General features: G+C 49.0%; 9 protein-coding genes and 1 long non-coding RNA gene across 28 annotated transcripts; 5 read left to right on the forward strand and 5 right to left on the reverse strand.

Annotated features, from left to right (window-relative positions):
- Positions 1 to 8,102: 8,102 nt before the first annotated feature.
- Positions 8,103 to 22,226, reverse strand: LOC115947547 (alpha-protein kinase 2-like). Its single transcript, XM_034073634.1, has 10 exons — positions 20,886 to 22,226; positions 16,327 to 18,232; positions 14,521 to 14,668; positions 14,034 to 14,161; positions 13,905 to 13,940; positions 12,964 to 13,238; positions 12,773 to 12,861; positions 12,113 to 12,330; positions 11,629 to 11,677; positions 8,103 to 8,753 (listed from the first exon to the last, which is right to left on the reverse strand). The coding sequence occupies exons 1-10, from the start codon at positions 22,224 to 22,226 to the stop codon at positions 8,519 to 8,521; spliced, it is 4,425 nt and encodes a 1,474-aa protein (XP_033929525.1). The 3' UTR covers positions 8,103 to 8,518.
- Positions 22,227 to 30,764: 8,538 nt separating this feature from the next.
- LOC101868011 (mucosa-associated lymphoid tissue lymphoma translocation protein 1) lies at positions 30,765 to 47,251 on the forward strand. Its single transcript, XM_034073674.1, has 17 exons — positions 30,765 to 30,973; positions 32,338 to 32,504; positions 34,284 to 34,405; positions 34,677 to 34,827; positions 36,826 to 37,004; positions 37,502 to 37,598; positions 38,129 to 38,161; positions 38,538 to 38,564; positions 38,773 to 38,805; positions 39,708 to 39,911; positions 41,410 to 41,587; positions 42,141 to 42,215; positions 42,695 to 42,822; positions 44,454 to 44,603; positions 44,749 to 44,906; positions 44,988 to 45,113; positions 45,587 to 47,251. The coding sequence occupies exons 1-17, from the start codon at positions 30,834 to 30,836 to the stop codon at positions 46,046 to 46,048; spliced, it is 2,430 nt and encodes an 809-aa protein (XP_033929565.1). The 5' UTR covers positions 30,765 to 30,833; the 3' UTR covers positions 46,049 to 47,251.
- Positions 47,252 to 51,731: 4,480 nt separating this feature from the next.
- On the forward strand, positions 51,732 to 80,217 carry LOC101881840 (zinc finger protein 532). Of its 9 annotated transcripts, none has more exons than XM_034073643.1 (10): positions 52,516 to 52,543; positions 53,215 to 53,315; positions 58,772 to 61,131; positions 65,717 to 65,898; positions 68,509 to 68,685; positions 71,647 to 71,809; positions 74,403 to 74,678; positions 76,278 to 76,390; positions 77,025 to 77,172; positions 78,063 to 80,217. In XM_034073643.1, the coding sequence occupies exons 3-10, from the start codon at positions 58,792 to 58,794 to the stop codon at positions 78,555 to 78,557; spliced, it is 3,894 nt and encodes a 1,297-aa protein (XP_033929534.1). In that variant the 5' UTR covers positions 52,516 to 52,543; positions 53,215 to 53,315; positions 58,772 to 58,791; the 3' UTR covers positions 78,558 to 80,217. The 9 variants fall into 9 exon arrangements, with proteins under 9 accessions (XP_033929537.1, XP_033929536.1, XP_030910666.2 ...); XM_031054803.2 differs by lacking the exon at positions 52,516 to 52,543 and adding an exon at positions 52,760 to 52,829; XM_031054802.2 differs by lacking the exon at positions 52,516 to 52,543 and adding an exon at positions 52,787 to 52,863.
- A 7,384-nt stretch (positions 80,218 to 87,601) lies between these two features.
- On the forward strand, positions 87,602 to 91,115 carry LOC117438182 (signal peptidase complex catalytic subunit SEC11C). Its single transcript, XM_034073651.1, has 6 exons — positions 87,602 to 87,739; positions 88,237 to 88,346; positions 88,733 to 88,882; positions 90,090 to 90,209; positions 90,558 to 90,615; positions 90,988 to 91,115. Exons 1-6 carry the CDS (start codon positions 87,698 to 87,700, stop codon positions 91,039 to 91,041), a joined length of 534 nt encoding a protein of 177 aa, XP_033929542.1. The 5' UTR covers positions 87,602 to 87,697; the 3' UTR covers positions 91,042 to 91,115.
- Positions 91,116 to 97,026: 5,911 nt separating this feature from the next.
- On the forward strand, positions 97,027 to 100,864 carry LOC117438194 (gastrin-releasing peptide-like). The gene is made up of 3 exons (XM_034073676.1): positions 97,027 to 97,235; positions 97,934 to 98,184; positions 100,487 to 100,864. The coding sequence occupies exons 1-3, from the start codon at positions 97,088 to 97,090 to the stop codon at positions 100,538 to 100,540; spliced, it is 453 nt and encodes a 150-aa protein (XP_033929567.1). The 5' UTR covers positions 97,027 to 97,087; the 3' UTR covers positions 100,541 to 100,864.
- A 4,525-nt stretch (positions 100,865 to 105,389) lies between these two features.
- Positions 105,390 to 108,004, reverse strand: LOC101867847 (retinal homeobox protein Rx2). The gene is given in 4 exon segments (XM_034073673.1): positions 105,390 to 106,080; positions 107,423 to 107,668; positions 107,737 to 107,803; positions 107,805 to 108,004. Coding segments are annotated over 4 exon segments (966 nt in total). The 3' UTR covers positions 105,390 to 105,627.
- Positions 108,005 to 112,759: 4,755 nt separating this feature from the next.
- LOC117438200 (complexin-4) lies at positions 112,760 to 122,912 on the reverse strand. The gene is made up of 3 exons (XM_034073687.1): positions 122,746 to 122,912; positions 120,282 to 120,369; positions 112,760 to 113,008 (listed from the first exon to the last, which is right to left on the reverse strand). Exons 1-3 carry the CDS (start codon positions 122,910 to 122,912, stop codon positions 112,781 to 112,783), a joined length of 483 nt encoding a protein of 160 aa, XP_033929578.1. The 3' UTR covers positions 112,760 to 112,780.
- Positions 122,913 to 125,602: 2,690 nt separating this feature from the next.
- LOC101867675 (protein ERGIC-53) lies at positions 125,603 to 141,043 on the reverse strand. 2 transcript variants are annotated; one of them, XM_034073686.1, is made up of 14 exons: positions 140,821 to 141,043; positions 139,794 to 139,948; positions 139,597 to 139,704; positions 138,225 to 138,286; positions 137,361 to 137,460; positions 136,091 to 136,214; positions 135,665 to 135,723; positions 134,920 to 135,052; positions 134,078 to 134,271; positions 133,895 to 133,965; positions 130,539 to 130,692; positions 129,803 to 129,924; positions 128,400 to 128,455; positions 125,603 to 126,167 (listed from the first exon to the last, which is right to left on the reverse strand). In XM_034073686.1, the coding sequence occupies exons 1-13, from the start codon at positions 141,008 to 141,010 to the stop codon at positions 128,419 to 128,421; spliced, it is 1,509 nt and encodes a 502-aa protein (XP_033929577.1). In that variant the 5' UTR covers positions 141,011 to 141,043; the 3' UTR covers positions 125,603 to 126,167; positions 128,400 to 128,418. The 2 variants fall into 2 exon arrangements, with proteins under 2 accessions (XP_033929577.1, XP_033929576.1); XM_034073685.1 differs by having other exon boundaries at positions 125,603 to 128,455.
- Positions 141,044 to 141,110: 67 nt separating this feature from the next.
- LOC115947546 (uncharacterized) lies at positions 141,111 to 163,438 on the forward strand. Of its 5 annotated transcripts, none has more exons than XR_004081456.2 (5): positions 141,592 to 141,734; positions 141,932 to 142,103; positions 144,111 to 144,273; positions 161,612 to 162,098; positions 163,248 to 163,438. It is a non-coding gene; the product is annotated as an uncharacterized lncRNA (long non-coding RNA). The 5 variants fall into 5 exon arrangements; XR_004081457.2 differs by having other exon boundaries at positions 161,612 to 161,800; XR_004550666.1 differs by lacking the exon at positions 163,248 to 163,438 and having other exon boundaries at positions 161,612 to 161,800; positions 161,900 to 162,223.
- A 2,182-nt stretch (positions 163,439 to 165,620) lies between these two features.
- LOC117438191 (translation initiation factor IF-2-like) lies at positions 165,621 to 176,420 on the reverse strand. Of its 6 annotated transcripts, none has more exons than XR_004550662.1 (5): positions 176,359 to 176,420; positions 171,586 to 171,891; positions 168,634 to 168,776; positions 166,518 to 166,632; positions 165,621 to 165,682 (listed from the first exon to the last, which is right to left on the reverse strand). XR_004550662.1 is itself a non-coding variant. In XM_034073672.1 (5 exons), the coding sequence occupies exons 1-4, from the start codon at positions 170,439 to 170,441 to the stop codon at positions 166,604 to 166,606; spliced, it is 780 nt and encodes a 259-aa protein (XP_033929563.1). In that variant the 5' UTR covers positions 170,442 to 170,764; the 3' UTR covers positions 165,621 to 165,682; positions 166,518 to 166,603. The 6 variants fall into 6 exon arrangements, 3 of the variants coding, with proteins under 3 accessions (XP_033929563.1, XP_033929562.1, XP_033929561.1); XR_004550661.1 differs by having other exon boundaries at positions 168,634 to 168,781; XM_034073672.1 differs by lacking the exons at positions 171,586 to 171,891; positions 176,359 to 176,420 and adding exons at positions 169,799 to 169,929; positions 169,970 to 170,764 and having other exon boundaries at positions 168,634 to 168,781.
- Between the last annotated feature and the right edge of the window lie 35,275 nt (positions 176,421 to 211,695).

Consider the following 211,695-nt stretch of genomic DNA (forward strand, 5'->3'; position numbering starts at 1 on the left):
CACTGTTCCCGCAGTGTTGTTGCTGTGGAGCTGTAGGCTCCATCCTACACCCACACACAACAGCTTCAGTCTCAGATCTCACACCTGATACACTCTGGGGTTTATGGACAAAGCTCCTTTGTCCTGAGGAGCAATGAAAGCAGCTGCAGTTTGGGGTCCTGGCAGCAAAACCTCAGGGTAACAACACCAGTTTGTAATGGGATGATGCAGGTTATCAAACACACACTAACCAAATACACCCCTTGCTGCTGCAGACCCAATGTCACCTTAACCACACAAGTCAGTGCATCAGTAAAGCTGTTCTCATCCTCACTGGTGCAATCCTGATGCTGTTGCACTACAGACAACTTCCTAGTGACAGCAATGGAACTGATGCTGCTTTCCTGTTATGCCCAAAACTAAACCCAAGTGATGCTCAGGACATGCTCAGCACCCCTGACCAGTGCCCATCCATGTACCTGCAGCAGCCATCAGCCTCCTGACACCACCTGCTCCAGTCTGCTGCTGATGGACACAAGCACACACCTTGGTGTCCATCAAGCTCTGGGTGATGCTGAAACTCAGATTAACAGAAGACTAAAACCAAACCCACCTTGACATCCACATCTTTACCATGTGCCATTTGCATGTGGATAGGAAGGTTCTGATGCCCTTGAGAACAAGCAGCCAACCCCACAGCAGCCTGTTCAGATCCCACATCAATACCTACCCATCCACTGCCCCACAGCCACCCACAGCAGACGCTGCAGTAACTAATGAGTACTGATCCCATGTCCAATGCAGCCCTTCAAAAGGCTGAGGTGCCTTTAAAACCCACCCAAGGCCTTTGCTTCAGCATCTCCAGCACTTCAAACCCAGCTGGATGGAGCTGCTTTCATTGCAGGGCTGACTCCACAGTCACAAACTGCCATAATACCATCAGGAGAAGGCACCAGGGCTTTGCTATGGGAACACAGGAACTGCTGCTGCTTCCAGCATCTCCAGCACAAGGATCCCAAAGACAAATCATCTCCTCATGATCCCATTCATTACCTGCCAGCTTTGGATGGAGAACCCAGTTCAAGTCAATTCCTTCCTGCTCTAATGCATCATTTCCCCTCAGTTCCCTCCCTGTTTGCTGTGGGTGTTCCATGGCCTTGACAGACTGAAGTACAACCTAAACCCAAGGTACAGCATGACAAATACACTGCTCTGGGTCTGGTTTGGGTCATAACACAAGGGTTTGGCTTTAAGCTTCTCTGGTACTGCTCTCAGTGATGTAGTCTTACTAAGCCCTTACTTCATCTGAGCCCATTGGACACGTGGTGGGTGTGCAGGTCTGACCACCTGAACAACAGCTCTAAGGAAGGTGTCAGGTTGTAAGCAGCTCTATGTCCTCCTCCAGGACCCGATGGTTCAGTCTCTGTTAACAGCAGTGTCAATAGGAATGTGATGACACAGTCACCTCAGTGCCTGTTACAACATGTGGCTCTTGGACTCCGTGTTTCCCAACTGTGCCCCAGGCTGTGGCAGATGAAAGGAGCATCCAGGCCAGGTGATGGATTCTCTTTCCTCCCCTGTGTAAAGGGTTTGTTACCTGAGAGTGAAGCACAAAACCAGTTCAGAACACACAGGAACCAGGGCTCAGGCACAAAGGCTTAAGGCACAAACACTAAGGAGGGTCAGTATCAGCTCCTCTAAGCCAGAGGTTGGGACCAGAACTTGCATCTTCCCCACTTGCTTCATCTCTAACTTAAAGCCAAATGACAGAAGCCTCCAGCTTCCAATGACCCCCAATCCCTATGGATACTGTGCCTGTTCTCTTCAGCCCTGAATGCAGGATGCAGGATCAGAGCCAGGTCCCAAACCTGCTGCCTGCATCAACCCCTGATCCCAGCCTGGTGCCACATACCCCATAGGTAAGGGCAGTTCAGCACCAGCAGGTCTAGCATCAGCTTACACAGCTCTCACCAAGGGAAAGGAGGAAAGGGGAGATCTGAGCTCCATCCACTCCCAGGCTCCTGCTCCCCAAGCCTGAACCACCACATTCCTTCCTCCTGCTCCTTGTCAGTGCTATCAACCCATCACCATATACATACATACATATGTACACCCTCCCCAGGCTGTACCCATGCCCTGGCACGTGTTCCAGTAGTGTCTGAGCACACATGCTGAAGGGCAGGAGTCCAATGGCCCCACAGTCACTGAGGGGTCAGCTGCAGGCCCCTGTTTGCTCATGCTGCTGCCAGAGCAGGTTACACTCAGCAGGACCTGTCCCATTGCAAACAGCCTGAATACATTGGGAATGCAGCTCTAAATGCTTGAGGGACTGCTGGGGACAAACTGACTCCATCCTATAGCTTGTCCATGTCCCTGAGTGCCACATCCATGTGTTGTAGATGGATGTGACCCCAGCACTGCCTGCTCCAGACCTTGACAACCTGCTGGTGAACAGGTTACCCCTAATACCCAGTGTAAACCTGGTGCAACCTGAGGCCATCTCCTGCTGTCCTATCACTTGTGGCTTACCCACAGATGACCCCAGAGGTTGTTCATTACCTGAGGTTACAGCAGAGCTGATAAGGGTTAATATGTAACATGCCCAAGTTCACCATGTGAAACAGCAGCAGCAAGGGCCTCACTGCAGCACTGGAACACGTGTGCACTCCCCACCAGGAGCTGTTGCACAACATCCCAACCCATGTTCCTCTCTGTGTACCTCAGGGGGTGTAAAACCCCATAGCCCCCAACAGAACAGGCTCCCAGTGCCCAAACCTGCATGGGGTGAAGCCACAGTGAATGGCACCCTGAGGAATGCAGCCCTATCTCCCATGGCACACACAGGCTCAGTGCTAGAGCTCAGACCAGGATCAGGCTGGGGCTCAGTAATGTTTAACACAGGTGCCAGCCCCACACACTCAGCCCTGCAGGACACAACCCTCTGCACCAGGGAGCAAGGTGTGTGTATGTGGTGCTCTGAGCTCTCCAGTCACTGTAAGTGCCTCAGAGGGACCCAAGGAGGGCTTAGGAACAGCAGGTGAGTTCTGTTTCCTTTCATACCCTGTAAGCCTGACTCTGGTTTGGGACTTGCTAAGCAGAGAGTGAGCTGAGTGAAGCTTGAAAGCAAACCTGCTGCACTGACTGCACATTACATAAGGGTTGTTATATATAAGGGATTTTTACCTGATCTTTACATGAAGAGATCACTGAGCCATGAACTGAACTGATTGTCAATGCAAGAGGTTGGAAAATGTCCTTTGTCTTTAGTGCCAGTACCAAGTTTAGCCTTTAAAACTGAACCTCCATAAGATCCAGAGTCCTTCAGCTGAAGCTGACTGCTCTGAGACCAAACACAGGCTCTAAAGCTGCAGATACACCTCTGTGCTCTGAGATGCTATCAGTGACTCAGCCATGCAGGGTGTCCTGGTGCATTATGGGCTGTCCAGTGGCCATAAACCCCATAGGGAGCACTGATACAGCCGGTACCTCACTCCAAGAGCACTGGAATGTGTCAGTGTCCCCAAACAAACCTGTTTCCAGGTGACAGGTATTAAAGCACAAAGCAAACAGCATCTCCCTCCCCACCTTGGGGCTGTTTCCTCCTTTAGAACCTCATGTGGGTTTCATTCATCCGGTAAAAGACACAGCAAGAAAAGGGGTTTGAGCAGCAACTGCTTCCTCTTCACACTGACACCAATGCAGAGGCACAGAGAAAGCCTCACATCTGTTGTTTGAACTGAGCTCTACAGTGTTGTCTGACCTGGAGAACCAGTGCAGGAGGTGACTGGGACTGGTGCATGGTTACACAGGCAGCACTGGCTCCAGCTCCTTCCAGGGCTCCTGCATCCCATCCCATGAGCAGCTCCTGTCCCACTGAGCTCCAGCTCCTGCAGGCACAAGCACAGGTCAGTGTTATGGGTTACATGAACACACACAAGGAACCAGTAATATGGTTATGACTGAAGGGTTTTGGTTTCACAGCAGCTGTTTCATGGTGAGGCAGAGGATGGGGTGTTCCTTGAGCTCAAACAGCAGCACAGGCAGAGGATGGGGTGTTCCTTGAGCTCAGACAGCAGCACAGGCAGAGGATGGGGTGTTCCTTGAGCTCACACAGCAGCACAGGCAGAGGATGGGGTGTTCCTTGAGCTCAAACAGCAGCACAAGTGTGTCCTGGACCCCAGGACTCCAGCTGCCCTACAGCCCTCCCATGGAGGCTCCCATTGAGCCCACAAACAGAGGAGATCATCACTTGTGTCTCAGCTATAGGGACTCCAACATTCCTGTTCCACACAGTTCAGTTCTACCAGTGCACAGTCCATAACCCACCTTCAGCACAGCACAAACTGGGGTGCACTGGTTTCTGGTGATCTACTGCTCATCCAGCTCACCTCCCACCTATGCCCACTCTAACCACCTCAGCCCCCTTACCTCTAATGGCACCACCTCAGACCCCTTACCTCTAATGGCACCACCTCAGACCCCTTACCTCTAATGGGACCCTAATGGCACTCTAATGCAGTGGGATGGGAGCTGCTGTTCCCAACCCCAACCAGGACACACATGGATGTCAGGTGTACACCAGGATCACTCCCATCCCACCCCACAGTGGGAGCAGCACTGAGGGATGCACACTGCAGTCAGACCTGCCCCACCATCTGTGTGTGATGCTCAGCCCCATGGTGCAGGATGTGCCCCATGGGTCTGCAGCTATGGACCAGTTCCTGATTGGGAAACCCCAATCAATGCTGCTCCTGAGCGAGCAGCAGGGATCATGGCTCCCAGGTTAACCACCTCTGTGCTGCTCCCAGTTAATGTGTGCCTATGGGGCAGCCACAACTGGTAATCTTTAACTGGTGCCATTGACTCACATGGGTCACAGCATCCTCCCTTCCATGGTGTACGTGTGCCTCAGCCTTGGCTGTCACACTGGGTACCAGCAGTGGTGAAGATGCTTCCTCGAGTGCTTGCTGCCCTTGATGCTGTAGTAACCTGGGATACACACACACACCATCCCTGCCCATCTGAATCCCCAACACCATTCCCTCTAGGAGCCCTGAACTGGTGCAAGCAGCAGGGATTCACACAGCAAAGGGATGAGCTCAGTTACAGTGGATGTGGCTTTACTCCAGCTCTGGAAGCTGGACCCAAGGCATCCATCCCAGGCTGACACCTGAGCTCTGCACTGATCAATCAGTTCAGGGTATTGATCAGTGCAGGCAGAGCTGCAGTGAAGCCACATGGACACAGGTTCCCATTCAGGAATGGCATCAGTGCAACAGTTCTGAGCCCTCTGCCAGCTCCTAAGCCAGACTGAGCTCCAGATCAGATCATCCCACCTGGCTCTATGGGTGTCAAGGGAAGCACCTGGAGCTGGGATGCATGTACCACATGTGTGTTGTGCTCTGTCCTTGTGTCACCTTCCTAACGTCCAACAAACCTGCTCCTTGTTTTGTCAGGGATTTCCACATCCTTTGGCATCCCATAGGAACAACAGGAGCCAAACTGCAGCGGGTGGTGCAAGGCTGCTGAGCCCCAGGGCTCTGCTCTGTGCTAATGCAGCTCTGGCTGCACCAGAACGGGTAAGGGGACAGTGCTGGCACCTACAACAGTACCTGTGCCATTGAACCCCTGAGAACTGTAGGGTATGGAGGTGTCCAAGCTGCTCTTGAACTGGATGTGCAGGGATAAGGCTGTTAAGAACCCATAAATACAGGTCCTGAGGTGTGTGTGTAACACCTGCTTTGCCATCAGTGTTAAGCTCAGCTCAAGGCAGATTCTTCACCCATCCCATAGCTGGAAAGTAAACCCCATTGAGAACATGGGTGAGCATCTGAGCTGCAGCCTGAGCACAACTGGGTTTGCAGTTGTCCCTACCCTGAGGGCACAGAGCAAAGGGGACTGGGGAGCACTGCCCTGCTCAGTGGGGCTAAAGGTGACACTGCCCCTGCTGTGGGGGCCGTCTCCCTCCCCCAGATCAATACTGCAATAGGACTTATCAGAGGGAGAAGGAAATGTTTACCTTCAAAGCTCAGGATCCCATAAAGGGCAGGGAAAAGGGGCCCCTGGGGGCAGAGCTGCCCACAGCTCCCCACTGATGGGGGCAGAGCTGCCCACAGCTCCCCACTGATGGGGGCAGAGCTGCCCACAGCTCCCCACTGATGGGGGCAGAGCTGCCCACAGCTCCCACTGATGGGGGCTCCCCACTGATGGGGGCAGAGCTGCCCACAGCTCCCCACTGATGGGGGCTCCCCACTGATGGGGGCTCCCCAAAGGAACCCAGCTCCTCGGTGCTGCCCTAAGGACACAGCAGAGCATCACTCAGGTAAGTGCTTCTGTGCTCAGTTCATGGGGAGAGGGAAACCCTAAATGGAGGCACATCCATGTGGCTGTGGCACTAGAAGCTGCCTGCAGCTGCCCCATACCTGCTGTGCTGTCACACATGGTTCCTAGGGCAGCCTCTCACACTGTACCTGCCAGGACCTGTCAGGCTGTTCCTCAGGGGTTGAGCAGTGTCTTAGCTCATTGCTGCTCTGCTGGAGAGAGGAAGAGGAGTAAAATGGGTGTGAGGACAGGTGAGGGAAGAACACTGATGATGGGATGGGTTAGAGAGCAATGGGCTGTGCTTGTGCTGCTTTGGGTTCTGGTGCTGAGGAGCAGAGTGAGCTGCATCTGTGGGACAGCACCAGGGCAGCTCTAAGAGAGCAGGCTCCATTACAGCCAGCAGCTGGTTACTGACACCCTGTTGCTGTTCCTGTAGTGAGCACTCACTTGGGTTGCACCTCCCCAGAGCACAGGGCAGTGTTCCTTCCCCTTAACACCCAATGGGATCTTGCATGATGCTCACACTGGCTTCACACACTGAGGGGAAAGGGGATACAGACAGAGTAAGATACAAAGGCCACTGCTCACCCTCCTGCCTGCCCTGTGCTCCTCTGCTCCCTGCAGTACTCAGCTGTGGAGGTGACACACAACTGACTATCCACAGCTCTGGAATGCTGGTAATGGAGAACAAACCTCTAGCAGCAGGATCCCTCCCCATGAGGCTCCTGCTGCACCAGGTATGAATGTGCATAACCCTGAGCTTTGTGTTCTGCAGGTCTGAGGCTCCCATCTGAGCTCTGCTCCCACAGCCCAAGGACCTCCGGAGCTGTGGAGTGTGACAATGGTGTTTGTGTCCACTTATCAAACGCCATTATCACACTAAATAGCTACTGGTGGACAAGGCAGCAGCAGCAATGGGCTCTCCTTACTACGAGGAGTAACTGACCTTCCTACAGCGTGGATTAGCTGTAAAGCACACCAGGAACACAAGGAACACCCTGGTGTCAGTGTGTTCCCTTCACACCATGACCCTGACACATCAGCAGGGAGCTGAGGGTGTTCAAGAGGGGCCTGCAGTGCCATGGAGCTGCTGGCTGTGGAAGCAGACAGACAGGAGGACAGGACAGACAGGGTGACAGGGGATGGCAACAACCAGACAAGTGAGAGGCACAGACTGTTCTCCACCTGCCTTACACACACCAAAGCACAGCCTCAATGGAGCAGCCTTAGGAGATGGCTCTGACCTGCGTTACTCAGTGCAGCCCCTTCTGCCTGTGGTAGCTACTAACGGGTGGTTGTCCCGGTGTAACTGCAGGTGTAGCTGAACTCCAGGGCAAAGGCACCACATGACATTGCTGGAAGTGATGGTTTTGTTCTGGAACAGGAACAGCTTTAAAGCAGCTGTTGCCAGGGGTCCTGTTTGCCTTCCCCATTGTCACCAGTGACAGGAACTGGTGACTCACACACTGTTGTAACACATCAGTAATGCAGTTTGTCTGCTCCAACACCCAATAAAGTCCTGAGCACCATTTGGCTGCGGGTGTGACTATTGAATCCACATATGATGCTTGGCATCAGACAGGCTCCACTCCCACACCTGCTCTGCAGGGTCAGTAACACAGAAGGGAGATCAGCTTCTGAGTACACACATCAAGTACAGGTGGAAGAGAAGTGACAACCACCAATCCCTCAACCCAGAAACACAACCATGACCATGCTAACTAATGGGGAAAGGGAAAGGAGACAGAGACCTCCAGTCCTGAAAGGCTTTGTCTTGTATTAAAAGACATGTAAGTGGGAGAAACAATGACAAGAGGGGGATCATAGTGGGGTTACACTGGGAAAGAAAAGGAATTCCCTATAGCAGCCTGAGCAACAACACTGTGCAAAGTGTGGTAAGGGGCAGCTGGAACACGTGGCTGTGTTGTGGCAGCTGAACCCACAGGGTCACAGGGAAGTGAGGATGCTCTGCAGTGACATGTGCTGCACTCCATGTGCAGTCCAGTGCAGACACCAAGTCATAGAGGGGTTGTGTGATGCTCTGGGTGTCTTCAGAACCTCCCTGGTTCCATGGCCATGGGATCAGCTCCTTCCCTTGCTGCTGGCATCAGCATGAGGATGATCCCAAATGCCATCAGGAGGCAAAGCCTGAAGCTGTTCCCCAGCTCATTGGTGCCCATCACTGCTCCAGGTCCTCAGGAGGAGGTTCCAGAGCAACTCAGTGCTCTGAGGCAATGAAGTCTCTGGGTTCTCTGGCCTTCTTGGGCACTGTTTTCTTCATGGAGGATGAGTGTGGAAGGGGTTTGCTCTTCATGGCTGCTGCTTTCCTCTGCTTCTGGTGAGGGCTTCGCAGGGATTTCAGCCCCAGCATCTCACAGTACTTATTGCACTGGTGGAGGGCTCGGAACTGCTCAATGAAGGAGAAGGAGCAGTTGCCTTTAAACCCTTTGTATCTGCAGCAACAGAGAAAACAAAGAGCCAGATGGGATTTGAGCACAGGGAGGCAGAGCGTGGCTGCAGGCCATGGGGAACACCAAGCACTGCTGCTTCTGCTGCAGGGAAACAAAGCCAGCCATGGGGGGGGGGAAGGAAACCAGGCAACAAGCAGTGGCACAGAGGGAACAAAGTCCTATAGCTCCCTGGCTCCCATTCTTCACTGCAGTGAGCTGGGAACGCAGCTGTCTGCTGGGCAGCTTTGTCTCAGTAACACAGACAGGAATCCTACAGCTAGGAACAGTTCTCTTGAGCACCATGAGGTGACAAAGCTGCTGCACGAGGTGTTTCCATCCAAACCTGTACCTGTCCTGTGTGCCACACTCCTCTCTCATAGACCTGACTACCAGGATGCTCTTCCAGTGCATGTCTGACCCTGTTCTGGTTCACTGGCCACACAATGTCCTCATGCATGAGCTGTGAGTTATCACTGCACAAACCCAACAGGCTTTAGCCCTGAAACAAACACAACCTGCAGCATTCCAGAGAGCTTCCTTCCTCCTGCAGAGTGCCAAAGAGAACACTGGTGCTCTGAGAGCTAAGGATTTCCTCTATAGAAGGATGGTGCCAATGGGGAAAGATAACAGAACCCCTTGCAGAAGGGGATGCTGTCACCTCCACTTGTATCTAACTGCCCTGTTCTGCATCTCTAACAACCAGGTTGTGAGCCTGCAACCCAGCCAGCTGCCACAGGCAGGCAGATGAAGCCCAAAGGGCTGAGGTTATTGTCCTCTGCTCTCCAAGGGAGGTTTGTGTTGAGCTGAGCAGGACATGAGCTGTTCTCTCCTTCCTTTGGAGGAATAATGGACTTGAGGCTGTATCCTTGAGCTCCTTGTACATAGCTGTGTATGCTCTGAAGCTGCGGGGGCAAACCTGGCTGTGCTCAGCAAGAACACCTCTTGATCCCAGTGCTCCTGGAACCAGTTAAAGCAGAGCTGGTGGCTCCTTCATGTGCTTTCCTCTTGCTGTTACATGCTGAGAACACTCATTGCTTCGTGGAAATCATCTTGGGATGAGGTTGAGCTTTCCTCGTGCAGTGAATACAAGTCTGCCTAAACACCTTTCCTACCTGTATGTGGAACTTCCTGTATGTCTGTGGAGGAACACCTTAACCAGGAGCAGAACCAGGAGCTGAGAGGGTACTTCAATGTACAGCTGAAGGCTCTGCTAACCTAACCACAGCTTTACAGCTCAACAGCTGCAGTAAGGGCACAACAGTCCTGTGAGCAAGAGACAGACCCTGTGAGGGGTTCATTCCCCAGCTCTGCCCCTCAAGGAGCCATCCCCACCTCCCTTAACATAACAGTTTGCATCTGTCCTTGTGCTCCAGATGTGCCCTCTGGGAGCTGAGAGGATGAATGAGCCTGATTTGACTCCACCATGTGCCTCCAGATGTGTTTGTCCTGCACAGACCTGGTGCCCACAGCTTGTTGTAACCTGCCAGGACCTGGGAACTTGATTCAAAGCACTCTATAGCTTTGGTATGTGTAAGTGGGGAGGTCTCCTTTCTACTGCCCTTCCAAGCCATGAGACACGAGTGTGTTACTTGCACAGTGCACACATTACTCACCAACTAGACGAGTGGTACTAAAACCTGGACAGAATTCCAGCCCCTAAACCTGACCCAAACCACATCTTCCTTAACCCTGAGGTGTTGGATTTGAGCCCAGGCTCAGCCTCTGCATTCAATGGCTGCCATGGGGAGTTAACCCAAACTCACCAGTGCCCCCAAAGCAGAGTCCCCATGTGGTAAACACCATGACCACGGGTCACCGTGCTCCTGAGCTCCTCCTCTTCGGGCCTGGATAAATACCTGGCACTTCTGGCTTAGCAAAGCCACAGCCTCAAACCAGACCTGGCTCAGTGCCGCTTGTCCCAGTGCTCCACTGAAACCCGTGTGGTTTCTAGTGAGGCTTTGCCCTCTGCTGACAGAAGCTGTATTGCAGGAATCACTGACCCTTTCTGCTCTATCAGCTCACATAGGAAGGGTAGAAGAGCAGAATAACCTGGAATAGCTCCTCAAGGACCACAGCATTCCCGAAGGATATTCCTGCTTTGCCTTGTTGGAACTGGCTCGGGTTTAGCAGAACTGGAGGTAAGAACCTGGCTGTGAGCAGTGAGGTCCTTCCCCTGCAAAGGGGGCAATTCCTGGCAATTCCTATAGCATTTACACCAAAAATCACTTTTGGATCTTAAAATCCCACCAGCAAATGTTCAGGGTTTTCCCATACTCACAATGTAACAGATCCAATGAGGTTCTTCTCCTCAAAGCAGAACCTGAATTGGAAGGCACTGACCTCCCTCCTCTGCCCCTGCCAGCAGCACTGCCTGTTCCTGTCAATGGCTCCTTTGGCCTGGGGTGTAACTAAAGCTTTAATCAACACACTTCAGAGACAGTTGGAACATTAAAGGTTTACACAGAGGCTGAAATCATCCATAAAGATCTGAAGCCATCATAAAACTAGCAGGAAACAGGTCTGCTTAACTACCCTGAGCTGGAGGCAGTGCTGGCTGATAGACCACCAAGCAAAGCACCTCACCTCCTTATGAGCCAGCAGAGACCTCAGTTTCATGCATGAAACACCCTTTGAACAAGTGTATCTTGAGGGAGGCATGAAGCAAAGGCCCAACCCACAGTGCAGCCCTTTTAGAACAACATGAATGTGTTTCCCCCATAGGTGGTTCCCACAAACATGATCCAAAGGAGTTAAGATGAGGCTGCTTTTCTTCCACACTGAAGCAAGAATAGCTTTGAGTGCAGCCTCCCCCAGCACGCAGAGAAGAGATTGATGTGCAAAGCAAAGCCATGCTGTGAAGAAAGCAGTTTGCACTCACCCTTTGGCCAGTGTTGCTATGCCAACGTCGGTTAACTTCATTCCTACACCTACAGGCAGCAAGGAAACAGAACTTGTGTTACACTGGAACAGCACCAGATCTAGAGGCATTCAGTGTTGCTCATTGATTCATAGCTTGCATTGTCACCATTCTGCCTCAGTTATCCCAGGAAAACCAGGATCTCTGTGCTCTGTAGCACTCACAGTTCCTCAAGGTCAGTCTCAGGACTGATAGGTGATGAGTAGAGTGCAACCTGTGCCTGTGCACAGTCCCTGCAGTAAGGGAGGTTACACTTGGCTTTAAGGAAGAGACTCAACCTCTGCTGACACCTGCCCTGTGTGTATTTGTTCATGGGCTTTGTGTGGTTGATGTTTGTAAACTCAGACTACAATGTTCTCAACCGCTTGTTTGTTCTGTCAATCAAACAACAATCGTCAGCAACCTGATCCTCACTTCCTATACACCATGCACTCCCATAGCTCACCTTGCAGGTCAGTGACCAGCAGGCTCCCGTTGGTTTTCTCATAGACCCAGTGCTGGAAGGTGCAGCACTTCTGGCCAGCCTCAGAATCCCTCCTCAGGAAGTTCACTTCCCTGCCATCCCGGACCGAGTACTTCACAAACTCCCCCACCAGCTCCTCCTCCACTGTTGCATAGGGGATGTTGTTGGCAGGGCGATGGACGAGGAAGATAGGAATGATCCTGGAAGCAAGGGGTAAGAGCAGTAAAACACAGGGGGTTCTGGCAATGACAGAGTAGCCAGGCTGAGTCTAGGCAGCAAAGTCTAAACCACACCAGGAGACATCTGCATAGGGCTGGTACCATAATCACCTTATCCTCTATGAGCTTATTGCTCTTGGTGACCAAAGTCTTGTATCTTGGATCAACAGTGCCAAGGGGCAGCTGCTGCCACATTACCATGAATACCCTCCTCTAAATGTACATCAAAACAGGCCTTTTGCCTGCTACTTATTGTCTGTGCTCCTTATGATCCTTCTTTAATGGGAACAGAACCCCTCCCAGCACCCTGATACTCAGCATTACACAGTAACACTGTCCTCAGAGTTCCTCTTTAGGAATGAGGGTGGGCAGCTGTGGCCCAGGTACATACATGTAGATGTATATACAGTAGATGTATACTCACTCTGGTACCTCTCCAAAGCCTTCCAGGGGCTCAGCTTCAGCTGCATAGATCTTTGCATACTCTCTTGCAGTGTTCTGGACATAGCACTCCTGTTACAACAGATACACCTATGGAACATCACTCCTCACACTAACAGAGGAGCTGTTTGAAGAGTGCTTTCCCCACAACCCCTGCTGCCAACAGGAGCTCACCTGCAGTGCAAGGCTGTAGTTCTTCTGCACCAGATCATCCTGACTCTTGGTCCCATAGGTGATGGCATTGTGCACCTTGAGCACGCAGGGGTGCCCAGGGCTGAACACTGGCACCAGCCCCTGCATCACTCGGCTTCGGAAGGCTTTCCTGTGCATGCCCTCTCCAAAGTGCAGCTCTTCTGTGGCTATCACCCCACGCAGGTTCCCTCCGAAGTAGCTGTCGCTGATGAAGTCCTCTCTGAACATGAGCTGCATGAACTCGATCTCCTCCACACCTACAACACAAACCCACCGGGTTCTGCACAGCCTCTACCATCTAAAGGCAGTGTGGAGAAAGGTGACTCAGAAGGAGGGAATACAGAGTGTAGCAAAAGGTAAAGGTGACTAAAGCTGCCAACATTCACTCAGCTGAAGAGTCCTTATCCAGTATGGCCACAATGGGAGCACCTTTCCCAGCACCAGGCACACTCCCTGCATCAGCTCCATGCAGGCTGCCATTTAAAGTGGTTCTCTTCAAGAACATCAGTGAAGGAGCTAAGCAGGACAGCAAAGGTGTGTGCTACACAGCAGTGAAGGCTTTGCAGCTCCCTCTGCTTTGATTCCCTGCACTACTGCACACTGTGAGAAATGATAAGCTCAGTTGTAATGCACTATCTTTAGCTGCAGCACAGCAAGACATAAACTGAGTGTGATTAAACACGAGTTAACTTAGAGGATTCCAAAGCTTCATGTCCATCTTTCCCTTGGAGTATAGTTACAGAGCATGTGTCCTCATGCACTTGGTGTGTGTGTCTGCATGACGTGAGGGGATGCTACTGCACTGCTTGCTGCACTAACTGAAGCTCCTAGTGCAAGCCAACACCATGTCCAACAAGCCACTGCAGCCTACATGGGGGGATCCCCCCCCCAAAACTGCCATGAATTCAAGTGTCTTTACTCACCTTCACAGTTCTGGAAGCTTGAGAGATGTTCCAACACTACAAGGAAACAAAGAAACACGTTTGGTAGTAACAATATGAATGAGAATCCCACTGTGGTTATTATTCCTTACAGTGATAAATGGGATTTACCTTCTGGAGTCAGATTAAACTCAGCAGTCACCTTCCCATAGATATTGTTCAAGCAGCAGTAATACATTCCCTGGTCTTTGGTACTGGCTTTAGCTATTGCCAATGAGACAGGAGAGTCATCCTGGGCACTGGAACAGAACATGGTCATTTCCCACATCAATACTTTCAGAGGAGCTTCCCTGATTATCCCATTCCCCAAAGAAGGAACAGGGCTTGGGGCTACACAAGACTGTGGTTGGGATGAAGGGAGATCCCCATGGATAAATACTGACTGTTTTGGCAGTAAGAACTGTAGCTAGAAATGGCTTTAAATCTGTTGTGTATTTCATGTTATTCCCAACAGTTTGAGGTACATTTATCCCATGAAGCCACATGAATGCAGACTAGGACCAGTACTGATGCTCTGTGTGAAGAGCACCAAGCACACTGATCCTAGACTGAATGAGTGGCACATGCACCCAAGAGCTGCTCAGGAACAGCCACTCACCTCCTCTGCAGCCGAGCCAGTAACTTGGAGTCCTTAGTCCAGGTAATAGTGGAGTCACTGTGAATGGCACCAAACTGACAGCACAGCTTAATGTTCCCTGAGCAGTCCGGGAAGAGCTCGGCCTGGATCCCCTTCAGCAGCCTGGGAGCTGGGACAGAAGAGCCACAGTTTAGGATCAGATGTTGCTTGGGTATGAAAAAGGAGTTCCAGAGTGACTGAAGGATGTGACTCTGGCAACACTGGTAACGAAACATGAGTTATCCCATGCAGATCCATGGATTTCCTCACCAAAACACTCTCTGCCTGAAGGAGCAGCTGGAAAAGCCCTTGAGAGAACAGCCTTGAGGCCCCAAGAGATGCTCAGTCTCCAGGTGTTCCTGTATCACCCCTTGCCAGATCACAGATGATGCTCCCTAAGCCCAGCTGGAGGCAGGACCCCACACTATAGGGTATCTGGTACTGCCTGTGGCCTCTGCCACCTGAGTCCCAAAGGGTTCCCAGCTGAAGGAAGGTCCCTACCTTTCTGGGCACAGGGCATCTGGTTCTCTGGCTGGCAAATCCAAGCCCTCAGGTTCCTGGCAGCCTTGGCAGTGCTGGGGTAAGGGTTGGAGCTGATGATCCTACAGCTCTTTCCCAGCCCACTGGATCCTATGGTTCTAGGTTAGGGCAGGAGAAGCCTCTGCCCAGCCTGAGGCTGCTCCTCACACCCTGGTTCTCTGCTAGGACCTCCCACCAGCTCCCAGCACGTGAGCAGGAGGATGGAGGCTGCTCGGAAAGCAAGTGAATCAGGAAGGGTTTTGGGACCATGACACATCCGTGTGCTGCAGTGAGACACCCTTTTAGATGTAAGGGACAGTCAATGCAAGACGTTCTGTTTCCTCCTGGGTTAATCCTGGTGTGACACAAGGCCCCTGGGGGGGGGATCCCATTCCTGCAGCCTAATGCTGAAGGAATGCTGGGTCCATGAGGGGTCAGGCACCTGGAATTCACTGCTATGTTTAACTTGTAGTCACTTAAGTCCTTAAGCCCGAGGATCTTGCTGAATCAGGGCTAAAATGACACAGGCAGAATGTGCCACAGCTGCAAATAGAACTACCACAAAGTCCTCCCTCCTCCAGCTGTACATAACACAAAGGAGAACCCTGAGCCTCTCTGCTGCAGGCCTGAATGCTGAAAGCACAGCCTCAGGTCCATGGCAAGAGCCCAGCACCTCCCAGTGCCTGCAGCCTGTGCTGCACAATGTGTCTCTCCTCCCACACATTTGGCTCTAGGCAAAGGATTCATCTTTGGGGGTTTTCAATGTGATTTGAGCAGCAGAACTCTCCCCAGAGCACACCCTAATGAGAACCACCCACAGTAGTGCAGCTTTAGTCCCTGCTCAGTCTTGCTCTGATGATTTCATGTCAAAGCATCCACAGAGACCACAAACATCTGTCCAGCTGTTCCACTGCTGCTGCTCCTGTCTGCATCCTGGTTTACCTGGCAGCAACCTGCATCTCTTTCACTTGTATGCTGCTCCAGTTCAATACTGCTGACTTCAGCAGTGTCATTCCCAACAGTGGCAAGAGGAATGCAGAGCCAGTCACCAGCCAGGACTGCACAACACGTGGCACTACTAACACTGCTACTTGGCTAGTAACAGAACCAGCTGGTAACCAAGGCAGGTGACTGTGTGGGAGCTCACAGAGCTCTGGTTAAACCCAGCGAGGGCAGGATGTGTTTTACACCACAGGAGGCTTCACTTTGAATGTCAAACTGCAGCCAGAACATGGGGAAGGACAGAAATGAGACTCAACCTTCTCTTACCTTTGCTCTCCTTGTTCACAGTGAGTTTCCTGTGCTGGTTTCTATCCTCTCTCTGCCTCACTCCTGCCTCACTCCCCACAGGCTCTGTGGCAAGGACAGCATCACTGCAGGCTTCTCTCTGCTCCAGACGGGGCTTTTTGGACAGTGATGCTGCAGGTAACTTCTTCTTAGCCCCAGCAGCTCCATGACAGCTCTTGGCTGGGTTGGGTTTCCACTTGATGGGCTCAGCCTTTAACTCTCCATCAGGCTTGAAGGGGCTGTTAGCAAACCCCAGATGCTCTGATGCAGCCTGGCTGCCTGAGGCACAGGGAGCTCCAGCCCTGCCAATCTCCCTCTGTTCTCCTCCTGCTTCTACATTCAAGTCCCTTAAAAGCACCTCCCCAGACAAGGGGGTGAATGCCACTGCTTGGGTTTCTGCTCCTGGCACTTGGTCTGTGGTTTGGGATGGATTCTTACGTGTGATGCTTTCAGGAGTCTCAATCACAGCAACGTTTTCCTGTGCATTAGAAACAACCTGGGAATCATTACAGTCATCCCTCGAAGGCAGATCACAGTCAGGATCAGGGCTGCTCTGTGCATGCAGGGCTGAGGGGTCTCCTTCCTCTGGGGAACTCACTCCATAGGTTTCAGGTAAGGTGTTGACAGAAGAGAGCTCCTCATGTGGCTGCTGGTTGGGGTCTCCACTGGGGAAAAAGGGTTTATCCTCAGGGGGATCAGGCAGCTCTGCCCCTGCTGGGTAACAGTCTCTAGAACTACACCTCTCACCAGTTACACCCTCATCCATCAAGGGTGTGTTGTGCTCAGTGGGCAGTAACTGACCAACTGTCCCGTGTGACATACCTGGAGTCTCTTTGTCACAATCACCACTCTGAGCATCCTTTAATGTTCCAGGAGAGCCTGTATCCCATGCTTGGGAAGCAGGATTGATGAGGAGCTCTCCTTCCCCACCCACAGCCATCTGCATGGATCCACTGCTGTCAGCTAACATGGGATCTGGCTCCTGCTCCAAGCACTCCCCTGTACTGAAGATGGTTCTATTTGCTGTAACACAAATGGATGATGGTTGTTCTGGTTTGTTTCCAGTGCTAGAATCCAGACACACACCATCTGCTCCTACAGCTTCTGCAAGACAAGTGTTTCCTATGGATGCTCCATCTCCTTTAAATAGGATACTAGAATCAGCACAGTCACCTTCCTCTGTTCTTTGTCTGCTGTCTGGCTGTGTAACAGGTTCCTGCTCTGGCAAAGGAGGATCAGAAGAGGTCTCCTGTGCACAGTGCAGCTCTGGGGCTTGGGTTCCTGTCAGCCTGATCTCTAAGCTTGTGATGCCCCTGGGTTCACATGGGATTTGACAGTCTGACTCCTCATCCTCATGGAGAAGCTGCCACAGCTTCTCATGCACTGCAGATACATCAGCATCTCCTCTGCACACAGGTTCTCCACCCTCCAGGCCTGACTTGGTCTGAGCCTCCAGCACAGGTTCATCAGAGGACAGACTGCAGAAGGTGTCTGTGTCATTGCTACCATTGGAGTCAAAGCTGCACTGTTGCCTTCCCTGCTGGGGCTCATCACAGAGCTTTGCAGAAGAGAGGACAGCACACAGACATTCCTGTTTGTCAGGGGCACAGCCCATGGCCTGTACTGGGAAAGGTGAAACAGCACCAGTACCAACACCCATTCCTTGCTGGTGCATTCCTCCCTTCTCACTCTGAGCAGGGTGTTGAGAGTCAGTCTGTACATTGTCACTCTCTGCTTGTGATGTCCCTTCAGTGCAGAGCACTTGTGGAGCTGGCTGGATGGCTCCTGCACTCACACAGGTCCCAGAGACACCTTCCTCTTCCAGCTGGGGCTCCATGCACAGCCTTTCACAGCTCTGAGCAGAGATCTGAACATCAGCACCTTCATTCTACAGAGAAGAGAAGAGAAATGTAACTCAGAACCAGAACTGCTGCTTGACACAGGCCTGGACTGGAGTCCTGGCTCACAATGTCCCTTCTTTGGGGTTTTAGCAGCTGTCAACAGTCCAACTATCAACTTCATGGGTGAAATCAGAATCCTGGAGTTTGATACAGGTTTAGGACCTGGACCAAAATGTTCTAAACAGTCACATTGTGCAGGAACAATCAACTAACTGAGGCAAAGTGCCTGACACAAACCCTGTTCAGCTGCTGCCCATGCCCCTCAGCACTGAGGCTTCAGTCTAAATGCCTGTCCCAGAGTCCCTGCCAAGCCTCTGTTGCCAGGGTTTCCCAGTTCCCAACAGCACTGCACCAACCCCATGGAGGTGATGAGCATCTTCCACCCACAGCAAAGCTGGAGCTTTCACCCAGCTACAAACCCTGGGTTGGGATTTCCCCTTGGGAGCCCCAGTTTCACCCCCAGGTGTTTGTTAGGGTGTAAGGATGTGCTGGCTGGTGGCAGAATGAGCCCCTGTGAGAGCAGTGGGTGAGTCTGGGGTGCAGCCCTGCTGTGTGTGCAGTGAGTGTGGCAGGCACACAGCTCACAAGTGCTGCTCCTTGGGGAGGGACATGGAATGAAGGATTCCATGTGCAGCAGTGCACAGGCTGCTCACACACCAGCTCCTTCACCAGTGCAGGCTCACCCTGAACCCCTGAGCCTGGGAAGCTGAGCTCCACAGCTGCTGTGGTGCCCCATAGTCCCTCCTGCTCAGGTCAGGAGAGAGCCCTGGATCCATCTGGGACTGTTCTCACAGGGTTTGATGTCCCACATGCAGCCTCTGGGGTGGCTCCTTTAGGACAGTTTCCCTTTGCTTTTCCTTTGCCACTGACCCAGCTCCTTCCTTCCCTCTTCCCATGTCTTTCTGCTTCTCTCCTTGGGTACAACAACCTGGAAGTGACACCAGTTGATGCCAGGAAGGCCAAACCAGTTCTGTCTCTTTGACCTCTCACATTTATGACATGAGTGACACCCATATCATGGCAGGATGAAGAGTAAAGCTCCTCAGCAGGAAGGACAATGATCCATGTGCCATTCTGGGAATGAGGATGAGGATGCTGCTTGTGGCCTGGAACCCTCTGAAGCTGCTGGTTCCAGGAGCACCTCCCCAGCACCACTGCCATTCAACAGGCTCTGAGGCTCAGGAGTGACACCAGCACCTTCTGAACTGCCCACTTGAATGACACACAGCAGACTGGGAGCTCCCTGGCTCTCTGCATGGGATGTAATATCACACCATAGCACTGGCACAGTTGGCTTTGAGCAGCTATCATCAATTAGACTGCTTTGAAGCACTGGATACAGACAGGGGCTCACCAGGAGCTCAGGACAGGAGCCAGGAGCTCCCACCTCCACCAGTTAACAACAGCAGAAGGCAGCCAGTCCAGCACTGGGAGGCTCCAAGGGGAAATGGGGATCCCTGGGCACTGAGAGCTGTGCTGCACCCTCAGCAGAGCTCACCCTGCTCCTGGCAGAGGGGTCCCCAGCTCACACCACAGCCACACAAACCTGTGTGCAGCAATGGGAGGTAGGTTTGGTTCTACCCAGATTGCTGAGGAGCTCCTGGTTCATGGTATGGGAGCTCTGAGGAGCTGGCCATGCTTCTGTGCTAGGAAGAGCACATTCACACAGGATGCTTTGGGCTCCTTTTGGTGTGGGAGCTCTGAGGAGCTGGCCATGCTTTCCTGTGCTAGGAAGAGCACATTCACACAGGATGCTTCTGGCTCCTTTTCAACACCTCCTGATTTTGAACCCACCTAAATTCCATCTTCATTCATACATTTAAAGCCAGAGGTTTGGCTTGTGCTGACCTCCAGCCCTTGTGTGCACACGGGTCCTGCTTTCCTATCTGTGTTTCTTTGTCACAGATGTTTTGTACAATCAGCTGCACAGCTTCCAACCAGTAAAGTCGGTGACAGATCCTTCATGGTTTAATACTCACACATCCACATTTATACATCTCAAGTCTTTACTACGAGACACAAAAAGCATGAGGGAGTTCTCCCACTGAGGGAAACTGTTGGCACATTGTACGAGTCTGTACAACCATGCTGATATCCTACCAACAGCATGGAGAGCACCAGGTTGGGGTTTCATGTTTAACTGGGTTCTACACTTCAGCTGGAGTATTTGGCTCTTGTATTGCTTGATTTCAAAGCAAAGCTCCATCCACCTTTGCAACAGGACTGAACCCTCCCCCTGTCAGACCCTCGGATCAGAGCCCTGCTATCTGTTGTAGCACCATCCTGTGCTTTGAGTACAAGAAAGTGACTCAAAAGCCTCTGTGCTCACAGGAGGTATGTGAAGAACTCTGTGGGCTGAAGACCACATTGCTCTGGTAAGACCTCGGCAGCAGCCTGGGTCTCACATTTCCCTGCCCAGCTGTCCACAGACCCATTAGTGCCTCTCACTATTATCTGTCTCACTCTATAATTAGAAGAGCGTATGGTTTATTTGGGCCTTTTCAGCACCAGATTTCCTCCCAGCAGAGCTGTCATTCAGGAGAACATGAACAGTGTCTCTCACAGTCATTCCCCATGGTTCTGTGGAATAAAGAGCACTCAGAGCAGCTCTTCCTCTTCACTGAGGAACACTGTACTTACCCTGGGTGGGTCAGCTTCAGCTGGCTCCTGGCTGTGCTCAGACAGGCCCCAAGTCCTCTTCCTTTCCCCCTCTTCTGCAGCACACATCTGGGGGCTCCCTGCAGCAGTGACACCTTCCTGACCCACAGCACCAGCTTCCCTGGGCTCCGCTGCAGCCTGCAGAGTCTGCCCTATAGCACTCACGTATCTGCAGAGCCCTGTGGGGCTCAGGAGCCTGAAGAGGTTTCTCCGCAGGCTCTCTGTCAAGGTGCACACTGCAGCCCTGGGGGTCTCCTCTGCCTCCTCCTCCAGCAGCAAGGAGCCTGCCCCCAGCGAGTCCTTGTCCCTGCTTGCTGCCATGGTGTCTGGAGCCTGCTCCATCAGAGCAGCACAGTCTGTGGCAGGTCCCTTATCCCTGTGCTTGGATGTGTCCATTGGGAATCCCGCAGCTGGGTGGTTACTTCCATTGTCTTCAGCCCTGGGATGCTCATTTCCAATGGCTGCAGATGCCTCAGGCACTTCACTTGTCCCTTTGTCCTGCAGGCTGGAGCTGCTGTCCCGGTGGTGCCCAACAGTCAGAGTCATCTCTGGCTGCAGAGTTGACTGGCTGGACGCTGAGGGGTCTCTCCTTACATTGACTGCTTTGGGTTTTGAGTGATGACCACAGAAGCCAATGGTGGTTTCCATAGGGGCAGTGTCATCTGACACTGGGATCGGGCAAGGCATGTGAGGGAGGAAGTAAGCACAGGCATCACAATCCCTGCTCAGCTTTAACTCATCCTCATCATCACCTTCTAGTAAGAACTGTAACTTCTTCTTCCAGATCTCATCCTCGTGCACTGTCAGCACATCCGAACACTCAAAATACTCCAGGTCATCATCCAAGTCATCACCTACACTGGGAACCTGCTCTGGATAACCCCCCCCAGCAGGGGCAGGGTTGTCAGAACCATCTCTGACACAGGACCTGTGGTCTGCTGCATCTGCCTGCTCATGGATCAGGGTATCAGTGGGCAGAGCTGCAGCAGGGTTATCCCTCACCTGGGCATCAGCCACACAGTCCTCCCTGTGACAGCAGCAGTTGTCTGGGTGAGAGGTGCTCACATTGGCAGGGCAGGAGCCCACCTCCCTGCTGCTGCATTCCTCTGCTGGGACACTGGCCATAAACTGAATGAGACCATCCCCATTCTCTGCCACATCCCTTAGGCAGGATCTGTCTCCCTGGGGGTTAAATACATCCCTTCCATCCATGCTGTGTTCCATGTCAGGAAAGCCAGGGGGGTGTCTCAACTGGGGACACTTCAGCTTCCCTGAGCTTTTCACCTCTGATTTCTGAGGAGTCAGAATCTGTGGGGTCAACATGGGGTTCCCCTCATGGGGTAACTTGTGCTGTGCAAACTGTTCCTCTTCCTGCTCATTTTACCCTCAATCCCCCACATGGTCATTGAGGTCACCAGCCAACTCCAGGGAAGCCGTGAGGTCTGTATGTGATTCCAGCTGAAGCCAAGCTGCAGAGCAGGACATCCTGCTGCCAAACTGTGTCCAGGCCCTGTTCAAAGTGCAGATCCTGCTTCGTGCACCTGCAAAGGGAAGAAAGCTGCAGTTTAAACCCTTCTAACATGGGAATTTATACTCACTGTTTAAGAACCAGCATCAAACATTGAAGCAGGAACTACAACCCATCACTGACACTTCCTGCAACACATTGTAGCTGTCTGCAGGGACTTGTGCTTGGAAAGCACATTCCTAAGCACGACTGCACACACACAGCAGCACAAATAGGCTTTAGCACCTCTCACTTGGACATGTCTGAATGCAAACAGTAACCTGCCCCCAGTGTGAATATTCACCTGGGCATGACTCCTAGCCAGTAGCTTCTATGTTGGCAGCCACACTGGCACAGCAGGAGGATACTCAGGGCATCACAGGGACACAGAGTCCAGATGTGCTGGTAGGAACACCTGGAGCAATCACTCTGGTTAGGTTTTACAGGGGTGTTACTGTCTGAGGCAGTTCTGTTCCACTTTGGTTTGCTGTTTGTAACATCTGTGTGAGACAACAACAGCATTAAGGGTGGGTGGTTTCACTTGAGCCTTGCTTTCAAGAGCTGTGCAGTTGCAGCCTGGTGTGGCAATGGGAATGCACATCAAGCCAAGGTGCAAGATGCCAGAAGACTCCCATGAGCTGATTCCAAAGAGATAAGGAATCATCTCTTTCCTCTGGTAAATAAAACATGTTCCTAAAGCATTCCCAGAACCAGAGACTTGAGATGGTTCTGTGTAGTACAAGAGGGACTCTGGGTCACTCCTTACCACAGGGTACCCACACTAACCACAGCAGGACCATTCCCCATCCCGGATCCACTCCTCAGGGAAAGCCATGCAGCAGAACTGAGCTCCAGGTAACTGTGATCTCACCAAGGATACGTGAACAAGGGAGCTACCTGTGACAAGGACAACAGCAGGAAGAACGTTCTCCCCATCCTGCTGGTTGAAGACCCCTCTATTCATTCCCCTTTGTGTTCTCCCTGCTTTCCCACTGTGGCCTCTTCAGCTGCTGCCTCTCTCCTGGCTGGGAGCTCCCACCATAACCTTCCCAAGTGCTCTCCCAGGGCCCCAGCAGAGCAGGCACTGGAGCTGTCAGCACCCAGCTCCGTGGCACAGCCACTGCACACACTGATCAAAGGCAGCTAGCAAGAGGCAATGGGAGAGCCAGATTAGAGCTTGGGGGCTAAATAGCAAGGGGCTTGCGTGGCTTGCTTGGAATCTGCTCTGGTGTGAAGGGCCCTGCTAGGTGTAATTACATCTCCTCTGGGCAAACACCCACAGACAACTTTCCCATAGGGTTACTTGGGAGGCAAGAGCAGGAAGAGAAGGTGGTTGATGGGAATGGTACTACAAGGAACAGTATCAGGTTATGTGACAAACTGACCCTGTGCACACAAAGGAGCATGATGGGGTGACCAGAGCAGCATGTAACACGTACGTGTGTTGTACACACACAACATGCTTTGTCAGCTCAGCTTTGGCATAGATGGGCAAAGGTCCAGCATGCAATGAAACAGGCTGACAAGAAAGAATGGTGTGAAGAGCAAACATGATGTGCTACAAAGGTACTGCTCACACTGCCAGGAGACAGATGACAAAGCAGCCTGCTGCTGCTGCAGCCAGCCTGGCCCCAGTGCCTTGGCTACAGATGCTTTCTGATCTGAACTTGTGCAGCTAAAAGAAGGTAGATTAGGACCAAATAGAGGGAATAAATGATTCCCAATGAGGGTGCTGAGGCTCTGGCACAGGTCACCCACAGAGGTGGTAGAAGCCACATCCCTGGCAACACTGAAGGTCAGGTTGGACATGGCTCTGAGCAACCTGATCTAGTGGAAGATGTCCCTGCTCACTGCAGGTGACCTTTAAAGGTCCCTTCGAGCCAGAGCTTGTGGTTCTGTGATTCCCCATACAGGAGGGCAGAGCAGGAAGCTGGTGTGCAGCTACCTCCCAGCCTGAGAAGCAGCCTGGTTCCAAATCCATCACAAGATGGGCTTCCCATAGGAAGAGGACAATTTGTAGTGGGTTTAAAGGATGCAGGCACCTGTCAGCTGGCTCTGGGGCAATTCAATTGCCTTTGAACTGCCATCCAGGCTCTGCCTGCAGAAAACAGGCATCAGCTCCTATTATGTTCAGCCCTTCAGCTCTCTGATCACGTTCTGCTTTCCCTTTCAGCCCTAAGACATATAAATATTTAACAGAAGAAATAAAACAGAGCAGGAGATGAATCTTTTCCTCCTCAGTTTTACTCCAGTGCCATGGAATTACCCCCAAGCATTCACCCATCTCCTCTGCAATATGTATGTGCCTCATGCTCCCCATTGCACTCCTTCAAAGCTGCTCTTCAGGAGAGCAGATGCCTCTCTCCTCTCTTTGGAGGGGATCAGCTATTTTAAAAGCATGGCAATTTTCCCAGCTGCAAAGAGACTTGGCAAGAGCTGTGCATGCAGATTGCCTCATGAAGAGCCTTCACTACAGCAATTGAACTGCACAGACATGAGCTGGGCTCCTGCATGGTGACATCGAGGGGAAAGAGCTGTCAGGTTCCTTGAGATGGGAATTAGATTTGATTGCTGAGAAGTGCAGCTCCAGAAGTGGCAAGGAAAGCACAACCCTGCTCCAGGGGTAACACTGCAGTAACTGTTGTGCTTCCACCCCAAACACACATGAGGTTTTGTAAAGCTGGGGAGAAAACAGAAGATTTAAGCTAAAACTGTTACTTCAGTTACTGAATTTAGATAGGAATTAGACAGAGAAGTGCTGGGTAAAACCATCTCAGCTCCTCAATACCACTTGTGACAGAGGAAGGATGAAGGATGAGATGGAAGTTTGTCATCAGCTGACCTGTAACCTGAAAACAAGCTCAGTTCCTATGAAACTGGGTTTGAAAAGAGGACAAGAGAATATTTGGATGTGGGAGGGGCTCTGGCTGCTGGTCTGGAAACCAGTGATGGTTACCTGAATCAGGTAGTAGCTAAGGACACGAGGGCAGGGAAGCAGAACCATGCAGAACTCAACACCACCATGGTAAGAAAGATGCCACTTGTAACTGCCAGAAACACACACATTTGATGACATTTAAAACATGACCATTAATTCTCCTCTTACATCACATTTTCTCCTACTTTATCTAGTTACAACCAGAGTCACAACCTTCTTTGTCAGCAGCTGACACTCTCAGAGGCAGTTCCACAGAAAGCTGATGTGATTTCCAAGTCCAGGAAGGAATCTGTGTCTCTCTGTGGGGTTCATGTCCTTCCCAGGCAGCAGAGAAGCTGCCTCTGAAGCTGTTTTCTCTCATTTCCCATCTATTCATCACAGTCTCTGTTCTCTGCTCAGCCCACGCCTCATCCAGCAGGATTTATTCCTATCTTTCGGATGCATTCCCTCCTCCTCTCATGGGACCTGTCAGTCTATACCCATGTGTTGTCTCTCTCCTTATCATGGGCAGGGATCACTCTCATCCTCACGTGCTGCCTGGCACAATGGGCACCTGATCTAAGCCTAAACCTGCTATAGGGCTGCAGTAAAATACACTGACAACCAAAGCATTGTCTGGGGTGAGAGCTTTGAAGTCCCACATCAGAGCACAAATACCCCTGTGTGCCTCTGTTCTGCTTCACACCCACATCAGCACAAAGGAGTGGGCAAGAGGAGCCTGCACAAAGGGTTATCTTAGCTAAACACACAGGAGGAATGAGGCTGATAATCCCCCTGGCTCACATTAAGACATATCCTTCCATCAATACTCTGGTCTCTTTATCCCAAGCTGACACTAGGCCTGGGATACCTGAAAACACAGGAAAATGGATAGCTACATAAATAACACATGTAACAGCCTCAGATCACACAGGCTGTGTCTGTAGTAACCTATCTGCTGCTGCCCACGCTGGCAGGTCCCCTGTGGACTGACTTCCACTGAACTCCTGCCCCCAGACCCACACACAGAAAGCAGGACTGATTCTCTGATATGAGGATGTGGGTGCATGCATCACACAGGCTGCTCACCCACTAACACTCCTCCGTCACACTGAGCTTTAGGAAGTGTTTGCTGATGTGCTTCCTTCCTTACTCTGAGGTACCTGGTCTGAGACAGCAGATTCCCCAGATCCTACTGCCAGGCCAAACTTTGGGATTTCCCCTGCTGGAAAACAATTATCCTACTGAACTCTGGCTTTATACATGTCTTTATAGAGCTGTTATATTGGCAGGTGGCTTAACCACAAAGCAAGATAGGGGCTAGAATTAGACTTCATCTAAGGGAAACATGAAAAAGCTCAAACCAAGCCACTAACAACCACAAAACTTCTTTGTGATGAACCGAAACAGTTGTCATGTACCAGACATACCATCTATCGTGTCATACATATATCATATACCATATACCATACATATATCATATACCATACACTGGAAAGCAAGCTGGCACAGCCAGCAGGATGTTATTAGATCGAGTAAAGAAAGCACAAAAGCAGAACAGAAACAACACAGGCAGAAAGGAAACCCCACAAACCCAAGGAAAACCCAAAAGGGGCAGTGTGAAATTCCCACTGGCTGGGTCAGGATCCATGCCCTGCCTGATGCTGGCATCCCATTAGAACGAGTGCTGTGTACACGTTATTCCTGCCTTGGCCTGGCTTTGGCACAGACAGAACACACAAGCACGGGGGATATAAGGGAGTCCTGCTGCAGCCTGGCTGGGTTCTCACTCCCATTCCCAGCCTGATGATGCTTTTCCAGTTGGGAACATACACATGTTTTCCTTTAACAGAAATCCAGGTTTTTATTCAAGTTTTCTGTTAAGAGTTTCCTCAGCACTGGTGTTGCTGTGGCTCTTTGTGCATCCAGCAGTGCTGGTGGAACCAAATCCCACTTCCCTCCAAGCCCAGAGAAGCTTGCCCACAGCAGTTTGCTTACTACAGAGGCTAACACTTGATGGAGTAGGAGTAGCAAGTGGTCCTCAGCTGCCAGCTGGATTAAACCACAACAAGCTCTCATGCAGACAAGGATTTACAGCTGCATTTCCTATTTGCTTCCGGATCTCCCAGTAGTTCTGTCTGGAGCTCCTAAGTCTGGAATACCAACAATAACTATAATGTTACTCTTCTATAATCCCAAACAGCTACTTGTCAAAGAGTGTGTAAGGTCAGGAAGTACCAAAATACCTCATTATCTAACCCAATTCTCACATCTATGGCATGAACAGGGTTTGGATAAGGAACACATCAGGGACATTCTGCTGTTCATAAAGCAGATGCCTGGAACACGTCTCCTTGACAAATATTCTGGGATGTTTTGTGTTTCTTTGCCAACACGCAAAGCTTATTGACAACTTGTCTGTTAGTGTGTTACCTGTTGTAAACAGCAGCAGGGCATGCAGCAAACACCCAGCCATCAATCACTGGCTAACTGCAAGAGCTGCCTGGCTCTGCACATAGCTAGTGAAGACCTTAACACTGAGTAATTAAAACAGCTCCACTCTTAACACTGCTCTGTCCCCATCTATTTTTAACACTTGCCAAGCATCTGACACCGTCAGCAGGAGCCATTCAGGCACCAACAATACCAAGTACCAGGTTTTCCCTCAGGAACGGAGGCAATCCCTACGTGATGAGGCTTGGGCCATGCAATAGGATTTGGGAGGGATCACAAGTGGATTTCAGGATACGTTGTGTCACTTACACATTCTTTAGAGAAGGAAGTTTGCTTTCACACAGGTTCTGTCCTGGTGCTCAGGGGACATAGCACCAGAGTCACATTTCAGAGCATTCAGAAGGGTTCTGCAGGCAGCTGTTTGCAAACAGGTCTCCCAAGCTGAGCAACACTGACCATACTTCAGCAGGAGCAAATCACAACTCCTGTTTCCCATGCAATGCTGAAACAATCACTGCATTCGTGTAATGCATTCATAAAGCAACTCGCTCCTCTTCACTTCTCTGTCATGAGACACATTGTACGTGCAAGCACAACAAGCAGACAAGTACTGTGACACCAGAAACAATGTGACCTCTGGAAGCATAAACGTGCACTCACCCAGGTGCTCTCCAAGGCCAGGCCTGTGCTTCCACCCGTGGTACAGGACAGAAGAGGTGAAGGTGGTGCCTGTCCCAGAGCTCAGGAGCTGGCTGGAGCCTCAGTGCTGGGTGACCTCAGTGTCAGACTCTGCTCAGAGCTCAGGAGCTGGCTGGAGCTGCAGTGCTGGGTGACCTCAGTGTCAGACTCTGCTCAGAGCTCAGGAGCTGGCTGGAGCCTCAGTGCTGGGTGACCTCAGTGTCAGACTCTGCTCAGAGCTCAGGAGCTGGCTGGAGCTTCAGTGCTGGGTGACCTCAGTGTCAGACTCTGCTCAGAGCTCAGGAGCTGGCTGGAGCCTCAGTGCTGGGTGACCTCAGTGTCAGACTCTGCTCACAGAACAGGCTGACTTTAGGAGAGCCTATTCCGTTACAGCAGAGGGCTGCCCTGAACACCGGTGCCAGGCAGCAGGGGACGGCACATCCCACTGCCATACAAGTACAGGGGAATCTCCTCGTGGCCCTGAAACACAGGAAGTGTTGGCCTCAGCTGTGCAGAGTCAAGCACCAGGGTTGGGTGTGCTGAAGTGTGCTGGAGTGCATTGGGAACCTCTCCCTTGCAGTTCTGCGCACAGAGCTCTGCTGAATGGGAACAACTGCAGTCCCTAAGCAAGCACCTGAGGAACTAAGGTGGGTAGGGAGCTTCTACCAACCACTCCATAGGAATGCACCTCACTCCTCACAGGTGAGTGAATCCTGCGGCAGGAGGTATTAACACTGCCATTAGGGAGTATTCCCACTGCCCTTAGGGAGTATTCCCACTGCTGTTAGGGAGTATTCCCACTGCTGTTAGGGAGTATTCCCACTGCCCTTAGGGAGTATTCCCAGTGCTGTTAGGGAGTATTCCCACTGCCCTTAGGGAGTATTCCCAGTGCTGTTAGGGAGCATTCCCACTGCTGTTAGGGAGTATTCCCACTGCCCTTAGGGAGTATTCCCACTGCCCTTAGGGAGTATTCCCAGTGCTGTTAGGGAGTATTCCCACTGCTGTTAGGGAGTATTCCCACTGCTGTTAGGGAGTATTCCCACTGCCCTTAGGGAGTATTCCCACTGCTGTTAGGGAGTATTCCCACTGCTGTTAGGGAGTATTCCCACTGCTGTTAGGGAGTATTCCCACTGCCCTTAGGGAGTATTCCCACTGCTGTTAGGGAGTATTCCCACTGCTGTTAGGGAGTATTCCCACTGCTGTTAGGGAGTATTCCCACTGCCTTAGGGAGTATTCCCACTGCCTTAGGGAGTATTCCCACTGCTGTTAGGGAGTATTCCCACTGCCCTTAGGGAGTATTCCCACTGCCTTAGGGAGTATTCCCACTGCTGTTAGGGAGTATTCCCACTGCTGTTAGGGAGTATTCCCACTGCTGTTAGGGAGTATTCCCACTGCCTTAGGGAGTATTCCCACTGCTGTTAGGGAGTATTCCCACTGCCATTCCCCAGGGCTCACACAGGAGGAACCTGAGTGAACTGCACAGACTGCTCTGAGCACAAGGGAGGCTGAAGCCAGTTTTGTGCCATTCCTTTAGCTGTTAGCACAGCTAGAAGTGGTTATGGGATCCTACATACTTGTTGTTCGCACTGTTCCCTGGGCTCATAGGGCAGTGGTGTGTTGTGCAGTACACACAGCACCTACAGGCGCTCTCACTCGGGACCAGCAGCAGGGACAGCTGTTACACACAACAGCCTCAGAACAACCTCCCTGGTACCTGTGTGACACTGGGGTCAGTTTCACTGTCATCTGTTGTGCATCCATGGTGAGGAACTGACCGGTTGTACCTCAGGGGAGCAGAGTCACCACCAGCTCTCCTCACAGCCGGCCGCTGGGACCCCTGTACCCCCTGTATCCCCATTCCCGTTCCCATTCCCGTTCCCATTCCCATTCCCGTTCATTCCCATTCCCATTCCCATTCCCATTCCCGTTCTCATCCCCATTCCCGTTCCCGTTCCCATTCCCATTTCCATTCCATTCCCATTCCCATTCCCGTTCCCATTCCCGTCCCATTCCCGTTCTCATTCCCGTCCCATTACCCATTCCCATTTCCATTCCCATTCCCGTTCCCGTTCCCATTCCCATTTCCATTCCCATTCCCATTCCCGTTCCCATTCCCATTCCCGTCCCATTCCCATTCCCATTCCCATTCCCGTCCCATTCCCATTCCCCATCCCCGCTGTGCCCCCCCCGTCTCCCCTCAGGAAAGGGCGGGAAGCGGCTGTGCGGCTGTGCGCATGCGCAGTGCGCTCCTGGGCGGGCTGTGTCCGTCCGTTCTGCGCATGCTCAGTGCGGTCCTGCCCCATGGCGGCGGCGCGGGGCCTGCTGACCGGGCTGTGTCCGTCCGTTCTGCGCATGCTCAGTGCGGTCCTGCCCCATGGCGGCGGCGCGGGGCCTGCTGACCGGGCTGTGTCCGTCCGTTCTGCGCAGGCTCAGTGAGGTCCTGGACGCGGCGGGGCCGGACCGGGGATGGCGGCAGCTGGCGGAGCGGGCGGCGGGCGGCGGGATCCGGGTCAGGTGAGCACCGGGGGGGTCACGTGAGGGGGGAACGGGGACCGGGTCACGTGAGGGGGGACCGGAGGCACAGCCTCGGTACGGCCGAGCTCGGAGCCTGAGGCCTCCGTCCTGCGGGAGCGGAGCGGCCATGAGCGGCGCTGGGCCTGGGGCCTGAGGTCTGAGGTAAAGTCATGGCCGGGGCTGCTTGGGCCGTGTGAGGGCCTACGGGGAAGGGGCAGCAGAGCACGGGTGATGCGGCAGTGTACGAGTATGTGACATCCTGCCCTGTCCCTATGGAGCTGGGCACACAGTACGGGTGGTACGGCAGTGTACGGGTGATGCAGTTCCAGGCAGGAACACCTCAATGCTCCTCAGCTCCTCCCCAGGCCGCATTCTGCACATGGAGCTGTTCGGGGTCTGGTTTAGAGGGCAGCAGCTCAGGAACGTGAGGTGCTGTAAGTGCAGCACACGGTGAGCGGTGACCTCCCTCTGTTACAGCTGTATGGACTGAGGACTGGAGCCTGAGGGCTGCAGCGTGAGCCCTGTGAGGGTCTGTGTGTGCATGTGGTATCTGGTACAATACAATGGTCTGCTTGATGAGTGCAAGTATCTCCATGGGAGCTAAGGCAAAAAACATTGATTAGTCTTTAATGTGGGAATACATAAACACACATTCCCTTCTGTAGCTGTATTCCTGTCCTTATTACCTGTGCTGTTTTAATCTGCCCCAATTGAAAGGCAACTTAACACCCAAATCCCAGACTCTGTGTATTTATATGTGGATAGGAACATGTGGAAGCAGGTAACCACACTGTGTGTGTTTGTATGTGGATAGGAATGTATGGAAGCAGGTAACCACACTGTGTGTGTTTGTGTGTGGATAGGAATGTATGGAAGCAGGTAACCACACTGTGTGTGTTTGTATGTGGATAGGAATGTATGGAAGCAGGTAACCACACTGTGTGTGTGTGTATGTGGATAGGAATGTATGGAAGCAGGTAACCACACTGTGTGTGTCAGTTAACTGCAACAGTCACTGGTTTTAATAGAATCAAAGCCTTCCTGGGCTTTCAAGTTGGCTTCTGCCTCCCTCTTTGCTGGTTCTGATTTAGACACATGGGAGTGAACTTGTTTGTGTGCTATCAGAAGTGCCAGAGTGAAGCTTTCTGAAGGCACTGGGTCAGAGCTGTTGGGTGCAAGCATCACCTGCAGCATGCAGCTCACTAACACAGGCTGGGGAGGTGCTGCTGAGCTCCCAGAGCCGGCAGGAAGTACTGCAGATACCTCCAGATCAATGGGGAAGTTCCCCCTGTGGGTTTACTGCTCCTCTGTGAGGCAGCAGCACCAAGGAGCTCTGCTCCATGTCTTTCCCCCTTGCTTTGCAGCCCTCTGGACCTGGAGCAGTGCTCCCTGCAAGTGCTGGAGCCAGAGGGAAGTCCCAGTTGGAGCCTCCTGAAGCTGCTGGGAGACCGTGGCTGCACCGTGCTGGAGCTGGTGGAGTTCCTGCAGGCCCTGGAGCACACAGAGGCTCTGCAGTGCCTCAGCCTGTCAGGTCAGTGCTGGAGCTCCTGCAGGCCCTGGAGCACACAGAGGCTCTGCAGTGCCTCAGCCTGTCAGGTCAGTGCTGGAGCTGGTGGAGTTCCTGCAGGCCCTGGAGCACACTGAGGCTCTGCAGTGCCTCAGCCTGTCAGGTCAGTGCTGGAGCTCCTGCAGGCCCTGGAGCACACTGAGGCTCTGCAGTGCCTCAGCCTGTCAGGTCAGTGCTGGAGCTGGTGGAGCTCCTGCAGGCCCTGGAGCACACAGAGGCTCTGCAGTGCCTCAGCCTGTCAGGTCAGTGCTGGAGCTCATGCAGGCCCTGGAGCACACAGAGGCTCTGCAGTGCCTCAGCCTGTCAGGTCAGTGCTGGAGCTCCTGCAGGCTCTGGAGCACACAGAGGCTCTGCAGTGCCTCAGCCTGTCAGGTCAGTGCTGGAGCTCCTGCAGGCCCTGGAGCACACTGAGGCTCTGCAGTGCCTCAGCCTGTCAGGTCAGTGCTGGAGCTCCTGCAGGCTCTGGAGCACACAGAGGCTCTGCAGTGCCTCAGCCTGTCAGGTCAGTGCTGGAGCTCCTGCAGGCCCTGGAGCACACTGAGGCTCTGCAGTGCCTCAGCCTGTCAGGTCAGTGCTGGAGCTCCTGCAGGCCCTGGAGCACACACAGGCTCTGCAGTGCCTCAGCCTGTCAGGTCAGTGCTGGAGCTGGTGGAGCTCCTGCAGGCCCTGGAGCACACAGAGGCTCTGCAGTGCCTCAGCCTGTCAGGTCAGTGCTGGAGCTCATGGAGGCCCTGGAGCACACAGAGGCTCTGCAGTGCCTCAGCCAGTCAGGTCAGTGCTGGAGCTCCTGCAGGCCCTGGAGCACACACAGAGGCTCTGCAGTGCCTCAGCCTGTCAGGTCAGTGCTGGAGCTGGTGGAGTTCCTGCAGGCCCTGGAGCACACTGAGGCTCTGCAGTGCCTCAGCCAGTCAGGTCAGTGCTGGAGCTCATGGAGCTCCTGCAGGCCCTGGAGCACACAGAGGCTCTGCAGTGCCTCAGCCTGTCAGGTCAGTGCTGGAGCTCCTGCAGGCCCTGGAGCACACAGAGGCTCTGCAGTGCCTCAGCCTGTCAGGTCAGTGCTGGAGCTCCTGCAGGCCCTGGAGCACACACAGGCTCTGCAGTGCCTCAGCCTGTCAGGTCAGTGCTGGAGCTCCTGCAGGCCCTGGAGCACACAGAGGCTCTGCAGTGCCTCAGCCTGTCAGGTCAGTGCTGGAGCTCATGGAGCTCCTGCAGGCCCTGGAGCACACAGAGGCTCTGCAGTGCCTCAGCCTGTCAGGTCAGTGCTGGGTTGTGGTACAGGTTCTTCCCTCAGGCATTCTCTGTTAGGAAGATGTCCTCTTCTGCTGTCCTTGTACCAGTGGGTCTGCTTTGGGTCACACTGTAACAAGATCTGGGATGGTTGAGGTTAGGGAAATAACTGGATGGCACCAAACCAGTGTCAGAATTTCCCTCGTGCTCCTTCCTGCCAGTTCACATCTGAAGTGGGAATTTTCACCTTGCGTGTGGGCAACAGGAAACCCCAGCACTGAAACCACAGTGTGTTGTAAGCTCTGACTCCTTTGATCCGTCCTCAGGCTGATGCCTGACAGCTGAATGTCTGACAGCCATATAACAAATAGGAGCTGTGCATACACAGCACAGACTCATTGTTTCCCCAATCTATTTAATGACAGAAACTCTGCTCAAAGAACAGCTTAACTGCAAGTGTCAGTAGTGGGATTGTTGTTGTTAACAACCTTCCTGTGTGTACATTCTTCTTTAAAGCAATCCAGATTGTTGTGCAGCCAGACTCGCAGTCAGTGCTCCCTGGACAGATGGTCAAGCTGTCTTGTTGGGCAACAGGACACCCGTTTGTGCATTACCAGTGGTTCAAGCAGGAGAAAGAGGTAATAGTTGATACAAATACAGGGGGTTAATGGTGGAAATAGTAGGGAATGATTTGGCATGATACCTTTTTAAAGGCTTACTTGGAATGAGAGATTGCTTTATATACTAATAAAAGTGTAAGAAATGCTGCATAACAGCCCTATCAATATGTAAAATAAGGTGGTTCCTATATTCAGACCATCCTTGGAGGCTAATCTGGGCATTGAAATAAGCATTCCAGGTTTGATCCAGGTTTAGGTTAAACCTCCTCCTTGGTGCCCCTGTCTTCAGGTTCCCAATGGCAACTCTCCAGAGCTGGTGTTTAACCCAGTGACTGTGAATGACTCTGGCTTCTACATCTGCCGAGTGAACAGTGAGTCCTCCTTCGTGTTCAGTCGCTGGGCACACCTGCAAGTCTGTCGTCTGCAGGGGACACCTGATGGTGAGTGTGTGGTGGAAGTTGTCCTCCCACTGCTTAGAGGGACTAGGGTCCCTGTTGTCTTGCACAGACGGGAAATAGGCCTGATTAAAGCCACATACAACCCAATGCACTCGTCACAACTTCATATAACCAGCCCAGCTAACACTGAAGGCAGAGCAACAGGGTACTGAAATAAAGCTGTGAGAGGGAGAAACACCTGAGTTAAACTGAGTGTATCAATGGTCAGCTAACAGTCAGTGTAACCTGCCTGCAAAGCCCTAGTAATTGAACTGCACTGTGTAAGTCCATAGGAATTCATGGCTTGAAGACATTGTGGGTTTTCTGGTGTGTGTATTCTTTGTTGTTTGCTTTACAGAATGCATTGACTGACTCCTGCACTTTATAAACTCCCTCATTAAACAGCCTGGACTTGCTAGCCTGAAGATGCATGAGCCAGAGCTCAAGTGCAGTGCCTCAGGCTGCACAGAGTACTTACTTCATCTCTTGTCATGAGTCAAAGGTGTTTTCTACTTGCATCCCACATAGACAAATGACTCATGTCAGGAAAAGAGACAGAGAGAGCTGTTGTTGTGGTACAAGATACAAAGCTAGTGCAGTGTCACTGGGGTGACCTGTTCACATCTTCTGCTTCTCCTGCTTCTGCTCCAGGCTCTGCTCAGTTAGAACCCTGCAGGTTTAGGTGTTGCTGCTTGCACCAGGAAGCTGAGGTGGATAACCTTGTAATGACAGCTTCCAGAGAGCCCCTGAGGAAAACCAGCAGTGTATTGTTCCACACTTGGGGCAGTTCTGGAGCCTGAAGGGCAGCAGGTATCCACACCTAGAGCCTTGCTTTATGTTCCATGCCTCTTGGCCAGCCAGGAACTATAGGGGCAGTGAGTTTTACTGTGTTTAGGCCTTGGTAATGGATGAAAGGATGAGGGGCTCCTTCCTGTAGTTTCCCCTCTTAGAGGGAGGCATGTAGTGCTTGCACTGAGTGAGCACTCTCCATCTCCTGGCCTGGGATTGCTGGTTTTCAGTTGGACTGGACAGTACTGACAGCACCACAGCTGTAAGTGATAACTGGGTATGGAATCTGCTATTTCAGCTGCTCACTCTCTGTCTTTCCCCTTTTTCTGCTCCCTTTTGGTTGCTTTCTTCTTTCAGATGCTCTTCCCTCCTCTCCTTTCATTGCTTTCTATTTGCTCCGTTCTGCCAAAGCTGTCTTGGGAGCTTGGGACCAGTGAGGCAGCCAGACCAGATCCTAAAAGATACAGGAACAAGCTGGCTAGTGTGTGTTGTGAGTGTACAACAGGATGTACCAGCAAGGGCCTGTGAATGGCAGGTAAGGGAGACAGAAACCATGTTATCTTTCAATCTGTTATCTTTCACTACCTGTAACTTTGGGGTTCCTGTCCTTAACCCTAATCCAGTTTGACTACAGCCTCTGGAACACAAGTTTATGATGCACCAAGCACCTCAGCTCCTGGCAGAACAGAGATGCTTGGATCACTGCCTCCCTTTATTTCACTGTCCTCTGTCTGTCAGTCACAGATAGCTCTGATGACACAGTGTGTGTCTGCACACGTAGTGTCACAGCAGACATGAGTGACCTTGCAGCTGAGAGGAAAGATCACTGGTGTGACCTTACAAGTGGGGCTGGGCTTGCTGGAGAGTGTGTCACTTAACGGGTACGTGGATACCACACATCTCAGTGCAGATGGATGTCCTCAAGATGAATTCTGTCATGTATAGAGACTTGCAGCACAGCAGCTGGGTGGATCTTCAGTGCATTTAAGGTGTTCTGAGTAGCTTTTGTTCCCCAGGACATTCCTGTTTGGGTCATGGCAGTGGCTGATGTTTTATCATACTCCTCAGGGATAAGTAGCTGAATTTCACTGCTATTAAACCAGGCTGTTGGTGTTACAGGAAGATGTGACCTTACATCATCAATTCCCATTACCCTGTGTGGTGTCTCACCCTCTCTTTCCTGTTGTCTTCCCTCTTTCTTCACTTCTTAAGGGAGCTTAGCTGCTTTGCCTGGGAACAAGCTGCACATCTGTGTTCAGCCTCAGGCCCAGAGCCTGGCAGTGGGGGATGCTTTGGTGCTGGAGTGTGCAGCTGTTGGAGCCCCCATTCCTCAGTACCAGTGGTTCAGAAATGGATTCCCCTTGGCAAATGGGAGCAAAAGTGTCTATATGGTAAGTTCCTGGGGGCCAGCCCTGGGGGACGGGTGCATAACCACTTAACTTACACATAAAGCTTCCTTGAAGGAAACAGGTTAATGCATAGCCTGGTTACCTGTTGTGGGTGTGCTCAGTGGAAGCTCTTAGTCCCTTCCTATAGTGTTCTGAGGTGCATGGTTTTAATCCTGAGCATGTTCCAGGTGGTAGTCATGGGGTTTAAGGTTCTAGTGTGCTCTGGATTGCTGGGACATGACACAGATCAGTATCAGTAGAGTGAAACCCCTGCAGAGCACTCTGATTCCTATGAGCTCTTGCATTCAGTGCATCCCAAGGCACTGAGGTGCATTGCTAGGAGGCATGTGCTGTCCTGCCCACTGAGGAATGAGGCTGTCAGCAGGGCTGGCTTAGGTCAGGCTTTGCTTTTAGGTTTCACCCTTTCTTGCAAGTGGGATTAAGTGAAACTGAGACAGGAATTGTGGGGTCTGGTGGGATGACTGACAATGCTTGTGCAGGTCACTTACGTGGATGTGGAGCATCAAGGGACATACTGGTGTCATGTGTTCAATGAGCAGGGAGAGGAGGACAGCAACAAGATAGAAGTTGTCATAGGTAAGGAGTTTCTGTGGTTGATACTTGTTACCTGTATCAGTTCCTTCCCTAAGCCTATAAACCCTTGTTGGAGGTGCACATTGTGTTACACTGAGTCCTTCAGCAGGGAGGGCAGGTGAGGTTATCCACAGCAGCAGAACAAGTGGATATAACATGATTTAGTGTGGATATAAGATGATTTAGCGTGGATATAACATGATTTAGTGTGGATATAACATGACTTAGTGTGGATATAACATGATTTAGTGTGGATATAACATGATTTAGTGTGGATATAACATGATTTAGTGTGGATATAACATGATTTAGTGTGGATATAACATGATTTAGTGTGGATATAACATGATTTAGTGTGGATATAACATGGTTTAGTGTGGATATAACATGATTTAGTGTGGATATAACATGATTTAGTGTGGATATAACATGATTTAGTGTGAGTGCATGTATGAGAAGCTCAGAGTGACTTTGTGTGCTCACTCTCCCAACTGAGAGCAATTGTCTTCCAATTCTTCCCCCTTGAACCCAAGGAAGGAAAGCTATGGCAGTGGAGTGCTCAGAAGGTAAATACATCTTCAGCTGGGAACAGGTTGTAAGACAAATGATGGGGATGATGGCATGTTGGTGAAGAGCATGCGTGGGTGAAGGGCTTCAGTCTGTTTGGAATCACTGATGCAGTGTTCCCTCTGCATGTGCTTCTCTTCTTGCCTGAACACCCTGATCCAGAGCACATGGATGAAAACCAACTGCTTGCTTCTTCTGCTGTATAGAGCTTAGTGTATTGGTGTAGGGTTTTCTCTTCTCTGCATGTGGAGTAATCATGTGAAAGCTTTAGATTTGCAGAAAGGTCCTTTGGCTTCTGTTAATAATCACATTTTTACTCATGAAATAACTGGTTCTTGTTGTTTAAACTGGTGTTACTGGTGTGTTTCTTCACAGAAGACCTCAGTGATCTTCAGAAACCAGGTGAGTGATGAGCTTGGGAAAGAGGGGGAAGGAAAGCAGGTAAAACCCCAGCAGAACAGAAAGAAAGAGCATTTTCTTGCCTTAAACAGGTAATGTATGAGGCACAGCAGTGCCAATAGCCTGTGGCTGTACAGGACGTGCAGTTCATGTCTGACACTACAGCTATGACTGTAGTTACTGATCTGCTCTCCCCATCTCTTTCAAGCAGAGCTGCAAGAACAGGCAGATCACAGACCTGTTGGTAAGTAGTTTGTAATGAACATACATGTTTCACACCTAGGAAACAGCTTTTGCTTCAGAACGTGGCTTCTTCTGCCACTGCTAGTGACATACTGGTGAATAACACACACATAGCTGCAGGGAGAGAGACTTGTGTGTATTCTTATAGCCTTTTCTAATGCCTGTCTGCCCTTTCAGGAGTAAAACGTGGTGAGGGCACCAGTATTTTTAGTGACTCAGTGGAGTGTCTACAACTTCTGATCTGCTTCAGTTTAGTGTTTCAGATTCCTCTGGCCAGGGCCTGAGCCAGCATGTTCCTCCCTTACTCTGAATACTTGGCCAGTTGGAGGCAGTGGTATTGGGGTGGGGTGATGGAGAGGACTGGGAGGCAGTGTGCTGAGGGGATGTGTCCCTGCAGGCTCAGCTCTTCCTCAGCAGGGATGCTTTGGTGCTGAGCTGGAGCTCATAAAGATGGATGGATAACATGTATGGTGGGAAGAGTTGCTGGGTTTCATTGGATGGTAGATTCCAGTGTGCTGGAGCATTGTCATGTTCCTCAGTGTGAGAGGAGTGTGAGTGAACAGAAGCCTTAACAAACAGGGGAAAGACTTTACTTGTGACCTGTAAATGGTTCCACCTCATTGTACCGTGTTTGAGAGAGGTGGGACATGGGAGATGGGATGTGAAAGTCGTGCTTTGTGTGGGGTGGGTTCTTGTCTGTGTTTGAAGAAGGAAATGTGAGGGTTTGGGGGAGGTTTAGTGGCCATCAGAGCTCTCATGGGTAAGAAACATCTCCTTGCATGGGGCTGTGCTTTAAAATCATATAGAATAGTTGTGCCTGAAGTGAGCAACTTCAGTTTAAAGGAGTTGAATCCATGGAACATATCAACCTGATGTGGTTTGGGTTTTGCTTTCCCTCTGCAGCAACAGACAAGGTGGCTCTGTTGATAGGGAACATGAGCTACTGGAACCATCCCCAGCTCAAGGCTCCCATGGTGGATGTCTATGAGCTGACCAACCTGCTGAGGCAGCTGGATTTCAAAGTGGTTTCCTTGCTGGATCTCACTGAGCCCGAGATGAGGAATGCAGTGGATGAGTTTCTGCTCCTCTTGGACAAAGGAGTGTATGGTAAGAACATGGGGTATCCCTCAGAAGCAGGTCAGGGGGTTGCTGCTGGAGCCCTCCACTCACCCCTGCCATTCTGGGGAGTGCTGCTCTGCTCTCAGGCCTCACTGTGTAAAGAACAGGCAGAGGGAGGTTTTCCTTTGCCTTTACAGTGAGCTGGACTCAATACCAGGTGTGTGAGGGGGGGAGAACAGGACATCTGTTAACCCTCTTCTTTGTGCCAAGGGCTGAGGTGAATCCTTGCTGTGATTACAGCCTGGCAAGCACAGACTTATCCATAATGCCCTGACAGGGAGTGTGCAAACCTGGATGTCTGCTTCACAAAGCACACTGAGGAGGAATTGGGTTATATGTAAATGATGGTGCACAAATAAAAGATGATTTATGGTGTTTTTGGTGGGCACAGCTCCAGACAGAAGAGGCACAGGGGCTGCTTCTGGTTAGTGCCTGTTACACCTATTCCTGATGCTTGATGTGACATTGTCATTCCTGCTGACTGCCAGGAAAGTGGCATTCAGATAAGTGTTCCAGAACACACCAAGTGATGATGGTTTTTGCCTCTGATGCCTCAGTTTATGTTGCCCTAAAGGCAGAGAGCAATAAATACTGTATTCCACAAAGGGTAAAAGCACAGACCCCTCTATTGAAGGGCTAAAAATAGCTGTTAGGCTGCCTTAAGAGAGAGGCAGATACCACTTGGATGCTGACGTCTGTGGGGAACCTGACCCTACTTAAGACCATGGTGTCGAAGTGTCTAATGAGTTCCTCCAAACATGTTTACTGTGCTTGCCTTGGCTATGCAGAGATTATTTCTGGTCTTGAGCTCAGCAGCTTAACTGTTGCAGGTACTCATCAGATGAGCACAGCTCAGTCACCTGCCAAGGGTATGCAAGGAGTGTGGTGCCTGTTTCTGAGCTGTTTCTGTTCAGTGAGGAAATACTCCTGATTTATCTTAGAGGCTTATGTCCTACAGTCAGTTCAACACTAATCTGACATAGACTTGATCTGTAGACTAAAATACAGCCTTGATTTGGGTCCAGATCCAAGCTCTGTGGAAATCACATTTGTTTCCTGTTAACTTAGGGCCTGACATCCCTCACACACTTGGGCTTAACTTGACTTTTAACTCTCTTGAACTTACCTGGTCTCAGGTCACCATTTGAACCTTGTAAATAGCCCAATAGTACATTTGTTTGTTCAGGTTATTCACAGTCAGACTGGTTTGGGTTGGAAGGGACCTTAAAGCTCATCCAGTTCCAATAGGGACACCTTCCACCAGACCAGGTTGTTCCAAGCCCCATCCACCCTTGAACACCTCCAGGTAATGATGTGCATTCAGTTCTGTGCCCTTTAAAAACCTGACTTACCTGAATAACACCCTGCTTGGAGCAGCTTGAATGATGTTAGTCTCCCTCAGACACATATGCATGAAGTGTTTGACATGCTAAAAGTCCAATGTACTCCTGAGCTGTGTGTTTAGTCATGTGTGTTTTGACTTCAGGTCTGTTATACTATGCTGGCCATGGCTATGAAAACTATGGGAACAGCTTCATGGTTCCTATTGATGCCCCAAACCCCTATCGCTCAGCAAACTGCCTGTGTGTGCAGAACATCCTCAAACGGATGCAGGAGAAGGAGACAGGACTCAATGTGTTCCTGCTGGATATGTGTCGGAAGAGGTACAGTCCCATCATGCTGACACTGGGGGCTTCTAAAAGCTGAAGGAACTGCTTCAGTTGCACTTGGAATCCCTCCTCACTCAGCACTTGTGGTCCCTGAGGGATGTTCAGCAAGAGGAAACTGCTGCAGCTTCCATGTTCTCATGTTCTAAACCTCATTGCTAATGAAATGCCAGTGCCCCAATTCACCTTCCCAGTCTGCTGTGGAAGTGTGGCTGCTTCAGCCTTATGTTATCCTGTGGTTGTGGGGGGAAAACCCAAAACCCCAATACAATGAAGAGCTCCTGTAGGTTTTGTTACAGCCTAAACTGCCTGGTTGTCAGAAATCACTTTGGAAGCCATTGTAGCCAAACTTGGTCAGTGCAGCCTCATCTGGGTGGTGTGTGGTACCTGACTGTGTCTGCACGTTGTCTCCATGAGGATCTCTGTGTGTTAGCAGCCAGGATTCACTGTAGGACTGTAGGACAGAAGTGCTGTTGTGAACTCTGCTGGTTGGTGTTAGAATAACTGCAGTGTGCTCCATTGTATTGTCATCTCCTGCCATCTATTGCAGGAACGAGTACGACGACACGATCCTCATCTTGGATGCTCTGAAGGTTACAGCCAACATTGTCTTTGGATATGCCACGTAAGGAACTCTCTCTGCTGCTGTGCCCCAGAGGTTTGAAGCCACAAGTGATTGTACAGCTGATCTGCCACAGGAAAACACCAACTGTGGTGTTATAGACCACTCATTTATATCCCTGTCTGTGGCTTTGCCTTTCCTTCTGTCTTTGAATCATGCCACAGTCTGACTGTGGAAATGCATATGTAATGATTCCCAGTGCAGATCCAGGGTGACACCAGTGCCTTCAGCAAGCCAGGAATGGCTGGGCAGGCTTCCTGATCATGGTTTCTTGTAGGAGTTCTCTACTCATCTAGGTAGTTTGACATCAGTCTATGCTCTGATTGTAAGTGAATTCTGCTCACCATGTGTTGCTTGCAGATGGACATGCAGAGCAGGTTTCAAACTGGGGGTTTCTTCCCCCATTGCCAACATAACCACTCCTGTAGTCCTCATGCAGATGTTCCAGTGCTTGCCCTTGTCTGACCCTGCTGATCTCACAGGTGCCAGGGAGCAGAAGCTTTTGAGATCCAGCAGTCAGGCTTGGCCAACGGGATCTTCATGAAGTTCCTGAAGGATCGCTTGCTGGAGGACAAGAAGATCACTGTGCTGCTCGATGAGGTGGCAGAAGGTGAGCTCCAGCCTCCTGCACTCTGCAGTTACAACAGCTTCTGTGCTCAAGTGTGAGCTCTTTGTTAAACCAGCAGCTGTTGTCAGCACATTAACAAAGCTCATGATGTTATAAAGGGATTTGAGCTTCTTTAATGCTGATCAATGTTATCCTCTGCTTTTTAGTGAACCTTCTTTGTTCCCAGTGTCCTTCTGCATTTAGATTTAAATTGCCCATCCATTAAAATCACTTTTAGTGTCCAGTCACTTCCATTTAAACAACCGAGTCCTACCTACCAAAGAGTGATGGTGATCAAAGGTACAAGTGCACTGTAAAGGGCAATGCAGTGTGTTAATGTGCCTGCTTCTTGTGTAGCTGATGGGAGAAGTGCTGAGGAGAAAACTGTTGAGGGGAAATGTGTTGGTCTGTGCAAACCTGTGCTCAAAGCATGGAGTAGCTGCAGCGTTAACAAAGCTGTGTGTGTAAGGCTCTGGTCTTTGTGGGTGATGTTCTGCTGTGGGTTCCCTGCAATCCCATCATCTTAGCATCATGTATAATGTAATGTATATACTGTATAATGTATATACTACATCCTTAGTCTTTATCCCACGTTCTCCTTGTCAGCCTGTTCAAAGCAGGAGTAAAGTCCAACTGCCTCTTGCTTTGTGCCAGGCTGATGTCCCATGCTGGAGATGTCCTGTGTGCCCTATTGCTTATCTCACCCTTGAACTCAGTGCAGAGACAGATGTCTCTGTCAGGCAGTGTGACCACCACTGCTGTCACCATGACCAGATACTGGGGGTTGGGAGAGCACTGGTGCCATTTGGAAACGCTCCAGAGGAGGGTTCACAGTCAGTGCTCCATGTAAAGAGCCTTCCTGTGCGTGGTCAGTGCTTGCTGGTGATGCTGCTTGTGCTTGGTGCCTTTGGTACAAGGTCCTTTGCAGTACCTCAGTCCCCTTCCTGTAGCAGTGCATGGGGTTATTCCTGCCCAGGCACAGGATGGTGTTGGATCCATGAGGTTCCTCTGCCCTGTTCTCCACCTGTCAGGTCCCTCTGATGGCAGCACAATGCTCTGGTGTCACCAGGTCCTTAGTGCTGATGTTCAATAACCAATATTGACCCCAGCATCACGGAATAGGTTGGGAGGGACCTTAAACCCCCATAAATACCCTGCTTGCCTCCAGAGCTTCAGGAATCCTCTCCAATGGGGTTATTCACATGCTTGGAATGAGTCACTTCAACCAGGACCTCACTGAATCAGAGCTGGGATGCTGCTGGGGCTGCCTTTGAAGAGCACATTGAGTAGGACACATACAGATCCTCTGCAGGCACCTGCACGCTGCTTTGTCCTGAAGGGATGAATAGCTGAGCAATGAATGCCTCTAGAACATGTGTTTGTGGCTGTGCTGACACTGACATAACCACAGCAGCGTGTTCAGTTGGAGTTCAGTGTGTTCAGTTGGGGTTCAGTGTGTTCAGTTGGGGTTCAGTGTGTTCAGTTGGGGTTCAGTGTGTTCAGTTGGGGTTCAGTGTGTTCAGTTGGAGTTCAGTGTGTTCAGTTGGGGTTCAGTGTGTTCAGTTGGGGTTCAGTGTGTTCAGTTGGGGCTCAGTGTGTTCCCTTTGAAACAAACCATGTCCATCTCCTTTCAGACATGGGCAAGTGCCACCTAACCAAAGGCAAGCAGGCTCTGGAGATCCGCAGCAGTCTGTCTGAGAAGAGGGCCCTGACTGATCCCATCCAACAGGCTGGATCCTCTGCAGAGACCCAGGCCCGGAACCTCCAGTGGGCCAAGGCTCATGGTATGGGGCAGCCTGCAGAGCTGTGGTTTGTTTAAGCCAGGCATAGGACAGAGGTCCATAGGAGGGCAGCAGGAGGAGGTCTGCACTTTGAAACCCGTCCTAAATAGAGAACACCCAGGTTGAGTTCTGTGTTATTCACTTGCAGAGCTTCCAGAAAGCAGGTACCTGGAGTTCAAGTGTGGGGTTCAGATCCAGTTGGGCTTCGCAGCCGAGTTCTCCAATGTCATGATCATCTACACCCGGATAGTGAAGCAGCCACCTGAGGTCGTGGTTTGCAGAGCCTACGTTACAGACTTTGCACTGGTGAGTGCTCCCTCCTGCTGCCCTGGGATCCCCCCCCCTGCTCTGTCCATGTCAAACTGCATCTGTTCTCCCCTGCACAAGGACCTGGATGTGGATCCTAAAGAGGCCAACAGAGGAACTCCTGAGGAAACTGGAAGCTATTTGGTCTCCAAGGACCTTCCCAAGCACTGCCTCTACACCAGGCTCAGCTCACTGCAGAAGCTGAGGGTCAGTATAGATAACTCATCAGTGCCTGTGCAGTCCTGACACTTGTACCAAGCACTTGGTATTCCCTAGGCCTTTGGCAAGGTGATTTGTTCTGTGAGGATCATCTGTTCCTGTGCCTGTAGTACAAGAACATGATCCAAAACAGAGCAGCATCTTCCATCTCCTTCCATTACAGCTTGTGCTCTTGGGCATGAGGTTCTCCTCAGGACACTGTTGAGTTTGTGTCTGTGTCATGAACACCTTTGCTGGTGTTTCACCCATTGCTTTTGGCAGCTGCTGCCATCAAAGGGCCTCTATAACTAAACCCTATCAGGAGACCCAAAAGAGGCCCTCAGGAAACAGGTCTTGCCCAATCCATGTCTGTAGCTCCTACAAAGGTTACTCTCCTCCACACAAGACTGTGCTGCTCAAGGTGTTTCTGTGTTGTCTGTCTGAAGAAGAGCTGTAACTTTCTCCCCTCCTTCCTTTTGCAGGAGCACTTGGTCTTCACCGTCTGCCTGCACTATGAGTACCCAGGAACAGAGTATACAATGGATGAGAGGAAGGAAGTTAACGTTGGGAAGCCCCTGATTGCTAAGCTGAGCCTTCATCAGGGGTTCAGAGCCAGCAGCTGCCTCCAGACCTGTTGTCTGGCCCAGAATCATTTTCCTCATCACATGGAATCGAGTCCAGTGGCAAGTGAATACTTCATCCCTGGCCACTGCCAGCCCAGTTCCTGCCCAGGCATCTGCCTTCCACACCAGGTGTGCTCAGGCAGCACCAGACAACCAGAGGCCTGTGCCTGCAATGGGATATTGGCTTCCAGGCATGAAGCAGGGAACTACCGACCCCCTGTGGAGGAGAGTAATGTCCCAGTGGAGACCACTGATGATACTGTTGAACTGGAATCCCTCCTCTCTGACAAGCTCAGGGTCTCTAAGCAGCAGTGTCTGTGATGTGACATGGGAAAGGGGTTTCCATGTCACCTGAGATTAGCATGACTAAAACTCCATGAGCCCCAGGATGATAAATGTGCCTTTGAGCCTCACTTGTTCAGTATCATGGGTTACTTGCATCCTCACATAAGGTTTTGTGTGTTCATACCTGTTTTAGCAGCCTCCTGACACATACTGTAAATGAACTGAGCAGAGGAGGCTCTTACAGAGGGTGAAGACATCATGGTTTCATATTCCAGTGTTAAGAACATGTCTCCTTCAAGCCTCAGTTTGTTTCCTTCCTCGTGTATGTATTAGGATCAGTCACTGCCATTCCAGCCCCTTGGATGCAGCTCTGCTGTGTTCTCCTCTGCCATGCTCAGAGTGGCAGGAGCTGACAGATGGATGCAGAGCTGTGCAAGGGAACCAGACCTGAGCTGAGCTGCTTGTCTTTGAGGGAGCCAAGCACAGGTGCATGTGGTGCATTGTCCTTGTAGGATAATGTCTGTAGGTAAGACCCTGAAGATGGTTTTTCAGGTTGTGGAAGGACACTTGAGTGCAGGTGTGAGGAGAGAGCCTGTTACAGCACGTGAAGCATGGGACAGGTAATGACACAGCAAGGCAGGAGGGAGGCTGAGAGGGACTAGGCCAGGTGAGTGAAACTGAGGTTCTTTAGGGCTGCTGCTTCTGGGCACAGTGGGGACTTAAAGCTGACACCAACCCCTGCTCAGGTTTGGGCACCTCCAGAGGAAGCTGATCCTCTATGGGAGGCAGGTGACCTCCATATGGGGCTTTGATGGGCAAGGGAATGGAGAGACCCAGGCTGGGCTGAGCTGCTGCAGAGTCCATTGGTCTCTGTCAGTCCTGCTCAACCAAACTGCTTTACAGACCCAGGTTACATGGTCTGGTCAGAACAGGTTTGTTGATGCTTACATCATTCACTGCAAGTGTTGATGTTCAGGGTTTAGGTACATGGATATTAATGTAGGTACATCCAGAGGGACAGCAGTGCTCAAAGTAACCTGCCAAGAGCTGCAGTTTGGTTGTCTCCTGGAGTAGTGAAGTATTGAGGACTGGAAGGTACCTGTGCATGAAGTGTCCTGGGACTCACAACTGGTGAGTTACAGCTTGACCCATGGTCTGGTCCTGTAATGTTCAGCTACACTTTGTCACAGTTCCTGTTGTGTATGAAACTCATTGTGTAATAAACTGTTGTTCACAAAACAGTGTATCTTGGGTTGAACACGTGTACACCTTCTGAACACAGGGGAATCATCTCCATCCCCTCATGGAGGTGGCCAAAGGAGCCTCTGTTTCCAGCTTCCTGGGGAATGTGGCCAGAGAAAGACTCACTGACCCCTGTGTGTGCTGCTCTGTTTGCAGGTGTGTGAGCTGTCTCCTGCAGGATAGAGCTACCAGCAGCAGCAGCAGCAGCTGGGTCAGTGCTACCAGGGAGCTCCAGCACCCTGCAGTAGTTCTGAGGATGCACAGCCCCATCAGCATAGGTAGGAACTGATGAACCTTGGAGGATCTGGGCTGGAAGGGTTTGGGTTGGAAGGGACCTTAAGGCTCCTCCAGTTCCAGCCTCTGCCACAGGCAGGGACACCTTCCCCTGCACCAGGGTGCTCAGAGCTCCTTGGTAAGAGCATAGGAAAGAAAGAGGAAATCCTCCCAGACTGGAGCCAGCACCAGACACAGCTCTGCCTGTGGCAGCTGTGGGGTGAACACGTCACCATTCTGAGAGGGAATGGGATGGAAAGGGGTTTCCTTACTGCATCACTGCCTTTAGGAGCTGCTGTCATCATTGGGGTTGGTTCTCCAGGCTAGTAAGGAAAGCCTCATCTCCCATCGCTGCTGCAGGCACTATGGAGGGCAGGATGCTCTGTGGTACCCAGCAGGAAGTGCCTGGGACTTCCCCATCCGCTCCTGAGGCAGCAGCAGAGGCAGCTCCCACCTCACATGCCTCAGCTGAAGTCAGTGGCTGAAGCAAAGGCCTTTGGTGCTCCAGGGCTGGAACAGCTCCCAGATGTTTCCTGGGCTCTTCCCTTGGTGGGTAGCACTCATTGCACCTCTGTCTGTGCATCAGGCAGCCTGGAGCAGCCATCGGCCCAGCTCTGCAGAGCTCAAACTGCTCAGCTCAACTGGTGCTGAGGGCTCCAGGCTTCTGCTCTGTTCACCCATCACCTCCATGCCTGTCAGCTCCCGTGCTCCCCAGCCACAGGGCTCTGCACCCAAAGCCACAGGGATGCTTTGCTGGTCTGAGGTTTTGCAGCAGGTTACACTGGGAGACACCTGCTGATCCCTGCTCTCCTGTGTCACTGGCACCATCCTGCCTGGAACACAGCACCCCCCTTTCCTCTATGGGAACTCTGTGCCCCATGTGGTGTTGGCTCTCACCCAAAAGGAACAGCCCTCCCTTCTCTAACGTTATCTCCTCTTAGCCTCATTCATTACAGCACTTACTGCTGTAGCCTCCGTGCTGGTCCCAGCTCTAATGAAGCTCATATATAATATCTGCCTTGAGAAAGCCATTAGTGACATGTGCTCCTGAGTCACCAGTGACAGCAGCTTCTCACACAGGCAGATGGTGGCTCCCTCAGAAGTGTTCTCAGCCTCCCAGTCCTGCCCTGCCTGAGCACTGCTGACAAGGTAGGAGCATCTGTTGGTGTCATCCTGCCCGTTAGACTCCATCTGCTGCTGGAGGGTTTGGGATACACAGGGTACGAAAGGTACAATGGGAACGTTGCTGTGTCACCCACTGGAGCTGGTTTATGTAACCCTATTGTCGGCAGCCCTAAGCAGCAACAAGGGATGTGAGTGGGATGATGTGCAGTGGTTGTGCTCCCCAGGCTGTTCTCTGCATCACGCAGTGCAAATGTACCTGTTTGCCTTGTGTGAAGCCTCTTTCTTGCCCATTGGGCTCGTGGAGTTGTTATGGCCCCACTGATGTGGGGCAGGAGGCAGTGGGGAAGGAGGCACAGTGAGGGTCAGGCTGGGATGGAGCTGCAGATATGGAGCCCATAGCACAGCAGGTGCTGGGGGAGCAGTGGGAGCACTGTCCCCAAGGCAGAGGTGTCCTGGAGGAGATACCGGGATCAATGGGATACAATGGGATACAATGGGATACAATGGGATGCTCAGGATGTGGCTGTAATCAACCCGAGCAGCCTGTTGAGCACAATGTAATCAGGCCTGCAGGTGAGAGCCACCATTGTCACCAGTGACAGCAGCGATGATGGTTTGCAGCCATCTGCACTGGGTCTATGGGGAGGGGAGCAGCTGGGGGGGAGCTGGGGCCCACCTCACATCCCATAGGGTATTCCCTATGTCAGGAGGGAACCTTCCATGTGTGCTCTGTGTCTGCTGCTCACTGAGGCTCACACAGTGGGAAGAGCAGATGGGCCAAGAGTGAGGGGGCAAGAGGGGCCATGGTCAGGGTGTGCTCCTGCCACTGACAACTGACCCCACACAGGCTGTGTCAGTCTGTCCAAAATGAAGTGTCCGTCTGTCCAAATGAGGTCTGTGCTGCAAATGTAACTGCTCCTCTTGCCTGGTCTGTAGGGTTCCAGCCCTGAGGAGGTGTCTGCTACAGCTCCCTCGGCTGAGTAAACCCTGAGTAACGGCTGAGCCTGGACACTGGATCCATCCTGGGCTCTGCCCTCCTGCTCCCATGGAAGTGCAGGTGAGCACCCAGGGCTGCAGTAGCTGCTGACAGCACCATCTGCAACAGGCTCATTCACAGCCCTCATCACATACACCCTGATGAATAGTGCACAGATGAGGCTGTATGGAGAAGGGAAGGAGCCCGAGCAGCAGGGACAGAGCAGGCACCCTGCAACAGAGCAGGTATCCTTCAGCATCCCAGGCTGCTGAGCCCTGTTCCACTGGATGTAATCACACATGTTAATCCTCATGTGTTCTGCTCTTTTCCTGCCCTCCTCTTAGCCCTGACAGACACATGCTCTTCAAACCAGTTACAACAGGGAGAAGGGGCCAAGGAAGCTAATTCCCTGCCCACCACACTGGGCACCAGGTTGTAAGTACATAGTGAGACCTCTCTCATCAGCCCAGAGCTGACACTTGAAGGCCTAGGGGTTAGAATACGTGGGCTGCACATGTTCCTATCACTTGTTACTGGTAACTCCAGGCTCCTCCTGAGCTGTTTGGCAGCCCCAGTGCAGACCAGAGCCACATGCAGGCATGAGATAGGGTTTAATGCACCCCAAAGAAGGGTTTGGCAAAGGGCAGATTAACTCCAGGCCTTTGCAGTGAGGATTCAGTGATTTTAACCCCTTGGCCATGGATCAGAGCTCAGGAGCCTCCCAGATGGTCACATCCAGCACCTGCAGAGCACACTGTGTGACAAGCTCAATGTGCTGCTGGGCCAGGAGATGTCTTAACCTTGGGATCCAGAACACAATGGGAGGCTTATGTTAATAACCAGGAGAGCAAACTGGGGGTGTTTGCCAAGGAGCTCTCAGCAACAGAAGCCTCTGCAAAGGGAGGTTGTGCTGTAGGATGGGGTGTTCACACTGTTTCAGTACAGGGGTTAAAGGCTCATTGCACTCTGACCAGTTCAAGTATCCTACAAGAGGAAACAGGCTCTGCTCTGGTGTTTATGCTGGTGCAGCAGCTCCAGCACATCTCAGCTGCCCTGGTCAAACTGGTTGTTAACTGGGAAGAGTCGTCACAGACACAATGGCCTCATTCTAACTGCACTGGCAGGATGAGCCCCAGGCTCCAGCAGGATGAGCCCCAGGCTCCAGCAGGATGAGCCCCAGGCTCCAGCAGGATGAGCCCCAGGCTGGCACAGGATGAGTTCCAGGCTCACACAGGATGAGTTCCATGGCCCTTCTGTTACATTAAACCCAGTGCAGGACATGAATCTGTTTATTGTATCAATGCATCAAATCAATGTGTTCTATTCAAACCTATGGACTTCCCAGGCTCACTCCCTGCCCGGCTGGACCCGGAGCAGTTCACTGTGGGTCTGGGGGTCAGAACCAGCTGGGATGTGTACATGGGATGTCCCAGTGTGAGCAGCAGGAGCTCCCCATGCACTGCTGGGAGCTCAGGCCCTGCTGCAGCCTCCTGCCATGGGGGCTGTGCTGGGGATGCTGCTGAGGCCTTTGGGACCTCACTGCCGCGGAAGAGGTGGTCACAAACCAGCCTTGTTTCAACCAGAATCTGTAGTTATTGACTGTAGTTATTGTCTGTAGTTATTGTCTGTAGTTGTTGTCTGTGTTGTCAGTAAAACCCAGGCCTCGAGGCCAGCCCTGATCCGGGTGTTGTGTGTTCACAGCCTCTCATGCTCTCCAGTGCAGTGGTTCCCACAGACCCACACCCGCTGCCCCTTGCACATGTTCTATGGCACAAAGGCAGCTCCAGGACCCGTGTCCCTCCGTTAACCGCAGGCTGCTGCCGGTGGACGGGCCCTGCTCTGCCCGCAGCGCTCGGCTGCAGACGGGGCCTGGGCTCCCTGGGGGCGGCTCCGTCCCTGCCCCTGCACCGGGCTCAGGCCGGGACTCAGGCCGGGCTCAGAGCAGGGCTCAGGCCGGGCCCGCACCGGGGCTCAAACCGGGGCTCAGGCCGGGCTCAGTGGGGATCCCCCCCCGGCTGACGGAGGCCTCGGCCTGGCCGCAGTGCTCAGCGCCGGCTCCGGCTCCGCATCCACAGCAGCACTGCCCGAGGCAGCCCCCTCTGTTCCACCGCTCCCGGCCAGGCCCAGGCCGCAGGTGTGTGTGTGTGCTCGGTTGTGCTCGGGCTCCGGTACCGGTCACGGCTCCAGTACCGGTCCCAGCCCCTTGTCCGCCGGGGCCTCGGGGGCACCGGTCGGGCAGGGCCGGGGCCGGGTCCGCGGGTGGGGGGGGCGGCGGCAGCGGAAGAGCTCCGGGGATGGGGGGATGCGGGAGCCGGAGCCGAGCGGGCTCCGCAGGGAGCGGGGGGTGAAGGTTGTACCGAGGCCTGTGCTCCGGTTCCAGAGCCCGAGCGGAGCAGGATGCGGCCTGGAGCCTAGCGGGGACCGGTCACCGCCGGGACCGGGGCCGGTGAGTAACGGAGCGGGGAGCACGAGGGTCGGGCTGGGCCTGCGGGAAGGCCCCGGCGGGCAGAGGAGGAGCAGGGATCGGAGCGGGGATCGGAGCGGCTGCACCGGCAGAGGTGGGAGCAGGGCCGGGAGCGGAGGACCCGAGCACGGGGAGGGGGCAGCGGAGCCCTGCGGTACCGGCTGCGGTACCGGCTGCGGTGCCTGCGGTGGCTCCGGTACCGGCTGCCGTACCCGGCTGCGGTGTCTGCGGTGCCTGCAGTACCCAATGGGCGCCGTGCGGCAGGGACGTTGGGAGCTCCCGCAGCCGCTCCGGGCTCCGCACCCCCGATGCCGTCGGAGCAGCCCCCGGGCCGGGAGGGGACCGTGTGCGGCCGCCCCGGGGGCAGCGGAGCCGCGGCCGCCCCTGCCCTGCGCTGGCTCCGGCCCTTTGTTCGCTCCGGACGGGCTCGCACACGGCTCAGCCGTGGCCGGTGAGTGGGGAGCAGGGCCGGGAGCTGTGGGGCAGCCGTGGGGCAGCCGTGGGGCAGCCGTGGGGCCGGGGGGGGCGCAGGGACAGCGCCATTGCAGGGACTCGCTGGCAGCTCCGCCAGGGTTGCCATAGCTTTTATGTAGGGTGACCAGAACCGGCTGGAACTGGTTTGAGGCGGATCAGCTCCTGAACACAATGCAGTCACTGAGCTGCTACAGTGGGAGAGCTTCCTCCCGTCATGGCAGCCAAAAGCAGAGGAGCTTGCAGACAGACACCATCCCAACCCAGTATGTGAATGCACACTGTAGACACACAGCACTGGTATGTGGCTAACCATAGAGGGTTCTGGATGTTTGCAGTAACTGAGGTGACTTGGGCTGTTCGTGCTTAAGGAACGGGCAAGAGCTGAGATGTGTGACCCTGATTCAAATCCTTGTGCTTTGCAAGGGTGGGACACTGGTTGTGCACCGAATAAACCGGCTGCAATGACCTGGAATTGTGGCGATGCTTGTGCCTGAGGAATGCTGTTTGCATGCTGGTTTCTTTGCTGTGAGGCTGGGGGGTCGGGGGTGCTGTGGCTGTAAGGCCAGGAGGAAGCCGTGCATTGTGCAGCAGGCTGCAGAGGGGCTGGGAGCCATACTGCTTTCCTGTTGTCTCTTTCTTTCCTTGTAGGCCTATTGACTGGGGCTGCCTTTAACCCTTTCATATTGCAGAGGTCATGCGGCAGGCACTGAGCAGTGGCTAAATACCTTTCAGAGGTCAAGGTTCAGCAGGTGAGCGGTGCTGTTTGGGTGTGAATGAAGGTACATGTATGTGCCAGGTGAAGCTGCACACGTCAGTAAGGAGGTGACTGTTTAAGTGTTACTGAAGAAATGCTATTAACGTCCTCCAGCTTTAACGGGATTAAAGCTGTTATTTATTTGTAAGACCTACTGATATCTTGGGCTGGATACAGTGTTTGAACTGCAATGTCTTGTCTGCAGCTGTGTGTTTGTGTAACAATGTGGGGCAGGAACAGGCCTCTGAGTGACAGTCAGACACTGCGGAGCACATGGCACTGAACTGTTACAGCACTCACTATGTGCTCTCTGGTTGTTTCAAGGTTGCTTCTTTGGCCAAAGTCTGGCTTCTGAGTTCAGGTCTTGAGTGTTAAATCTGTGCTTAATATAGCTCCATAGCAAAGTACCCGTATGAAGGGAAGGGGATGATGGTGTTTCTAAGCTGCTGGAACCAGGAGGGCTTTGGGAAGCTGCATTCAGGGGGTGATGGAGCTGCAGCCGGTTATTAGCTGCATGACTGATAACGTTGTGCAGTGATGACATGAGCCTGGAAGCGGCTGGGCAGGGCAGCAGCTCCTGGGGTGGCTGCTTCTCACTCAGAGCAGGGGGTAATGGAGAGGGGACTTTTCCCCCTCTCACCTGACAAATAGATGTGTGCTTAGACTGGAACCGGTTTGGGTCTTGTGGAAGCTGAAGGCTTCAGAGAGGGGAGAGGGAAGCAGCAGTGATGAATCTGGCAAGGGGAAGAACAAAGGCTCTTAGGGCTTACATTGGAACACTAACGTTCTGCCTTGGGGATTCTCTGCTAGAGCTGTTACCTCCTAGAACAGGAAACCAGCAGCTCTAGCATCTGAACCAGGATGGTTTTCAGAGCCCTCCCCAGCCCTGCCTGTGCTGGCTCCAAGCAGGATCAATATGGAGGCAACCCCCTGGAAATGCTCTGTCCTGGTGGGAAGTGAGGGTCTTGGCTTGGAAGCCTTGAGAGGCTGTAGATGTGGGTAAGCTGTGGGAGGCTGGCGACAGGCTGGGTGCCTGCACCAGGGACTGACAATACCAGGGAACCTCTTCCTATCTGACTGCAGCAGATTACGTAAGGTATGGAGATATTAACTGTGGCAGAGTGAAAAGAGCATGCTGATGTTCAGCCTGGAGTGATGGTGGGCTGGGGTTTAGTGCAGCTGCAATGGGGTGTGATGGGGCAGTAAATAGCTTGTGTGGTGAGCACAATGCTGCCCAGATCACTGTGCTGATTTCTGTGCCTCTTGCTCAGAAGAGGGATGCAGAGGTTCTGTATTTGCCTGCAGACATCTGTGGCAGAATGATGCTTGCAAACCTGAATCCTTGTTGCATGATAGGAATAGTGTCTGTTGCTGATGCTGATGCTGATGCATGTGTCAGCTACAATTCCTATGCTCCATGAGAGCACCTTTTGGGTTGACTTTTCTTTCTAAGCAGTGTTAAAATGTAAGTCCTTGAGATGTGAGGTGTGTACCTGTTGTGACTGGGGTTTGAGCATGAGCTGTACCCTCATTCTGAGCAAGGAGCTTTGCAGTGGAGAGCTTTCTGCAGGCTGTCAGATGAGCAACCCGCATAGATGCTGGAGCCTGCAGTGGTGCTGGTGAGTGCCCTTTGTTTGGTCTCATGGTGTTTGTAAATGCTCTTCACCAGGAGGGTCTGATTTGCACCAGTTCCAGAGGAAGATGCTGCTCTCTGCATCAGCAGCCCTGATCTCTGCATTGAGCCTGTCTCAGGGAGCTCATCTTGGGAAGAAGGGGGAGGATTTCTCAAGCTCTTTGGAATGAATTATCTAACTTTGCTTTACTTGCAAGTATTGATGTGTGTTAGAATGTAAATATGTGCACAGGTTGTGGGGGGTGTATGTTTAACAGGAAAACAAAACACCCTAATGTTTTAGGGCCTGTTTGTTGCTGGTGGTGCAGGGGAGGGCCCTGCCTGCCTTGAGTGCTCTTACCATGACTGTCTGTGGCTGCTTCGTGCTGGTTCTGAGCAAGAATAGCCACCCACTTAACCAAAGTCCATGAAAGGAAACAGGCAGGAAGCAAATGCTCTTTAGAATGTGATTCACATTGGTGTTAAATTGGGAATCTCAGTGTTTCATTCGTTACTGTTGTACATCTGAATTATTCATGCATTACTGTGCTGCCCATTTAAAGCATCATCATTGGTTTTAACTAGATTGCAACAGGAAGGGGTTGGGGATTTACCTGCTTGTCATGAGTTCATGGCTGTGTTAGGAAGAACCAGGAAGTTGTGAGGCCCAAAACCATAACCGGATCTCTTGCCAAGTACAGGTTGTCTTCATTCGGGCAGCTGTGGATAGAGCTGGTCAGTTCAGCCCCATGTGCTGTGGGTCTTGCTGGTGCTGACCCTGCTTTGAGCAGAGACGTTGGAGGTCAGAGGTCCCTGTTGTCAGGTTCTGTGGATGCCTGTTGGAAACCTCTGGCTTGGAGTCCCCTTTTCTTCCTAAGGCAGATAGACAAGGTGGTTAATGTTGAAATAACAGATATAAAACAGCCTGTACTAAGCCAAGATAAGGACTGGCATGACCATAGTGATCCTTGCATGGTCAATGAGGCCTTTATCCTACAGAATCAAAATGCTCTGTTATGAAGGGAATCCCTATTATCCCTGGAAGCAGGAATCTGAGTTGTACACCAGTAACCAGCTGTGGGAGCTTTGATAAGGGGAAGGGAACCTGTATGTCCTGTGAACATGACAGACATTGCTGACTGTGGTTAAAGTGGCCTCATGCATATCCTGGTGCCTGCTGAGCATTGGAACCGCAGCAGGTTGTGATTTGATGTGGTTCTCATTTCCTGAGGCAGGTTTGGGGGTTGCAGGAGCAGATTTCTGCTGTCTGTCCTTCACATAGGAGCTGTCAAAGCAAATAATCAAGAGTATTAGTCAGTCCTCATTACTAATATAGCTCAAATAACTAATGAACTGCTCCTAAGCTGTGTATTAGGCTCCTGTTTGCCTAATGCTTGGATATATGTTACTGTAATTCTCATTTAATCACTTAAGTCTTCTCTACCTGATGAGATTTCTTGGCATAACAATACAGAAACTTCATTTACAACTGCTTTTATGCTGGTTAAGCCTCCCTCTGTAGGCATTTTGTTCCTATGTTACTTAGGAATCCATACTCCTGTTGGGAAGTGCTTAGTGAGTTACCAGAATTCAGTCCTGGAACAGTGTGTCTAACTGGGAACCTACCAGTGTAACTGTAGCAGTTGTTGGCTACCAGACATAGCAGACACTGAAAGGTGGTGGCTCAGGGATTGTGTTTTCACAGCCCTGAAAGAACAGTGGGAAATGCCTGTAACAAGTGGCTTCTGTAGGAGAGCAGGATGTGAGAATGGTCTCTGGGACCCTGATAACAGGACAGAAGCTCCTGGATACATCACATCTTACAGATGTTTTCCTCTCTGTGCTGGATATCAGCCTCCTAAAGGCTTTGAGTACAGCCTTAGGCTTCCCAGCTAAAGGCCCCAACAGGCTGACAACAATTTAACTGTTCCTCATGGTGTAGCATCCAGTTCCTGCCCTGTTTGCTGCTGTCAGTGGAGTTCCCATGGACTGGGTCTTGGTTTGATGTGATTACCCAAGTGAGTGCTTCACTGGAATGTGTTACAGATGGGCTGGAGGACAAGGGCTCAGTGGGAAAAGGCAGGCAGTGAACAGTGGAAACCTGGACCCTTTCCTCCTGCTGTTCAGAAGTGTATCCAGAGCCTGCTGGGGTTAGGAATGAAAACTGGAAGCAGTTCTGGTTGGGACAAAGACTTGGGGTCTTGCAGGTTGTTCCTTCACGTCTGATTGTGTTGTTCAGGCTGAGGAATGTGTCCTGGACTGCACCTTGTGGGCTGTTTGTTGGTTCAGTGCTGAAGACCATCTTAGTGCCAGCCCTGTGATGTTGGCTCCTCCACCTCTGGGTGTCTCTGCAGACACTGAGCTTTGCTCTCAGCACTTTCCAAAGCAGCTCCAGCTCCTGGATAATGGCCATTTCCAAGGGAACCAGGAACTTGCCTCATTTCCTGCTCTGGAGTGTTTGCAGACATCATGTTGGCCCAGAGGACTTAGCTAACAGCTTGTCTGGCAGGCAGGGGATGAGTTGATTCTGATCCTGGATAAAAGGTGAAGTTTCATCCCTAAGGACAGGAGTTAGGGAAAGGTTTTCAGAGGAAGAAAAGGGAGGAATGTAACTCCAGCAGCCACACTGTGGCAGCTGTGATGGAAACATAGTTTATATACTGCACCTTCAAATGATACACTTCATAAGGGCAGCAATAATTCTGGGTGCCCATGGAGAAGAAACCATCCCATTCTCATGCTCTGTTGGAGCACAGGAGTTGTTCCTTCTGCAGACACCTAACAGGCACCTGCAGCTTCACACTGTGTGCTCCCTGAGGATGGATTTATGCTCCCAGCTCTGCAAGCCTCTCGGTTCCCAGTGTAGCATTAGCCTGAGCTGCTCAGAAGAGGACGAATGTAGCTCCTCTGCCATGCTCTTACACTCTATGTCATCCAGGTACATCTAAGTGGGCCTTTACTTCATACACTGCTCTTGCTAAAGGTTAATTAAACTCCAGTGTATGTAATTAGAGGGAGGTTTAGACTAGGAAGACTTTCTAGTACTTTTTGAGTGTGTATTGTAACTAAAGACACCTATGGACAGATGTACAGTCAGTGCAAATAACCAGTGTCTCAAACCATGAAACACTGTGTCAGTTGTGTGGTTTTACATGGATCTGATAGGCTTTGGTCCCTGGAATCTCTTCCATCTCATTCCCACAGGAACTTGGTGATTTTGCTGTCTGTAAGACAGGGAAAATTGTGGCTAACTGCAATAAATAACATTGGAGGTTGTGGAATCTGTTATGGGAGGTCTATGGGTAGGTGAGACCTGTCAGGAGTAGTGTGCAGGTCCTTCACTGGAGCTGCTGCAAGAAAGCACTGTAAGACACTGCAGAGTTCTTGTCAAGCCATTTAACTGACAGAACAGAGTGCAACAGTCTTAAGCTGTTAGTAGAAACATACCTGTTACCATCTTTAGTCCTGAGACTGATAACACAGATGTTAAGGAGACTTAGGAGGAATTGTGCCTCATGTTACTGTCCTGGAAATCTGGGTATCTTCCTGTAGTCATTGTGGATGTAGAGAGGCAGGAACAAGTCATTGAAGAGAAATCTGTGCTAGAATGCAATGACTGGGTTAGAGTCTGAAGTCAGGGGCAGACTGTAGCTGTGCTCTAATGTGACTGTGCACTGGCACTGGAACACTGTTCTGGGATGTATCACTTCTGACAGTATTACTTCAGAGGTGAAATAACACCTTTTTGCATGGCATACGTGGGCATATGCTGATCTGATGCAAGCCTGTGCTATAAGAGCTTCACGTACTGAGGTGATGACTTTCTGCTTGTTTTACAGATCTGCTTACAATCAAATACATGACCATGGGGGATATGAAGACCCCAGATTTTGATGACCTTCTTGCAGCCTTTGACATTCCAGACATGGTTGATCCAAAAGCAGCTATTGAATCTGGCCATGATGACCACGAAAGCCACATCAAACAGAATGCTCACACAGATGAAGATGCTCATGCCCCATCATCATCAGACGTTGGTGTGAGTGTCATTGTGAAGAACGTGCGCACCATTGATTCTTCTGAAGGAGTGGACAAGGACGGGCACCATTCCACAGGCAATGGCTTGCACAATGGCTTCCTAAGCTCATCGGCTCTTGACAGCTACAGCAAAGATGAAGGGAAGTCACTTAAAGATGATGGGTCAGCTGCTGAGACCACACTCAAGGATTCAGCTTTTAACCAGTTTAGCCCCATATCAAGTGCTGAAGAATTTGATGATGATGAGAAGATCGAGGTGGATGACCCCCCGGACAAAGAGGAGATGCGGGCGAGCTTCAGAGCTAACGTCCTGGCAGGGTCTATATCCCAGCAGGAATATGACAAACTAAAGGCACTTGGAGGGGAGAACTTGATGAAATCTGGAATCTCAGTTTCAGGTAGTCTAGATAAAAGTAAAGTTGCCAAACGAGAGGCAGAGACAAACTCCATGAACTTAAGTGTCTATGAGCCCTTTAAAGCTCGCAAAGCAGAGGACAAACTGCTGAAGGACAGTCCTGAGAAGCTGCTTGAGAACAGGGCACTCGATGGGAAACTGGGGGCTGAGAAAGGTGAAACGAATCTCGGCAGCATTGCACAGTCCAAAGCAAAGTCATCAGCAAAGCTCTCTTCGTGCATTGCTGCCATTGCAGCCCTGAGTGCTAAGAAGGCAGCTACAGATCCCACTAAGGATTTACAGTCTAATTCAGGAGAATCTTCTCCTCTACCTAAGGACATGAGTGAGAGTCCCAGGGCTGTGGAGAAATCACCTGAATCCCAGAGCCTCATTGATGGTGCTAAGAAGCCATCCCTGAAACCCCCTGACAGCCCCAGGAGTGTGTCCAGTGAGAACAGCAGCAAAGGTTCTCCCTCTTCTCCTGCAGGCTCCACACCAGCAATCCCCAAGGTTCGCATCAAAACCATCAAGACTTCTTCAGGGGAGATCAAGAGAACTGTTACCCGAGTGTTGCCAGAGCTTGAGCTGGACTCTGGCAAGAAGGCAGAGCAGACTGCTCCCATGGTCACTTCCATGGCATCGCTGCTGTCCTCGCCAAGCTCTGCTGCTGTGCTCTCCTCCCCTCCCAGGGCTCCTCTCCAGTCCACGGTTGTTACCAATGCAGTTGGATCTGCAGAGCTCGCACCAAAACAGGTCACTATCAAACCTGTGGCTACTGCCTTTCTGCCTGTCTCAGCAGTTAAAACAGCAGGTTCTCAAGTGATTAACTTGAAGCTTGCTAACAACACCACCGTGAAAGCCACTGTCATATCTGCTGCCTCGGTGCAGAGCGCCAGCAGCGCCATCATCAAAGCTGCCAATGCCATCCAGCAGCAGACTGTTGTGGTGCCAGCATCGAGCCTGGCCAGTGCCAAACTCGTGCCAAAGACAGTGCATCTTGCCAACCTTAACCTCCTGCCTCAAGGTGCCCAGAGCACCTCTGAACTCCGCCAAGTGCTAACGAAACCTCAGCAGCAGATAAAACAGGCAATCATCTCTGCAGCAGCCTCACAGCCATCCAAGAAGGTGTCTCGGGTGCAGGTGGTGTCATCCCTACAGAGTTCTGTTGTGGAAGCCTTCAACAAGGTGCTCAGTAGTGTGAACCCCGTCCCAGTTTACATCCCAAACCTGAGCCCCCCTGCCAGCGCCGGGATAACGTTACCAACGCGAGGTTACAAGTGTCTGGAGTGTGGGGACTCCTTTGCCCTGGAGAAGAGCCTGACCCAGCACTACGACAGGCGGAGCGTGCGGATCGAGGTGACCTGTAACCACTGCACTAAGAACTTGGTCTTCTACAACAAGTGCAGCCTCCTCTCGCACGCCCGTGGCCACAAGGAGAAGGGAGTTGTGATGCAGTGTTCCCACCTCATCCTAAAACCGGTCCCAGCAGATCAGATGATAGCATCTCCTTCAAGCAATACAGCTGCATCCATGCTTCAGAGCCCGGGGGGGGTCAGCACGCACGCGGTCACCAAGGTCCAGCCTGGCTTAACGGGGACGGTGATCTCGGCCCCAGCAAGCACACCTGTCATCCCAGCCATGCCCCTGGATGAAGACCCCTCCAAACTCTGTAGACATAGTCTAAAGTGTTTGGAGTGCAGTGAAGTTTTCCAAGATGAGACATCTCTTGCAACTCATTTCCAGCAGGCTGCAGACACGAGTGGACAAGTAGAGTATCATACGTTTACATTCCCATGTTTCGCCTCTAAGCCTAGGAGACTTCGGATATGGGTTTACTTTGATTTAGCTGTTATTTATCTGAACCTCCGTGATTAAATGATAATGAAAACCACCCAACACCCTTGCAAGCACTTACATAGTGAATGTCAACACTGTTTAAGTAAGAGCTTCCTTAGATTTTTTCTTAGGCTCTGAAGTCTAATACTGACCCTGTCTAGTTTTGCTGACACTCAGCATTAGCTTTCTTGCAGCTGAATGTTATCATACTGGTCCTTACTAAGGGGGTTTGATGATCTTTTCCTGTGCTTTGGAATGTGAGCATCCTGTGGAATCCACTTAATTGGCACCCTCACTAAGAGCCCATCTCTTCAATCTGAGTGATCAAGTGATTCAGTCTCCATTTGTCTCCAGTTTGTACTGGTTTCATCCACCCCATGGCTGAGCCAGGCACTCCTCTTGCCTCCAGGGACAGTGAATAAATGGCACACAGACTCCTTTGACAGGAGATGCATGCTGTCTCCTCAGGTCCCTCTCCACCAGTGACATGGGGTTCACTCACATGCATCTCTTGCTGTGTGCCCATTTGTTCCTTTGTGTTGGCTCTCCTCTTACAGTCACAAATGAGCCAAACTTCCAAACCACCTTCAAATTAGTCTGTGGCCTAATGTGAAAGAGACACCTCATTCAATAAACACTAATACAATCAGTGTGCGATGGATTCTGTAATGCTACAGGAGCTGAGCTTGTTTGTTCAATGATACACTTGGGTTTCTGTTGGGGTGTGCCAATTAAACAGGATTCTGGTGTGTCTCAAAGCATTCACCTGAGCTTGGTGTGGCAGCTTCTTGCTGTGTGGAAGCTGCAGACCTGCAGACATGCTCAGATAGGGACAGGAATGTCCCAGGTGTATTCCTGGGAACTGCACAGCAATTGTAAGTGCTGCAGTTAGGGAAAAACCCCCTTGTTATAGGAGCATATAGAGGTTCCTGCCAGAATCTGTTCAGTAAACCTCAGAGCTGTTCTCTGGCCATGAGGCAGTTGCACTGCACCCACCACTACAGCTAGAGTAGACAGATTTAAGTGTGGAAGTCATCTTGACTGTGTGGATTATGTGGCTCCTTTACTGCCTGGGCTGAAATCACCTGGATTCCCAGTGAAGTGTGATAGGAGTGAATTTCTGCTTGTAAGATACTACAGATGTGCCTGCCTCCAGTGAGTTTAGTTAAGCTTCTTGTTGGAAAGGAGTTAGCAGGATGTGTTCTGTCCTTAGGTCTGGCTGCAGTTGTGAACAGTGTCTAATGGCTGACTGTATGTTCTGCAGTAGCTCGTGTCAGTAACAGGTTTTTAGCTTTGCTGGTACTTACTGGTCTTAGATGTCTCTTCTGTGATAGGTCAGTTAGGTGTGATACACTCCAGTAGTCTCCATGAAAACTCTGCTCTTCTTGGTCCTATAAAATCAAGCAATTAGGCATTAGGTAAAGCAAGAGGATGAGAGACAGCATAGGTTGGGAGCGTGAGGTAAGGATAGAAAGGAAACACTAGGGAAGAGCAAAGTGATGGACTCACTTTCTGTGGGGCTTTTTTGGTAGGAGCAGGTGAACTGAACAGGTTTGTAGAAAGCCCTTTTGCCCTTCCCTGGTGCTTTTGCCCTGTTGCTGTTGCCCTGCTAGCTGCTGTTTGTCTTGGTGACTTACTACAGCAGAACAACTGAGATTGTCCAAGTACGAGTGCAGTTAGGGGGAAAGGTGAGTGTGGGTACACAGGGGCTGCTGGTCAGGGAGGAACTGATGCAGGAACAAGGCCTGAACCTTGGCTTCCTAGGCTGTGATTGCCAGGTTTAAATCACAGAACAAAAACGCCTTGTTGCTGCAAAGCACTGGGGTAAAAGAAGCTGTTTTCCTCTGGTTCCATTTTCAAAGAACACTTAATAAATGTAGTTGTAAATGTTCCTTATTGAAATACCCTCTTCAGAACTGTTGTTCTTAGTCCTTTTCATGGATCAACCAGCAGGTTTCAGTTCTGTGGGGTTTCATGTTGTGTTTCATTACCTACCTTAGCACTGCAGCTCTGGTGGAACACCCAGCACAGGAACTGTTGAACTGCTCCCACTTCTGTTTTCCTCCCTTGGAAAACACTCCTTGGCACCAGCTTTCTGTTAAGGGCAGAAGATGGGGAAGGTAGATGAGGTTGATACTTTGACTTAGGAAGGAAGAATCAAGGCAAACATTTGGGTTTTGCAAACATGTACTAGGGGAAAGTTGTTCCTTGCAGCTTCCTGTTCCTTTAGTGCCCCCTCATTGCTCTGGAAATGGAAACTGCAGCCTGGTTGATGCTTGCAGTGAGCCTCAGCACTTACTTCTTGTTCTTGAGCTCCTGCTGTGAGGGTAAAGTGCTTCTTTTAAACAGAGCCCTGGCAATTAAAACATGTTCCCTATAAAGTTGTTCCCTTTCTGTCGTATTTTACTGCCATGAATATTCCCGTTAAAGGGAATGGGAGCACCTCCTGACAGGTTTCCTGCCTGAATGAAACCTTCATCTGGGTTAAAAAGGAGCAAATCTGGGCTGGTTAATGTTAATGTTGGTTTCATTTACAGCTCTTAAGTGGGACCTGCACAGCTCAGTTCCCTTCATGCTCATGGCTCTTGTGCATCTTTCTCTCCCACCTCCACCATGTTTTCTTCTAACCCTTGTATTTCTCTGGGACCCTGACTTCAGATGCAGGCAGGTGATGATTTGGTTTGGTGTGGGTTGCAATGAGGACTGGAAGTTAAGGCCCTCTTAAGCCCAAAACACAACGGGAAGCAAACCTGCTGCCTTTCCCTCTAGATGCTTCTTGTTCTGCTGTTGCCAGCTGGAATGAGACATTTTACTGTATCAAAGTACCAAACCAGTGGCCTTAACAAACAGCACAGAGGCTCCAGTGAGGGAGACAGTTCAAAGCCCTGCAGAGTTAGTTAGGCAAAGCCTTCCCAGGGGTAGTAAATGTACCTGTGCTACCTGCTGGCTGGCAGCAGTGCTGATACTGAACCTGACTGTGAGTAATGGTAGCTTGTCTTTGCTTAACTGCCTCAGGACATTGGGATGGAGGCTGCGTTCACAAAGTGAACCATGCAGAAACACACTTCTTGCCCATGTGCCTGACCACAACATGCTCTATGTTAACATTCCTGCTTCAAATGACTCCTAAAACAAGAGTCCAAGCATGTGCATGCAGCCTCAAACAGAAAGCATTCAGATGATGTGATTCTGGGAAGGAGTAAGAATGGGGTGCACAGGTGAACAAGACCAAGCAGTAATACTGGAAACTGCTAAAGCAATCGAGATCTAGACTTCAGTATTAAAGAGTATTGTGCAATAAAGACCATGGAGGCTTTTCCCTTCCATCTCTGGAGTTAGTGTCTCCTCTTGACTGAATGGATGGGTTAGTTTTTCCTGGCAGGGTTGCTAGTACTGGTAAGTCAGACTCCTGTGAAAGCTGTTAGTAACTGTTCCTTCTGCAGTGATAGATTCTGCTGTTACATGGTCTGGATCTTCGTGGGTTTAAGAGGGATTTAAATGAGTCACCTGAACTGGGAGGTTTTCAGTAAGAAACTTCTGCCATAGCAAAGGGTTTTCTCCTGGTTGTTGCTTTCAGGGTTTCTTCCTGCCTGGGTTAGTGAATCATCTCTGCAGATCTTGTTCTGTTCTCTGTTCCTGCCTGACACAGTCCCATGTTAAATAACACCTGTATCCTGAAGGAGTCGGGTTTGTTTCAATGTGCTTAAGTCACTTGTGTGAGTCACAAGTCCCAGGTCATAAATAATAATATTATTAGAACCTTACAAAGTAAAATCTTCTAAAGTTGAGTTAAAGTCTGACTGTGCAAAGGCCTTTTTGTACTTGCCTTGGAGAGCAGGAGTGTTTCTGTTGGTCAGTGAAGCAGCTTCCATAAGCAAAGCACAGCTCTGGATTTAGGGATGTATTCCTGTAAATGGAACTTTTACAGGTTTGGGCCTTTGTGCCCTGCAGTGATGGGAAGAACTCTGTGTTCCATCCCCAAAGCACCCAGAGAGTGTCAGTGTTTGGGCAGATGGTCAGCATGCAGCAGGTTTCCATCATGCCCCATGCAGATGTTGTACATTCTGCAATCAGCTGTGCACGTTCTGCCTGGCAATAGTCCATTTAGTGGCATTATGGCTGTTGCCATAAGGATTCCTCAGGAGCAGGGATGGGAGGAGTGAAGCCAGTGTATGTGGTGCTCTGGTTTGTACTTGGTGCTGCACTGAACTGAAGCCATAAGGTTTGATGCTGGAGTTGTGCTGAGGCCCTTTGCACTGTTAAGTACCTAAACCAACAGGCACCTCCCATGGTCAGTGGTACCTGGAGAGCTCTGTTGTGCCAGAATGGCTCAGGATGCCAAGGTGTCAGGGTGTGCCAGCTCTGTCCCTCCAGGAGAGCCTGTACTTACACCTGCCTGTGGTTCACATCCCAGGCATAACCTTTAACCTTGTATTTGCTGTATTACAGTGTGTGACACAAGACGTGTGTAGCTGAAGCAAACCTTTTGTTTCATCTATTTTGGTTTATCGTTTAGAAGACATGCAATATCTGCCAGATGCTGCTTCCTAACCAGTGCAGTTTTGCATCACACCAGAGAATTCATCAGCATAAATCTCCATACACGTGTCCTGAATGTGGAGCAATCTGCAGATCTGTCCACTTCCAGACTCATGTCACTAAGAACTGCCTGCATTATACCCGAAGAGTTGGTTTTCGGTCAGTATAATGATTCCTTTTGTTGTCAATTTATGTCTAATTTCTGCTTCTAAAAGTGATTTTCCATTTTCATAAGCACTGTTTGTAGAATGCAGCTTCATGGGGTTGAGGTTGTCACGGCAACAATGCTATTAGTCCTCCAGAGCTTGGAGTAAATGCCACATTAGGATCCTGCTTGGTTTGGGGCATCCACTTCTGTATGCTATTAAATCAGAATATTAGCTAATCTCGTCCCTCATCACATGTCAGACTCAGGGCTTCACAGCAGAGAATTCAGATGTATTCTCCTCATTTCAGGTCCTTAGAAAGGCTTTGTGAGTTTTCTGGAAGACACTGAAGTTTAGGTTGTTCTCTCTGGTAGAACAGTGGTTTTCAGTCTTGAGAGCCAGAAGTTACTGTGGAGATGCTGATGGGTACACTGCACCTCTCTGGTTGCTCTCCTTCCTATGGGAGGTCAAGGTTCCTCACCTCCACACTGCTTGAAGTGACCTTTCTCATTCAAGCAGCCTGGCCCTTTGGTTCTTCTTTGTCACTCTTATGTTTTCCACTGAGAAAGGGGCTCAGAGACATTCCATGGGGATGTTCAGTTTGGCAAGGCTTGAAAACCTGGTTTATGTGAGGAGCTCTCACACTGCATGGCAGCACTGCTGACACCTTCCCACCTCAGCCTGCTGATGGAGAAGGGTGACCTACAGTCAGGTGCCACAGGTTCCTTTGCTGGGGTGGCTGGGGAGGGAGCACATGGACTGCATTGGACCAGCATTGACAGGCTGCTTCCAGGCTGACTCCGTGGCCTGACCCAGCTCCCAGCTCTGTAGTTCTTTGGGTTCTCCCAAGCCACAGTCTGTCTTGTCCTCATTGCTTACATCTGCCTCCTCCACACACTCCCTGCTAGTCGGTGTCTCTAGTTCATACACAGAATCACCTCCAGGACTCCTGGCCTGTGCCAGCAACACCACAACACTCAAATCCTTCACTGGGAGCTGTAAACTGGCCAAGATGTGCCATCCACATCATGTCACACCAAGTCAGAACTTCTCTGTGTGGTGAGGCTGACCCCAGGGTACCAAGGCAAAGCTGGGAAGGTTAATGTCTTCATCCTTGGGCTCCTCAGCATCTCCTTATCCCCATGGAGCATTCACCTGTGGAACAGCATAACCTGCCTTTCCAAAGGAGTCCAGTCTGATTCCAGACATTCAGTTGTCAGAACAAACCTTTCAACCTAGAGTTTAATTGCATCCTTCCAAGGTGGAACAAGGAAGCTGTTACAGGCCTGGAAAGGAAGGTTGGTCCTTCAGAACTGCTGTAATACACAGTGGTGAATGCTGAGGACCGTTTATTGTGCCACATCACAAGAGAATAAAGCCCAAAGAGGGTGGGATGGGAAGGTGGTAAAGGCAACTCCGCTCTGTTGAGGTGATAGCACAGGGATAGACCTGTTGAGGATCTTGTACCACTCTATGTAAGTAGGGAAGATCTTAAGAAAGAAAAGGACCATTTACTTGAGGAATGCATTGGTGAGCAGAGACTAGCTAGATAGGAACTTAGTTAATGGCATTAAGCATGTAAATGTAGTGCTCAGACAAGAAAGGATAATGTTCATAACATCCAAAGGAATGAATGGGATTCTTGAATGCAATGTACATCTGTTTCCTGCTTCTTGCCATCACCAGAGCATTGAAATAGTACCAACAAACAATGGGAGGTTTACATGACAACAATACATGACCACCACCACCATAGATGCCCAAATGCAAATGCTGGGAGGGTAGAGAGCTGTGTTTAACCTGTAGGACTCTTCCTGCACAACCTGGTCACTAGGAATGTGTTCATGTGGGAGGTGGGTTTGTAAGGGCTGTTGCAGCACGTTCCAGGGCTTGGGAGCGTTGAGCACTGATGTGTGGCACTGCCAGGGGCTGCTGGGTTATGTGCTAACATTAACTCCATTTCTAACCATTTTGTTTTAGAATAGCTGCGGGAAGGTCACACGTTCTCAGCAGAGCACAAGTATGTGTCTGAAAGCTGTGTCCAGAGCTGCAATCGGAGACAACTGATCTGACTGTAGCCATTGGGTTCAGTTGTCCTGAGCTGAAATTACTCCTTGTTCTGCTTTTCAATCCAAGCTCTCATTTGATTACATGTACAGAGAATCATTACCAATGGCTTCATTTAATCGAAGGAGGGAGATGGTGGCAATGGTTCCTAAGCGGTGTTCCCTGTTGGTGGTAGCTGCTCTGGGGTGTACCTCTCACAGCCCTTTGCATGTCACAATGCCTTCTGTAAAACCGAATGTGCAGCGGATTGAAGCATTCCTTCCACAATCAATAGCCTATCCCTGTGTCTGTTTTGTTGTAACCCAGAACCCACGTTCTGACTGTATCTCTTGGATATTCAGATTGAACTGGGGAACTCTCTATTTCCTTACTTTGTGCTATGAAATCTGTTCATGTTGATTCTGACTGGCTGGTTTGAATGACAGCAGAACGTAGATTGATGCAGTTGTATATATGTGTTTATCTCTGGCACTTGCTTGCAAATCAGTGTTGATTCCGTTTCGTTCAGTACTGCTTTGGGCTAGGCTGAACTGACTCTTCTCCGCTCTCTTTGCAGCTGCCTGCATTGCAATGTTGTATACTCTGATGTGGCGGCCCTCAAGTCTCATATTCAAGGTTGTCACTGTGAAGTCTTTTACAAGTGTCCTATCTGTCCCATGGCATTTAAATCTGCTCCCAGCACACACTCCCATGCCTACACACAACACCCTGGTATCAAGATAGGCGAACCAAAGTAAGCAAAATTAATCTTCTACTGCACTTGCCTGCCTTTTAATACTGTCAAATTGCATTCTGTTGTGTGCCTGTGACCCTTACAAGCAGCAGTTTGTTGGGGGGGGTCTGTGTCATGATCTCAGGGGGGTGCAGGTTACTTGGTGAGGGTAATGACATAGCAATGGCAGTTCTGGAAGCAGTGGTGCTCAGAACAGCTGGTTGGAAGGGGGGGAAGAGATGGTTCTTGTTTCCTGTTGCATGCTCACAGACAGACACTGAGGGGAATGGGAATACTGGTCCTGTCAGTGCCATCAGTCATGGGCTGGTGTGGAAGTGGCAGCTGTGGTCCCTGGGCTGACCTCGGGTGATGCTCATGGGCTGTTCTGTGGCCAGGCAGCTGCTCCCTGCTCCAGTGGTGGTTTCCCTGCAGGGTCTGTTCTCTTCCTGTCCACTCCACTTTGTTTCAGGGAAGCTGTTGGGTTTGGGAGTGGGGAGTTTGCTTGTTGCTTCCTAAGGCAGTCGTGTCCCAAGGAGAGCAGCTCCAGTGTGGTACAAAGGGAAAGGTGCCAGCTTTAAACCTCCTCCAGCCTCACCTCTCAAATCACAACACATGCTATTCATAGAGCTGTTTATAGAGGCTTTTTTCCAATAGGTAACCTCATGTTCCTGGATTAAAGCAGAACTAATTCCACTTTGTAGGAAAGTTGTGCTTAAAGGGGGTTACTGAAATGTTAGCACAGGCACAGTTGGAACTCAGCTTCAGGGTCCTTGTTTTAAAGGCAGGTGCTGGTGCATGTGAAAGCTGGGCTCCACATCTCAGCCTCATGCCTTCTCCTTGCAGACCTTGTTCTGTCTCCTTTCTCCTCTGTTGCTACAAGTGCAGTACTGAGAGTAAAGTGCTTAACTCCATGTTGTGTCTCCAGTGCACAGAGCACACTGGTGCATCTTTCCTCATAGGGCAGAGGATTTCTTGGTGTGGGCTTGGATCTGCTGAGCTGTTTCTCAGCAGCTACTACTGTAGTGTAATAACACATCATAGAATCCATAGCTGAGTGTTCCTCTTCAAATTAGCCATTTTTAATCAAGATGCTGCCTTAAGTGCAGGTAGGATTTTCCCAGTGTTGGAGCTGTTTTCCTCCTTTTCACAGCCATGTCTAGGTAGTACCAACACCCAAGATGCTCTGTGATGAGGTCCCTTGATCTCCACTGCAGAAGGGTGCAGCAGCCTTCTGTGTTTGGCAGTGGGGAGCTCTTGAGCTGTCACTGAATGTATCAGGGTCTGACCTTGAACTGGAGCTCACACTTCACCTGCAGGCAGAGGTTGTTGGCTCTGCATGGCCATGGATGGGGGAATGATCCCATGAGCTCTGTCCCATGAGCAGGCAGAGGCCAGGCTGGCCCTGGGGGACTCATCAGTGCTGTTCCCAGGAAGGGGCCTCCTGGTAAATGGCTCCGTGCCTCCGGCAGTGACGGGAACTGTGCAGTTTCCAATCACATTACAAACGGTTGGTTCAGGACAGAGTCAGCCTGTGCTGGATGAGAAATGAAGTTTATGTGCAGGGATTCTCAGAGGGATGAAATCAGATCCATTTAATCCAGGGAAATGGCAGCTGTCTGCTTGGGAAGCTCTTTCCTGCAGCGTTCCCAGGAGGCTACATGGGGTTTAGGGGAAATCAAGGCTGGTGTGTGGCTCTCTTCTTCAGTCCGCAGTGTGACTGCATAGGAAGGGCACCAAGATAGTTCTTTTGGGGGATATTGGCTTTATGAAGCCAGGTTATGGATATGTACTATACTGCTGGTACAAAGGGTGTTCTCCCTCATTTTCTAGAGAAGAAGCTCCAGGAAGGACAAATCACATACTGTGGTGCAGAAGCTTTTGCATGCTAAGCATCTTTTGAGTGATGTGGAAGTGTGTTCCTGTGAGCTAGGATCTCTAGGTGTGCTAGGATAGTAAGGGAGTTTGTTACCTGGTGTTTGAAGTGAGAGGTGCATGGTTCCCCTGGTTGTTGCCTGTTGGACAGACACTTGGCAAGGTTCTACTAAAACACAGTGCATTTGAGCTCACTGATGATGTTGACAGGACTTTGTGATACACAGTTTTGACTGTCATACCATTTTCAGGGACTGTGCTCTTAGTGTCCAGTATCTACCTGGTTCTTTGTTAAGTATATCTAGTTCGAAAGCACTTTGAAGTGATGTTAATGGCTGCATTGCTTCACACAGTACCAACGTGTGAGCAGCTTCTGCTACAGTTTTAATTACAACATTGCTATCAAAAGGGACATGTATGTGTCTGTCAGAAGTCACGTATGCCCTGAGAGAGGAAGTTGTGGTTTTGGTGGTGTCTGCATTGCTTCCATAGGCAGATCCTTAAAGGCTTGTAAGTACAAACAGGGAAATAGCAGCCTGTGAGGTTTCAGCTGCAGAGCATGGACAGAGTCCAGGCTTGGCATTCAGGCAGTTCACAGACACATACACTGCCAAAACCACATTTAACTTGAGCTCTGTTACCAGGTGTGGGGCTCTGAGCAACCTGGGCTAGTAGAAGGTATCCCTGCCTGTGGCAGGGGGTTGGAACTGAGCTTTAAGGCCCCTTCCAACCCAAACCACTTGGATGCTGTGACTGTGATTGCATTAGTCACTCCCTTCAAACCTTTGCAACCTGAAACGGGTATATTGTCCTTCAACTATAACGTGAGTTCAGCAACTAAAGACATTCCAGAGTATCCTAAGCAGATGTTATGTATGTAACTGCACATGCTGTTGTTTTCTGGCTTTTTGCTTGCACTTTATAATGATTTTTTTCCCTTACTGATCCATATTTTGAATGTGGAAGATGTTTTGACTTAGTTTAATCTTAACCTTGAGGCAGTGTGAAATGATTGAAACCTGTCAGAGCTTAGCTGAGAAACAAGTTAACATCGTGCTTCTTGCAAGAGATCATCGTGACTGACACTGTTTATTGTACTTCTGTTTTTAGAATAATATATAAATGCTCTATGTGTGACACTGTGTTTACTCTACAACCTTTGCTCTATCGCCACTTTGATCAGCACATTGAAAACCAGAAGGTGTCTGTTTTCAAGTGTCCAGACTGTTCTCTTCTATATGCACAGAAACAGCTTATGATGGATCACATCAAGGTGTGTAGGCATCTTCTCTTGTTTCCTTCCAAGATACCATTTGTCATGCAATATATGCTGTGAGAAACTGCTGTAAAAAGGCAGAGTGCTGAAGGAGAGAGGTGGTGTTAACTCCAGGAGTCATCTGGGGATATTGTCCTCCAGTATTCAGATGTCATATTGCACATGCTCGTCAGTGTATCTGGGGTGTAAGCACTAACTCAGGTTTGCTAGATGAATGTTGCTTTGGGTGTACCAGGAATACCTCAGTGCATTGCATTCAACAGGTCATTTTATCAAAGTCATAACAGGGTGAAGTAGATTAACCTGATCCTAGTAGTACTGAGCCTTACTGACAGTATTCTCAGTAGGATTCCAGTTGTTAGTACCTCTGATGTTCAGAATTCCCTGGTTTCTTGCAGGGATGCAGAGGTTATTTGTGTGTGTGCCTCCCCATACAAACTGGAACACATGCAAGCTTTGGGATTTTCTCCTGAATGCCCTTAGCACTGAAGGAGATTCACTGTTACCCCTGCACGTGAGGTGTTCCTATCACAGTCCCCTGGCTGTACTCTGCTAGCTGTGCATTTGAATACTCTGAGCTGGTCTTAGAGCCAGTGCTTAACTTGAGGAGCTTCTTTGCTTCTGAACTAGTTCACATTTACTGTAAGAAACAGCTCCCATGCCAGGGATCTCAAATGGTCCCCATATTTGGCAATGCAAAGTCCTATCTTCTTGTATTGCTTCTGGTTTTAACAAAATAGGCAAATTCCCTGTATCACAGAGTGTGTCTTATTTATGTAATTGGCTTTCCTTGACTCAGGCATTAAGTATTCTTATATCTGTACCCACCTACATCTTTAAGACTGGAAAGCAACTACTGAGGACATGAAGTTAGGGTTGTTCAGCATCTCTCACTATAAAGTTATTCTCTGTTCCTTAGGATTTGGGCACTATTTAACTCTTGGCTTTAGTGTTCCATGCCAGTATTTGTACTTTACACACAGTGGGGTTTTAGCATTGTCCCTCAAATAAATGAGAGGATTGAAACATACACCTGCACTAACAGTATTCCTGCTGTTACTCAGAACTGTTGGATGTGTGTATAGCAGTATGGACAGCAGCAGCAGTTAAGGGGGATGCAATGAGCAGTAACGGGCTCGATAAGAACACAAAAGGGCTCAGGAGAGGGGGAGTGCCAGAGCTCAGCCTGGTACCAGACATAAGGCATCAGGGCAGAGAAGACCAGGCTGAAGGCAGAACAGAAAGGGATAAGCAAGCAGCCCAGGAGGAGGAAGATAACCTGGAGCTGTGTTTCTGGTTGGCAACATCTCCTTCTCTTGCTACAGAAACCTGTAAGAGCCAGTGAGTGAGTGGCTGGGCTGGAGGTGCAGCAGTCCCAGCTCTGTGGTCTGTGCTGTGGGCACTGGGACCCTGTGTTGTGCTTCAATACTTCTGTTTATTTTCAAGTAAGAAACTGAATTCCAACTACTGTGTGTAAAAGACACTTGGGAAGTTGAGCACTAACACTTCACATGCTGCAGGCTGAGCCTGGGGGATCTCAGGTGGCTGGAAGTGTAGGGAGCTTCCTCCTCCCTGCCCTGTGCCGCTTGCTGCTTGCCTGGTGCACTGGGATACCAAAGGCAGCCTCTTCCTCTACTACACAGCTTCACTTGGCCCTGGGTGCTTCACTTTTTAATAACATTTCTTCTGTTTAGCAAGTGTTAAATGGAAGAACATGTTCTGCAGATCAGGTTGATATTTGCTAGAGAGCTAGTGGGTAGTCCCAGGAGCCACAGGATATACAGAAGTACGTGATACTGAAGAATAGAGCTGGAGTATCAGATTTGTATTCTTACATTCTCAGAACCAAGAATGTACTGAATGGTTTTTGTTTCTGAGGGAAATAGTTAGGTTTGGAATGGCTTCTTACTCCTGCTTTACTTAACATGAAATGAAGAAGCCAGTGAGGAAGGATCACTGTGTCAGAGCTGCAGGGTGCTTGTCAGACACCCTTAGCTGTGCCCTGGCCTTGGGGACCACCTTTGGTTCGAAGGACCCTGAGTTAGGGTACTTACTAACCTGAGCATGGAGTAGGACAGGGCTCACCTCAGCATCAGCATAAAATAATACATCCTGACTGATAGACTTGTTTCATCTTTGCCTTTTCTTGTCCTATTTACCAATGTGCCCAGTCAAATGTGACAGTAAAACCTTTCCTTCTTGGAAATCTCTAGTCATGTAGTTTGAAATGAGGATGCTCAACTAATGTTAGGTAAGTAAAGTGAGAATTAAACTTAGCATAAAGGACTTGTTCAGCCCTTTTCCCTCCTTATGAAGCAGCAGTTTAAACTGAACCTACAAAGTCTGTTTTGTGTGTGTGTGAAAACATCTAGGCACGGAGAAAACCTCTCTTTAGCTACAGAGGCTGTACATTAGTGCTGGCTTATTTCTCTTTATGCCAAGCCTCTGACTTAGTCATGTTTAAGTTAAGAATATCACCTGACAGTAGTATGGCAAAGAAGTAAATGAGCTTTGGGTTCAGAGGGTCTTTCATCTTGTCCCCACAACTGTTACATCTATGTTAGTTTTGTCCTCCTCTCTTTCATTCCAGTCTATGCATGGGACTCTGAAAAGTGTGGAGGGGCCACCAAACCTGGGGATAAACCTGCCTCTCAGCACTAAACCCACAACCCAGAACGCTGCCAGCAACAAAGAGGACACAAAATCTCTCAATGGCCCAGAGAAGCTGGAGAAGAAATCTCCTTCTCCCATGAAGAAAGCAGAGCCTAAGAAGGTGGCGAATCCTGGCTGGACCTGCTGGGAGTGTGACAGGCTCTTCACTCAGAGGGACGTGTACATCTCCCACATGAGGAAAGAACATGGGAAGGTAAAGGAGGAATATTCTGTGCATTGAACCTGAACTAGGAAGTGTTTTTGCAAATAACCCTTTAAGTTCCATTGTTGTTCTCTGATCTTGGATCTACTTCATCTCCCTCTCTTTGGCTGCTTAGTTTTTGCCATTTCCTGTAGTCCAAATGCTAACTCATCGCTGCCTTTACTAGCAAACAGAACTAGATGCACTTCACTCTTCACACAAGCTCCCTGTGCAACTGTCCCTTCAGAGTGAGCTGGAGAATGCCATCCAGCCCGATCACACCCACAGCAAAGTGCAGAAGACGTGTAGAATAAGCTTAGTAACACACTGATAATGCTTGCTAAATATTAGTTTGAAGTATGTCTCATTCTAGCTCTGATGTTTAATAAGAATGTCAAGTGCTACGTCAAGAGCAGCACTTATGAAACAGTGGATGGATAACTGTGGCCCTCAAACACTGGCCCAAAGGCCTGTTTCATTGCTTACATTTAGGTGCTATTTTATATCCCTATTCCAGCAGTTTCCCAGACAGGACAGGAGACAGTATGTATGTATATCTATATATTAAATTGAGTAGCAATACAACTCCAAGTCTCTCAGAAATGGGTGATAAAAGGCAGCTGCTATGTTCCTTCCAGACCTCTCAACACTTGTTAGCTTTCAGAGTTCCTATATTCAAACCCTAAACTTTTATGGATGCATTTTACTGTAGAAAGACTAGAAATGAGCATAAGATAACCAAGGTCACATGGGTCTAACAAAGAATGGGATGAATCCATAGGCTGTTTCCCTAAGGATGATGGCTACAGTTAAATGCTCTAGACTGAGCTCTGCAGGATGTGCCACAAACTTCATTCAAGCTGTGCAGGAGCTATTCACAAAACCCATTCTCATGCAATGTATTTGAAGTTAATGGTTTCAAACCTCTAATTGGTGCTCTTGCAGGACCAGAGCACCCTCCTTAGCACCTTCCACAGCTTGTTGGGAATGTCTGCATACAAAGACAGACAGACTGACCTTTCCTTATGCTCTTCCTGAGCTGTTGAAGCCAATCCAGCTGTAGGGTAGGAGGATTTGTAGCCCCCTTAGTGTGTCTCTGCATGATCTTGTAAGTGCTGTTTAAAATAACAAGCACAAAGCTATTAGCCAGACAAAGGGAGGCTCCAACAAGTCTGTACAGCTCCTGGCTTGGCCAGGTAGGCAGGTGCTGAGCTTCCCAGGATTTGTAACTAATGCATCCCAAATCCTAGTTGGGTCTGTCCAGGGTTTTCCAACGATTTTAGAGCAAGTGTGGTGGGGGGGATGGTTTCCCAGTGCTCTCACAAGGACTGGCTCCTATGGAGCACTGGGAATAAGCCCAATGCAGAATGTATTCATTCATGCAGTGCCATCATTGGCTATGCACTGTGTGTACACACTGTCAGGTTCTCACCTTGAACAGTTTAAGAGCAAAATATGTTGGTCCTTTGACTTGTGCAGCATTGCTGTAGGAGTGGTGTCCCTTGCAGGTCTGCTACCAGCACTGGTGAGTTCCATGTCAGCAAAGGCTTTGACACATGCACTGCTTTTACTGAGTGTTTTAATTCATGTTTTTCTCTTCTTTTTCTCAAGCAAATGAAGAAACATCCATGTCGACAGTGTGATAAATCCTTCAGTTCATCCCACAGTTTGTGCCGGCACAACCGGATCAAGCACAAAGGCATCAGGAAGGTTTACACCTGCTCGTAAGTTCTACTTCCATTTATGTAGAAACAGAGTAGAAACCAACAAGAAACCCTGTTAGTGTCATTTAGTTCTTGGTTCTATAAAAACCATTGTCCCATTCATTCAAATGAAGGTGGGTATTTAGATACACAGCTCAAACTACTGAGGCTTTCCTGCCTGCATAAAGCACAGCAGGCTGCTGAGAAGGCAGGTACCTGCAGTCAGCCTTTCAGGGGCTTTGGCAAGCAAACCCAAAGCTTTCCTGAGACAAGGCACCACACAGACTTCTGTTTGTCTCTTCATTCATAGCCTGGTGTGTATGTGCATGCTGTGGAGTTGTTTGGAATTCTGGGCAGGAGGCTGCATCTGTCTGTGGCTGCAATCATAGTGCTCTGTGGTAGCACAGTCTGTGCTGTCTAACAGAACACCCAGTGCTGTGGGAACATGAGCCTGTCATGTATAGCACAGCATTCCCACAGCCTGGCTGCTGCTGCCTGATGCAGCGGGTCCAGCAGGTTGTTCCTATAGCTTGTACTCCATGAGCTGGCAAGCCTGGCCACTATTCATCCTGGTGTATGACAAGCAGCAAGGGTCTGGGTTTTGCTGCCCTCTGAGCAGAAGAAAGCTCACTGTGGTTCTCTGGTATTTCTGTAGGCACTGCCCAGATTCAAGACGTACCTTTACCAAGCGGTTGATGTTGGAAAAGCATATCCAGTTGATGCATGGCATTAAAGACCCTGACGTGAAAGAAATGACTGAATCAGCAAACGTGGAAGAAAGGGAAGTAAAGGAAGACACGAAGGTAATCACTTGGAAGGTTCATTCACTCACTGACAGGGGGTTTTCTGACAATGCCTTTAATATCATGCTTTAACTTCAGGTCTGGCAGCTGGACCAGATGATATCCGTACGTCCCTGTTAGCTGAACTATTCTAGTCTGGTTTTCTGCTGATGCTGAGTGTTAGGAGGAAAGCAAATGGACAGCACTGTCCAAAGACTTGTTACATGCAGAGATGAACAACATTTGCAAGTGTTTTGGGCTCAGGATTTCACATGTGATGACATGTGCAAAGCTGACAGCAGAGATACAAACACATCTGGGTTTTAAAGTGTACTGTTACCCTTCACATGACTGTCTTTCAGCCCAACATATTGTCATATTCAGTTTAAGTGCTGAAAACACAGCAGCTGTCTGCATTGCCTCCATAAACACCATGGAGCTGAGCTACCTCCATAAACATCAACCTGAGCTCCTAGGATGGAGAGGATTCTTGAGGAATATTGTGACAAATAACTAGTTTAAAACACTGTGCATGTTGATTCATGCTTTGGCAATGTCAGCCTGGTTACTGACTATCAGGAGATCATCTACCAAGTCAAATTCAGGCATGAAATCATGCTAAGTAATTACAGGGGAGTTGCAGAAGGTAATGCTGGTAAGTTCCTAGACTGATACTCTATGTTTTGCATACAGCTGAGCTCTCACCGGTGTGTGCTTGAGTGCACTTATGCTGGCAAGCACTAATTCAGGTTTATAGAGAGCATTAGATACTGTGGTGCTCTGAGAGCTGACAAAGTGAATGTTACATGCAATGTTTTCCCTTAGCACAGGAAAGGTTTTAAGTCACCAATAGTGATGAAAAGAGCTGTGTATTTACACACTTACATGATGCACCTCCTGTGGTTTTACAGGTTCCTAGTCCAAAGCGTAAACTGGAAGAACCCGTACTGGAGTTCAGGCCTCCACGAGGTGCAATCACTCAGCCCCTGAAGAAGCTAAAGATCAATGTATTTAAAGTTCACAAGTGTGCTGTCTGTGGCTTTACAACAGAAAACCTGCTCCAGTTCCATGAACATATTCCTCAGCACAAGTCTGACGGCTCCTCCTACCAGTGCAGGGAATGTGGACTCTGCTACACATCCCACGTCTCCCTCTCCAGACATCTCTTCATTGTACATAAGCTGAAGGAGCCTCAACCGGTATCAAAGCAGAACGGCTCTGGGGAGGACAACCAGCAGGAGAACAAAGCCAACCACGAGGATGAGGCATCTGACAGCACAGCCTCGGACAGAAAGTGCAAAGTGTGTGCAAAGACGTTTGAAACGGAAGCGGCCTTAAACACTCACATGAGAACACATGGCATGGCCTTCATCAAGTCCAAAAGAATGAGCTCCGCTGAGAAGTGACCAGAGCGTTTGGGACCCAGAAGTCTCCTCCACATTGGAATACTAGGGACAGTTTTGCTACAGGAAGCTCAAGATATAACAGTGTTCACAGGACTGTTCAGGCTGTTGCAATATATTCTTCATGAAACTGTCCCCTTCACCTCATTGTCTATACCCTCAGAACCATTGAAGCAGTATTTGAGTTGAAAGAGTTTGTATATACTTAAACTAATAACTTTTCTACTCTTTGTTATGTGTTTGTATCGTACCTAGTGGCAAATTTGGGTTTTCCTGTTTGTTTCTGTTCCTTTTCTCTAGTAAGTTTCTTTTCAATCAGAGTTCTGAGGTTGGGGCAGTTCCTTCGCTTCTCATGAAGTGTTCCTTGTTTGGATGCTTCCCAAGGCAGCTGCAGCTGATGGAAGTGAGTCCCCTGGAGGGGAAGCAGGCTAAGGGAGACCTTACATGTGAAGAACTTGTGCTTCTACATGCCTACAAACCCAAGCTAAAGGAGCATTGCAGTGTGAGCTGCAGGCCTGGCTTGGGTGGCAACACCTCAAGAGGTGCAGACCTCTTAGAATGCTTTTGAAATTGCCCAACTTTCTGTAAGATGAAGTGATTTTTAGGCCATCTGGTGCTTGTGATCAAAGCTGCCATTCTTCCAGAAGGGCTGGGCTGCTCTGGAGTTAACAAGTAAGATGTGGTTAGAGGAACAGGTTTCTAAGGATGGTATTTTTTGTCATGTAACTTATCCAGCACTCTGTAGGAGTGAGTACACAGCATTATGTATGTTCCTGTATTGCTGGTATTGAAAGAAACCAGTTAACCCTTGCTCCAGGGGTTGGCACTGCCCAGCCCTGCTCATGCCAAACGTTCTGGTGCTCAGTGTGTGGAATCCCACAAGCATCAGGAAGTGCACCAGCCCAGGCAGCTGGTTCAGCACACGTGCTGTGTCCCTGGCTGTGCTTTCACCACCTACAACAAGGTACCGTGCTGTCCCTTTCATATAGAGTTCTCTGGGAGAGGTATATTTTTGTTTGGTTTTGCATTTTATACCTTGTATGTATCCCTAAAACAGCAATTTTGTACTTTTTTTTAAAACAACTGGTGTACATATAGCTAGCTGCATGATAGCCAGTAGTAACTGTTCGGTTCCTTCACGTCTTGCTGCTGTCGGATGTTACTATACACTATGTCCATTACGACTGTATTAAACACATTTCATATGTAAATAAATGTGGAGCATTTTGCCCCAAAAGATTTGTGAGATTCTGTTATTTATCATGAAATTTGAACCGTTTTAATGATGGAAGTGTTTGAAAAAACTCTGGATCCTTCTAAGCCACCTCTGTGAAACTCCTTCAGCACTCTGGAGACTGTACCGGGTACATCAGTTCTGCTTCCTCTCCTCATACCCATTCTTACTTTGGTCTGTTGGTAAATGCTTGTTACCCCTTTAGAGTACCCCATGTGAGTGGTTATGAGGTACTGCTCCATGCTGAAACACACAGCCAGCGCCGCAGGATCTCAGTGTGTCACCTGCACTGGCCGTCACTGCCCTCTCCATTGAGTGTATACCTCCTGAACACTTGTTTGTTGATGTGCACTGTCAACTGTACAACAAATGAGTTCTCACTATGCAGAATGGTGTTTTGTATACAGTGAACAGATAATAAAAGTTACATTTTCACAGCCATCACTAATACTTTGGTTTCTTTTCCCTTTTCCCTGAGTAGCACCTGCGAAGGATGCTGTGAACAGTAACTGATGTCAGTGTTGGTGCTGCCAGGAGGCAAATCACTACGTTCCTGACAGGGCATATGAGAGCTGCTGAGCAGGATGTGGAATGGCTCCGTGCTGGTAACCCACTCCCTATGCACACAGTGCAGTGGGTGTGCAGACACGAGGCACTGCCCTGGGGTGGGTGCACACTTCACCCTGGAGCAGCAGGGCTCCCATTATTCCCAGGGACAGCATGGAGACAAGCCCATGGCTGTAGTACTTGTGGGGCAAAAACCCACACATGGTACTTGGGACAGTTTTGCTGCATCTTCATGGGGACAGGCCCTTACTTAGCAGTGGGGAAGGAACAGGATCATGAGTTTACAGTGCCTGGTGAGGCAGCATGGTGCAGCCCTTCACACTGTGAATGAGGCCACACTCAGACACTTCCCAAGCATTCAATTTGCCAGCAACAAAGACACCCTTGAGGAAGGCTGAGCCACCAGCTGGAAGGAACAATGAGCCAGGGGAAGTGGGACAGCCAGGGCTGCCTCATTCCCTGCAATCAACCCCATAGGAAGCAAAAGCACTCTGCTCAGGGCAAAGCAAACCCACAGCAGGCCCTGGGGCTCTGCTGGGCATTCAGAGCCACAGAGCCCAGCTGCATGTTCCACTGAATTCATACACATTTGTGTTGTCCATGTGCATCCCCTCTAAGGCCTGTACTGTGTACCTGTCTCCTTTGTTATTGGGCATGATACACATATGCACTGCCCACCCTGCACAGGGGTACCCTTCTGGTGCTGCTCTGGCCTTGCTCAGGGAGGTTCTGAGCCTTGCCCTGGCCAGCAGCCCTTGCAGAGGAGGCAGAGCAGAAGCTGATGTACATTACAGTTACAGATGTACACCTTGACCTGCCAAAGGCCCACATCTCAGTTCTTAACCTCTGTGTACCTGTGGGGAGTTGAGGCCTATCTAGTTTTAAAAGGGTTTTTATATAACTCTGACCTTTTCATGCTGTTAATATTACCTTCCTCAGTACACTCAGCACACACACGCAGCTGCCAGGCCAATAATGGGACACAGAAGAACCTATTTTACTTTAAACCCTTTCTCAAATATTAGGGCAGTTCAGAAATCAACTCTGAGTATTTGAATTTCAGATTATTACTAAAAGGTTACATGTCTCAGCTCCCCAAAGGAGGACATGGAAGGGAACGGAGGGAAGAGAGAAAGAAGTACAGAACATGGCAAACACAGAGGGCACAAGTAGAGTCAACCTACATCCCTGAGCTCCACTTACAACCTGGGTTGTGTAGCCAGTGGTGGACGGAGTAGGAGCAGGAAAGAAGGAGCTCTTCTTCCACTGCTATGGGCTGTTTTGAAGAGACCTGGCATTGGAAATGACCCAGATCCATCTGGAAAAGGAACAGGAGACACTACAGTTTTCTTCTCTGACCCCCAGGTTCCTACTTTGAAGGCAAACTGTATTGAAGCAGTAATGTGACTATTAGAATTGTATCCCTCACAGCTCTGGCCCCTGATGTGCTTTGGCAGAAGCCTTTATGCAGTTCATTTATTTCATATTCTCAAATTCTACTCTTTTGTATTTTGTGGTCCTAATCCAATGGTGGGAAGATGGATCCACTGCTTTATAAGTGTTGCTGTCTCTGAGCCTGGCCACCACTCAGCTCCATTGCCACAGCTCTGCCTGCCAGATTAACACTGAAGTACAATATTTCTTAGCTGAAGTGACTGTCCCTTTCCCAGTTAAAATGCAGAGCAGCCCTTGATGAATGCACTCCAAGCAGAGGAGCTACTGTCTCAAAATAGCCCTCGGTCATTACATTTCCATACTGTTGCTGTTAGCAAAATGAGCAGAGCCCTTTATAAGCACAGAAACATCTCCATCACCAGCACCAGCATTGCTCTGGGTGCTTTACACTCGCTGAGACGTTGCCCACACATGATGTGCTTCACTCATGTAATGTCAAGCACCTTCCACATCTCAGGAAAGTCAAGGCACGAGCATCAAACAGCAGATTCTATGGCCAGAGGCCAAATGGGTCTCCACTGAACTCAGTGACAAGGGGCCAGATTGTCTTATATGGTGCTATGACCGAGGTCTTCAAGGGCCTTCACATATATAACACTTCCTAGGCAGTGTTTTACCCTCAGCTCTTCAGAGCAGATGAAGCAGATAAACAGAGTTCATTACCAGCCAGTTACTGGTGCTACACTGCTCATCTTCCAGATAACACAGTTACAGCAGAGAGAAGAGCTCATGGAAAAGTCATCATAGCTCAAGACACAGGAGACCAGAAAACAAGAGCTGCACATAAACTTTGGAAACTGAATTAAAATGCATTGGGAAGGCAGTGACATGACCTTTCTTTTCCCTCATCACTACATCCCCATCAGCCTCTGAGTACAGTTGTGGCTCCCAGAATAGTCATGCCTCAAGCTGGAAGCAGACAGAGGTTTCCAAGGTGTTCCTGGTCTCCTGTATCACCCTAACCCGAGGTGAGGGAGCTCAGGTTTGTCAGAGCTCACAGACCCTTCCAGACCCAGCTGCACTTGGGCTAGGATGTTCTCTAAAGATGCTCAAAGGGAACTGATCACAGGCCAAGAGGGCAGGGGCAGATCTCTTGATTTAACCACAGATCAAGTCTGTCTCCTTGCTTCCTTACAGAGGGGCCCTGGGGGAGATGACAGCAAACCCTTCACAGCACCAAGTCCCTATTACAGAGACATCAGCACATCAATGCCAAGAGCACACAAGAAACATTAACCTTTACTGGTAATGCTTACTACAACCCCTGAGACTGTTTCCTGCTTCAGAGGAGATTCATCAGGTATTAATATCATATTGTGATGAATAAAGAAGTGATGCTCTGAGCCAACACTCCAGTACATGACTGGTGTTTCACAGGGTCCCTCCTCGTGTCACACACAGCAGCAGGGGCTCTCTGGAGCTGGGCACATGTGGCTGTGTCTCACCATGAGCTGCAGCCCCAGGGATGGGGCAGAGGCAGCTCCAGGCTGGCTGGAGGCACAGGTAGAGCCTGGTTCACAGGACAGGAAGGGGAAGGAAAGGAATTCTCAAAGGCTGTCTCCAAAGAATCCTTTCTGAGGTCTCTCCCTGTCCAGCTAACATCTACCCTTAACACAAAGGAGGTTTATTGAGCTAAAGGGCACAGAAATCTGAATGTGATACAAACCCAACAGAAGAAACAAGGGCAAAATGAGAACTGCTGTGGGAGGTATGCACTGAAAACAAAGATAAACCAGAGCCTTCCAAGCCCCAGGGGAGGGTCTGTACTTGGACTTTCTGTGACTAAAAGGTGAAGCCAGAGAGGCCTATGATAACCCCAAACGTGAAGTTCCCCATTTCCCCAGTGACAGTTCAGAGTCCTACATGTTGGGTGCCCAGTTTTAAGGAGCCTTAATGAGATTTCAAAGGCAAGACATGTAGTTTGCCTGAGACCACTTGGTGTGTGGGCCAACAGAAGCAGCTGAAATTACTTCAGAAATGACTTTGAAGAGCAAAGGTGTGTGCCTGGGGCCATATTTCACACCCAGAACAAAGCCCTTCAGCACATCAGTGGATATCATGTGTGTGAAAATGAATGAGACTGAAGTGCTGGAGATAAAGAAGCCACATGTAAACCATGCAGGGAGGAAAGAGGGGCCCAGGACTCCCTGTTGGTGCTGCAGGGGAGCTGTCAGCATTCCTGTCTTTGTTGGAACATGATTTCATGTGGAATGAGGGAACTGAGGCAGGGGCACATTTCCTCAGCTTTGTGGCTCAGCAAATGGTGTAATGATGCTTTTCACTTACTTGCACTCAGATGCAACCACTCATACAGGCAGCTTAGTGCTCCAAGTATTAGAGTAATCCATAAATGGCATCCTGTTGCTTTTGGACACCACTCTGCATTACTGGCTGCTCTAACAGCCTGTTGAGCAACAGGAATGGGCAGCAGAAGAGTTCCAAATGTATTTGAAAAGAAGAGTGCTCACTGAGGAAGTGAGTTCCTGCATTTCTTCTGTGCTATACTCACAGTAGCTGCAAAGGGACTCCAATGACTTTCCTTATTAACCTACATTGCTCAGCTCAGGTGCAAGGTGCTGGTTATTTGCCCATGACCAATCTCTTTGAAAACACAAATATTATCCCTAGAGCAGCACTAGGGCCTGGCTGTTTGCTAAGGTTTGGCAAATCAGCCAGAATGTCAAGAGCTACATTTTCCTGTGCACTAAGAATGAGCATCGTTTGCTAGGGGCAGAGCTCCAGCAGATCTGCTGGACAAATATTGAAGCCAAACACCCACAGGAACGGAGGATTTCAAAACACATGTAACCTTTAATAAGAGGAATCATCAGATGAGGAAAGAACAAAGGCACCAGCACAAGTGGGGGTGATTCCCAGCACCTCCCTAATGTGGTTCCCTTGTTTCACCCCGAACAATGGGTGAGTAGAAGTGTTTTCTGAGCTTTGGAACTGAAATCAATAGGCAACTGATACTAGGGCCCCAGAATCAAGTGTGTGTATGTGCCTTGGACAAAGGGTGTCACATCTCTGTCACTTCCTAAGCACAGAGACTGCACACAGCTCTATTTGTGTCCTCCTGTCCCCTGTGCATCAGTGAAACCCTGCAACAGCCTCAAAAAGCCTCATGATTAATTCGAGCTTGCAGCAGCCACAAGAGCACAGCAAGACATCACCCAGGCCACATGCTTCCACACATAACTTCTCACACTGCTCTGGTCCATATTTCATACCTGAATAGCAGCTTTGGAGGACTGTAGAGCGTGGTTCAGTTAGAGAGCTGGGTCACAATCACACTGCAGCACTGCACTGGGCAGCTGTTGAACCAGGAAATCTGAAACAGTTCATGGAGAAGATACTGGTAAGTATCCCAAGCAGCACAGCCAGCACAAAATAACCTTGCAAACATGTAACAAACTTGCTTAGAACTGGATCATAGAAAAGGGTCAAATATTTACTGTTAAATGTCAACATGTAATTCAACGCAAAGCTGAATCTATTCTACTTTAGTAGGCATTTGTCTGTGGCACACAATATTGTGGAACAAAAGCTGTTTTTTCTTATATTAAGGTGTATGTGATATTCTACACTAAGATAATGAATTATTTTAATAGCTCAAGTGAAATGTACATCTATAACCCCAAGAAATAACATAAAGATGGCATTCCAGTGGCAAAGTAATTTTAACCAAGCCTATGAACTGCAGGTCTGGACTCAGTTCTGCTACACTTGGTATAAACCAGTGGTGTATTCAATGAGGTTCAGGTTTACTCTGGGGCAAGTGAGAATTTGGCCTCTTTTGCTTGAAAGGCACAATTCTGTGGGCAATGGGAGCAGCAAATGAACCAACAAAGACCTGAATGACTCTTGCAGTAACAAGTCTCACGTTTGCCTCATGGGTAGGAGGTAACCAAGAGCTGAACAGAACTGTGACCTTTATCATTCCTGTTCTCTGTCCTATATGGACACATCTGTAAGCTCTGCAGGACTCATAGATGTGCACGAAACCCAACACATGGCTCCAGATTCTGTGGTTCAGTCACGCACAGGATGTGATGTGGAGTCTCCCTCGCACTGAATGTGCTTCCTGATCACCTTTAATCTCTAAATGAGAAACCCTCTGGTTAAAGAGCAAACCCATGTCCAAGTATCCTGGACGAAGAAGCTGCTCCAGGGGAGCAGCAGCAGGACTGTCACTGGCCATCACCTACCACACATTGCAGTGGCAGATCCCACTCCTGAAGGTCACTTTGTTCCAGAGCTCTGACCCGCAGCAGGATGAGCAGCCCCAGCCCTCGGGCTCTGCTGTGCTCTCAGCCCAGCTCTAGCACTGCTGGTCACACTGTACCAGCTGTTTGCCTGCAGCAAACACTTCTACCCTCCTTCAGGAAACTTTGTTTATCCCAGAGCATTCCCCTGCTCTTTGCTCCCCCGCTGTGGTCTCCACTCTTTGGGCACTGGGTGAGAACTGCTCCAGTTCATCTGTTCCCCAGAACACCACAAGCGCTGGGCCATGACCGGTCCCTGTGCTGCTGCCATGACCGGTCCCTGTGCTGCTGCCATGACCTGTCCCTGTGCTGCTGCCATGACCTGTCCCTGTGCTGCTGCCATGACCTGTCCCTGCGCTGCTGCCATGACCTGTCCCTGCGCTGCTGCCATGACCTGTCCCTGTGCTGCTGCCATGACCTGTCCATGTGCTGCTGCCATGACCTGTCCCTGTGCTGCTGCCATGACCTGTCCCTGTGCTGCTGCCATGACCTGTCCCTGCTCTGCTGCCATGACCTGTCCCTGTGCTGCTGCCATGACCTGTGCTGCTGCCATGACCTGTCCCTGTGCTGCTGCCATGACCTGTCCCTGTGCTGCTGCCATGACCTGTCCCTGTGCTGCTGCCATGACCTGTCCCTGCTCTGCTGCCATGACCTGTCCCTGTGCTGCTGCCATGACCTGTGCTGCTGCCATGACCTGTCCCTGTGCTGCTGCCATGACCTGTCCCTGTGCTGCTGCCATGACCTGTCCCTGCTCTGCTGCCATGACCTGTCCCTGTGCTGCTGCCATGACCTGTGCTGCTGCCATGACCGGTCCCTGTGCTGCTGCCATGACTGGTCCCTGTGCTGCTGCCATGACCTGTCCCTGTGCTGCTGCGGCCGCCTCAGCCTGACAGGGCTGTTAACGGAGAGCTGGATCACGTGCAGCCGGTGCTGCCCTGTCCCGGTGCTGCCCTGTCTGCGGCTCCCGGTGCTGCCGGTGCCGCCGCCATGACACCCCCCTCACAGCACAGCGCCCCCTGCCGCCCGCCCGCTCCTACCCCGCCCTGCCCGGTGGCCAATGAGCTGCGCACACGCAGCGCCGGTCCCAGAGAGGTGTCCTTCCGCCGCCTGACTCAAACGGCAGGGCGGAGGAGGCCGGAGCCGCCGCTGTGCCGCTCACCGCACGATCCCGGCTCATCCCGCCGTGCCGTGGGGTTGTCAGCGCTCACTGAGAGCCCCTCCGGCAGCAAACCGGTCAGGCACTGCCGAGGGCAGCGGCGAAGGGCCTCGTCCTCAGGACCCCTTGCTGCGGTGCATGCTGGGAATTGTAGTTCAAGTGCCGCGCAACATAGCGGGAGGGCCAGCAGCAGGACTACAGCTCCCAGGGTGCACTGGGCTCGTCGCGTCCGTCTCCTTCCGCTCCGGCGGCTGTTGTGGTCAGCGGTGCGCGCCGCGGTCCCGTTCCGCCGCGGTCCCGTTCCGCCGCGTTCCACTTCCGCCCCGGTCCCCCCTCCTCCTCGGTCCCCCCTCCTCCTCGGTCCCCCCTCCGCCTCGGTCCCCCCTCCTCCTCGGTCCCCCTTCCGCCCCGGTCCCAGCCCTGGTTCCTTCCGCCGGCTGCGCCCTGCCCGTCCCGGGTCTCCGCCATGGATCTGTTCGGGGACCTGCGGCGCATGAACAAGCGGCAGGTACCGGCCGGGGCAGGGGCAGGGGCCGGGGCAGGGGCAGGGGCCGGGGCCGGGGGGGGGTCCTGGCGCTCCGGGGGTGGGCAGAGGTGTCCGGGGGAGCTGCGGCTGCCCCGTCCCCGGCGCTGCCCGAGGCCTGTGCTCCTACCGCAGACACGGGAGCGGCTCGGGCAGGGTGAGCTGAGCCTGCAGCCCTGAAGGGGGGGTTGTGCCGCAGCTCGGGGGGCTCGGTTGGGTTCACCCGGCTGCTGTTCCCAGCCGGCTGCTGTTGGACTGTGGCTTCGGCATGGGGATCCACGTGTCTGGAATGGGGGTCAGCATGGACATCCTCATGTCTGGAATGGGGCTTCAGCATGGACATCCTCATGTCTGGAGTGTGGCTTCAGCATGGGAATCCACATGTCTGGAATGGGGGTCAGGGTGCATATGGGTTGAAATTGTGCGTTAAGCTTTCAATACATCACAGTAACTTTGTGACACGATTGTCTTGTTCCATCCAGCTGTATTACCAGGTCTTAAACTTTGCCATGATTGTGTCCTCTGCCCTTATGATATGGAAGGGGCTGATCGTGGTTACTGGAAGCGAGAGCCCCATTGTCGTGGTGCTCAGGTAAGGAAAGACTTTGTTCAAATGTAAATGTTGTCTCCTCCTCTTCCTCTCGGATAGATGAAGAGTTTAAAGGCTAAAGGAGCTCTCAACCACTTCCTTTCTCCTAACTCTGGTTTCATAAGAGGCTGCTTTTGTCATTGCAGTCTGTTCCTCACTGTAGTCTGTAGATGCACCTCTGAAATGCAGGTTATCTCATTATTTCCCAGGGGTGGTAAGGAAGCCTATAGGCTGGCTCAGCTTGGGGCTTGCTGAGCCTTGGGTTGTGCTAAGTGTCTGTGCAGTGTTACTGAATGGATGGATATAACATTGTGAGTTTATTTGTAAGAATTAACTTTGTTTCCATTTAGCATGATGCTTATAACGTCTCCCTCTCTTTCTCTCTGCAGTGGCAGCATGGAACCAGCTTTCCACAGGGGAGACCTGCTCTTCTTAACTAATTTCCATGATGACCCAATCAGAGCTGGTGAAATAGTTGTTTTTAAAGTTGAAGGCAGAGACATTCCAATAGTTCACAGAGTAATCAAAGTACATGAAAAGTAATTCAACTTGGCATTTGCCTTGTTTCTAAATGTGCTCTCCTTCACCAGGGCTTTTGATTACGTTCTGATTTGTTGGCATTTGAAGACAAAGGCAGGGAGGCCATGCTGGAACATGAGTCATCTCTAGGGTGTGATCTGCTTTTGTCCCCAGTCCTGTGGCACACTTCTTGAGACCCTGACTCCTGTTCCCATCAGAGGTCTGAAGCAGATAAACCTGTGCCAAAGAGGAGTCCAGTACCACAAGCTGTACCCATTGCTTTTGCCAGCAGCAGCAGAGTCTGCCTCTAACAGTGGGGGTTGCAAACACTGACACACTTGCTGACCATGAGCTGAAGGTGTTCATCTCTTGTGAAGTATCTGTTCTTCTGTGCTTTCTGGAACAAATCTGTACATCCAATAACTGCCTTGTTTTAATACCTAATTTGTCTTCATGAAAACTCCTTGTTTCTTGATATCACTCCTTGCAATTAGCAACTTCTTGAGCAAAATGAATAACTTAATGATTGCATTTAAATGGGAGCTCTCTTGCATGCATCACCTGCCTGTCTGCCTGATGCTTCAGTGAGTGACTAGAACCGTATCAGTGTTAGTGACAAAACACTGAATTTGATGCAGCTTTGCAGCTGTGTTAGAGGGTCTTCAGTATCTGTTTCCATCAGAGGAAGGACAAAGCTTTCATTAGCCATAAGTGTGATTACTGAGACTTAAACAAGTGTCTAGAAGCAAATTGCACTGTGTTGTTACACCACTTTCTTCCCAAGGGAAGACTTTCAGGGTCTACCTCAAATGAAACTTGTGAGTTAATTCTCCAAGGTGTGCAATGACATTAAAATAGACAGAACCTCTCAGTAGAGACTGTTCAGAGTCACCTTTCTGCTCTGTTGAAGATGCAGAGGGTTGTTTCTCTGATAGGCACATGCAGGTTTTGCTCTGGATGGACAATATCCCTTTCACATCCATCGTGTCATTGCCTACGTTAAATGACAATCTAGGAATGTTTTTAAAACATATTTCTTGTTAAAATCTATTAATTCTGTCAGTCAGGTCTGTAATGCTAATGATTTAATGGTGTTAAATAAGCAGGGCTGGAAGTGGAAAGTGCCACGAGATTAGATAACACTGTTTACCTGTGTTGTGCTTTGTAGATGTTAATAGAGGCTTTTATATTAAGTGCTATTTAGTTCATCACCTCTTTGCCTTCTAGAGGAAATGGGAACATCAAATTCCTGACTAAAGGTGATAATAATGAAGTCGATGATAGAGGCTTGTACAAAGAAGGTCAGAACTGGTTAGAGAAGAAAGATGTTGTTGGAAGAGCAAGAGGGTAAGTAATGAAAACGTTCTTGAAAGGAAATGTGGAACTTAAATCACTTGCACTGTTGGTACAAAGTGGGTCTGGGATGGGGGGGGTTTGAATTCCTTAAAGAAAATGGGGGGTAAAGCAGTTTACATGGAGAAGCTGCCTCTGGTTCCTCTCACCAGTGTGGGTCTCTAAGGTACATCTTGCATAACTTGATTATTTTATCTAAGGGGAATAAGCATTTTTTCCCCATTCAGCCCTCCATGAGTGGCAGGATAAATGATTGTTTTACACCAACACTGAGTAACATTGAGAAGTTCCCATGGAATATTTTAGGGTTCATCTTACATTCAGCTGCTTTGTGAATTACAGGTTTTTGCCTTACGTCGGGATGGTGACTATAATAATGAATGATTATCCCAAATTTAAGGTATGTATGCAGACATTTTGGATACTTTAAAATAGCAAGTGAAGGTAGTAAGAATGTTGCCTATAAGAACATGTTAATAAACGTGGTTCTGTGTTTTGGTACCTAATGTAAAACAAGCTGTATCCTCTTGCTTGTTTTAGCCTGTCTGTTACACAGTGGAACTTAGTATTTGGAATAATCTGAAAACATTTAGTTTGTAGGAATTCCAGAAGTGTTTGCAGCTGTGATGCCTGTTTGTAGTGAATGTGATCACACTGAAATAGTCCTGTAAACCTGTAGGAACCCAGCTCCATAATGGTGTAATGCTGGACAGGGCATGCTTGGGACACTTGAAGAGAAATAACCACCTTTATGCTCTGCTTTCTCTTGCAGTATGCTCTGCTGGCTGTCATGGGAGCATATGTACTGCTGAAGCGTGAATCCTGAAACAAAGGTCACTTTGTTCCTGCAGAAGTCCAGAGTTAAATATCACTAATATATTTCAGATCATTGCTGTATACGAACTGTGCAAGCTTCTGTCCTGTCTGAATAAACTGATGAGTAAAGCTGTTGCCTCTTGGTTAATGATGACATTTCATGTTTACTGCCTTACATAAATGCTGCTTTCAGTTAGGCTTTTGCCTGCCACGTGCTGAAGCAGCTTGTGGCACTCCTGAGATGCTGCTGGGTTTGGTGGTGCTGTGCCTGAGCCCACCTTCTCCCTGCTGTTCAGTACTTGTGTTTCCTGATTGCTTTTACTGTCTCTTCATGACCATACACAGTGCTTGCAGGGACATATGGGTTAGGATGGGAAGTGGGTTGAGGGAGTTTAGTCAGACTGATGCCTGAAGAAAGCTGCCCAGGTAAGGCAGACAACAAGAAACAAGAAGGGATATTTTGGTTAAGAACTGAGAAATGGAAACTTGGAGCTTTTCCCCTGCATTTGAAACATGTTCCTTAGTGCTGTAGGGACACATCACCTGATGGCCTGAGTTTTAGGGACTCTGTTTATAGCTGTAACAGTTCTGCCTTTGTGATCCCAGCTATAAACCAAACCTAACAACAAGATGTTATGGGGTTTATTAACACCAGTAAACTGCTGGGTGAATAGCACAGTAGTTTGCAGCAGTACTACCAATATGGGTATGACATAACTCATGTTCCACTGTTGAGGCTGTATTGTGCTCCCCTATCATCTGATACCTGAAGAGTGTTAAACATCAAGTGGCTTTTCAAAACTTGCCTGATGAGTGTTTTATATGAAATTCTTTTTCTCTCAGATTCTGTTTCACCCACAACAAAGCAGAACTTGTTTTCCTTGCTTGCTTTGTTTCTGTAGCCTTGATAAGGAACAGCATGAGTCTTCTTCCAGTGGCGTGTTGTTCCTTCTGTAATCCCTTAGCTCCACAAAACTGTATCCTATTATACAATAATGGCACCTCTTCTGTTGTAAAGCTGCTGCTGAAGGCAGACAACTGCTGCATTTTCCCAAGTACTCATTTTGTGTCCTACTAAGCAGTTTTCATGACAAACTGCATTATAAAAATGACTTATTTTGTGTCAAATTGTGTGGAAATAAAATTCACTATAACAAATGGCATGTCAGAATAATTGAGGTATCTGTAATGCACCTTCCTGGAAGTGCCCCAGTAAACGAGTTTAGTTTTGGAGATGGGGTATGTGTAGTAAGGGGTGTTGGTTCATTCCCTTCTCCTCCTGTATTGCTGAGATCAGAATCCACCTCCTCAGTGCAGTCACAACCAGCTCTGGCCCTGGGAGGGGGGTTTTGGATAGAACCCCCATGACAGATTTGACACGTTATTATGGGAGTTTATTCTTCTGCTGAAGACACAAGGATAACATCTAAACATGTGGGTTCATGCTCAGAAAAGGAGGTTGTATTTCTTGGGTGTGATATCCCCTGTCTTATTTTAACCCTTCCTGCACATGTGGTTGTCAGTGTGGTTGTATCTGCTGCTCTTCATGCTCCATAATGCTGGATGGCAATGCCAGCCTGCTTTGTCTGGGTTTGGCTGCTTGCCTAGAGATCTGCTAGTGCAGCTGCCAAAGCAGCTCTGGTCAGCTCGTCCACTCACTTGGTTGGTTAACCATATAGGTAATTTACCCATCTACATGGGAAGGCTGTAAAGAAGATGGAGCTTGGCCAGTGATAAGGCAAGAAAGAATTCCATCTGAACGTCAGGAACAGTAATTTTTACTGAAATAGGCTAAAACCATAGTGAAACCACTAAAACCATAGTGAAAGCACTAAAACCATAGTGAAAGCACTAAAACCATAGTGAAAGCACTAAAACCATAGTGAAAGCACTAAAACCATAGTGAAAGCACTAAAACCATAGTGAAAGCACTAAAACCATAGTGAAACCACTAAAACCATAGTGAAAGCACTAAAACCATAGTGAAAACACTAAAACCATAGTGAAAGCACTAAAACCATAGTGAAAGCACTAAAACCATAGTGAAAGCACTAAAACCATAGTGAAAGCACTAAAACCATAGTGAAAGCACTAAAACCATAGTGAAAGCACTAAAACCACAGTGAAAGCACTAAAACCACAATGAAAGCACTAAAACCATAGTGAAAGCACTAAAACCATAGTGAAAGCACTAAAACCATAGTGAAAGCACTAAAAGCTGGTACCTTTCCGTGCAGAAATACATTAGCTTACCCACTGGTGGCTGCTTTGTCCAGCCCAGATTGCCTGTGTTGGTAGAGGCAAAGTGACTGGAGGGAGAACGCCAGTTTAAGCCTTGTTTAGCAAGTCATTTCTCTCACTGTTTAATCAAGAGTGTAAGTAACGGTGATGAAAAGGACGTTTGTGTACATGGATTTTATCAGTTTCTTTGAACATCTTAAGGGCTAAAAGCAAACAAAGCGTAAGCACCCGCATGGCAAAGGTTCAATATGCTTCTCTGCTCCACAGTTTGACTTAAATAAGTATATTCCATCTCTTCTGTCATCATTTATGCTCTCTTTCATACAGAGAACTAACTGCTTCTCTATCGTCTGTGAATGTACTGTCAGCACAAACTACACATGTGCTATAGACAGTCTGTGTCTGTATGTGGGTGTGTGGAAGTCTGACATGGACATGAGCCTCACCTGAAGCTTGAGTCTGTTTGCATGTGTTTGTCCTCTGCTGTGGATGAAGGTTTGTTTGCTCTGCAGCCGCATGAGGACATCAGTGCCCAGAGCAGTAAAACTAAAGGTGTGTGTGTAAGATCTGAGCCCAGGAGGGAGTGGAGCAGCCGGGCTGTGTCTGAGGGCAGGGGAGGTTTCGGTGTCCCTGGGATGTGCAGTGTGGCTCTGCCCTGGGGGTGTCTGAAGCCTTTGGCTTTACCCTGCAGCCAGCCCAGGGCTGCAGCAGCCACAGAGGGACTGTGGCCTCCTTGCTCCCAATGGATAGTGCTGCTTGTGCTGGGTGGCTGCTGCTTCCTGTTCTGCTCCTTGGGGTGGGAGTCTGGGGTCCCTCCGGAGCCTCTGGGTTTGCTGACGCCTGTCCTCGGTCACCTGCACTGTGTTGTCTTTGCTTGTGTCACACACGTTCCTCGGCTGTTTCCTCCACACACTCCAGTATTTATAAACCCAGCAGCCACACATGGAAGGAAGTTGTCACTTGGGAAATGAACGTGGTAGTTTCAGCACAGGCTGTGCCCCATCCAACACGTTCCCTGTTGCTCAGCCCCTGTAAAGTGGGGGGCTCCTGATGGAAAACTGTCCTCAGTTCCTCAGGGAGCTGCTGCCTTGGTCAGCCCTGGGGCTGTTCGCAGGCTCCTGCCCTCCCTGCAGGTGGGAAGAGCTGAAGTCTATTCAGCACCTCCAACATTTACCAAGTATTCCTGGGTGACTGTGCCCTATTATTGCATTGGTGATAGGCTCCAACCATTGTTTGTTCTGTACATACATTACAGCTGCCTCCGACGGCAGCATCCCTACAAAGGCAGTGATGAAAAGAGCACCATCCTTCTGTTAGCCCTTTCTCTTGCCAGGAACCTGCCTTGCTGATAAACAGTCAGAGTTGTCTACAACGTAAAGGAAGCAAATTAAAGAGTGTCACTGTGGTAATAGCATTTAAACCCCATTCGTGCTTCCTGCTGCGGAGCACAACCAGAGGTCACTTTGCCATGGGGTATACGAAGGTAGAAAGGTGTTTTAAAATGGAGAGAGCTGCTCTGGGTGTTCCAACACGGACTGATGTGATCAGGCTTCTTTAACAAGGGTTGTCTTGACATTCAGAACGTGTGTTTATGGTGTCTGGCTCTTCCTTCTGTTGCAGGGGTCCGAAAGGTTAATAAATACAATAACTTACATAAATTCATATTACCTTTTTTGTCCTTATGAACAAGTAAAGAAAGAAATGATAATGATGCACTAATGTATTCCAAGAGTGGGCTGGATCCTCGGCTGGGCTGAGGAAGGTGGGGAGGCCAAGGAGGACTGGTGCTTATTTGGGAACATCCCTGCTGTCCTGCCCAGCACCCAAATAACCCGATGAGCCCAGACCAGGAGCTCATCAACCTACATGTGGTCTAAGCCTTGACAGCCTCTTCTGTGCCCACGTTTGCATCCCATCTGTCCGGGTGCCGGTGGGATCCCTCAGCCCAGCACATCCTCACATCCTGGACAGCTTCCTGAAGCTCCAGCTTCTGGCTAAGAGCCATGAGGATGTCCCACAGGTGCTGGATCACTGTCAGCACAGAGCACGTGCTGTCTGTATCTGCGCTGCAGGCTGCTAGAGGGATGCTATGGAGGCATCAGAATACCATTGTACATTAAACAAGAATGCATAATTAATAACCAAAATAAAGGAATGAATCACATTAATCAGTAGAAAAAGATGCAATAAGCTGAGACTGAGCAAGGGAACAATTTAGCTCATACAGGAGGATACACAATTGACTCCCAAAGTGATTGTACTCACTGGTCTGCCCAGTAATCATGTTAGTTTGCATCCATGGTAGTTCCCAGGGGGGGTAGTTCAGTCCCAGCCAGGCAGAGTTAGCTGAAGGATCTGGCAAGCTCCTGGTGCTCAGCTCTGTTAACAGTGTACCCACCTAGGGGCCTAGGGAACAGGACACCACATAAACTGCACCAATTCCCATCACTCCATCCCTGCCTCTGTTCTCCTTGACACAAACAGCACATCAGGACTCCACATCCCTCTGCTACCTCCACCTGCACCTCAGTGAAACCACTCACATGCCTGGAGCTGAGTCCGTGTTTCAGCTTCCACTTTTTTGTGGCCTTTACTGTCACCCATTGCTCCCCCCTCTCCTCTGCACTGCCTCTTCTGGGTGAAGGTCTCTTCACCCACTATTGCAAAGCTGACCGGTTCCAGGTGCTTTAGGCTGCTGGAAGCTCATGGGCTCTGTGCAACAGAACCAGCGAGTCCTGTAGATGTGTGAGGGACGTTCCTGTCACCCATTTATGTGACAGTGGAACCTAAAGAGGCTCTGCACAGGATGAGTGATCCCTGTGAGCCTCAAGCGCTGCTCCCCTGTGAGCCTCAGGCGCTGCTCCCCTGTGAGCCTCAAGTGCTGCTCCCCTGTGAGCCTCAAGCGCTGCTCCCCTGTGAGCCTCAAGCGCTGCTCCCCTGTGAGCCTCAAGTGCTGCTCCCCTGTGAGCCTCAAGCGCTGCTCCCCTGTGAGCCTCAAGTGCTGCTCCCCTGTGAGCCTCAAGTGCTGCTCCCCTGTGAGCCTCAGGCGCTGCTCCCCTGTGAGCCTCAAGTGCTGCTCCCCTGTGAGCCTCAAGCGCTGCTCCCCTGTGAGCCTCAGGCGCTGCTCCCCTGTGAGCCTCAGGTGCTGCTCCCCTGTGAGCCTCAAGTGCTGCTCCCCTGTGAGCCTCAAGCGCTGCTCCCCTGTGAGCCTCAGGCGCTGCTCCCCTGTGAGCCTCAGGCGCTGCTCCCCTGTGAGCCTCAAGCGCTGCTCCCCTGTGAGCCTGGCTCCTCACATCCATCCCTCCCGCTGGAGAACCCTGGAACACGCTACAAGCCCTCGTTAAACCTGCCCCTGCTGTCCCATATCGCAGCCCTGCGGCCCCGCACGGGACGGGCACACGGGAGCGGCTCCCGGGGCTGCGGGCGCAGGAACGGGCCCCCCCCGACGGGGCGGGAGCGGGCGGGGGCCGGGGGCGGCCGCAGCCCCGCGAGGAGGCGTCAGGAGCTCCCGCTCGCGCCCGGTCCCTGCTCCGTATAAATGGGCGGCGGCGGCGGCAGCGGAACCGGTAGGGGTAGGGGTACCGGCACCGGCAGCAGTAGCGGTACCGGCAGCGGTAGGGGTAGCGGCAGGGGTAGGGGTACCGGTACCAGTAGCAGTACCGGCAGCGGTACCGGCAGGGGTAGGGGTACCGGTACCGGCAGCGGTACCGGCAGCGGTAGGGGTACCGGTACCAGTAGCGGTACCGGCAGCGGTAGGGGTACCGGTACCGGCAGCGGTACCCGTCAGCCGGACCTCGCGGCCCCGGGGCGGCAGGATGGGCGGCGGCAGCCCTCGGCGGTCCGGAGCTCTGCCGCTGCTGGCGCTGGCTCTGCTGGCGGCTCAGGGCAGCTCTGCTCCCGTCCTGCCCGGCGGATCCCCCGCGCTCTCCAGGATCTACCCCCGCGGCAGCCACTGGGCTGTGGGTAAGTGTCCGTCCGGCCCCGACGGCGGCTCCGGGTTCCCGGCGTCCAACCGAGCGTCCCTGTCCCCACCGTCGGGGGGGGGATGATGCTGCTACCGCTGCCCTCCCTGGAACGGGAACCCGGAGCACAGCAGGAGCTGTCGGCACCTGGGGAAGCCCCGGGGCGCTCAGCGGGGGCTCCTCCGGCGCCGCTCCTCACCCTCCCCGTCCTAGTAACCTCCTGTGCAACCTAAAGCCAGCTATGGTTCCAGTTTGGTGACCACAAAGAGCGGTGTGTCAAACGTGCACCCAGTTTAGCTCCTAGAAAGGCACCAGAACATAGCCTTACGCCGCAGTTCCCACACGGCATGTCAAGGCAGGGAACGTCTCAAGCCTGCTTCTTACGGTTGGACTCAATGATCTTAAAGGTCTTTTCCAACAGAGCTGATTCTGTGAGTCTCCATCCACTTGTTATTCCAGCAATCTCACCAGGTGCATGCCTCTGGTCCCAGGCACAATGCTTGGGGTTCTCTGCCTTTTCTCAGCAACTTTTTCTCTGACAATAAAAGATGTGGGAAATTGTGTGTGACATTTCCAGTTGTGCTTTGCCTGTGTCATTCCCCCCATGCTGTCCATCAGTTCCATCTTCCAGCTGATGCTCGAGCAACCAAATCTGTACCAGTCTTGGGTAATTTCATGCCACCATAATTGTTGTTCCAGGGCATCTAATGGGGAAGAAGAGCACTGGAGATTTCCCTTATGCTTACGAAGAAGAAAACAAGACCCCATTGTCAGCATTACCTGAGAACATGAAGCAGCTGGAAGACTACCTGCAGTGGGAGGAAATGTCCAAGTATTTGCTACGGCTGCTGGAAAGGAGTGAAAATAAAAGTGCTCATGTTATCAAAGGAGGGCTCCCCTGGTACACCAGGAGTACCTGGGATGCAGATGACAACAGCAGCTGGAAAAATGTAAGTAAGGACAAACCTGTACAAACACTCCATATGTTCACTGTCATTGTACGGTAACAGACCAGCTTCCAGCTTGTGGGTTGTCCAGAAAAGCAGCAGAAATGCATCTTGTGCACTGGTCATTCAGTAAAGTGTCTGCTCTTGAAGACTGCTTTACTGAGTAGTGATTATCTTGATTGCCTCATCCCTGGCAGTGTTCAAGACCAGGCTGGACGGGGCTTGGAGCAACCTGAGCTACTGGAAGGTGTCCCTGCCTGCAGCAGGGGGTTTGGAACTGGATGAGCTTTAAGGTGCCCTCAACCCAAACCAGTCTGTGATTCTATGTTTATATATATTATATATATTATTGACTCTGTAATGAACTGTGCTTACAAAGGCTGAAAGTTGTCCCTGGTAAGTGTAAACACTTCCAAGTGTGTGTTCTCTTACCCTGCATTTTTGTGCTCAGACTTTGAACATATACATGGAATAATGAGATCATTGTCTTAAATATCCAGATTCTCCAGTGATTAGAGTTCTACTGAAACTGTCTTCTGTGTGAGTAGGATATATAATGACTTGCAGAACCTCATTTTGCCACCAAAGCTTTGATATCCAGCATTCAACAGTTACTATGTCTCTATCTTAAAGTAAAACATAATCATAAGAGTAGTATGAGTAGTAGGTACCCTGTGCTTTCCAGCTGCTGGACACGGATACCTGATTATCTGCAGCCCAGACAGATAAGTGTGTTTTATTGGTTTTCCCAGCACCCGATGGTTAAGTTTGTGTCTGCTTGAAGTCTGTCTTCCGGATGAAGATCAGAAGGAATGTGCTTTGCTTTTCTTCAGGGCTGTGATAGATATTTAGATCATGATCATTATTATTTTTAACAGAGGAGGCCGTGTTTATGAAGGTGTAATTCTGGTACCTATGAACGTCAGTCACATGCGTACACAGGGATACAACAGCATTTGGATTCTGTGACTCTAGATTTCCTTGGGTGTGAGGGGTTCTGTGTTGCACAGTTAGACATCCCCCTTGTTTAAGGTGCTGCTGCCCCACAGCTCACACAGGAGCCCTGTGTACAGGAATGGTTGATGTAGCTGTTTGCCTGAGGGAAGCAAGCTGGTGATGATGGTGTGGTGCACATAGGAACCTTGTACTTGGCATTAAATACTTCTCCAGCCATATTGTGTTTGAGTTTGAAACAGGAACTGCTCTAGGAGGGGTGAGATACTGTATTTCCAGTGGGCTACTGCTCACTGTGAAATGGCCTTTTGGATTGAGGCATTGAAATGTGACCAAAACCATCATCAGCAGATGGAACAGCCATCCCAGGACCGGATCACCAGCGAGGGGGCTGTGGGTGCTGTCTGTAGGCTGAGCATGCACCTGCAGAGGTGCTGATGGCTGTGTGTGTGCAGCTCTGTGTTCCCATCCACTGAATGGGAGTGAAGGCAAGCTGCATTGGGAAGATGACTTTGCTTCATGGACTCATTCACATTTAGCAGATTTAAGTCAAACTCTGAATTCTAAGTTTAAGAACAGAAATCCCCCATGCTAAAGGCTGCAGAACAAGATACAGACACATAGCAGGAGTAAATACAGAGATGTACTTCAGGTAAGCCAGATCAGGGTCTTGCTTGTTAGGTCAAACTCATTCAGTGCATTGTTCACCACTGATGGCCACACTGTGCTGTACATTTCTCAACAACAATAATAATAAAGTCTGTCTAAAAGACTCATTTGGAGTAGGAAAGATGCAGTAACACACAAATAGTCCACAAAGCCAAAGGAATTAGCACAACAGTTCTGAGAACTAGGCCTACAGTGGTCACCTCAGTTGATTTCTTCTGTTTTCAGATATTAGCAGGCAAATTAAGGTCTTGCCTGTGAATAAATGACAGGTAAAGTAGGTAAAGATCAGACAGGAACTCTCTCCTACAGGTTAGGCACTTGGTTTATACTAAGTAAAAGTAACAAAGCTTTAAATTGTTTCTATGGCTTGGTTTAGTTAAACATTAATGAGACACTATATAAATGAGATGCAGGCAGATTCTTCGGGAGGATGACTTTCCTCATGCTTTGGCAGTTGGGTATTACACTAACTGAGACAAATGAGGTCTATTTTGGGAAGATGATTAGGAATGTGTTTGCTATGTGACTACCCAGAGCAAGGGCTAGTTTGGGCAGATTATTGGGAATGCACTTGTGATGTGAACGCACAGAGCAGATCTATATCATGATATCTATATCATTAACTTAGCGAATTACTTTCTCCAGGATTGCTCTATAAACAATATTCTTCTCTTCTGATTAGATGATGGACTATCTGCTTCAAGCTGTGGATATGAAAGAGAGCGCTCCAAGCTGAAGGAAGGTCTCTAAGTCATCAAGAAGTGGAATACTTTCAATAAGAGACTATATTTCGCAAGCACTTGATTGCATCAGATAATTAACAAGGTCTCTTTTCTGTAAACAAGATTTCCTTGGTGTAAAATACCTAAATACACATATTCTTGTATGTTCAAGCAGTGACTAAACTCTTTACTACCAGGCTGCATTTTCTCACTTGAATGATATATTTAATTGTCATGGAAGGGTCTTCCAATTAATGATATGACTTATCTAATCAGTTCATCTCTTAGTTCAAACCTAGATGACATTTCCACATTCACAATAAATAGTACCAACAAAAGGCTGACTTTATACTCTCATTTGGGTTAATAAAATGGAAATGGGCTGTGCCACAGCCAGTAACAAAGGAACAACAGAATGATTCATTCCCAGGGAAGCTCTTCTCCAACTGAATTGCTCCCTGCTCTGTAGTTTTTTATCACTCGGGGGGATCTGACACAGCCTTCCTAAGGTATGGAGTGTGTGGTGCTCCCTCACATGCAGGCAGTGGGGGATCTGACACAGCCTTCCTAAGGTATGGAGTGTGTGGTGCTCCCTCACATGCAGGCAGTGGGGGGATCTGACACAGCCTTCCTAAGGTATGGAGTGTGTGGTGCTCCCTCACATGCAGGCAGCGAGGGGATCTGCTGGAAGACATGCTGCCTCCTCCTCTGACTGGAGGTGATGTGGCAGCTCAGCATCCCCACGCATCCCTAGCCGTGCGTTAGCAGGTCCAGTACCACTGTACACCCCCCTGAGACTGTAGCAGGAGTGTTGCCTCCCAGGAGAACAAGCTCAGCATAGAGCAAAGGAGAGCTGGGTGAAGAAGTGACAGTGCTCAGCACTAGTGAGGACACCCCTACAGGGTTTGTTCTGGGCATCCCAGTACAATGGGTACATAGGCAAACCAAAGAGAGTGCAATAAAGGGCCACAAAAGGTGATTCAGAGGCTTTCCCATCTCTCCTGGAAGGAAAGGCTGTGGCTTTTGTTGGCTTTGAAGGTCTATTGCAGCCTGTATTCCATGGTTCTATGGGCGGTTCAGGTGAAGTTCCTTCCGTGTCCACAAGGCGGAGACATCGCGCCGCTGTCGGCGCCCGGCCGGTCCCGGCGGAGGAGGGAGCTCAGGTGCTCCCGGTCCTGCCGTGGGTGCGGATCCCGGCTCAGTGCAGGGACCCTGAGCACCTCCACCCAAGGCCTTTGCCACCCCCGTGCTCGGCCAGGACACCCGGAGAGGACAAACCTGTGCCTCAGTTTCCCTGCAGGTAGAATGGGGCTCCCCCGTCCCGCAGACAGCACCCAATGAACTGCAAGGGTGTCCCGAGCCCGTCCGGCAGGGATGGAGGGTTGGCCCTGGCCAGAGCCAGCCTGGCGCTGCTGGAAACCAACCGAGCTGGTCTCCATGCCAGACCCGCCGTGGCTTAAATAGGTCAGGTGTCTTTGCAAGGCTGCTTGGGTTCTGACAGGGTTTGGAGCAGCGGTGGGAAGGCAGAGATCAGAACACACATTCTGCTGAGCACGGTGCCCGCAGGACAGCTCCATGAGGGCATTTGCCTGATAACTGTGTATTCAGAGACCTTCAAAGCTGTTTGTGGTGAGTCTTCTGTCCCTCAGCTCATAGCACTGACCTGTGCAAAGCTTTACACTTGTGTGTGCTGAGCCTGGGATTTCTGAGCTGGGCAAAGGCAGCCAGGCCTAAGGGAAAGACTCCTCATGAACAGGGGTCTGTCTACCTGTCTGTGTTCACATCTTAATGAGAACTACCCGGGATTAACCTCCTTTGCCAGTGGAGACACTGCTACAGGTGCAGAGATGGCCAGAGCTTTGCAGCAGATGCACACCAGACAGTTCCATGTGTAACACAGGGATGTGTGCCCATCCCTACTGCTCACAACAAAACAGCTACTCTTGGGAAAGCTCTCACAACTCCTCACAGCTTCTTCACCAAACCCTATGTGCTGCTGTGACCACTGACAAACCCTGTCCTACAAGTTCACCTCTCCCTAAAGGGAACAACGTTCACTGTCTGCAATCGCTCCTTGCAGAGTACAGTTCTTAGCATTTCCACTATTTCTTTTATCCCTTATTCAGATGATGCAAAGAATACAAATACAGACACTAAAAATACTCCCTTGCTAATACAGTTTAAGCAAAAGAAGAGCTAGATCACTGGGAACAGGCCATGTAAGAGCCTTAGCAAAGTTGGAGTAAAGAAGTGGTTAAGGATCTAGATGATTTAATCCACTTTTAAGAAAAGGTTTTACAGTCAGCAATTAGATGCTGTTTAAGGAATTAATCACTAATGGGTCATTAACTCTGACTGCTATTGTACAGTTAACAACAGGATTATTAGACTCAGCACCCAATTAAGGAGAAGATATTTACAACAAAATGAACAAATGAGCTTTTAAAATGGCCTGGGACAGTTTGAGGGGAGCACAGACAAGCAGGCAGGGCACAAGGGAGCCCTGATTTCCTGCGTGCCTCTGTCCCTGTCTTTGGCTGGGCAATATTTACCTGCCTGTGCCCACTTCTGCTTGGCTGTCTAACTCTTCAGCAATAAACTGATAGCTTTCCTGGAAGGATGTGACAGCAGTTCATGCATGACAAGGCTCACATGTGCAATGTATAACACAAGACCTGCTTGTATGTCAGTAAAAGAGCAATCCTCACAGCTTGTCTGTCACTGCTTACTCCCAGGACCGTAATGGAAGTGAGGATCTGGTTTGTTTTCTGCTATCCTGTCATACTCTTCTCTAGTGTTATCCCCAAGCACCAGTGCTGATGCCAGCACTGATCAGAATGTTGGGTGGGAGGTTCCAAAGTCTTTAGAGGCTCAGAACCAGAGGCAGGGAGGGAGGGCAGGGCTGTCAGAATGGGGAACAACATCCCTGACATCTCGGGGTTTATTTGCTCATCAAGAGCAATAAGCACAGGCAGGAATCGGGCGCCAGTTGAATGTGCTTGCACTCAGGAGGGCTTTGGGCATCAGAGCCACAGCTGGACCACAGCCGAGTAATGACAAGAGGGATTGTTCCCATGGCGAGGAGGAGGAAGAGCACATGGAGCCTGCGCCATCATTCGTTAGTGTGTGTCGCTACTGACGCAGCCAGGGGTGTGCGGGCACTTGTGGAGCACACCAAGAGATCCCTCCATCTGTAGCACCGTTGGTGATGCCACAGAGCTCACCTGGGAAAGCTCTGCTGGACTGAGACCTGAACCCAACAGAACAGGTTTGTTCTTCTCCTGCTTCCCCTGAGCTCACTGAGGCCTCCTCAGAGTTAGCAAAGTCCCTGGTTCTGAGAGCAACAGTCTGTCCCTAGCAGCAGGGAAGCAAAGAGCAGTGTACTGGGAAGGCTGGGAACCACCATGGTTGTACACACAGCAGCAGTGTACTGGGAAGGCTGGGCACCACCATGGTTGTACACACAGCAGCAAAGAGCAGTGTACTGGGAAGGCTGGGAACCACCATGGTTGTACACACAGCAGCAGTGTACTGGGAAGGCTGGGCACCACCATGGTTGTACACACAGCAGCAAAGAGCAGTGTACTGGGAAGGCTGGGCACCACCATGGTTGTACACACAGCAGCAGTGTACTGGGAAGGCTGGGAACCACCATGGTTGTACACACAGCAGCAGTGTACTGGGAAGGCTGGGCACCACCATGGTTGTACACACAGCAGCAAAGAGCAGTGTACTGGGAAGGCTGGGCACCACCATGGTTGTACACACAGCAGCAAAGAGCAGTGTACTGGGAAGGCTGGGCACCACTATGGTTGTACACACAGCAGCAAAGAGCAGTGTACTGGGCACCACCATGGTTGTACACACAGCAGCCATACACCGTGTCCAAGCAGGGCTACATCCCCCTCAGTTCAGTGGGGCTCCCTGCACCCCCTGGAGCAGAACAGCTCAGGGAAGAGAAGCCCAGGCACAGCATGAGCTCTGCTCCAGAGCAGGTTGGATCCGCAGGGACGCTGGGAGAGAGGAAAAGGCATCTCAAAATAGAGGGATTCCTATTATTATCTGTAAGAGAAGCTCTGCAGACAATAGGTGGGGGCTGCTGAGGAGGAGGCTGTGAAGGGATGTTTAGAAACTGCTGTCTGAGGTTAAAAAGCTCTCTGAAGTGAAGCTGAACAAAGCTGACATACTTGTTCCTGACAGGACTCCTAAAAGATACGCACAGATTGGGAAAATATAATTAGACGCCAGCCTTTGTCTGGCCACAACGAGTGGGAAATGGTGAAAGGAGAGGTCCCAGTCTGCATTGAATCATCCCCAGGACACAATGAGGGCACTTGTGCATCCTTCTCTCTTCCCTAATGAGAAACGTTAATTGCCACAACCTCCCGAGTGTGTAGAGCACCCTGTGCCCAGCGGAGGAGAAGGGTGTTTCATTACAGCTTCTCAGCCCCATTACAGGCAGTAACGGAGATAATGGAAAAGAAAGATGCCACAGTTTTAGTTTCAGCAGCCTGGTGATGGGCACTGTGCATGCAGAGGAGCCAGCTCAGCACCGCTCTGGCTCCTGGGGCTGCACTGGGCAGGATCACCCTGTGGGTGCTGCTGACAGCTCCGTGCTCCCAGTGCCCAGCAGCTCCATCTGCCCCAGCCAGGCCTGTCCCAGCCCCGTTCTCCCAGCAGCACAGACCAGGTCCAAGCAGCCCATTGGGGTGCACAGCACCACACACAGCCCTCACGCAGGATGTGCCATGTGGGGGTGCAGCAGAAAACCCTCCCCAGGTAACGCAGGCCTCGGTTTCCAGCCACCTTACACAGCTCCTCACCCTACTGCAGCTTTTATTGCAACTAAAGTGTCCAGCCAAGGAGGGAGAGCAAAGGCTGTTTTCTAAGCTATGATCAGGCCCTAACTCTGCAGGGCAGGTGGAAAAGGGAGTTAAAAGGACCACAGAATACAGAGCAAGTCAAGGCGTGGGGGAAAGGCTGAGCAAGGGACACCCCCTTTCACCTGGCTGTGCACAGAGCAAGAGCAGGGCCAGGGGGTCCCTTGGGCGTCCCAGCAGCAGCCTTCCCTGCGGGTTTCTGCCGGGGCAGAAGAGGGAGCTCAGATTGTCTGCCAGGGTTTGCCCATGGACTGGATGTGCTCCTTGGCCTTCAGCCGCAGGGCAGCAATGCTGGTGTTCCTGGGGTCTGCCTCGTCCAGGGGGAACTTGTCCACAAAGGTGGCTCCACATTGGTACGGTGGTGGTGGCCCCATAGCCCCCAGCGGCTGCAGCGCGTGGGTCACTGCTGGCGAGTTCAGGAAGGGTGGAGGGGTGTAGGTGCCTGGCAGGCTCTGCGGTGAGGACACGAAGCCAGGCAGGCTCTGCAGGGCTGTGCTGCTGGGCACGGGTGGGCTCAGCCACGTCTCCAGGGGCAGGTTGCTGCTGAGAGGACCCATGGGTGCTGCCTGTGGTGAGCGGTTGAAGGAGAGGATGGGAGAGTCCTGCAGCTTCATGGAGGTCACTTCCAGCTTCTCCTGCCGCCTCCACTTGGCCCGTCTGTTCTGAAACCAAACCTGCAGGCAGAGCAGCATTAGCCAGGATGGCACCGGGCAGAGCAGCGTTAGCAGGGATGGCACCGGGCAGAGCAGCGTTAGCCGGGATGGCACCGGCCAGAGCAGCGTTAGCAGGGATGGCACCGGGCAGAGCAGCATTAGCCAGGATGGCACCGGGCAGAGCAGCGTTAGCAGGGATGGCACCGGGCAGAGCGGTGTTAGCTGGGATGGCACCGGGCAGAGCAGCGTTAGCCAGGATGGCACCGGGCAGAGCGTTAGCTGGGATGGCACCGGGCAGAGCAGTGTTAGTTGGGATGGTACCGGGCAGAGCGGCGTTACCCGGGATAGCACCGGGCAGAGCGGCATTAGCCGGGATGGCACCGGGCAGAGCTGCGTTAGCCGGGATGGCACCGGGCACAGCGGCGTTAGCCGGGATGGCACCGGGCAGAGCAGCGTTAGCTGGGATGGCACCGGGCAGAGCAGCGTTAGCTGGGATGGCACCGGGCAGAACAGCGTTAGCCGGGATGGCACTGGGCGGACCAGCTGCCCCCGCGGAGGGCAGCGGCTGTGCCCCAGCTGCAGCGGTGCCCACGGAACAGAGCAAGTGGGGCACACGGAGCTGCGGCCGGAGGGGCTCGGCCGCACTGCCCCTCGGCTCGGCAACCCCACAGCCCTGCGCTCGGCAGGGAGCCCGGCTGCGGGGAGAGCAGAGCAGCGTGAGCCGGGGCTCGGCCAGGCCGTCCTGCTGCCCTGCCTGTCCTGTTCCCCTGCTCGTCCTGCTGCCCTGCCCGTCCTGTTCCCCTGCCCGTCCTGCTCCCCTGCCTGTCCTGCTCCTCTGCCTGTCCTGCTCCCCTGCCCGTCCTGTTCCCCTGCCTGTCCTGCTGCCCTGCCCGTCCTGTTCCCCTGCCCGTCCTGCTCCCCTGCCCGTCCTGTTCCCCTGCCCATCCTGCTCCTCTGCCCGTCCTGCTCCCCTGCCCGTCCTGTTCCCCTGCCCGTCCTGCTCCCCTGCCCGTCCTGTTCCCCTGCCCATCCTGCTCCTCTGCCCGTCCTGCTCCCCTGCCCGTCCTGTTCCCCTGCCCGTCCTGCTCCCCTGCCCGTCCTGTTCCCCTGCCTGTCCTGCTCCCCTGCCCGTCCTGCTCCCCTGCCCGCCCTCCTGCCTTGCCTGCCCGGCTCAGCCGCCGCCGCCCTGGCTCACAACCGTTCCGGCTGCCCCGGGCCGGGTCACACCAGCCAGAGGGCAGCGGTAGCGGCTGCCGGACGGAGAACGGCCCTCGCTGCAGCCCCGTGGGGCCGCTCCGCACGCAGCGGTCGGTGCGGGGCCGGGCTGGGCTCGGGGGCCGGTTGCTGCCGGTGCAGGCGTTACCTGGACGCGGACCTCGGGCAGGTTGACCTTCATGGCGAGCTCCTCGCGGCTGTACACGTCGGGGTAGTGGGACTTCTCGAAGGCGCGCTCCAGCTCGTGGAGCTGGTACGTGGTGAAGGTGGTGCGGTTCCGCCGGTGCTTCTTCTTGGGCTGCTCCTCGTCCGACGGCTTCGCCTCGCCGCCGCTGCCGGCGGGCAGCTCGGGGCTGGCGCTGCCGGGGCAGTAGGGCTCTGGGGGGAACACCGGCTGTCACCGGAGGGAGAGCTCTCCGCCGGCCCCTTCACCCGTCCGCCCCTCCCGCCCGCCGCGCTCACCTTGGAAGCGCTCGGCTCGGGCCTGGGGCTCGGCCGGCGGCGGCTCCCCGGTGACCCTGGGCAGGCAGTGCCGGGCACAGCGCCGGTCCCCGTCCTTGGCGCTGCCGTCGGGGGGGAAGGGCCCGAGCATCCCGTCCTCCTTGGGGAAGCCCAGGATGGCCTCGATGCTGTGCAGCCTCGACGGGTTCCCTCCGGGGCTCCGCGCCGCCTGCGCGGACAGCGAGAAGGCGCCGTCGGCCATGGCGAGCGGGGCGCCGGGAGGGTGCATGGGGCTGTCGGGCCGCGGCCCCGGCTCGGAGCTGCGCTCCCGCCCGGCCCCGGGGCGGTGCGGGCAGCTCTGGCACGGAGCCTCCTCGGGGCGGGGGAGGAGGGCGGGGGGCGGTGGGTGAAGGGGCAGGCGAGGCCCCCGCGCCGCTCGGCACGGAGGGAGGGCAGCCCCGCGGCCCCCCCGCCCCGCCCCGCAGACCCTGCTGCCGGCCCCAGACGGCGCCGGGAGATGCCATCCAGGGCCCGCGAGGCGGGGCGGGCCCGGAGCTGCCGTCGGAAACCGTCGTGGCACCGATCGGGACAGGCCGGGAGCCGCCGGCGGGGGGAGAGGCTCCGGTCCACGGAGGGGTTGGAGCCGGGGCCAGCTCTCGGTGGGGCTCAGCCCTGAGCTGCTCTGCGGGCTCTGGGAGCCGCTCGGACTTCCTCCCACTTAGCTCCAGCCTAGATCCGTCCCTGGCATCGGTTTTATAGGCAGCCCCTCAAGGGATGGCATGCAGGAGGATGCCGTGGCACTATCCCATGTCAAATGCGAGGGTAAAACGCACTGAGGGTAAAAGCTGGTTCTCTGGTTCCCTGCTGGGCTCTGCCTTCAAGACCTTGTGAAGGTGCGTGCTGGCTTTTTTTTTGGGGGGGGGGGGGGGATGGATTCTGCAGAAGGAGGTGGGCTCAGACTTCACAGGGAAAGCACTGGCTTTCTGAGGACACTTTCCAAGATACTGGTATGGGACAGACCCTGTGGTCTTGTCCTCTGGGACAGGAGTAGGGTGGGAGGCTGGAGGGCTTCATGGGAGACCACAGAATGCTTTTGGAGGTAAGGCAGAGAGCCAAGTCCCAACCCTCCCTTAGTGCTTGGCCTGATGGAGGACTTGGACTTGGCACAGTACTTAACCAGGCAATGGCCTCATGTCTTCTGCCTCCAAAGTCCTCCTTCCTGGAGCAGTATTTATCCTGCTTTTCAGTTTGTCACTCTTCCATGGTAGCACTTGCAAATTCCCCTGCAGCATCAAGCGAAGTGACAGTAACATCCAGAGTGGTTTTCAGCCTGCACTCAGATTTGGAGATTCTTCTGTTTCAAGCCTGAGGAGAGTGTATGTGAATGGACACTGCCGCTGCTGCTTCCAGACCTATCAACTGGTCTAATAAAAGGTGTGAGCTCTCTCAACAGGTCTGCATCTTTCCCTCCCTGCCCCAGCAGGATGCATTCTGTGTAGTTTCTTCCCAGAGGAAGCACTTCAAACCAAAGGTTTGCCTCTGCCGGTGCCCACCTGTTTTTGGTCTGCTATTCCAAAGTTAATTCCTTGTGGAAGTGCTCAGCTTTTCCTGGCTCCAGGTGAGCTTTGCCTTACTCACTGCTCTGGGGGGCTGGGGCTGAAAGAACTCAGCCATCCATTGGCAAAGAGGGAAGAGGCCAACAGAAGAGACAAGAAAAGGTTAGTGTGGCTTTTGTGCACAATATGAAAAGCAAGTCAATACCATTGTAGGGGCATTGGAGGGTACTCAAAGCAATCAGCCAGGGGCCATTGTGTTCCTTTAATCTACATGTGTGTTTCCCAAGAACTCTATTAGTGAAGATGAATGAACTGTGCAATGTCCCTAATTTCTGCTAATTTGGTCCTGGGGTTTCATGGCACTGCAACCAGCACAAAAGGCCCTGGCCCTCCAGAAGCCCTGGGCAAACTTGGGAATGGGCTTTACTTGTGGCCTGGTACAGATGCTGCTTTTAGGTCACCTGTCAAAACTGTCAAATGCAGGGACAAGACACAGCCCTGGCCCCTCCAGCTCCGGCTCCATCCTTTCCCTCTGGCTTTGCTTCAGGCACAGAGTGTGGTGGAACTGCATTGCTCTGGGGAGAGGAAGTCTAACAGTTCCTCTGGTAATCATAGACTGACACAGAGATGTTAGGATGGCAAAGAAAGGTAACTGAATATCCCCCTTTGTGTCTAATGTGTGAGCTGTCAGCTGAACCCTCTGCTGCCAGGGTCACCTGGGACATACGTCATGCTAGGGAACCTGCACCCACCGCACTTTGCATACTCTGTGTCCCCAACAGATTAACACCTGAAAGAACTCACTTTGCCTTTATTTCTACCCAGAATCTCCTCAGCGTGCAGCATAAGAACCTTCTCAAAGCACAGGGTGTGAAGCAGCTGCTGTGTCCCCATCACTGCAGCACTCACTCCTTGACAGTCACCTCCTGCTTGCTTTCTGGTGCGATTTGTGCCTGCCCTGCTTGTGTTTTCTGCACCAGTTCCAAGGTGCTCTGTGGCAGGTTGGACTCTCATGGGGAGGGCAGCACAGAGCCTGAGCCGCTATGGGCTGTGCTGCCCCACGTCCTGGCTGTGGGTACAGGGTGGGCTGTGGCTGCTCGGGGAGCAGGGCAGCCCTTGCTGGTTGGGGAGCAGCTGGGCTGGGCTCACCACACTCAGCCATCCCTCCGGAGACAGGGAGTGTGGGTTCATGCTATAAGGCTATATTAATGCAATCCTTCTTTACTTGTTTTCCAATTAGCCTAATTGAATTCGGATTGCTTAAAAGTGGGCACTAGAGACATTTATCCTGATGGGATGACGGCCTTGAGCTCCAGCGATCCTATTAACTATAAGAACTCAAATCCCAGGTAGGGTCCGTCCAGCAGTAGCTCCCATGTGACCTAACACTTTAATCTGCTCCTTTTCCATGCAGCACACACACAGAGACACACACACAGACATGTACACCTGCATGCATGCGCATATGTGCGTGCACATATGTACACATCCATTTGTCCCTCCCCTGGTCAGTACAGCCAGGGCTGGGAGCAGCCTCACTAAGCATGGGAGTGAGCCTGTCCTGCAGCTGCCCCCCAGCTCCACTCACTCCTGCCAGCCCCAGCAGGCTCTTGGAACCTGATTAATCACTTGTTGGGTGATTTTGGTTGTACTTTCTTCTCTGACCTCTGAAACCATGAGCAGGGTGATCCCAAATGTAATCAGCTCCTTCAAACCTCCAGGTGCTTCCAGGAAGATCTCCAGGATGTCCCAGACACATTTTAATTCAAAGATTGAAAGGTTCAGGTTTGTGTTTTGTGGGTGAGATAATTCAGTCTGTGAAGTACCAGAACAGCATAGACACCTACCAGATTGATACAAATACAGAGGGAAGTGGATTGATCCTCACAAACCTCTTTCCACACAGACAAATTGTCTGATGACACCTGAGAGCAGGACCCCGAGAGACAGAAAGTACATCAGACGTCTTGGTGGGTTTAGGCAGTGTTTGAAACCAAGCTAGCATTTGCTAGCCCTGATGCTTGATGAACATGCTGAACTTCCCCACTGAAGAAATGACCTGTTGCAATGTGAGAGCCACTGGCATTTGTCTCTAAATGGACCAGGGCATCCTCTGGAAAAGAGTGAGGAAGGAAAACTTGGCAACTTCTGTGTTTCTTAAGTAAGAAAGAAGTGAGCAAGAAGAAAAGGCACATTTCATAGGACTGCACTGGGGAAAATACTTGATAACAGGTTCTCAAACAAGTCTATGCAGCTTATATTTGAACAGTGATTGCTGAAAGAGCTTTTCCAAGATGATCTCTTGCACCCAAGAACCCCCCTACAAAGAGCTGTCCCATGGAGGACAGGTCCAACGTCTCCAGAAGAGAGGAAAAGGAAAAGGGTAAAAAGACGAAAGAAAAACGTGTCAGGAAAAGAGAGAAAGGAGACAAACCAAACCGTGTTTAGTGCATGAATTCATTTAAAATGAACACTTTTACTTGATTGGGTGGAGGAAGAGAGAAAGAGACTTACAAACCTGTAGGAAGGTGCTACATGTGCTCATCTGCAAACTTCATTCACAGGCTAGCTTTTGGGAGAGCATGCAAAGTCCTTCCTTTGCTAGGCTCAGGAGTAGCACTGTGTACAGCATCCATGTGCGTGGGCTGTACAGCTCTGGGGTGGGTTGTCATGCATGGTGACTACAGCTGTGCAAGCTCCCAGCACAGGCTGACTGATGCTCCTGGGAGCTGACTTTCACCGTAGCCTCTACCAGTGATTTGCTGGTACCCAAGCCCCAGAATCTGGCACAGAGCAGCCAAGCTGGGGGCCTCTGCTGTCTCTTGGTGTTTGACCAGCACTTGAAGCCAAGAGACATTAAAGCAGCCTGGAGAAGTCTGTGTTGCTGCCTGATCATGCTTCATGGATAGCTACCCAGCCTTGGTTCCCTGCAAGCCCCTGCTCATACAGTGCCACTTTTGTCCCAGGCTGTAGAGTTAAACGCTTCACTTTAGCCTTTTGCTGTATTGAGAACAGAGATGGTCAAAACCATATTTTAAAGGACTTTCAGCAGAAATGGCAGCAGTGGAATCCTGGTTGTGTCCAAATGTTTGAAATACCCATGGGTTTGTTAGAAAGAGACAGATTTCTTGCTGAAAGCACTATTAAATGAGTGACTGCCTGTATGTTGTGCACCAGAAGCACATTGTTTCTCACTACACATTTAACAGCATCCTGATCACCTTGACAACATGAAGAAGGCACGTTTTTTCCCACTGTCTGCTTTCTTGAAGCTATTTTTTTTCTATGGGGAAAAATGCTCTGTTAAAAAGTGATGCTCAGCTCTAGCTTCACACTGAAGTCACAGCATGTCATTCCCCCCCCCCCCCCCCCCTTTGGGGTTTTAAGTCTCTCTCTCTTTTCTATATTTACATTTAATGCTATAGAGCTAAGTGCATTCCTCAGCCTGCCCTCACTCTGCAGCCCAGCCCCTCTGAGACAAGGCTGAAGTCATAACCCTTGGACCTCTTCTACATCACAGAACACTTCTGCTCTGCAGCCTGTTTGATTTCAGTGAAGGTAGCTTGTGCTTTTTCTTTGATGGCATCCATGTCCATATTCTGGATGTTCTGCAGCTGCCCCAGGATAGAGTCCTTGTCCTCTTCCTCCACTTGATCTTCTGCCACCATCTTCTGCAGGTCTTCTGGCAAACCCACATCATCTCCAGCCATCTGTATTTGATTCTCATCCAATTCACTCTGGTACAAAGAGCAGAAAACAAGGACAGTGCATGAGAGCCTTTCTGCTGCCCCAGGATCTACCCCTGAGCCTCTCCTTGTCAGTTGTTTGGGGGTTCTATTGGTTTTAAGGAGAACAAAACCATCGGCACAGATGCTTCAGTCCAAGCTGTGAACTCAGGAGCCCCCATACAAGTGGGAAGGTTTCTCAGGTCTCTCTCTGAAGGGTTTCAGTAGTTGTTCTGAGGTGTCAGGAGTTCTCAAACAAAGCCCTCAGTGGCATTTGCCATTTTTGAAGGCTTTGCCACATGTGTTAACTGTGGCAACATGCTGATACTGCAGGAAAGCCACAGGTTACTCGCATCCACCAAAGATGTGCCACAATAGACTGTCATCTGTTGTGTGATTCAGTCCATGAAGCAGAAGCTTTAGAAGAACTGTGTGGCTATCGTTTCCCTATGTATTTGTTGGTGTGTGCTTTTTAGATATCAGCACTAAACTGATGCTTTCCTGAAGAAAGATGCATTAAACTTAGGAAAGAAATACTGGAAACAAAGGTCTCCATCTTCCCCAAACTGCATCTAAGCTGTATCTAGGTCTTTGATTGGCATCCCTGAGCTGTAAAGAAGAGCAGGGGCTGCTGGCACATAATGTGCTGGTTGAAGTGGGGTAACCGGAGGACTTAGACAACAAAAGAGAGGATGAAGGTTGGGTGTGAGTCTGAGAAAGCAAAAGGAGACAGAAGGAACTGGGTAAGCAATTAGAAGGGCTGAGCTGCAGCAAGTACTACACACACTCGCTTCCTGCCTGCCCACTGAAACGCTCCATCAGTGGGGCTGTGTCAGTTCCTAAACAATAGTGATTTTGTTCACATTTTATGGTGGATTCTGCTGCATCTAGAGCTCAGAAGAACAGGATATTTTGACACAGTTCACACATCAAAGATAAGCATTAATGCCTCATTACATCTCCAAAATGAAGCATGACAGCAGCAAAGGCCTGATATGAATAAGCAGCAATGCTATCAGCAGGAGGTGTTTTTGAAAGTGAGCGAGGTCTCGAGTTTGCATGAATGAATGAATGCAAGAATGAATGGGAGGATGTATATGAGCAATGTCTGTGTAGTTTGGGCCCTAGCAAGACAGGCAGACTGGGATGCTTGACTGTATAGCCACTATTTACTGTGATGTGTATTTACACTGCTTTCTATTTGCAATAGCTGTACTGATTAACCTCATTTCTCCTCATATTTGTTAGGAAAATATGGAGGAGTGTATCATGATAGTTACTACTATGTGGCTAAAACAAGTAGGGATGTCTCTTGGCTCCTTTGGGTGACGCTTGCTGCTAGAAACAATATCCCAACTGGCAAAAGTGTTCTTTATACAGTGCACACAAAGGCCACTTTGGCAACATGAACAGTTGTTTGGCATGCTGTTGCCCCAAAGCCCCCTGCCCTCCAGAAGCCCAGTTTGTTGTTCACAGTGGTCTCTGATCAAAGAAGAACACATTCAGATGCAGTCTAAAGTAGCACAATCTAATACAATCTAAAGTAGCACAATTCTGCTCAGGTCACCTGCCTCTACCCACTTTGCATTTGGTCTGTCCTTGAACAGACCGAGTATGAGCTTCAACAGGGCAGGGCTGCTCAACCACAGTACCTAAGATGTCTGTGGCCTCTTCTCTTTCTTCTAAGCTTTGCCAGAACTCGTCCTGTTACTTGGATTTGAAATGGAAATGCAGGATTAAGTTCCTGATTTTACCTGCCGGGTTTGGTTTGGTTTTTAAGTCTGGTGGAAATAAGTTCCAGTGTTTTCTCACAAGGATGTTCTCAAAGTCAGGCTGATGCTGCAAGTGCAAACACACAGTGAGTCTGCAAGCTCCAGGCTCACACTTCTGGAAGTCAGGGCCAGAAATGTGGTGCTGTGTCCGTTAGCTGCAGACAGCAGCCTGCAATCAGAGTGTGCAGATCCCAACTGTTCCAGCTGGACCTATGTGGGGACTGTGCCTTGCTGAAGGCCAGAGAGGGCTTGGACAGTGCTAGAGGCACTGCCCTCCATCAGAACACATTCAGCTTGGACTATAGAGGGCACCCAAAACAGACAGAGCTCATGGACAGGACAGCTGGGACTGTGGACTCTAACAAACCCATACAGAAAGCCTCTCTGGACCCTGCCAAACCTGCACTGGACTGGCTGGCCTCCAGTCCTCACAGTCTCCAGGTCCCTGCAAGTGTTCAGCCACACTTTCAGTATCTCTGAGAACACATCTATTCTAGTAAATTAAATATGCCTGGCACTGGTGTCTTGCCCCAAGGCCAGCTGGCCCCGAGCAACCCACTGCAATGCCACTGAGCTCTCTTGCCCTACCAAACAAGGTGGTCCCCTCTAACTGCCCACTGGGAATGCCTGTCCTAACTCCAAGACCAGCCCTGGGAAGTGCCTGGGAGAGTGCCCAGGCCAAAACTGGGTCAGACACTATTCTGACAATCCAACAGCATAGGTAACACAGCCTAGTGACTGCTAATATTCTTTGACCCTGAGTAGTCACTCACATCCATCTAGTTAGAGGTGCAATATAACACAGACTTCTTTCTGTATACATGATACACAAGTGTAAACAGAAAACACAGTCTGTAATCTAAATACAGCCTAAATCTGCCTATATGAAGGCTGTAAACAGAAGAGATCAAAGTTCACAGAGTAACCCACAGGGGAGCCAAATGGTTTCCAGCATCACTGTGTGATGAACTGCTTCCCTTATGTCTACCTTACCCTATCGTAAGATTTACCTATGCCTATGTGCAAAGATCCTTTGGGCAGGTGAATCCAGACCTCACCCTGTGATTCATCACCTATAATGTTCCAGTTACATACAAAATCAGAATTCATCCTGCCTTGACTGCGAGTGGGATTTCTGGCAAGTAATGCAGCAGCCCCAAGCCGGCTGTGCCATGCAAGGGCTGCAGGTACCTCACAGGTAGGTACAAGGAGCCACAGGTTGCAAGCAGCAGCCTTGTCTCCCACTCCCAAACACCCATTTGTGCATCCCTACACGAGGATCCCAGTTTGGAGCACAGGAAGGTGTGCGGAAGCTGCTCAACACCCCAGCTGTCAGGGCCTCATAGGCATCTTCCTATGCAGGAACAGGAGCAATCCTGTTCCCACTGCTCCTGACACTCACAGTGATTCCATTTTTCCACAGCTGTTTCACTCTGGTCTAAAAATCATTTAGATCAGCAAAAGAATTCAGCACTTGCTGTAGCTCAGCTCTTCTAATTGCTTATCCAGTTCCTTCTCCCACCTCCTTTTGCTTTCTCAGGCTCACACCCAACCTCCATCCTCTCTTTTGTTGTCTAAGTCCTCCAGTTACCCCACTTACCAGCCTGCTATGTGCCAACAGCCCCTGCTCTTCTTCAAGCTTAGCAAATGCTTGTTTTCAGATGCTTATCTAAAGCCTGTATGCTTTATGAAGAGCTTCCCCTGAGCCAAGTTTCTGTTCCTGCCTGGTCAATGTGCATCCCCCGCAGCACAGTTAGAGCCTATGCAAGGGCTGCATACGAGGAAAAAACCCTTTAATTCTGGAATGGTGCTATTCATGAAATCAAGCCTTGACAATATTCCCATCATAACACAATAGACCAAGAGATTACATGACTACAGCCCCTTTCACGGGGAGAAAACTTTCCTTTTTAATGTCTACAGCAGCACTTGTCATTGAAAAGACACCTGATTGCATCCGAATACTCTTTCTCTCTAAATATCAGTGAATGAGAAACATCCTGCTGCTCAGTAACAGCATCTCACAGAGCAGTGCCCACACAAGTGCGCTGACTAGGGAAGGGATCCACCTGCATGGAGCAGATGACACAGTCCCTTCCCGAGGTGTCAGAAACTCATAGAGCACAGCACAACCCCCAGCACTGCTGTGGCAATAGGCTGACAGGAGCAGCAGCAGTTGAGGTGACATGGTGGGTACCAGTGATGTGAAAGGGGTGCTGGGGGTCAGTATGCATGCCCTGAGGTTGCCATACTGCAGATGAGGTCTTTGGACAGGCCTGTTGTCAGATGCTCCTCTCCAGGCATCATCAACTCACATCCCTGTGTTTAGACCTTGCAGGAAGTAATTGATTACTGATCTCAGGTCAGGAAACAGAAATGATTAAGAGAATTTGATGTTTTTTTTTTAATTATAATAATATTTATTTCTGTATTTATTTTATTGAAATATTTCACATAGAGGTGAAGTATTGAATACTCTGGGGATGAAAAAGTTGTCCATAGATCAAACATCTCATGGCTACAAACATCTTTCTGATGACAAACCTAAGTTGACAATTCTGTTAATAGGATTAGGTTCATTAAGGGACTGCTTTCTCTTATAAATCTGGCCCAGAGAGCATGGAGCGTTAGCTTTTGCACTGAAAAAGGGGCCCTGCTTAGTCTTGAATTTCATGCTTTCATTTACAATGTGTGCTAGTGATTGATACTGGTAATATTCAGGGTTTCTATCCCCTACTAAGCTACCTGAAATGACTTTCATTTTTCAAAATAATGAATGCATTATCACACATCTGAGAGCATTTTGCTGCCAGAATGTATCAGAGTTGAATTTTTATCAGCATGCACATCATCATTTCATTTTCTTCCTGATATAACTTATGTTTTCACAAGGGCTGACAAAAGGAAAGCAGACCTTCATTCAAGAAGTGCTACAGAGGTAGACACAAATGCCAAAAAGCATATCCTGCATAATTCACTTGCAAGCACTCCACATCAGCAAAGATGAGTAGATGCTTAATATCTTCTTAGCTGGCTGAGAGCTCCTGTCCTGGGAGGCAAGCCTCCTATTGTTGTTACTGCAATCTAGCCCCCAAAGTGCACCGTGTACACCAAAGTCAATATCCTGTGGAGATGGGGCAGATGACCACAGCATGCTCTCGAGTACAGTGAGGTGGCAGTGTGCTCGTTGGACACGTCACCAAGGGTGACTGCAGAGACCTAAACACCACCTCAGAACTGAATGGAACACTACAAATGGGAGACTTTCAAAACCAGAGACACCAAAGCTGCCATAACTTGGAGTTGAGAGCTAGGCACCAAGTGGTCCTGAAGCCTTTGGAACTACTGCTGCTCCGGAGCTGGCTCAGCACACACCTCCTACAGGAAAACAAAGCCTAATGATATTTTATTGCTCAGCTGCTAATGAAAATGCTGGTGTTTAGAGTTTTAGACCTGCAATCCAATCAACCACTTCAGATCTGGTACTTTTCTTTTTCATAATTAATCTTTCTGTAATTAAACTCACCCTCAAGATACACTTTCTTGTCTTGTCACTATGCTGAGCACCCATGGCTCATAGAACAACTGGTATATTGCAACTGATGAATACAGACAAGCATCAGCATATAATCTGCCCTTGCTCCTTCTACTCCTATATATGAAGGGCACTTAGGGACAGGACAAGGAGGGATGGCTTTAAGATGCAAAAGGGGAGACTGAGATGAGCTCTTAGGCTCACCCTGTGAGGGTGCTGAGGCACTGGCACAGGGTGCCCAGAGCAGCTGTGGCTGCCCCATCCCTGGCAGTGCTCAGGTTGCACACAGGGGCTTGGAGCAGCTGCTCCAGTGGAAGGGGTCCCTTCACTCTTTAAGACAACGAACTGTGCCTTCAGCTGAGTTTAACAGTCGGACATCCTGACAGAGCAGCTGATCTGAGAGGAGCTGTTACAGAGGAGGGTGCTCACTGCAGACCTGCTGATGAAAGCTTTGTTCAACACTGATGCGCCCAGAGGGTGAGCAGAGGCAGCTTAACTGACTGGAGAGCCTCAGTGTTTGCTCCTCTTGCTCCCCCCCAGTACCAGTCTCAAACCATCCTTTTAAAAGAGCACTTCTCTTTCTCGCAGTCACCCACCAAGGATTCGGCTGCAAAAACCCACGCTTGCAAAGTCAGCGAAAAGACATTTCCACCCTGTTTATAAGGCCTGTCCGAAGGGTTAAATCCAGGTGGTACAACTTCATCTGAGTCCCAAGGCTGAGCCACTCCTCATGCAAACTGTGAGCGGCCTCGAGGGCTCAAGCCAAGGATGAAGAGTGGTGCAGTATGATGAACGTGGCACTAGAGGGCCTCTGGCTTGGCAACAGCATCAAACACACTGCAAACCCCTCATTTGTAGTTCGTATTGACAGCATCTGAGCACTTCCTGAGCACAGGTGACTTCATGGGTCCCTCCTCTCTGAGAAAACCCAGGGGCACAGATCAGAGCACCAGAACACTGCCCGCAAAGGGAACAGCAACCAGGGGACTCCAGGTAGCAGCCATTATTTGATACATAAGGCATTTGCTCAAATAACACATTTTCAGCAAGTCCCTGAAGTCAGACTTGACACAACTGTAAGATAAAGACATCTAATGAAGCTGGACAAGGAAACCTCGTTAGAAATCCTTTACAAGCAATGAAGGAGTGAGCAGGCTAAAAGCAGTTTAGTAGCATCTAAAGCACCACCATTCTCAGATTAGTTATTCCTAGGAGAACTCACATGACCCTTTAACAACCTATGAGTAAGGAGCCTATGCAACCCTTAGCCTCCAAAGACTTAGCAGAAATAAGCTTTTTTCACTGCCTGCACACAGACTGAAGCTCAGGGATGGATGCAATCCAGGTTTTAGAAGAGGGAAGGCTCTCTGTGGTATCCCAGGCTATGGGAACACATGGTGTACCCGTCTGTGTCAGGGTGGAAGGAAGCAGCTCTTAAACTTTCCCCCTTTCCCAGTAAATCTATGAAGTCAACAACAGCAACTGCAGAACCTGTGTCATGGTGCAAGTAGTGCAGAGTAACACAGCATATGGGGCTAAACCAAAGGAACATAAGAGATCAGAACACAAAAATCAAGAAATGTTATGTACATAGTAGAATAATTAACCCCCATTAGGGTTAGGGTCTGCTCCCCTCTCAGAAGGGTCTGAACACAGCCTCTGGAACTACACAGATCTCTGAGACCTGTCTCAGTGTTGACTCTAACAAAGACAACCCTCCAACCTGCAGTTCCTTGCTTCCCAGGAAACTTTAGTGACTTCTGCTTCATTGATTCCATCATGTAGGGCTCTACGGTGCCTTGCTGTTAGATTCACCTACTGAGCAGAGAAAAACAGCAATGGCCAGGGAAAACCATGGCTCTGGCCTCCTCCATCTCTGTACTGAGCTGCAGTGGGGATCCCACTAGCGAAGGCAGTTTGTGCTGGCAGTTTGTTTCCAAAGTCGGCCACAGAAGGAGGTCAGGAACTGCAGGCTTACCTTGGGGAGTCTGTACTTTTCCCTCAGATGAACCCTCAGACAGGCTCGCTCTGCTTTTTTCTGTGCAAATGCTGCATCTCTTTCCATCCTGGAAGTCAGAAAAAGTGTTTCAGGATACCAGTAAAACAGAGTCTTTTACACTGAACCAGTTGCTTGGCTGCATAAAGCTACACAGAGGAGCTATTGCCAAAGTTATGGATCTTGTCCAAAGGCACAGGAGGAGTAATTATTGATACCAATAAAGTGATGCTAAGGGGCCAGAATTCCCACCCTGCTGCTTGTTCTCAGAACAGTTCCCTTGAGTCCTGTGAAGAAGACAAGACAAACCAATTGGGAAGGATAAACTTCTTGCCTGGAGTTTCTATCTGTACCAGCTGTTACTGCTCACTGTAACAATGAACAACTCCAAAAAGCACAACAGGGCAGTTATACTTATTCCTTGTTTATTCCATGGGGGCACTTACACAGCTGCCTGTCAGTTCTCCTGTTCTACAAATGGGACATTCTCAGTATACCACCACACATACAATGGCAGAATAGTCTTTCTGGCTCAGACCAAGTCTATCTGTCCTGGAGTCCATTCTCCACAGGAGACAGTAATGGAAACAAAACAAGCATCAAAACTGCCCAGCTTCCAAACCTCAGTGGTGTAGGGTACTGGAGCTGGAAGTTGTCTCTCCATCATCGTTTTTAATAGCCTGGGATGATCTCTGTCATCTATGACTTTTCTGCATGCTTTTATTGTTTCAGAACAATAGATTAACTGGAAACCATCTAAGCTGCTTTCAGCCACTCATTGACAGCAAGATTGTTTCAAGCCTCTCTGGAATATTTTCCCTGTTTCTCAGCCTGCCCACTCCTCCAGAGGAGCCATTAGCAGCCACAGTCAGTACTGGGCTACGTTCCCACAGGGCAGTGTGTGTGCAGCATTACTGCACATCCCTTCAGGTGTCCTTTGAGGCTGGGGGGCAGGAGGGGATTTTCTGCTCAGGTAGACTGGAGCTTTTCACTTGTCCTGGCATCAGGGAAAGACCTGGCAAAGCTCACTCAGCCCATCTCCCACCAATGCCTGGCCGAATCTTAAGCCTTTTTGTTCTGGAGGATCTAATCACTCCCTGGAACACGACGTGGTGCAGGTACAGGAAATGGCTATAAGAGTAGCTGTGTGACAGCCTATGAGGTACAGCACAAAATGGTAGTCACCTCGTGCTTGAACTCTTGTGATGCTGGAAGCAAACTCTATGTAGTGGTGCAGACTGCCAGCACAAGCCACTGGTTTGTTTCTGCACAGGACACAGCAATTTGTGCTTTCTTGCACACACATTTTGTCCTCTTTGGAAGTACTTCCTATGCTCCTACCATGGTTCCAAACATACTTTCCAAAGTACTGCACAGATTCCTCAGTAGGGTCAGTGTGTAACACACATGCCACACTTGAAAACCTGGCAAAAGTAATCCTTTTTCCAAGCAGTTTCCCTATCCCAGGAACACTGTTTTGAGTCTCGGTTTCAATCCAGCATCTTCCTGCTGCCAGGCGGCTCTCTCCCTTTTAAATATGCCTTGACAAAAGGCACAGCAAAACCTGTATTCTGTTCCAAAGCAAAGGATACCATTCAGGGGTTTATGACAGAAAGGGTTGCTAAATACAGACCTGGATACCTCAATGCCGTCAGTCATTAACCTTTCACCTATAATCATCTTACACGAAGGATTTACACAACCATTATGTAATTGACCATTACAGGAGCAGATGCATTTGAGATTTAAAAGTCAAGCGTTTATTTATAATTATGTATGATTTGAACTCCCACTCGTCACGTCCTCTATTTTACTTCTGGTTTGATATTTAAACACAGCAAGTGGTAAAAACTGTAGTTACAGTCAAAGATTGAGATTCATCAGGTGAAAAGTTCTGATTTTGTAGTTTGCAAAAGAAAAACCAAACTGAAAAATGCAACTACAAAAAATAATCATCTCAAAGCTTTTATCTAGATAAATGTCATCCGTTCGAAGCAGCACTCACTGCTTGTGAGACTCACTGTCTGCCATAGCAGATGCAGACAGATAAAAGACTGAGTACTGAAAGTGTATCCACACCGAGTTCTAGGTGAACAAATCATACATGTTTTAGAATTAACTCCTGAACAACAGCTTGTACCTATGGATAAATGACAGCTAAAGTAACATCAACTAGGAATGAATCCAGCCTATCAAGGTGTGGAGATAGGAGGAAAGCACAGAGAGAGTTGGGGGGGGCAGGGGACACAGGCGGACAGATGACATGCATAGTATTTATCATTTCCAGTTGGTGAACTTTTATTTTGTAAAGTCTCTTTAGCAAAGGTTCATCTGCTTTAAGGAAAGGGAAGAGCGCTGAATGTTCGGCTTCTTCTGGGGTTATCTTTATCTGCACAAAGTTACCAGCAATCAGCCCCATACTGATAATAACGGAACAGGTACTCACTTCTCCTCAACCATTTGCTTTTGATACTCCTCATACTCCTCTCTGGTCATTCCTGCAGCTGCTGCTGGATCAGAAGGAGTGCTTTCTTCTTTGCTTTCTTCCCCTCCACCTCCAAGTCCCAAATTCTTTACCTGGTTGCTCAACATACTTTTCATTAGAAAAGCCATCTTCAAGGAAAAAGGAGCTACAAGCAAACAACTACAACAAAGCCAAACCAAACCGAACACCTTCTCAAAAGCAGCAACTATAAGCAAGAGAGTTCCTACAGCCCCATCAGCTCTTGAAGGGCACAATGCTAGTGAAACGTGAATGCCAAAACCAGTTTGTCAGCCATAATCTGGATTAAAGAGTGAACTCCTTAATATCTAGAGGCAGATGGTTCAGATTACCCCAAAAAAATCATTAGATGCAGCTCCCTACTTTTTATATTAATACCTTAAGCTAATTTACACAAATGCAGACAAATCAATCGTAGTGTGCAACAGCATTTCCACTTCTTGAAACTCTCACTTTCAGAGATGAAAACATTCTCTGGAACACAACAGATCTGAATTACAAACCTGGCTGACTGAATGAAATTGTGAATTCAGGCTATTGAGCCAAAACCCCTTTTGGATATACACGGGAATTCCTCATTAAGCACCCCCCCCCCCGATCCTTTTTATCCATTAATGTTTTATCACCTTAGACAGAAAATACATGGAATGGTTTTTCTCTGTCCACTTTTCATATGGTTGGTTTGCCTCACACGTGAATGGGGCAGTACTGCCAGGGCTACTTGATTTTCATTGAAGCAATCACAAAGCAAATCACATCTTCCTGCTCTTCATTCTTTACTATTTATTTCAGCTCCTCCAGGTGGAGGCTGTCTCCATCTAGGTCCCCACTTTGGTGCTGCACAGAATACCTGCTGGTTTTAATCTTAACTGTCAGTAAAGGAGAAATGAATCTCACTGATTCTCTATGCTATTGTAACTGAACTTAATAGCTTTTGTTTAATAATAGCTAGTGAGTTTTGTGTAACTAAACTCACTAGCTTTTGTTTGTGGCTTGCTTCTGTAGGTCTTCCTCTTTCAACCTTCTATTCACATCAGTAGCCTCACCAGGTCTATTCAGGTGAAGATTTTCAGGATCTGCTGTCAAAACTATAGGCTATTTTGGGAATGAAAAATGACTTGACAGGTCTCAGAAGTTCCAGGGTTTGGGTTTTGAGCATTTATCCTACTATGACCAACTGCACATGCCCTAATGAAACACTAATTTTGATTATCTAAATGGTTCTCCCAGCACTCACAAATTCACGGAGAGACAGGAGGATTCCCATTTGCCTAAGGCCTTAATCTGTATTAGAGCCTTTCAATTAAAGCAGACCTTTTACTGCTAACAAAAAAAAGGCAGGACATTCAATAATCCTGGATTATTAATGATTAAACAAGAAACTTACTTTGTTTAATCGAGTACTCTCAGAAACACAAATTCAAAATCACAACAAAACTGCTGGCACTTGAGAAGTAAGTTCTCCAAACAGGCCTAATCCAGCATCTCTTTCAGGACAAGGACAGTCTTTGGAAGAGCATTCAGACTGCTGAGCAGTAGGGCAACCCCATGACCCAGAACAAGTCCACAGGAGCCCCTCTCTGCTATGCAGCCTAATTTAAAAGGAGGAAGTGAAAATAAAGGGCTGACTTAAAGATAAGAGGGGCTTGGCCAAGAGCAAGTCCCTCAAAAAAAAGCAATGGCTAGTTCCCAAACTGCAGCCCGACTAAAATATGTAACCTGCCCCATCCTGCTCAGAACACACTGGATCTCAAGCGCAGGAGACAGATAAGCCTGAGTGAGGGGAGAAGTGCTTGGTCAACTCACACATTTCTGGAAATAATGGGTAGAGAAAGAGGGTTCATCACAACTCCAGAGACAAGTTTGATCTCACTGACCTTCACATCCACTGCTCACAACAGGAGCTGGCAACGTGGACATCAGAGGCTGGAAGATCTCCTCACCCTGCCTCAGCCCCACAGCCGAGCTGTGTCTTACACAAGGACATGGCACGAGAGGGGCCATGAAACACTGTGTGGACCCCGTACAGATCACTCCAACCATGTAATTCAGAAGTATCCAAGTGTTCTCTGAAAGGACCACAACTCCCCTCCTGCCCCCAGGCTTCATCCCTCTCGAAGAGGTCATCACCTTTTACAGAAGTTGGAACATTACACACTTGCACAAAGAGAAAAAAGCGGTTTAGGGTTTCTGAGCTTAAACAGATGCATGTAGATTTCTCTCCTCCACCTATTAGAAAAATTACTTCTAGGTGGGATAAAATGAGAGTCAGTGAGGGAATTCTTACTCTTCCTGTGGGAGTTTACTGGGCAGAACAGTTAAAATCCAAACAAAAAAGTAAACAAGGAGACAGAGCATCCTGGTGACAGCAGTTTGGGGAATCAAAAACAAAGCAACCAACAAGGAACTCTATTGGCTGTTAAGAGACTTAGAAGCTGGCATCCTACTTTACATTTAACTCTAAGCATCTGATCCTCAAGGCAAGTCTGATACTCTTAGCATAAACTTTAGAGCAAATCTTACTTTTAGGTTAGAGCCACTCTCGCACTAGACTGCAACACAGAGTATATATAATTCCTTTATGCAGAATGAACTCTATGTTCAGTGCATCTTTCTAACTACTGCCAGTCATCTGTCCTTTCAACACAGGCAGAGCCTCTAAATGCTGTTAATTCTTCAGTGTCAGGAAGGACTGAGCCTGGATCTCAAAGCATTCAAACTCTCTGAACAGAGGTTAAAGAATGTTTCAGATACACTTGCTTGGATTTCATGGACATATACGCAATTAAAAGAAAAAAACTTACTAAAAATATGCATCTTTATTCAAATAATGTTATCTCTGAACTCCAAGTGTCAATTTACATTAGTCAGAAACAAACATGACAATGTCAGCTGTTTGAATTAGAAAAAAACCCAACAGAAGACAGTATTCGGTGTTACAGTAATCGATGCATTGATAAATGTCAAATTTTCTTCAAACAGGAAGTTAGGCAATTTACAAACCATATTGTGGGTTTTACTTTTGAAAGATTCAGGTGTGTAATATACTCTGACCAGTACAATGAAATTCTCTTGTTACTGCCAAATATTTGCTACTTAGCATTCACACTTCAAGTAGTTATTCCAAGGTGTCTTCTCCTCCTAGTCCTGAAATCTTACTTGATAAGAATCAATCATATCATTAGGGTTAAAAGAAACTTCTAGTAGCCACCTGTAACTGGAGGCTACACTGACTAACATTCTTACAGTACAAATTTGTTGCTATCAGTTCAAGAACAGACAGGACAAAATTTGAGCTGGGCAATTGGGAGCTTTCCTTTGATCCAGTGAGCGACAAGGCAATTATGGAAGTTCCAAGGAGACAACTGTGAAATGAAGCACGAAGCAAAATCATCAGTTTTTGGTTGTTACATATTAGACCTTCTGCTCCTCAATACTAAAGTGTCCTAGTTGCACATGGGAGATGTGTCTGATCAATTAGCAGCATAAACACATGAGCTGAGCCTCATACTGAAGAGGCAATTGCAGGCTGTCTCCCTAGACACCATCCCCAGCCTTATCTTTCTCAGAAAAGACACAAAAGTATGGGCTGCTCCAGCTTTAAAAGCAAAGTTCTATTTGGATAAATTCACAGTAACAAAAATACAGGCCTTCGATGCATTAGAGCTGTTCCTCTTATCCCAGATATATGCAGCTACTTAGACATAAAGTTGCTAGCCTTTCTGTATAAAAAGCCTTGCAAAGCCTGCTGTGAGAGAAGTTCTCTTCAGATGTTGCACTGATGCAGGAAGGCCTGAAACTGAAAGGAACGACACTCCACTTTCAAAGCTATTTATGAAAATATATTAAGTTTAGTTACACGAGTCAGAGTTGTAATAGCTTAGACTCAAGGCACCTGTAAGTATTTGCTGGTGTTTAAAGTAATGATTTACCCTATTTATCCAGCAAGATCAGCCTGAAGCAGTGGTTTCTGATTAGCACAGCAAAATCTTCTCAAATTCAGAAATTAATCTGTAAAGCTACACCACATACAGCATACTATATACTGTAGCTATGTAAATAGGTGTGTAGGCAGTTTTATTGGTATAGCACAGACATCCACTTTTTGGACACAATAATTTAAGTAACAAAATGTTTTGCATAGATTTATCATTTCTCCAAACTGACAGGCACAATACTGAAGTGTTCTTCATTACAGCAAATTTGGCAGCATGTGTTGCACCCCAAGGAGCAGAGTGCAGGAATGCAGTAGTAGTATGCTAGATTCCAGATAACTTATGCAGATTTAGACAAACAGATTAATAATTAAAAGTGAAATATCCCAACGCATTTGTGTACTTGTAGAATTAGAAAAACCCCAAACAAACCCCCCTATTCTAGCTCTACACATGAACAACCTACGGACAAAGTCACCACAGATGTGTAAACAAGGTAAAATGAATTAATTTCACATTCCTGATTTGGGCTCTCTGCTTTGTTTCTCTCCTGAAGCAAATGTTCATGTGATAAGCCGTATCAAACACACACGTTCAGTCTCATGCTTTTGACACCAAGCAGGAATTGACACACAATACTGGCTCTACAATAGCTGCTGGACTAACAAACATGTCTGAAACAATAGCCTATGAAGAAATGGGTTAAACACTCGATAACTGTAGTTTAGAAGAGTTGCCATGTCAAGACTTAAAGCATTTGTATTTGATACATAAGACAGAAGACAGCTTTATAAGACACTTATACACTAAACATACCCTTAATAAAAACAGATTTGAAGAGGTAAAAAACAATTATATTTTTGCTGAAGAAGTTCCACAAATCTCCAAGTAGAATTACAGACACACTTGTAACTATGAAGAAGAGCTCAGTCCACAATATACTTGAGGATTCAACTACTTCATGTTTTTTCCTCACTACCTAAAACCAAAACCCAAAGTAAGGAGATAAGCCTTCATTTGTTCCGTATATTCTGTTTTCTATGTCAGGTACCAACAGCCAGACTGTTAAAGGTCTTTGTGTCCACATACTAAGAAATGTTTAAATTTGTATTTCATGAAGAGTTAGAATTAACATAGTAATTCTTAAACTGGTAAATCCAAGGGTCAAACTTAGGAAGTGTTTATAAAAAACACTTCTACAGCCCCCTCAGAAAACCCAGAGAACAGTTTGGGATTGGTTGGTTTTAATTTTTGTTGTTGTTGGCTTTTTTGGACTTGTTTTGTTTATTTGCTTGTCAGGACACTTAATAGGAAGGTTTTTGCACATATCATACAACTGCAAATCTCTTTACAAACAACCAAACCCAGGTGTTTCAATTCCTTCCTCTGGAATCTTAACAAAAGAAGAGGAATATGGCATTTGCCTTCCAGTACTTACGAGAAGTTAGCTGAAAACACAACCTAGATAGGGGCCACAGTCTTCCCTTATCTAGCATTTGTTCTGCTGTTCCCCAGTCCATTTGTAACTTTAGCATTAACAGTTTAAATAGGAACTCATTCTGTTTAGCAAAATTCAATAATTTACAGTATTGAAGTATATCAAACACTAAGTTTTCCCTCATTTATGAAAGTTTTCTGTGCACACATACTGCTGTTACGTACACACAAAACGAACAGGTCATCAAAAGAACTTTTTGGCTGCTGCTTCTTGTTGACTCCTGAAAGAAAAAGCAGAAGAGAATTCATTAAGTACTTTTAGTATAAAGCTAGCTAACTGGTTTAAATATTTATTTGGGGATTATTTCTTGTCAACAGAGACTTAGGGAAATCAAATATAAGTCATATCACACAAGCAGAGTCCATTTTTTCCTATTTACAAAGACATTAGTATCATCACTTTAGTTCTAATTTTACCTCAGACACAGAAGGAAACGAGACATTCCAGACAAACCAGAAGCTGTGAAAGAACATACAAACTGACTCTTCAAATGTTTTAACTAAAATTTTCTAAAGCTTCTCTGTATCTGATTGCCCTAAAAACCATCACAGAGAAGGAAATATGCAACCACATAGCAGAAGTATTTAGTTGAAATAGGATTTCCTTTTCCCTCTGGCACAGAACATATTTATTTTCTTAGCGGATACTGTGGATCAGCCACACACAGATGCTACAATTACAAGGGCATCAAAAACCTGGTGGGGACCAGGTCCTTGTTTGCCTTGCAAGCCATCATTTCAGTTGATGGAATAACATGACATACATAGGAAACACATTCTCTCCACTTTGTGCAGAAAGAGACACACAAAAACTACTGCAATCAGCAGCAGTGGTCTTATATTAATATTAGTTATCTTTCCAGAGATGTAGCAAACAGCATTTTCCCTTTGAAGGGCAAGGCAGCTGTTCTGGTCCCTGTTCCTTATCCTGATTAGTGACTGTGAGAAGCAAGAAGGAAGACTACCAAGCACATAAAATAAGGAAAAATCATGTCAGGTTTTCTTAAGATACTGATAAACTTCAGTGATTCCAGAGGACCACAAAGGTGGTGGTCAAGAGCTGAAGCACATGTCTGAAGAGAAGGGAGGGATGGAACTAGGCTTGCTCATACTGGACAAAAGGCTGCTTCAAAAGGTCTAACATCAGCTTTCCAATACCTATAAGACATTATTAAGGAGACAGAGGCAGTTTCTTCACAAAGACCCACATCATACAAGACAATCGGCAAACTGAAAACAGGCAGGTTTCCACTTGGTGTACTGGGGGGGGACAACGACTAAAACTGAGTTATGAGAATCAAACATTTCCAGCGGGGTCTGTAACAGTGGTACCTTTTCCATGCTTGGAGGTTAAGATTTGAGCAGTCTAAACACTAAGCTATCTGTCTGAATTCAGTGTTAAGCCTCCTTTCAGCAGAAGACTGAACTAGAGACTCCCAAGGTCTCTTCCCATATGAATGGTTGCTTGTTTTAAAGATGATTAACATAATCATGCCACTGCAATTTTATTTCCAGTCAGAAGTCCTAAAACCATTTGCTCTGTTGTCTTTAAACAAAAAGAGACTTACCTATACATGATATAACTGATGAATAGCACTGTTTGCACTGCTACAAAGATGAAGAAGTGCATCGTAGATAAGCACGATGGAAACGGTGGCAGTTCTGGACACTTCGATTTCTCACTAGATGGCTAAAACCCAATAAAAACAATATTTGAGAAAGAACAAGACATGCCATCAAAAGACTGTTACATGCAAGAAACAAAACAAGGTCTTTAAAGCCTGATATAAAAATAACAAGCAGAAAACAGGCAGAAATGACACTGAGGGAAAAAAATTAAAAAATAAAACATAAAAAAAGCCTTCTATGGGACTATAAGCTCATTCAATTGCTAGACTAAGGTGCTCTTGAATGTGAACACAGTCATCTTTCACACTTAGGAGACCTTAAGTGAAGTCTGCCCAACTTTCCCCTGATTAAAGCTCTCCCTTCTGTGCAGAAGCAATAATCTCTTCTGTATAGAATGGTTAAGGAGGGGGACAAACACATAAAAAAGCACACAAAAAACCTAATTGCTTGACCTTGTTTCCACAGGAAATTAGACTAAAAATCATGCTCTTTGTGCAAAACTTCTCATCAAGACACAGATCATGCAGTTAGGTCAAGGCAGTGCAGTTTCAGCAAAGCAGCTTAATAAAGGATTAATTACTCTGTAAACTGCGTGCTGGCTCGTCCTAGCCTTTCGCTAACAGCCAAAAAAAGAAGTATTACAGCCATGCTTTACACTACCAGCACATAAATTACCATATTTCGTTGTACTAAATGCTCAATGTCCCTCTTTACTACATGAAGGTGTTCTTTGATGTCATTGAAGTGCTGAGTTGTTTCATAGACTCCAGCAGCAGAACCAGGATGTTGAGCACCACTGATCAACCTCAGAGTATCAGCCACAGAATTTCTGAAACAAGACAGACACAAAACATTTCAGAATAGAAAAGCTTCTCTACAAATAGCACTTCCTCTAGGCACCTTTTGGGCCATTAAAGTTCGTCTGAAATAGAGTTGCCCCAAATCACAAAACAATTATGCAGAAAACATTTTTTCTGGTTTCCAAGAATACCTATCAGGAAATTATTCCTTAAGCAAACTATGCAGTTAGGCAGTTTCAATTTGTCCAGTGCACCATCTCTCAAAGTCACATGGAGAATGAGATCTGGCACATATTCTATTGCTAGACATCCGCTTTGCCTAACTGATGAAGTGTAAACCGAGTGTTTTATCTGAGGCTCCTGCGAAGGCTTTAGGATAAGCAGAGTTTAATGCAAGCTTTGAAGAAAACCAAAAGCTATTTGAAAAATAAATAAATAAAAGCAGTCATGTAAGAAATAAAAATAAAGAAGAGGCTTTAGGGATAAGAAAAGATTTAGATACATCCTTTGCTTCATGATTATCATTTATACGAGAAACTCATTTCCCATATGTATTGTCATAATACTTAATATTGTTTTCATGTGAATTCATTTTGCTACAACATGAAATCAAATTAAATCTGTAAAAAGTTGAGGTTCCATAACTAATTTTGTTTGAGGTAAACTAGTCAATGAGAGGAAAACCCCTTAATCTCTAATCAATATGTTTATATAATTTTTCCCTACTGTGATGTTTCTTTTCAGTTGCAAAGAAGATTATTCTACAGCTAAAATATTTATCATGTGAATGTTAATCTCTTCATTATTAATAGAGCGAACAAAATAGATTGTCTTTGGATTTCTTTTTAATTTACTTAAAACTTTACATTTTGCTCAGATGAGAGCTTACTTCGATGCCTTCAAGATACAGTCCTAACTGTACAGTGTCAGCAATTTGTCATAGTACCATGGAGTGGTTTGGATTGGAAGGGATCTTTGGAGATCAGCTAGTCTAACCTGCCTGCTGTGGGCAGGGACTTCTTTCAATGCCTCAAAACCCCATCTAACTTGGCCTTGAATACTTACCATTTTAACTGTCACATAAAGGAAATGAAAACAAAACCAAAACCAACCAAATACAAAATTACATTAGTGATTTAAATGGATTATATCCATTGTGAAAATGGCTAGTTAAGATTCAAAGATGCTTCATAAAGATATTGCCCATCTTTCAGCTTTGTATCAGTTGCTCTTCATGCCACTAAAATTCACCATACACAGAGCAAACCCACACACACACACACTGAATGCAAAAGCCCCTCTTCCTGTCCTAGCTTAAATTAGCATTAGCCAGAAATTATATTTTTGTATCATCATGGTATAGATTATTTAAAAGTAATTTGATTAATATTTACCTGTACTCTGAATTGGTGTTACAATAACCTATTTTAGATATTAAGTTTTCCACTGGAAGACTTCTTTCTTAAATAACCCATGCAATCACCATCATGACCACTGCCTAATAAATGCTGATATCAATTCTGCCTATCCACATCCATCTCGCCCCACTACTTTTAGTGCTACAACACTAAAAAACAAAACAAGTGTGATACTCATTTTGTTCTTCGTGCTCCTCATACCACCATGGCTACGGAATGACAGAAATCTGCATACCCACCTTCCCTCTGACTGATCCAGTGTCTCTTGAAGGCAAAACTACTTCCCTAAATAGATACGGTCTGCATCAAATTTAATTTACATGTACTTTTGCATGAACAATACCATGCTGGCAGTTTCTATTGTATGAACATGCAAGATTCTTCTGTAATCAGATGATTAAGAAATCCACAAATCTTGACAAGAAAATTACTTAGACACTAAGTCCTTTTCCTCCGGGATGACCAGGAATGCAACAGCGGGCTGTTCATTTCTCTCTCTAAATAAAACATTTCTTTAATCTAAGAAAAATATTAAGATGATGTTACGCAAACTCATACCTAATAAGTAGTCACTAAAAGGGCAGACTACCAATGTTAACAAGAAAATCTAATTTGCTTGCAAGGTATAAAGATTTGTCAAGAATATTAACATGAAAGCTTTCGTGGAAGAACAAATGCAAAAATGGAAGCACTCTAATCTTCATCCTACAGAAAACCTGACCTACTTAGATAAATCACAAGAGCTGCCCTTGAACTAATGCAGGAAAAAAAACCCCACAACTGTAGGAGTTGTTTTTCTCCTTACTCTAAGCCCAAGGTAAGGAATGTTTTAACTACTATAAATGAAGGGTTAAACCAACTTTAAGCCATTCCTGCTAAAGGCAGGAACTGTAAAACATCTTGGAAGCAGTACACAACCATCCTTATCACACATGAGAATTTTCTCCAATCCACTTTTCAAGTATAGCATTGTCAAACTAAGACTTCATTTGGAGACAATTTGAATCAGTCTGTTTTAAAAACTGCATCTTAAAAAGCAAAATTAATAAGCAATCGAGAACTTGCAATCATCCTTGCAGATACACAAGTTCCCTTAGGAAGTTCACTGGCAGAAAGTCCTCCAACAAAAGAACAAACCAACCAAAGAGAAAGAGCCCATTTAATCTGTAAGAAATGGGGACAAATCACTAACGTGGTCTATACACTGCATTGGCACAACTAAACCAATACACTTCTGTCTTCACTACGCAATGTGACAGCAATTTCATGTTAAGAGTGCTTTTTTCTTTAGCCAGGTTGTTTACACTAAAAACCCCTCAAATATATCTCATATTATCTAAACATAATATTATGCAATTTATTAATATAATGATTATGTGGAGTTATTACTATATGAGGAGTGAACTGAGTATATTGATAAGATACCCTTTTTTTTCCTTCAGGGTCACTAGCTGTAAGTCCAGAGCATTTATGCTCATGTTGTTATCAATACTCCTAAGTCAGAGCAACAAATTGCCACAAGGTAGCAGGTTATCACATTAGCAGAAATGGATTGTTTTTAAAAGGAATAGACTTAACTGGAAAGTGGAATATCATGACAAAAAAAAACACAAAAAGAGGCAAATTCAGAGCTCAGTCACCCTCGGAACACAAACTTGGGTTATTCTAGAAATCAACTGTATGCAGAGAGCTGTCACTAAAAAACGGGCACAGAGAAATTTGTCAGTATTCTGCTGAAATAATAAATAGTATTTTAAAGGTGGAAAATAATACAGAAATCAAGACACAGCCTTACTATTCAAAAAACACTTACCTTATTTCATTTACTTGTCTAACGACCTCTTCTTGAGTTTTCACAACTGTCTCAATCTCTTGCTGGGAAACCTGGTAGGTGGAGAGGGGTGTGAGAAAAAGATCAACATATCTTGGAAAAAGCAAATTAATCATGCTGCTGAAGTTAGGCTGACAGCAATGACAGTCTGGGGTTTTTATTTACCTGTCCTTGTTGACCTGGCAAACCAGCTCCTCTTTTAGCAATCTCATCTGTGACTAGAGAGACATATCTCCTTTGCTCATCCAGAATCATGTCCAATTGCCTATTCAGCTGTTTTATTTCAAGATGAATTCGATTCTGTCCCTCAAAGATTTGCCTCAGTTCACGATCACTTACAGTTTCAAAAAGATCATCCGCTGATAAGGAAAAAAAGCACAGGAGTTCTTACATATAAGCATTCCTCTTGCATATATGCATTGTGTCATTCTTCTCACACCCCTCAGGTTTCCACACAAATATACTTTTTTCCCCCCTATAATGTGATCTATTTGGTGTTCAATTTTTCCTATTGCCATGGCAAAGGAGATTCAAATGGGCCACAAACCACTGAACAGAGATAAGCAGGCATTCAAACCCAGACTCTACCTTAGAGTTCCTATTTCAATACTTGGGCAATGTGCAACATAGAACTGAAACAGGATACTGCTATCTTTCCGTAAGCTAGCACTGTGCTACCAACTATCCTTCAGAAGGAAATTGCAGGTATTAAGTAATAGGTACTTTTTAGAAGTAAGCTTTAAAATGTAGCTTGAAATAGAGAGTGACTGCACATTTAAGTTTCTCCACAGCTTCAGCAACATCAGAAGAAAGTCCAGAAGACTTTCAATCCAGCCATGACAACAGGGACTTTGGATTTCAGAAAACACTTCACAAACAAAAGACCAAAGATTCTTAAAGTAGGTAACACCAGTAGTAAGATCAGTCAGAGCATCAGGCCCCAGTTCTGAGTATCCTGGAAAGCAAACGTTTCCCTTGACAAGTGAAAAATGGCTCAAATAACCTGCCTGGCTGCCCCTGCACATCAGGATGTTCCTTTTGAAATTCTTCCTTCTTTTTATCCAATTCTTGTTGAAAGTGCTCAAACTCTTCTTGATACTTCTCTTTATCTTTCTGAGGAATTTCTGCATCTGGTATTGGCTTTAAAACATTGGGGTAGGGAGAAGGAAAAAAAGAGATATTTTTTTTCATGTCCTCCACCATTCCTATATAACTTACTCTTAAGCAAGGCTGTTTGTACTTCAGATTTTAAGACACAACACAATTAGCAGAATATTAATTCATATTAATATATTAAGTTGAAGTGAGTAACCAGACATTCCTCTGGGGATCAATAGCTTTTTCCTGATATATACATACTTTCTGTAATTAAAAAGAAACCAAATTTTTCAAGGATAGATGTTGTTAGGCAGTACAGACTGTTCTAGAGATAGAAGAGGCTGACAGCAAGAACAGATTACTTATCCACTTCCCAAAGTATACTTTTCAATTTGTTGTCTTTGCATGTTTTGATTCAACATCGGGATTTCTGTCGATTTGATGCTGCTTCAAGAGCTCTGCTCTTGAAAATGGAATTATTACCGAAACATTACACTATTAGTCTCTTTTTTCTAAAATGGATGACAGCACAGCTACATGCCAAAATCCTGAAACAGGGGTGACAAGTATGACTTCAGAGGAAACACCATCATCAGGTGCTACATACAAGATATATACAGTAACATTTTATTAATTATGCATAAAGATGCTTACTACTTCTTTCCCAGGCTCCGTCAACTGGAAGGTCAGAAAAGACAGGACGTCATGATCATCTGTATTCAACAAAACAGAAGCACACTGTTAATTGCTACTGTTACAGGCTACAAATCCTGGTACTTCTCAAGCCAGCCTTGCGCTGGCAAAGGGTCATCAGGCAACAGATCCTCCCAAAGTCCGACCAAAAGTTTATGCAGTGGGAAATGAGACTGCACAACATCTTTGTCAGGATAAACTGAAAGTCCTGCTCTGGCCAGAAAAAGGCCTAAGCATACCAGTTATTTGGGAATGGGAGAGAATTAATTACATCATCATGCTCAAAAATTGGTATAATGCATCAAGACTAGCAGTAAAAGCAAACACACAAAACTCCATCTCTTGCAAGCCCCCGCACAATTTGTCACAATGTTGAACATTTTCTACCTGCAAGTCCCCCTGTTGCTGCAGATATTCCAAAATAGCCTTGTGATGGCAACACCATTTCTTCCACTTTTGCACAGAATTCATAGTCTTCTTTATCCGGAGTAAAGCCATTATTAATTAATACCTAAAAGGATAAACATGTAAATTTTACCACATAAATCTGTGTTAATTGCTTTGTCAGTTTACAGTAATGGTCACAAATACAACTTTATTGGGTAATTTAGCAGCCGATACTAGAAAGCAAAAACTATTTCTTTTCTGAAAGATGTTTTTAACAAAGAAAATGCACAGATACATCTGCAGAACTGCTAAGAGTAGCAGCAACATTTGGACAGAGGAGTTCCTAGATAAGATATCAGGGACCAGGTACATTCCAGAAGTGAGCATCCTTGGAGTCTGCAATTTCATTTTCATTCAAAAGTTAAATAGCTTTTACCATTACAACACAGTACAAGGTCCACCCTCTATCAGGAGCATTCATGTTTACTTTTAGAGAAATTTTTACTATAGAATAACAGCTGTGCATTTTTTGGCTAATACCATGAATAGCACCTTTTCAAAAATGAAGAAACCCACACTTTGTAGCTGATGCAACCCAGCAGCATAATAGTAGTATTCTTTACTTATCTAGAAGGAATTCACAATCATCCTAACAGTATTTAGGAAGTGTTAAGTTATTTAGGAAGTCTTACAGCATTGTTCTACCTTTTTCTACAGCATTGTTTCTACCTTTAATCTTCAAAGCTCTATTATTTCTTGGAGATGGGAAGCCTCAAGCAGCAAATTTAAATCTACTGTTAGTGAGAGAGCTTCATTTTGTTTTGGTCACATTTCAAGAGCCTCTTACGATCAGCTACAAAACCATGCGTAGCCCTCATGTCAGCTTGAAAAGTACCATTCAAGTCAAGGAGCTGCTCAACCAGTTGGTAGCTGAGAAACATGCTGGCTGTAAGACACCTCTACATGCAAGTCAACAGCAACAGAAGGGTGCGAGCACATATGACTTAGCATAACCGACTCCTAAGTAACATCAGAGAAATCAGCAGTATCTACACCAAGTCAGCTCCTAAAACTACAGGTGCACTAACGTAGCTAAAAACCTGCTCAGCATTTGAACAGTGCACCTCCTTCCAACTTCTGCTACCAAGCTCCACATTTTCAAACATACCAGAATTAAGATACGGGGTCTTTGGGTTTTCAGACAGTTGCGACAATCTCACACTTAAGCGGCTAAGAAACAAACATAATGATGTTATTTCAGAGTACTTACAGTCAGGGTTTTTTGGTAGTATGTTATCTTTACTCGAACAGGATAGGGCTTGTTACGGAAGTCCCTCTGACAGGATGCCAATGCTTGTGTGGAACCATCACTATGCAAGAAGACAACTTGCATAAAACTATATCTTATGATTTATCAGCTAAGACAAAAAAGCATCAGTGTATCACTAAGCAGCATCATGGTAGTTTGTCAATATGTACATTTTTCAAAAGCTGTCCCACAACTGCACTGTTTTCTGAAGTCTGAGATCAACAGTACTAGATGTTTTACGCAGGACACTACAGCTAGACAGCAGTAATGGGGAAACTTGAACACAGGGGAAATCTCCAAGGTTAGAGATATTCCCACACCTGTGAACTAAGACAGAAATAAGCTATAGTCTGGACTGCACTAATGAAGCTAGATACAAACTGAGATGTATATAAGCTGTAGTCCAGACAGCACCAACTAAGCTAGACACTTCTCAGAATCCAAAAATATGTCAATTGTGCTGTTGACTATAAACAATCTGAAATCAAAATTAAACCAATTAATTGCAGTAGCAAGCAATTAGCTTTCAGTCACTTCTGTCAGTTATTGGCTGTGCGTGGAAGATACCCACAGGCACTGAAGAGGCAAAGTCTGTACTTCCATTTATCTGAGTTCGTCCATCAGAAAGGGCATATACCATCTAATATCCATCCATTGCCAGTTTCTGTGCTGTTACTGCCCTAACAGTGTTCTAACAAATAGAAAAACTCAAACAAAGGAAATAAGGTTTCACATGAAAGAAACTTTCACAATGTTTAAGAGTTTCATGCAACATTTCATCATTCAAAACCAATCATCCATCATTAATACTGAAAATAAACTTACTTCTGATGATCATACAGAAGTTTACCATTGTTGCCTACAACGATCACCCCAGGATTGTTTTTCTAGAAAAATAAATAGCAAAAAATGGAAGTTATATTCAATGTGAAACATAAGTAACATCACTGATAGCCTTTCTGTAATAAAGCAGACAGAATTTCTTCATTGTAGATGGCATGGGGCTATGTTCTGGATTTATGATAAAAACCAGTGTTGGCAACACAGCAATGTCTTAGTTATTGCTTACAGAGGCTCAAGGCCTTTTCTGCTTTTCACACCAGTGAGTAGGTTGCAGTGCAGGAGTTGTAAGGGAACACAGCTAGGACAGCTGACCCAAGGAATATCCCAGATCATATGGCATCATGCTCAGCAATAAAAGCCGGGGGGAATAAGAAGGAAGATGGGACATTCAGACTTATGGTATTTTGTCTTCCCAAGTTATCATTATGAGTTACTGGAGGTGGCTGAACACCCGCCTGACAGTGGGAAGTAGCAAATTCATTTTTTAGTTTGCTTGAGCATGCAGCTTTTGCTTTGCCTGTTAAACTGGGCTTATCTCAATTCACGACTTTTCTTACTTTTAGCCTTCTGATTTTATCCCCTATCCCATCAGAGAATAAGTGACTGGCCATATGGTGCTTAGCTGTCTACAAGGGTTAAACCACGTTATAAAGGAATACACAGATTACCAGCTCTTAAAAACCACCAAACAAAAGAGACTTCAAGAACTCAAAAAATAATGTCCTTCTCAATTCACAGTGGTGGGGTAGGGGAGTCCTTCGTCTTCAAAAAAGGACCAAACTGCAACAAAACTGTGATTCTTTTCCTTCTGATAGGTTGTGACAACAAAAAAACCAAGCAAGAGACATTGTTAAAGTTTCAAAGGGTCGTGCTGGATTTGAAACTGGAAATTCACAGCAGCAACTGCCATCTCCATCTGCTACAGAATCTTCACTGCTGAACTACTCAAGGAAGATTTGATCCACGAAAAAGAGCATCTCTGAAGACAGACAAAACTTTCTGTTTCCGTAGTGTCATATTTTGTTATAGTAAGCCTCCTGCAAAGCACACATATCTCAACATTTCAAATCATGCATGGCCATTCCAAATTTCAGCTTATACAGTTACATACGGTATTTTCCCTCTAAACCTGACCCATGCCATGTTCAGAGAAAGTACATTATGTGTTACACTTCAACTTGCAAGCTTAAAGAACAAGCACAAAACAGTTGAGTAAAAATTATGAAATGGAAAATTGACTATTTTAATTGATCCCTTCAAAGCAAAAGAATAAGAACATAACATCATCTCGCCCACCCCCCTGCAAGTGATAGGTACGAAACAAGTTTGCCAGAAGAGTCTTTTTTCAACTAACCTTTCCATCATTGTCAAAGGAATCAAAGAAAATTCCAACACCATTCCATTGATCAGCTGCCCCAAAAACAGGGCCTTCCAAGCCTTGCTCTTCTGTGTACCAGATTGCCTATTACAGAAAGAAGGAAGAGTCACAAGTCAATAATCACTTTTTACAGCTTTTCTAGGTTTTTTTCAGTTAGATCAAACTGTTAATACCAATCCATCAGCTCCAATGCGGCCTCTTCCTGTAACTCGAAAGGTCACTTCGACTTCCCAGTATTCAAATATTGACTTAGTTTTTGTCCACACTGACCCTCGTTGGCTTTTCAAAGACGTTGTTATACGAATCTGATCTGCACTTGGTATGGCATCTAGAAAGGAAATGAACCAACATCAATTATATGAGAGAGAACAGACTGTAAGTGCTTGACCAGCCAATTAACAGATCTTCTAAAGTCAAAGTTTTCTGCTCTCCTCAACTAGAGAACAGTTTTCAGAACAACTTCTCAGTAGAGTGCTCAAGCAATTGAGAGGGGGAAAAACCCCAACAACAAAACACACTTTTACCTTCAACAGCTTGTTAGCGGCCTTGCTATTAAGATACACATTAAATTAATAAAATCAGGTTTAGCTTTCTCCTGTATCTCACATAACTCTTCACAAATCACAGATTCCTGTTTTGCTTTTTAATAACAGATCTTCTAATTATTTTACAATGACTATCAATACAGTTTACAAGAGGAGCCTTTACAGAAGACGCATTTTTGGCACAATGACACCGCTGACCTACACTTCAACCGCATAAGCTGTACTCAGTGCCGCTGTACTTGCCACGCACAGTGTCCATTCCCAGCTCCCGCACCACGAGCGCTGCAGCCCCGTGGCCGGGCTCCGGCCCAGTGACACATCAGCACTGCGCTCCCCGGAGCCCACACAGCCTCGGAGCGGCCGCACCACATGGAGCACAGGGCTGGCTTCGAGCCGCACGGTAACGGAGCACTGCTGGCCGTTCAACCGCTGCCACCGCACCTCCTCTGCCCTTCGGCGCCCGTGCAGTGCCGCGGGACCCCGCCGAGCTGGCAAAGCCGCAGGGCTCCCTCCGGCAGCCGCAGCTCACAGGAGCCGCCGCCGCTCCCCACCCGTTCCCTCGGCGGCCCAAGCAAGGCTGCCCGGTCCCGCCGGCCGCGGCCACGTTCGGCGCGGCAGGAGCACGGCCCGGCCCGGCCCCGCTCGCAGCACTTACTGCCCGTGTGCACCCAGAACGGCACAGTCCCGTCCGCCTGCACCAGGTGCGGCCCCTTGAAGCTGTACTTGTACTCGAAGCGCCGGTGCGGCACAGCCGCTGCTGGGCCCTCCGCCGCCTGCCCCAGGGCGAGCAGGGCCCCGGCCAGCAGGGCCGCAGCCACGCCAGCCCGCTGCGAGCGCGCCGCCATCTTGAGCACGGCTCCGGCATCGCCAACAGGGCGGCACGCGATTGGCTGGGCGAGGGGCAGGGGAGGGGCGGGGAGACCCCGTGACCGCCGGTGGGTGGGGCCGGAGGCTCTGAGGGTGCTGGGGTTCGGGGGTGCCGAAGTGCCGGGGTTCCGGGGTGCCGGGGTTCCGGGGTGCTGGGGTTCCGGGGTGCTGGGGTTCCGGGGTGCCGAAGTGCCGGGGTTCCGGGGTGCCGGGGTTCCGGGGTGCTGGGGTTCCGGGGTGCTGGGGTTCCGGGGTGCCGAAGTGCCGGGGTTCCGGGGTGCTGGGGTTCCGGGGTGCTGGGGTTCCGGGGTGCCGAAGTGCCGGGGTTCCGGGGTGCTGGGGTTCCGGGGTGCTGGGGTTCCGGGGTGCCGGGGTTCCGGGGTGCTGGGGTTCCGGGGTTCCGGAGGCTCTGAGGGTGCCGGGGTGCTGGGGCTCCGGGGTGCTGGGGCTCCGGGGTGCTGGGGTTCCGCGGTGCTGGGGTTCCGGGGTGCTGGGGTGCCGGGGTGCCGGGGCTCCGGGGTGCCGGGGTTCCGGGGTGCTGGGGTTCCGGGGTGCCGGAGGCTCTGATGGTGCCGGGGTGCTGGGGTTCCGGGGTGGGCCCGAGCTGGGCCGGGCCTGCGGGGGGGCTCCTCTGAGGGAACGGGGCTGGCGCGGGGAGCCCGGGATCCGGCATCGGAGAGGAGCCGGCCTCGGACAGCCCGGGTGTGTGTGAGCGGCTCTGCAGAGGCCTTGCCCCGGCAGCCGTAGGGACGTGTCTGTGGGCCTGACCCTCGGCAGGCCTGTGCTCCCGCTTGTGCTACGGCCTCTTGCTGTAATGCAGGCTGCGTTGTTGGAACGGCAGTCTGTTCTTGTCCCTCCTTAAGTACAATCTCACACAGGCTCTCTATGTTCATTTTTAGAATAGTGGGAAATCCTGCAGAAAAAGCGATGCCGTTTTGTACAAGATATGTGACCATCTCCTGTAGAAGTGAGCAAAGCAAACCTCTGGTGGCCCTTGAACGTGCGAGGTGATGGTGGAGAGAGGTGGTTAGTGTTGCGGTCGCTGCTTCAGAGAGGGTCAGATCTATAAAGGTGAGAAATACTGATGTTTGCTTATTAATGTGCAGCATCACAGAGAAGGGGCCAGTGTCAGCTTTGTTTCACTGGAGCAGCAGTCCTGACCAGTGTGCCCCTGTGAAATCAATGACTGAACCAACAGCTAGAGCTTCCCACTTCATTCTTGAATACCATGTGTTCCTCTGTCTTACAGCCTTATTCCAGAAGAAAACCATTTCCAGGAGTGGATTGTTGTTTTGTTTTGGGGTTTTTTTTGTTTTTTTTTTTTTTTTTTTAGTTTCTTTCCAGCCTTATATTTTACTCTGCCTTTTCCATATCAGTTTGTTTCTCACATCCCTTCTCTCCTTCTTAAACAATCTGAGTATGAGCAATTACAGAGTCAGTAAGTAGGTTCAGACCTTGCTAAAGAGGATGATCTTGGAGTCACTCAGGAGAGATTAAGTTCTTTTTTTTAAGTGGTGTACATCTACTTCAGCATGGATGAAAGTAAAACCTTACATGTTCACTGGGAAAGGTACATTACCAGTTATACAAAGCATTAAGCAAATATTAGGTGAGACATAAAAGCAACATATTTCTGAGGTAAATTTTACTAGAATTTATGTAAGTTTCCCAAGTACTTTTGATAAGTTCATACTTGTTAATATAAAGAAGTACTTGATGTTTTGAATAGTGTCTTCCATCCAACTATGTTCTAAAATATCTCTGAATAATTTAAGAATATGTTTTGGGTTCTTTTAGAGTACATTTGTGAGAAACATTAAGGGAATTGAGAGTCTCTTCTTGGCAGCTAACTAGACACATAAAACTCAGCTGATTTTCTATTGAGAAAGTAATTTTTCAGGTAAAAGTCCAGAACACTGGAGCAATGGAGTGTGCTGCAGTTACTTCAGGAGGATAAAATGGTGTATGTGTCAGGGATGCAAACAGAACAGCTCAAAGCGCTCCCTTGCCTACTTCATACATTTGTCTTGGAACTTATAACGACAATAAAATAACTGAACCATACTGAAAGCGAGTAGTAAACCAAAAGCACTAGCCTTGAAGCAAATCTCATGCTCACCCACACACATAGGCAGGTCTGAAATTCTGCTACTTAGAGGCACTAGCAGTGAAGCAATACAGGAGAGAGATTAATTAAGAGAACAGACTCTGGACTGCATAACTTTATGATGTTATATTGAACTGTCACAACTTATTGGAAGATAAAATGTTATGCAGCTATTTTTGCATATAACATTCTTGCTGTCAACTGTTCTGTCATTTGATTGTGCACCTTTTTTTATATAATGCTTCATAGTGGCTTCATAACTGTCCCAAAGCATGCAAAACTCCAGAGTACTTGAGAGCAGTCCATAATCAAGAAACATAATCAAGGATTTCCCAGATCACCATATGGTTGTTTCTTAATTACCATACTGTCAAAAAAGGAAAACTCTTCTTAGTTTGTATAATAACTCTGTACTGAGTGGCTCCTCTACACTGTAGTATTTATCTCGGTTCAGCTACTCGTTTCCCTCAGTCAAAGAAGAAACTGAAGTAGGCAAACCATATATGCATATGCACATATACAAACTAGCATATATATAGGTATATAGTTTAAACATACATTGGCTGAGTGACAGAAAGTCTATGGATATCCAACTTCAAAATACTTGTTATAAAAGGACAGTTTTCTCTATGAAGATCAGGCTTGTGTTTCTAAACTGACCGTTCTCTCCCTTTGAAAGAAGGAAGTTTTTGTATTTGTGTATGCCACTTGGGTAGATGCTCACCCAGAAAAGCATAATAATTTTTGCTGGAAGTTTCAGCAGAAACCCCAAAGAACATGTGAATATGTTCTTGCTTTGTGCCTGCTAATCTCTCTCACATCTAGAATGTATCTTTGTAAGATACTTCCTCAGTGGGGATAAATTCTGTATTATCATAACAAATTAAATAGCTTAACTGTCTCTTTGCCAAGCAGTAGATGATATCATTTCTTTATTATTGTTCTTAGAAAAATGCCATTATATTTTCCAGAGATCTGAGCAAGGAAGTCAAAGGCCCTGTGAATATACAGGAATCTATCCTTCAGACTCCAGCGTTGAGAGCATTTGGATGCATTAATGGGAGAACATTGGAAGGAGTCAGAGGAAAGAAAAGGGAGAAAACAAATAAGGCCACAGTGAAGTCTTTCTAAAAGGTATGATTGCTTATCATGCTAATACACTTTTGAGGCACGTTGCATTGAATTCTGAGCAAAAAATCAGGTGACTATATCTGTAACTGAAGTGTAAAATACGAGTATGTCTTATACCAAGAGAAATCTGCAGTACAACCAGTAGACTGCTCTTACATGTCTAGTCTTTTCGATTAGTCCATGAGTTTTATATATATCCATGAAAGCAAGCACTTGTACACAAACCCAAATGATTCTACATTTTACAGTAGTTAGGAGCATGCTGAAGCAGACTGTTTTTTGCATTGGCTGGGCTTAAATTTATGTGAATGAAATGCTGTGTGGAAAGAAGCTATGACTAGGTAGGAGAAACCCTTAATTGCTAAACCAGAAATTAGACTGCTGGTGAAAATGCCACATCAGTAATGATACAGATGTTGACATCTCCTGAACACAGAACTCTGGGATTCTTGTAACTGATGATAATGTTCATCAGCTTGTGAAGGGCCTAAAGAAGACTGCTACATGTTACAGGACTGGTGTTTCTGCCAGCCTCAAACTGCTTTCTCCTCCTTGCCTGTGACATATATATGGAAAAATAGATCTGCAAGGCTCCAAGTGTGCTACTTGCTCAGTAGAGAGGAGCCATGTATGTCAGATGGAAAAAAAACATTAAATCACATCGTTCCAGTAAGCTTTGTGGAACTCAGGCATTCCACTAGCTTACAGACACAGAGCTCTGTTCCCTGGAGCCCTGAACAAGAAAGGATATTTCCCCAAGGCAGTTTTAAACACCTGACCTGCAAATATGGAGCATGGAGAGGATAGGCAGATAGGAGATAGGCACAGATACATGGCACAGACTGCATTTGTCTGAGTGGCATTTGATGAAGGATCATTCTTTGCTGGGGTCTTGCCTGGAGGACCAGTATGATTTCCTAGCTGGGTTGCAAGCTTACCACAGACTGCCTTAAAAGTAGCAAAATAAACAGTACTGCATCTTCAAAGCACATTGAGATTCAGAGCATTTCCCAGAGCACATTGAGAGGTGAAAAAGTACTGATACATCTGTAGACTACTTATTTCCAGAAATATGAGAGTGCCCCGCATGTAAAGTAATAGTGATTATGGATTTAGATAAAAGTATAAAACCCATGCAAAATTTACCTTGTGTTCTCAGTAAAAGACAGAGGACATGTAAGCTACTTGTAAGTGCTGCTTTTGAAAGACACCCTCAGCGCACCTCTGCAAATAAGACTGTGGGGTTAAGTCCGGGGAGAACTGAGCCAGAGGTGTTGAGGGCTGAGCCAGACACAGACAGTGAGGAAAGGTAAATTGCAATAGCCCCAGTTTTGGCTCTGCTGGGGAGTTGCTTCAGCCTGGCCTGTTCCCTTGCTGGGACACAAGGGATTTGAGTTTAGGGTTTTTTTTGAGATCATGCAATAGCATTTTATCCTTAGCATAGCTTCATAAAGCTACTCACGTAAGCAGAAGACTCGCTGTCCTTTAAGTAATGTGCCACTGGAAACAGGAGAGAGGAAAAGCACTGGGCATCCTAGAAAGTACCACCTTTGCTTATGATTTCTGTGTCTCAAATCAGTGGAGGAAACGTGTGTTTTCAGAAACTGTAAGCAACCCCACTTCATCTCTACTCCAAGACAGTTGGAAGTAGTAAAGTCATTCCTCTTTTTGACTGGAGAGTTTCTTAAAATGTACCACATTTTTAAAGCTACAATTAATATTTTGATCCATCTTACTGTTGTCTTAATTTCCCTGTTGCAGCCTTGAGGATTCTCCCTTGTTCCCCTCCTAGTGCAGAAATCTGTGTACGAAGTGTATTACTTAATTTCAATTACATGTTAATTACAGAAGACAAGTGGTTACTGAATCTTGCACCATAATTAATCAACCTGATATTTACTTACTACATTGTTCATACTGCAATAAGCTGTAGCTGGACAAGCAGGGCAAGGAAAGTGAGTGACAAGAGCATTATCATGGCACACTGCCTCCCATTGGGAAAGTTCATCTTCCCTCTGAAAGAGACGCCTTCAGGGATCATGTAATTTGAATTCCCTGTGAATTTAGTGTCATCTTAGCTTGACCAGCTCTGGAAGAACATATTAACCTCCTCTTGTGATTTTCAGAAAACCATTCTAATTTAGCAAGTAATTAAGGGTCACATGTAGGATAAAGAGCTCGATAAGCTTGGATTACGCACAGGAAGCTTTGTTTCCAAGGCAACCCTAACGGAGGGGGTGTTAATGCTGAGGTCAGTCAGTTAATGAACTGGGTATGGTTACTGGCTGCAAGATGTATTGAACTGGGGAAATGAAACTAACAATTGCATTACCACTTAATGATTTGATGATAGAAAACAAATGCCTACAAAGCTAGCTCTCACTGAATACTGGAGACAAAGGTTATGGGCAGTGGGACCGTTCTGCTGAGCGAGGTCACGACAAGTCTGAAACGGTGACGCTCGACAAACTTATTTTCTTGTTGTTTTTTTTTTTAAGCTAAAATTACCTTAGTCATCATTCATGGATTTCACAGCTTCTCAGTGTGAGGCTGTCAGTGTTTGCGTAAGGTGCCATTTCTCACACATTTGGTCCATGCTGGAGGTTCATTTCTTCCTGAGGTTAGTCCTGGCGGGGTTACTACCTGTGTAACACTGTCAGAACAAAATCAGCTGGATGGATTTAGCACACCGAAAAGCAAGACACTAGGCTTCCAGGAGCTCAGGAGGTGATACACCCCTCCCTTAGGGCTGAAGGCTCTGGGAACTAATCTCATGGGAGGTTTGACAGGGCAGACACACAGACATCATGGACATGGCTAAAATATCAAAGCAGATGATATGCAGCAAGCACAAGCTGATCTATTAAAACATGTTAATATATTAAGAGTGGAATCTGCAGGTATAGTTTGGATGATGGGAAGAATATTCTGACTTATTTCCCTAGATGGCAAAACATCTTTTAGCACTGTAGAATTTCAAAATAGGGTATTTTGACCTTTATATGTTTCATTTTGATCAAACTTATCTATATGTATAGGACTTCTATGCCATTTAGTAACCAAATGAAGGAGCATTATAGAAATTCAGTATTTTTAGCCTTATGAAAACAAACCAATGTTTTTCTTTCTAATTCCAGAAAAAAAATCAGATTGCTGTTTAATTTAAAATTAATTCCCTTAATTTCAGAAATTCCCTTTCCTACCAGTTTTTATGCCTATAAAAATACAAAATTTGCAGTGGAAGAGGCTTTTTAACAAGCAAATCAGTTAACATTTTCTGTTAATATGCAGGCATTGCATGATGTAAGAAACATTTGGGAACCAGCACATGATAGGGAAATATAGAGTACAAAGAGTAGGAGTGACCTATCAGATACTAAATGCTTTCTCAGTTCACTTGTACCATAGCTATCCCTTGTGGTCTGTGAGAGAAAAGAATTGCACAGGTATTTTTCAAAGCTTCCTTTGAAACAAACAAACATTCTCTACTTTTTGCTACACAGATGACATTAATGTTCTACAATACACTGTGACAGTTCAGTCATTCTTGCACCTGGAATACAGGTACCTCTAACTGTGGCATGCTTTTTCCAAATGTGTATCCATTGTGGAGATATAAAGTAGGACAATTTCTGATGTCACCTTATCTCTTTCTTATGTGCAGCCTTGCTATAAAAGCAAGACAGTTTGTCTTCACAGAATCACAGAATTGCACAATAGTTAGGGTTGGAAAGGACCTTAAGATCATCCAGTTCCAGCCCCCCTGCCATGGGCAGGGACACCTCACACTAAACCATGTCACCCAAGACTCCATCCAAGCTGGCCTTTAACTCTGCCAGTGATGGAGCATTCACAAGTTTCTTGAGCAACCCATTCCAGTGCTTCACCACCCTTCTTCCTTACATCTAACCTAAACTTCCTGGTTAAGTTTGAACCCATTATCCCTTGCCTTATCATTACAAGCGTTGGACCACATTTGCTTGAACTGGGGAGAATTCAGACACTCTGCTCTCTCAAATATGCCCTGTAGATCTTTCAGGAAAAATCAGGCTGTGCAGGAAGCGAGCTGACAACCAGTGATGGCAGCTTTGTGGGACAGTTTGGAGCAGCAGCTGGCCCAAATAAGTTTGCAAGTGGTAAATATGCTGTTGCTCCCAGAAAAGTGTGACCAAGGGAAAGCATGCGAATGAGGAGAGATCTGTAAAACACAACCTGTCGGGAGGGCAGACTTCTTACACTGATTAGATGAAGGAAAGCTCAGCACAGCCATTCAAACCCTAAAAGTTACTGCTAAAACCTCCCATAGCAATGATTAAAAAAACCCCTAACCAAACCCAAACTAGAAGGGAATTAACCTTCTGTGTCCACAGGTGTCTGGAGAAAAATTTAATGGCCTTAAACAGTGGCAAAATATTAGTGGGTATTTTTAATTTGTTCCAGCTACTTGTGTATGTGGAGAGAGTCCTGACAGGGCCATAGCATCTGTGCACAAGCTTTTTTAGGAGCAGCTTCCGTGCTTGGGCACTGGACAGGATAGATCATCTCTCAGTATTCTTTCCTTCCCAACTTGCTTCCCGTGATAGCTGTGCACGTACAGGTACTGTGCGCAGTTTTAGGTGTCTCAGTACAAGGACATTCAACTGTTAGAGCGTGTGCAGTGGAGAGTGATGAAGATGGTTAAAAGTCTTGAGGGCAAGACTAGCAACTAGCAGCCGAAGTCACTTAATTTGTTCAAGCCTGGAGAAGAGAAAGCTGGTGGGTGCCCTCATCAAAGTCTGCAGCTTCCTCGGGGGGTAAGGAGGGAGGTACTGATTTCTCTTTGGTGGCCAACAATGGGACATGAGGAAATGAAGTGAAGTTAGATCAGGGGAAGTTCAAATTGGACATTAGTAAAAGTTTCTTCACTGTGAGGGTAAGTGGTCCCTGGAACAAGCTCCCCAGGAAAGTGGTCACAGCACCAAGCCTGCCAGAGTTCAAGGAGCATCTGGACAATGCTCTTAGTCATTAGGCAGTTTTTCTGAGGAGCAGGGAGTTGGATGTGATGATCCTTGTGGGTCCCTTCCAACTTGAGATAATCTGTGATCCTCCTCTGTCTCATACTTACCTTCTTTTATGTTTTACTCAGTCTAGGGCTGCCTAGTGACAACATTCAGACAATTCTTCCCTGATTTTATCAAGCATTTTAAAAACTGAACATCCTCACTTTCCTCTTTAGTGAGGGATCTCCTCCTAACATGCCTTTCTGTGGTGCTGAATGGCTATTTTTGAGCCAAATTTTATTAAAATGAACAATTGGCCCATTCATGTTTATCTCCAGCAGGGATGAGCTGAACAGATTTAAAAACCTCTGAACTTCTTTGAACATTGGAAGTTGTCAAATTTAGAATCTTTTCAATCAAATGACCCAGAAGTGAACCATGAAAAGCATGGATGCATCCTTGGCTTTAAACTTTGGCTTCTTGAGTGCAGCCTCTGGGGAAACAGCTCATGTGATCCTCAGCACAGCACAGCTTGAAACGCCCAGTTTTCTTGCTGCTACCTCTCCTATGGCTATGGAACCAATCTCTTCCACTTCCCAGATATCTGCCCCTGACTTTGAGTCTTGCGCCTGCTACACTTCTGTTCTCTCATTTGTTTTACCTCACTTCCCTTCTTTTTCTTGTTTGATTTCTCTGGCATATTTATCTGCCTTCTGACAATAGGCCTTCCCTTAGCAGCTGGACATGTTTTCAGATACTTCATTGTGTAATGCAACACAACTGCCAGTCTCAAAGGGGAGGACAATGTAAGAAATAATCCCAATAATCCCTAAAGCATCAGCTGATGGATGGAGAATCATCCTGATTGTTTTCAACACAAGCATGGGCACTGCATGCTTTCCCCCAATGATTTCTATATGACAACAGGAAGGGGTTCTCTGATTTTGGTACCTGAAGGAATAGTTAGCCAGATAGAAGCCCCCTTCAATTTCATTTTAATGAGAACAGGTCTCTGAAATAGAACAAAGAAAGGCACTTGCACACACAGACACACTCACACCATCCTGAAAGCTACAAAGCCAATTTCAGTCTACATGGCAACTACTTCAGTGTGGGACCACAAAGTTCGTATTTTGAACATCCAGTATTACCTAAAGGATGAAGGTCGTGTGCATTTCCTAACATTGCATTTTTATTCTCTGTTAGCTGGGATCACCCTAGTGAAGATAAATGAGCTTACATCACAAGAGCCACTTCTCACCTTTCTCTGAGATACTGCTTGCTTTTTCTAGAGTGCTGCGCTTGTAAATAACAGTGCATGCAGTATCTTGGAGAATCATCCCTGCGCTCTCCAGTGTATTCCTCATTAATAGTACACCCATTTGTTTCCAGTAACCACAAACCAAAGGAGCAGGCTCTAACTGCAGCACCCTGCCTGATGCCTTTGTGACGCACTTTGCAACCACTAAACTACTCACCACTTAGGCAGGAAAAGAGTGTCCACATCCAAACCTTCCAAAAAAAGGAGGTAGTTTAAGGCACCTTTAGTCCCCTCTTTAGCAGCAGCTGATGAGATATGCTATCCCATGGGCGCAGGGAAGGGGTGTTTACCTTTCTCACTCCCTAGGCCGGTGCATTCATCCTCTTCGTGTGCCCCCAAGCTGCAGCTAATGAAGCAGCAGGCATACGGAAGAAGCCACCACTCAGATGGAGTGAGAATACTAGGAGCTGGGGAAGGACCCCAGCCTTCTTGCCTCTTTGTTCCTTAAGAATAGGATCACCTTCACCTTCAGAAAATTAAGGTCATTCCTATTTAAATTAGTGCACAATTGGCCAAGCTCATTAGAAAGGGAAGAGGCCTGGGAAGCATCTTTCCCATCAGCAGCGGCAAGGCAAAAAGTAGACTGGAGGAGGAAGTAGAAGGAGGGTAGAACATGTTTAAGGATTACGTCTTGGCATGCACAGCATGCAATTTCACAACCCATGTCACACTGGCTTGTGGTAAACCAGAAGCTATTAATCCCATGGGAAACAAAGGAAACCCGAGGGACTACCTCCTGCAAGCATTCTGTGAGAACACAGCAGGCAGCACTGACGACAGCGCAGATCTCTGTGCACAGCAGATCTCTGCAAGCAGTCGTACCTGCCTTGGAAAACACATGAAGGTTTTTTAAGTGCATGAATTGCAAAAGAAAATCAAACAACAGCAACAACAAAAGATACTTGCTTAATTAGCCTTAAGAGATCCAAACTGTTTTCCAGCTCTGCATCTTTTGGGTCTTCTTAGAGCAACAGGATTCGCTTTGTTACCTAATTTATAGATGGATGGCTCTAGGAACACATGTTTAGAGGAATTAATGGTAACTTTATTCAGTAGGAAGTTTCTTTCTACCAGCCAGCAAGAAATCCCTCGTTTTCATGACAACCAAAATAAAAGCCAGCGACCATGCATTAGAGTGAAAAGAATCCGGTGTAGAATGTGAATAGGGGTACAAATTACGAAGCATAAACACATCCCCAGGAAACTGGCTGTTTGCAAACTAATTGGGTTTTCGAACTGCAGTTATACCCAGGCAAACCAGGAAAAAAGCCCAACAGAACACTAGAAATTAGGAAAGCAGGAGCCCAGACTTCATTCCTCTTCAGCATAAATAGTTCATCTGAGTTGTCTTAAAAGGTGCATTATCCTTCCTATAGGTTTTTGACTGTAGGTTTTATAGTTTCCAGTACACAACTGCTCAGCAGATGAGTTTTGAAGGATTTGGAGAATTGCCCGGTGGTACTGAGCCCATGACAGAGAGAACAAACTTGTTATCGTTGGGCAACCTTTCCCTTGTTGCCCAAAAGCATCACTTGTAAAATGCAGCCTTGCAGTTACTGAAAAAGGATTCTATGCCCACATGGCTGTGTAACTACATGTAAACAAGATCAGAGAGAACAGAAGCCTGTGTTTAGCAGTCAGATCTATGATTCGATGTGTTTGCACTGTGTGTGTTGCTTGTATCCCAATTTAAAAGCAAAGATGTTTATGAAATGACTTTGAACCTTTCCAGCCCAGCGAGGCTGTGGTTTCACAGGGTGCAGCCTGCAGGGCAGAGCTGTCGGGCATTGCTGCCACCTCAGTGCCTTCTGCCTCATGTCACATCACCGCAGTGGGTGGCAGGCAGCGTAGCAAGGTCCATCCATCACGCCCAGAAGATGCTGGCACTTCTCTGAGCTCTGAAGGGGGCCACAGCAAGCGGCTCACCTGTGAGCAGCAAGGTGGGGCGAGATGAGTCATAAAATCACACAACTGTACAATAGTTGGGGTTGGAAGGGACCTTAAAGCTCATCTAGTTCCAGCTCCAGCCATGGCCAGGGACACCTTCCACTAGCCCATGTTGCTCAAAGGCCTATCCAACCTGGCCTTGACCACCGCCAGGGACGGGACAATTCAACCTACTAGCCTGCCTTTATAGAATCATAGAAATTGGGTTGGAAAGGACCTTAAGATCAGCTAGTTCAAGCTGTCTGCCATGGCTGGCAGGGTGTGCGGGCAGTGGGGTGTGCAGGCAGTGTGGGGCACAGGCACCAGTCTGAGGTCAGAGTGCCAGCCAAAGCAGTGGGCATTGATGTATTTATCGTTGGTATTGCCCCTTTTGTCACAAGCTCACATCCTCACGGCGTGTACTTACATTCAGTTCTTTCCCTTCACGTTTTGTTTATACCAACAGGAAGGCATGCCCGTGTATGTGTGTGTACACAGTGGTTTGGTGGCTCTGAGGCTGGTCAGGGGTTTCTGTGGGGTTTTGCTCTCCAAGGCCTCATTAACTCTGCTCAAGCTGCCTCACTCTGGTTGCCAGTGCTTAAGCAGTGCTTTTTTAAAAAAGCAACCAATTAGCACCTCATCAGCTCCAATTAGAGGAGACAAAAGCAGTGTAAAGATAACTCAATGAGAGGGGGTGGCACAACATCATGTAATCACTTAAGACAGCGGTGAGCATTCACTGGCTGGCTGTGCAGGGCCTATTCACCTTCTTTCCTTCTCTCTGGATGCATTTAAGACCTTTTTTTTTCTGGGAAGCCGGGCCTCCCAGGAGTCTCAGAGTCTCTCATTCAGGGCTACCTGTTTACAGCTCATCGAACAGAAGGACCTAAACAATCCTATATTGTACGCTTAGTGCTTCCTTAAACTTAGGCCTTCACAATGGCATGTTTTCAGAAGCTGGGCAGAATAAGTTAAAGGCTGGCTTTATCCTCATTAAGTGTTCTGCTTGTACTGTCTTCTAATTACATGGCAGGGCAACAATGTATTTTTTTTTCAGTGGAGTTCTTTGGAGCAGTTAATTTGGTGCCTGTACTAAATGCCCCAAAACATTAATTAGTGTGGAAGGAACCCTAATTTCCTCGGCGGCTTTCCTCTCCATTTACTTCCCTTGTTTTCACATAGGCTTGGATGAGCCTCTATAATGAAATTACCTCATTAATGCCTTTTTTCTTGCAGAGTAACTCATTCAAGATCTACCATTTAGTTTTAATTTAATGCTGTCAAAAGCAAAAGGTGCATTCATGTCTTTGATTAGTGCATTTTTTTCTCTCTAAAGAGTGGACAGATTTAAATTATTAAGATGGCAAGTAGAGAGTTATAATTGGATACAAGCAGCACTTCAGTGAATATTAAATGCTTTCAAAGCCTGGCCTATGTGGTCTGCTGACTATTAACTGTGTCCAGTGAGTTATTTTGTGGGTTTTGAATTAACGGCACATTAGCTACTGTGAAGCAAATTAAGTTTAATTTTGTTTATAAAAACCAGTGAAATTGTATTTATCAACATGACATTTAGTTGTAGCAAAGTTCAGTTTTCCCCATTATCCTATACTGACCTCATTGCTTGGTTAGTATTGCTAACATAAGGTCTTATCCTGTACTTCATGGTCATGTGAAGTCTAGCTGGAGGCTTGCCTCTCTATGTCTGGTACGATAAGGCCTTTTATTTGCAAGAACTACTGAGTTCTAAGTATTGTCAAACAGAAACCACCTTAGCCTCATTTGACCATGCTGGGTACGCTGGCACAAAGAATGTCTACTGTTAATGGTGCATGCATAGTTACAAACTGGTTCGATACCAGCAACTGAGCAGGCAGGATTTAACATCTGATTCTTGATCTTTAATTCTCTCTCTTCTCTCTCCTTTCATTTACAACTCATGTCACAGGATATTGGAGATGCATTGGAGAAATGATAATCTCCAGAGACTGGAGAGCAATTTCCAGTCTGCTTGGCATGTGCATGCTATAGTTTATTGTATGGCTGCAGTGCTCCCCAGAGTAAGAAATCAGTCACACACATGGGCACAGGATCTCTGGAGGGCTCTAGTGTCATCTTCTCCTCAAAGGAGGCACAGTCACATCAGCTTGCTCACAGCTTTGCCCAGGGCCTTTACATTTTGAGCGTCTCCAAAGACAGAAATCCCACAATTTCTGCGCCCCTGTTCCACTGTTTACCCACCTCCGCAGGGACATTTTCCTTGCATAATTATAAGGAAATGACTGTGTTTTCAGTGCAAGCGTTAAATACGGTAACATGACAGTGTTTTACAAAACCCATAAATTATAACTTTATTATAATGCACTACATATTACATTTTTGATAAATATTTGATCTATTTGGGGCATATTATATATTTGTACAATGTATTACACAGTTCTGATGTGATTATTTAAACAGTACAAAGTGCGCAGGTTAGCTTTCCCAGGTTACTTTTCCCCAGAGAGTTCAGGTCTCACCTTGTGCAGAGTGAGCACTTGGCTGGGGTGGCTGCTGGTGGCAGAAGTGGCAGATGTCACTCCTGCACTTCCATGAAAAAAATCCCCTCTGCTGCCACCCTTGCAGCACTTTGGCCTCTTGGTTCAGATGGTGAATCGGCTACATCTGTACTACAAATGAAAGTGCCAGGAACTGCTTTCTGCCATATGTCCATGGAGCACAGACCACACGTCCTCATTATCTTGCTCCTAACTCTGAGTTTCTGCTGGTTTTAATGTAAGCACTATCTGGCCTTAAGAGATAGAAGACACAGGGGGTTGATTTTGTTTTTTTCTGCATGTGTGCTTTTCCAGTTTGGAGTGCCTGAGACACAGAAGACACTGTAAGCTTGAAGAGTGTGCATCACCTGCTGCACAGTGTGGGCTTAGGGTGTAATAATGTGGTTTGAAGCATAAAACCTGGAGAAGAAGGCTGCAAAGAGTCCAGGGAACCAGTTCTGATACAGTCTCATCTGTTCTGTCCATGCTTATGAATATCAGAGTTTGCTATTGCTTTGTGGTGCACCAAAGTCCTCTCGTAAACTGTTTAGCAGGGCCCAAAACTGTGCTAGCAGTTATGCAGTGTGAGTGGCTGGGGTCCCAAAGCTGAGCTAGTGCTCTTGGTTTGTCTTATTCTGCCATGAGAACATATCATAAAGTCCTGATTCCGTTCTAGGTCAGCTAGAATAAGAACAGTGTGGGTGGCTTAGGAAGAGCTAGCTCAAGTCCAGTCATTATCCAGATAATCAGTGTTTGTGTGTGACACATGGAGACCCTGGTCCAGGAGTTTTCTAAGTGTAGTGTATACCATCAAACCTCAGTTTCTCCTAATATCCAACAGCATTTTCCTCCAGGTCCATATTAGTCCAGTGACTGAAGCGTACGCTGAAGAAGTGAGATAGCCAGTCGAATTCTCTCTTCATTTCCAGGAAGTATGTGCATTTCAAATCATTACACCGTGTCTTTCTAGGAGAAAATTGAAGGAATGGTTCTTGTTACCCACTTACCCACTGAAACATGGCATTATGCTGAAAAAGCATCAGAGAGAACAGGCAAGACCCTCAGGCTTGGAGCCAGAGGTGTGTTTGGTCTCTACTCCAAGAACTGTCCCTTTATTTTATGCTTGTATGTTTATTTAATAAAATAATATAATACTAGAAAGAGACGAGGGAACAAGATTTCTCTCTCCAAGATGTATCCCTTGCTACAGGATACCATTATCATAGGAGTCACCTAAAGAGCTCAGCTTCTGCTCCTTTTATTCTGGGGAGTATCAGCTGTGAAGAGCAGGTAGGGAGCCTGATCCCCAAAAGAGCAAGTTGTATGTGGTGAACCCAGGAGTAAAACTGAGTGGCTATTGATAGTGGCTCAGTGAAAAACTGAACTTAGTCTGAATGTTGATCCCAAACCTGCTTTGCCACAGTCTGAAGTAGGGCACACGGATGTGATCCCTGATGGGTACCTGTGCTCAGGCAGAAGGATTAGGAAGATCAAAGGAAGCACTAAGTATGGATAGTAAGAATCACAGTGAAAAAAACACAAGGATGAGCTAGGTGAGTTCAAACACATTATCGTTCCTCACTGAGAGTGGAATAAAAAGTAAGAGCAGAATCTGAAGATATGGGGCAGACAAAAGGAGAGAAATGAGGAAAAGGGTCAACCTGGATCTGTCCTTGGAGGTCCACAGCACACACACTTTGAGGGAGGAGTGCAGGCAGTGCTTTACTGTGCTGCCGTGCCATGCTTGGCAGCAGTGGCACACTCCTTGACAGCTGCCGTGTGCTCCCATCTTTGTGGTTTTACACTGAGTGTGGGTCCAGGCAATTTAGTTAGGTTAAAAACTGCACTCCTCGCTCATTGACAGGTTAGTTTTAAGTTCCATGTTGGAGTTCATTGCGCTGTCTTCCCCATCCATCTGCTGGCACTACTAGGCAGGAGGAAGCAGAAGAAGCAGCAGAGAAGGATGGGACAGGTTGAATGTGTCCTAGCCACTGATGGAAATGCTAATTTCTGCTTGAGTGGTAGACAGTTTAAAGCAATTTGAAGGAAGAACACTCCCCTGAGGAGTGTCTTTGCCATCCATTTATCAAGAAGGCTTCTTAACATAGGCAGACAGTTGCTAAACCAGAGAATTAACTACCCACTGATGAAGTTATTGATCAGAGCTCTTCAACTCCAGACCATTTGTTGTATTAACATCACCCGTGCAGGCGCAACCGCAGTGCCAGAGTGCCCTCTTTTGATGTAATGTGACTTTCAGAGCCGGAAGGGATCCATACACAGCAAAAAGGCTTTGCACCAGAAGGTGACTTTTACAGTGGGAAAAGTGGCATGTAACAGGGGTGGCTGAAGAAGCCAGGAAGGTGATTTACAAAGTATGGATAGTGGAGTAACAGCACAAGAAATACTGCATTACTCTGGCCAGAAAAGCAGCCAAAGTATTAATATCAGCAGGCTCTAGCATAATGCATTGCTCAGGCATAGCAAAGAGTCTGAGAAGGACAGTGGGGCTTCTGTCACTGAGATATCACTGAGGAGGGTAATGAGAGTTAAACAGAACACCAAATTTATCTACAGTCCTCAGGAAAGAGGACAAAAGTCAAACATTCACAATGAAAGAGTAATGTGTTTGTGTGCAGCCTGCGCTTCACTCTCTGGATCACAAGAATCATCTTACTTGGGTACACTTACCTACCTCTCTCTGCCTTCCACTTGAACAGTGCCCTTAAAGGCTTCTAAAGTCAGACAAAGACCTGCCCTGGCAAAATCTTTCCTTCTGTCTGCTGGGAACCCTGGGCAGCATGTACACTGCATGATGCATGTGGTCCCTGCACTGGTGAATTCCTTTGTATGACCTGGGGCTATGCAGAATACCTGGTAATGTCTTTTATCCAGTTTGATCAAAAGAACCCTGACACAGCTAAGCAGTTAGCTGAATGAGCATTTCAGTATGAATAGCACAAATATTTGAATTCAAGTATATGTCAACAGCATTCGATTGAAACCTTCATAATGGAGGCCTGTGGGAACTAAAGGCAGATGAAAGAAGAGGAAAAGATTCTTTGTAGGGCTAAGTTAGAGTATTAAGAAAACCCTGGTTCTCTTGTAAGGTCAGCTGTGTTCTGTATGGAGCCAGCAATGTGCTGACACTAATATTCTGAGTCCCATTTAACCCCTCCATCACCATAGCATTAAGGTGGTTATGGTGGAAGCAGGCTGAAAATTCACATTACCTACTGAAAGGCAGTCATGTAAAAGAATGAGGTCTGTCCGCCAGAACCGATGGGCTGAATGCCTACAGGTGAAGAAAGCTAGTGGTTAATGCAGTGCTTTGGTGGAAAGGCTTTATGTGCCACTTATGTCTAGGGTTTAAGAATTTGCATGTGAAATACAAGAGGGTTAATAGAAGCAGCAAGTAAAATCCATCATGCAAGCTGCTGCAACTCCATGTCTCTGGGTCTAGCTAGCGATGGGGCTGGGGAACATTTGGCAAGCCATGAAGAACCACACAGGAAGCAACATTCAGCACTCATAAAAATACAAATAGCACTAATGGCCTCATCCTGTTCCCTTCTCTGGCTGATCAGGATGAAGGCCTGTTAGCATATATAGGTGGTGAGTCCCTCCAGCCTTAGAAGCTGTGAACACTGAAAACTCTCTTACGTGTCTGCCATAACTAATGATATATCAGTTAATAGCAGCTTGGCCCTTTTCGGTTAGCAAAAAGGCACAGAGTTTCTTTTAAAAATGGCAGGAATTTCACAGTGTCTCAGCCGCAGCTGATTTTGAGAGGTCCCACTAAAGCAGTGGTGTTCTCAGGAAAGTGTGTCTACTTCTAACTTCAGAATCTGTCAAACTGAAGACTGCGCAGATTGACTGATGATGGGTCAGTAAAGAAATGAGTGAGTGCCAGTAAGGCATAGCTACATACTTAAGCAGCTACAGAAACCCGTACATTTCCAAATACTAGGTTCTGGAGTTTGATTTAGGTGACATTTAACCAATAGAAAATTAGCTACACATGACTTGCAGACTAGTGGTAACTGAGGCCTAGGAATTATGCTGGTCAGGCTTCAATTAGCTGGACTTAAAATGTTTCTTTATCAGAATGTTGGAGTAAGTTTTCTTCGCTTTGGCTGCACAAGCTCAATTTCAGATGCTGCAAGAGCCATTACTTGAGCAGTTACATGCTAAGAAAGAGGGCAGGTTCCCTTCTTGACTCTTTCATTTTTAACCCTACAATATGGGAGCCCCTGAGGAAGCACAGCTTCTTCAGAGCAGCCAGGGCCACAGGCACAGGGGAAAAAACTGTTAGTGCAGGGACAAAAATGTGCATCTGTACATTTCCTTACCCTGAGTGTGCCAGAGTTTGGCTGCTGGCAAGAGAGTAGCACAACATCCATATCCGCTGGGTATCTGGGTTTAAGTGAGAGTGCGTTTAGCACAGCCACGGCATTTTGTGGCCTGGCCAACTAAAAGAATTGAACAGAGAAGCTGCTAGCACCAGCATGTCATTTCCCAGCTTTAACCCCTCATGTGCCCCATCCTGCACAGTTACAGTGCTACCTACCAGCAGTACCTTCCTGTGGAAGCCTGTCTCAGAGGTAACACAGGAGACATTTCGTTTGTGACTCCTAAAACCATACCGCTTATTAAAAGCAAAACAAGACACAAAGAGAAAATGTATATAAAAATTATTTTAATAAAAATTAAAATTTCTCCCTCCAAAAATAGGTCAATTCTGGCAGACACAGTGTGGACGGGAGGGAAAAATGACATCAAAACCCCTGATTTGTCTTTTTATATATTTAGGATTAAAAGTTTCCTCCCTACTATCATCTCTCATTGTGGGTGCAAAGGAAATCACAAGTCACATTGCAAAACAAATTTTGGTATGTAATAGGAAATTGTAATGGAGTAATTCACAGTTTTCATAAAACTCAGAGACATTTTCAGTTCCTGGAAGGATACAGCAGAAGCACTGTCCCTGGTTTTAGCAAAGCAGATGTTGGTAAAGTCTGTGTTTCTGAACCAGTTATAAAACACTGTACAGAAGGTTGCTGAAGAAGAATTGATTTCCTGTTTTACTGCATGGGTGTATTTGAGAACAGCGCAGGCAGAAGAGCACTCCTGAGATGACAAGGCAGAGAGCTGTGTGCCGTTTAGCAATGAGATTGGTTCAGAATGCCAGGAGTTCTCCAGCCAGGTTGTGGATATGTTTGAAAGGCTTGAGGAAGAAGTATGAAGACAGTTGTCCTGTACCTGGGCAGAGCGATGAGCGACAGGAACGTATTGCACAGGCCGTTGCTCTAAGTTTAATGACTGCGAGGTGACTCTGGTTTTCCCCACAGCATTGGAAAACACTGCTTTCCACATGTTTTTCATATCTGAATGATTAGTCTGAATTATATTCACTACTCAAAGACTACATCCTTCATGGTGTTTTTCCACAAAACACACCCGAAATAAAAGCATTTCCTCAAGATGAGGAACGCAGTTCTGTTTGACAATGGACTTATCCCTTCCATTAGTTTCTAGAGAAAAAGAAGTAGATAATGTTTAGTGTTTTCTTCTGATGTATCTGCTATTATGGTTCTTACATCTGATAGCAAAGACCTTGCCTGACGAAAAGCAGTCTTTGAAACAGGTGGTCCACTTGTCTTGCACACGCATACTCTATTTGCACTGTTGAGTGTGCATCCATAAATCCTGTTGTTCCCTATTCCAGGAGGGCTCCAGCTCTCTCAGTCATTGCTCTTAATGCAACATAAAGTCCAGGAGCGCTTCCTCTCCAGAACTGGGCAGTCACAGCTTTTTTGTAACACAGTAACAGCAAATTACTGTGGTATTGGCAGGCTTGATCAGTTTTTGTTTAGAAAGTAACAGGAAACCAATGAGAAGTTGAATATCCTTCCTCCTTGGGGTTTTGGGTTCTTTTTAGTACAACTTCACTGAGTGACTGCAGCCATGTATTCCAGTGTGAATGAATTGATCTTTTTTCCCTTCCTTCCACCAAAGTTTGGCCAAGGGTTCTTACGTTTCATGTATGAGTGTGTGCATATACAGAATTTACTGTGCATTTATCTATTAAACAGGTAATATGGAATAGCACAATATGTAATTTGTAATAACAAATGTATCTTGTATGTATTTATAGCATCCGTTTCCTTTTAACATATCTCTGTAAACATACCAGTGCAACTGAATAACATTTGTAATAAGCACACTGTTGTTTTTTCCTGAAGAAGGGTTTGTATTGTTTTAAGCTAATAACCACAGTTCAGCTCTCTTCAGGCCTCTGTTGCCAAATCTCTCACTCATCACCTCCGTCAGTAAATAACATCTTTGTTGTGAACCCCAGTGAGGACTGTGGCAGAAAAAGGTCTTCTGTGTTCAGGGTTCTTAACAAGAGGAACCAGATGGGAAGTGACGTGCATTTCAGACGCTGGCTGGGCAGGGTGCACATGTCCCTGTTGGGGTCAGCCACTGCAGCACCAGGAAGAACAGTTCTGGGGTGCATGCCTGGAATACTTTGACCCCATCAGAACTGTTCCCCTCTTCTGCACACCTTCTTTCAGAGCCTTGGCCTTGCTTCCAGCCCCTCAGGACTCTGTTTACCTACTCTGCGCACTGCTCCCTGGAAACAGATGTTAAAGAAGGAGTTCGGTTTTGGTGTGTTTTCTCACTGTCATCTGTATGCCAAGAAGCAGGACCAGAACACACAAAGATGGAGGAGATACTTTCAGATTGCCTGTAAACAGTCCTCGGTAGACAAGGGGCCTTGAATTCGAGGGTCTTTGGTAGCACTGTCCATGGCTCCATGGAGGGGAGGGGGAAAGAAAAGTACCTTTTTGCCTCTGCTGCAGCTGTCTCACGATGCTCAGTAGGTACCCCTGGCAGATGGGGACCAGGGCCATTGTGCTCTGGGGTGCCCATCCCAGCATGGGAGCAGAGAGGGAACGTCATGGAGCAGAGCCTGGTCAAGAGCCATGGCACCATCCTCTGCAGCCTGTGGGACAGGCCTGTGGCTGCTGTCCCCCTCATCTGTCTGGCCTCTTCTTCAGGGTGTGTGTACCTGTGTGAATGAGTTACTGAAGTGATGAGCTGCTGCTTGGGGCAAAGGAGAGAGGGAAGCAAGGAAGGAGGGAAGGAGGGAGGGGAGAAAAGGAAGGAAGGAGGGAAAGAAGGAGCAAAGGAGCCATTTATGGCCATTTCTATCCCATTTTTGCCCATTTCTTACCAGTTTAAGCCATTTTTTGCTATTTCTAACCAGTTTTAAACCTTTTTTCCCCTGATTTCTATACAATTTTTGGCCATTTCTGACCCAATTTTGGCCACTTCTAACCGATTTTATGCCATTTTTTGCAACTTCTAAGAAATTTTTGACCATTTCTAACCCTTTTTAAGCCATTTTGGCTTTTTTTTTTTTTTAAACACATTTTCGCCATTTCTAGCCCATTTTAATAGGATTTTTTTTTTGGCATTTCTAAACTGGTTTTGGCCAAATTTTTGCCAACCTATTTTTTGCCAAATTCTAACCCATTTAACCCTTTTTTGGCTACTTCTAATGGATTTTTGCCCACCTCTAACCAATTTTATTGGCTATTTCTAAACTCTTTTTGCCATTTCTAACCCATTTTTGGCCACTTCCAACCCGATTTATGCCATTTTTAGCAATTTGTAACTCTTTTATGTCCAGTTCTAACCTGTTTTAAACCATTTTGGACATTTCTAAATAATTTTTCTTAATTTCTAACAATTTTTTTTCCTCTTCAAACACATTTTTGCCCATTTCTTACCTGTTTTAAGCCATTTTTTTCTGTTTCTAACCCATTTTCCCCCATTTCTAACCTATTTTAAGCCATTGTACTCTATTTCTAAAAATTTATGGCCATTTCTATCCCATTTATGCCCATTTCTTACCAGTTTTAAGCCATTTTTGGCTATTTCTAACCCATCTTTCCCATTTCTAACCCTTTTAAAGCTTTTTTTGGGCTATTTCTGAACAATTTGTGGCCATTTCTGTTCCATATTTACCCACTTCTAACACGTTTTAAGCCATTTTTGCCCATTTCTAACTCATTTTTACCCACTTCTTACCTGTTTTAATTCATTTTGGGCCATTTCTACTCCATTCTTGACCATTTGTAATGTGTTGTAAAGCATTTTCTTCATTTTCTAACCCATTTTTGCCCATTCCTTATCTCATTTTAGGTATGGGTCGCCTAAAACCAAAGTTCCTAAAAGAGACTAAAAAGACAAGGACAGCTGAAAAAAACATGAATGAAAAAGCAAATAAATAAAACGCGTAAAGAAAATAAAAAGCAGAAGAGAAGAATGTGATTATAAATCCCCACAAAGCAATAAAAGTCTGAAAGAATCTCGAATAAAAGTTCCCTGAGCAACTTTGCCCCAGCCCCAATATTGCAAACTGTCCCCACTCAGCAGCTGGGGTCCCCGGAGGCTGTCAACGGGGAGGGGAGCGGCCGTTGCCCTCAGGCCGTTTCTTCGGCAGCGTGTGCTGCCACCTCGTGGCCAAAACTCGGTACTGCAGGTGGAGATGTGTTCTGGGGAGCAAAGGGGAGGCTCAGAGCAACGCGAGCTGCTGCCCTCCTGTGGCCAGAACTACGAACTGCACCCGAAGGAGGCGGATCCGCCAGAAGGAAGCAAGCGGAGCCGAAGCCGCCCGAACGGTGGGGGCAGCCGCCCGAAGGGACCCGAGTGGCTTCGAGGGGGTCTAAGGGAAGTCGACAGCTCCCCTTGCCCCTTATTAGCCTCCGCTGAGTCCCCTTAACACCCATTATTCGGCTCGGTGTTCCTGGGATCCCATGGCAGCCACTCCGGTCTCTTCGGGCGGCTCCGTCCCCTTCGGGAGGGTTCGGCTTCGCCTCAGCCAATCAGAGGAGGGGGGGGGCGCTGTCGGAGAGGGGCGTGGATAGGAGCGGGTCACGTGCACCGCAGCCAATCAGAGGAGTGGGGGGGGCGCTGTCGGAGCGCGGCGGGACTAAGAGTGATTGACAAGCGCCCCAGCCAATCACAGGAGTGGGGGGGCGGTGTCGTGGGTGGCCGGAAATGGGGCGGGACCAGGCGGACTTGAGCGGCGCCTCAGCCAATCAGGAGAGTGGGGGGGGCCCGTGTAGGAGCCGAACGGAAGCGGGGCGGCACTAAGAGTGACTGACAGGCGTCTCAGCCAATCGGGGTGCGGGTTGTGCCGCCGAACCGGGGCCGGACCGTACCGTACCGATCCGAGGCGAATCATGGGGGTAACGGGACTCGGCGGAGGCAAACGGGGGGGCAATGGCAGCTGTCGGCTCCCCTGGGACCCCATGGAAGCCACTCCGGTCCCTCCGGGCGGCTCCGTCCCCCTCAGGCGGCTTCGGCTCCGCTCGGTTCCCTTCGGGCGGCTCCGTCCCCCTCAGGCGGCTTCGGCTCCGCTCGGTTCTCTTCGGCCGGTTCCGCCGCTTCGGGAGGGTTCGGCTTCGCCTCAGCCAATCAGAGGAGGGGGGGGGGCGGTGTCGGAGAGGGGCGTGGCTACGAGCGGGTCACGTGCTCATCAGCCAATCAGAGGAGAGGGGGGCGGAGCCGGAGAGGGGCGTGGCTAGGAGCGGGTCACGTGCGCCGCAGCCAATCAGAAGAGCGGGGGGGCGGAACCGGCGCCGGGCGGAACTAAGCGTGATTGACAACCGCCGCAGCCAATCAGAGGAGTGGGGGGGTGCCGCCGGCGCCAGGCGGGACTAAGCGTGATTGACAACCGCCGCAGCCAATCAGAGCAGTGAGGGGGCGCCGCCGGAGCCGGGCGGGACTAGGCGTGACTGACAACCGCCGCAGCCAATCGGAGGAGTGGGGGGGCCAGTGTAGAAGCCGAACGGAAGCGGGGCGGCACTAAGAGTGACTGACAGGCGTCTCAGCCAGTCGGGGTGCGGGTTGTGCCGCCGAACCGGGCCCGGACCGTACCGTACCGAGCCGAGGCGAATCATGGGGGTAACGGGACTCGGCGGAGGCAACCGGGGGGGGCAATGGCAGCTGTCGGCTCCCCTGGGACCCCATGGAAGCCACTCCGGTCCCTCCGGGCGGCTCCGTCCCCCTCAGGCGGCTTCGGCTCCGCTCGGTTCCCTTCGGGCGGCTCCGGCCTCTTGGCGTGCAGTTCGTAGTTTTGGCCACAGGAGGGCAGCACCTCCCTTTGCTCTGAGCCACCCCTTTGCTTCCCCTCCCGCATCTCCGGCACCTGCAGTACCGAGCTTTGGACACGGGATGGCAGCAGCGAGCAGTGCCCCGAGCTACGCAGTGCCCCCCCACCTCCAGCACCTGCAGTACCGACGCTTGGACACGAGGTGGCAGCACACGCTGCAGAAGCAACGGCCTAAGAGCAACGGCGGCTCCCCTCCCCGTTGACAGCCTCCGGGGACCCCAGCTGCTGAGTGGGGACAGTTTGCAATATTGGGGCTGGGGCAAAGTTGCTTAAGGAACTTCTATTCGAGATTCTTTCAGACTTTTATTGCTTTGTGTTTGCTTTGTGGGGATTTATAATCACATTCTTCTCTTTTGCTTTTTATTTTCTTTACACATTTTATTTCCTTTTTCATTCATGTTTTTTCCAGCTGTCCTTGTCTTTTAGTCTCTTTCAGTAACTTTTTTTAGGCGTCCCATACCTAAAATGAGATAAGAAATGGGCAAACATGGGTTAGAAAATGAAAAAAATGGTTCAAAACACCTTACAAATGGTCCAAAGTGGAACACAAGTGGCCCAAAATGGATTAAAACAATCAAGAAATGGGTAAAAATGGGTTAGAAGTGGGCAAAAATGGCCTACAATGCGGAAGATGTGGATAAATATGGGACAGAAACAGCCACAGACAGGTCAGAAATAGCCCCCAAAAAAGCTTTAAAGGGGTTAGAAATGGGAAAGATGGGTTAGAAATTGCCAAAAACGGCTTAAAACTGGTAAGAAATGGGCAAAACTGGGATAGAAATGGCCATGAATTGTTTTGAAATAGACTAAAATGGCTTAAAATAGGGTAGAAATGGGGAAAAATGGCTTAAACCAGGCTCAGAAATGGGCAAAAATGTGTTTGAAGTGGCAAAAAAAATGGTTAGAAGAAAAAATAGTTTAGAAATGGACAAAATGGCTTAAACCAGGTTAGAATTGGACATATAAGGGTTGCAAATGGCTAAAAATGGGTTTAAATCTAGTTAGAAGTGGCCACAATTGTGTTAGAAATCGTCAAAAAAGGCTTAAAGCTGCTGACAAATGGGAAAAAATGGGTTAGAGAAATAAAAAAGTGGCTTAAACAGAGTGAGAAAAGGGCCAAAAAAAGAGGGAAATTTTAAGAAATGGCTTTAAAAGGGTTAGAAGTGACCAAACACGGGTTAGAAATGGCAGAAAGAATTTAGAAATAGCAAATAGAACAGTTTAGAAGTGGGCATAAATGAGTTAGAAACAGCCATGTTACGGCATCTTCTTGGAATCAGGGGCTAAGTACACACCTCTGTCCCTGCAAGTGCTGCCCGGGGCTGCCAGGAAAGCCGATCTGTGCAATAGGCTGTGTGTGTTCTGGTCTGTGAGCCCACCATCAGCTACGGTACAGGTGAAGTCTTGTCACTGGAAAATGTTGAGCAGATAATACCCTTTAGTGAGCTAGAAAGCGGCACTAACGCTGCCTGCCTGGCAGGCTAGGAAAGGCAGATACATTTGGGGTTATGCACACGAAAGCTCTACGTCCTGCCGTGGTTCCAATGTCATTGCTCTTAGAGGTAAATGGAAAAGCAGCCTCAGGCCTCCTGCTGGGCTCAGGGATCCATCAGCTGCACCTGAGCAGCTTTGCCTGCAGGATGTGATACTTGCTATGCTGGTAAGTGACCAGTTCAAATAGGTTGAAATCAAGGTGCATTTGCCCAGAGCTGGGTGTTACTCGCACTGGTACTGGTACTTGTGGCAGCAAACATTTACCGTGACCCACCTGCTGAACAGAGCTCAGTACTGCAAATAATAAGCCAGTTTCCCCTCCCTGGCTGCATTAAAACAGGCTCCTCCAGATAAATTTAACCTCATGTCAGTGAAGCACTTTAGCTCAAGGTGCCAAAGACAAGCTTCGGCATGGGCACAATGCCACCAGACACACCAAAGAGCGTGAGGACGGGAAGCCCTTCCCTAAGAAAGAAGGGTAACTGTGGCCTTGGGCTTCTAAAGAGACCCTCAGCAGCTGTAGGGAAATGCCTGCATTCCCTGGGGTTCTAATCATATGAGCACAGGATGGTTTTGGTTGGAAGGAACCTTTAAAGGTCATCTGGTCCAACCTCCCCTGCCATGAGCAGGGACATCTTCAACTCCATCAGGGTGCTCAGAACCACATCCAGCCTGGCCTTGAATGTCCCCAGGGATGGGGCATCCACCACCTCTCTGGCCAACCTCTGCCAGTGCTTTACCACCCTCATTACAGAAAAATACTGGGGCTGACCTGTTCCTGGTTCTCCCTCCCTCCCTCCAGGCCTTGCCTTCTCCTCAGCAGTGCAGGTCCTAATTCAACAAAGACAACACCAAGGGCTGCAAACTCTGCTGGCAGTACCCAAATGTCAAGAGGAAACCGGGGACCTGCATTGTCACAACATCCAACAGGATGATTAGAAAAACACTGGTAATTCCCCATAGCCATAGAGCTGCTGCAAAACAGCCTGCAAGCAAAGCAATTGCTGTTTAAGCAAAAAGCAGCGCAATGGTCTCCGAGCAGGAAAGCAAACCAAGCTGAGATTTCCTGGGACAATGTTTTCAATTACGTGAATGTAATTGACTGGAAGGGAAAAAACTTCTTGAATTAAGCACGTAAACAAGGTGAACAAAATAATTTCTTCCTTGTTCAAGCAGAGGATGTGGTTTTGCTCTCATTTACTGGCCCCAGGTAGGAGAATCTACATCTGTCCAGCTGTTAAAGTGTCACTCTGCATTATGCCAATGTAAGAGGAAACAAAGTCCTGCATCCACATCTTCAGCCCCAGCTCAAGAGGGACGTGGAGCTGCTCAAGCGAGCCAGAGGAAACCATGGAGCTGCTGCGAGGGCTGGAGCAGCTATGCTCTGGAGCCAGGCTGAGAGAGCTGGGCTGGGGCAGCCTGGACAAGAGAAGGCTCCTGAAGGGGAGACCTGAGAGCAGCTCCAGTGCCTAAAGGGGCTGCAGGAAACCTGGAGAGGGGCTTGGGACAAGGGCCTGTAGGGACAGGCCAAGGGGAATGGCTTGAACCTGCCCGAGGGGAAACTGAGCTGAGCTCTTAGGCAGAAGCTGTTCCCCGTGAGGGTGCTGAGGCGCTGGCACAGGGTGCACAGAGAAGCTGTGGCTGCCCCATCCCTGGCAGTGTTCAAGTCCAGGTTGGACACAGGGGCTTGGAGCAACCTGCTCTAGTGTGAGGTGTCCCTGCCTGCCTGTGGCAGGGGTTGGAGCTGGATGAGCTTTAAGGTCCCTTCCAACATGAACCATTCCATGATTCTGTAAAATGTAGAAATGGGGAGGATAACTACAGGCAAATTACAGACCAATCGATGAAAGCAGAGAGTAAATGGATTTCCTCTCTCGGCAAGGTCAGAGAAGCATGTGCTACGATTACCAGACATACCTCCGCTCTCTTCTCCTGCTTCCCAGTTGCAGAAACCTCTCTTTCCTTTTTGGTCTTGCAGATGAAAGAAAGAGGCTAAAAAAGTCTTCTGGAGCTCTTGAAAGGGTCTGTTCTGGCACACACAGTGTGCACATGGCTGCACGCTGCTCTGAAACAGAAGGGTTCTTGTATTTATCTAAGAACAAGAACTGGGTTTTTCTCAAAGCTCAAGAAACCACTGATGTGGGTCCACAGCATCAACGCTGATGAGGCTGATAGGCGGGTGTGCAGCCTAAAAAGAACGCATGATCAGGGTGCAGGTCACGTGTAAAACTCGCTCAAAACAGACACTCATATAGGGCATCGTGCAAGCAGGGTATTGCTGCAGCAGCCGTCCCTTGAAGAAATGGCTGGTTTTACAAACCTGTCTATCCTTACATCATCTTTATGTTCCTCCTCCTCGTACATATGAACATAAATTGTTAACAAGTTAAGCATAGATGCATAGATGGCATAGATGGCCACTAAAAACAAGAAAAAAAACCCATGTACTACTATGCCAAACCTAATACATCGGTGCTGCTCACACCAAACCATACACTGGGAGCTTCCTGCCAGCCTGTACCACTTCAGAGCTTGCAGCTTTTACCATGATATTATGATATTAACTTGAATTTTTGCACTGACTGCTAAGAAAGCAAAAAAGGAAGCATTTTTAGCAAGGGATAATAAAGCTATTTCATAGTATCATATCTATAAATAAAGATGCATTCATTACCATCGTACATCACAGTCCTCTATGATAGGCAGGAAAGTGCCAAGTCCCCAGCTCCCCATGCCTCCCTGGGCACGGGCCCTCACTGCAGGGGCACCTCTCCAGCTCACAGGGCAATTCTGCTTTCGGAGGCAGCCTCCCGGAAGGATGCAGCCATTTCATCCTGTTTCAGGGCAGCACCACTCCAGGTGCTATCATTGCAACCGGCCACAAACTTCCCCTTTCTTGGGGGAAGAGAGGGAAACCGATGCGTTTGACTCCTGGAAAAGCTTTGGGGTGTGATGAGAAACATCCTGCACACAGAACAAAACAATCGAGCACCTTGGGGAAGCCCTGGCAAACTGTTTCTGCGGCTCTCCATGGGTCGCAGCACCCCCAGTGTCTCGCCCCCCCCCCCCCGTTTGTCCGTACCCCAAAGACCACGGTGGTGGCGCCGTGCAGGAGGTGGATGCCGAGTCCGTGCAGCAGCGGCGGCAGCAGCTGTTGCCGTGGAGACCGTGACCCGGAGCGGCGGCAGCAGCTGTTGCCGTGGAGACCGTGACCCGGAGCGGCGGCAGCAGCTGTTGCCGTGGAGACCGTGACCCGGAGCGGCCGCGGGGAACACGAGTGCCTCCGGCAGGAGGGATGGGAAGGGGGACACGGTCCCCGCTGCAGGCCGGGACAGCAGCGCCGCCCCCCCGCGACTGCCCCCCTCCGGCTGCCGGCCTGCCCCAGACCCCCTCGGTGCCCCGGTTCTACCCTGGGCCGAGCCGAGCCGTGCCGTGCCGATCCGGGCTGAGCCGTGCCCGGCGGGGGGGGCAATGGGAGGTGTCGGCTCCTCCCGGAACCACTCGGTTCCCTTCCTCCTCCTGCCCCCTCCCGCCCCTCCCCGCCCCGCCCGCCGCCATAGGGCGGCCATGGAGGAGGTGCAGAGAGAGGTGCGGGAGCAGGAGCCGTGAGGAGAGGGGAGGGAGGCGGCTGGGGGGGAGCGCGGCTCTGCGCCGCCATGGGGAGAGGGGAGACAGGGGCGGGCACGGGGGGGGGGGGTGCACTGATGCCACTTGATAGGCGCCATCTTGAGTACGGGCGCCGGGACAGGCCAAATTAGTGAGACGCCATTTTGACGTACGGCACTACGGGGCGGCCATCTTGGTGAGGTGCTAGCCTGAGTACGGCACCTCACCCCTCATGGCGTCCGCGTTGCCGTGGTAACGGCCGCACCGCGCCTGCGCTGCCGCCATTTTTTGTTCCAAGATGGCCCTGACGAGCGCGGCGCGGCCGGAAGCTCCGTTCCCGTCCCGTTCCCTCCTCTCGGGGCTCGCAGGGCCCCCACAGAACCCCATAATGGGAATGCAGAACTCCAGATACCCCTCATAAAGCCCCACAGAACCCCGTATCCCCCCCCTATTGCCCCACACGTCATCTAGGGACTCCAGAACCCCATATCCCCCCGTATTCCCCCATACACCCCATAAGGGGTCTCCACACCCCTACAAAACACCACGGAGAGACTCCAGACCCCCAAATCCCTCCATAGACCCCCATACAGGGACTCCAAATCCCCCCACAGACCCCCATACTGGGACTTCAGACCCCCAAATCCCCCCAGACCCCCATGTAGGGACTCCAGACCCCCAAATACACCCATAGACCCCCATGCAGGGACTCCAGACCCCCAAATCCCCCCACAGACCCCCATGTAGGGACTCCATATCCCCAAAACCCCAGTATTGTCCTCCCATATACCCCGCCCTATGATAGGGTAGGCTAACCCCATCTAATCCAGGCTCATCTAACCCAGGCTAACTGAGGATAGGCTAATCCAGGTTAACCAAGACTAACTCGAGGTAACTCAGACTAAACTAAGTTAAGGAGGCTAGGATAATCTCACCCGTCTAATCTCACCTGTCTCTTATCTGAGCTAAATGACCCGGGATGATCCAAACCGGGTCACCCAAGCTAATCTGACCCGGGATAATCCGACCTGGGCTAATCTGACCCGGACTAACCTGACTCGAGCTAATCTGACCCCTGGGGTAATCTGACCAGGGACAAATCTGACCCAGGACAAATCTGACTAGGGTCAGTCTCCCCCCAGTCAATCTCACCCAGGTCTAATCTCACTCATCTTAATCTCACGCTGGATGGAGGCTATGCTATGCTTCCCCAGGCTAGGCCAAACCACACAGCCGTGGTAAACTAACGCAGGCTATGCTAACCCGAAGTGAGCCGAGCAGAGCTGAAGCCACCCGGGGGGGCGGGGCGGAGGGTCAGCGCCGTCCAATCCCGGGCCGCACGGCTGAGGGGCCGTTTTCCCGCCTAGAGACCGGTGGCCAATCAGCGGTGTCCTTTTGTGTGAGGGAGCGATGGCAGTGCCCGGGAAGGAGCAGACAGCGGTGAGGGCTGGAACGCAGCTTTGTTTTCTGTACGTGCACGGTTACGGAGCTCAGCAGGGTTTAGCTCGGCACGGTAAAGATCGAGACTTGCTGGACGAAGGTTAGTTCGGGCTTTGGTGGGCGGGAAGACTGTTGTGATGACGGAGGAAAGGGGTTTAAATGGGAGAGATAGTGGGGAAGGGGGGGAGAATGGCTGTTAGGGGGGACAGATGGTAGAGAAGGGGGGTGGGGGTGTGGGAATAATGGCGGTTAAAAGGGATAGATGATGAGAAAGGGGTGAAGAGTGGGATACGGGATAGAAGAACAGGGGGGAGTGGCGGGGGGGAAGACAAATTGGCGTGGTGGGGAAAAGCAGATGCCGTATTGGGGGGGACAACACATGACAAGAAATGGACCAAAAGGGCTTGGAAACAGCCAGAATGGCTTCAAAAGAGAAACAAGTGGGCATCAATAGGTTAGAAATAGCCTAAAGAAGATTACAAATAACCAAGAGCAGCTTAAAACAGGACAGAAATTACCACAAATAGAAGTAACAAAGAAACAGTTTAAAACTAGTAAGGAATGGGCAGAACAAGATGGAAAAGCCTCTCCATTGTTTACAATGTGACAAAAGAATCTAAAAAAGGTTTACAAATGGAGAAGAGTAAGATAAAAATGACCATACAGGAGTTAAACCAAGCTAGGAAACGGCAAAACCAGGCTAGAAATGGGTAGGAAATGGACCAAAATGGTTTGGAAACTGCCAGAATGGCTTCAGAAGAATTAGAAATGGGCATCAAGAGGTTAGAAATAGCCTGAAGCACATTAGAAATAGGCAAGAGCAGCTTAAAACAGGCCAGAAATGACCACAAATACTAAAGAAGGAGCCAAAACCAGCTTAAAACTAGTAAGGACTGGGCAGAATAAGATGGAAAAGCCTCTCCATTGTTTACAATGTGCCAAAAGAATCTAAAAAAGGTTTAGAAATGCAGAACAGTAAGATAAAAATGACCATACAGGAGTTAAACCAAGCTAGGAAGGGCAAGACCAGGCTAGAAATGGGTAGGAAATGGACCAAAATGGTTTGGAAACTGCCAGAATGGCTTCAGAAGAATTAGAAATGGGCATCAAGAGGTTAGAAATAGCCTGAAGCACATTAGAAAAAGGCAAGAGCAGCTTAAAACGGCCCAGAAATGACCACAAATATTGAAGAAGGAGCCAAAACCAGCTTAAAACTAGTAAGGACTGGGCAGAATAAGATGGAAAAGCCTCTCCATTGTTTACAATGTGCCAAAAGAATCTAAAAAAGGTTTAGAAACGGAGAAGAGTAAGATAAAAATGACCATACAGGAGTTAAACCAAGCTAGGAAGGGGAAGACCAGGCTAGAAATGGGTAGGAAATGGACCAAAATGGTTTGGAAACTGCCAGAATGGCTTCAGAAGAATTAGAAATGGGCATCAAGAGGTTAGAAATAGCCTGAAGCACATTAGAAATAGGCAAGAGCAGCTTAAAACAGGCCAAAAATGACCACAAATACTAAAGAAGGAGCCAAAACCAGCTTAAATCTAGTAAGGATTGGGCAGAATAAGATGGAAAAGCCTCTCCATTGTTTACAATGTGCCAAAAGAATCTAAAAAAGGTTTAGAAACGGAGAAGAGTAAGATAAAAATGACCATACAGGAGTTAAACCAAGCTAGGAAACGGCAAAACCAGGCTAGAAATGGGTAGGAAATGGACCAAAATGGTTTGGAAACTGCCAGAATGGCTTCAGAAGAATTAGAAATGGGCATCAAGAGGTTAGAAATAGCCTGAAGCACATTAGAAATAGGCAAGAGCAGCTTAAAACAGGCCAGAAATGACCACAAATACTAAAGAAGTAGCCAAAACCAGCTTAAAACTAGTAAGGAATGGGCAGAATAAGATGGAAAAGCCTCTCCATTGTTTACAATGTGCCAAAAGAATCTAAAAAAGGTTTAGAAATGCAGAACAGTAAGATAAAAATGACCATACAGGAGTTAAACCAAGCTAGGAAAGGCAAGACCAGGCTAGAAATGGGTAGGAAATGGACCAAAATGGTTTGGAAACTGCCAGAATGGCTTCAGAAGAATTAGAAATGGGCATCAAGAGGTTAGAAATAGCCTGAAGCACATTAGAAATAGGCAAGAGCAGCTTAAAACAGGCCAAAAATGACCACAAATACTAAAGAAGGAGCCAAAACCAGCTTAAAACTAGTAAGGAATGGGCAGAATAAGATGGAAAAGCCTCTCCATTGTTTACAATGTGCCAAAAGAATCTAAAAAAGGTTTAGAAATGCAGAACAGTAAGATAAAAATGACCATACAGGAGTTAAACCAAGCTAGGAAGGGGAAGACCAGGCTAGAAATGGGTAGGAAATGAACCAAAATGGTTTGGAAACTGCCAGAATGGCTTCAGAAGAATTAGAAATGGGCATCAAGAGGTTAGAAATAGCCTGAAGCACATTAGAAAAAGGCAAGAGCAGCTTAAAACGGCCCAGAAATGACCACAAATATTGAAGAAGGAGCCAAAACCAGCTTAAAACTAGTAAGGACTGGGCAGAATAAGATGGAAAAGCCTCTCCATTGTTTACAATGTGCCAAAAGAATCTAAAAAAGGTTTAGAAACGGAGAAGAGTAAGATAAAAATGACCATACAGGAGTTAAACCAAGCTAGGAAGGGGAAAGACCAGGCTAGAAATGGGTAGGAAATGGACCAAAATGGTTTGGAAACTGCCAGAATGGCTTCAGAAGAATTAGAAATGGGCATCAAGAGGTTAGAAATAGCCTGAAGCACATTAGAAATAGGCAAGAGCAGCTTAAAACAGGCCAAAAATGACCACAAATACTAAAGAAGTAGCCAAAACCAGCTTAAATCTAGTAAGGATTGGGCAGAATAAGATGGAAAAGCCTCTCCATTGTTTACAATGTGCCAAAAGAATCTAAAAAAGGTTTAGAAACGGAGAAGAGTAAGATAAAAATGACCATACAGGAGTTAAACCAAGCTAGGAAGGGGAAGACCAGGCTAGAAATGGGTAGGAAATGAACCAAAATGGTTTGGAAACTGCCAGAATGGCTTCAGAAGAATTAGAAATGGGCATCAAGAGGTTAGAAATAGCCTGAAGCACATTAGAAATAGGCAAGAGCAGCTTAAAACAGGCCAGAAATGACCACAAATACTAAAGAAGTAGCCAAAACCAGCTTAAAACTAGTAAGGACTGGGCAGAATAAGATGGAAAAGCCTCTCCATTGTTTACAATGAGCCAAAAGAATCTAAAAAAGGTTTAGAAATGCAGAACAGTAAGATAAAAATGACCATACAGGAGTTAAACCAAGCTATGAAGAGGAAGACCAGGCTAGAAATGGGTAGGAAATGGACCAAAATGGTTTGGAAACTGCCAGAATGGCTTCAGAAGAATTAGAAATGGGCATCAAGAGGTTAGAAATAGCCTGAAGCACATTAGAAATAGGCAAGAGCAGCTTAAAACAGGCCAAAAATGACCACAAATACTAAAGAAGGAGCCAAAACCAGCTTAAATCTAGTAAGGATTGGGCAGAATAAGATGGAAAAGCCTCTCCATTGTTTACAATGTGCCAAAAGAATCTAAAAAAGGTTTAGAAATGCAGAACAGTAAGATAAAAATGACCATACAGGAGTTAAACCAAGCTAGGAAACGGCAAAACCAGGCTAGAAATGGGTAGGAAATGGACCAAAATGGTTTGGAAACTGCCAGAATGGCTTCAGAAGAATTAGAAATGGGCATCAAGAGGTTAGAAATAGCCTGAAGCACATTAGAAATAGGCAAGAGCAGCTTAAAACAGGCCAGAAATGACCACAAATACTAAAGAAGTAGCCAAAACCAGCTTAAAACTAGTAAGGACTGGGCAGAATAAGATGGAAAAGCCTCTCCATTGTTTACAATGTGCCAAAAGAATCTAAAAAAGGTTTAGAAATGCAGAAGAGTAAGATAAAAATGACCATACAGGAGTTAAACCAAGCTATGAAGAGGAAGACCAGGCTAGAAATGGGTAGGAAATGGACCAAAATGGTTTGGAAACTGCCAGAATGGCTTCAGAAGAATTAGAAATGGGCATCAAGAGGTTAGAAATAGCCTGAAGCACATTAGAAATAGGCAAGAGCAGCTTAAAACAGGCCAAAAATGACCACAAATACTAAAGAAGTAGCCAAAACCAGCTTAAAACTAGTAAGGAATGGGCAGAATAAGATGGAAAAGCCTCTCCATTGTTTACAATGTGCCAAAAGAATCTAAAAAAGGTTTAGAAATGCAGAACAGTAAGATAAAAATGACCATACAGGAGTTAAACCAAGCTAGGAAGGGGAAGACCAGGCTAGAAATGGGTAGGAAATGAACCAAAATGGTTTGGAAACTGCCAGAATGGCTTCAGAAGAATTAGAAATGGGCATCAAGAGGTTAGAAATAGCCTGAAGCACATTAGAAATAGGCAAGAGCAGCTTAAAACAGGCCAGAAATGACCATAAATACTTAAGTAACCAAAAATAGCTTAGAACTAGTCAGGAATGGGATGAAGTAAAATGGAAATGCCTGTTAATTGTTTAGAATTAGTCTTACTGAGGCTTACCTGAACCTAGCGACCGTTTCTCACTGTGCAGCTTCTCAGACAGCCAACATGCAAGATCCATTCCCTGGGCATGATGCTCCAGCTTCTCAGCTGTTGGGACTCTGCTCTGGGAGGGGCAGTTTCTGCCTGACCTGGATACTGCTGGTTCTCTTTCTCCCTGCCATCTGGGCTTGCTTCTTCCCCGTGCTCTTCTTTATCTATCTCTGCCACGGATTCTGCTGCTTCCTGCTCTCACAGCCAAGCAGTGGAGAAAAGAGAACAGTGAGGGATTTTTTTATGGACAAATCCCATGCAAGCATTTCACAGGAGAGACAATCCCCTACAAAAATTCTTACCTATGAAACCCAACAGCCGCAGCCACTGCAGCCATTAGCGAGGGCCTGTGCTTGAGCTGCCTCTGCATCTGGAATAAGAAGCATTTATGAAGAAGCCTGATGGCTTTACTGGAGCTAAGCAGTTGTCCAAAGACGGGCGAAAGCAGGAGAGCAACAGCAGCAACTGAAGTCCTTAACAGAAAGGCTGGGATGAGCTGGCCTCCCCCAGGGCTCAGCCCAGCAAGGTCTGTGTGCAGAACAAAAGGAGGGCAATGCACCCTTCCCCCTTCTCATTTCTCCGAGAATCCCAGTCTCCAGATCCTTCAGCACCTTAAAGCTACAGTCAACAGTCTAATTTCCCAACTAAGCACAAGATTAGATCAGAGAAAACAAGCAGGGAACGCCTTGGCTGCTTTAGAAACAGCTATTTCAACCCTGGCCCCTTTCCCTCCCAGTGCAGGTACAGTGTGAATTACGGACCTCCAGGTAACCCCCCCCCCCCCCCCGTGCCTTCACTCCCCTCAGTACCGAGCACCGAGAGGCTTCCCGTGCCGAGCGGCCAGCAGGCAGGAGAGGCCCCTCTGCGCACGTCCAAGGCACGGCCGGGCGGCCGGGCCCGCTCCCCTCCCCGGTAAGCCCGGCCCCGCGGTGGGCTCGGCTCTCACCTGCTGCTGCCGGGACCCGGACCTGGACCCGGACCCTGCCCGCCGCCATGCTGCTCCCGGGGGCTGCGCCTGCCACACCGAAACGGCGCGGAGGGACCGGAGCCGGCGGGCGGCCACCAGACTGCGGCCGCATGGAGCCGCGCTTGCTACAGCCCGCCGGAAACCGGCGGGCACCACGTGACACCAGCCACTTCCGGGGACAGGGAGCACCACGGCTCATGCGCGGAGGCAGGGCTGCAGTACCTAACCTGGACACAAGATGGCAACAGCGAGCGGCGCCCGCCGCCGAAACGCCCGCCACCCCCCCCCCCTTCCAGCCCTGCCGATCATTGTCATGTCATCCTTATGGGATCACTGTCGGGGCTGCAAGAGTGTCTGCCGGCTGCTCTGCATCTCTGCCACAGAGCCTTGCTTCAAGCCTGCTTTCATCACGTTGACAACTGCTTCAGAGCAGAGATCTGAACAAAAACACTGGCCAAATTATCACCGAGTTGCTAAACAACTACTATGTTAATACCCACACAGCTTTTATGTCTAGAGACCATTGCTGAGCCCAGAACCTGTAACCTCCATCCCAAGGAAATGCTCAAGATCTGCCTCTGATCATAATACACACAGACTTGCACTACAGATGCTGCACCTGGCCCAAATACACACCATGAGTAGAGCAGCTCCAAGGCAAACACACACACACAAAACACTACACATGCTGTGACACCAACAAACAGAGAATAACCTACACAGGCACAGTACCTCCCAGACGGAGCAGCACATCTGCCCGGATCACATGCACAGACCCAAGAGCAAAGCAACCGGGCTCCTGAGGAGCCTGAGAACCAGGTCTGACAAAACCAAATCATTCCAAACACAAACACAAATAAGATAAAAATGACCATACAGGAGTTAAACCAAGTTAGGAAAGGGCAAGACCAGGCTAGAAATGGGTAGGAAATGAACCAAAATGGTTTGGAAACTGCCAGAATGGCTTCAGAAGAATTAGAAATGGGCATCAAGAGATTAGAAATAGCCTGAAGCACATTAGAAGTAGGCAAGAGCAGCTTAAAACAGGCCAGAAATGACCACAAATATTGAAGAAGGAGCCAAAACCAGCTTAAAACTAGTAAGGAATGGGCAGAATAAGATGGAAAAGCCTCTCCATTGTTTACAATGTGCCAAAAGAATCTAAAAAAGGTTTAGAAACGGAGAAGAGTAAGATAAAAATGACCATACAGGAGTTAAACCAAGCTAGGAAACGGCAAAACCAGGTTAGAAATGGGTAGCCTGAAGCAGATTAGAAATAGGCAAGAGCAGCTTAAAACAGGACAGAAAAGACCATAAATATCTAAGAGGTAACCAAAAACAGTTTAAAACTAGTAAGGAATGGGTAGAATAAAAATTCTGTCTTAAATTTCTATTCAGATCTGAATGGAAAGTGAACACCTTACTTCATTGTAGGGTGAAATTAATGTGAAATAAACAGTACAGGGGCTATTAGGAACTGCCCATTCAGAATGGTGTGTGCCTTCCTGAGGGTTGTGTTTATGTACCCACTCTTCCAAAGTCTCCCAGAACTGAACAGAATCATAAAGTCTCCAAGAGGATTTACTGAATCACACACAAATGAAGTGGTTGCGTCTTCTCATGCACAGAACATTCATTTGATAGAATGTCTCTGGGGCTAGGTGAGGAAGAAGACTAACCAGCTAACAGATGGAACAAAACCCCATCACAACACTGCAATCACACCTCACTCTGTAGGCCCTGTGGATAGAACTAGAATTTTCCATTGCTCTCAGGTGCCTCGTTAAGGCACTGAGGGCATTAGTAAGCCTTAATGACCCTAAACAGCCTCACCTGTGCACCAGACCACACCCAGGAGCCCTATTTAAACCGAGCTCTGTACCTCAGTTTTCTTTAGAACTCTGTTGGAGGAATGCTGCTCTTCAGCTCTGTCCCTGCCTGTGAAGATTCTTAGTCTGGACTTCAGACTGACTGCCCGGCTTGATCTTCTATATGATTATAGAGCAGCTTGGCAATTGCTGGACCTGATGGTGATTTGTGGACTGGATTGCTGCTTGTTCACAAGCCTGATAGACTCCTGGCTGGACTTGGCTGCTGCTGGACCTTCTCTTCTTGGGTACCTTGAAATTGGGCCTAGGCTGGCAGAGGTCTCTTCTCCTGCTGTGGGAGCCCAGAGGTGGCCTGGTCTGCTCTTGTTTCCTGAGGGCTGTGGAGATCCCTGCAAGGTTTGTGGGCAGTGTGGAGGATACGGCTCTGAGGGTGAGCCTGTGCTGCGGCACCAGAGGGGCCTCTTGCCAGGGAGCCGGGTGGGACGTTTTGGTTTGTGTTTGTCTTGTCCTTGTCTATCAATGTGAGGGAGTGAGTGAGCTTGTCCTTTAGGCACCTGTTAAAATTGCTGCAGCTTAGCTTAAGCCTCCCTGGAAGGAGAGCAGGTCTCTGTGCAGTAACAGGGGCGTCTTCCCTAAGTCCACGAGCGGAGGGATGGTCTGGACTCGCCCCTTCTTTCCAAAGACGGCGCCAAGCCACTTAGTCGTGGTGCAGGCAATGCGACCTGCCTGTAGTCAGGATCTGGGTCTCTGCCTGCATGGCTGCCTGTGCTGCTGGTGGCCTGGCAGCGTGACCCCCTGTTGTCAGGGCGTGTCACAGTATTTTCCCCTTTGTGCCTGGAAGCCGGAGAGCTTCAATACGCCGTCACCATAATGAGAACAAACCAGACCTTGTCAAGCCCCAGTCCCTTCCCTCTGTACCACTGACCGGGAGCTAGTGAGAATGCATGTACAGTTTAGAGTGAGCTACTGCGTGGGGCTGCAGAGTGGTAATGGAAGGGCTAAAGGCATGAAGCAGATTTGGGATTGGAGCACTGTGTTTCCAGCTTTGACATCAGTTTTCTGTTTTACTTCAGTGCAACTATTTTAGTAATTATTTTTTTTCTTATTAGTTCCTGTCCTTCACCTCTTGGGGAGTTTACTTACTGGATGCACTTCCTGGCCTTGTGTTTGACGCAGCAAAAGAAGATGTGGCACTGCGCACGAGCATACTGAGGAAGCTGCTTCTGGTAAGTAGGTGGAAGTAGAGAGAATAACAGTGCATTCAGCTGGAACTTCAGCACTGAGGCAAGCATGTATCTTGCTGATCTGCTTTTAAAGCTCAGGGCAAAGGCACTACCTTGTCCAGCAGCATAATCACTTCTTTTGAAGTCATTGACTCTTCAGAGGTTTGCTCCATCTGAAGCATTGTCTGCTTTTTTGCACTGCCTTTCTTTGGTATCACAGTGTCCTTGGATAGGTTGCTTCCTTATAAATGTAATGGTGTTTGCTTTGGAACAGTCAGACAAGCTTAGCTCCTGTTGGGCCAAGCTCTTGAATCTTTAAAAGTCAGCTAAGCTGTAAATTGTTCTGCGATTTCCTTGCGATAGTCTGGTTGTGCTGCCGGTCAGCACACAGAAAGAACAGGTCCCTTTTTCAGCTACACTAGCAAGTCTTTTAGCACAGCAGGGAGCTGTGGAGCAGGAGAAAATGAACGTCGGGTTTGGTGTGTGAATAGCTCTTGGGGAATGGGTAGAAGAAAGGGTTGTGTTGGGCGTAAATGTTAGGCTCTGCAAAGCTGAGAAATGTCCAGGTTTTTGCTGCGATACTGAACATCTTTCTCTTTAGGCTAATCTATTTAGCTTGAATTCATGTGGGTAACTCTGTGCATGTTTAGCAGGTGGATGTAGCTGACTCAAGGGGAAAGCTGAGCAACCTTGGATACGGAGCTCTAATTGGTGAGTCTAGAGGTTACTACTGTTTACAAAGCTAATGTTTATAACTTGTTTGTTCTTGTATTTGTAAAATTGCATTTGTGTATTTTGTAATACTGTATTTGTAAAAACACCGTGGGAAACTACAGCCTTGGCAGAGATCATTCTCTGCACGAAAACATGGGAAATTACAGAAGCATAACAAGACAATTGACCTTGCTTATGCCTGCCAAGAATCTTCTTGTCCAGCAACAAGGCTCAGGGTATTGGGATCGCTCACTGCGTGGCCTTGGCTCTGCAAGAATTGCACGAGTGCGGACTTGTAGAAATGCTTTTTGTTGTGTTAATAAAAAAATGGAGAGGGTGAGGGTGGATGAGAGGGACTATTGATTTTGTACTTGTATGGGTTGTTTCTGTACCCCTATGATGTTTTCCTCCCTGACTGTAACTTGTTAGAATAGTTGCCTTAACTGAAAAAGGAGAGGGTGAGGCTGGATGGGAGGGACTATTGATCTTGTATGGTGCCGCGGCCAGGTGGAGGGGAGAAAACACCGATACGATGTAGGTTCACAAAATGCTCCGTTTATTGATTACAAAGCTGCTCTTAATATACTGTCTTACACGTGATCACGCATTACTTGATTGGCTGCTTCACTTTGCCCACGAGGGATACACGCTCCCCTTTACCTCTCCTGATTGGTTTCACGCCTTCGCTTCAGCTTAGCGTTACATCATGCTTCTGCAATTACTGGCATCCTGTTATTGCATTCCTGTTTTGCTGATCTTGACACTTCTTCTTCTTTTAACCTGGGGTCATAAGTTCACTTTCTCACAGCTTGCTGTAGGCCTCTTCAAGCGCCCATGCTCGACCCCCAACATCTCCCCCTCTTTTTTCAAATAAGGCGTTTGTCATCTGCTGCATGCGTTGCATAATACATTGTAACAGACAAGGTCCAAAAAACAAAATTAACAACATAATCATTATTGGTCCGCTAAACATCATGATTAAACTCCTTAACCAACTACTTATTCCTAACGATTTTAACCAAGAGTCTATAGGATTTTTTTCTACAGTAAGTTCTTTCATATTTTCTTTAAGTTCAAACAAATTCTTGTGAATAGATTCAGAATGATCAGAAAGATTCATACAACACATGCCCAGAAGCATTCTAATGCAAAGGGGATGTGAAGCAGCTGCAGAAGTAAACTGTACAGTGTTAACAGTCAAGGAGTTACACTCCCCCCCCTTTTTTTTTTTTTTGATCAGACAAAAAGCCATTTATTGCAAAGCTTTAACTCCTTATATACTATTGCTTACACACACCTACAGCAATTTGGCATATCATGATTGGATACTTGTCGTGAAGACCCTTAGTGACTAACATATAATTGGTTAAACACAGGTGTGAGAACTTGACCTCGAATGCTTGCCAACAGTCCACAGTTCTCATAACTCAGTGAATTACAGCTTCTTCTTATCTTGCTTGCTTAGGCTTCCTCGGGCCTCCCATGGCCTTGCTGTATCCCTCAGAGTTATTCAGAGCTCATGTACCAAATATTCATTTTCCTGTGAGAACTGTCTCCACATCTCCCCCTTTTTAGTTTTACGAAAAGTTTTTGACAATTTATTGTGTCTGCTCTATCACTGCTTGACTTGTGTAATATAACAACCCACTACTCTAGGTAGCATTATTTCAGTAAGATTAGTCTGATTTGAAGTCACTTGAACCTTTATAACATGTGGCATATCAGTGAATCCTACACACCATGTAACAGGTTGGAATAGTTGGGATTTAACAGATATGCTCAGTATACTTTTCCATTACCCATGGTCACACATAATAGCACAGATATTACAAAGATTTTACAAAGATTTCTACCATTGCTGTTTCTTTATGTGGTTGAGTTCTGCGGCTTGGTATGTTTTGCTGGCAGCCAGTATGGTCCTGTTGATAGCTGTACACAGCTGGGCCTACCCTTTTTCTCCTGGATGGCTCTCTGATAACAGCGGAGGCCATCCCTCACATCAAGGTCTGGCATGACATGTGTCTCCACTGCTCTACGCCTGCTGGGTTGCAGCCAGCAGCGAAGCTAAAGGTTCTTCTTGGTGGCAAACACAGAGGCCAACCCAGTCTTGCCCTTGACTGTGGTAGCAGGCATTTGGTCAATCTCTGTCCTTGCACCTTGTTGTCAATGCAGAGTTTCACCTGCTTAACCCAGTAACAAGTCACTACTACAGCAAAGCACACACAGATTTACATTAGCAGAGTAACTATCACAGAGTGCATCAGCATGTTGAAGATGCTAATGGCAGCGAGGGACTAACCAAAGAAACTTCTTACCAGTGGAGTTCTCCCACCCTCTTAATTTGTTCCATTACTTGCTTTATAACAGTACCATCATCTTAGAATCTTTCTAGCTTTTGCCTTAGTATTTTCTAGCAGCTACTGCAAATTTGCTTTCTTTAACATCTCTTTTACAAGTGACAAATCCATACAATACAACGTATAGTTTCTTATTAGCAACTGGCTAGTAAATACAGGTGGTTTTATACACAAAATCACAACCTCTAATAATAGCTACTTTACAAGCATGCATATTCAAGCTGTTAATTTTCAGTTGCCCTCAAGTGATTTTTTTTGTTGTTGTTTTTTTTTTTTGTTGTTGTTGGTTTTTTTTTTCAAAGTTGCTCACCCTGCTTTGCACAGCTAAAACCACCGGCCTATCGGCAACTGCGCTTTTGCATTAACCTTTTCTTGCCCGAAAGGTTAAACTGCTACCTGTTAAAACTTTTACATGAACCTGACAACAAAAAATATACAGAACACTGTCTGCCCTCATCACACACACACACAGACACACACACACACACATATGGGATCCCACAAGCACACTCCACACAACTACAATATTTGAAACACAAAATCCAGACAATCATTGTTCCCACTACACAGTCCCACATACAGGACGTGGCACAAGGACCCTGTAAAGACTATCAGGAAACCAGCTCCGAGAAGCATCATCGCAGTGCAAGGTGGCAGGCTCAACCTTAGCGGGCGTCCCCGCAGAGGCTCTGCCTCCCTTACATCGCATGAGGCTTGGGCTTTTATACTGACCAAAATGCACACTCGTTCCGACACAGGTGGCCAGCCTATGTTGGAGGAAGTTGCCAGCAATATCTATAAAGGTTTCCAAGGGCAGATAGAAACATGGACATACTTATATTTACCAACTTCTAGTACTTGAGTATCACAGAGCGACTGTATCAAAGGAGTAGTATACGGGGTCCCAACTCCACGGTCTTACACATTCTGCCCGATACCCCTGATAAGAGCATACAAGAGACCTTCCCATCTCGGGTGGGAAGCACACACACCATGGGAAACTGTGCAATACATCCACATCCCCCACCCATCTCACTTCTCCCTTTACAGCTACCCATTTATCATGAGGATATGGGGGATATAAATCAGGCTTCTTTTCCGGATGAATAGGCTCCAGGTCAAAAGCACCATCCAGGTCAGCATCAGCATTATCAGGCATCAGAATCTCAGGAGCAGCAACAGCAAACTGATGAACGTGCACAGGCTCCATCTCGGGGTCAATAGGGCTCAGGTCGAAAGGATCGTCTTCATCCCCGTCCTCAGTCTTCGCTGCTGCAGCGGCAACCAGTGGAGGTTTGGGGGGGGGGGGGGGGGCACGCTGATCTCCATGATCTCATTTTTTTTTTTACTTTAACATCTCTAAAACAGTTCTCCAAATGACTGACAAACTTTTCACAGCATCATTGCCTTTTGTAGCTGCATTCCACAGCTTAACTCCTGCCCCATTCCACAAGGATATCTCAAATCCGGTAGACTCATAAATCTCTGGGTAACGTGTCTTCGACCATTTCAACATTAACTTTAGGTCTGTCTCTTTAAGGGTTGCTCCCTTCACCTTAGGAAGGACTGAAAACATCCATAAATCAGGGGCTTCTTCCTTAGTAATTTTCTCCCAAGTCTCGAGATTAAAAGCTTCACCGACTCCCACAATTCTTCCCCTGTCTTACGCCATTGATCTTTGGAGAATAACTGTCCCGTATTTTCTAACAACCCCCTTCGTCAGCACCAAAATAAAAAGTCCACAAGTTCCTGTCGGGGTATTGAGTACCCTGTTTTCTTCGCTACGCATAGCACTCCTTCTGTCGTAGCCTTTTCTATCGCTGATACAGCGAAACCCATCCCGAACCAGACCGCAGTCTGCCTGACTCACCGGTCAGCCGTGGCCACGTAATTGGAGCTCTTTTCCTGCCTCTCTCGGGCAGCCTGCCTCTCTCGGGCAGCCGGGATCTCCACCTTCTCTCGTCCACGGTCTCTCTCTCTCCTGGTATCACGTAGGGTCACCAGAATGCTGCGGCCAGGTGGAGGGGAGAAAACACCGATACGATATAGGTTCACAAAATGCTCCGTTTATTGATTACAAGGCTGCTCTTAATATACTGTCTTACACGCGATCACGCATTACTTGATTGGCTGCTTCACTTTGCCCATGAGGGATACACGCTCCCCTTTACCTCTCCTGATTGGTTTCACACCTTCGCATCAGCTTAGCATTACATCATGCTTCTGCAATTACCGGCATCCTGTTATTGGATTCCTGTTTTGCTGATCTTGACACTTCTTCTTCTTTTAACCTGGGGTCATAAGTTCACTTTCTCACAGCTTGCTGTAGGCCTGTTCAAGCGCCCATGCTCGACCCCCAACAGTATGGGTTGTTTCTGTACCACTATGATGTTTTTCTCCCAGACTGTAACTTGTTGTACTTGTTGTCTGAACTGAAAAAGGAGAGGGTGAGGGTGGATGGGACTGGCCATCGATGTTGTACTTTTATGGGTTGTTTCTGTACCCCTATGATGTTTTCCTGCCTGATTATAACTTGTTATAATTGTTGCCTTAAAAAGGGAGAGGGTGAGTGTGGATGGGATGGACTATTCATCTTGTATGGGTTGTTTCTGTACCCCTATGATGTTTTCCTTCCTGACTGTAACTTGTTATGATTGTTGTGTTAATTGAAAAAGAGGGTGAGGGTGGATGGGATGGACTATTAATCTTGTATGGATTGTTTCTGTACCACTATGATGTTTTTCTCCCTGAATATAACTTGTTATAATTGTTGTGTTAATTGAAAAAGCAGAGGGTGAGGGTGGATGGGAGGGACTATTGATCTTGTACTTGTATTGGTTGCTTCTGTACCCCTATGATTTTTTCCTCCCTGACTGTAACTTGTTGTAATTGTTGTGTTAATTGAAAAAGGAGAGGGTGAGGGTGGATGGGATGGACTATTGATCTTGTATGGGTTGATTCTGTACCCCTATGATGTTTCCCTCCCTGACTATAACTTGTTATAATTGTTGCCTTAACTGAAAACGAAGAGGGCGGGGGTGGATGGGAGGGACTATTGATCTTGTATGAGTTGTTTCTGTACCACTATAATGTTTTTCTCCCAGACTTTAACTTGTTGTACTTACTGTCTGAACTGAAAAGGGAGAGGCTGAGGGTGGATGGGACTGGCCATTGATGTTGTACTTGTATGGGTTGTTTCTGTACCCCTATGATTTTTTCCTGCCTGATTATAACTTGTTATAATTGTTGCCTTAAAAAGGGAGAGGGTGAGTGTGGATGGGATGGACTATTGATCTTGTATGGGTTGTTTCTGTACCCCTATGATGTTTTCCTCCCTGACTGTAACTTGTTATGATTGTTGTGTTAATTGAAAAAGAGGGTGAGGGTGGATGGGATGGACTATTAATCTTGTATGGATTGTTTCTGTACCACTATGATGTTTTTCTCCCTGAATATAACTTGTTATAATTGTTGTGTTAATTGAAAAAGGAGAGGGTGAGGGTGGATGGGAGGGACTATTGATCTTGTACTTGTATTGGTTGTTCCTGTACCCCTATGATTTTTTCCTCCCTGACTGTAACTTGTTGTAATTGTTGCCTTAACTGAAAAAGCAGAGGGTGGGGGTGGATGGGAGGGACTATTGATCTTGTACTTGTATGGGTTGTTTCTGTACCTATAAGATGTTTCCCTCCCTGACTGTAACTTGTTATGATTGTTGTGTTAATTGAAAAAGGAGAGGGTGAGGGTGGATGGGATGGACTATTGATCTTGTATGGGTTGTTTCTGTACCCCTATGATTTTTTCCTCCCTGACTGTAACTTGTTGTAATTGTTGCCTTAACTGAAAAAGCAGAGGGTGGGGGTGGATGGGAGGGGCTATTGATCTTGTACTTGTATGGATTGTTTCTGTACCCCTATGATGTTTTCCTCCCTGACTGTAACTTGTTATGATTGTTGTGTTAATTGAAAAAGGAGAGGGTGAGGGTGGATGGGATGGAGTATTGATCTTGTACTTGTATTGGTTGTTTCTGTACCCCTATGATTTTTTCCTCCCTGACTGTAACTTGTTGTAATTGCTGTGTTAATTGAAAAAAGAGAGGGTGAGGGTGGATGGGATGGACTATTGATCTTGTATGGGTTGTTTCTCTACCCCTATGATGTTTTCCTCCCTGACTGTAACTTGTTATAATTGTTGCCTTAACTGAAAAAGGAGAGGGTGGGGGTGGATTGGATGGACTATTGATCTTGTATGGGTTGTTTCTGTACCCCTATGATGTTTTCCTCCCTGACTGTAACTTGTTGTAATTGTTGTGTTAATTGAAAAAGGAGAGGGTGAGGGTGGATGGGATGGAGTATTGATCTTGTACTTGTATTGGTTGTTCCTGTACCCCTATGATTTTTTCCTCCCTGACTGTAACTTGTTGTAATTGTTGCCTTAACTGAAAAAGCAGAGGGTGGGGGTGGATGGGAGGGGCTATTGATCTTGTACTTGTATGGGTTGTTTCTGTACCCCTATGATGTTTTGGCAGGTAAGTCAATTTTGCAGGTAAGTCAATTTTGCAGGTAAGTCAATGCTAGATGATAGATGATAGATGATGTTAGATGAGTACATGATCGATGGTAGATGATAGATGATGACAGATGTATACATGATACATGGCAGATGATAGATGGCAGATGAGAGATGATAGATGACGGCAAGGCAAGGCAAATTAGGCGCTAGGTAGATCCGTCCCGGGTCGCCGCTAGGGCTAGGGTCGTCACTAGGGTTAGGGTACACTCTTCCTGACATTAGGGTTAGGGTACACTCTTCCTGACATTAGGGTTTGGGTGCACTCTTCCTGACATTAGGGTTAGGGTACACTCTTCCTGACATTAGGGTTATGGTGCACTCTTTCTGAAATTAGTGTTAGGGTACAGACTTCCTGACATTAGGGTTAGGGTGCACTCTTCATGACATTAGGGTTAGGCCGCACTCTTCCTGACATTAGGATTATGCGGCACTCTTCCTGACATTCGGGTTAGGCCGCACTCTTCCTGACATTCGGGTTAGGCCGCACTCTTCCTGACATTAGGGTTAGGCTGCACTCTTTTTTTCCCCCCCATGAGGGCTAGGGTACCCACTTTTCCCCACGTCAGGGGTTAGGCTGCACTCTTTTTTCCCCCCCCATGAGGGCCAGGGTACCCACTTTTCCCCACGTCAGGGGTTAGGCTGCACTCTTTTTTTCCCCACGTGAGGGCTAGGGTACCCACTTTTCCCCACGTCACGGGTTAGGCTGCACTCTCTTTTTAACCCCTGTGAGGGCTAGGGTACCCACTTTTCCCCACGTCAGGGGTTAGGCTGCACTCTATTTTTAAGCCCCGTGAGGGCTAGGGTACCCACTTTTCCCCACATCAGGGGTTAGGCTGCACTCTCTTTTTCCCCCCCATGAGGGCTAGGGTACCCACTTTTCCCAGCGTCAGGGGTTAGGGTGCACTCTCTTTTTCCTCCCCATGAGGGCTAGGGTACCCACTTTTCCCACGTCAGGGGTTAGGCTGCACTCTTTTTTGAACCCCCATGAGGGCTAGGGTACCCACTTTTCCCCACGTCAGGGGTTAGGCTGCACTCTTTTTTGAACCCCCATGAGGGCCAGCGTACCCACTTTTCCCCACGTCAGGGGTTAGGCTGCACTCTTTTTTTCCCCCCCATGAGGGCTAGGGTACCCACTTTTCCCCACGTCAGGGGTTAGGCTGCACTCTTTTTTGAACCCCCATGAGGGCCAGCGTACCCACTTTTCCCCACGTCAGGGGTTAGGCTGCACTCTTTTTTTCCCCCCCATGAGGGCCAGGGTACCCACTTTTCCCCATGTCAGGGGTTAGGCTGCACTCTTTCTTTCTTTCTTTCTCCCCCCCCATGAGGGCCAGGGTACCCACTTTTCCCCACGTCAGGGGTTAGGCTGCACTCTTTCTTTCTTTCTTTCTCCCCCCCCCCCCATGAGGGCCAGGGTACCCACTTTTCCCCACGTCAGGGGTTAGGCTGCACTCTTTCTTTCTTTCTTTCTCCCCCCCCATGAGGGCCAGGGTACCCACTTTTCCCCACGTCAGGGGTTAGGCTGCACTCTTTCTTTCTTTCTTTCTCCCCCCATCATGAGGGCCAGGGTACCCACTTTTCCCCACGTCAGGGGTTAGGCTGCACTCTTTCTTTCTTTCTTTCTCCCCCCATCATGAGGGCCAGGGTACCCACTTTTCCCCACGTCAGGGGTTAGGCTGCACTCTTTCTTTCTTTCTTTCTCCCCCCATCATGAGGGCCAGGGTACCCACTTTTCCCCACGTCAGGGGTTAGGCTGCACTCTTTCTTTCTTTCTTTCTTTCTCCCCATCATGAGGGCCAGGGTACCCACTTTTCCCCACGTCAGGGGTTAGGCTGCACTCTCTTTCTTTCTCCCCCCCCATGAGGGCCAGGGTACCCACTTTTCCCCACGTCAGGGGTTAGGCTGCACTCTTTCTTTCTTTCTTTCTTTCTCCCCATCATGAGGGCCAGGGTACCCACTTTTCCCCACGTCAGGGGTTAGGCTGCACTCTTTCTTTCTTTCTTTCTCCCCCCATCATGAGGGCCAGGGTACCCACTTTTCCCCACGTCAGGGGTTAGGCTGCACTCTTTCTTTCTTTCTTTCTCCCCCCATCATGAGGGCCAGGGTACCCACTTTTCCCCACGTCAGGGGTTAGGCTGCACTCTTTCTTTCTTTCTTTCTCCCCCCATCATGAGGGCCAGGGTACCCACTTTTCCCCACGTCAGGGGTTAGGCTGCACTCTTTCTTTCTTTCTTTCTCCCCCCATCATGAGGGCCAGGGTACCCACTTTTCCCCACGTCAGGGGTTAGGCTGCACTCTTTCTTTCTTTCTTTCTCCCCCCCCATGAGGGCCAGGGTACCCACTTTTCCCCACTTCAGGGGTTAGGCTGCACTCTTTTTTTCTGTCTTTCTCCCCCCCCATGAGGGCCAGGGTACCCACTTTTCCCCACGTCAGGGGTTAGGCTGCACTCTTTCTTTCTTTCTTTCTCCCCCCATCATGAGGGCCAGGGTACCCAATTTTCCCCACGTCAGGGGTTAGGCTGCACTCTTTCTTTCTTTCTTTCTCCCCCCATCATGAGGGCCAGGGTACCCACTTTTCCCCACGTCAGGGGTTAGGCTGCACTCTTTCTTTCTTTCTTTCTCCCCCCATCATGAGGGCCAGGGTACCCACTTTTCCCCACGTCAGGGGTTAGGCTGCACTCTCTTTCTTTCTCCCCCCATCATGAGGGCCAGGGTACCCACTTTTCCCCACGTCAGGGGTTAGGCTGCACTCTTTCTTTCTTTCTTTCTCCCCCCATCATGAGGGCCAGGGTACCCACTTTTCCCCACGTCAGGGGTTTGGCTGAACTCTTTCTTTCTTTCTTTCTCCCCCCCCATGAGGGCCAGGGTACCCACTTTTCCCCACGTCAGGGGTTAGGCTGCACTCTTTCTTTCTTTCTTTCTCCCCCCATCATGAGGGCCAGGGTACCCACTTTTCCCCACGTCAGGGGTTAGGCTGCACTCTTTCTTTCTTTCTTTCTCCCCCCATCATGAGGGCCAGGGTACCCACTTTTCCCCACGTCAGGGGTTAGGCTGCACTCTTTCTTTCTTGCTTTCTCCCCCCATCATGAGGGCCAGGGTACCCACTTTTCCCCACGTCAGGGGTTAGGCTGCACTCTCTTTCTTTCTCCCCCCATCATGAGGGCCAGGGTACCCACTTTTCCCCACGTCAGGGGTTAGGCTGCACTCTTTCTTTCTTTCTTTCTCCCCCCCCATGAGGGCCAGGGTACCCACTTTTCCCCACGTCAGGGGTTAGGCTGCACTCTTTCTTTCTTTCTTTCTCCCCCCATCATGAGGGCCAGGGTACCCACTTTTCCCCACGTCAGGGGTTAGGCTGCACTCTTTCTTTCTTTCTTTCTCCCCCCATCATGAGGGCCAGGGTACCCACTTTTCCCCACGTCAGGGGTTAGGCTGCACTCTTTCTTTCTTTCTTTCTCCCCCCCCATGAGGGCCAGGGTACCCACTTTTCCCCACGTCAGGGGTTAGGCTGCACTCTTTCTTTCTTTCTTTCTCCCCCCCCATGAGGGCCAGGGTACCCACTTTTCCCCACGTCAGGGGTTAGGCTGCACTCTTTCTTTCTTTCTTTCTCCCCCCATCATGAGGGCCAGGGTACCCACTTTTCCCCACGTCAGGGGTTAGGCTGCACTCTTTCTTTCTTTCTTTCTCCCCCCATCATGAGGGCCAGGGTACCCACTTTTCCCCACGTCGGGGGTAGGCTGCACTCTTTCTTTCTTTCTTTCTCCCCCCATCATGAGGGCCAGGGTACCCACTTTTCCTCACGTCAGGGGTTAGGCTGCACTCTTTCTTTCTTTCTTTCTCCCCCCATCATGAGGGCCAGGGTACCCACTTTTCCCCACGTCAGGGGTTAGGCTGCACTCTTTCTTTCTTTCTTTCTCCCCCCATCATGAGGGCCAGGGTACCCACTTTTCCCCACGTCAGGGGTTAGGCTGCACTCTTTCTTTCTTTCTTTTCTCCCCCCCCATGAGGGCCAGGGTACCCACTTTTCCCCACGTCAGGGGTTAGGCTGCACTCTTTCTTTCTTTCTTTCTCCCCCCATCATGAGGGCCAGGGTACCCACTTTTCCCCACGTCAGGGGTTAGGCTGCACTCTTTCTTTCTTTCTTTCTCCCCCCATCATGAGGGCCAGGGTACCCACTTTTCCCCACGTCAGGGGTTAGGCTGCACTCTTTCTTTCTTTCTTTCTCCCCCCATCATGAGGGCCAGGGTACCCACTTTTCCCCACGTCAGGGGTTAGGCTGCACTCTTTCTTTCTTTCTTTCTCCCCCCATCATGAGGGCCAGGGTACCCACTTTTCCCCACGTCAGGGGTTAGGCTGCACTCTTTCTTTCTTTCTTTCTTTCTCCCCCCCCATGAGGGCCAGGGTACCCACTTTTCCCCACGTCAGGGGTTAGGCTGCACTCTTTCTTTCTTTCTTTCTCCCCCCATCATGAGGGCCAGGGTACCCACTTTTCCCCACGTCAGGGGTTAGGCTGCACTCTTTCTTTCTTTCTTTCTCCCCCCATCATGAGGGCCAGGGTACCCACTTTTCCCCACGTCAGGGGTTAGGCTGCACTCTTTCTTTCTTTCTTTCTCCCCCCCCATGAGGGCCAGGGTACCCACTTTTCCCCACGTCAGGGGTTAGGCTGCACTCTTTCTTTCTTTCTTTCTCCCCCCATCATGAGGGCCAGGGTACCCACTTTTCCCCACGTCAGGGGTTAGGCTGCACTCTTTCTTTCTTTCTTTCTCCCCCCCCATGAGGGCCAGGGTACCCACTTTTCCCCATGTCAGGGGTTAGGCTGCACTCTTTCTTTCTTTCTTTCTCCCCCCCCATGAGGGCCAGGGTACCCACTTTTCCCCACGTCAGGGGTTAGGCTGCACTCTTTCTTTCTTTCTTTCTCCCCCCATCATGAGGGCCAGGGTACCCACTTTTCCCCACGTCAGGGGTTAGGCTGCACTCTTTCTTTCTTTCTTTCTCCCCCCATCATGAGGGCCAGGGTACCCACTTTTCCCCACGTCAGGGGTTAGGCTGCACTCTTTCTTTCTTTCTTTCTCCCCCCCCATGAGGGCCAGTGTACCCACTTTTCCCCACGTCAGGGGTTAGGCTGCACTCTTTCTTTCTTTCTTTCTCCCCCCCCATGAGGGCCAGGGTACCCACTTTTCCCCACGTCAGGGGTTAGGCTGCACTCTTGCTTTCTTTCTTTCTCCCCCCCCCATGAGGGCCAGGGTACCCACTTTTCCCCACGTCAGGGGTTAGGCTGCACTCTTTCTTTCTTTCTTTCTCCCCCCATCATGAGGGCCAGGGTACCCACTTTTCCCCACGTCAGGGGTTAGGCTGCACTCTTTCTTTCTTTCTTTCTCCCCCCCCATGAGGGCCAGGGTACCCACTTTTCCCCATGTCAGGGGTTAGGCTGCACTCTTTCTTTCTTTCTTTCTCCCCCCCCATGAGGGCCAGGGTACCCACTTTTCCCCACGTCAGGGGTTAGGCTGCACTCTTTCTTTCTTTCTTTCTCCCCCCATCATGAGGGCCAGGGTACCCACTTTTCCCCACGTCAGGGGTTAGGCTGCACTCTTTCTTTCTTTCTCCCTTCCCCATGAGGGCCAGGGTACCCACTTTTCCCCACGCCAGGGGTTAGGCTCCACTCTTTCTTTCTTTCTTTCTCCCCCCCCATGAGGGCCAGGGTACCCACTTTTCCCCACGTCAGGGGTTAGGCTGCACTCTTTCTTTCTTTCTTTCTCCCCCCATCATGAGGGCCAGGGTACCCACTTTTCCCCACGTCAGGGGTTAGGCTGCACTCTTTCTTTCTTTCTTTCTCCCCCCATCATGAGGGCCAGGGTACCCACTTTTCCCCACGTCAGGGGTTAGGCTGCACTCTTTCTTTCTTTCTTTCTCCCCCCCCATGAGGGCCAGGGTACCCACTTTTCCCCACGTCAGGGGTTAGGCTGCACTCTTTCTTTCTTTCTTTCTTTCTCCCCATCATGAGGGCCAGGGTACCCACTTTTCCCCACGTCAGGGGTTAGGCTGCACTCTTTCTTTCTTTCTTTCTCCCCCCATCATGAGGGCCAGGGTACCCACTTTTCCCCACGTCAGGGGTTAGGCTGCACTCTTTCTTTCTTTCTTTCTCCCCCCATCATGAGGGCCAGGGTACCCACTTTTTCCCCACGTCAGGGGTTAGGCTGCACTCTTTCTTTCTTTCTTTCTCCCCCCCCATGAGGGCCAGGGTACCCACTTTTCCCCACGTCAGGGGTTAGGCTGCACTCTTTCTTTCTTTCTTTCTCCCCCCATCATGAGGGCCAGGGTACCCACTTTTCCCCACGTCAGGGGTTAGGCTGCACTCTTTCTTTCTTTCTTTCTCCCCCCATCATGAGGGCCAGGGTACCCACTTTTCCCCACGTCAGGGGTTAGGCTGCACTCTTTCTTTCTTTCTTTCTCCCCCCCCATGAGGGCCAGGGTACCCACTTTTCCCCACGTCAGGGGTTAGGCTGCACTCTTTCTTTCTTTCTTTCTCCCCCCCATCATGAGGGCCAGGGTACCCACTTTTCCCCACGTCAGGGGTTAGGCTGCACTCTTTCTTTCTTTCTTTCTCCCCCCCCATGAGGGCCAGGGTACCCACTTTTCCCCACGTCAGGGGTTAGGCTGCACTCTTTCTTTCTTTCTTTCTCCCCCCATCATGAGGGCCAGGGTACCCACTTTTCCCCACGTCAGGGGTTAGGCTGCACTCTTTCTTTCTTTCTTTCTCCCCCCCCATGAGGGCCAGGGTACCCACTTTTCCCCACGTCAGGGGTTAGGCTGCACTCTTTCTTTCTGTCTTTCTCCCCCCCCATGAGGGCCAGGGTACCCACTTTTCCCCACGTCAGGGGTTAGGCTGCACTCTTTCTTTCTTTCTTTCTCCCCCCCCATGAGGGCCAGGGTACCCACTTTTCCCCACGTCAGGTGTTAGGCTGCACTCTTTCTTTCTTTCTTTCTCCCCCCATCATGAGGGCCAGGGTACCCACTTTTCCCCACGTCAGGGGTTAGGCTGCACTCTTTCTTTCTTTCTTTCTCCCCCCATCATGAGGGCCAGGGTACCCACTTTTCCCCACGTCAGGGGTTAGGCTGCACTCTTTCTTTCTTTCTTTCTCCCCCCCCATGAGGGCCAGGGTACCCACTTTTCCCCACGTCAGGGGTTAGGCTGCACTCTTTCTTTCTTTCTTTCTCCCCCCATCATGAGGGCCAGGGTACCCACTTTTCCCCACGTCAGGGGTTAGGCTGCACTCTTTCTTTCTTTCTTTCTCCCCCCATCATGAGGGCCAGGGTACCCACTTTTCCCCACGTCAGGGGTAAGGCTGCACTCTTTCTTTCTTTCTTTCTCCCCCCATCATGAGGGCCAGGGTACCCACTTTTCCCCACGTCAGGGGTTAGGCTGCACTCTTTCTTTCTTTCTTTCTCCCCCCATCATGAGGGCCAGGGTACCCACTTTTCCCCACGTCAGGGGTTAGGCTGCACTCTTTCTTTCTTTCTTTCTCCCCCCATCATGAGGGCCAGGGTACCCACTTTTCCCCACGTCAGGGGTTAGGCTGCACTCTTTCTTTCTTTCTTTCTCCCCCCCCCATGAGGGCCAGGGTACCCACTTTTCCCCACGTCAGGGGTTAGGCTGCACTCTTTCTTTCTTTCTTTCTCCCCCCATCATGAGGGCCAGGGTACCCACTTTTCCCCACGTCAGGGGTTAGGCTGCACTCTTTCTTTCTTTCTTTCTCCCCCCCCATGAGGGCCAGGGTACCCACTTTTCCCCACGTCAGGGGTTAGGCTGCACTCTTTCTTTCTTTCTTTCTCCCCCCATCATGAGGGCCAGGGTACCCACTTTTCCCCACGTCAGGGGTTAGGCTGCACTCTTTCTTTCTTTCTTTCTCCCCCCATCATGAGGGCCAGGGTACCCACTTTTCCCCACGTCAGGGGTTAGGCTGCACTCTTTCTTTCTTTCTTTCTCCCCCCATCATGAGGGCCAGGGTACCCACTTTTCCCCACGTCAGGGGTTAGGCTGCACTCTTTCTTTCTTTCTTTCTCCCCCCATCATGAGGGCCAGGGTACCCACTTTTCCCCACGTCAGGGGTTAGGCTGCACTCTTTCTTTCTTTCTTTCTCCCCCCATCATGAGGGCCAGGGTACGCACTTTTCCCCATGTCAGGGGTTAGGCTGCACTCTTTCTTTCTTTCTTTCTCCCCCCCCATGAGGGCCAGGGTACCCACTTTTCCCCACGTCAGGGGTTAGGCTGCACTCTTTCTTTCTTTCTTTCTCCCCCCCCATGAGGGCCAGGGTACCCACTTTTCCCCACGTCAGGGGTTAGGCTGCACTCTTTCTTTCTTTCTTTCTCCCCCCATCATGAGGGCCAGGGTACCCACTTTTCCCCACGTCAGGGGTTAGGCTGCACTCTTTCTTTCTTGCTTTCTCCCCCCATCATGAGGGCCAGGGTACCCACTTTTCCCCACGTCAGGGGTTAGGCCTGCACTCTCTCTTTCTTTCTCCCCCCATCATGAGGGCCAGGGTACCCACTTTTCCCCACGTCAGGGGTTAGGCTGCACTCTTTCTTTCTTTCTTTCTCCCCCCCCATGAGGGCCAGGGTACCCACTTTTCCCCACGTCAGGGGTTAGGCTGCACTCTTTCTTTCTTTCTTTCTCCCCCCATCATGAGGGCCAGGGTACCCACTTTTCCCCACGTCAGGGGTTAGGCTGCACTCTTTCTTTCTTTCTTTCTCCCCCCATCATGAGGGCCAGGGTACCCACTTTTCCCCACGTCAGGGGTTAGGCTGCACTCTTTCTTTCTTTCTTTCTCCCCCCCCATGAGGGCCAGGGTACCCACTTTTCCCCACGTCAGGGGTTAGGCTGCACTCTTTCTTTCTTTCTTTCTCCCCCCATCATGAGGGCCAGGGTACCCACTTTTCCCCACGTCAGGGGTTAGGCTGCACTCTTTCTTTCTTTCTTTCTCCCCCCATCATGAGGGCCAGGGTACCCACTTTTCCCCACGTCAGGGGTTAGGCTGCACTCTTTCTTTCTTTCTTTCTCCCCCCATCATGAGGGCCAGGGTACCCACTTTTCCTCACGTCAGGGGTTAGGCTGCACTCTTTCTTTCTTTCTTTCTCCCCCCATCATGAGGGCCAGGGTACCCACTTTTCCCCACGTCAGGGGTTAGGCTGCACTCTTTCTTTCTTTCTTTCTCCCCCCATCATGAGGGCCAGGGTACACACTTTTCCCCACGTCAGGGGTTAGGCTGCACTCTTTCTTTCTTTCTTTCTCCCCCCATCATGAGGGCCAGGGTACCCACTTTTCCCCACGTCAGGGGTTAGGCTGCACTCTTTCTTTCTTTCTTTCTCCCCCCATCATGAGGGCCAGGGTACCCACTTTTCCCCACGTCAGGGGTTAGGCTGCACTCTTTCTTTCTTTCTTTCTCCCCCCATCATGAGGGCCAGGGTACCCACTTTTCCCCACGTCAGGGGTTAGGCTGCACTCTTTCTTTCTTTCTTTCTCCCCCCATCATGAGGGCCAGGGTACCCACTTTTCCCCACGTCAGGTGTTAGGCTGCACTCTTTCTTTCTTTCTTTCTCCCCCCATCATGAGGGCCAGGGTACCCACTTTTCCCCACGTCAGGGGTTAGGCTGCACTCTTTCTTTCTTTCTTTCTTTCTCCCCCCATCATGAGGGCCAGGGTACCCACTTTTCCCCACGTCAGGGGTTAGGCTGCACTCTTTCTTTCTTTCTTTCTTTCTCCCCCCCCATGAGGGCCAGGGTACCCACTTTTCCCCACGTCAGGGGTTAGGCTGCACTCTTTCTTTCTTTCTTTCTCCCCCCCCATGAGGGCCAGGGTACCCACTTTTCCCCACGTCAGGGGTTAGGCTGCACTCTTTCTTTCTTTCTTTCTCCCCCCATCATGAGGGCCAGGGTACCCACTTTTCCCCACGTCAGGGGTTAGGCTGCACTCTTTCTTTCTTTCTTTCTCCCCCCAGATGAGGGCCAGGGTACCCACTTTTCCCCACGTCAGGGGTTAGGCTGCACTCTTTCTTTCTTTCTTTCTCCCCCCATCATGAGGGCCAGGGTACCCACTTTTACCCCACGTCAGGGGTTAGGCTGCACTCTTTCTTTCTTTCTTTCTCCCCCCCCCATGAGGGCCAGGGTACCCACTTTTCCCCACGTCAGGGGTTAGGCTGCACTCTTTCTTTCTTTCTTTCTCCCCCCTCATGAGGGCCAGGGTACCCACTTTTCCCCACGTCAGGGGTTAGGCTGCACTCTTTCTTTCTTTCTTTCTCCCCCCATCATGAGGGCCAGGGTACCCACTTTTCCCCACGTCAGGGGTTAGGCTGCACTCTTTCTTTCTTTCTTTCTCCCCCCCCATGAGGGCCAGGGTACCCACTTTTCCCCACGTCAGGGGTTAGGCTGCACTCTTTCTTTCTTTCTTTCTCCCCCCCCATGAGGGCCAGGGTACCCACTTTTCCCCACGTCAGGGGTTAGGCTGCACTCTTTCTTTCTTTCTTTCTCCCCCCCCATGAGGGCCAGGGTACCCACTTTTCCCCACGTCAGGGGTTAGGCTGCACTCTTTCTTTCTTTCTTTCTCCCCCCATCATGAGGGCCAGGGTACCCACTTTTCCCCACGTCAGGGGTTAGGCTGCACTCTTTCTTTCTTTCTTTCTCCCCCCCCATGAGGGCCAGGGTACCCACTTTTCCCCACGTCAGGGGTTAGGCTGCACTCTTTCTTTCTTTCTTTCTCCCCCATCATGAGGGCCAGGGTACCCACTTTTCCCCACGTCAGGGGTTAGGCTGCACTCTTTCTTTCTTTCTTTCTCCCCCCATCATGAGGGCCAGGGTACCCACTTTTCCCCACGTCAGGGGTTAGGCTGCACTCTTTCTTTCTTTCTTTCTCCCCCATCATGAGGGCCAGGGTACCCACTTTTCCCCACGTCAGGGGTTAGGCTGCACTCTTTCTTTCTTTCTTTCTCCCCCCATCATGAGGGCCAGGGTACCCACTTTTCCCCACGTCAGGGGTTAGGCTGCACTCTTTCTTTCTTTCTTTCTCCCCCCCATGAGGGCCAGGGTACCCACTTTTCCCCACGTCAGGGGTTAGGCTGCACTCTTTCTTTCTTTCTTTCTCCCCCCATCATGAGGGCCAGGGTACCCACTTTTCCCCACGTCAGGGGTTAGGCTGCACTCTTTCTTTCTTTCTTTCTCCCCCCCCATGAGGGCCAGGGTACCCACTTTTCCCCACGTCAGGGGTTAGGCTGCACTCTTTCTTTCTTTCTTTCTCCCCCCATCATGAGGGCCAGGGTACCCACTTTTCCCCACGTCAGGGGTTAGGCTGCACTCTTTCTTTCTTTCTTTCTCCCCCCCATGAGGGCCAGGGTACCCACTTTTCCCCACGTCAGGGGTTAGGCTGCACTCTTTCTTTCTTTCTTTCTCCCCCATCATGAGGGCCAGGGTACCCACTTTTCCCCACGTCAGGGGTTAGGCTGCACTCTTTCTTTCTTTCTTTCTCCCCCCATCATGAGGGCCAGGGTACCCACTTTTCCCCACGTCAGGGGTTAGGCTGCACTCTTTCTTTCTTTCTTTCTCCCCCCATCATGAGGGCCAGGGTACCCACTTTTCCCCACGTCAGGGGTTAGGCTGCACTCTCTTTCTTTCTTTCTCCCCCCATCATGAGGGCCAGGGTACCCACTTTTCCCCACGTCAGGGGTTAGGCTGCACTCTTTCTTTCTTTCTTTCTCCCCCCATCATGAGGGCCAGGGTACCCACTTTTCCCCACGTCAGGGGTTAGGCTGCACTCTTTCTTTCTTTCTTTCTCCCCCCCCATGAGGGCCAGGGTACCCACTTTTCCCCACGTCAGGGGTTAGGCTGCACTCTTTCTTTCTTTCTTTCTCCCCCCATCATGAGGGCCAGGGTACCCACTTTTCCCCACGTCAGGGGTTAGGCTGCACTCTTTCTTTCTTTCTTTCTCCCCCAACATGAGGGCCAGGGTACCCACTTTTCCCCACGTCAGGGGTTAGGCTGCACTCTTTCTTTCTTTCTTTCTCCCCCCATCATGAGGGCCAGGGTACCCACTTTTCCCCACGTCAGGGGTTAGGCTGCACTCTTTCTTTCTTTCTTTCTCCCCCCCCATGAGGGCCAGGGTACCCACTTTTCCCCACGTCAGGGGTTAGGCTGCACTCTTTCTTTCTTTCTTTCTCCCCCCCATGAGGGCCAGGGTACCCACTTTTCCCCACGTCAGGGGTTAGGCTGCACTCTTTCTTTCTTTCTTTCTCCCCCCCATGAGGGCCAGGGTACCCACTTTTCCCCACGTCAGGGGTTAGGCTGCACTCTTTCTTTCTTTCTTTCTCCCCCATCATGAGGGCCAGGGTACCCACTTTTCCCCACGTCAGGGGTTAGGCTGCACTCTTTCTTTCTTTCTTTCTCCCCCATCATGAGGGCCAGGGTACCCACTTTTCCCCACGTCAGGGGTTAGGCTGCACTCTTTCTTTCTTTCTTTCTCCCCCCATCATGAGGGCCAGGGTACCCACTTTTCCCCACGTCAGGGGTTAGGCTGCACTCTTTCTTTCTTTCTTTCTCCCCCCATCATGAGGGCCAGGGTACCCACTTTTCCCCACGTCAGGGGTTAGGCTGCACTCTTTCTTTCTTTCTTTCTCCCCCCATCATGAGGGCCAGGGTACCCACTTTTCCCCACGTCAGGGGTTAGGCTGCACTCTTTCTTTCTTTCTTTCTCCCCCATCATGAGGGCCAGGGTACCCACTTTTCCCCACGTCAGGGGTTAGGCTGCACTCTTTCTTTCTTTCTTTCTCCCCCCATCATGAGGGCCAGGGTACCCACTTTTCCCCACGTCAGGGGTTAGGCTGCACTCTTTCTTTCTTTCTTTCTCCCCCCATCATGAGGGCCAGGGTACCCACTTTTCCCCACGTCAGGGGTTAGGCTGCACTCTTTCTTTCTTTCTTTCTCCCCCCCATGAGGGCCAGGGTACCCACTTTTCCCCACGTCAGGGGTTAGGCTGCACTCTTTCTTTCTTTCTTTCTCCCCCCATCATGAGGGCCAGGGTACCCACTTTTCCCCACGTCAGGGGTTAGGCTGCACTCTTTCTTTCTTTCTTTCTCCCCCCATCATGAGGGCCAGGGTACCCACTTTTCCCCACGTCACGGGTTAGGCTGCACTCTTTCTTTCTTTCTTTCTCCCCCCATCATGAGGGCCAGGGTACCCACTTTTCCCCACGTCAGGGGTTAGGCTGCACTCTTTCTTTCTTTCTTTCTCCCCCCATCATGAGGGCCAGGGTACCCACTTTTCCCCACGTCAGGGGTTAGGCTGCACTCTTTCTTTCTTTCTTTCTCCCCCATCATGAGGGCCAGGGTACCCACTTTTCCCCACGTCAGGGGTTAGGCTGCACTCTTTCTTTCTTTCTTTCTCCCCCCATCATGAGGGCCAGGGTACCCACTTTTCCCCACGTCAGGGGTTAGGCTGCACTCTTTCTTTCTTTCTCTCTCCCCCCATCATGAGGGCCAGGGTACCCACTTTTCCCCACGTCAGGGGTTAGGCTGCACTCTTTCTTTCTTTCTTTCTCCCCCCATCATGAGGGCCAGGGTACCCACTTTTCCCCACGTCAGGGGTTAGGCTGCACTCTTTCTTTCTTTCTTTCTCCCCCCATCATGAGGGCCAGGGTACCCACTTTTCCCCACGTCAGGGGTTAGGCTGCACTCTTTCTTTCTTTCTTTCTCCCCCCATCATGAGGGCCAGGGTACCCACTTTTCCCCACGTCAGGGGTTAGGCTGCACTCTTTCTTTCTTTCTTTCTCCCCCCCCATGAGGGCCAGGGTACCCACTTTTCCCCACGTCAGGGGTTAGGCTGCACTCTTTCTTTCTTTCTTTCTCCCCCCCATGAGGGCCAGGGTACCCACTTTTCCCCACGTCAGGGGTTAGGCTGCACTCTTTCTTTCTTTCTTTCTCCCCCCCATGAGGGCCAGGGTACCCACTTTTCCCCACGTCAGGGGTTAGGCTGCACTCTTTCTTTCTTTCTTTCTCCCCCCATCATGAGGGCCAGGGTACCCACTTTTCCCCACGTCAGGGGTTAGGCTGCACTCTTTCTTTCTTTCTTTCTCCCCCCATCATGAGGGCCAGGGTACCCACTTTTCCCCACGTCAGGGGTTAGGCTGCACTCTTTCTTTCTTTCTTTCTCCCCCCATCATGAGGGCCAGGGTACCCACTTTTCCCCACGTCAGGGGTTAGGCTGCACTCTTTCTTTCTTTCTTTCTCCCCCCATCATGAGGGCCAGGGTACCCACTTTTCCCCACGTCAGGGGTTAGGCTGCACTCTTTCTTTCTTTCTTTCTCCCCCATCATGAGGGCCAGGGTACCCACTTTTCCCCACGTCAGGGGTTAGGCTGCACTCTTTCTTTCTTTCTTTCTCCCCCCATCATGAGGGCCAGGGTACCCACTTTTCCCCACGTCAGGGGTTAGGCTGCACTCTTTCTTTCTTTCTTTCTCCCCCCATCATGAGGGCCAGGGTACCCACTTTTCCCCACGTCAGGGGTTAGGCTGCACTCTTTCTTTCTTTCTTTCTCCCCCCATCATGAGGGCCAGGGTACCCACTTTTCCCCACGTCAGGGGTTAGGCTGCACTCTTTCTTTCTTTCTTTCTCCCCCCATCATGAGGGCCAGGGTACCCACTTTTCCCCACGTCAGGGGTTAGGCTGCACTCTTTCTTTCTTTCTTTCTCCCCCCATCATGAGGGCCAGGGTACCCACTTTTCCCCACGTCAGGGGTTAGGCTGCACTCTTTCTTTCTTTCTTTCTCCCCCCCCATGAGGGCCAGGGTACCCACTTTTCCCCACGTCAGGGGTTAGGCTGCACTCTTTCTTTCTTTCTTTCTCCCCCCATCATGAGGGCCAGGGTACCCACTTTTCCCCACGTCAGGGGTTAGGCTGCACTCTTTCTTTCTTTCTTTCTCCCCCCCCATGAGGGCCAGGGTACCCACTTTTCCCCACGTCAGGGGTTAGGCTGCACTCTTTCTTTCTTTCTTTCTCCCCCCATCATGAGGGCCAGGGTACCCACTTTTCCCCACGTCAGGGGTTAGGCTGCACTCTTTCTTTCTTTCTTTCTCCCCCCATCATGAGGGCCAGGGTACCCACTTTTCCCCACGTCAGGGGTTAGGCTGCACTCTTTCTTTCTTTCTTTCTCCCCCCATCATGAGGGCCAGGGTACCCACTTTTCCCCACGTCAGGGGTTAGGCTGCACTCTTTCTTTCTTTCTTTCTCCCCCCCCATGAGGGCCAGGGTACCCACTTTTCCCCACGTCAGGGGTTAGGCTGCACTCTTTCTTTCTTTCTTTCTCCCCCCATCATGAGGGCCAGGGTACCCACTTTTCCCCACGTCAGGGGTTAGGCTGCACTCTTTCTTTCTTTCTTTCTCCCCCCCATGAGGGCCAGGGTACCCACTTTTCCCCACGTCAGGGGTTAGGCTGCACTCTTTCTTTCTTTCTTTCTCCCCCCCCATGAGGGCCAGGGTACCCACTTTTCCCCACGTCAGGGGTTAGGCTGCACTCTTTCTTTCTTTCTTTCTCCCCCCCATGAGGGCCAGGGTACCCACTTTTCCCCACGTCAGGGGTTAGGCTGCACTCTTTCTTTCTTTCTTTCTCCCCCCATCATGAGGGCCAGGGTACCCACTTTTCCCCACGTCAGGGGTTAGGCTGCACTCTTTCTTTCTTTCTTTCTCCCCCATCATGAGGGCCAGGGTACCCACTTTTCCCCACGTCAGGGGTTAGGCTGCACTCTTTCTTTCTTTCTTTCTCCCCCCATCATGAGGGCCAGGGTACCCACTTTTCCCCACGTCAGGGGTTAGGCTGCACTCTTTCTTTCTTTCTTTCTCCCCCCATCATGAGGGCCAGGGTACCCACTTTTCCCCACGTCAGGGGTTAGGCTGCACTCTTTCTTTCTTTCTTTCTCCCCCCATCATGAGGGCCAGGGTACCCACTTTTCCCCACGTCAGGGGTTAGGCTGCACTCTTTCTTTCTTTCTTTCTCCCCCATCATGAGGGCCAGGGTACCCACTTTTCCCCACGTCAGGGGTTAGGCTGCACTCTTTCTTTCTTTCTTTCTCCCCCCCCATGAGGGCCAGGGTACCCACTTTTCCCCACGTCAGGGGTTAGGCTGCACTCTTTCTTTCTTTCTTTCTCCCCCCATCATGAGGGCCAGGGTACCCACTTTTCCCCACGTCAGGGGTTAGGCTGCACTCTTTCTTTCTTTCTTTCTCCCCCCCCATGAGGGCCAGGGTACCCACTTTTCCCCACGTCAGGGGTTAGGCTGCACTCTTTCTTTCTTTCTTTCTCCCCCCATCATGAGGGCCAGGGTACCCACTTTTCCCCACGTCAGGGGTTAGGCTGCACTCTTTCTTTCTTTCTTTCTCCCCCCATCATGAGGGCCAGGGTACCCACTTTTCCCCACGTCAGGGGTTAGGCTGCACTCTTTCTTTCTTTCTTTCTCCCCCCCCCATGAGGGCCAGGGTACCCACTTTTCCCCACGTCAGGGGTTAGGCTGCACTCTTTCTTTCTTTCTTTCTCCCCCCATCATGAGGGCCAGGGTACCCACTTTTCCCCACGTCAGGGGTTAGGCTGCACTCTTTCTTTCTTTCTTTCTCCCCCATCATGAGGGCCAGGGTACCCACTTTTCCCCACGTCAGGGGTTAGGCTGCACTCTTTCTTTCTTTCTTTCTCCCCCATCATGAGGGCCAGGGTACCCACTTTTCCCCACGTCAGGGGTTAGGCTGCACTCTTTCTTTCTTTCTTTCTCCCCCCATCATGAGGGCCAGGGTACCCACTTTTCCCCACGTCAGGGGTTAGGCTGCACTCTTTCTTTCTTTCTTTCTCCCCCCATCATGAGGGCCAGGGTACCCACTTTTCCCCACGTCAGGGGTTAGGCTGCACTCTTTCTTTCTTTCTTTCTCCCCCCATCATGAGGGCCAGGGTACCCACTTTTCCCCACGTCAGGGGTTAGGCTGCACTCTTTCTTTCTTTCTTTCTCCCCCCATCATGAGGGCCAGGGTACCCACTTTTCCCCACGTCAGGGGTTAGGCTGCACTCTTTCTTTCTTTCTTTCTCCCCCCATCATGAGGGCCAGGGTACCCACTTTTCCCCACGTCAGGGGTTAGGCTGCACTCTTTCTTTCTTTCTTTCTCCCCCCATCATGAGGGCCAGGGTACCCACTTTTCCCCACGTCAGGGGTTAGGCTGCACTCTTTCTTTCTTTCTTTCTCCCCCCATCATGAGGGCCAGGGTACCCACTTTTCCCCACGTCAGGGGTTAGGCTGCACTCTTTCTTTCTTTCTTTCTCCCCCCATCATGAGGGCCAGGGTACCCACTTTTCCCCACGTCAGGGGTTAGGCTGCACTCTTTCTTTCTTTCTTTCTCCCCCCATCATGAGGGCCAGGGTACCCACTTTTCCCCACGTCAGGGGTTAGGCTGCACTCTTTCTTTCTTTCTTTCTCCCCCCATCATGAGGGCCAGGGTACCCACTTTTCCCCACGTCAGGGGTTAGGCTGCACTCTTTCTTTCTTTCTTTCTCCCCCCCCATGAGGGCCAGGGTACCCACTTTTCCCCACGTCAGGGGTTAGGCTGCACTCTTTCTTTCTTTCTTTCTCCCCCCATCATGAGGGCCAGGGTACCCACTTTTCCCCACGTCAGGGGTTAGGCTGCACTCTTTCTTTCTTTCTTTCTCCCCCCATCATGAGGGCCAGGGTACCCACTTTTCCCCACGTCAGGGGTTAGGCTGCACTCTTTCTTTCTTTCTTTCTCCCCCCATCATGAGGGCCAGGGTACCCACTTTTCCCCACGTCAGGGGTTCGGCTGCACTCTTTCTTTCTTTCTTTCTCCCCCCATGAGGGCCAGGGTACCCACTTTCCCCACGTCAGGGGTTAGGCTGCACTCTTTCTTTCTTTCTTTCTCCCCCATCATGAGGGCCAGGGTACCCACTTTTCCCCACGTCAGGGGTTAGGCTGCACTCTTTCTTTCTTTCTTTCTCCCCCATCATGAGGGCCAGGGTACCCACTTTTCCCCACGTCAGGGGTTAGGCTGCACTCTTTCTTTCTTTCTTTCTCCCCCATCATGAGGGCCAGGGTACCCACTTTTCCCCACGTCAGGGGTTAGGCTGCACTCTTTCTTTCTTTCTTTCTCCCCCATCATGAGGGCCAGGGTACCCACTTTTCCCCACGTCAGGGGTTAGGCTGCACTCTTTCTTTCTTTCTTTCTCCCCCCATCATGAGGGCCAGGGTACCCACTTTTCCCCACGTCAGGGGTTAGGCTGCACTCTTTCTTTCTTTCTTTCTCCCCCCATCATGAGGGCCAGGGTACCCACTTTTCCCCACGTCAGGGGTTAGGCTGCACTCTTTCTTTCTTTCTTTCTCCCCCCATCATGAGGGCCAGGGTACCCACTTTTCCCCACGTCAGGGGTTAGGCTGCACTCTTTCTTTCTTTCTTTCTCCCCCCATCATGAGGGCCAGGGTACCCACTTTTCCCCACGTCAGGGGTTAGGCTGCACTCTTTCTTTCTTTCTTTCTCCCCCCATCATGAGGGCCAGGGTACCCACTTTTCCCCACGTCAGGGGTTAGGCTGCACTCTTTCTTTCTTTCTTTCTCCCCCCATCATGAGGGCCAGGGTACCCACTTTTCCCCACGTCAGGGGTTAGGCTGCACTCTTTCTTTCTTTCTTTCTCCCCCATCATGAGGGCCAGGGTACCCACTTTTCCCCACGTCAGGGGTTAGGCTGCACTCTTTCTTTCTTTCTTTCTCCCCCATCATGAGGGCCAGGGTACCCACTTTTCCCCACGTCAGGGGTTAGGCTGCACTCTTTCTTTCTTTCTTTCTCCCCCCATCATGAGGGCCAGGGTACCCACTTTTCCCCACGTCAGGGGTTAGGCTGCACTCTTTCTTTCTTTCTTTCTCCCCCCATCATGAGGGCCAGGGTACCCACTTTTCCCCACGTCAGGGGTTAGGCTGCACTCTTTCTTTCTTTCTTTCTCCCCCCATCATGAGGGCCAGGGTACCCACTTTTCCCCACGTCAGGGGTTAGGCTGCACTCTTTCTTTCTTTCTTTCTCCCCCATCATGAGGGCCAGGGTACCCACTTTTCCCCACGTCAGGGGTTAGGCTGCACTCTTTCTTTCTTTCTTTCTCCCCCATCATGAGGGCCAGGGTACCCACTTTTCCCCACGTCAGGGGTTAGGCTGCACTCTTTCTTTCTTTCTTTCTCCCCCCATCATGAGGGCCAGGGTACCCACTTTTCCCCACGTCAGGGGTTAGGCTGCACTCTTTCTTTCTTTCTTTCTCCCCCCCATGAGGGCCAGGGTACCCACTTTTCCCCACGTCAGGGGTTAGGCTGCACTCTTTCTTTCTTTCTTTCTCCCCCCATCATGAGGGCCAGGGTACCCACTTTTCCCCACGTCAGGGGTTAGGCTGCACTCTTTCTTTCTTTCTTTCTCCCCCATCATGAGGGCCAGGGTACCCACTTTTCCCCACGTCAGGGGTTAGGCTGCACTCTTTCTTTCTTTCTTTCTCCCCCCCATGAGGGCCAGGGTACCCACTTTTCCCCACGTCAGGGGTTAGGCTGCACTCTTTCTTTCTTTCTTTCTCCCCCCATCATGAGGGCCAGGGTACCCACTTTTCCCCACGTCAGGGGTTAGGCTGCACTCTTTCTTTCTTTCTTTCTCCCCCCATCATGAGGGCCAGGGTACCCACTTTTCCCCACGTCAGGGGTTAGGCTGCACTCTTTCTTTCTTTCTTTCTCCCCCCCATCATGAGGGCCAGGGTACCCACTTTTCCCCACGTCAGGGGTTAGGCTGCACTCTTTCTTTCTTTCTTTCTCCCCCATCATGAGGGCCAGGGTACCCACTTTTCCCCACGTCAGGGGTTAGGCTGCACTCTTTCTTTCTTTCTTTCTCCCCCATCATGAGGGCCAGGGTACCCACTTTTCCCCACGTCAGGGGTTAGGCTGCACTCTTTCTTTCTTTCTTTCTCCCCCCCATGAGGGCCAGGGTACCCACTTTTCCCCACGTCAGGGGTTAGGCTGCACTCTTTCTTTCTTTCTTTCTCCCCCCATCATGAGGGCCAGGGTACCCACTTTTCCCCACGTCAGGGGTTAGGCTGCACTCTTTCTTTCTTTCTTTCTCCCCCCCATGAGGGCCAGGGTACCCACTTTTCCCCACGTCAGGGGTTAGGCTGCACTCTTTCTTTCTTTCTTTCTCCCCCCCATGAGGGCCAGGGTACCCACTTTTCCCCACGTCAGGGGTTAGGCTGCACTCTTTCTTTCTTTCTTTCTCCCCCCATCATGAGGGCCAGGGTACCCACTTTTCCCCACGTCAGGGGTTAGGCTGCACTCTTTCTTTCTTTCTTTCTCCCCCCATCATGAGGGCCAGGGTACCCACTTTTCCCCACGTCAGGGGTTAGGCTGCACTCTTTCTTTCTTTCTTTCTCCCCCCATCATGAGGGCCAGGGTACCCACTTTTCCCCACGTCAGGGGTTAGGCTGCACTATTTCTTTCTTTCTTTCTCCCCCATCATGAGGGCCAGGGTACCCACTTTTCCCCACGTCAGGGGTTAGGCTGCACTCTTTCTTTCTTTCTTTCTCCCCCCATCATGAGGGCCAGGGTACCCACTTTCCCCACGTCAGGGGTTAGGCTGCACTCTTTCTTTCTTTCTTTCTCCCCCCATCATGAGGGCCAGGGTACCCACTTTTCCCCACGTCAGGGTTAGGCTGCACTCTTTCTTTCTTTCTTTCTCCCCCCATCATGAGGGCCAGGGTACCCACTTTTCCCCACGTCAGGGGTTAGGCTGCACTCTTTCTTTCTTTCTTTCTCCCCCATCATGAGGGCCAGGGTACCCACTTTTCCCCACGTCAGGGGTTAGGCTGCACTCTTTCTTTCTTTCTTTCTCCCCCCATCATGAGGGCCAGGGTACCCACTTTTCCCCACGTCAGGGGTTAGGCTGCACTCTTTCTTTCTTTCTTTCTCCCCCCATCATGAGGGCCAGGGTACCCACTTTCCCCACGTCAGGGGTTAGGCTGCACTCTTTCTTTCTTTCTTTCTCCCCCATCATGAGGGCCAGGGTACCCACTTTTCCCCACGTCAGGGGTTAGGCTGCACTCTTTCTTTCTTTCTTTCTCCCCCCCCCATGAGGGCCAGGGTACCCACTTTTCCCCACGTCAGGGGTTAGGCTGCACTCTTTCTTTCTTTCTTTCTCCCCCCATCATGAGGGCCAGGGTACCCACTTTTCCCCACGTCAGGGGTTAGGCTGCACTGTTTCTTTCTTTCTTTCTCCCCCCATCATGAGGGCCAGGGTACCCACTTTTCCCCACGTCAGGGGTTAGGCTGCACTCTTTCTTTCTTTCTTTCTCCCCCATCATGAGGGCCAGGGTACCCACTTTTCCCCACGTCAGGGGTTAGGCTGCACTCTTTCTTTCTTTCTTTCTCCCCCCATCATGAGGGCCAGGGTACCCACTTTCCCCACGTCAGGGGTTAGGCTGCACTCTTTCTTTCTTTCTTTCTCCCCCCATCATGAGGGCCAGGGTACCCACTTTTCCCCACGTCAGGGGTTAGGCTGCACTCTTTCTTTCTTTCTTTCTCCCCCATCATGAGGGCCAGGGTACCCACTTTCCCCACGTCAGGGGTTAGGCTGCACTCTTTCTTTCTTTCTTTCTCCCCCCCATGAGGGCCAGGGTACCCACTTTTCCCCACGTCAGGGGTTAGGCTGCACTCTTTCTTTCTTTCTTTCTCCCCCCCATGAGGGCCAGGGTACCCACTTTTCCCCACGTCAGGGGTTAGGCTGCACTCTTTCTTTCTTTCTTTCTCCCCCCATCATGAGGGCCAGGGTACCCACTTTTCCCCACGTCAGGGGTTAGGCTGCACTCTTTCTTTCTTTCTTTCTCCCCCCATCATGAGGGCCAGGGTACCCACTTTTCCCCACGTCAGGGGTTAGGCTGCACTCTTTCTTTCTTTCTTTCTCCCCCATCATGAGGGCCAGGGTACCCACTTTTCCCCACGTCAGGGGTTAGGCTGCACTCTTTCTTTCTTTCTTTCTCCCCCCCATGAGGGCCAGGGTACCCACTTTTCCCCACGTCAGGGGTTAGGCTGCACTCTTTCTTTCTTTCTTTTCTCCCCCCCCATGAGGGCCCGGGTACCCACTTTTCCCCACGTCAGGGGTTAGGCTGCACTCTTTCTTTCTTTCTTTCTCCCCCCCATGAGGGCCAGGGTACCACTTTTCCCCACGTCAGGGGTTAGGCTGCACTCTTTCTTTCTTTCTTTCTTCCCCCCCCCCATGAGGGCCAGGGTACCCACTTTTCCCCACGTCAGGGGTTAGGCTGCACTCTTTCTTTCTTTCTTTCTCCCCCATCATGAGGGCCAGGGTACCCACTTTCCCCACGTCAGGGGTTAGGCTGCACTCTTTCTTTCTTTCTTTCTCCCCCCATCATGAGGGCCAGGGTACCCACTTTTCCCCACGTCAGGGGTTAGGCTGCACTCTTTCTTTCTTTCTTTCTCCCCCCATCATGAGGGCCAGGGTACCCACTTTCCCCACGTCAGGGGTTAGGCTGCACTCTTTCTTTCTTTCTTTCTCCCCCCCATGAGGGCCAGGGTACCCACTTTTCCCCACGTCAGGGGTTAGGCTGCACTCTTCTTTCTTTCTTTCTCCCCCATCATGAGGGCCAGGGTACCCACTTTTCCCCACGTCAGGGGTTAGGCTGCACTCTTTCTTTCTTTCTTTCTCCCCCCCCATGAGGGCCAGGGTACCACTTTTCCCCACGTCAGGGGTTAGGCTGCACTCTTTCTTTCTTTCTTTCTCCCCCCATCATGAGGGCCAGGGTACCCACTTTTCCCCACGTCAGGGGTTAGGCTGCACTCTTTCTTTCTTTCTTTCTCCCCCCCATGAGATGGCCAGGGTACCCACTTTTCCCACGTCAGGGGTTAGGCTGCACTCTTTCTTTCTTTCTTTCTCCCCCCCCCCCATGAGGGCCAGGGTACCCACTTTTCCCCACGTCAGGGGTTAGGCTGCACTCTTTCTTTCTTTCTTTTTCCCCCCCCATGAGGGCCAGGGTACCCACTTTCCCCACGTCAGGGGTTAGGCTGTGCACTCTTTCTTTCTTCTTTCTCCCCCATCATGAGGGCCAGGGTACCCACTTTTCCCCACGTCAGGGGTTAGGCTGCACTCTTTCTTTCTTTCTTTCTCCCCCCATCATGAGGGCCAGGGTACCCACTTTTCCCCACGTCGGGGGTAGGCTGCACTCTTTCTTTCTTTCTTTCTCTCCCCATCATGAGGGCCAGGGTACCCACTTTTCCCCACGTCAGGGGTTAGGCTGCACTCTTTCTTTCTTTCTTTCTCCCCCCATTCATGAGGGCCAGGGTACCCACTTTTCCCAACGTCAGGGGTTAGGCTGCACTCTTCTTTCTTTTCCCCCCATATGAGGGCCAGGGTACCCACTTTTCCCCACGTCAGGGGTTAGGCTGCACTCTTTCTTTCTTTCTTTCTTTCTCCCCCCCATGAGGGCCAAGGTACCCACTTTTCCCCACGTCAGGGGTTAGGCTGCACTCTTTCTTTCTTTCTTTCTCCCCACCCATGAGGGCCAGGGTACCCACTTTTCCCCACGTCAGGGGTTAGGCTGCACTCTTTCCT

The sequence above is a fragment of the Melopsittacus undulatus genome (genome assembly GCF_012275295.1).
Source record: "Melopsittacus undulatus isolate bMelUnd1 chromosome W unlocalized genomic scaffold, bMelUnd1.mat.Z SUPER_W_unloc_1, whole genome shotgun sequence".
Taxonomy (NCBI): domain Eukaryota; kingdom Metazoa; phylum Chordata; class Aves; order Psittaciformes; family Psittaculidae; genus Melopsittacus; species Melopsittacus undulatus.

Bases quoted from the DNA above. Each gene is read 5' to 3' on its own strand.
- LOC101868011 (XM_034073674.1), top strand. From the start codon at position 30,834: ATGGCGGCGGCGCGGGGCCTGCTGACCGGGCTGTGTCCGTCCGTTCTG. The intron at 42,823-44,453 runs GTGAGCTCCAGC...ATCTCCTTTCAG, and splicing joins GCTCGATGAGGTGGCAGAAG to ACATGGGCAAGTGCCACCTA. The intron at 44,907-44,987 runs GTGAGTGCTCCC...CCCCTGCACAAG, and splicing joins ACGTTACAGACTTTGCACTG to GACCTGGATGTGGATCCTAA.
- LOC101881840 (XM_034073646.1), top strand. From the start codon at position 58,792: ATGACCATGGGGGATATGAAGACCCCAGATTTTGATGACCTTCTTGCA. The intron at 61,132-65,716 runs GTAGAGTATCAT...TTTATCGTTTAG, and splicing joins CTGCAGACACGAGTGGACAA to AAGACATGCAATATCTGCCA. The intron at 71,810-74,402 runs GTGTGTAGGCAT...CTTTCATTCCAG, and splicing joins TTATGATGGATCACATCAAG to TCTATGCATGGGACTCTGAA.
- LOC117438200 (XM_034073687.1), bottom strand. From the start codon at position 122,912: ATGGCTTTTCTAATGAAAAGTATGTTGAGCAACCAGGTAAAGAATTTG. The intron at 120,370-122,745 runs GTGAGTACCTGT...TCTGACTTCCAG, and splicing joins AAGCAAATGGTTGAGGAGAA to GATGGAAAGAGATGCAGCAT. The intron at 113,009-120,281 runs GTAAGCCTGCAG...TCTTTGTACCAG, and splicing joins AAAAGTACAGACTCCCCAAG to AGTGAATTGGATGAGAATCA.
- LOC115947547 (XM_034073634.1), bottom strand. From the start codon at position 22,226: ATGTTGACCCCACAGATTCTGACTCCTCAGAAATCAGAGGTGAAAAGC. The intron at 13,941-14,033 runs GTAAATCCCATT...GTTTCCTTGTAG, and splicing joins GTTTAATCTGACTCCAGAAG to TGTTGGAACATCTCTCAAGC. The intron at 13,239-13,904 runs GTGAGTAAAGAC...TTTGTGTTGTAG, and splicing joins AAGCTTCCAGAACTGTGAAG to GTGTGGAGGAGATCGAGTTC.
- LOC117438191 (XM_034073670.1), bottom strand. From the start codon at position 170,441: ATGGCGCCTATCAAGTGGCATCAGTGCACCCCCCCCCCCCGTGCCCGC. The intron at 169,930-169,969 runs GTCACGGTCTCC...CCGCCGCTCCGG, and splicing joins GTTCCCCGCGGCCGCTCCGG to GTCACGGTCTCCACGGCAAC. The intron at 168,782-169,798 runs GTACGGACAAAC...CTTCTGTTTCAG, and splicing joins CCACCACCGTGGTCTTTGGG to AGCAGCGTGCAGCCATGTGC.
- LOC117438182 (XM_034073651.1), top strand. From the start codon at position 87,698: ATGGATCTGTTCGGGGACCTGCGGCGCATGAACAAGCGGCAG. The intron at 87,740-88,236 runs GTACCGGCCGGG...TGTTCCATCCAG, and splicing joins GGCGCATGAACAAGCGGCAG to CTGTATTACCAGGTCTTAAA. The intron at 90,210-90,557 runs GTAAGTAATGAA...TGTGAATTACAG, and splicing joins GTTGTTGGAAGAGCAAGAGG to GTTTTTGCCTTACGTCGGGA.
- LOC117438194 (XM_034073676.1), top strand. From the start codon at position 97,088: ATGGGCGGCGGCAGCCCTCGGCGGTCCGGAGCTCTGCCGCTGCTGGCG. The intron at 97,236-97,933 runs GTAAGTGTCCGT...TTGTTGTTCCAG, and splicing joins CGGCAGCCACTGGGCTGTGG to GGCATCTAATGGGGAAGAAG. The intron at 98,185-100,486 runs GTAAGTAAGGAC...TCTTCTGATTAG, and splicing joins ACAACAGCAGCTGGAAAAAT to ATGATGGACTATCTGCTTCA.
- LOC101867675 (XM_034073686.1), bottom strand. From the start codon at position 141,010: ATGGCGGCGCGCTCGCAGCGGGCTGGCGTGGCTGCGGCCCTGCTGGCC. The intron at 139,949-140,820 runs GTAAGTGCTGCG...TTTCCTTTCTAG, and splicing joins GTTCTGGGTGCACACGGGCA to ATGCCATACCAAGTGCAGAT. The intron at 134,272-134,919 runs GCAGGTTATTTG...TTTCCTTATCAG, and splicing joins TGATGTGCAGGGGCAGCCAG to CGGATGATCTTTTTGAAACT.